The sequence below is a fragment of the Dermochelys coriacea genome, chromosome 20 (genome assembly GCF_009764565.3).
Source record: "Dermochelys coriacea isolate rDerCor1 chromosome 20, rDerCor1.pri.v4, whole genome shotgun sequence".
Lineage (NCBI taxonomy): Eukaryota > Metazoa > Chordata > Testudines > Dermochelyidae > Dermochelys > Dermochelys coriacea.
Window position 1 is genome coordinate 18266346 of NC_050087.2, and position 202696 is coordinate 18469041.

The window sequence follows — 202696 nt, forward strand, 5'->3', positions numbered from 1 at the left end:
TCGTTCCAGTGGGAGTTTTGCTCCAAGAGGGACTGGAGTTTTGGCATCATAATTAACAATCCTAAACAATTTGTGTCGCATTCCAACCCTCTGAGTCCTGCTCCAGTCCAGGCCCCCCAGTCAGCTGAACAATGGCTAGCAGCAGATGTGCCAGGAAAAGAAAAAGCAGTTTCTCTCCCTGCAGCGGCCATCCAGCCTGCCAGGTCCATGCAGAATCTGGCCCCTAGATTCCCCGCAAAGATTTAGGGGCTGATTTCCCCTCCCCCACCTCCCAGCCTGGCTCGCCATGCGTTTGACCCCAGTGCAAAGCGAGCATGAAACACTCCTAGATCCAATGGGGGCAGCGCTCCCCTCGCACTTGGGAGTCAGGCCCCCTTCATCAGCCTCACGCACGGGCAGATTCCAATCTCAGCTTGCCAGCATCGATCCGGAGTCACTCCGGAGTAAGGGGAGGGGGCATAGTCACAGCAGGGTGCACAAGAGTAGAATCTGACTTCTGGGTCTGGAAACTTTTACACACACACACATAGTATATGCACTAGGGACATAGACACCCCCCCCACACACACACATACACTGTATACGCACTGGGGACTCACACACACACTGTGTGGCTAGAACACGGGGGCCACACTTTGCTTCTCGGCACAAGTATCACTTTGGGAGACGCGTGCACACACCCAGTGTATAACACTGGGGAGTCTCTCTCTCTGTCACACCCCCCCCCTTCTGCTCCATGATCCACCCAGCCAAACCCTGTGGTGCCAGCGTGCAGCAGGCAGCGCCCGCCAGGCCAGGGGGCTGCAGGAGACGAGATCAGTCGGGCCACTTACCTGCCAGAGCTGTCAGCGCACACCAGGACCAGAGTAGGACAGGGACAGATTGAGCCATGGTACTGCAGGCAAACCCTTCCTGGGGGCTCCGGGGATGGATCTTTCCCTGAGGAGCAGCTGGGCTGGTCCTGTGGGGAGGGCAGGTGCTGAATGAGCTTCCTGAGAGCTGCTTTATATGTTTAAACAAGAGTTCAGTGCAGTTCCCGGAAACCCCAGCCCTTCTCAGCTGTGCTGGCGGAGGGGATTTCCAGCCTTGCGTTGTCTGAGGGACTTTTGGTTTTCTAACGCTTTCCAAGGCGTGATTTCCCAGGGAAAGGCACACAACCCCCACCACCGCCCAGCCCCCCAGACCTGGTGCCCTCCAGGGCGGCTGGTTTGGTTGGAACAGAGCCCTGACAATTGATTATGTAGAAACAGGGACAATATAGTGGCTTACCCGTCCCATACTGCCAGGATTCCCAGTTCAGTCATGCCCCCCAAACCCCACACACACGCTGCACCAGGGGCCTCATTTGCTATGGAATTAGGGGGTACCCCCACCAGACCTTGATTCTCTCCCCCTCCCTCACTTTTCATAGGTCTATATGCGCCACTTCCCCTCCCCCCATCACAGATACTGGTCTAGATGCTGACACAACTCTCCTCACCCCTGGACAGTCGGATGACCCCTGCTCTCACTCCAGAGGGGGTCAAACCCCACAGCAGGGGCCCGGAGCCTCCTCACGATCTAGGGAGCCCAGCTTTAGATGGCGTAAAGGGGTCTGGCTGAGAGGCCCAGTGCTCAGCACTGGCTGGGAACCCTTCAAAGTGTCTGGCTGGGCACCCAAAATCAACAGCTGCTTTTGCAAATTATCTGCCTGCACAGCTGGGGTGATCATGGCTGAGATAGAGAAAGAGAGAAAGAGATGGGGTGTAGATAGATAGATAGAGGGGCGTCGATGGGGATAGATAGATAGACAGATAGATAGATGGGGTGCATGGGGATAGATAGATAGATAGATAGATAGATAGATAGATAGATAGATGATTGATGGGGTGTCTGGGGATAGATAGATAGATAGATAGATAGATGGGGTGGTTGGATTGATAGTAATACAAATAAATAATAATTATTATAATAATATAGAGAGACAGATGGACGGACGGATGGACAGACACTACGGAGGACAAGATGCTGTGGTTGCTGTTGTTTTTTTCTTATGACAGCAGTCAGAGGCCCGGTCAGAACTAGGGACCATTCTGGATGCTGCATGAACAAAAATAAAATATAACCCTGCCGCGCATGCGTGTGTAAAACACCAGCCACGCATCTAACTCCCCCCCGCCCCTGTGGGTCACCTTTACCCAGCCTGTTTGCATTCCCGTGGCTGCTACATCCGCTACCAGCTGCCTGAGCTTGGCTGCAGGGTGAGTGCGCGCTGTGACAGTTGTGTCAGTGGCGCTCTGCAGCATTTCGTTTCATCCTTGTGGTTTAGGGGTTGAGCAAGGGACAAGCGAGTATTTATAGCATATAAATATAGCAAAACTCTCTGCAGCCAAATGCGGGGAACCATTTGGCCTTGTGGTCAGGGTGCTGGGCTGGGACTTGGGGGAGCTGGTTTCAATTTGCAGCTCCACCACTGACTCCCCATGTGACCTTGGGCACGTCCCTGAGTCACTCCATCTGGAAAACAGGGTAATACAACAAGCAAGTCCGTGTTGCCTAGTGGACAGAGCACTGTGCCGGGGCTCAGGACACCTGGCTCCCATTCCTGTCTCTGGTTCTGCTGTCCTGTCAGAATGGTGCGCATGCATGGGGGGTCCTTACCAGGGCTTGACAGCTATCGCTGGCTTAAAAGAGCTCTGCAGTCAGAAATGGGGCTGTCTGCATGCTGTTTTCCTTTGCAATGCTGGGAGGCCAAAGGGCCGGGCTGCGTGACTCTGAGTGCACATGACACTGTCCCGCTGGACACCCCGGGGGCAAGGAAGTGGTGCTGTGGGGTACACAGGCAGCCTGTTCCACCTCTGGGACGCTGAGCCTTACTGGAGATAGCAGAGCCTTTAAAGAAAGGAAACATTGTGGAATACATTCGCTCATTGTTTGTATTAAGGTACCTGACCGAGATCAGGGCGCCAGCAGGCCAGGCGCTGCCCAGAGCCCAACCCAGATCGGGGCCCCAGCAGGCCGGGCACTGCCCAGCCAGAGACAGCCCCTGCCTAAGAGCTCACGCTCCGATACAAGGGAAGGATCATTATCCCCAGTCACAGGTGGGAAGCTTAGCCTGGCGGGTTGCAGTGGTTTGCCCAAGGTTACACAGGGTGTCTGTGGCAGAGTTGGGAATCAAACCCAGGCCTCCAGAGTCCCAGCGCAGAGCCTGATCCACCCGCTCCCCAGCACCGCGTGCTGCCAGCCCAACCCGCCTACACCAGGGGCTGGGAGCAAGGCAGGCGCACGCCTATGTGCCAGCCCCCCCGCCCGGGCCAGTCTCAGGGGCCCTTCCCCCTCATTTGAAAGTCCCACTCCTCCCCCAAGTGCCCATCCCACTCCTGGGTCCTAGTCGAGCTGCCCCACACTGCACAGAAGAGGGGGGCCCGGGCAGGGCAGGGACACGCCGCAGATCTTTGGACATGTGCATTTGCCAGGCATTTCTTCCATTTATGGAGAAGTGTCAGAGCCTTGCCTGTGGATGCCTGGCCCGGGCCTTAGCACCAAGGGGTTTCACTTCCTTTTTCCAGGCTGAGCTCATCAGAGTCATTCCCACACAGACGGAACAAGCCCACGTTCCCCAGGGGGTTCTCCAAAACGCTGCACCTAAAAACCGGGGCTCAGGATCATGCTTTAAACCAAGCTCCCGCCCATGGTGATCACAAACCCCGCCCCCCATAACGAGCTCTTAACCTGGTTCTGTTAAATAGCTAAACTCCCCTCCTGTCATTTCAGGGCTTGTCTTCCCTTCCTGTTGGGCTGGAGCTGAACAGCGGCTGCAGTCCACACCAGAGCTGGCTGCATTTCTGTTTGGCGCAGACTTTTCAGACTGCACAGTGCCCAGTTAGGCACATGACAAGATGGCTGCTCAGAAGAGCTCACTGGCTTGGTCATTAGAGTTGGACCGAGGCTGCCGAGGCTGAAAATTTGGCTGCTTATATAGGCAGCTAAATGGCAACAGAGTTTCAGAAAGTTTGACCCCGTCTGGGGGTGCGGCTAAGCCTTTGGGAATCTGCTATGACAGGTTTCAGAGCAGCAGCCGTGTTAGTCTGTACTCGCAACAAGAACAGGAGGACTTGTGGCACCTTCATGCACCAAATTCACCTCTGCTGCACCGATGCAAATCTGCAGCGATTCTGCTGGTGTCCGTGCGTTACTCCGGATCTGCAGGACTTGGCCTGCCCTGTGCTTTGGGATCCTCCAGGTGGAAAGCTGCAGGCGGAGGCAAGGAGTTATTGCTGTTCTATACTCCTGGGCGGTTCAGACCCTACAGAGGCCAAACTTCCATGGGGACAGAGGCAGCGCGGGGTCCCCAAACGTCTGCCCTGAAATTCCATCCATCACCCGCCCCTTCCCGGTGGCTTTCCCTCCCCCAGCCTTTCCCCAGCACCAGTGGCTCTGCCCCTGCTGCTCTGCCTGGCTGGAGCTCCGGGACCTTGGCGCTGCAGCCATTGCCTGAGCGGTGCCAGATTCTGAGTCCTCTGGAGCCGATGTGGGGGTGGGGCCACGGCCACAACTGTGACATGCTCTGTAACGTCCTGACGCTTCAAGGCTGCGGCTGGGCCTTGGTGGGGGGGGGGGGGGGGGCTGCATGGACCCTGCGCTCCCCACAGAATCCCCCAGATTAGCTTCTCCCCTCCCCTGCTGTGAGTGTTTACGTGGATTCAGGGTCAGAATCCAAGAGCCAGATTCTTGGCTTTCCTGTTCTTGTGTTTGGGGCAGGGGCTGGAGCATGAGAAGTGGATTTAAACCTCATTTGCATGCCCTGTATTCTGGGCCCTGCTCGGTTCCTGGTGTCCACAGAGCAGCCTCAGGGCTGCTCTAACTCATAGTCTGCTCCCCACGAGCCCTGGAAAGCAGGGAACAGCCGTGGTGCAGGGTGTCCCGCCACAGCTCCGAGCTGGGAGCTCTATGCTGAGCAGGGGGCCCCCCGCACAGGGGATCCCCCAGAAGCCGGTTCCCCCTCACATTAATGCTCCTTTGCTCTGCCAAAGTAAATAGCGTTCTTCCAGACCTGGTGTAGCGTTCCACCCCTCTGGGTGTCCCTCCCTTAGCTCCTAGAGTATGGGATCAGCTATTCACCCCTCCCACCCCCCATCCCCTACCCTGCCAACCCATCCACACCCCTCCCTCCCCCCACCCATCCCCATCCACACCCCTCTCCCTCCCCCTCCCTCCCTCCACAAACACACCCCTCACCCCCACACACACCTCCCCCCCTTACCTCATCCTGCAGCCTGCCCCCGCAGCGAGCTCTCCCATCTCGGGCGGAGGAGCCTGCATGCTTACAGGGCCCAAACGGCTGCTATGCATTGCTGCCGAGCTGCCTGGGCTGGAGAGATGCTTGCCCCGGCTGCCCAACAGTTCCAAACTGACACAGCTTGCCATGAAGATTACAACTAACTAGGCAAAGCAGGTCATTAGGGTCATTATTTGTATTATAGTAGCGAGACCAGGGCCCCGTCGTGCCGGGCGCTGCCCAGTCCCCGCCCGAGACCAGGGCCCCGTCGTGCCGGGCGCTGCCCAGTCCCCGCCCGAGACCAGGGCCCCGTCGTGCCGGGCGCTGCCCAGACCCCGCCCGAGACCAGGGCCCCGTCGTGCCGGGCGCTGCCCAGACCCCGCCCGAGACCAGGGCCCCGTCGTGCCGGGCGCTGCCCAGACCCCGCCCGAGACCAGGGCCCCGTCGTGCCGGGCGCTGCCCAGACCCCGCCCGAGACCAGGGCCCCGTCGTGCCGGGCGCTGCCCAGACCCCGCCCGAGACCAGGGCCCCGTCGTGCCGGGCGCTGCCCAGTCCCCGCCCGAGACCAGGGCCCCGTCGTGCCGGGCGCTGCCCAGACCCCGCCCGAGACCAGGGCCCCGTCGTGCCGGGCGCTGCCCAGACCCCGCCCGAGACCAGGGCCCCGTCGTGCCGGGCGCTGCCCAGACCCCGCCCGAGACCAGGGTCCCGTCGCGCCGGGCGCTGTCCAGACCCCGCCCGAGACCAGGGTCCCGTCGCGCCGGGCGCTGTCCAGACCCCGCCCGAGACCAGGGCCCCGTCGCGCTGGGCGCTGCCCAGACACACAGTAAGAGACAATCCCTGCACGCAAGAGTTTTGAGTCTAAACAGGGGCACAGCAAGGGGAAAGAACTTGCCCCAGGGCAGTGGCAGAGCTGGGAATAGCACTCAGCTCCCGAGTCTCACTCCTGCCCCGCCCCACCATGCCAGCGTCGGTCCCGCTGGAGCCCACAGCTTTGTGCTCCTCCCTTTGACGGAGGGCAAGCTGCACCTGGGTGATTCCATGGCACCCGGGCCCTTCCGGCGCACTGTCAGCCTGGGCTCTGAGGCAGGCCAGCGTGGGAGGAAGGCCTGGTGTTCTGGGGAAATTCTCATGTGCTCAGGGTTATTTGGGGCTGGTTTGTGGTTTAACTATCTCTGATGTCAGCCTCACATGGGAGCTGCGCTCTGCTCCGCCTGCCCCCGCCATGGCACAGTGGAGGGTTGTGCAAGGGTTTATCAGTGGCCAGGGCAGGGGAGCTGTATGAGCTGAGAGGCAGGAAAGTCCAGGAGGAAGGGGAAAGCCAGGGACTTCTGCTTTGGCCATGAGTGAGCAGTGCCGGAAACACTGAGAGACACACGAAAGCCTGTGAAATGACACTTCCCCTTTGCTTTTGCTGCACAGTCCCCTTTCGGGGGAGCTCCGGTGGGAATTCGCCAGGAAAGGAGCTCCGGGTACGGAAGGGCGTCACGCAGCAAGGAGGCCCCCTTCGGCTCTGGAGAGAGAAACCTGGGCAGGATGAGGGTAACTGTGCAGATAGTCTTATACCTCTCCTCATCCCAGCCAGCCAGCCCTCCATCCGTCTGTCCCCCTCCATCCCTCCATCCATCCCCCCCCATCCCCCTCCATCCATCCCATTCCCGCCCTCTACCAGCCCTCGCCCTCCATCCCCCTCCATCCATCCCATTCCCTCTCATCCCAGCCAGCCAGCCCTCATCCGTCCGTCCCCTCCATCCTCCATCCCCCCCCATCCCCTCCATCCATCCCATTCCCGCCTCTATCCAGCCAGCCCTCGCCCTCCATCCCCCTCCATCCATCCCATTCCCTCCTCATCCCAGCCAGCCAGCCTCATCCGTCCGTCCTCTCCATCCCTCCATCCATCCGTCCTCCTCCCCCATCCCCCTCCATCCATCCCATTCCCGCCTCTATCCAGCCAGCCCTCGCCCTCCATCCCCCCATCCATCCCATTCCCTCCTCATCCCAGCCAGCCAGCCCTCCATCCGTCGTCCCCTCCATCCTCCATCCCCCTCCCCCATCCCCCTCCACATCCCATTCCCGCCTCTATCCAGCCAGCCCTCGCCCTCCATCCCCCTATCCATCCCATTCCCTCCTCATCCCAGCCAGCCAGCCCTCCATCCGTCGTCCCCCTCCATCCTTCCATCCCCCTCCCCCATCCCCTCCATCCATCCCATTCCCGCCTCTATCCAGCCAGCCCTCGCCCTCCATCCCCCTCCATCCCTCCCATTCCCTCCTCATCCCAGCCAGCCAGCCCTCCATCCGTCCGTCCCCCTCCATCCTTCCATCCATCCGTCCTCCTCCCCATTCCCCCTCCATCCATCCCATTCCCGCCTCTATCCAGCCAGCCCTCGCCCTCCATCCCCCTCCATCCATCCATTCCCTCTTCATCCCAGCAGCCAGCCCTCCATCCGTCCGTCCCCCTCCATCCCTCCATCCACCATCCCCCTCCCCATCCCCCTCCATCCATCCCATTCCCGCCTCTATCCAGCCAGCCCTCGCCCTCCATCCCCCTCCTCATCCCAGCCAGCCAGCCCTCCCGCTCCATCCTCCATCCATCCCCTCGCCATCCATCCCATTCCCTCCTCATTCCAGCCAGCCAGCCCTCCATCCGTCCGTCCCCCTCCATCCATCCGTCCTCCTCCCCCATCCCCCTCCATCCCATTCCCGCCTCTATCCAGCCAGCCCTCGCCCTCCATCCCCCTCCATCCATCCATTCCCTCCTCATTCCAGCCAGCCAGCCCTCCCGCTCCATCCCTCCATCCATCCCCCTCCATCCGTCCATCCATCCATCCATCCATCCCTATCCCTCCTCATCCCAGCCAGCCAGCCCTCCCCCTCCATCCCCCTCCATCCATCCCTATCCCTCCTCATCCCAGCCAGCCAGCCCTCCATCCATCCGTCCATCCATCCCTATCCCTCCTCATCCCAGCCAGCCAGCCCTCCCCCTCCATCCATCCCCCTCCATCCGTCCGTCCATCCATCCCTATCCCTCCTCATCCCAGCCAGCCAGCCCTCCCCCTCCATCCCTCCCTCCGTCCGTCCATCCATCCCTATCCCTCCTCATCCCAGCCAGCCAGCCCTCCATCCGTCCGTCCCCCTCCATCCATCCCATTCCCTCCTCATCCCAGCCAGCCAGCCCTCCATCCGTCCGTCCCCCTCCATCCTTCCATCCATCCGTCCTCCTCCCCCATCCCCTCCATCACATTCCCGCCTCTATCCAGCCAGCCCTCGCCCTCCATCCCCCTCCATCCATCCCATCCCTCCTCATCCCAGCCAGCCAGCCCTCCATCCGTCCGTCCCCCTCCATCCTTCCATCCATCCGTCCTCCTCCCCCATCCCCCTCCATCCATCCCATTCCCGCCTCTATCCAGCCAGCCCTCGCCCTCCATCCCCCTCCATCCATCCCATTCCCTCCTCATCCCAGCCAGCCAGTCCTCCATCCGTCCGTCCCCCTCCATCCTTCCATCCATCTGCCTCCTCCCCACATCCCCCTCCATCCATCCCATTCCCGCCTCTATCCAGCCAGCCCTCGCCCTCCATCCCCCTCCATTCATCCCATTCCCTCCTCATCCCAGCCAGCCAGCCCTCCATCCGTCCGTCCCCCTCCATCCCTCCATCCATCCATCCCATTCCCGCCTCTATCCAGCCAGCCCTCGCCCTCCATCCCCCTCCATCCATCCCATTCCCTCCTCATCCCAGCCAGCCAGCCCTCCATCCGTCCGTCCCCCTCCATCCTTCCATCCATCCGTCCTCCTCCCCCATCCCCCTCCATCCATCCCATTCCCGCCTCTATCCAGCCAGCCCTCGCCCTCCATCCCCTCCATCCATCCCTATCCCTCCTCATCCCAGCCAGCCAGCCCTCCATCCGTCCGTCCCCCTCCATCCCTCCCTCTCCATCCATCCCATTCCCGCCTCTATCCAGCCAGCCCTCCCCCTCCATCCCCTCCATCCATCCCATTCCCTCCTCATTCCAGCCAGCCAGCCCTCCCGCTCCATCCCTCCATCCATCCCCCTCCATCCGTCCATCCATCCATCCCTATCCCTCCTCATCCCAGCCAGCCAGCCCTCCCCCTCCATCCCTCCCTCCCCCTCCATCCGTCCGTCCATCCATCCCTATCCCTCCTCATCCCAGCCAGCCAGCCCTCCCCTCCATCCCCCTCCATCCATCCCTATCCCTCCTCATCCCAGCCAGCCAGCCCTCCTCTCCATCCCTCCCTCCCCCTCCATCCGTCCGTCCATCCATCCCTATCCCTCCATCCCAGCCAGCCAGCCCTCCCCCTCCATCCCTCCCTCCCCCTCCATCCGTCCGTCCATCCATCCCTATCCCTCCTCATCCCAGCCAGCCAGCCCTCCATATCCCTCCATCCCTCCCTCCCCCTCCATATCCCTCCATCCATCCCTATCCCTCCTCATTCCAGCCAGCCAGCCCTCCCCTCCATCCCTCCCTCTCCATCCATCCCATTCCCGCCTCTATCCAGCCAGCCCTCCCCGCCATCCGTCCATCCATCCGTCCATCCCCCTCCTCCCTATCACCCTCATCCCCGCCAGCCAGCCAGCCTCCCCCTCCATCCCTCCCTCCCCTCCATATCTCTCCATCCGTCCCCTTCCATCCATTCATCCCTATCCCTCCTCTTCCAGCCACCCAGCCTCCCCCTCCCTCCCTCTCTCCATCCATCCCCCTCCATCCATCCCATCCCTCCTCTATCCAGCCAGCCCTCCCTTTCCATCCCTCCATCCCTCTCTATCCATCCTATCCTCCTCTATCCATTCATCCACCACCCTCCATCCATCCATCCATCCCTCCATCCATCTGCAGTGGTGCTGGAACAGTTTTTAGAGTAGGGATGCTGAGCTGCACCCCCCCCCGGTCCACACCCTTCACCATCCTCTAGAGCTGGGGCCAGGAGGAGGACTGAGGCTCGGGGGAGACGGGGGGGGGGGACACAGACAGGGTAAGGAGGCCGAGGCTGGGGCCACAGCTGGGGGCAGGTGTGGAGCCGTTGGGTGTGAGGCCAGCAGCTGGGACCCCCCACAATACCTGGGGTTGCTGCAGCACCCCCCCCACCCCTAGTTTCCAAGCCTATGTCCATCCATCCATCCATCCATCCCGCCATCCTTACATCCCCATCCCCCTCTATCCATCCCCGCACTCCCCACATTCTGTCACTTTACCCCACCATCCCACTCTCTCAGTCCCTACGCACACCCCTCTAGCTATGTCCAGCCCCAGGATTCGCTTGGCTCCCTCTCAGCTAGGAGACCAGCTTGCAATGCAGCCTTGTCTAGGGACGGTAAAGGCTTCACAGCCACACCTCTGCAATGGTGGGGGACGAACCCTGAGCCTCATGAACACCTGATAAATGCAAAGTAATGCACATTGGAAAACACCATCCCAACTCTACGTATAAACTGATGGGGTCTAAATTAGCTGTTACCACTCAAGAAAGATCTTGGCGTCATTGTGGAGGGTTCTCTGAAACAGCCACTCAATGTGCAGCAGCAGCCAAAAAGCGAACAGAACGCTGGAAATCATTAGGACAGGCATCGATAATAAACGGAAAATATGATGTTGCCTCTATATAAATCCATCGTACGCCCACACCTTGAATACAGCGCCCAGATGTGGTCGTCCCATCTCAGAAAAGTTATTGTATATTGGATCTGGAAAAGGTACCAAGAAAGGCAACAAAAATGATGAGGGATCTGGAACGGCTGCCGTGTGAGGAGAGATTAATAAAACAGGGACTTTTCAATTTAGAAAAGAGAGACTAAGGGGAGATATGATAGAGGTCTGTAAAATCATGCCTGGTGTGAAGAAGGAAGTGTTATTTACTCCTCCTCATAACAAAAGAACTAGGGGTCACGCAATGAAATTAACAGGCAGCAGGTTTAAAACAAACAAAAGGAAGTATTTCTTCACAAAAGGCACAGTCAACCTGTGGAACTCCTTGCCAGAGGGTGTTGTGATGGCCAAGACTATAATGGGGTTCAAAAGGGAGCTAGAGAGATTCATGGAGGACAGGTCCATCAAAACTATAGCCAGGATGGGCAGGGATGGTGTCCCTAGCCTCTGTGTGCCAGAAGCTGGGAATGGGCGACAGGGGATGGATCACTGGGCGATTCCCTGTTCTGTTCATTCCCTCTGGGGCACCTGGCACTGGCCACTGTCGGCAGACAGGACACTGGGTTGGATGGACCATTGCTCTGACCCAGTATAGTCCTTCTGATGTTTTTATATAGAACCCAGATGTATCTGCCCCCCACTGTAACCACTTGACCCCACTCCCCTCCCAGCGCTGAGATAGAACCCAGGAGTCCTGACAGAGTCTCTTTGTCCACGGAGTAAGTAACAAAGTAAGAATATACATTAAATTTTAAACCTAACCAGTGTCCCTTGGGTAACTTGCCACAAGACGTCAGAACATGTTAGTATTAAGGCTGAGTGGGTCTAATATTTATTGAATTTTTGTTCTTTTCTATAGGAATTAGATCCAGGGCTCCTGTCAGCTAATTGCTAAGTTCTCTGCTAAAACATAGTTTTTTCAAGTGCCTATGGGCAAAGCTGACCCTCCCCACCAAAATCTGAAATGGTGCCCCTGGTAAGTGTGAAAGCAGCTGTGTTTGTGCATGTGTTTGTGTGAATGTCAGCATTCGTGCATACGTGCGTTTGGGTGGAGGTGCGTACATTTGTAAGCGTATATGTGCAGATGTGCGGTGCAGAGGGCTGTTTGCTTTTGCAATTCCAGCTGGCTCAGCCGTGCAGAAACAGACACCAACATTCCTTGAATGCATGAAAATATTACAGAAAACATCCACTTTCTTACAGGGGCTTTGGGGTCAGAGCAATGGGCCAGGACTCCTGAGTCCTCTCCCTGGCTCTGAGAGGAGAGTGGGGTCTGGTGGGTCTGAGCAGGGGGGCTAGGAGCCAGGATTCCTGGGTTCTCTCCCCACCTTGGGGAGGGGAACAGAGTCTAGTGGTTAGAGCGGGGGGGCTGGGAGCCAGGACTCCTGGGTTCTCTCCCTGGCTCTGCCTCTGCCATAGAGTCACTGCAGCTGTCTCCTATGGGAAAGAGCAATGATCCTGAAGGGGAAGTGAGCCTGTGTTCTTGTGAAGACCTTGGGCCTCCCTTCCTACTCCCAAGATAATTTCAGCAGCATAAGCCAGGGCCTGTAGCACAGCGGGTGGGGGCTTGACATGCTGCCAGTTCTAGCCCCCGCTGGGTTGGAAGGGCTCAGGGAATCAGGGAAACGAGTAGATCCTGTGATCCGAGAAGCTGGGGCTGGAACTGCTTGGTGCCCGAAGGAACAACCCCTCCCCCGGCTGACTGCATATTGCCTTTGGGCAGCCCCAGCCCTGCTGGACTCAGAGCAGCACGGACAATTCCTGTTACCAGCACAGAAAGACAACCCTGGGCTTCCACCACCCAGCTAAAGCTGTAAGAACCTGCCCCCACCCCAGGTTTTACAATGCAAATAACCTCCTGAAAGACACTGCTCTAACCACTAGACCCCTCCCCCCCCCTCCTCCTCCTCCTCCTGGGTTTTATTCTCAGCTTTGAGGAGGAGAAGTCCTGACTCCCAGCCCCACTCCTCTAACCACTAAACACCACTGCCCTCCCAGAGCAGGGATAGAACCCAGGAGTCCTGGCTCCCAGCCCCCCTCCCCCCCGCAAGCTGGGAAGAGAACCCAGGAGTCCTGGCTCCCACTCCTTTTCTTTTGCTGCTTGTGAGCCATGACAATACCCTCTTGGCACCAGTGCAAACCCAAGTTCCTGCTGCTCTTTCCGGGCAGGGACGGGATTGGGTCGGCAGAAGAGGAAGCTCTCGAGGACTTTTCTTCCTCCACCGCAAACATCAGCCACGTCTCCACAGAGATTATCAGCCAGGAACTGAATACCTGGAAATGACCAGGTCTGTCCTGGCACACACAGACTGAGATAGGCTCAAGCCAAGCAAGGAGGAGCTGAGCGGCTGCTGCCCTCAGAACTAGCCTCAGCCACAACTGTTAAAGCCAGAAGAGACACAGGACTAGGGGCTGGTCTACACCACTAAGTCAGGTCAGCTTCACTGCATCACTCTGGGCGGTGGAAAATCTCATGCCCCGTGAAACCGCGTTACACCGACCTAAGGCCCAGCACGGACAGGCTGAGGGGAGAAGTCATCCGATGGCATCATCCCAGACCTCTACAAAGCCAGTGGGTACCCGCCCCCCACCTTCAGACCCAACAGAATGAGCAATCAAGCCTGGCTGCGCAGTAAAATTAGCGGGGGAGCTACTGCCCAAGGACCTAGGCTGCGAGCAGCTCTGAGCGGAGCTGTGTGGGCTGCCCTGGGGCTAGGCGATCGATTGGTGTGTGTTGGAGGCAGGAGCAGTGAGAGAAAGCTGGGGCACAGAGCTCTCTGAAGGGGCAGGGGTGGGGATGTTGAGGCCAGGTCACGGCCTGCTGCGGCTCGTTCCCACAGGGTGCGCGTTCTCCATCACCAGCAAAAGTGCAAGTAGGGCAGATCGGCGACTCTCCGGTGCAGCACCTGCTGGTCGTCCTGGGAATTAGCTCGATTCCAGCCTTGGAGCGCCCTCTGGGCTTGTGGCTCACCTGCCTCAAGCCCCTGTGTCCCTCCCGGACCCCGGAGCCCCTTTACCTCAGGGTTCTGCCCCAGCAGCATCCCCACATGCTGGGTTTCCCCTCCCAGAGGAACCCCCAACCCTCTAACCCACCTTGCCTCAGTGGCTACTGCCAGTCGTCATCTAGACCCCGCTCATTGGGGCAAACTGTCATGGCCACTCATCACTGGCAAGGGGATGGACCAGCTGCCTCTGCCTATCCCCAGGCTGCCCCTCCCAGCCTCAGTCCCTGCTTAGGCCCTTAGCAAGGCCTCAGCCTGGGGGTTTACCAGGCTGGAGCTCCCCAGCTCCTCTGGCCTTTCCCCAGCCCTGCTCTGCTCCCGGCCCCCTGAGCTCCCAGGCAGCCAGGTCTTTCTCTCTCCATGACTGGAGTGAGACTCTCACCACTTTTCCTAGCCGCAGCCCTCTCCAGGGCTGCTTTTAACCCCTGCCTATTGGAGTGGGGCAGCCTCCCCACTACACTTCCCATACATAGTACCGGCAAGAGATTTTTAGTGGGTATGGGGTACCGGAAAGACTTGGAGGTGGCAATTGGGCTGCACTCTGCTCCTTGAAGGAGCAGAACATGGCTAGGGAAGCATTCATTCTTTAAATGGCTTTAACCACACAATGCATATACTAAAAAACTTAAAGGTTTTGTTTAAGTTTGTTAGCATATGTATTGTGCTGTTTGGTCAGGAGTCCTCAAGAGAGGATGGGTGGGAAGGCGGTGTTGGGTTGGGAATGGCCACCTGATGTGCTGGGACTACCTCTGAGCTCATTTTCCCTGGCAGCTTGGGACTTCAGTCCCTTGCCTGGTTGTGCCAGACACACTAGCCTGCTACAAACCCAGACCCAGGTCTGAACCACATCCCCCAAAAGCTGCAGGCTTAACTGAAAACAGCTTAAGTAGTGCTCCTGTCTCCAACACCCAGATACCCAGCTCCCAACGGGATCCAAACCCCAAATATAACCATTTTACTCTGTATAAAGCTTATACAGGGTGAACTCAAATTGTTCACCCTCTATAACACTGAGAGAGCATAGCTGTTTGCTCCCCCAGGAATTAATTGCTTGCTCTGGGTTAATTAATAAGGAAAAAGTTGATTTTATTAAATATAAAAAGTAGAATTTAAGTGGTTCCAAGAAATGACAGACAGAATGAAGTAAATTACCAAGCAAAATAAAATAAAACACGCAAGTCTAAGCCTAATACAGTTAGAAACTAAATGCAGGTAAAACTCACCCTCAGAGATGTTCCAATAAGCTTCTTTTACAGACTAGACTCCTCCTAGTCTGGGTCCAGCAATCACTCACACCCCTGAAGTTACTGTCCTTTGTTGCAGTTTCTTTCAGGCATCTTTGGGAGGAGAGGCTATCTTTGGAGCCAGCTGAAGACCAAATGGAGGGGTTTCCCAGGGCCCTATATAGTCTCTTTTGTGGGTCGAAACTCCTTGTGTTTTCCTATGCAGAATAACAGCTACAAGATGGAGTTTTGGACTCACATGGGCAAGTCAAATGTCCATGCATGACTCAGTTTGCAGGCTGACACCATTTTTTACAAGTTAGTTTGAACGTTCCCAGGAAAGCCCAGATGTGGATTGGTGTTTCTCAACGTCCATTGTCAGTGAAGTGTTTCTTGACTGGGCATTTACTGAGAATAGTCTTTTCTCAAGCAGCTGACCAACTGCGTCACTGAGGTGACTTAAAATCAAACAAGTACACAGCCAATATTCATAACTTCGAACACAAAAATGACACATGCATACAAATAGGATGAACATATCCAGTAGATCGTAGCCTTTGCAGAGATAGGTTACATGGCATATCCAGCACAAAACAAATTCCAGTTATGTCATATTTACACTCATAAGCATATTTCTATAAAGCATTATGGGGTGCAACATCACCGGGGGGACGGAAGGTGTTTAAACAGTGGGTTTTTTTCTGTTTCTCCCCATTGGTCTGAATTATCCATGACATCCATCCTGCATCACATCAAGTCCAAATCATTAGAGCAATGCCTCGGCTTGCACTGACCAGACGATGTTTGGATTCTGATGTCAGCCCAGTTCTGCAGCCTGACCAGAATCAGATGTTTTCCCCAGTGTACACAAAATTCTTCTTTGCATCTCGTCTAACATGCATTTTGTTAACTGGAACTGGAGCAGCAAAACAAAGAAAACAAATGCCTCATTTTCCAGCTTTGTAGGCAAGAGAACTATGAGTGAAGAGTATAATGAGACACTGACGGCCTTAAACCAGCCGCCTCAGGAATCTGTCAAGAACTTTGCTGAAAATATGTTCCTCATCTTAGCAACGGAGCTAAGACGTATCACATATCTGCCACCTCTATTCGAATGAAGCTCTTTCTGATCTGACAGCTCAGTCCTTGTCAGCTTCATCCAGAACAATTTACAACCTTGGAACCTAATCCTGTAAACCTTTAATCATTTGATCAATCCCATTGAAGAGAATGGGGCTATTGGCATGAGTATGGCCCACTTTTGTGGGCTGATAAGAGTTTCAGGAGTCTGTTCTGTTCGTACAAAGGAAGCTGAATCCCCCATTGAAATGCAATGTTTGGGTACAATACCATAAAGAAGTTTAGGATACAGTTCCACTTAAAATTTTTCTTTTAATAAATCCTACATATGGTGAAATGGCTCCTCAGCCAACTCCCATATTCCATATAAACAGACTGAATACTACATATGGGCGGGAGAAGTGAGTCGTTAAGCGTGCTGATGTTTGTATATACAAAGGGGCGCGTGTCGGAGGGGATGGGAAGAGTGTGGGGGCCCCAGGCTAGGGCTGGGGAGGAATCACATGGAGGGTCACGAGGGGAGGTCACATGCCCCACCTTGTGTCCCTCCCATGAGTGCAGTACCAGCAAGAAATGATTTCTACTTGCCCCAGGAATAGTGCTTCCCCAGCAATAGACCCGGCTTGTAGTGTCAGTTTCTCCTCCGAGGGGTAACAACCCTGGGAAGGCCCCGTGGCTGCTGAGACCCTGGGGCTGAACGGTGCCAGCCTGCAGAAAGGATCTGCTGTCTGGACACAGTTTATAACATGCACCCGCCTACGCCAGGCCTTCCTCCCTCACCTCAGCCCTTGTACACTTGTGGAGCTCGGAGAGCTGGCTTTGCACCCCAGAGGGATGTTCGGGGATGAGATGAGCTTGGCTGCTGTCTTTACAGCTTCCCTTTCCTCCCAGCTCACCAGGTTAGGAGCATGCCGTCTGTGACCCCCTGGGAGCTTCCCTAGCTGCACCCTCCCAGGGAACTGACACTGGGGACTTGCCAAGCTGCTAACAGCTTTTGCCCAAATCAGCACAATTCCTACCTCCCCCCCACATGTGTTTATAAAATGCTGGTTTAGCAACAGAGCTGAAAACACAGGGATTTTTGCTTGGCTCCAGGCCCAGCCTGGTCCTGAAGCAAGACTAGCAAGAGCTGTTTGCACCTGCCCTCTCTCAGATCCTCACCAAACACACCCACGCCCCACCTGTTACAGTCTTCTCCACACCTACCACCAGACCCCGTGCGTCCCAGCAACGGGGGGACATGCCTTGTGAGGCAGTGGGGAGTGCCCAAGGGGTGTGTGGGGAGGAGATGGCCGGGGGATGGAAAAGGATGGCCTAGACTTGGGCGGGTGACCGGCTTCAATTATTTGCTCTGCCACCAACTTCCTGTGTGACCTTTGGTAAATCACTTAACCTTCCTGGTGCTTAGGTCCCCACCTGTTAAAACCCATCGAGGAGGAAGGCTCAAGGACGCAGGCTATCAGGGTTCCTTCCCCACTCTGAACTCTGGGGTACAGATGTGGGGACCCACATGAAAGACCCCCTAAGCTTATTCTTACCAGCTTAGGTTAAAACTTCCCCAAGGCACAGATTTCTTTCTTGTCTTGGGATTGCTGCTACCTCCAAGTGATTTAACAGACAATCAGGAAAAAGACTACTTGGAGTCCTATTCCCCCCAAATACTCCCCCAAGCCTATAACCCCCCTTTCCTGGGGAGGCTTGAGAATAATATCCTAATCAATTGGTTACAAAATGATCAAAGACCCAAACCCCTATTTCTTGGAACAATGGAAAAATCAGTCAGGTTCTTAAAAAAAGAAGGATTTTATTTAAAGAGAAAAAGGTAAAAGAATCACCTCTGTAAACTTAGGCGGGTAGTTAACCTCACAGAGTAGCAGAAAATTCAAAGGGCACAGAGGAACTCCCTCTAGCCTTAGTTTCAAAGTTACAGCAAAACAGGGATAAACCTCCCTCTAGCAAAGGGAAATTCACAAGTTGAGAAAACAAAGGTAAACTAATACACCTTGCCTGGCTGTTACTTACAAGTTTGAAATATGAGAGACTTGTTCAGAAAGATTTGGAGAACATGGATTGATGTCCAGTCCCTCCAGCGAAGGAACACAGAAACAAAGAACCCAAAACAATGCCTCTTCCCCATATTTGAAAGTATCTTTTGTCCCCATTGGTTTCTTTGGTCAGGTGCCAACCAGGTTACTTGAGCTTCTTAACCCCTTACAGGTAAGGAGGAATTTAGGCTCCCTCTATGGTTATGACACAGGCAGTAGAGAGCGTGAGGCTGAGGCACCCTGGGATGAAGAGCAGAGCGATGGGGAAGCTGGAAGGGGAAGGGACGCATCACCCCACTTTGGAGGCTTCTCCAGTCCTTGCCTAAGGGGCTGTTTGCAGCTGCCGCATCAGGCGTCCCAGCGGAGGGGCTGAGCCAGCAGCAGGGAGTAGCCCTGCCGGGCCCACTGCCCCCCATGCATGTGTGTGTAGTTGCTGCAGAGCTCATGACCTCCAGCTGTGTGATCCCTTCGCAAGCTGGCAACCCTCTTCTATTGCTGGCTGCTTGTGCTGACTCAGCTTCCAGCCCCATGCCCAAATATCACATGACTCTGCACTCCGTGCATCTCCTTCAGCTGCTGCCTTGCTTGCAGGGTGACTTGTGGTCCCCAAGGGTGGCCAAGCAAATTAGGTGCCTTATTCCCTTAGGTTCATGTGAAACCAGCTCACCTCTCGAGCGGCTTTCTGAGCCGTGACACCGACTGCGTGCTTTAAGTGTCCACTAAAACAATGAGGAGTCCAGTGGCACCTTAAACACTCACCGATTTATTTGGGCATCAGCTTTCGTACATAAAAAACCACTGGGATTTTTACTCACAAAAGCTTATGCCCAATAAATCTGTTAGTCTTTAAGGTGCCACTGGACTCCTCATTGTTTTTGTGGATACAGACGAACACGGCTCCCCGATACTAAAGTCTCCAATGCACGGCATTTCCTCCAGCCCTCAATTTAGCTATCTCTTTGCTACTCCCTCCCCACTTCAGAGATGGGAGGCCCGTGACTAGGTGAGAATTGCAGCTTCTGCTGGAGGTCAGACCAGATGATCACAAAGCTCCCGTCTGCCCAATTCCTGGGCGCCCTGCTCCCTACCCGGTCATTCCCAGCAGCATGAAGCATTCCTTGTGCTTGGCACAGACTGTGCGAATGGCTGCACGAGGGGCTGGGACAGGGGACTCCAGCTCAGGAAATCTATGAATGAACTCAGCATGGGCCATTGCCCAGCGCGCCGACAGAAGGACCCAGCCTGCCTGGAGGTGTTCAACTTGCTGCAGAGCCAGTCAGCAAAGCATCCCCTCCCCTCAGCCGTGGAGTGCAGCCCTCCCCAAGGATCACCCGCAAAGCAGCGGATGGGGGCTGTCTCCATGGGCGCTGCCAGCTGCTGATGGTGTCAGGCCCATGACTGCCCTCCCTGTGGCTGGCAAAGGCCCCTGCTGGAGGTGGGGGCGGGAGAGGGTCTTTTTAAAGCTGCAATCGGCTCCTGTAGTTTGGCATAGGAAGGGATTTATTTGGGGGCTGGAAACTGGATGAAAAGCTCAAAGGACTCCTGAGAGCTGGGTTCCTGCCCCATGCCCTGCAGCTCTCCCTCTACCAGGAAGCAGGAAAGTCATTTTTTGGTGGTTGAGGACAATGCTTGGCTGGGCTCAGAAGGTTCCAGGCATTGTGCAAATTCCCTGGCCTGCCCCAGGAGCCAAGCACTGAACTCCATCTGGTCTGGCTCATGCTGCTGGGACCACGCTAGGCTGACAGGCACACCGGGAACGCAGGGCCAGCACGCAGCTAGGTCCCAGTGCCACCGGCACTTAAATCCCGTCTGCCCATGGAACCAGCGTGGCGGGATGCAGGGGCTAGTGGTTAGTGCAGGGGGCTGGCGGTCAGGACTCCTGGGCTCTATTTCACTGTCCCTCTGTGCCTTAGTTTCTCTACCTACAAAGCAGGGATGATAACACTGATCAACGCTGTCACGGGCTTGCTCTCTCCTGGCACCCCCGGGGGTGAGACAGGCCCGGGACTGCCCAGGTCCAGGCCTGGGCCAGACAGTCATCTACACCCATCCAGGTGCGGGAGGTTCAGCCCTTGGCCGAGTCCGTGGGAGTGCACCTGGTCCAGGGCTGCCGTACATCCCCCAAGGACAGGAACCGGAGCTGGCCACAGGCTGCCCACTGCCTGTGACAGTCCAGTGCCCGCAGCCCAGCTCTCGCTGGAGTCCAAGCGCAGACGGCCGGGGCCCGGCCCACCTGCCACTCGCAGGCAGGTTGTCTGAGCAGCCTCGGTCCTCAGCTACATTTCTCTGCAGGGGGGGACAGGAGGTGGGTACCAAGGGGCCATTGCCTGCCTGGGAGGGAGGGCACCCTGGGCAGCCAGCACCCACAGCTCTGTGCTCTGCCCTGTGCAGCACACCAGCCGGGTCCCGCTTCGGGCCGCGTGCCAGCAGCCCAACCCACGGCGATGGCTTCTCTTGGCACCAGGCTCTGGCCGGGTCCAGGACGTGGGACAGACCCACCAGCTGAGGACTCCCAGCAGGGATGGCGGGAGCAGGGGCTCCAGGAGATCTGCCCCTTCCAGTGCCCTGAGCGCTGCCCCAGCCAGCTGGGCTTTCCCCCTTCCTCAGGCCCATCCTCCAGACCTCCATGGAGCTACCGCTGCTCTTTAACCCCATCCTGCCCGGCGCAGGGTTTGTGCCCCCGCAAAACCCTGGCTCCGTGCTGTGTTTCTCAGCCAGCCCCAGCTCGAAGGTGTGTCCCGTATGACGCACGGACCAACACCGCACACTGCGACATACACAGCAGGGACACGGCAAAGCTGGGTGCTGGTCCCCTGTTGTGTGTATCACTCCCCAATGGCGTTGGGAGACAGTCGAGTTCAGAATCACGGAGCCCCTGCGGTTCACCCCAGCCAGCTGCCTCCCAGCCACCCTTGGCAGGCCAGGCCAGGCCAGGCAGGAGCATCCCACCCCATCCCAGGCACTCACTGAGCCTCCCACACGCCCGGGCTAGTATCCAGCGGGCTACTCCTGATTTCACCCCTGCGAGGGAGCGGAGAATCAGCCCCATGAATGGGAGTGGGAACACAAACAGGCTCTAAATACCGCACCGTCCCCACCAGGCCCGGCTAGGTGCCGGCCGGGAGCCTGCCTTAGCATGCCTGAGGTACAGGGTCCAATCCGCCAGGCACTTCCTGATGCCACGTACACTACCACTACACAGTGGGTGTGAAAGGTGTGTACGTAGATAGATAGATAGATAGAGGGGGTGTATGGGGATGGATAGATAGATTGATAGCTGGCTGGGTATGGAGACAGAGATCAGAGGCTCCAGAAGTCTCCAGGAACTGAAGATTACTCTTTCGTTAAAGATTATGCCATGAGATGAAACCTCCAGGAATCCGTCCAACCAAACTTGGCCCCCTGGCGATGGGGTTTCTAGCCACTTGTGGTTTACCAGACAAGTGCGGCCGGGTCACTGCACCCGATTGCATGGACTGACTCATGCTCTAGCACGAGGTTCTGGGGAAGTGAGTCAGGTCTGCCAAAAACACGGCCCCCAGCTCTGGCCTGCTGCTAACACCTTCTCTATTGCCACGGGCCAGGCTTGGTCACAGGTGTTCCAGGAAATGGCCGGAGCTCCCTGACCCCAGGCCCACACAGGGACTTTCCTGGACACCTGGCCCACGGAGAGTTTCAAATGGAGAAAACAGGAACATGGCCATGCCAGGCAGGAAACGGAGCTGCGGGGGCAGGTTCCATTACAGCTTGTTTGTCACACTGGATGAGGCAGCCAGACCCTGCCCTGAGCCCACACAGAGCCTGGGGCCAAATCCTGGAGTCCCATCACGAGCCCCCTGAGTCCAGGCCTCTGACCCCATCTCTGTAAGATTCAGGCCTGGTCCTGCCACCCCAGCCCAGCGCCAGGCTCCCCTGCACGCAGCCCCAGCACCCCCCTCTTCCCACATTTCGGCCCGCCCACCCCTAGTTGGGGGAACGTGGCTGCTTTTTGCAGGGCTCGGCAACGCCTGCCCGGGCCTGCAGCGCCGAGATGGAGAAATAAGGGACCTCCCTATAATACGGGACTGTTGGCAGCCCCACTCCTGAACCAGGCCCACTTGCCATGGCCCAGGTCTCCCCCAGCCCTGGCCTGCTGGTCCCCCCAGCTATCATCCCCCCATAGCAGATCGGTAACTCACCTGTGCAGCGCCTCCTGCTGGTCGTCTGGGAATTAGCTCTTTTCCAGCGTACAGAGCGCCTGCTGCTGGCCCCATGTCCCTCCCGGACCCCAGTGCCCTATACCTTGGGGCCCTGCCCCAGCAGCACCCCCACATGCTAGGTTCCCCTCCCAGGGGAACCCCCAACCCTCTAAACCCACCTTGCCTCAATGGCTACTGCCAGTTGTCATCTAGCCCCCGCTCACTGGGGCAGACGCAGTCTGTAATGGCCACTCATCACTGGCAAGGGGTCAGACCAGCTGCCTCTGCCTATCCCCAGGCTGCCCCTCTGCAGCCCCAGTACCCGCATAGGTGTTTGTCAAGGCCTCAGTCTGGGGGGTTACTGTTACCGTTATCGAGCCTGAGCCGGAGCTGCCCCTGCCCAAGGTATCTTGAGCTCACAGCTCTTTTATCAGGGGCAGCTGGGCCCCGACTGAGCTTGGCCCCCGCTGTGGCTGCTTCCCCAATCACCCTAGCTTGGCTGCTTTTAATCCCTGTTCCCCAGGAGTGGGGCAGCCGCCCCTCTACACCCCCATTCCCACCCTGCTCCCCCCCCAGCTATCACCCCCCACAATCCCAGCCTGTGGTTGCCTCCTAGCTGGGATTGCCAGTGGAAAGCTGTGATGTGCCAGGTTGTTTCCGCTTGGGCCCGCATACCTGGTTAGGCCATGTGTGCCCACAGCCCTCTCAAAGCACCCACGGACCCCCCCGCTGGGTGCGCCAGGTCCCGCTCTGTGGGCCAGGATGAACAAGGTGTTACCATGGAGCCCAAAGAGAGAACCACAGCGCTGCCAACTCTTACCGCGCTTCTCCGACTGACCCCCCCGCCCCTCCCCGAGTCACGTGCAGACAGGACAGGTCCAGGTTTCATTCAGGGAAAAACAGTCACTCACCAGCCATCACAGCTGCTAGGACACCCAAGCCCTGCCGGCCCCAGCACCGGAAGGCTCTTTAAAATCCCCAGAGCAGTGACTGGTTTAACGATCTCATGATTTTTTAATGACAGGTTTCAGAGTAGCAGCCGTGTTAGTCTGTATTCGCAAAAAGAAAAGGAGGACTTGTGGCACCTTAGAGACTAACAAATTTATTTGAGCATAAGCTTTCGTGAGCTACATGCATCCGATGAAGTGAGCTGTAGCTCATGAAAGCTTATGCTCTAATAAATTTGTTAGTCTCTAAGGTGCCACAAGTACTCCTTTTCTTTTTATGATTTTTTAAGTCACTCTTGGGATTTTCTGGGGGCCCGATGATTGGTTTGTAAACCCTTGAAGTCGATGATTTGGCAGTGTCCAGCCTTGGAGCATCTGACTCAGCTCTGGGCCCCCCGTGTCAGTCTGCAGAGGTCGGGTCAGTCTGTGGAGCTGCAGTAGGATCTGATGGGGCACAAAGGCCAGTGCCAGGGAACTGTGGAGCCTTTGGCATTTCCTGGGCTTTTGTGCACCCAACTCTGTGGCCCAGGGGAGGCCGGGTTTCAGTGTGGGCAGCTGGACCTGGCGTATAAATAAACACAGCGATGGGGGAGGAAGGCGAGGTGGTGCCAGTGGTAATGGACCTTCCCCGCCCCCATAGCAGAAACTGTGTAAGACACAAGAGATTCTGTCCAGCAGGCAGGGGGTTAACTCCATTTATATCTGCAGGTGGGTGGAGGGAGCGGGGGAGGGGGTGTTACCACCACACATACAGCTTGGAGAGGGGGGGAAAGAGCAGCAGGACTCCTGGGTTCCCTCCCCAGCTCTGGGAGGGGAGAGAGAGGGGCCTAGTGGTTACAGCAGGGGCTGGGTGTCCTGGGTTTGAGTACCAGCTCTGGGCGGGTCCAGCCATTAGCACAGGGAGCCAGGACTCCTGGGTTCTTCTCCCAGCTCTGGGACTGGCTGGTCAAATGCATCCTGACCAGCGGCCGGTTTGCTTTCCCAGCTCTGTGGCAGCCTCCATCCTCCGACGGCTCTAGACTTGGGGCTTGTCCACACTAGGGCATCGTGACGGCGCCAGCGTGGGGACACACCCAGCCAGAGACGGGCTCTACCTCCCCCAGTGACAGCAGCCAGGCCAGAGGAAGCATTCATCTGTCGACCAGGCCATGGCTGCTCCAGAGGGTTAGGTTGGCACAGCCCTGGCGATCGGGGGGCCCTGAGCACCGTGGCCGTGTCAGCCTTGTTAAGGGTAGACCAGGCGTCGGGGGTCCCCCTTGCAGACGGACGGGCAGCTGATTACAGCAGCCGGCTAGCTTTAGAAACTGACCCTCGAAGGGTGTGAAATGAGCGACTCACCTCCTGGCAGCCTCAGCCTAAGACAGGGCCAGCTGGGACCGATCCAGCCTTCAGCCCGGAGAACAGAGCGAGAGCTGGATCTCCCGGGGACGTCCTAGGAACACACCACCCCTCGTAGAGCTGCACTTGCCAGGACCCAAGAGTTTTCATGCACATCCGCAAGTCAAGTCTCAGGGTACCTCAGGGAGACAGACGGGGCTTCTTGCCTCTGGTTGACATAAGGGGGAAAGTCAGATGAGGCCCAAAGCCACATGGTAAATCAGTAGCTGAGTTGGGAATAGAACCCGGGAGTCCTGGCACCCAGGCCTCCCTGCTCTAGCATACTAGACCATAATCCCCTTTTTGGTGTGAGAAATAGAACCCAGGAGTCCTGTCTCCTGGCCCCCTGCTCTAACCACCAGACCCCATTTCCCTCCCAGAGCTGGAAACTGAACCCAGGAGTCCTGGCACCTAGGCTAGTCCTCCCTGCTCTAACCACAAAAGCCCATTCCCCTGCCTTCTGCTGAAAGTAGAACCCAGGTGTCCTCACTCCCAGGCCCCCACGCTCTAACTACTAGACAACATTTCCCTCCCAGTGCTGGAAATAGAACCCAGGAGTCCTGGCACCCAGGCCCCTGCTCAGACCAATAGTCTTAACAAATCCAGACCAGACTGTCTCACCCAGTTGGCCATGACACCCGGACGCAGCACAAGGGGGTTGAATGTTATTACAATTCTAAAGCAAAGAAAAGAAGATTTCAGATCACTCCGTGATATCCTGGGGCCGACACAGCTACAATAACACAGCCTCCAAGTGACTTTCGGCAGCCAATGCCTTCCCCGCCTGTGAGCGGAGAAGCTGTCAGATTATTCATTCTGGCACATTTTTTACTCTTCCAGCAACTTTGCGGTGGCGCAGGGGAGGGGTGTGTGTGAAAATTTTTCACCGCAAATAAGGGGCCAATAGAACTGGGCAAAATTTTTCAACCAAACCCTTCTCCCGGCGAAAGCTGCGGACTGGGTGACCCAGAGACATTCTGCGACTTCGAGCCAGTCTCGCTGCATGGTTCGTATTGGAAAAACCAAAAAATAAAAGAAACCAAAAGTCTGAGAAAGTGGAACAGTTTCAGTTTTTCAGCTCGAAATTCCCTTTCCTCTCAAAGAAAAGGTTTAGCATCACTCTGAATCAAAAGCAAAGCTTTCCTTGAGCCAGAGCGAAACCTGTTCCTGCCTGTTTGATTCACATGTAGAGAATGTTTGTTTTCAGGCAACTCCACAGAACTTCCCACACTGACCCCCGCCCCGTGAGTCATTTCACCTTCTTCCAGCAAACAGAAAGGAAATTGTACAGGACACAGCCTACCTGTCTAGGAATTCCCTGTGCCCAGGGGATGTCTTCCAAGGGCTCCAGGCTAAATATAGAGCCAGCAAACAGATACCTGCTTTGGGACAATCTTGGGAAATCCCCCTTCTCCCCCCACCCGCATCTGCGAGAAGAGTCACAGCATTTACTTTAAGAAAAGGAGTACTTGTGGCATCTTAGAGACTAACAAATTTATTTGAGCATAAGCTTTCGTGAGCTACATGCATCCGATGAAGTGAGCTGTAGCTCACGAAAGCTTATGCTCTAATAAATTTGTTAGTCTCTAAGGTGCCACAAGTACTCCTTTTCTTTTTGCGGATACAGACTAACACGGCTGCTACTCTGAAACCTAGCATTTGCTTTGCATTGCCAGAGGCTCTGCGCTGCCCCTTAACCTGCCCTATACCCACCGCAGCAGCCCACACTGCCCTCAGTGAGACGTAACCTGCACTCACTGCACAAGGGGGGTGGTGTCACTATCGGGTGGGGGGTTACAGGTAGCTTGACGTGGGTTCAGGGGGCCAGGAATGGGATACAAGGGCCTCTCCCCTCTCGGGGGCATGGGCTCTAATCTGCCTGAGGGCAAGGGACTGTGGTTTAGGGCCGTGGGGCCCAGGTTAGTAGATTGCTCGTGTTCGGAGGCCTGTGTGAAATGAACGAAAGGTGGGAATTCAGGTCAGATCGATGTGGGCAGCTGGTGCCCTCCCCTCAGAACCTTGGCGTGAGGGGCCCCCGTCCTGGCTCGGGGTCACCGCCACCCCTGCCCTCCAGTTGGACCCTCAGTCGCATGGACAGGAGCTGGCTGCTTGGTTTGACTGTTCTCCAGCTGCCTGCTGCCCCCACGTGACAACAGGACGCTTGGCACTGGCAGCGAGAAAGGCCCGTCAAATGCCATCTCCTGGAGGCTGGGAAGGGTCAGGGCTCAGGCCCTATCAAAGCCTCCAGGAGCCGGGCTGCGGATTGCACAGCCCTCTCACATCCCAGTGCACCCCATGTGGCCCGTTAGCTCCTTGGCTTGCGATAGCAGCTGGCCAGGAGGGTGGCGGGGAATCCAGTGGGAGCCAGCTGCTCCTCACAGGCAGGCTGTGGGCGGGTGGGTAACCGCTCTGGTTTCTCGCAGCAGGGCATTCCAGGTTGCTCAGAGTCAGGTGGAGGCAGCTGCAGCCCCGATGGCCGCCATTCCTGAGCCGTAGCTTACGTCCCACATTCCCCTAGTCTGGGATGAAGAGCTGTGGGTGAGAGCCCATCAGAGCAGAGATATTAGCTGGACAGTTCTATACACACCTGGCACCTGTACTGTATTGCAGAGAGGCAGTGCAGGCTAATGTGTAGTGCACTGGCCTGGCACGCAGGAGATATGTGTCCTAGTCCCAGCTCTGCCACAGGTCTGACCTTGGGTGAGTTGCCGCTCCGTGCCTCAGTTTCCTCACCTGTACAACGGGGATAATGGTAATAAATGTTTCACAAAGGGGGCACTGAACCCCTGGAACAAGGCTCCCAGGGGCATGGGGGATTCCCCCTCATGGACAATTTGGAAACCAAGATGGGATGTTTTTCTCACAGCTCAGCTCCAGTTCAAAGAGGAATTCTTGCGGGGACAGGTCCGAGCTCAGACCACATGATCACAGGGGTCCCTCCTGGCCCGGGAAGGACTCAGCCTTCCTGTGAGACGCGCCGGAGACGAGCTATTAGCACTGCACGCCCCGTGGTTTATGGTCATCGCATTGCACGGGACTAGGCCAGACCCCGCCAGCTCATCCTGCACCCTGGCAAGGGAGCAGCAGCACTCCCTAGTGGGCAAGGATGGAACAATCTGTCCTTAAGGGAACTTATTTGCTAGCCCCAGGCACCAGTTGGCTTGGGCCCCCGATACGGGAAATGAGCACGGCTGTGATCCGCGGGCGGTCCCACGGCGGCACTGCAGGTGTGCCTGAGCGCCGTTTCCCACGGGGCGTCACCAGCAGATCTGGGCCCGGGGAAGCCAAAGCAAACTAACAAAACAGCGCGTTGCCCTTCACGAGGTCTCAGCGTCGGAGCCATCACAACGTATGGTCCATAAGGGCTTCCCCACAGGGCCCAGGCTCCAAGCTCCCAAACTTCAAGCCCACAAAACAAACTGGTCAGGACAGTCCTCTGGAGCTGGGGAGAGAGAGCACCACCATTAGCCATTTGGGTGCCTTGCCCTGCCCTCTCCAGCTTTCCCAGACCTTTCCCAGACAGCTGCAGCCTGCACCTGCCCAGCTGCCTGTTCCTCTTTAAATAGCCCAGCCCCTCTTGGTGATGCAGGCTGTCCCTGAACGGGGTCCTACACCGCTGGAACGGCTCCCCCTGGCCAGTGGCAAATCCTCCATTGACTTTGGGTGTCAGCACATCAGAGCAGGGACCTGCCTTTTGTTCTGTGTCTGGCCTATGACGGGTGCACCGAGGTGCTACTGTAATACACCTATTAAACAACGTACAGTGCCTCGCACAAGCGGGGGGGCTGCTCTATGGTGGGGAGGGGTAGCTCAGTGGTTTGAGCATTGGCCTGCTAAACCCAGGGTTATGAGTTCAATCCTTGAGGGGGCTGTTTAGGGATCTGGGGCGAAAATTGGGGATCGGTCCTACTTGCAGCAGGGGGTTGGACTAGAACCTCCTGAGGTCCCTTCCCACCCTGATAGTCCATGATTCTGTGACAAGCTCTGGGTGCTACTATAATACTCCTAATAAATAACGTAAGCACCCAGCATGATGGGGGCTCTGGGCCACGGCTGGGGTGCCTGGGCACTACCATAATACACCTAATATGTACTGTACTGTGCCCAGAACAATGGGACTCTGGGCCACGGCTGAGGCTCTTAGGTGCTACCGTAATACACCTAATAAACATTACAGTGCCCAGCACAATGGGGCTCTGGGCCATGGCTGGGGCTCCCAGGTGCTACTAAAATACAAAGAAGAAGAAGAGCTGCTCAGGTTCAACCACTCGCTGCTGGGCTCCAGGCAGGAATCGCTGGGTTACCCAGCAGGTCAGACGGGGGATCCCAAGTCCAGCAGCAATATGCTGCGCGGGGGTTGGCATTCCTGGCTGGCATTTCTCTGCTGATTCACAGCCTTTGCCCTTACGAGATGCGGCGTGTCCATGATTTCCACTAAAAGCATTAGTCAGAAGCACGTTCACAGTGGGAATTTCCATCGCAAATCCCGTGACCTGCCAATGTTCACTCTTTATCATTTTCAATAGGCCTCAGAAGCAAGAAGTGCAGATCTGAGCATGTATTTTAAACAGCACCCGGGGTCAGTATGGAGAGGCTGTGGGGCAGGGCTGGGCTGGGAGGGGTGTGGGGGTCAGTAGGGAGAGGCTGTGGGGCTGGGAGGGCGGGGGGAGTGTGGGGGTCAGTGAGAACAGGCTGTGGAGCTGGGAGGGCAGAGGGAGTGTGTGGGGGCTAGGGAGTTAGAGCAGGAGGGTGGGAGCCAGGACTCCTGGGTTCTTTCCCAGCTCCAGGAGGGGAGTGGGGACTAGTGGTTAGAGCAGGAAAATGGGCTCTAGAATGCCTGGTTTCCATTGCTAAAACACTGGCTTGCTGTGAGATGTTGGAAACATACCTGCCCTTCTGTGACTCGGTTTCCCTATCTGTAATATCTGAACCCTACCTTCCCGGCGGAGAGGGGGGTCGGAGCACGCTATTGCTGCAGGGTGTGTGGGGGAGGGGAGTGTAGGCTGAGAGGGCACGTGGTGTCAAGCAGCTAACCCAGCTTTAGCACCAGACGTGGCAGCTTACGATCAATGTGGATCCCTGCCGAGGCAAGATTCACGTGCTCCCCGTAGCTGGCAAAGCAGAGGGGCGCCAGGGTCCACGTCGCGACTTTATGGATAGTCAGGGCCCTCTAGCTGGCACCTTCGGCACCGACGTCCCCCAGGCCAGGCAGGTGTGATGGGTGCGCGAGCTGGTGCAGCTCAGAACCGAGGCGCTCCCGAAGGTCACGGCGGGGCCTTGGGGGACGATCCTCATGCCACAGGGCACAGGGTGCAGTGGGGAGGGATGGACAGACCTGAGAGACAGAAGGGCGGATTAGGGGATTCGTTAGGACACCAGCAGGGCTCTCGGGGACGCTCTAGGCACAGTCTCCATGTCACGGAGTCCCCGGGCGATGCTCTGGATCTGCTCCCTACGAAGCCAGGCAGGACTCTGGGGGAGCCTCCTCTCGGGGAGCAGCCTGTCTGCAGGGGACACAGCTCACCCGGCTTCCCCCTTCCTGGTCTGACCCTGGAGCATCCAGCATCCTCTGCCCCTCCGTACACTTCCCACAGCCAGTCTGCCCAGGCGGGGTCCTGGGGAAGCCAGAGGGTCCTGCCCCCCAACTCCGCAGACAGATGCGACTCTCAGCCAGCCAGTAAAACAGAAGGTTTATTAGATGACAGGAACATGGTCTAACACAGAGCTTGTAGGTGCAGAGAACAGGACCCTCAGCCGGGTCCATTTTGGGGGGCAGTGAGCCAGACAACCCCATCTGCCCTTCACTCCATGTCCCCAGCCAGCCCCAAACTGAAACTCCTTCCTGCTCCTCCTCCTCTGGGCTTTGTCCCTTTCCCGGGCCAGGAGGTCACCTGATTCCTTTGTTCTCCAGCCCTTTAGCTCTCACCTTGCAGGGGGGAAGGGCCCAGGCCATCAGTGGCCGGGAAACAGGGTGTCGGCCATTCTCTGTGTCCAGACCCCTGCCCACACCTGCCCTCTAGGGCTCTGCAATGATCACACACCCTTATCCCATCCCCCTAGATACTTAAGAATTGCATAGGGGAAACTGAGGCACCCCCACACTATTCAGAGGCAACATTAAGAACAGTCCCACTTCGTCACACCCCCCAAACCCCCTAAAGGCCCCGCAAGAGCAGCCCATGGGGCAGGATCGTGTGAGAAGTTACTGTGGACCCCGGGCTGTGATGCACCTAAATACCCATGGGCAGAGCCCGAGCTGCCGTGAATGACTGTTCTGCTGGCTTCAGTGGGCTTTCTGCCGTCTGCACCAGCCCCTTGCCTCTGCCCTCTGCTGCAGGAGTCCCTCCATTGAGAGTAATGTTGGTGAGATCCCCACAGGCCCCGCAAGCCCCATCCCTGTAGTGTAATCACTTCCTGTCCCAAAACACTGGGCAGCCGTAAAACACCTCCTGGGGCCCAGCTGGCTGCATCTCAGCGCTGAGTGAGTGTTGCCTGGGCAGCATTGCTGTGCACCTGTTATCTAGCTGCCATGTCCCACCCCAGAAATGGGTGCATTTCAGCTTTGGGCAAGTGAGCCCTGTGCAGCACGGCTGCATGGCTGTTAAACACCTCCTGGGTCCCACCCCAGAAGTACACGCCTCACCACACTGTGTGGGCATTCCCTGAGCAGCACTGCCCTGTGGTTGCTAAACTGCTGCCATCTCCCACCCCAGAGGCGGCTGCATTCCAGTGGCAGGTGCAACAATCCTTGATTATCCCTTTTCTGCTTCACCCAGGGGAGGCTCAGAGGGTTAACCTAGCTTTGCACAGTGGAAATGAACCTTGCTGGGCTATTGCGGGGTGCTCGGACTGGTGATTATTTCCTTTAGAAGAGAACCAAGCTGGGGCATGTCTGCTAATGGGGGGAGAGGCAGTTCTTTCCAGGAAATGCTACTGGCCACAGAACCCTGCTGCTCTGCACCAGCCGACTTCAAGGCTTCCCCTCCAGGATGTGGGTGTAACTGCCCTGTTGGCTTGGTACATGCCAGCGGGAGAGGAGCGCAGTGTGAAGTTATAAACAAAACCTTTCTCTTTCCCTTCAATGAAACCTCCCTGGACCCGACCCTAGAGATTCCCCAAACCGGAGGAAAATCCGCAAGATGCTGAACAGTTTGAAGCACCTGCTCTAATCTGTTTCCTTTGCCCTCTTGCCATGCAAACTCCCTCCTGTTGGCACGCTCGCCAGTGTGTACAGAGCAGATCCTGCCTTTAAAGATGCTTTTCCCCACTGTGTTTATGGCTTCAAACCTTTGGGTTGGCTTTCTGCTGTTCATACGAACTACAGGAAGTGGAAACTTCGACCAAGGCTGTATCCTCTGCAGCCGTTGGTGGCTTCCTGCCACTCGATGGATCTGCCTTGTACAGAAATGTGTGTAGATGCGATCTGTTCAGTGCTATGGAAATACGAGGAGCTACGTGTGTGCCTGGGACAAGATGGACACAGTCTGCCAGGGCTTGTCACTAATACCAGAACCCGAAACAGTGGGGTGGGGGGGCTGGCAGGACCTTTGAGTCCAGTCCTCTGTGCTGAGGCAGGACCAAGCAAACCTGTTTACTATAGAAACATACAACTGGAAGGGACCTCAAGAGGTATCTAGTCCCGTCCCCTGCACTCAAGGCAGGACTAAGTATTATCTAGACCATCCCCAACAGGTGTTTATCCAACCTGCTCTTAGAAACCCAATGATGGAGATTCCACAACCTCCCTGGGCAATTTATTCCAGTGCTTCACCACCCTGACAGTCAGGAAGTTTTTCCTAATGTCCAACCTAAACCACCCTGGCTGCAATTTAAGCCCATTGCTTCTTGTCCTATCCTCAGAGGTTAAGAAGAACAATTTTTCTCCCTCTTCCTTGTAACAACCTAGGATGCATTTCATCAGGACCTGGTGATCTGAAGACATCTAACTTGTCTAAGTAATTCTGGACTTGTTCTTTCCCTATTTTAAACTCTGGTCCTACCTCATTTTCACTGGCATTCACTATGTTAGACGTCCAGTTGCCACCAATCTTCTTGGTGAAAACTGAAACCAAAGAAGTCATTAAGTACCTCTGCTATTTCCACATTTTCCGTTATTGTCTTTCCCCTCTCATTGAGTAACGGGCCTGCTCTGTCCTTGGTCTTCCTCTTGCTTCTAACGTAGTTATAGAATGTTTTCTTGTTTCCTTTTATGTCCCTAGCTAGTTTGATCTCGTTTTATGCCTTGGCCTTTCTAATTTTGTTCCTACATACTTGTATTATTTGTTTATATTCATCCTTTGTAGTTTGACTGAGTTTCCACTTTTTTGTAGGACTCCTTGTTGAGTTTCAGATCACTGAAGATCTCCTGGGTAAGCCAGAGTGGTCTCTTGCCAGACTTCCTGTCTTTCCTATGTAGTGGGATAGTTTCCTCTTGTGCCCTTAATAATGTCTCTTTGAAAAACTGCCAAATGTCTTCAAGTATTTTCCCCCTTAGACTTGCTTCCCATGGGGTCTGACCCACCAACTCCCTGAGTTTGGTAAAGTCTGCCTCCTTGAAATCCATTGTCTGTATTGTGCTGTTCTCCCTCCTACCATTCCTTAGAATCGTGAACGCCACCATTTCATGATCACTTTCATGGTACAATAGTTTGCCGAGAGCTTTGAGATCCTCAGACACCACTGCTATCAGGGAATTATTATTAGTGAGTCTCCATTATTTGGTACGTTACCCTTCTCTGAGCCCAGCTGCCCAGAGATTCACCCACCTCCCTGTGTTCATCCTGCTAGCTAGGAAGAGACTTGGATCTACTCTGGAGTTCTGCAAAGAAGCAAACGGCTCCTGCGCCCACCCTGGCTGGAGCAGTTGGACTCACCAGCTGGCAGCCTTCAGCAGAGCCGGCTCAGGCCCAGATGGGGTCATTTTCACCCGACTCCGAGCCATGAGCAAGTCCCCTTTGGTTGGGTGTGTGGGGCAGGGATACAGCTCAGCTGCCTTAGACCTTCTGCTCACACCCTGTTCCCCTCCCTCCCTCTGTCACACTGACTCATCTGCACCTACAGCGCAAGCCTTGTAGCCCCTTTGTCATGCCGAACGGGATCCCTGCCCTGCCCCCTCTCCAACGTGGACTCGAGGACTTCCCGAGGTCCCTTCCCGTGATTCCCAGCCCATTGCTGTTCTGTTCTGGGAACGGTTTTGCCCTCTCCAGGTGCACGGGCGACAGAGGGGCAAGTCTTTTCTGGGTATGCCACATAGACTGGTGCCAATCGGTGCCATCCCTGCCCAAAGTGGAAGAATCAGCAGCGGCTACTCAGAGGTGCAGGGGCCTGAGGCTGGCTCGTGGTGCTTGGGTTTGGTTTTAATCTAGACTTTGAATGATTCAGGGTCACCAACATCAGGTTGCCCTGCTAAGAATTGAGCTGCGCCCCCCCCCAACCCCCCCCAGCTCATTCCATGCATGGGACACAAACATGTTAGCTCCCTAATGAGCTGGGGCTGGATTCAAACCAGCAACCTACAAGGGAAAGGCCCTGTGTCCCACTGCGGGGCCCCTCCAACGCCCATTAGCTATACTTAGCATCGTTAACAATGACTAATGCCAGGAGCTGATACAGGCTTGGTGCTTTACCCTGCCAAGGGCTAACACCTCCATGGACGCCTGCGGGGGGCTGCTCCAGGGTGGGGGGTCGTGAGCCGCACACAGAACAGAAGGTGCCCAGGCAGCTGGTTTATTTGACACCAACAAAACCAAACTGAACCAACGTAAGCCACTGTGGGGAGCATGGTGTTACCTGGGCATCTGGACTGGACTCACTGTAAATGTAACGGTCCCAGGGCCCGGAAAAAACGCTGGAACTGGGGAAAGCTGAAAAGAACTGAAATTTCCAAGTGTTTCTTCTGCATGGTTCGAAATGGAACAATTTCAAACTTAAAAAATCAGCTTTTTGGAATGGGTGAAATTTTGAAATTCGCACATGCCCTGTCGTGCCAGACATGCACGCACACACACACACATTCATGCACACACACACACACACACACGCAGGTGCACACAGGCACACACACACGTGCACGGGCACCAGGGCGAGACACCCTGGAGAGCTGCGGCCTGGCTTAGCTCCTCTGCTTGGTCCCAGCCCACCAGCCGGGGCACATCAGGGAAAGGGCCGTGACCCCACCGGCCCCCAGAACTAGTCCCCTGGGGTGAGGGCTTCGGGCTCACACACCTCTGGGCTCCTCCTTCTCCTCACCCAAAGGTTCAGGCCCATCACTGCCCCCTCCCCCTTCCCTGACCTCCCCCTTCCCTGGACCGCGGCTGCCCCGGGCCGCAGCTACGGACATCGTGAAGCGTTTTCTCCCAAGCCGCCATGCTACCAGGCCTGCACCACCGAGAACCACAATCACCACCAGCATCACTGTGACTATCACGATCCTGTGCCTTCGCTGAACTGTAGGCAGGAGAAACAGGAGTCAGGGGGGAGCCCCAGCTTGCCTCCCTCTCCCCCTCCCTCCCACACAGAGCCCGGGTTCCCCTTACCCCAGCCCCACAGAGCTGGGTGCTCCTTTGTCCCCGCCCCCCCCCCACAGAGCACAGGTGTCCCTGAGCTGCCTCCCCCCGCACAGGACCTGGGTGCCCCTTAGCTCCCCCACCAGCACACACAGGGCCTGGGACCCTCCCTGCCTGCCGTCCCCAGCCGCCCCTCCTGGGGCACTGCGGGACACGGTAGCCCTGTCTTGGTGGCCCTCAGCCAGTCCTTGCTGTCTGCCCTGACAAGAAGGGGATCAGACCAAGCCGGCAGGGCTGGGGACCCTGCCCCAGACAGAGACCACCCCCCGGCCCAAGGAATAGCCACTGCCTGGACCCACAGCCATGTCACGAGGGAGCCAGTGACCAAGGGAGGCCTGGAGCCCGTGGCTCTGGGTCCCAAGCTGGGACAGTGCTCCCAGCCTTGGGGCCGGCTCTGGGGGCTGGCGTGGAGCCCTTCTGCAGAGGGGAAGGAAGGCGCCCTGGCCCCCAGGAGTCTGGTGCAGATTCCATGCCCCCTGCTCAGCCCTTCACGTGGCCAGGAAGGAGGAATGGCCAGGGAAAGCTAATAGGACACCACTGCCCTCACCTATCCTAATGTTCACGTGCCCTGAGCTGGCCCCGTATCTGTTCCGTGCCAAGCACTGGTAGGTCCCGCTGTGGGCGAGCTGGGCCGAGTGCACGGTCACCATCTGGCCGCAGTCAGACAGCTCCACGCTGGCGTTGGAGGGCAGCTCCCAGAGCAGCTCGGGCAGGGGGTTCCCCTCGGCGCTGCACCGCACCATGAAGTTAGCGCCGACTCCGAACTCCAGCTGCTCCACGGAGACCTTCACGCTGTAGGGCAGGGCTGGAAGGGCAGGGGGAGGGCAGGGGTCAGCAAGAATGGGCCAATTGGGAGTAGGCCTGGGGGGGGCTGATCCCCACCTCCCACCTATATACCCCACACCATCAGGCTTGCCCCGGTTTTCTCCTGGCCACCCTGCCAAGGGGGCGATGGGTATCACTGTCCTGTCACTACTGAGGGAGCAGTTGGGGCTCCAGGGTCAGAGTCCCAGCTCAGGGTGGGATCAGAAAAGGGAACCCTGCTGGGGCTGCTGCAAAGGAAGGGGGATCTAGTAGTTATAGGCAGGTGTTGGGAGCCAGGACTCCTGGGTTCTATCCCTGGCTGTGGGAAGTAATTTTGTTTCTTATTCCATGGTCTCAAAAAGACTCAAAAAGAAATGGCAAAAAACATTTTAAGTACATCAGAAGCAAGAAGCCTGCTAAACAACCAGTGGGTCCACGGGATGATTGAGATGCTAAAAGGGCACTCAAGGACGATAAGGCCATTGTGGAGAAACTAAATGAATTCTTTGCATTGGTCTTCACAGTTGAGGATGTGACGTGGATTCCCAAATCTGAACCAGTGATAGATCTGAGGAACTGTCCCAGATTGAGGTGTCATTAGAGGAGGTTTTGGAACAAATTGATAAATTAAACAGTAATAAGTCACCAGGACCAGATGGTATTCATGCAAGAATTCTGAAGGAACTCAAATGTGAAATTGTAGAACTACTAACTGTGGTCTGTAACCTAACATTTAAATCAGCTTCTGTACCAAATAACTGGAGGGTAGCTAATGTGACGTCAATTTTTTAAAAGGGCTCCAGAGGTGACCCTGGCAATTACAGGCCGGTAAACCTGACTTCAGTCCCGGGCAAATTTGTTGAAACTATAGTAAAGAACAAAATTGTCAGACACATAAATCAACATAATTTGTTGGGGAAGAGTCAATATGGTTTTTGAGTAGCAGCTGTATTAGTCTATATTTGCAAAAAGAAAAAGAGTACTTGTGGCACCTTAGATTTGATGAAGTGAGCTGTAGCTCACAAAAGCTTATGCTCAAATAAATTTGTTAGTCTCTAAGGTGCCACAAGTCCTCCTGTTCTTTTTGCGAATGAGGTTTTTGTAAAGGGAAATCATGCCACACCAATCTACTAGAATTCTTTGAGGGGGTCAACAAGCATGTGGACAAGGGTGATCTAGTGGATATAGTGTACTTAGATTTTCAGAAAGCCTTTGGCAAGGTCCCTCACCAAAGGCTCGCAAGCAAAGTGAGCTGCCACAGGATAAGAGGGAAGGTCCTCTCATGGATCGGTAACTGGTTAAAAGACAGGAAACACAGGGTAGGAATCAATGGTCAGTTTTCAGATTGGAGAGCAGTAAACAGTGGTGTCCCCCAGGCGTCTGTACTGGGCCCAGCCCTATTCAACGTAATAATAAATGATCTGGAAAAAGGGGTAAACAGTGAGGTGGCAAAATCTGCAGATGATACAAAACTTCTCAAGATAGTTAAGTCCCAGGCAGGCTGCAAAGAGCTACAAAAGGGTCTCACAAAACTGGGTGACTGGGCAACAAAATGGCAGGTGAAAATCAGTGTGGATAAATGCAAAGTAATGCACATTGGAAAACATCATCCCAACTGTACATATAAAACGATGGGGTCTAAATTGGCTGTTACCACTCAAGAAAGAGAGCTTGGAGACACAGTGGATAGTTCTCTGAAAACATCCACTCAGTGTGCAGCGGCAGTCAAAAAAGCAAACAGAATGTTGGGAATCATTAAGAAAAGGATAGATAAGACAGAAAATATCATATTGCCTCTATATAAATCCATGGTATGCCCACATCTTGAATACTGCGTGCAGATGTGGTCACCCCATCTCACGAAAGATATATTGGAATTGGAAAAGGTTCAGAAACGGGCAACAAAAATGATAAGGGGAATGGAATGGCTGCCATATGAGGAGAGATTAATAGAACGGGAACTTTTCAGATTGGAAAAGAGATGACTAAGCGGGAATATGATAGCGGTCTACAAACTCATGACTGGTGTGAAGAAAGTAAACAAGGAAGTGTTATTTACTCCTTCTCATAACACAAGAACTAGGGGTCACCAAATGAAATGAATAGGCAGCAGGATTAAAACAAACAAAAGGAAGTATTTCTTCACACAACGCACAGTCAACCTGTGGAACTCCTTGCCAGAGAATGTTGTGAAGGCCAAGACTACAACAGGGTTCAAAAAAGAACTAGATAAGTTCCTGGAGGACAGGTCCATCAATGGCTATTAGCCAGGATAGCAGGGATGGTGTCCCTAGCCTCTGCCAGAAGCTGGGAATGACGAAAGGGGATGGATCACTTGATGATTCCCTGTTCTCTTCATTCCCTCTGGGGCCCCTGGCACTGGCCACTGTCGGCAGACAGGACACTGAGCTGGAGGGACCATTGCTCTGACCCAGGCTGGCCGCTCTGAAGTTCTTATGGTCAGGAAGCTGCTGCACACTAAGGACTTAGCGCAATGATCCCCACTTGCAGTAACTGAACAGCTCCTCACCCCAGACCTGCAGGGTGGCCCTGGCACTGTCATTCATCATCTGGAGGCCCACGCGGAGCCAAGCCTGGCACACGATTTCCTGCCCGTGCTGCGTGGACTGCGCCACGAAGCTGTACCCCACGGCCGGGCTGCCGCGGCTCTCGCTGAGGGTGCTGCCCCTGCTGCTCAGGGTGACGTTGATGTCGGAGGGGCTGGAGCCGGACACAAGGCTGGAGACGTTGCAGGTGATTCGCTCCTGGCGACCAGCCACCATCTCGGCTCCCAGGTGGATCTCGGGGGGCGAGAATCCTGTGCGGGGGGAGGGGGAAACAGAGGGGAATTAACCTTCCTGAAGCTTATCCCTGCATATAACGGGCCAGGGGCTCTGCCTTCTTGTAAAGACTGTGCTCGATGTCCGGGGAGCCAGGACTCCTGGGTTCCATTCCCAGGGTGGGAGGGACAGTGTGGGCTGGTGGTTAGAGCAAAGAGAGCTGGGAGGCAGGACTCCTGGGTTCCATTCCTGGGGGTGGAGGGGGACTGTGGGGGCTGGTGGTTAGAGCAAAGAGAGCTGGGAGGCAGGACTCCTGGGTTCCATTCCCGGGGGTGGAGGGGGGCTGGTGGTTAGAGCAGAGGGAGCTGGGAGGCAGGACTCCTGGGTTCCATTCCCAGCTGTGGGAGGAGCCAGTGCTGGGCCAGGGTGCTGGGAGCAGGGTGCTGGGAATCCGGACTCCTGGGTTTTACTCTTTGCACTGACTTCTAGTCCTTGCAAAAGTCTTTCCCCTCCCCATGCCCCATATCCCGTCCACAGCACTGGGCACATCCCCCCGGGAAGGGGCGGCACTGGGGGGCGGCGAGTGAGCGCGTGGTTAACCCTCAGCGTACGGTACACGTGGAGTCTGGCTTTTTCAATGATGTTCGTGGAGGTGATGTAGCACTGGGGCTCCAGGTGCCACACGGTGAGGCTGGAGATGTGCAGAGACGCCCAGCCGGGTCCCTTGTTTGTCACCTTCGGCACCGACGTCTCCCAGCCCAGGGAGGTGAGACTGGAACAGGTGTTGCTGCAGTTCAGAACCACGTGGCCCCCGAACGCCACTGCCGGGTCCTTGGGCACGATGCTCAGGCCGCATGGGTCCAGGTGCGCTGGGGAGCAGGGCAAGTATCAGGCAGGCTCCCGCCAGCCCATGTGGCCACAGCAGCCCTCTGGGGGCACCACATGGGCCAGGCCAGGCTCCCCCCATGGACTCCCAGACCCAGCAGCTGGCCCCACAGTCCAGGCCTGCCTCTGGGGTATTGGCCTGCGGCTCCAGCTGCAGGGCTGGTTGGGGTTTGGGGGTGGGGTGACAGCTGCATGTAGCCCCAGAAAGTGAGGAAATACCAGATCTAGGGGGGCCCTGGCAGCCTTCACCCCCCTCCTCCCACCTTGTGATACAGCCGTTAAGTAGCTGGGCCCTGGGCTGTTTTATCCCCAGGAGCCCGCCTCAGGGACGCACAAGGGGGCAACGTGCCCAGCAAAGTGTCAGTCACAGTTCAGGGCAACTTCACCTGTGTTTGCCCCCCCCCCCCGCCCTGTGGTCCAGCAAGGGCACTGCACTCGGGTCCCGGCTCCTCAGGCATCAGCTCTGTTGGGCAGAGACCCACGGACCTCACCCTCCTGCAGGGTTCCCTGCCTACGCGGTGACCAAGCCTGGCAGCCCAGATGGCTGCACGTGCTTTCTCTGCAGCACCATGAACGGTGCTGGGACACCCTGGCACCGTAACGTTCACCGCTATCATGTCATTAGGAGAGGGTTTGTACAGAGTCGGCCTTGAGCGGTGTCATTCTCAAAGTCTTGCTCTGCTAGACGCGAATATCTCGCTGGATTCTTTGTGCTCTCGGCGTCTGGGAAGTTCTGAAGCTTGGCTCGGAATGTGTCACTGAAACGTGCTGAGGCCGAAAACACCCCCAAGCCGCCTTTCAGGCACAACCGTGAAAAGGCCAAAGGATGCTGGTGGCTGAGTGAGGAAATGCACCAAGCACAAGGGTCACCCCAGGACTGTGTGCAATAGAAACCTCTCCGAGCATAGGCTGGAACACCCATGTGGAAAAATGACCCATGTGGAAAAATGACTCCCACCTCCTCCTCCCTCACCCCCTGTGAGCACGCTGCATCCTCGCTCCTTTGCCTGCCTCCCAGTGCTTCCCACCTGGCTGCTGCCAAACTGCTGGGGGGGGGAGTTGGGGCAGGGGACTTTGGGGAAGGGGTGGGGCCTCATGGAAGGGCGGAGTGGGGGTGGTGCCAGGGCCCGGGGGTTGAGCACCTATGGGAAAGAAGGAAAGTCAGTGCCTTATCTCAGAGACAGCTCTACACAGTGGGAACTGTTTGACCCAGGTCATGGCAAAAGAGCTTTCCAGCAAGTGGGGAGACGATATAAAAGGGGGAGTCATGTCTGACTGTGGAGTTGGGGGGCAGGACCCTCTGGCTTCCCCAGGACCCCGCCTGGGCGGACTCGCTGTGGGAAGTGCACGGAGGGGCAGAGGATGCTGAATGCTCCGAGGTCAGACCCAGGAAGGGGGGAGCCGGGTGAGCTGTGTGTCCTGGGGACAGGCTGCTCCCAGAAAGGAGGCTCCCCCAGAGTCCTGCCTGGCTTCGTAGGGAGCAGATCCAGAGCATCGCCTGGGGACTCTCTGACAGGGGGAAATGACATCATGGGGGGACCTTACTCTCCCTACAACACCACACCTGGAAACACCTGATGAATAAAGACTGAATGGGGGGGAATGAGGGTCCCAGGTTAAAGAGATTTCTAGCCTGTGTGTGAAAACCTGAGAAAACCTAGGCAGCTTGTGCCTTAAGAATCCACCAGCCTGTTTATCACTCAGGGCGAGAATTTGCTCATTAATATCCTATCAAGTGTGTTAAGCTCAGTTTGCGGTTTTGTTTATTTACTAGGTAATTTGCTTTGCTCTGTTTGCTTTCACTTACAATCACTTAAAATCTATCTTTTGTATTGAATAAACTTATTTTTGCTTTGTCTAAAACCAGTGTGTGGGTGTAATAACTCGGGGCAGAAAGCTGTTGTGTATTTCCTCTCCACATTGAGGGAAGGGGTGAATTTCATGAGTTTGCACTGTACATTTCTCTGTGCAGTGCAAGACAGTATAATTTTGGGTTTACACTCTGGGGTAACTGCAGCTGGGTGTGTCCCTACCTGTTTGTGTGTTGGTAAAGTGCAGGCTGGAGCCTGGGAAAGGGCTTGGCAGGCTAGTCACAGCAGAACAGTGTAAAGGGAAGCGAGGCTGGTGGGTCGGGGGACTCAGTGGTACCCCAGTTCCAGGTAGCACCGCAGGGGGAATCTGTCACAGGCACCTTGGCTCCAAATACAAGCTACTCCCCCAGCCCTTCCTAGCGCTGCTATTCTGCAGGTGAAAGCGCTACAGAGAAAAGACAGAGAAATGAAAGGACCGGCACAAGCATCCCAAAGACCACTCCATGCAGTCCTGCAAGCCCCACCCCGCACTCAGAACAACAAGCAACCGTATGACAGGTCAGTCTCCCCTGTACACTGCTCGGGTCTTTGATCTTCAGAGCCTGGGAACAGCTAGTCAGCCGGACAGTGGTTCTTTGCTCAGGGCATAGCCTCTGAAAGTTGGGTCTGCAGGTGGGAATTTGCTTCCCACCCATCCCCAGGTATTTCATGGGAAACCCACTGAATTTTTCTTATCCCCAAAGTCCCTTTATGTCTGGCACATTGTTTAAAATAGTTCTTTGATGCTCAGCCCACTTCCAAGGTCTACATTGCCCCTGTCGCCCTGCGAGAGATGCTACAGACATCCCACACCAATATGCAGACTTGGCATTTCCATGCCAATGGACACCCCCCCCCCCAGCTGTTTAAACTTAATTCACTCAACGTGACACAAGACCCAGCAGGAAATTGCCAGTCGCATCCCAGGGATGGCTTGGCCTTTGTAAAGCTGGGGGGTTGGTGGTGACGTTATAAAGAAACCAAGAATAAAATCATTACAAATAACGAGTCAAAGCTAAGAGTTGTGGCTCAGCTGTAACCCACCAGTCAGATCTAGGTCTTACCTACGGGTCTGCAAATATTAACTCTTTAGCCTTCCCCCCACCTGGGTTAGGAACGGGGACTGGAAGCTCACGGGGCAGCATGCCAGCTGGCAGAGTGCTGAGCGGGAGGTTCTGTTTTGTGCCTTATGCCTGACCTAGAAGTAATTTCCCCTTAATGGGGCTGTTTTCCACCTTCAGTCTCTGGGAGCTTGTTGCAGTTGGACTGGTTCTCACGCTGCTTCTGTGCTGTGCCCAGCACACCAGGGCTCCGATTCCAGCCAGGGCTGGTTGGTGCTACCGGAATATGCTCCATCAATCTCCCCAGTGCAGAGAATCACAATCTCCAGCCATCACTAGTGCTTGGGAGGGGCCCATAGCCAGCACGGAGCCATTCTGCCAAATGCTTTTGCCAGCCTGGGAGCGTCTCTGCTACTCTCAGGGTTTGTGTGTTTCAAAGCCAGCCGGCCCTGATGCTCCCTCCCCTGCAGTGTCAGCTGCAGCCCATGGGGCGCTCGGTCTAGCCCTTGGGAGCCCCTGCTCTGTGGGAGGCACCCGTCAGGGCTTGCCTCACCCGTCTGGGCACAGTTAGAGCTGTGACGACCTTGCAGTTACGGCCCAGGTCCCGGTGCCTCTCTCCAAATTACCCTGTCCCGGCTCCAGAGCTAAAGGCAAAAGCTGGCACCTGCCAGGCAGGTTTGGAGGCTGTGGTGTGTGGCACCGCAACACGACAGGCAAGTTGGGAAGAGAAGGTTGAACCCACTCTCGACTGCTCATCTTCAAATTCACCAGCCTTGCGGCCTGAGCTCCCAGCCGGCCCCCTCCCAGCAGACCCGGAGAACACGCAGCTTACCCAGAGGCAGGAAGCAAAGCAGAGCTAGTGGTGTCAGGCCAAGACAGAGGCAGTGACCTGTCATTGTGCACCAGGAGAACCATGCATCTGGAGCGGAGCGTGCCTGTGCGCAGAGTCCACCCGCAGGGAAGACCCCACCCCTTCCTGCTCTGTGGTGGGCCACGTGTCCTGGTGTGCTCTCCCTGCTCTCTGCAAGCGACCAGCCCAGCAGCTAGGGGCACTCCCTCAAGGCCCACGGGCAGGCTGGTCCCAGTGACGCTGCTCTTTGGGGCTGGCACAAGATGGGTTCAAGCCACCTTGGCACTCCCCACCCCACAGACTCAGTGCTGCTCTGACCCTCTGCTTCCCACCGGGCCCCGGGGTAGCAGAGACCAGGCACCACACCTGCTCTGTCTCCCGCACCAGGGGCCGGGTGCAGGCCTGTATGCCCACTCCACGCTGGGCTGGGAGGCGACTCGTAGGGGGCATTTCCACCCCTTTTACACTGCCCAAGGGGCCTCAGCCCCCAGCCTCCCCAAACTGCAATTCAATCCCCATGATGCCGATGCCTCCGGTCTCTCAAGGGGACGCGACCTCTCCACCCCTGTGGTGCATCCCCAGGAGGAGCCAGCTGCTGCCCCCTTCCCTGTGGGGTGAGAAGCAGTAGGAGGGTAGACAGGGGTGACTGATCCATGTCCTGACCCCTTAAAGGCAGTGAAGTATCCGAGACCTTTCCACACAGGCAGATGTCCTGGCTCTAACTTAGCCCCCTCCCTGTGGCTTCAGCTGCATACAAGCTTCTACTTCATTTCCTGTCCTGCGGTTCAGTCCGGCTGTGCAGCTGTCGTGCTCCATCCCAGAGGTGGCTGCATTTCACTGGTGAGGGAAAAGACCCGGTCAGCCACAACCCCTGGAGCCGGATTGTCAATGGGGAGGCGCAGAGGCTCAGCCCGTGGGAAAATCCAGCCTTTTCAGTCTCTCTGGGCTCTAGTTCCCCATCTGTAACATGGGGAGAACGGCCCTGCCTTGTCCTGCCACGAGCACTCCGGGGCTGGGTCTGTCTCTCTGGGCCCCTGCTTCTCAACCCATGGCCCGCTGGTGGCCCAATCAGCACACAGCTGCAGCCCATGTGACATCCTCAGGGCCATACAGGCAGGATATTGTGTGGATGCAGCCCACAATGGTAAAACAGTTGAGAAGCACTGGTCTGGGCTGCGCCCGGCACAACGGGGCCCTGATCTCAGTTTGTGCAGCGCCCGGCATGATGGGGCCCTGATCCTGATAGGGGTCTGGGCAGTTCCCGGCACAACAGGGCCCCGATCTCAGTCGGGGTCTGGGCAGTGCCCAGCATGATGGGGCCCCGATCTCGACTGGGATCTGGGCAGTGCCCAGCATGATGGGGCCCCGATCTCAGTCGGGGCAGCGCCCAGCATGATGGGGCCCTGATCTTGGCCAGGGGCTGGGGGTGCTATTGTAATACACCTAACAGTAATTTAACAAGGCAGCCTTGCGTGGTGAACGCCAGGTTTCCTCCCTGGTACGCAGAGGCTGGAAGGGGACAGGATGAGGGCATTGAACGTGGCATTTTTTAAAACTGCACAGAAGCCATCAGGAAATCGCGGTTCTGAGCCAAAGAAAACAGAGCCAGGGCCTATTCCTGCCTCCTTGCCCCAGACAGGATCCAGGGTAACTGCACAGATGAGGGAAGCACAGGCAGACACTGGCACCAAAGGCCTCCCATGAGGCCTGTGCTCAGACCCAGGCAGGAAGCTGCAATCAGCAGTCACAAAGCAAAGGCAGGAAGGACCCAGCACTTTCCATTCAGCGCACTGGTCTCCCTGAAACTCCAGGAGCGGGCTGGGAGATAAGAGGCGGGCAACGCCCTGGAGCTGAGCTCCCTCCTGGGGGTTGGAGGGGGCGTGAGTGTACCCACAAGGCTGCCCAGGCTCCAGCAGTAGTCGGCCTGACACAGCAAAACCAGGAACAGAAAGCAGCAGCCCTGGCTTCCTTCACTGCCAGAGCATGTGAGAAGTGGGAGCAGGCCCCGTGATCAGTCCCAGCTGGCAGCAGGGGGTGATTGCAGGCCTGGACCCCTGAGAGATCTCATCTCACTTTCGGGGGATGATGCGCCAGTGTGTTACACGAGCACGTCTGGAGGCGGCACCCTGGTTTGTTATTGTAGGGTCTCACATAGAGGATAGGCTGCACGCAGCAGTGTGTTATTGTAGGGCCTCTTGTGAATGCTACACAGCCGGGTTTGTGATTGTAGGGTCTCCGCCCCCCTCCCCCCCCCGATTTGTTAACATAGGGTATCCTCACCCACCAGTTGGTTATTGCAGGGTCTCCTAAGCACTGACCTGCCGCTGTTCATTACTAGTATTTTACAGAAGGGTTCCAGACCATGAATTCTTTAGAAACTTCAACTCCTGTGGATGAGGAACGGGGTTCACCCAAGAGAAACTAGCCCTTGGGAGTGACTGCGGCTGCAGCTCTAGGTGGCATGGCTCAGCCCAGCCTCCACCCTGCCCCAGGCAGGCGCTGCCCTCCTGCCCTGTGTGGAAAGCTTGCTCAGCCCGCCCTGGCTGCGTGTGCGATGCTCCGTCTGTCTCCCGCACACCATGCCTCCTGCACCTGAAACAGGTCTGCCCTTCGGCCTCACAGTGCAGGGGATCAATAACCCCACCTCTGCTGTGAGCTTTGCCTGTCACACCCCGCCTGCGGGGCCTGGTGGGCAGGGCTCCCACCTGCCTGGCGTGGGTAGCACCACAGAGCAGGGAAGCCTAGGGGCTGGGGGACATGTGGGGCAGGGATGCGGTGCAGACAGACCGGCTCAGCCAGCAGTGATGCAGGAGGTGGGTCCTGGACTCAGCACTCACCCTTCGCATGCCCGGGGGGGCCAGCCCTTATGCCTGGGGTTCGAGCTGCCCTGGCCCGAGCCAGCCCCCCCCCACCCACGACAGACACGGCCTTTCCCAGCACCCGAGGGACCTGGTGTGACACAGTACCTCGCAGTAGCACCCTGGGCTTCACATATCCCCCAGTCTTGTAATGAGGATCTGTGGTGTACTAAGTAAACCTGGTGAGGTGTCATTTTAAGTCTAGATCTGTTGAACATTAATAACCTGTTGGATTGTACGTGTTGTCACTGCATGCAAGAGTCTGAGGCAATGCTGTGTGTGTTACTGAAATCCCCCGTGAGGCTGGGAACACCCACAGCCAGCCTTTCAGATACAAGGGAGCAGCCAGACAGCAGTTAATGGCTCATCAACACCCATCAAAGAAGGAATCCACCATCCTAGAGACTGTGTGCAATGGAGACGCCTGACCAGTGGGGACTGACCGACCCCCACTTCACTGCATAGACCTTTCCAGCATGCTGGAGGGAAGTGATGTCATCACTTGGCCTCACTCCCCCCACAACTCAACACCTGGAAACATGGCTGGAGGCAAAGACCAAACTGGGGGAGGATGATGTGATGCAGCAGGGAGGGGGAAGTATTGACCTGGGAAGGTGGCAAGGGAGTTTCACTGGGGATGGGAGACCTGAGAGCCTGTAACCTGAGCCAGGAGGGGGAGGTAACACCTCTGCCCGGGAAACTGGACAAAGGCTGCAGGAGAGAGCCTGCTGGGGGGGGTTTGGTTTCAGTTTGGTGCTGGAATGCAGGGAACCCAAGGGCTGGGGTCTGGGCTCCCTGCCCACCAAGAAGGACTTGACTGAGGGGTCCTGGTTGTACCCACAAACTCTGTTTTAGACTGTGTTCCTATTGTCCAATACACCTTCCACTTTACTGGCTGGCTGAGAGTCACAGTGAATCCCAGGAAGAGGGATTCAGGCCCTGGACTCCCCCCACACTCCATGACAGATGGTCCCAGCCTGTGTATTGAGGATCTGTGACCTGTTTGTACCATCAGTCAGGGTGAGACATGGCTTGAGTCATCTCCTGCTTAGCTTGCAGAACTTGGACTGCAAATTTATTTTTGTTTCTTAAGTAACCGACTCTGATCTCTATGCTTGGTACTTGTAATCACTTAAATCTCTCTCTGTGGAGTTAATAAATCTGTTTTATATTTTACCTAAAACAGGGTGTTTTTGTTGAAGAGCTTGGGAAATCTCAGCTCAGTTTACAAAGGCTGGTGTGTGTCCTCGCCACATCAAGGGAGGGTCAGACTGGGTAATGAACTTACATTGGCCAGGCTTCTGACCAGGGCAAGATGGAACAGCTCTGGGGTGCTCAGCTGGGGAGGAATTGGCTGGAGCCTCGCTGTTGTTGGTTCAAGTGACTGGGAGATCGTTTGTGTACCGCAGCTGGGCGTGTCCCTGCTTGTGGATGGCTGTGTAAGTGCAGTGCCCGTCAGAGGCTGGTAACTTGACAACAGCATCACAGGGTAAGAGGGGAGACCCCAGGCTGCTCAATCAGCAGTCACACAGCAGAGTCTCTCTGGGCTCAACACTTCCACAGTCCAGGCTGCACCCCGGGGACCCCGTCACACCTGGACAAACCCAGCTCCATCCGTGGCAGCCCCAAGGGCCAGACCAGTCCTCGCTCCTCCGCTGGCTGCTCCTGACCTGCAGCCCTAGCACAGTGCACGGGTTGCGTGGCCACGTGCCACATGCAGGGCGAGGCCCCACTGGGGACTGCGCTCCTGCTTGCTTCCTCCCCTCCCCCAGTTTAGGGTAAACCCTTCGGGCAAAAGGGAAACACCCCCCTGGCGCCCCAGCCCCACAGAAGGCAGGACAAGCCAGCACCAGGCAGTGCAAGAGCGGCAGCTCTTTAATGGCTGTGCATCGGCAGGATGGGCTGTTTAACAGTCATGCTCCCAGCAAGCAAGAGAAGGCAACCCCCCCGCCCCCCCCCAAGGGCACGGCCCAGCCTCTCTCCTGTCCACCGTGCAGAGAACAGTCACTTCCAAGCCACTTTGCGGCCCCCAGGTGCATTGTGGGAGGGCAGCAGGAAGCTGCCTTGATGCCAGTCCCCTTTCCGCATGCGCTCAGTGGGGTTAACTCACTCAATGGGCTAGACGCCCAAGAGGCCTCCCTGCGGCGGGCGCCGTCCCTCGGGGCTAGGGGAAGTCACTGTAGGGTAGCCGGAAGGGGTACAGGGCGGTGTAGCGGGAGTCGTGCCACAGCAGCTTCTCCTCCAGGAAGGCAAGCGTGTCCAGCGTGAGCACCAGCGTCTCGTGCTTGAGCATACTGTGCACATTGAGACCTGAGAGAGACCAGGGCGGGGTCAAGGCGTGCCCGGGCCAGCCAGACTCTGTGCAGTGCAGGTTAGCCCAGCACCCCCTGCCCACAAGGCAGCTCCTGCGATGGTTCCTGACCCCTGCAGACTTCCTCCCCTCTCTGGCTGTGCACACTGTTGTGAGGTGACATACAGTCCCCACTCCCCACCCCAGAGCCAGCTGCATCTCAACGCCAGCCAGGGATAGAGGGATCCCTCTATAAACAGCCTCCACGCCCCAGCCCAGAACCAGCTGCATCTCAGTGAGTGAGGGGATTCTCCCCCCACCCACACTGGGATGAGGGTCATGGAGGGCTGGTGCTTGCTGTACTGCAGGCAGGGGACAAGGTGAGGGCCAGGAGCACGAACTCCCCTTACAGGGCAGTATGCAGCAGGGAGGGAAGGCACCGTGTCCCGCAGGCCAGGACTCTCGTGGCCACTCTTGGAGGCCAGCGTGATGACCTTGGGGGGCCGTGCCGTGCCCCCCCCCCCCTCCAGCACTCACCTAGGGCTGGCACCAGGGTGATGGTTTTCAGGCTGGCTGCTGCCTTCACGATGTTCTCTGGCATCTTGTTGCTGGAACAGAAGGCAGATGAGGAACCGTGACCTCAGCCACAGGGACTCCCACCCGTGCCCGAGACCCTCCTCCAGGCTGCGAGGCATTGGCACGGGGCAGCAAGGAGACCAGTCCCCACTTCTCTTGGGGAAGGCTGGGAGTGCTACCCCCAGACCCCACCCCTGCAGTGCTCCCAGATCTCCTGCCAGCAGGGGCGATCTTCCCCAGCACTCTCCTCTCCCGCCAGATCACACCCTCTGCTGCGTGTCTGGGATTTATGGTTCTCCTTGGCTGGGGCCAGAGGAGGCTCCGCATCTCCCCCCGCCCGCTCCCACTCACACGTCGACAATCAGCACGGACTGGCCCCAGTGCCTGTATCGCGCTAGGTCTGCCAGATACTGGGGGTCGCAGGTCGGCATGTCCAGGCCATCCACAATGTGCAGGTTGTCCTGGAAACACAAAATACGCTCGGTACTTTTCAGCTGCTTGACCCCCCCTGCCACCATCCCCAGAGCCAGGGTGACCCCCGCATCCACCCTCCAAGCCAGCTGAGGCCCTCCCCATCCCTGAGCCAGCCAGACCCACCCCCTTCAGCTGGGCTAGGAAAGGACCTTCTAGGAAAGGGTCACAATCCCTCCACCTCCTAGTTACCAAGTGACCAGAACGCCTGGCTACAGGGCCCTGCATCTGGCTGAATGAGATCCTGGGGACCCCAGCCCACCCCCTCCTCTCTGTGAGCAAACCAAGTGATTGTACACACAGCAGGCCGGGGCAAGAGCAAGGGCCACCCAGGAGTCCTGGTTCCCAGTCCCCCTGCCCAATCTAACCCAGTCCCATAGCCAGAGACAGAAGCTAGGAGTCCCAGTTCCTACTCCCCCCGCCCCGATCTAACCCAGTTCCCTAGCCCGGGACAGAACCCAGGAGTCCTGGCACTCCACACACACACACTAACAAGCCCAGCGGCCCAGGAGGGCCCTGTACACAGACAGCCGCACACTCGTGCTACCTGCATCAGCTTGGCCGTCAGCGCCACCTTGAGGCCCAAGACCCGCACTTTCATGGGCAGCATGTAGTAGTAACTGGTGGGGCCCCTGGGGCCATGGATGATGCCGCCTGGAAGGGAGAGGCAGCGGGAGGTCAGGAGGGATCAGTGCCCGGAGGCAGGGGCTAGGAGGCTGGATTCTAGATGGCTAGGAGGGCGCCTCAGATTCAGGGGCACAACAGGCTCTAACCTGAGCAGCCCCCCTGCTCCCACACTGCTCAGCACTGACTCCCCATCCAGGGAGCCCGGTCCAGCTCCCCGCCCCCTGCTGAACCTACACGCACTGCGGCAGCACCCCCAGGCAGCACCAGTCATGGGCCCCGTGGCTCCGTCTGCGCCCTGGGGCACAGGAGACAGGAGCAGGGCCCAGAGTCACGCAGCTTCCGGGGCCCTGTCTCCGTTTGCCCCCTGCCCCTCACCTGGCGTCAGGGTGGGGGCAGAACACACAAGGGCTGGGAGCCACTCACCGCCGCGCCAGAGTGGGGAGCGGATGCTGCCATGCCTGGCCCGGCCGCTGCCTTTCTGTGCCCAGGGCTTCTTGCCGCCACCGCGCACCTCCGCTCGCGTCTTCACCTTGGCATAGCTCTGAAAGGAGAGTGTGGGTCACAGCGCCCAGCGGGAGTGAGCACCTCGGACCCATCTGACCCAACACGCCCCCACTCAACGGGGGAAACTGAGGCACAGGGGAGGGACTTGTCCGACGCCACACAGAGACGGGGATAGAACCCAAGAGTCCTGACTCCTAGGCCCCCATCTCTAACCACTAGATCCTGCTCCCTCCCAGAGCTGGGAACAGAACCCAGGTGTCACTGGCCTATTGGCTCTCTCCAGCCCCCTCCTCAGACTGAGAAGCTGTCATTCCTCACAGGTCCCCACCCCCCGGCTCTGTACATACTCACTATCCTCTTGTAGTTCCTCTGCCAGACTGCGACTGTGTGCAGAATGTCGACCCTGCAGAGGGAAAGCACAGAGAGCAGGGGGTTGGCACAGGCTGGGCTGAGTGAGACAGCAGGCTGTGTGTGTTGGGGGAGCACACAGCAGTGGGCAGAGCGGCAGCTTAACAAGCAACATCGGGGAGCGAACACCCCAAGGTTTCCAGATTTCTTTCTGCTCTGGGTTGAAATTAGCCCTGGGCAAAGGGGCCGGCTCCGCAGCCATGGGGACAGGATCCCTGTGTTTAACCTCAAGGCCGGCACTTGGGTGATCCCCTGGGGGGGGCAGAGAGCAGTTCTGTCCCCATTGTTCAGTTCGGCTGGCTTTATCTCAGCTCAAAGGTGACTGTGGGGCCCAGGCCAGAAAACAGCTTTGAGACAACAACACCTTCAGATTGGTGCTGACTCGGGGCCAGATCAGAGCCAGCACCCCTAGAGGAGAAAGGCCCCATGTCCCATCCCCTGTCCATCTGAGCCAACCAGCCCCCCTCCACCTTGGGGCCAGTTTGGAACCTGACTTCCCTAAAGTGGAATGGTCCCGTATCCCATTCCCTGCCCCATTTCCCCTGTGTTGGGGCTGAATTGGAGCTGGTGTCCCCTTAAGTGGAATGGTCCCGTGTCCCATTTGCCCAACACCCTCCGAGCCAGCCAGGCCCCCAAGTCGTCGTCCAAAGGTTGGCTTTGGTTACAGCAGCAACAGTAACAAAATCCTCTCTCCCTGTGTTGCCACAGCTCATTCGTCCTTAACCCGGACACTTCCCGGGCTGACAACGCGTCTCTGAACCGTACCGGGGCATTACTGCAAAGACATCGGGATGTAGGTCTGCTAGGCCCACATGTCTGTCATCGTAGTGTCTCAGGGACTCCACCCAGGCCTGCACGGCTGTGCGGTGAGAGGGGATCGCAAGGCGGCAATCCCGGAGGACAGGGGCACTGGAGGTCACCAGGGGCAGCTTTTCTAGGAGGCACAAACAAAAGAGGTCTGAGCAGCCACTGCAGAGCCCGCATGCTTTGTACAGCCAGGGGCAGATCATAGCAGCCTCTGGCCAGGAATAACCGGCCCATTTTCAGCCCATGGTACGTGATGGTCACAGTCCATCCCGGTTAAACTGATCATCCCTGATTGGCAACACATAACAAGTCACTCTGCTAAGGCAGGTAGCAGAGGCCAGGTGCTCTTCTCCAGCAGAACCACAACCCACTGCATAAATCAACTCCAACAGCCAACCAGGCATCATCACACACACAGCAAAGCAGACAACTGAGAGACAGAGCAAAACTGGCTCTCTGGCCACCCTACGCTCACTGGCCAGAGCAACCAAACACACCCAAGAGCACAGTCTGCCTGCAACAGTGACCAGGCAGCACCTGGATCTAGTGGCAACGGCACAGGACAGAGATACAGGAGACCTATTCCACTGCTGCCCAGCTGGGTGACCTATGGCAAGCTCCTTCGCCCCCTGCGCCTCAGTTTCCCCTCTTGCCTTTGTCTGTTTAGACCAGGGGCAATCAATAGACAGACTGCAGGCTAAATCTGGACCACCAGATGCTTTTAAATGGACCCCAAAATCTTTTTATTTATTTATTACCATGATTGTTATTTTTTAATTATTTTATCTAGAGTCTGGACCTTGACTATACCTTGAACAAGAAATGTGGACCTTGACAACAAATAATTGACTAGCCCGGTAGACTGTGAGCTCTTTGGGGCAGGGGAACACCTCTCACTCCGAGTCTGTGCAGCGCCCGACATGTAGTGGGCCCCGACCCTCTGTCAGAGGCCTGTGCGGTGCCCATCACCGCAAGGGCCCTGAACCGCAGTCAGGGTCTCCAGGTGCTACTGTAATACAAATAAACAACAATACAAACCCCCCACCCCCACCCCGCCATCAGAGGATGAGCTGACCTCTAACGGAGGTTTGGAAGACACTTCCCCAGGGGGCGGTTATCCCACTGCTACTTCCTGCAGGGTCCCCCACCCTGCAGCAGCCAGTGCTGTCCACTCTCACACCCAGGAGACTAATCCAGCCGGCTCCCCTGGCCTGTTCCAGCAACCTGGGTCTTGCGCAATCCCTGCATTTCTACTTCTTATGGCACCTGCGATACCATTTCGTACCTGGCCACCACACAGAGTCCGGGCACAGGAACCACAGAGGCAGGATTTTAGAACCATGAACAGGACTCACCTGCCTGGGATGCAGCATCCCGCAGACGTGGGGAGGTTGCGGGAGCCTCGGGACGCCCCGGCTGGCCAGACAAGGTGGACAGAGCCTTGGAGTGGAAGGAAAGACAAAGGGAGAGAGGAGTCAAGCACAGAGTAGCGAGGGGAAAGGTGCAGCTGTGGCAGTCGCATGTTGCACTAGTGCAGCCCCAGGCACCCTACTCCAATGCTGTGTCGCCAGGGCCACCCTGGTCACGGCGTGGGGGAAATCGCACCCCTTGGCCCCACGGCTGCTGTCCTCGGGGCGGGGGGTTGCCTGTCGTATACGCTGCCCCTACCCCCATAGGGCTCCTTTGACCTCCATGGGCCCTTTGACCTCTGCCCCGCCCCCTTTGGCCCCCTCACCCGCGCGGCCGCGCCCCGGCCCCAGAGCCGGCTCCCAGCCCGGATCATGGCGCCCCGGCCCCGGCAAGAGGCACCGCCGGCCCCACGTGAGCGCCCAGGAACGGCGGCGGCGGCGGGGGGCGAGACAGCGCCGCTTCCGGCGCATGCCGATGACGTAAGAGGAGGCGGGGCGCTCTCGCGGGGCTTCTAGGGCGCGGGGTTGAAGGCACTTCCGGTTGGGAGGGGGAGGGGAGCTGTTTGGGTAACGCCCATCACGGGGGGAGCGGGGGAGCTGGGGAGGGGAGGGGAACGGGATGGGGGAGCTGGGGAGGGGAAGGGGAACGGGATGGGGGAGCTGGGGAGGGGAGGACAGGGGATGTGGGGAGCTGGGGGAGGGGAGGACGGGGCATGGGGGGAGCTGGGGAGGGGAAGGGGAACGGGATGGGGGAGCTGGGGAGGGGAGGACAGGGTATGTGGGGAGCTGGGGGAGGGGAGGACGGGGCATGGGGGGAGCTGGGGAGGGGAGGACAGGGTATGTGGGGAGCTGGGGGAGGGGAGGACGGGGGAGCAGGAGATGGGGAAGGGGAACGGGATGGGGGAGCTGGGGAGGGGAACGGGATGGGGGAGCTGGGGAGGGGAGGACAGGGCATGGGGGGAGCTGGGGAGGGGAAGGGGAACGGGATGGGGGAGCTGGGGAGGGGAGGACAGGGTATGTGGGGAGCTGGGGAGGGGAGGACGGGGGAGCAGGAGATGGGGAAGGGGGATGGGGAGAGGATGGATCTAGACTGTTCTCAGTGGTAGCAGATGACAGAATGAGGAGCAATGGGCTCAAGTTGCAGTGGGGGAGGTTTAGGTTGGATATTAGGAAAAACTTTTTCACTAGGAGGGTGGCGAAGCACTGGGATGCGTTACCCAGGGAGGTGGTGGAATCTCCTTCCTTAAAGGTTTTTAAGGTCAGGCGTGACAGAGCCCTGGCTGGGATGGTTTAGTTGGGGATTGGTCCTGCTTTGAGCAGGGGTTGGACTAGATAACCCCTAAGGTCCCTTCCCACCCCGATAGTCTAGGATTCTGGTACCCAGAGCATTTCTCTGGCCTCTGCTGCACAGGAAAGGCCACCCCAGGTTGCAGGCATAAGGAGAGTCACTGTCCCAGCTGAGTGTGCCTGAAGAAAAGCTTGCGGGAGCGGAGCAGGAGGAAGGGCCAGGAGCCCTGGGTTCGAGTCCTTGGCTGAAGCACTGAGGCTCTGGGGGGGGCTCAGTTGCCATCTGTAAAAAGGGGGCATTGCTTCCTGACTATGGTGAACAACTGTGAAAAAACAGGACGGGGGTGGGGGGTAATAGGCGCCTATATAAGAAAAAGCCCCCCAAAACAGGACTATCCCTATTCAAATGGGACATCTGGTCACCCTATTCCTGACTGCAGGGAGAGTGAGCACAGAGCATGGGCCGGTGGTGATGGGGCCGGAGCAGCACCTAAGTCAGAGCCACAGGTGAGAAATAGCTCATTAGATCAGACTGTCACTTGGTCATCAATAGAGGCTCTAGGTTGTGGTTTATTTTTTTTTTTAGTTTCTCACCGTATGTTTCCAAACCCTGACACTTGCTTTTATCTGAAGCTTTCTCTCAAGTTCTCTTCTGTACATTCACTGTAACCCTAAGTGCCTTGTGCTAAGGGAGAGTCTTGATCTGAGGTGAAACCACACCACTGAACTGGTGTGCACTGTTTCCAGGGAGGCAGCCGATCGTTGTGGGGGTCCAGACAATGGACTGGACCTCAGGTGTAATGAAGTGGGGTGTGTGAATAGCTCGCCTGACGAGGAAAAGAGTTGCCGGTGGCCGGGGAGAGTTTCCTCTGGTGGGCAGACAGGGCTCCCCCCGCTATGAGCAGGTGGTAGTGATTCCCCCTGGACACCCCAGGTAACCCTGAGCAGTGCCACAGTTCTGCTGGTCTGATTTCCCTGTTCTAGGATAACAATAATAATAATTCGTAGCCTGCTCTGATTGCAGCCCAGCTCATCAGAGGGTCTCCGAGCGCCTGACAAAGCAGGTCAGTATCGGTGACAGAACGATGCCACCTCGGAAGGGTTGAAGCTAAACAGTGGAGGGGCGCTCCTATCCCAGAATAGTTCTCCATGTGCTGATGTAACTGTACTGGGCTAATTACCTGGGATAAACGGTGACACTTCCCTGCGGAGACAAGCCCGGTTTCCAGTAAGTGCCCGCCAGCGCTGGGCCAGCAGAGGGCCCTCCAGCCATATTATGAATGGCCCGGTGCTCTAGCAGGACCCTGCTGTGCGAGAAGCATCTCAAGTCTTGAAGCCGAGAGAGACCTTCCGAGCCTGCCTGGTGGTAGAGGAGCACTCAAGGGGGACTCAGCGCATGTATGCGGGATTGTTACTTGTACAGAGCTGGAGCCAAGGGCCCCTGCTGAGGACCAGGCCCCCTTATGCCCAGGGCTGTCGACAGTCCCTGCACCAGACACCTCATAATCTAGGTCATGGCGAGCTGTAACAGGTGGATGAGGCAAACAGGATGCGTGAAGGAAGCCCGTGCAGCAAACCAGCTGCTGTCTGATAAGCAGGTGGTCTCACGTCTAGACGTGCGGGGGGCTGGGGGAGATTATCTACATCTCCTACTGCAGGGTTCTTCCAGCTTCTTTGGTGTTGGTCGCTGTCGGAGACAAGCTGGGCTAGATGGGCCTGGGGTCAGATCCAGCCTGGCTGTTCCACATGCTATCGTTAGCTGGTTAGACTCCGGCACGCAGCACACAAGTAGCTACAGAACACATGGCTGCAGGACACTAAGGCAAATATCTCTAGAGTCCACTGAGACTAAGCTGGCCCCTCGAGGGGACCCTTTCGTGCACAGGTAAGACATACCAGCAGGAGGGTGTCACAGACGCTTACACAGTCGGGGCTACCCTTATCCTATGAACAAAGATTCCTAGATTGCAGGGCCCATCCAGTCTGATCCCCGGCACCACGCCGGCCATAGGACGCCCCGAGTTAATCCCTGGTTGAACTAGAGCAGAGCTTTTAAACAAATCTCCAGTCCAAACTGAACAGCTGCCAGCGCTTGAGAGGCGTCAGCCCCGTGTCTGTCAATCCGGCTCCTCTCCCCAGCCTGTGAATTGCTTCCAAACAGCTCCTCAATACAAGCAGTATTTTAATCGCATCCTTCTGCAGCTGACACGATGCCAAGGATTTTGATGCAGAGTCACGCACGGCCTGGCCGGACCTGTACCAGAAATGGGGACCTAATGGGTTGACAGCATCTTATTCAAGAATTCCTATTGACACCAGTGTGGTTTCCTCTTCCTCTGTAAACTGCATGAACCCTTACTGTGAACTCTCGCTATCAGATCATTATAATGACCCTGGACTGGACAAAGCCCTGGGGACAGCTACAGTACATCCATATTGTGGTGACGATTTGTTTAGCTGGTTTCAGAGTAGCAGCCGTGTTAGTCTGTATTCGCAAAAAGAAAAGGAGGACTTGTGGCACCTTAGAGACTAACACATTTATTTGAGCATAAGCTTTCAATGAAGTGAGCTGTAGTCCACAAAAGCTTATGCTCAAATAAATTTGATTTGTTTAGCGTTTCGATTGCAAAAGTGCTGAGAGGCCAACTGGCTTGGGATAAACTGCCGGGCGCAGCGCAGACCCCGACCGAGACCAGGGCCCCGTCATGCCGGGCGCTGCGCAGACCCCGACCGAGACCAGGGCCCCGTCATGCCGGGCGCTGCGCAGACCCCGGCCGAGATCAGGGGCCTGTTGCGCCAGGCAGGATGCTGCCCAGACATCTAGAAAATGACAGATCTGCCCCAAAGAGCACCAGGTGTATAGGACAAGCCATAGCCAGAGGATGAGCTAAGTCGGTGGAGGGCAGGGTGAGAAAATGAGGAGGAGGTGTGCCGATCTCAGGATTCAGTCCTCAGTCGGTGCTGTGACACCCTCAAATGTTCATTGAGTCTGAGGCCAGAGGGACTGTTCTGCTCATCCGGTTTGCCCTCCTGCAGAGCGCCGCCAGCAATCCACCCCCGTGACTCCCGCAGCCAGCCCAGAAGCTCTGGCTGAGAGAGAGCCCCTCCTTTAGAAAGGTACCCAGTCTCCATTTAAAGACTTTGAGTGGTGGGAACCCACCACAGCCCGGGGTGAGTTACTCCAAGAGTTAATGCCTCTCACTCTTAAAATATGCCAGCCAGCTTTGTCTGCAAGATTACAGGGCTGTCCGCAGTCAGAAATCTCTTCGCAAGACGGGGACGTACAGACCTGTGAGCCCCCTCCTGGAGACTCTAAATAGATGGAGCGTCTTTTGCCTCTTCCTTCAATCTCCCTACCGAGATTCTTGTCGCTGGTTCGGAGCCCTCTCCACTTTGTCATGTCCCCCTAGAAGTGGGGGCACCTGAGGGGGACGCCGGATCCCAAGGACAGGCTGCGAGGTACCCAGAGAAGGGTTGGTGCTCGTTGTTAATCCAGGTCCAAGAGAATCTCGACTCCTCTCCCCAGGGGCCTGCAGTTCAGCCGCCTTGCCCGGGGACTTGCCCACAAGTGTGAGGGGTAAGAGTGGGATGCTCCCAGCCCCTTCCCAGAGTTGGGCCCAGAGCGAGGTCTCCACCCCTGCGTGGCACCCTGCAGCCCGCAGAGAGGGCTGCTGGGAAAGGTGGTTGGCCAGCTGGCTCCTACTCTGATTTCTGTCTGTGACCGTGCTCTGCAGCGGAGCACACGGGGGGCTAATTTTAGCCGGTTTGTTTGGAGAAAGCTGAGATTTCACCAGCTGCAGCTTCCCCCACTCTGTCTCCTGTCTGGGCTGGGCTTGCCAGCTGCGGTGAGAGCCAGGGCTTTCTTCGGGGCTTTCTAGGCTGGCCAGGGGGCCTCTGCGGCCAGGGGAGGGGGCCCACAGAGGGCACTCAGCTGTGGGCAAGACAGGGCCTTGCAAGTGCTGTGCCAGCTGCTGGATCGCGGGCTCATGGAGGAAGGGGCATTGCTGGGGCCCGGTGATCCTGCCCTCTTCTGTGCCCTGGGAGGTTTGTCCCCCAGTTTCCACGGGGGCGGAGCTGCCCCAAAAGGGCCCCCGGCCGCTGGGGCAAAGGGCGAGGCAGGAGACTGAGATCTGCTGCAGTGCGGATCCTGCCTCTGCTGGGTTCACTGAGCCCCTGGCGGGGCAAACAGCCCTGCGCTCTCCGCGTTCGGCTCTGGGTACAGCCGCCCCGCTCTCTGTCCCAGTGACTCCCGCTGGCCGTCTCCTCTGGGACCAGCAGCGCCAAGGCTCCCGGGGGAAAAACCCAGGGCTCCCCGCAACGCCCGTGACCATTGGGCCAGCATGGAGTACAAGGGAATCACCCCACCTGCTGAGCCCCCTGCTCCCTGCAGCACGGACCCCCAGTGCCAGGCTGGGACACTGCTGAGCCCCCTGTTCCCCGCAGCACAGCGCCCCCTAATGCCAGGCTGGGACACTGCGGTCACACCCCCACTGAGCCCCCCCACTCTCCATAGCACGGCCCCCCTAGTGCCAGGCTGGGACACTGCTGAGCCCCCTGTTCCTCGCAGCACAACACCCCCCAATGCCAGGCTGGGACACTACGGTCACACCCCTGCTGAGCCCCCCCCGCTCCCCATAGCACAGCCCCCCCCATGCCAGGCTGGGACACTGCAGTCACACCCCCGCTGAGCCCCCCCCGCTCCCCATAGCACGGCCCCCCTAGTGCCAGGCTGGGACACTGCTGAGCTCCCTGTTCCCCGCAGCACAACGCCCCCCAATGCCAGGCTGGGACACTGCGGTCACACCCCTGCTGGGCCCCCCCCGCTCCCCATAGCATGGCCCCCCAATGCCAGGCTGGGACACTGCAGTCACACCCCCGCTGAGCCCCCACCCGCTTCCCATAGCACGGCCCCCCTAGTGCCAGGTTGGGACACTGCTGAGCCCCCTGTTCCCCGCAGCACAACGCCCCCCAATGCCAGGCTGGGACACTGCGGTCACACCCCCGCTGAGCCCCCCCGCTTCCCATAGCACGGCCCCCCTAATGCCAGGCTGGGACACTGCAGTCACACCCCTGCTGAGCCCCCCCTGCTCCCTACAGCACGGCCCCCCTAGTGCCAGGCTGGGACACTGCGGTCACACCCCTGCTGAGCCCCCCCCACTCCCCATAGCACGGCCCCCCTAATGCCAGGCTGGGACACTTTGGTCATACCCCCACTGAGCCCCCTGCTCCCCGCAGCACGGCCTCCCTAGCACCGCTCCGGGGCCCACACTGACTACAAGATGAGGGTGCCCTCTACCTACCCCCCTGCAGCACTGTACCCTGGGTGCCAGGCTAGGACCCCAGGGTCAACATTGCCTATAAGGGGAGAGCACCCGCAGCTGAGTTCTCCCATTCAAGTGCGGAGCTGGCCCAGCCTCCTGCTCGTGGGGCTGCAGGACTCGTAATTCCGGCCCCCACCCCCCGGCCCCGCACCATGATTGGCGTCCAACCCCACTGCCCTGTTCCTGGGGGTCTCCTGCACCAGAGTCAGGGCCTGTTCCCCTAGTCGGGAATCGCTCTGGCTGGGGTGAGATCATTGCGGCAGGGGCTGCAAACAGCTGGGACCACTTCACATCTGGGTTTGTTGACTTCAGCACTCGGCAAAGCAGAGATAAATCCCAAGTGTTGAGGCCCTGGCCAGGGCCAAATGAATTCCATGTGAGCTGGGTAATGGCAGGGGCGGGCAGGGGCGAGGGAGCGCTGCAGAACCCGCTTCCCCGCAGCCTGGCGTGCTCCAGCCCCGTCCACATGGAGAGGCTCTCTGGGTGGTGCCGCAAGGATCCCAAAGCGCCAAAGTGGAGCCCTCCCTCCCCACCCCACCAAACCGCCCCCGTCCCACGGGTGGGTCCTGGCCCCATCTCACTCCGCTCCCTGCACATGGCTTGGCCTTGGAACGCCGGAGCTGGAGGCTGACGGAAAATGATTTCTGTGCAGCGGGAAGAGAGCCAGCCCTGGGCCCCACCCTGCGCCTGACACGGCTGGTGGTCTGACAGTGATTTCCTGCCCCTAATCCGTTCCTTCTGCTCCTTGCTTAGGGCCCCCCGGCCCCCAGCCCTCGGCAGGTTGAAACAGCAGGCGGTTCTTGGGGCCCGGGCCCAGCCCTGTCCACATGGTGGGGGCATCGGTCCCCAGCCGGGAACCAGACAACAAGACAGATCCTGGAGGAGCCCTGACCCCTTTGCTGGGGTCCTGCCCTCCCCAATGTGGCAGGTCCTGATCCCCAGGACAGGGCATGATGCCCCATGCTGCCGCTGCCAGCCATCCCTCACTTGTACAGTGCCCTGGGAGTGCCGTGCAAGGCCCCGAAGCGCTCGCCTCTCTGGGCTCCAGACACGAGGGGGTGGCCCCACGACCCCACATCTAGCCCCAGCCCTGACCCACGAGTTCCAAGGCAGCCACCCGGTGCCCTGGATGGTTCATATCCCCCTGCCGAGGGAGCCAGCCAGGCTTTGGAGGGCAGGACTGAGCTGGTAAAAGGCTGGATTTTGTGCAGCAACCCCTTCCCCTGGGGCCAACGCCAGGGCCTCCAGCACCAAGATCTACCCCTGGAGCTAAAGCAGCAGCTCCGCTCCTTGCTGCCAGTAGTAGGCTGTTATCTGCTAGTGGACCACATGCTCGGACGGGGGTTACATTTACCCCCCCCAGCACCTTCAGCCCCCATGGATCTCTGGGTCACCTGGCTGTGATCTGGTCTGAGCCCATCCCTGGGGAGGCACGCACCGCCATTCTCCCTCTGCCGCCATCTCCCATGCTCCCAGCATCAGGGCAGGGTTCTGCGGTGCCTGCCGTGGGGCTGGGAGGGCAGGGGGGAATGATGGGCAACCTGGAGCCAGCTGCCAGGTCGTCCAGGCCCCAGCTGCTCTCCACAGCTGGGGGACGTCATCCAGGCCGCGGACGAAGCAGCTCCCAGTTCTCGAGCCAGCGGGAAGTGCCAGGGAGTCAGTGTGTCGGCCAGGAGCCGGCCCAGGAATGGGTGACACGGCCCTGGGCTAACACGCCAGCCGTCGCGGCCCCGTCCCGTCCTGTCCCGTCCCGCCAGGCTGGGTGTGAACGTGCCAGGGGGACAGACAACGACGCGGTGCCAGTGTCTGTATGTGCGTCTGTCGGAGCCGGGCAGCGCCCGTGCGTACGTGTGAGTCCAGTGCCCCACAGCCCCCCCAATCCCCCGCTGGGACGGGGCCCAGGCTGCCGGCCCCCACCCGCCCTGAGGAGAGGGTGGAAAGAACCAGGGCTGGGTGGGAGGCATCTGCGTCCAATTAGCCCCACTCGCTCCCTTCAGCCCCACTCGCTCCCTTCGGAAACAGGAACTGAGACACCTGAGTGCTCCCCGCCCCCCGCCCGCTCCTCCCCCACTCCTGCTCCCCTCCCACCTCGGCCCCCCGCCCGCTCCTCCCCCACTTCCTGCTCCCCTCCCACCTCAGCCCCCCCCGCCTGCTCCTCCCCCACCTCCTGCTCCCCTCCCACCTCGGCCCCCCGCTCGCTCCTCCCCCACCTCCTGCTCCTCTCCCACCATGGCCCCCCTTGGCCTCTCGCCCGCTCCTCCCCCACCTCCTGTTCCCCTCCCACCATGGCCACCCTCAGCCCCCTGCCCACTCATCCCCCCACCTCCTCCTCCCATCCCCCCTCAGCCCCCTGCCTGCTCCTCCCCCATCTCCTGCTCCCCTCCCACCTCGGCCCCCCGCCCGCTCCTCCCCCACTTCCTGCTCTCCTCCCACCTTGGCCCCCCGCTCGCTCCTCCCCCACTCCTGCTCCCCTCCCACCTCAGCCCCCCCCGCCTGCTCCTCCCCCACCTCCTGCTCCCCTCCCACCTCGGCCCCCCGCTCGCTCCTCCCCCACCTCCTGCTCCTCTCCCACCATGGCCCCCCTTGGCCTCTCGCCCGCTCCTCCCCCACCTCCTGTTCCCCTCCCACCATGGCCACCCTCAGCCCCCTGCCCATTCATCCCCCCACCTCCTCCTCCCATCCCCCCTCAGCCCCCTGCCTGCTCCTCCCCCATCTCCTGCTCCCCTCCTGCCTCGGCCCCCGCCCGCTCCTCCCCCACCTCCTCCTCCCATCCCCCTTGGCCCCCCCGTCACGGAGTCCCCGGGCAACGCTCTGGATCTGCTCCCTGCGAAGCCAGGCAGGACTCTGGGGGAGCCTCCTCTCGGGGAGCAGCCTGTCTGCAGGACACACAGCTCACCCGGCTCCCCCCTTCCTGGGTCTGACCTCGGAGCATCCAGCATCCTCTGCCCCCCCTGCGCTTCCCACAGCGAGTCCGCCCAGGCAGGGTCCTGGGGAAGCCAGAGGGTCCTGCCCCCCAACTCTGCAGTCAGACGTGACTCTCAGCCAGCCAGTAAAACAGAAGGTTTATTAGACGACAGGAACATGGTCTAACACAGAGCTTGTAGGTGCAGAGAACAGGACCCCTCACCTGGATCCATTTTGGGGGGCAGTGAGCCAGACAACCCCGTCTGCACTTCACTCCACATCCCCAGCCAGCCCCCAAACTGACTCCCGCTCCAGCCCCCCTCCTTTGGGCTTTGTCCCTTTCCCGGGCCAGGAGGTCACCGGATTCCTTTGTTCTCTAACCCTTTAACTCTCACCTTGCAGGGGGGGAAGGGCCCAGGCCATCAGTGACCAGGAAACAGGGTGTCGGCCGTTCTCTGTGTCCAGACCCCTGCCCACACCTGCCCTCGAGGGCTCTGCAAGGATCACGCACCCTTATCCCACCCCCTAGATACTTAAGAACTGCCTAGGGGAAACTGAGGCACCCCCACAATATTCAGAGGAAACATTGAGAACAGTCCTATTTCATCACACCCCCGCCCACTCCTCCCCCCACCTCCTGCTCCCATTCCCCCTTGGCCCCCCACCTGCTCCTCCCCCACCTCCTGCTCCCCTCCCCAGCACGGCCCTCTCAGCACCCCGCCTGCTCCTCCCCCAACTTCTGCTCCCCTCCCCAGCACGGCCCCCTCAGTTCCCTGCCTGCTCCTCCCCCACCTCCCCTTCCTCTCCCCATCAGCCCCCATCTGCTTCCCCCACCCACTCCTTCCTCCCACTCCTGCCCACCTGGCTCTGAGTTGGGGGCAGGAGTTGCTCTTCCAGGCTTGTGGGCAGAATATGAGGTGCTGGGGGCCCTGCTTTGGGGCTGGGATAAAGCATGTCAAACATAGGGGTCTCTTTCCTCACCCCCCACCGCCATAAGGGAATCCCCAAGGCCCAGCCAGCCCCAAGGTGAGGTTCCCCCAAACCAGAGTTCCCCCTGTGCCCCTAGCCTCCTGCCCCTGGGAGCAGAGCCTCTCGGAGGGGCCCCTCACCCATCCTGCCAGGCCCTATGGCTGTGACCTTGTGACCCCCCCATCCCCTGCCCAGTGACCCCAGCCTCAGCCCGGGGCCTTCGCCAGCCAGGGCAGAGAGGCACCCGGGGGCTCCCCCAGGCCTGGGCTCCCCCAGACATCCTGGCAGCCCCAGGGCCCCCTCCTCAGACCCAATTCCCATCCAGAGATCCTGGCAGCCCCAGCCCGATCCCCACGGCTCCTCCAGGCTCGGCAGCACTGGGTGTGGGTGGTTCCCCAGGTCAGGCCCCCGGCGGCAGGTTCAGCCGCGTGGTCCTGTCCCTGGCAGGATGAGGCCGGCGCTGGCACAGGGGTTAGCCCCCCTCCCGGCCCCTTGTCTCCGTTCCTGGGCCTGCCCGGCAGGGAGGGACCATACCCCAGCCCGGGGAGGAGGCAGCTCCTGGCCACGCAGGGGGTAAGGCAGGAAGGGGACAAGGCCCCAGCGAGGGAGAGGGGAACACGCCCCACCGAGGCTCATCCCCACACACCCAGCGGCCTCCCCAGGGACTGAGCGTTCCCCAGCCCCTATTCCCTGTCCTGGAGAATCAGGGCCCCAGACACCAGGTCCAAAATGCCCTGGGTTCACCCCTCCCCCAGCAGCTCAGCTGGTGCCCCTCAATTCCGACCCACAGCCCCTGTTCCTCTGCTCCCCAAAGTCCTCCTCGGAGCAGACGGCCAGGTATGGGCTGGTTTTGTGATGGGCCTGGAGCTGGAGGTGAACCCAGATGCCTGGGGGCCTGTCACCAATTCATGAACCCCCTGGGTCCCCCATGAAACGACTGTCCTGGAAACCTCCCTGGCTGCGCCCTGGCCGTGGCCCCAGGATGGTCCGGCGTATGGGGCTGACCAAGGAGCAGCGTGAGGGGCACTGCACCAAGCCTGGAGTTCTCGCCCCGTCTGGTGAGGCAGGGCAAGGCAGGGGCATTAGCGTACAATGAATAACTTCCTGCTGCTCGCAGAGCAACATCTGGGCTGGCACAGCTGGGGCCGCAGGTTTCCAGCTGTGGTCAGCTGCAAAACCCATCCCCTTCATTATCTCTCCACACTGCCTGAGGAGGGCAACACAGCCTGGGCCACATGCTCGGCAGTGAGATTCCTGCAGGGACCTGCTGACTGGGGCATCCCTGGGGCTCTGGGGCTTCTCGGCTGGCCCCAGCAGGGCTCCCTGCAAGATCTGTGAGTCATTCTGATAGTGCCGAGAGGCCCTGAGTGAGACCCCGGGGGAAGCTGTTGCGCCAGGTGCTTCCCAGACCCCGGCCGAGATCAGGGCCCTGTCATGCCAGGCGCTGCACAGACCCCAACGAAAGTTCATCCCTGCCTTGTAGCGCTCACAGGCTAACTGGACAAGGGAAGAACGGGGAGCTGCAGCCTGAAGGGATGGGGTGTCTTTGGCATCCGGCCCACACCCCCATGCATCAGTCGCCCCATTAGGCTGGTAACGAGGGGTGCATAGGGGGGTCCCAGGATCCCAGCTGCCTCAAGCTTCCCCTCTGCACAAAAAATGCCCCTCACTGAGGCACCCTGCCCTGCGGGAGGCTGTGGAAGGGACTCAGGTCCCAGCTGTTTGCTTCCCTCCAGCTCCTGCTATGGGGGATGGGGCTGCAGCTCTCAGTGGGGCATGCTCAGGGCTGTGAGGAATGGAGCCTGTGCTAGCTGCGGATCTGGCCACTGGGGCCTTTGGGGATATGCATTGGGGGACCCTAAATTGTAGCCTGGGGACACCCCAAGGCCCCTCAGCTCAGCTGTACTCCCGAGTGCCAGATCTCACCCTGTGTCGGGTTTGCAACCAGGGTCAATAAATCCTGACCCTAAAGCAGCCCCTGCTCCTGGGACTCCAGCCCAAAGGCTCAGGTGGCCAGTGCCTGGATTCCCACCTGTGACCCAGGGCCAGACCGTTGGGGGCCCCGCCATGGACATTCCAGCCATGCCCGGCACCACTCCACCCCCACCTCTGTCAATATTTGGATCTTCCGGGCTGGCTCCAGTCTCGGCAGGGCCTGCATTCTCCTGTGGGGAGGGGGAGTTCTAGCCCCTCGGGGGAAGGATGGGTTAAACAGCCGGCTGGGCCCAAGTTATTGTAGGGTTGAGCACTGGGACGCTACACGCAGTGATTTGTTATTGTAGGGTTGCCTCTAAGTGCTGGGGCTGTGCACCCTGAGCCTCCCACAGTGCCCCCTGCAACAGCGTGTCCCACCTCCACCACTTATTTCCCCCTTGCCACCTCCTTCCGTCCCCCCGGCCACTGCACGTGGACCCACAGAGCTGAGCAGCCCCCAGCCCCCTGTGCACACCCACAGCCCCACCTCCCCTTCCTCCGACCACACAACCCCATGCAAACCCACATCTCCCTGCACACACTCCCAGCTCTCTGCACTCGCAGGCCCCAGGCAACACCCACACCCCCCATGTGTGTCCCCTCCTGCCCCAGCTGGCTGCAGCACTGTCTGTGCATCGCACCTTCATAGGTGATGCTGCTTCTTTCCTGCCTGCTTCTAACCGCACTCACCACAGCCCTCTTGGCCCGGTCTGACACAGCAGGTACCCTGCCCTGCTGCCCTGGTCTGGGAGCTCTCAGCTGTCTGCTGTGGCAGGCACAGGAGGGCCACAGACCTAGTCCCAGCTGGGTCCCACTGCTGTTAGTAGCTAAAGTGCAGCCAGCTCTGAAGAGAAGGGTGGGAGGCTGGGAGCCAGGACTCCTGGGTTCTATCTACAGCTCTGGGAGGGAAGTGGGGTGTAGTGGGTTAGAGCAGCAGAGGAGCCAGGACCCCTGGGTTCCAGCTCTGCCCCTGAGGGGCAGGCCGCTTCCCCACCCCATAACAAGGAGAATGCCAGTTACTGCCTGGGGCACGCGGCCAAAGGACTGCGACCCGGAAAGCCCTTGGCAGCACCCCCTTTTCCATAACGGTGGGGGACAGGGGCATTACGGCGGGGCCAGCGACCTCTTCAGATTCCCCATCATGTCACGGGGCTGCTCGGCAGCTGAATCAGCCTTTCCCGGCCGGCCGGGAGCTCTGGTGCCAGACAAACACCTGACGCCCACAGACTAGAGTGAGTGCCTGGGGCAGGATCAAAGCCCCCCACCCCGGCCGGAAACCGCCCACACAGCCGCCCCCGCTTCCTGGAGAGAGGAGTGCAGCAGCTGCCGGGTGGCTGTGCTGGGGTCGGGTCCCCTCCCCCTGCAGGGTTCAGGCCCGTTCGGGGCTGACAGAGGCTGCACGGGTCTTCCCCTGACTCAGGGAGCTCAGGCAGCGTCCCTGGGAGCCTGCGGCGCGGAGCAGGAGCTGGGCCCCAGTGCACACCCAGAATTATGCACACCTGTGTGTGCAACGCCCACAGACCCCGGGTGTTGGCGGGTGGGATCGAACCGGGGATCTCTGGAGCTTACTGCATGAGCCCCTGCCACATGAGCTAAAAGCCCCCTGGCTGCTACGCAGATGCCATACTCTCTCGCTAAGTGGTCTCGGCGCCACTAGCTGGGCCAGAACCCCACCCCCAGGGGGTGTGTGGGTTACATGGGCACACATCAGCTTGCATGCAGACACCTACGCACACACCCGCACGCAGGTGTGCACATGCACCTGCTGCCATGCAGACACGCACCCGTCTATTCACACCTCCAGCTGGACACGCTCAGCTGCACACTCAGACACAAGACTGCTGACACATCTACAGCTGCAGCTCTGCACTCGCTTGCACACACACAGGTGTATGAACAAATGCACGTGTGAATGCACAAACCACATGCGCACATGTACCTGCGTGCTGTGCATACACAAACCCACAGCCCCGTGGGCTCACAGCACGCACATGCACTCTCTCTCTGCCCAGTTACAGATCCCCGAACTGCCCCAGCACAGACGTCGCCCCGGCCCCTTGGCACTGCAGCCAGGTCCTTGCACTTCCCTGAGCTGAGCGGCAGCCAGAGAGATGTGTGTGGGCCCTAGGACGGGCGCTGTGCAGCGCTCAAGGGGTTAACGACAAAGCAACATGCGCAGGTAAACAGGCCACAACATCCAGACTTCAGTGCGGAGAGTTCAGCAGCAAAAGTACCTGCAGGCACCTGAGCGAGGGGCTGGGCTCCCCGGGGCTCCTGCTGCAGGCCGGGTGCCCAACTTGGAGACTGGCCTGAGTTGGGGGTCGCAGGGTGGACTTTGGGGCTGGACGCTGGGCCCGTTGCAGATACATGTGTGTGGGAAGGGGCCCTGTGCTCTGCGCGCTGGCCACGGGCCCAGCCCCGGGTGCCCAGGCCTCTGTGGGTGTTAGCTAGCGTGGCCTGGCCCCGTCGGGCGCTGCTGAGCCAGCGGCTGGTTAGAGCCCCAGGCGTTTGCAGCTGTGAGGGTGTCCCGGCTCCCTGGGTGATACCTGGCTGCGCATTGGCTCTGGGGGGGCACTGACTTCTGTGTGTGTGTGTGTGTGTTAGCTCAGGCTGGCAAGCTGGTGGGCCAGGCAAGAGCCCACAGGCACAGGCCCCTGTCTAGCTCTGTCACCCCGCCGGGTGGCAGAGGGGCCTGGAGGTAGGGGAATCTCTCAAGGGTGGACGTGAGCAGGGACCTACGGTGACACCGTGGGGCTGTTCTTCATGTGTCCTCTGAATAGTGTGGGGTGCCTCAGTTTCCCTTAGGTATTTCTTAAGTGTCTAGGTGGTGGGACAAGCGGGTGTGATTATTGCAGAGCAAAGGGCCAGGGTACGTAAATGGCCGACACTCCATCACCTGGCAGCTGATGGCCTGGGCCCTTCCCCCCTGCAAGGTGAGAGCTAAAAGGTTGGAGAACAAAGGAATCCGGTGACCTCCTGGCCCGGGAAAGGGACAAAGCCCAGAGGAGGGGGGGCTGGAGGGGGAGTCAGTATGGGGCTGGCTGGGGACGAGGAGTGAAGGGCAGACGGGGTTGTCTGGCTCACTGCCCCGCCAAAATGGACCCAGCTGAGGGGTCCTGTTCTCTGCACCTACAAGCTGCGTTTTAGACCATGTTCCTGTCGTCTAATAAACCTTCTGTTTTACTGGCTGGCTGAGAGTCACGTCTGACTGCGGAGTTGGGGGGCAGGACCCTCTGGCTTCCCCAGGACCCCGCCTGAGTGGACTTGCTGTGGGAAGCGCAGGGGGGGCAGAGGATGCTGAATGCTCCAAGGTCAGACCCAGGAAGGGGGGAGCCGGGTGAGCTGTGTGTCCCGCAGACAATCTGCTCCCCAAGAGGAGGCTCCCCCAGAGTCCTGCCTGGCTTCGCAGGGAGCAGATCCAGAGCGTCGCCTGGGGACGCCGTGACACCTATCCAAGGGTGACCGTGGAGCTAAGGCTCCGGCTCACCTGGCTGTCACTCAGGGCCGTGGCGCTGGGGGGCCGCTGTAGTGAGTGAAGGAAGCAGAGGCAGCTCCTAAGGGGGGTGGCTGGGAATGGAAGCCGCCTGCCTAGCTCTGTTCAGGGAAAGAGGAACTCGTGTACATGATGCAATTAAATGGCTCCCACATAGGAAACAGCCCGAGATTGTCACCTATTCCCCGTCCAAATGGAAAGCCCCAAACTGCAGCTCTCAATGGGTCAGAGGCTCCAACACAGGAGATCTGTGGGCGGTGGGGGAGGTAACGCTTTCAACCTTGCTACTGCGTTCAGAGGTTGTCAAACCCGCATCTGGCAGAGAGCCACTTTATCACTGTCTGTTAGGGGAGCACCTTGAGGTCCCAACCGAGACCAGGGCCCCGTCGTGCCGGTCGCCGCCCAGACCCTGACCGAGACCAGGGCCCTGTTGTGCCGGTCGCTGCCCAGACCCCGACCGAGACCAGGGCCCTGTCGTGCCGGGCGCTGCCCAGACCCCGACCGAGACCAGGGCCCCGTCGTGCCGGGCGCTGCCCAGACCCCGACCGAGACCAGGGCCCTGTTGTGCCGTGCGCTGCCCAGACCCCGACCGAGACCAGGGCCCTGTTGTGCCGTGCGCTGCCCAGACCCCGACCGAGACCAGGGCCCGGTCGTGCCGGTCGCCACCCAGACCCTGACCGAGACCAGGGCCCTGTTGTGCCGGGCGCTGCCCAGACCCCGACCGAGACCAGGGCCCCGTCGTGCCGGTCGCTGCCCAGACCCCGACCGAGACCAGGGCCCCGTCGTGCCGGGCACTGCCCAGACCCCGACCGAGACCAGGGCCCCGTCGTGCCGGTCGCTGCCCAGACCCCGACCGAGACCAGGCCCTGTTGTGCCGGGCGCTGCCCAGACCCCGACCAAGATCAGGGCCCCATTGTGCCAGGCGCTGCCCAGACTCCCATTGAGATCCAGGCCCCACCGCTCCAGGTGCCGCCCAGACTGGCCCCAAATTGCTCCTGGTGTAACTAGACGAGGAGTTGTTATCCCCATTGTACAGAGAGACACAGAGAGTTTGGGGCAGAGCTGGGAATTGAGTCCTGGTCTCCAGAGGCCCAGCCAAGCCCCCCTCCCATCTCCCCCCGCCCTCTCCCTGCTCTCTGCACTCCCTCGTACCTACCCGTCCCACAGCAACCCAGACGCTACTGGGAGATGGGCACACAGAGGCGCCTAGCGAGGGGGAAAGCAGCCAGGGCATGGACCCAGATGTCTGTCACCGGCTCCTGGCAGGAATCCTCTGCCTGGCGGGGAGGGGGGACACAGGCTGGCTCTGGGGAAGTGTTAGGGCAGGTTTCTCCATCCTGCTTGGTGAGGTGCTGACCCTGATGCCAGGCTCTGTCCCCCCATCGTGGGTGGTGATGGGCTCCCGCCCCCCAGGGAAAGGGCTAGGGCTCCGTCTGGCCCATGTCTGGGGCCCTGGGGCCCATAGACGTCCCCTGCTGGCCACGGGGGCTTTGGCCCAGCGAGGGTGTGGAGCAGCCCAGCAGGAGAGTCATCGGGACCCAGCCATGCCAGGGACTTTCTGCCCCCCCCCTTGGCTGATTGAAGGCACATGTGCTGACCCAGCAGCCGCGGCAGCTGCCCCCGCCCCGCCCCGCCTGCCGGACGCCTGGGAAGCCCTGGCTGCAGTTCTAGGCGCAAAAGCCCCTTCGGTTCCACCCCCTCCAGGCCAGGGCTGCCAAGGCAGTGAGAGTGTGTGGGTGGCTGGGGGTTAACCCTTCCCTGCCCCCGCAGACAGACGGACAGACAACAGGGAGGAAAAGGGGCTTTCCTGCGGGAGACGGGCTCCCTATGGCTGAACAGGTCACCGAGACCCCCTGCCCCTGGGGGGCTCTGGGCTGGCACCCGGGGGCTCTGTGCACCCCACGGATGCTCACTGGGGTCTCTGTGCCTCCCTCCCTGCGATGGGAGTTGAGGGGACGGTGGCAGATCACAGCCACAGCCCCGCTCTGCTGTGAGCCCAGGCGGATAAACCTGCCGGGGAGAGTTACGGGGGAAGGAGGGGGGCCCACGGCCCCGGCTGCGCCCCCAGAGTTCCCGTCCCAGCCAGGCTGGGGGCCAAGAGGCTGATATTCAAATCAGAGCCGAGGTCGGCGGCTGATGCGAAAGGGGCCCGGGAGCGGGCGCAGACCCTGGCAGCAAAGCAGGGGCCTGGATAACACCAGCTATGGCAGACTCAGCCCCACGGGCCAGCAGGAGAACAGGAACCGCTGACGCCCCCAGGAGAGTCCCTGGGGGGAGCGGGGGGCGGCTCCGGAGCTGAGCCAGTCTAGGCTTCCTTCCAGTCAAGCAACCCCCTGGGATGGGACCCGGCAGGAGGGACACAGCCTCGGGAGAGCCCAGACTGGCGCTTTGGAAGGACGGATCCCAACTCCCAGAGGAAAGGCTCTGACAAGCCATGGGACAGGCCCAAGGGAGATAGCTGCGCCCCAGTGACTGGGGGGATGGGCAGAGGGCAGACTCGTACCCCTGGAGCTCCCATTGGTCCCCCGCCCACGGGAGCTGGGCAGGTCCCCGGGGAGCTCACCCTGCCCGTCTCTCTCAGCCCCCGGGGCAGAGTCAGACCCCAGTCCCTGAGCTCCCCTGGGCGAGCACAGCTGAGCTGCCTTTCCCGTGGCTGGGAGGCAGCTCCCTTCCTGGCAGGTTACCCTCCTCCCTGCCCTGGGCACACGCTAGTCACCCCCACCTGGGGCAGACTTTGGCGCTTACATTTGCCATGAACAATGCTGCTAATTTCCTCCCACCTGGCCCCTTCGATAGGTGCAACCCCCCGGCCCTGTGATCAGAGCCAGGGCCATGCCAGAGGCTGCCAAGCCGGCTCGGTACCCGCCGCTCCCTCGGGTGCCCTAGCAGGGTTCACAGAAAGTCCCGCTATGATTTTCCAGCTAAGCAGATGTGGGTGATGGCGTCATGGAGGACGCAGCATTTCGGTGACATTCTGCATCCCCTGCGACTAGGCCCCCGGAACCCACATCCCCTTTCTGGGTTCAAAGCCAGACACGCCGAGCGCCTTGGGGCAGCTTGAGCAGCCACCTATGGCCAAGCCTTTCCCCTCATCCCTTTTCTTCCCCCTCACCAACCCCGCACGGCCACGAAGCCCACGTTGGCCCCGGGAGGCACCAGATACTGTCGCCGGAGCAGCCACGCGGCAGATGGCAGGATTCTGCTGCCCCCGGGTGCTGCCCGTACTCAGCAGTACGGTCGGTTTTAAATCTCCCGTAGAGCTCGTCCTCCACCCCCTCCCAAACTCTCTGCTCCCTGGCTCCAGAGCTTCAGTATCCCAGGCAGGGAACATTTATTTACACTGATTTAGCCACCCCCAGGCAGCATTATTCTTATTTGTACACGTAGCACCGAGATGTCTTGACTGAGACCAGGGCCCCGTCGTGCCGGATGCTGCCCAGACCCTGACTGAGATCAGGGCCCCGGGGTGCTGCCCAGACCCAGCGAGAGGCGACCCCGTCCGAGGGAGCTCACAGACTGAACACATCCCGAGGGACCCAGCACCACCCCCTTTAGCACCTGGGGTGATGCAGCCGGAAAGGACTCAGGGATTTCCCGCCTCCCCACCCCCCTGTGCCAGGGCAGAACCCAGGTGTCCAGGCTCCCCTGGCCCCACTCAGTCAACCAATGAGCCCCTCCGTGGGATGGGGTTCCCAGCCCGGGGGCGGTCCCTGCCCTGGCTCCCAGCTGCCAGGGGAGCGGGGCGATGCGACTCCTCCCTTCCCGCCTGCCCCTGCCACATGTGTCACAAGCGACAGAGGAGCCGGAGCCGAGTGGAGCCTGGGATCAGGGCAGGACCCGGGGCCGGTAAGGGACCCGCTGCCCCGGGCGGCTGGGCTGGGCGGGCGCCCCTGACCTGCTCCTACCCCCAGCCGCTCTGCTGGGTACTGTCCCCTGTGCGGGGGGTGGGGCTGGGTCTGAGACCAGGCTGGGGGCCTGTGGGCGGGTTGTACAGCCCCAAGCACCCTGCTCCTGGGCTGGGGCTCCCAGGAAACAAACAGGGCCGGAGCCTGTTCTGAGATCCAGGGTGGGAACTTGGCCCCAGCCCCGTCTCTGCACTGGCCGTGGCACCGCCCTGCACTGCTGAGAAGCTGCAGCACCCTTCCCAGAGGTGGCTGCCCTTCCGGGGGGGCAGAGGAGGGGAGTCCCGTGTCAGGGTGCGGGGCTCAGTGCAGTCCTTGGCGATGAAAAGAGACCCATGAGGCGGTTACGGGGTGGCTGCCTGGTGGGCGCAAAGCTGGGTGTGTGAGGGAAAATGTGGGTGCCCCCCATGTCCTGTGTGCACCCGTGTTAAGACGCACATGTGTGTTCCACGCTTAGCCAGCCCTGCATGTCAGAGCTCCGCCGGGCAGGCGACCCCTCACTGTCGGTAGTAGCAGGCAGCTGTCTGGGTTCTGGGGGTACACAGTGGGGTTCAAGGCAGGGCATATAAACCCTGGCAGAGATCGGGGGGGGGGACGTGATCTCATGTGACCCCCAGCACACACACACGTGTCGCCTCTGCCACCGGGCCCCGTTAGCGCCTGCTCCCTCAGGCAGGAACCAGGCACCAGACGTGGCCTCAGTTTCCCCCCAGTCAGGGGCCGAGGGGCTCTGCTATCTGGGACATGCCTTATTCAGCCGGGGACCCTGAGTCACACCCGTGGGGTGACCCCCTGGAGCTGCGCTGCCCAGATGCCTCACCAGGCCCATGGGGCCGCCCAGTCTCTCCCCTGCATTAACAGCCCTGCAGTGGGCGCTCTGCTACAGACCCCTCCCCAGGCTCTGTCCTGCCCCCCCACGTCCCTCCCCAGGCTCTGCCTCTGTCCTGCCCCTTCCCACCCCGCCAGGCTCCGTCCTACCCCCGCCCATTCCTCCAGGCTCTGTCCTGCCCTCCCCCGCCCCCCCCAGGCTCTGTCCTGCCCCCCCATCCCCACAGGCTCTGTCCTGCCCCCCTGCCATCTCCAGGCTCCGTCCTGCCCCCCCGTCCCTCCCCAGGACCATTCTCCATCCCAGGTTGGCGCAGTGGCAGCCTGGGTTGTATTTCCAGCTCCTCATTCCCCTCCCCGTCTCTCCTGCGCTGGGCCCTGAGCGGGGGGTCTGAGCTCTCTCTCCTGGCCCCTCTGGCTGCGGGGGGCTAAGGGCTGGATCAGGGGCTTTCCCAGTCGCTGCCATGGCCTCTGGAGCAGGTCCATTGGGAAAGCCGCAAGTGGGCCAATTCCAGCCCCTGTCGGCTGCAACACAGCAACAGAACCACCCAGGGTCGAGTGCCGCAAGTCGGGGCCCCCTCTTGGTCTGGGGGGCTGCCCCAGCTGAGCCCCAGCCTGGCTGTGACTTTCTGGGGCAGTGAGTGCCCGGCCCAGCCAGATTCCCAGGCTCCTGCCTCGGGCATCCAACATGGCCCAGCCCCCACGTAGAGACCAGGCCCAACGGGACCGTCCAGCCGAGCTGGGGGCACTGGTGGGTGGGTGAGTGGGGTCTCTGCACGGGGGCGTCAGCACAGGACGGAACCCGGAACAGCTGGTGCTACTGGGAATAAAGCGGGCTGGGGCGTTGCCGGGGGGCTCAGCCATAGGCTGGGGGGCACGGAAGGGGTTGCCGGGCAGGGGGGCGGCTAGAGCCATAGCCTGGGGGGGTGCCACATGTTGCTGGGGGTGGTCTTTGGGGCCGAGCAAATCCTCTGCTTGCCCCAAAGCTCCATATTGGGGTCTCTGTCAGGCCACACCCAGCTTGGGGCGCCCAGCACATGGGCTAGGGGCGAGGCTCCTGGCCCCTGGGGGGCAGGGGGTGCTCTGTGGGCTCTGCTGACTTAGGGTTCTCTGTGCCCTCTCTCCCCCACCCACCAGTGATGGGGCCCCGTGTCCTCAGCGAGGCCTGATGGACGGTCTGTGCAGAAACCCCCCACCCCTGCTCCAGGGCTTCCCCCACACCCGCCCCACTGAGGCTTCCCAGGATGGTGAAGTCACCCTCCCCCGGTGCCCACCCCCAGCTGCACCGGAAGCCCCTTCACGCCGTTCGGCTGGGGAACAAGGCTGCCCTTCAGGGCTCGTGGGGGTGGCCGAGGACAGAGGGCGGCCAGCTGTTAGCTGCCTTGGGCTGAATGGGACCTGGGGGGCGGGGGGCAGGGCAAAGCTGGTTAATGTGGGAATTGATGCTGCAGCCCGGCCGGCTCAGCCATGGGGCTGTTCACTTGGGGAGGCTGGCCCTGATCCAGCCCCATTTGTGTGATGAGTTGGGGGCCCTCAGACTATGGCCTAGAGATGAAAGCAGATGAAATGCCCTTGATCCGGCCCCCTGAGCAACGGTCACAGAGACTGGGCTGCTTCCGGTGGGCGCTGGCCCTCTTCTCTGTCCCCCAGCTTGGACGCCTCCCAACCAGGCTTGCAGGGACCCGTGGGGCTGGGCCAGGGCTGTCTGCTTCCAGCTGCCCTCTACCGACCTTAGTGCAGGGCTGGTGCACAGCAGCGTTCGGGGGCTGCTCGCACGGGTCTCTGAGCTGGTGAACTGTGCACGGTCCTTCCCCGCTGCCCCTCCCTCAGCCCCCTTCTTTCAGCCCACCTGTTTGGCCTCTCACGTGCCCTCTCGGGGCACACGGCTCCGGGCTGGCCCCTAGAGCTGTGCCATGTCCAGACGACGGCTGTGGGCACACCCTTGCTGCCAGTCCCTTCGCTCACGGCTGGAGGAGACCCCAGCGGCCAGAGCTGGGCTTGCACGGCCGCTCACGGGGGCTGCCTGCCCCGCTGCATCCCCACAGGGCTCCAGCCCAAGCCAGAGCTGGGGGGAAGGGCACCAGTGAGGACAGAGGACAAGCCAAAGGGCTGCTGGGAGTGGGGGCTCCGAGTGCCCAGCTCCCCCCGGGAGCCAGCTCTGGACAGGACGCGGCCGGGCAGGGAGTCGTGCAATGGGCGGGCCGCAGCTGATGGGAGAGATGGGGCACTGCCCCCTGCTGGGGCATCGGAGGGCAGAGCCCCAGTTGCCAGCCAGGTCCCGGGCAGAGCCAGGCTGGCCCCGGGCAGCTTGGCACCAGGCTCCTTCCCCTGCAGGGTTGCCCATCACAGCTCCATCCCCAGAGCGTTTGCCTGCCAGGCTGGAGCGAGCGGGAGCAGCCACTGCCCTGGGGTAGGCAGAGAAGGGCAGTGGGAGGCTGGGCACCAGCACCCGTCCATCCTGGAGCAGCCCGGCAGCTGCGCTGAGGCTGCTCTCCTGTAATTACAGGCCCAGCATACAGGCTGCCTTTGTTGCTTGGGGTTAATTGTCTAATTCTCCTGCCTGGGGGGATGTGGGGGAGGGAGGAGCATCCGCTGCCCGATCTCCCTGTGCTCCCGAGGATCCCCGTCCGAGGGGCCCTCAATCTGCCCGCCATCGAGGCCTTCACTTTCTAGGGGAGCATGCTGGGTATCGGCTCATGTCCCAGGTCCTGCTGGCTGGGAGCGTCAGGGGATCTAGATTGACATATGAAAATAATCGCCCAAGGAATCCGTGTGTGTGTGTGTGTGTGTAAGTGGGTGTGCACACGCATGGCTCTGTGTGCATGCTGTGTGTAAGTGGGTGTGCCTCTCTGGGTGTGCATGTTAGTGCCTGGGTGTTCTGCCTGGCAGCGTGAGCAGGCCGGGCTCTGCGTGTGCCCACGGGGGCTGCCGTTACACAGGGGCTGCCATTACACATGGGTGTGTTGGCCCATCGCCCGGTGGGAGGCGTGCGCTCACACTCACCCGGTTCCCCGGGCCAGGCTGCAGGGCCTGCTCTGCTGGGGCAATTTCCTCAACCATCCTGTCCTATCCCCTCAGTACTCAAGTTGTGCAAGAGTGTAACGGCCACCACGACAGTTAGAGCAACGCCCGGCTGGTCGGGGCTCCCTAGGTCATACTCCCTGGCTGTCGCACACTCGCGTGCCCCTACACACTCCTCTCTCACAGACACGGGCTGGTGCAACCCTCACTCCCCCCATGCTCACATTCACAGGCTGACACACTTGTGTGCTCCTTGACTCACTTGCATTCTTTCACCCCCTTCCCCCTGTTTCTAGCCCCGCTCACCCCCCCGCCTCGGTGACTCACCAGCCCCAAAGCCCGGGGCTGGGACATGCCTGGATCAGATTCTGGTTCCCGCTGGGCGCCCTGGATTAGGACACGATTCCCAGCCAGGTGCCCCCAGCGCAGATGGGGCCCAGCCAAGCAGCGTGGCAGGAACCTCGCGGCTCACAACACCTACCGCACCACATGAGTCACTGTAGACACCCAACTCTGTGTGTGTGCATGACTCTGTGCGTGAGTGCGAGTCCATGGCGCTGTGTGTGTGCGCACATGTGCGTGTGTGTGTGTGTGCGTACGATTGCCTGCACACATCTGGGCACCAGCTTCCCAGGCTCTGGCCAGCCGTCTGCCATCTCCATCCCCATGGCACCCAGCAGCATTTCCCATCTCCCCTGGGGTGTCATTCCAGGAGCACAGCTACCGGGCAGCCCCCTTGCTTTCCACAGCGGTTGGGTGTCTCCCGGTGCTGGAGCAGATTCTAGGTTCGGACGTCAGAGGAGTCAAAGCAGCCAGAGGGGGACAGGCAGGGCTCTGGTGATGGTGAAGAACTGAAGGCTCGGTGCTGGCTCTGGCCTGGGAGGAGAATTGGGTCAGATCGGATCACTGACAGGGGGCTTCTCTGCCTGGAAGAAAATCGATTGTTATGGGAATTGTACATTTGGTTTGTGTGTTGGGAAAGGGGGCACTATGGGGGGAGGGGGGCATATGGGGGGCACATGGGGGACAGGGAGCACCGTGTGTGTGTCGTGGGGGTGGGAGTATAGGGGTATATGTAGCTGGATGGGCCTGGAGCAGCATCCTTGGCTCCCCACACCCCGCCGACGAGTCTCAGCCTTGCAGGTCATGTTGATTCTGGTCCTACAGCTTGGATTTGTAACTGAACAGCTGCCAGAGCGTGGGTGTATGGGGGGCAGGGCTGGGCTAGCGGTGGCTGCGATCGGGAGTGAGGGGCCCTGGCAGAGCTGGGGGGAGGCCAGGGCTGGCCTAGCAGGGGGCTGCGGGTCGGGAGTGAGGGGCACCGGCAGAGCTGGGATGGGGGGGAGCTCACTTGATACCTGCCCATCACTGCGAAACCTTTGCCGTCCCAAGCCCGTGATCCCTGTGGGTGGGGAGGCCGCTGGCTGTGACTTTGCAGTTAAATTGCTCCCAAGCCCCTTCCTGCCGCGCCCGGCTCCGGAGAAGCTGAGTCCCCAGAGAAGGGCGCTGGACCCGTTCGGAGCGTTCTGCGGAGCCAGCCAGTCGCCCCGAGAGACCTGGGGGGAAGCTCTTGTCTGGGCCAAGATGTTTCCTTCCCTGCCATGGAAACCCTGAGCGAGGGCAGGGCCCTGCCTGGCAGCTCTGGCTCCCTGCTCTGGCCTGGCCTGCAGCTGCAGAGGGGCCTTGCTGACTGCCCCAGCAGGTCGCTGGGGTTCTGTGGTGGTCCCAGCTCCAGAAAACAGCCCAAGCTGGGCTGGGCCCAGACTGGTAGGACAGGCCCCTTCCCTTAACTGCCCGTCTCTGAGTCTGGCTGCTACTGGCGATGCTGGGAGCCCAGAGACGCTGGTGATGGGCTAGGATGCCACCAGGTGCCATGGGGTAATTCCCCCCCAGGGTTGTGCTTATCTCTGGAAACAGGGTGCTGGTGGATAAACCAGACAGCTGCCTCTGTCCCATCACCGGTATATACCCATTGTGGGGGAGGGGGGGGAGCTGTGTCATTTGCACACTTGTGCAGACACACCCACATGCACACACCATGCATACCCTCAGACATGCACACTCACATGCACACACGTACAGGTATTCTTGCCACTGGGCTCGTGAGCGCTCATGTGCTCACACACGTCACACACTCACACACGTCACACACTCGCACACATGTGTCACACAAGGCTGCTCTAGTGGGGGCTGGCTGGGAGCTGAGCAGCATTTTCCTGAGCTGTGGCCGGGAGGGGTGGGATTTTTAGGCAGACCATGACGTGCTGCCCCTGCCCCCGTCCCACGTTACTTGGCCTTCCCCCTTTACGCTGGTTTAACCCCCCAGTGCTGTGCTGGGCTCAGCTCGGGCAGTGTCCTGACTCCCGGCTGCTGCTGGCTTCCCAGAGACAGAGAGACCCACCCATGCCCTGGACCTGCTGGCCTGACCAGCTCGTGCCCTCTGCCAGGGGTCCCTGGCTCTTGGCTGAGCTGTGCCTCCGTGAAACACCAGGGCCTGGGGGTGTCTGCCCCAGAGAGCTTGGCCAGGGGGCACCCATCCCAGCCCCATGCTCGGCACCCGGAGAGCCAAGACATTATAGTGATTTGGGTACCCAGATCCCCTCCTTGGCACAGACTGCACCGGGTGCCTGATCCTGCCCCACGGCCCAGCTGGCTCAGCACCACCCTCCCCCCAGTCTATTTAAACCTTGCGTTAGTTCATTAAGTGAGCTGCTCGTCAGGAACGGATCCAATTTGCGCTGTGGCTGAGTCGCTGCCCGTAGGGCTGGTGACGTCTGCCTGGGCCAGGAACAAGGGACCCCCTGTGTGTGAGAGCCCCACGCTATGGGCAGGGCTGGGCCAGCACGACCCCTTCACTGCATCTCCCACAGCCTGGCTTGGCCTTGGGCCCGAGCACTCGGGATTAAGGCTAAAGCAGACCAAAGATAGCCCCTAAAGCCACGTGGGCTGGGCACGCAGGGGGGGCTGCACCGAGACACCAGGCCGGCTCCACATAAGCTCTGGTGCTCCCTGGGTGTGGGCTGTACACGGATGAGGAGTTGGGGGAGACGCCATGTCTGGGAAATTCCCCACTCCCCAGCCCCCACATCCAGCAACCACCCGGAGCCTGGGGCATCTCGCATCCCACTAAAGCTGGGGAAGGGGACTGGGGTCCCTGCCTCACTGCATGCACTGGAGGGGGGGGCTACTTAGCCCTGCCCTGACTGCACCCCCACTGCCTGTCCCCTGTGTGTCTCACTTGCTCCCTTGTGTCTCACCCTAATGCGGAGCTGTTCTGTGTCTGCCCTGGCCAAGGCCTCTGCCCCCAGGGTTCCCATTGTGCTGGGCGCTCTGGGGCAGGAGACATCCCTGGCGCTTGCCAAAGGAGTGCCAGGAAAAGCGCTGGCTCTGTTCTGGGCACTGCCCTTCACTCCTGTCTAGAGCAGAGGCGGGGTGGCATCGGGGTTAGTGCCCTTGCCTGGGACCCGAGCAAGCTCCTCCCCCTGCCTCACGGGCTCTCCCAGCTGCCTGGTAGGGCTAACAGACAGCCTGCCACGCAGGGCCCCCAGCCTCAGTAAAGGGGGACAGATGGATGGATGGATTGGAAAGGGCAGTTCTGGATTATTACAGCCAGGCCCCTGGCGCAAGGCGCTGCATCTATATCTGTGATGAGACGGTCCTGGGATGTTCACAGCACACGGAGAAAGAAGAGAGAAATCTCCATGCTCAGGCTGGGAGGCTGCAGCGTTACAGGACTTTATTGCTTTGAATTCAGAACAAGGACGTGCGAGAACCCAGGCCGGAGAGAGAAAAAACAGGCTGCTCCCTAGGGAGCTGGGCCCCACGCCCCCACCTAGCTGTAGGCAGCCTGTCTGCTCCACAGCCCTGTAGTCTGCAAGGAGGGCCAGCAACCCATTCTCCCCCCAAAAAAGCAATAGTGGGTAATTGCAGCACGGTCCAGGGGGGCACCCTAGGTCCCTGCCCTGGAGAACCTGCAATTGGCTGCTGAAGGCAGGATACTGGCACTGGGCATCTAGATCCTGCCAGGTGTGCACAGGTACGGCTGCCAACAGCATGCCGGTGCCATGGCACCTTTCGCACTAGGGCAGCGGGGAATCACCCCACAGCCCCAGCCTCTCCCATTGGGGGGTTCCCCTTCATTCCTGCCCCAGGGATCCCCCAGTGTCACTGCATTCCTGACTACACCCCCTCCCCCTGCCGGGCACCTGGCCAGTCTGTCATTGCCTCCAAGGGAGAATTTGCCTCTGTATTTCCTGTGAGGCTCCTCTCCCCATCCCCCATCTGACAGCTGGGCAGCAGGGTCCGGGGTTGCGTGCTCCCCCACACGTCCTGGCCCGGGGAAGGTTGGCCCCTGGGGGAGAGGGGCCCCCTGGGAGGGGGAAGGGCAGGGTCACTGGAGAAAGGGGGGATGCTGGTGTCCTGGGGGAGAGGGTGGTCCTGGTGGGTGCTGAGGGGTCCTTCCCAGAGCTGCCAGGGTTTTGCATACTGACCCGGCTATGCAAATCATGGAATGAGGCTGTTTGTGTACATTTAGGTAATTTAAGCTGGTGGCACGCCAGGCCGGGGGGGGGGGGGGCTAGGCGGACACTGGAGCATGTTGGTGGTGTGGGGAGGGGGGCAGACCAGGAATGTTGGGGGGCTACTGGGGATTGGGTGCTGTGGACCCTAGTGCGGCAGGGGAAGCTGGGTGGCAGATTAGGTGGGTGCAGGTGTTTCTGGGGGGTCACAGTGTGTCTGAGGGGTTGGCTGGAGCTGGAGAGTATGGGGTCCTAGGAGGGGGTAGGTGGGTGCTGGAAGGGGTTGGTGGGTGCTGGGATGTCTGAGGGGGTCGGTGGGTGCAGGAGGGCTTGGGGTGCTGGGGGGGTCGGTGGGTGCTGGAAGGGGGTTGGTGGGTGCAGGAGGGATCGGGGGTGCTGGGGTGTCTGGGGGGATCAGTGGGTGCAGGAGGGGTCGGGGGGTGCTGGGGTGTCGAGGGGGTCAGTGGGTGCAGGAGGGGTCGGGGGGTGCTGGGGTGTCAGGAGGGTCAGTGGGTGCAGGAGGGGTCGGGGGGTGCTGGGGTGATCAGTGGGTGCAGGAGGCGTCGGGAGGTGCTGGGGTGTCGAGGGGGTCAGTGGGTGTCGGGGGCTTGGTGGATGCAGGAGGGGTCGGGGGGTGCTGGAAGAGGGGCGCTGGGGTCCTTGAGGGGCAGCCTGGCGTAGCTGGTTGCAGGGCTGCGGAGAGATCCTGGGCCGATCTCGGCCGCCCTGATTTTGGGAGCCCCGCCCCGGCCCGCCCCGCCCGACGAGCGGCCGAGCCCCGCGCAGGGCAGGGTTAGTCCCGCTGCGCGCACCCGGGACTGGCGCTGGAGCTGGGCGCAGAGCCGGGAGCCCCGAGGCCCGGCCGGGCGGGGGGTGCTGGGGGGCCGGGCCAGGCCAGGCTCGGCTCGGCTCGGCTCGGCTCCGCTCCGCTCCTCCCGCCGGCGGCGCAGCCACAGCCCGCGGGAACCGAGGTGGCGAATCGCTCCGGCTGCGCCTTGGCCACCTCTTCGCGGCGCGGCCGGCGGGAGGGACCCGGGCCGGAGCAGCAGCCGGGACGCCCCAGTGTGAGTAGCCGGGCGGGGGGCGGCCGGAGCCGAGCGCGCTCCGGGGCTGGAGGTCTGCGGCGGGGCGCGCTGCCGGGGAGTCTGTGGGGCTGGACCCGCAGCAGCCGCCCCGGGCTCCGCCTGCCCCCTGCAGGGAAGCCGTGTCGGAGACCCGCTCCGGAGGGGACATGGCTCCCCAGGCTGGGGGCTGGCTGGCTCGGTGGGGTGGGGACGCCCCAGGCTGGGGGCCTTTCCCCCCAGCAGGAGCTGGAGAATCATAGCCCAAAGTTGTACCCATCTAGCTATTCGCTTGGCGCTGTGCGAAGCAACTTTGCTGGGTCTCAACCCCTGGTTCCCCTGGGCATGTGCCCACAAACCCCCCCCCCCATTTTCCCATGGCCATTCCTGCAGCAGGGAGGCTGGGGACTGAACAGCCTCCCGCCTCCCCTCGGTGTATTTCCAGGACAGGGAGTGGGGGTGGGACTGTACCAGTTTTCCCAAACCCACAGGGCCCATGGGCCTTACGGCTGGTCAGTGGGCTGCCAACATCCTCCATCACCACCTGGCAGGAGCTCCCATCACTGAAGCCACACCCCCCATCCCCGAGTCATGCCAGCGCGCCCCTCCCCCCCATGGGGCAGGGCTCTGGGGAGGCTGAGAACACAGGTGAGCCCCTCCTGGTCCTGCAGCTAGGCTCCCCCTCCATGCACTGCCCTTCTCCTGGAAGTGCCCCCTCTTGGCCTCTGCCCCCACCCCAAGTAGAGCCCTCTCCCTGCCAGGACCCAGAGCAGGCTGGGGCATTGGGAAAGGAACTGGAGCTGCAGCCCTTAGAGGAGGAGCTGCGCACAGGCTAGTCCCTGGGCTCCCACTGGGCTCCTTCCCCGTAATGCCGTTGTACCCCCAGGGCTGCCCTGGCAGAGCTCCCCGCAGGGCACTGGGGTCCAGCATGAAGAGCCCCCTCCGTGTGGGCCTCTGTGTAGGGGGAATGGCTGAGCTGGTGTCTTATGGGGGGGGAGGGAGGACTGGCAGAGAGGAATCTGAGACCTTGACTGGTTCAGGGGAGTGGGGACTGTGGGGACAGTGAGTCTGTGGCAGAGACAGGAAAAGAACCCAGGAGTCCTGGCTTCCAGCCCCCTGTGCTCTAACCACTCGACCTCCCTCCTTCATGGTTCGGCTTTAACACAGGGCATTGAAAAGTGGAGCTGCTATTACCTGGTTCAGGATTTGGTTCCAAGTCATCTCTGTCCTGCGGTAGACCAGGCAATGCAACCCCCCTCCCCCCCCCCGACCTGTATCCTGCAGCATGGGGGAGAAATGCTTCACAGCATCCGCTGCAGCCCAGACTGAGATTGATGGTAACTGTTGATAGCTGGGGGCGGGCGGGGGGGGGTGTTCTGGTGCTGTGCAGCGGGGCTCAGGGCATATAAACCCTGGGAAACGTGCGTTGCTTCTGGGGCCCCCATTGTACCAGGTGTGGCTGAACCGGAGGAGCTAAAGGGGACGGGGGTGAACCGGTGAGACTTTCTGGATCCCACCTGCCGGCTGACAGCCGCTGGGCTGTTGAGGAGGATGAAAGTCTTGGGGAAGGAGAACAGCAGGACATGATCCCCAGGTGGGCGGTGGTGGTGTCCTCTCACACCAAGGACACCCCTCCGGCAAGCCATGGAGACAGTGTATGTGCAGTGCTGGGGAGGAGCCAGTGGCCGTGGTACACGTAGGTGTCAGTGACATAGGGAAGGCCAGGAGAGAGGTTCTGGAGGCCTTTTGGGAAAGGAGGACCCTAAACAGGCAGGATGGGCTCCACCTAAACCAAAACCGAACCAGATTGGTGGCCTGGAAAATGAAAAAGGTTGTGGAGGAGTTTTTAAATGAAGATGGGGGAAAGCAGACAGGCGCAGAGGAGCACGCGGTTCGGACAGAGCCATCCCTTAGGGGAGGATTTATTGAAGGGGATTCTCTATTTCCTAGTAATGAGGAGAGGATAGAAGTTGATGAAGTGCAGGCAGGAGGAGAAGAGAAACAGTCAAATGAAAACGAGTCCCAGTCCGTTACCCACTGCAGTAGCATTTGATTTCAAAAAGGGGAACTACACAAAATTGAAGACACTAGTTAAAAGGAAATTAAAAGGAACAGTCCCAAGAGTGAAATGCCTGCAAGCTGCATGGAAATGTCTTAAAATCACCATAATAGAGGCTCAAATGAGAGAGCTACAGCCCAAATAAATGCCACCGTGGCTAAACAGCAAAGTAAGAGAGGTGGTTCAAGGCAAAGAGGCGTCCTTTAAAAATGGGAAGTCAAATCCTACTGAGGAAAATAGAAAGGAGCATGAACTAGGGCACGTCAGCAAGTGCCCAGGTGCAATCAGCCAGGCCAAAAAAGAACTTGAAGAGCAACCAGCAAAAGACACAGAAACTGACAGCAAATTTTTTTAAGTACATCAGCAGCAGGAAGCCGCCAAACAGTCAGTGGGGCCCCTGGGTGATCGAGGTGCTGAAGGAGCCCTCGAGGAAGCCAGGGCTGTTGCAGAGAAGCTACATGAATTCTTTGCATGGGTCTTCGCTGCAGAGGATGTAAGGGAGACTCACACATCTGAAAAAAGAAAAGGAGGACTTGTAGCACCTTAGAAACTAACAAATTTATTTGAGCATAAGCTTTCGTGAGCTACAGCTCACTTCATCGGATGCATTCAGTGGAAACTTATGCTCAAATATATTTGTTAGTCTCTAAGGTACCACAAGGACTCCTGTTCTTTTTGCGACTACAGACTAACATGGCTGCTACTCTGAAACCTGTCACACATCTGAGCCATTCTGGTTAGGTGGCAGATCTGAGGACCTGGCCCAGACTGAGGAGTCAGTAGAGGAAGTTTTGAAACAACTTGATACATTAAATAGTAAATAAGTCGCCAGGACCAGATGGCATTCACCCAAGAGTTCTGAAGGAACTCCAGTATGAAACTGCAGAGCTACTAACTGTGGTGTGTAACCTCTGGCTGAAATCAGCCTCTGGACCGGGTGCCTGGAGAGCAGCTAATGTGATGCGGATTTGTAAAAAAAAGGCTGCAGTGGTGATCCTGGCAATTCCAGGCTGGTGAGTCTGACTTTGGTATCAGGTCAATTGGTTGAACTATAGCAAAGAACCAAATTACGAGGCACATAGATGAACTCAGTATTGTGACAGGGTCGGGCCAGATGGCTACAGGAGAGTAATAGAAGGCAGATATATTAGCCCCAGGCTAAGTAGGTCCCTTTTCCCTGGGTAAGGTAACAGGGAATGTTCCAGAACAATCAGGAACCTTCTGGAGACCATTAAGACAGGCTGATGAGAACACCTGCAGCCAATCAAGAAGCTGCTAGACTCAATTAAGGCAGGCTAATCAGGGCACCTGGGTTTTCAAAAAGGCACTCACTTCAGTTTGTGGTGCGTGTGTGAGGAGCTGGGAGCAAGAGGCGCTAGGAGCTGAGAGTGAGAACGCCGACTGTTAGAGGACTGAGGAGTACAAGCTTATCAGACACCAGGAGGAAGAGCCTATGGTGAGGATAAAGAAGGTGTTGGGAGGAGGCCATGGGGAAGTAGCCCAGGGAGTTGTAGCTGTCGCACAGCTATTCCAGGAGGCTCTCTAGACAGCTGCAGTCCACAGGGCCCTGGGCTGGAACCCGGAGTAGAGGGCGGGCCCGGGTTCCCCCCAAACCTCCCAACTCCTGGTCAGACACAGGAGGAGTCGACCTGGACTGTGGGTTCAGAAAAACGGCCAAGCTGAGGGCTGCCGTGAAGCTCCAAGGTGAGCAAATCCGCCAATAAGCACAAGACCCACCAAGGTAGAGCAGGAACTTTGTCACAGTATGTTGGGAAGGAGTTAAGACAGGAAATCAGGCCTCGCCAATCTATTAGAATTCTTTGAGGGGGTCAACAAATGCGGATAAGGGGGATCCAGTGGATATAGTGTACTTGTGCTTTCAAAAAGCCTTTGACAAGGTTCCTTATCTAAGCCTCTGAAGCAAAGTGAGCTATCACAGGATAAGAGGGAAGGTCCTCTCATGGATCAGTAACTGGTTAAAAGACAGAAAACAAAGAGTAGGAATAAGTGGTCAGTTTTCACAGTGGAGAGAGGTAAATAGTGGTGTCCCCCAGGGGTCTGTACTGGGACCAGGGCTGTTCAACATATCCATAAATGATTTGAAAAAACATGTAAACAGTAAGTTGGCAAAGTTTGCAGATGATACAAAATTACTCAAGATAGTTAAGTCCAAAGCAGACTGCGAAGAGCTACAAAAGGGATCTCACAAAACAGGGTGACTGGTAGATGAGATTCAGGCCTGATAAAAACAATGAGGAGTCCTTGTAGCACCTTAGAGACTAACACATTTATTTGGGTATAAGCTTTCATGAGCTATAACCCACTTCATCAGATGCATGGAGTGGAAAATACAGTAGGCAGGTATAAATAGACAGCACATGAAAAGATGGAAGTTGCCTTACCAAGTGGGGGGTCAGTTCTAATGAGGCCAATTCAGTTAGGGTGGATGTGACCTATTTTCAACAGTTGACAAGAAGGGGTGAATATCAACAGAGGGAAGATTACTTTTTGTAGTGCTAACAAGGCGAATTCAATCATGGAATTGAACTGCACTTGAAAAAGTAATTCTCCCTCTGTTGAGCAGCTGTGTTAGTCTGTATTTGCAAAAAGAAAAGGAGTACTTGTGGCACGTTAGCGACTAACAAATTTATTTGAGCATAAGCTTTCGTGAGCTACAGCTCACTTCATCGGATGCAGTGAGCTGTAGCTCACGAAAGCTTATGCTCAAATAAATTTGTTAGTCGCTAAGGTGCCACAAGTACTCCTTTCCCTCTGTTGAGTGGGTCTATGTAACTTGGAACAGAGAGAAATAAAGGTGGATATGAGAGAGGTCTATAAAATCATGAATGGGGTGGAGAAAGTGAAGAAGGAAGTGTTGTTTACCCCTTCTTGTAACAAAAGAACCAGGAGTCACCTAATTAAATTAATAATCAGCAGGTTTAAAACCAACAAAATGAAGTATTTCTTCACACAACGCAGTCAACCTGTGGAACCTCACTGCCAAGGGATGTTGTGAAGGCCAAAAGTATAACTGGGTTCAAAAAAGTATTAACTACATTCCTGGAGGAAAGGTCCATCAATGGCTTTTAGCCAGGATGGGCAGGAATGCAACTCCATGCTCTGGGTGTCCCTAGCCTCTGTTTGCCAGAAGCCGGGACTGGACGACACGGGATGGGATTCTCTATAGTTGCTCTGTTCTGTTCATTCCCTCTGGGGCGCCTGACACCGGCACTGCCCAGAGACAGGACACTGGGCTAGATGGACCATTGCTCTGACCCAATCTCGCTGTTTTTATGGGCTCTGTCCAGACTTCAGCTGAGATCTGAGCCCCATTGTGCTGGGTGTGCACAGACCCACAGGGAGAGATGACCCCTGCCCTGAAGAGCTCACACTCTAAGTAGATGGGAGGAGGGGAAGAAGTTCAGAGAGGGGCAGGGACCCGCCCAAGGTCAACAGCGGAGCTGGGACTAGAACCCAGGTGTCCTGACTCCCAGCTCATCCCCCCCTCCCCTGCCAGACGGAAAGGTTCCTCCCCTCCCTGGGGTCACCAGCCCAGCCCTGGTGCAGGGGATGTGATGCTGGTTGATCCCAGCTGAGAACCTGGCCCCTTACAGGAAGGGAGCAGCGGGGCGTCACTGTGATGTGGGGGGGAGGGGCCAGCTCCACCATGGCCCCCCCTCCCCACTCGTGCATGGCTGCTGCAGCTGCCTGGGGCTGGCAGGAGGCGGGGCAGGAGTGCAGAGCTGGCTGCCAGATGTGCGCTGGATGGGGAGTCCCTGCTGAGGGGGATGGGACCCGCGCTGGGACAGGAAGCTCTGGTAGCAAAGGCAAGCAGGCATCCCATGGGGGTGATGGGATGGTCATTCCGGTCCTAGCTGAATGCCCGGCCTCAGTGCCGGGATGGCAGTGCCGCCTGCGAGAAGATGCACCATGGCTGTGGGGAGAATAGTGCTGGTCCCTCGTGAGCCGGCCACACTGCTGCCCTGCAATCAGAGAACTGGGAGGGGTGGGGTGAAACGAACAGGGAATGCACTGTACGTGGGGGAAGGAAACTCGTGCTACCCAGTGGGCTATTAATCTGCAGGACTCACCTCCGCAGGGTGACGTTCCTCAGGCGAGGGACTCCATGACTTTGGACAGGTGAGGTTTTCCTGTGCCCTCCGCCCCCCTTTCCCTGGCTGGCGCCCAGCTGGGGCATGGAGCTGCCGGCAGTGCAGGACAGATGGACGGACGAGGGAGATGGAAAGAGATGGGGAGAAGGAGGCATACCAGAGGGCAGGATGGATGGAGGAGGACTGCTGGTGGGGGGTCAGTCCCTCCCCTGTTCTTGCTCTTACTGCGCTGTTCATTGTCTTGGAGCCGCTTTGCCCCCCACCCCAGTCAGCTCTGACCCCTTCTCTGCCTTTGCCTCCAGGTGCACCCGCCCCCAGTGACGATGCCATGGCCTGCGACGCGTGACGCCGAGCTCCGGGGCCGGGCGGCACTGTGACCGGGGCGGCCCACGGGCAGCCATGGGGAGCATCTACAAGGATTACTTCAACCCGCAGAAGATCCAGGAGCACTACAACTACACCAAGGAGCTGACAGAGAGCCAGGTGACCCCGGGGCGCGTCCCCGTCTCCGTCACCATTGTCATCCTGTGCTGCCTTATCGTGCTGGAGAACCTGCTGGTGCTGCTCTCCGTCTACCGCAACAAGAAGTTCCACTCGGCCATGTTCATCTTCATCGGCAACTTGGCCTTCTCCGACCTGCTGGCCGGCCTGGCCTTCATGGCCAACGTCTTGCTCTCGGGGCGCTACACCTTCTCTCTCATGCCGGTGCAGTGGTTCGTGCGGGAGGGCACGGCCTTTGCCACCCTGGCGGCCTCGGTCCTCAGCCTGTTGGCCATCGCCATTGAGCGGCACGTGGCCATCACCAAGGTGAAGCTGTACAGCAGCGACAAGAACTGCCGCATGGTGCTGCTGATTGGGGCCTGCTGGGTGATCTCGGTGGCCATCGGGGGCCTGCCCATCATGGGCTGGAACTGCATGGGCCAGCTGGAGGACTGCTCCACCGTCCTGCCCCTCTACTCCAAGCGCTACATCCTCTTCGTGGTCACCGTCTTCACCGCCATCCTGCTCTCCATCATGGTGCTGTACGGCCACATCTACTGCATCGTCCGCTCCAGCCACGCTGAGATCGCCAGTGTGCAGACCCTGGCCCTGCTCAAGACGGTCACCATTGTGCTGGGGGCCTTCATCATCTGCTGGCTGCCAGCCTTCATCATCCTCCTGCTGGACACCTCATGTGCCATCAAGGCCTGCCCCGTCCTCTACAAGGCGGACTATTTCTTCAGCTTCGCTGCCCTCAACTCCGCCATCAACCCCGTGATCTACACGCTGCGCAGCAAGGACATGCGCCAGGAGTTCCTGCGGGTGCTATGCTGCGGGGGGGGGGTAAGGCGCGGCAAGCCAGCCAGGCGCTGCAAGGTGCCCCTCCGCAGCTCCAGCTCCCTGGAGCACTGCACCCAGAGGCAAGACCTGCCCACCTCGCCCATCCTGCGGGAATGCACCACCTCGGTGTGAGGCGCCGCAGGGCCAGCGGGTGCTGATTGGTACGAAGGGAGCCGGCCCGGAGCCGGCTCTCCCACGGGCAGCGGGAGGCTGCAGAGCATGACTCTGCTGGGGCAAGGAGGGCAGTGACTCTCCAGTTACTGACAATCTGGCTTGCGTGATGCCGTCTTCCTGCGCGCCACCTACTCCTGCCGGGATCCTGCCTGCCCCCAGCACGGCCTCACCCAAGCCGCACGCCCACATTCACCCGGCACGAGCCCGGGGGCTGGGCGGAGGCTGCCTGGGTCCATGCCTGCTGGCCCAGGGGCCTTCCGGCAGATGCCCCGCTCTGCTGGGAGCTCAGCTCTTCCCTGATCTGCCTCTGGGGAGGAAGCCCTGGGGCGGCAGGAGGGGGCTGGCAGTGAGAGGTTTGCTGCCCTGAGCCCGGCCCAGGGGGTGCGAAGGGGGGAGTCTGTGCAGAGGCAGGACCAAAGCCTCACTGCGCATATTTTCCCTGGCCAGCTGGTAGCATCGGGGCAGCAGGTGCCCCTGGCATGGCGCCCAGCCCCGTGTGGCAAGCAGTCGCTGTCATGGGCAGGATGAACTGGGGTTCTGCTCCAGTGCTGCCCCTCGATGCTCCTCTCCCCCATGAGACGTGCAACTGAAACCCACTGGGGCGGCCTCGCCAGCTGACCTGGGGTGGGATGGGCTCTTGCAGGGGCCAGGGGCACTGCTGGGCTGTCTATCGGCCCCTCCCCATCTGTCTCTTCCCCTCCCTGCAATCTGTGGGCCTTTCCGTCCCGGGCTGCCTCTCTGTCCCTCTGTCCAGCCCAGACCTCGCTTCGACAACAGGATCTGTTCGCTGGTTGTCTTCAGGTCTGTGTAGCTGTCTGTCCGTCTTTACAGTACTTAGCCGTCCGCCTGCCCATCTGTTTGGGGTCCCCTAGGGCCCCGCTCGCCGCAGCCTCGGAGCACCTGGACCCCAGCTGCAGTCAGAACAGGCTGGGCGGGGAGTGGGGCAAGAACCCTCCAGGCCCACGCCTGGTTAGAGCAAGTGTGTGTGTGTGTGTGTGGTGGGGGGGTGCAGTTTGGGTGTGTGGCTCTCACGTGCCCCCCGCTAGGCCTGGCCCAGGACAGGTCTCTGCTCCGCCTGGCGCTGGTAGCTCAGGGGCTCAGGCCTCTCCTGGCTTGAGGCTTCGCTGGGTGCCTTTGGCGGGGGCCGGGGGGAGGGCCCCTGGGCGGCGGGCATGTCCCCGGCCTGACTGGGAGAATGAATCACAGCCTGACGTGCAGCAACGTGCGTGTCTGTGAGGCACGAGGGTGTGGGGTGGCTTTGTGAATGAGAACGGAAAGCGGGCGTGGGAACGTCAGCCCTACCCAGCACATGGGGGGGGTGTGTTTAAGGTTTTGTTTTTAAAATAACCCGCTGCCCCCGCTCTGTCCCGGGCACAGCCTGCGCTCCGGACGTGGTGCCGGCAGGGAGTTGGCCAGTGGGTCTGTGGTGTGCGTCCTTGTGTCCCGGCGTGTCCCCAGGGCCGCTGGAACCATTTGTGCAGTGGGGGGCTGAGAGCCAGTGAAGTGATTGAAACCACCGCAAACCAGGGGTTGCGCCCCCCCCATTTCAGCACCTCTGCCTTCCACTTTCACACCTGTCTGTCCGCTTCTCTGGCTTCGGGGTGCTCTGGCTGAGGGGGAGGCCCAGTGTCACGTGAGCGCAGGGTCGGGACCTGGTTCTTTAGTGCACACGCAGCGCTGTTGGGGCAGGGGGCAGAGAGGACGCACCCCATCCCTGCAAACACTACAGGAGACCCCAGGTCTGAGCCACCTCTGTACAAATAGCCCTTGATGACAATGGGATTAAAAGGTTGCTTCTGTAGTGGCCACTTGTCCGTGTGATTCCTCCTACCACCCCAGCCACGTCATTGCCCCCTGCACCTGCTGCCCACACGCGCTGTGGGGTCCGGTGCTCTGAACCTGCCCCCAGTCCGTGAGAGCAGCACCCTGGGGTGGGGGGTGTTCATGGGGATCAAGGAGAGGTGTCACATTGTAGAACCAGGACCCAAAGGGTGGTGGGAGGAAGGTCCCGGGGGGGTGGGGTCCTGGGGCAGATGATCGGGGGCAGAGATTGGTTCTGGGGGCAGCAGGGTGTTGGGGGGAGTCCATGGCATTGGGGGGGCATGTCCCTGGGGGGGATGGGGCAGGTCCCGGGGATGAGTGGGAGGTTGGTTGGCAGGGGCTGCGGGGGGGAAAGGGGAACCTGTGGTCAGGCTGCTTCCCCTCCCAATGTGATTCAGTGCTGACAGATGCTGTTCTGCTTGCCATAGAAACCGAGCTCCCAACCCCCCAGGTTGTTGCAGCGACTTGGGCTGGGCCCTAAATCCCCTCAGAAGCCAGGGCTGGGCTAGCAGGGGCTGCAGGGCAGCAATGAGGGGCACCAGCAGAGATGTGGGGGGAGCCCAGGGCTGGGCTATTGGGGACTGTGGGGCAGCAGCGAGGGGCACCAGCAGAGGTGCGGGGGGGCCCAGGGCTGGGCTATTGGGGGCTGCGGGGCAGCAGTGAGGGGCACCAGCAGAGCTGCGGGGGCAGCCCAGGGCTGGGCTATTGGGGGCTGCGGGGCAGCAGTGAGGGGCACCAGCAGAGATGCGGGGGGGGGCCAGGGCTGGGCTAGCAGGGGCTGCAGGGCAGCAGCGAGGGGCACCAGCAGAGCTGCGGGGGCAGCCCAGGGCTGGGCTATTGGGGGCTGCGGGACAGCAGTAAGGGGCACCAGCAGAGATGCGGGGGGAGCCCAGGGCTGGGAGAGCAGGGGCTGCAGGTCGGGGGTGGGGGGCCCGTGTTAAGTTGCCCCTTTGGCCGCAGTGAGTTTCCAAATAGCGCCAGTGGCTGGAGCTGGCCGAGCCCCTGTCGCTCTGGGTTTCCCGTGGCTCCGGGCGGGGCAGGATTTCCAGGCCCAGGGCCGGCTCAGCACTTGGCCTGCTCTGGCCTGTCCCGCTCGCATGGCTCTGTTCGCTGCGCCAACTGGCGGGAGGGGAGGCTACGTTGGTGGGGCCGTGACCGGGCCAGCTGGGGCTGCTGGCTCCGAGTCCATCCTCTGCTTTCTCAGAACAGGACGTTTCAGACAGAGCATCGCTTCCTGTTGATGCCTCGGGGACCGCTGGCAAGGAGTGAGGCAGGGGGAGGTGCAGCTGGGCCGATGGACTCATCGTCTGCACCCGCTTCCCGGGGCTCTGCATGGCCCCAGGCCCCCTCTGCTCCAGGAACGCTGCAGCCTGGGCTTCCCCGGCTGGCCCTGCCCCAGAGCTGCCCTCCTCGCCCCCGAGTCGCTCCCTCTGCCCTGGGAAAATGCCTCCACCCATCCTGTAGTGCCAGCAGGAGGCTGGGGGCGCCTGGCCAGAGAGGAAAGGGGTATGGGCAGGGCTGGGGGCCCTAGCTGGAGAGGGAGGGGGGCATGGGACAGGGCTCGGGGTATTAGCAAGGCCAGCCGGGCTCAGCAATTGCTGATGTTTTATGTCTTCTTCTCTCTATGAACAGCCCCCGCCCCCCTCCCTGGGCCCACATCGGCTCCTGCCAGGAATCGTGCGGAGCGCCGTGTTTTCCACGCCCCGGGAAGGCTCCGTGGAGCAGCTGGGGCAGGGGAAGGCAGGATTCATGCCGCTGGCTCCACCCTCACTCCCGCTGGGGCGAAGCAGGAGTCAAGCCCCTGGGGTCTCATGCTCCCCCTGGCCCCCCAAGTCCATCAGTGCCTGATTTACCCAGGACAGGGCTCAGGGAGACAGTGCCTGTGGGGCTGGGGTTGGGACCTGGAGGGAGGGACCCCGGGAGCTGCTGGCCAGGAGCGAGGGCTCGCAGGAGTGGGCAGAGGGGAAAGCCAGCGGCTCAGATCCCCGGACACCCCCAGCGTGGTGCAAAGAATCAGGCCCTCAGGCCTCCTGGCCTCACTTGCAAGCATCTGTCTGGGGAACGGGGGTTTCCGGACCCTGTTGCTGGCAGCCCCCAGATGGATTTGGCCCAGGGTGCGAGGCGCTGGCACCTGTCTGGGGGAGGGGGCTGTATGGGAGATGGTGCCAGGCCCCTGGGACAGAGGGTCTTTGCTGTCAGTGACAGGAGCCAGGCCCCTGGGACCGAGGGCAGTATCTGCAGGGCTAGTGGCTTTACCCGGCCCTGGTGTGTCAGCTGTATTAGAGCCCCCAGGGCTGGTGGGTTCCTCCGGCACCGGGGAGGATCACCCTGCTCAGAGGGTCTCTAACTCCCCCTCCTTGCTCCTCCTAATGCTGCCCTGGCAAGGGGGTCTGGTGTCACCTCTGCTCGCAGCAAGGCTGCACCCCCTTGCCCTCAGGACCCTGCTTCCCCACCGAAGCCCAGGACCCTCGTAGCCCATGGCGGGGTGCGCGGTGGGGGGTCAGTTGGAGCTATCGGGCCTGGTGCCAGCAGTTCACAGCCGGGTGTAGCTTGTCCCTGGCCAGGCCACTGGCTGTGGTTCACACCCCGCTTCGCACAAGGGTTAGCGGCTGCACCTAGAGCCCTTGGCCAGGGGTGTGCCAGGCACTGGTGGGGGGGCATTTCCATGGGTGCTGTGCGCCAGAGGGGGCTGCGTCGCAGGGAGCTGGGCCCCCAGGGCAGAGGGCTTTTGCTGTCAGCTGGGTCTGCAGGGGCTGGGGGGCTCTGGGGCTGGAGCTGCGACTTCCCCTGCTGCTTTCGTTTCCTCCCAGACTCGCTCCCCGGTCTTGGCATGGCCCAGGGCCCCATGTGCTGAGTGACAGAAACAAGTGGACCCCCCCACCAGCCAGTCCCTGGTTCTGGGTGAACATTGGTGGCCCCAGCCCCAGGACCTTGCCAGGTAGCAAAGGGGGGGGGGCAGGTAGGAGGGTGCCAGCTTGGCTGGGGGCTGGCCCTTGGGGGTGGGGGGCAGTCAGGCGGGTACCAGCCTAGCGGGAGGGGTGGGGAGCAGGCAGGCAGGTGCCAGCCTGGCTGGGGGCTGGCCCTTTGGGGTGGGGGGGCAGGCAGGCGGGTGCCAGCCTAGTGGGAGGGGTGGGGGGCAGGCAGGTGGGTGCTAGCCTGGCTGGGGGTGGCCCTTGTGGGTGGTGCAGAGCCAGGGGGAGTGCAGAGGCTCAGAGAAGCAGCGGATGTGCATCCTTGCTCCATCCGCCTGGTTTCCGTGGTCAGCTGGGGCCGGGGGCTGGCTGCCCGTGGCAGGCTGTCCTGAGGGCCAGCCACTGCCTGGGAGCCCTGCGAGGAGCCGCTGGCCCCGCCCGTGGCCCTGGGAATGTTTTTCTTTGGGGTTTGGGTCTCGGCTGCTCTCAGCCTCCTGACGCTGAACTTTAAATAAACACACGCAGGGCCCTGCATCTGCTGGCAGGGTCCGCAGCAGCTGCCGGCCTTCCGCAGGGGGGCCCGGGCGGGTCTGGCTCCAGACCTGCCTGGCCCTGCCTGCTCCAGCCTGGGGACAGCTGGGGGCTGCAGCAGCCCGGCCCCTCTGCATGGGCGTTTGACCGGCTGGGGCGGTGTTGCCAACGTGCCCAGCACCCGTGGCTTTCTCTGCTGGGAAATGCAGCCCCTTAGCCTCGTCCACTCTCCTCAGTCTAGTCAGCCGCTGAACTCTGCTGGCAAAAGGCTGGTTCCTCCTTCTAGTTTAGAGCCAAATGTAAGCCACCCGAGGTCAGAGGAAGGCCGGAGGGTTATTGTCGTTGTGTGAAAGCAGCCAGAGGGTGAGATCAGGGCCACGTTATGCCGGGTGCTGCGCAGACCCCGCCCGCGGCCAGGGCCCCGCAGTGCCAGGCGCTGCCCAACACACAGAGAGACGCTCCCTGTTCCAAAGACCTCCCAGTGTAAATGAAAAAAGGGTGGAGGGGAAAGAAGCCCAGAGAGGGACAGGGCCGTGGCAGAGCTCAGACTAGAGAACCAGGTGTCCTGACTCCAAACCTAGGGCCCTCCCCACTAGCCCATGCCTCCGGTCGGGAAAGGGCTGTTCTAGCGGGTGGGGTCAGCTCCTGCCAGCGCAGCCTGGTGCTGACTCTCAGCAGCGGAGACCCTGGCCCTGCGAGCGTTTCTCTCTGGGGGTGACAGGACGCTGACCCCCTCGGGGGGGGGCATCCCCTGCAGCCAGAGGGAAGCATGCTGAGTGCCTTGTCACACGGTGTGCAACCAGTTGATGCCACTGAGCGAGCATCCTTTCTATCTGTGCTGGGGATGCTGCAGTGATCCTGATCAGCGTGGGCGGGAGGCAGGGAGCGATCCCTGCCGGGGGCTTTAATAACACTCAGAACACGCTTAGAATCATAGAATCATAGAATATCAAGGTTGGAAGGGACCCCAGAAGGTCATCTAGTCCAACCCCCTGCTCAAAGCAGGACCAAGTCCCAGTTAAATCATCCTAGCCAGGGCTTTGTCAAGCCTGACCTTAAAAACCTCTAAGGAAGGAGATTCTACCACCTCCCTAGGTAACGCATTCCAGTGTTTCACCACCCTCTTAGTGAAAAAGTTTTTCCTAATATCCAATCTAAACCTCCCCCATTGCAACTTGAGACCATTACTCCTCGTTCTGTCATCTGCTACCATTGAGAACAGTCTAGAGCCATCCTCTTTGAAACCCCCTTTCAGGTAGTTGAAAGCAGCTATCAAATCCCCCCTCATTCTTCTCTTCTGCAGACTAAACAATCCCAGCTCCCTCAGCCTCTCCTCATAAGTCATGTGCTCTAGACCCCTAATCATTTTTGTTGCCCTTCGCTGTACTCTTTCCAATTTATCCACATCCTTCTTGTAGTGTGGGGCCCAAAACTGGACACAGTACTCCAGATGAGGCCTCACCAGTGTCGAATAGAGGGGAACGATCACGTCCCTCGATCTGCTCGCTATGCCCCTACTTATACATCCCAAAATGCCATTGGCCTTCTTGGCAACAAGGGCACACTGCTGACTCATATCCAGCTTCTCGTCCACTGTCACCCCTAGGTCCTTTTCCGCAGAACTGCTGCTGAGCCATTCGGTCCCTAGTCTGTAGCGGTGCATTGGATTCTTCCCCTTCCCCTGTCTCCTCACACTTGGGGAGCTGAAATCCTGGCTCTGGCCCGAGTGTCTCTGAGCTCACGAGGGTTCAGCAAAGCACCACGGCCCAGGGGCTGCGAAAACCTGGGGTCCGTGTCACGGCAGGAGCTGGGCACTTTGGCAGCTGGGCGCTGTTCTAAAATAGCCCCTCCCTGGGGGGCTATGCCCTGGGCCCCATTTCCCGGGCTTCAGTTCCCACATGGAGTCCCCGTTCACTCGCCCCAGTGACAGCAAAGGGCTCAGCCAGAAGAGGAGGTGACAGCGTGTTCCCCCCGCTGTGACAGGAACCTGCAGCACGGTACGTTTCCTGTTTTGTGCATGGTTGATTGATCTGGGTTGCTCTTTTCTGGGGCTGTACAGTACCTAACATCTCACAGCTGGGCCACAGCAGGGCCACCCGGGGAGCCAGCGTCTGGCGAGACAGACAGTGAAACTCGCTGGAGTGCCTGCACTCCTGCTATGAGTCAACGCGGGGGCCCGGGGCAGTCTGGTGCGTGGGGTTTGCGTATGACTCCACCGGTTAAAAAATTCTCTTTTTAAAACCTGCTATGAACAGTTATTAAAGCTTTTAAGCTGCAGGCCAGAGGCTCTGCTGGTCTGAACTGTCCTCGACCCATTTACACCGGATCTGGAGCCTCACCGCTGGTCCGGCTCTCAGCCCTTCCGTGTCTTTGCCCGGGGCTGCCGAGTGATTTGGATTTTTGTTTTATTCAGCCCCGAGTCAAACACAAACTGGACTCGTTCCACCAGAAGAGGAAACAGGCTGGTGTCTGCCCAGGACACGGAGCGTCTCCTTCGCTGACCTGTCTGTCCAGCCCCCCAGAGCAGGGGCTCACCGTCATGGCTGTGAGGGCTGCATTCCAGCTCTGACTGGGGAGCAGGGCATACATTTAACTTCGATCATCCCCCCCTCCCCCTCCCGCTGCTGCTGGGCTCTGAAAGGGAGAACAGACAAGGACACTTTTCAGGCCAGGGTTAGCAGAGGAACTGAAGGGTTTCTTTAATTTTGGTCTCTAGTTCTCTCGGGGCCACATTTACACAGGTTTTTCTGCACCTCACGTTGCAGAATCCCCCCTCCCCCCTGTCCTGGAGCCTCAATGCAGGTGCCTAACTCACCTAAGTTCTTTGTAAACCCCACCAGGCACCTAGCTACATCTTCAGGCGCCTGGTCCCCTTTGTACATCTGGCCCTCTGGCTCCTTCGCGAGCCCCTCCCTCGTACATGCAGAAAGCTTCGTTTGGGAACAGCCAGGCAGGCGTCATTATTCCCACCCAGTTCAATCCTCCAGCCCGTGAGGCAGGGCTCTCTCCCGGCCCCTGAAATCAGGGCTGCAGGGTGCGTGGGCCCAGCAGAACAGCCTTCATCCCCCCGCCCCCCAACCCCATCCGAGAGAGTCCCCTGAAGGAGTGCGAAGCAATTCCTCATGCTCACACCCCCGCCCGCTCCTGCTGGGCTGGAGAGGGAAGTGGTTGGGGCCTCTTGCTCTGTCAGAGTGCAGCTGGCTGGAGTCTGGACTCGTTTAATAGCGTGAGGCCTTCGCAATGCACCCCTCCCCCCAGTGTCTTAATTTAAACAGCAGTCACCCCCCACCCCTGCTGCAGTCAGCACACCGCTCCAGGAAATTAAAAACCACTCTGCATTCCAGCTCTTGCCACTCATCTCCTGAACCTGGTCAATGTCCTGAACCTGCTTCCAGGATCCCTGGTAGCTCCCCTCCCCCCCAGAGCACAGGGCGGGTTTGGGGTGCGCAGCTGGTGGTGCCCGGGTCTCAGAAGGGCGTGGAAATCAGGCCCTGTAAGGGCAAAGTGGGTTGGGAGCCTGGAAAAGGAGTCACCCCAAAGCCCCAGGAACTTGGAAACACAGACCTCGAATCTGCAGGCCAGACTCCTTGGGAGGCCCCTGGATAGACGGTCCTGGCTGCTTTCGTTACTTGAGCCTGGCTTTTTGAGCTAATGGGAGAGAAGCAGCTGAATGGAAGGCCAAGCTGTGATGGCGGGGGCTGGGGAAGGGACCAGCTGTTGGAAGTGCAGATGGGACCATGAGCAGGGAAAGAGAACCAGGGCGTGGAGGAGGAGGTTTGCAGACCCTGGGTTCTGGCTTCTCACTCTCTTCCTCTGCGTTCCTGGATCCGGCCAGGACAAGGCACAGAGCTCCCAGAATAGCCTGAGAAAGGCTATTCTTGGGGCTTGGCACCCCAGGGAAGCAGGAAGTTCTGGGACTCCTGTGGGAAAGGTTGCTCTAATGAGACCTCCTGCTTCAAATCGGAACCCACAGGGTCAAATTCATCCCAGATGCAGCTCCAGAGTGTGACAGACCTGGGGCTGAGTCACCCTGGGAGAAGGTGGCTCTGAACCAACTTTGTGCTCCATGTGTCCTGACGCCACGCCGGGGCCTGGTGTCAGAGCAGCCTCGGGGCTGCTCTAACTTACACTCGGCCCTGGGGAGCAGACAACAGCCAGGTCCCCCCACCATCACACTTCATAGCCCCTTTGTGCAGTCTTCCGTGGGCTTACAGCATGTGTAGACACATTGCAGCATAGACAAACCGCGGGGAGGGAGTGATGCCCGCCGTGCCCTGGCCAGCTCAGGAGAAGCTCATTGTCCCTGGTGTGGACACTGGCCTATGGGATTGTTCTGAAATCCTGCTGCTCTAACACACCCCTTGACTTATTGCCTCCCAGCTGACCCCACCACCGCCTTTTTGGATCCTCCCCCAGTTCCCCAGTCATTCCATCCCTCTTGCCCACGTGCAGGTTCTGACTGGAAATTACTCACGGCCCTTGCGAGCAGCTGCAGACAAGAGTGGTGTGTGTGTGAGCCAGGGTCACGAGGCTGGCTGTGGAAAGTTGGGCAGGCAGGGCCCTGGGGAAGGCTGCTAGCCCAGCCCCCAGCGCTGAGGCAGGACCAAGTTACACCTAGCCCAGCCCTGCCAGGCGTTTGGCCACCTGCTCTTCAACCCCCCAGTGATGGGGATCGCCCTGAGCGTTGGATCGTTTCCCCAGATCTCTAACGAACCCTCCCCGGCTGCAGACAGAGCCCCGGACTCCTTGTCCTGCCCCAGTGGCCGTGGAGAACAGCCCCTCCCCCTCCCCCAGCCCAGCACGTGTGAGGCCTGTTCTCAGGGCCCCCCCAGGCTCCTCCTCTCCGGACCGAACAGGCCCAGGGTTTGTAACGTTCCTCGCACGCAGGTTGGCTGAACCTTCGCTCAGTCTGGCCGCTCTCCTCCGGGCGCTCTCCAGCGTGTGCCCATCTTTCCTGAAGAGCAGCGCCCAGAACTGGACACTGGCTCCTGCTGGGGCCTCACCGGGCGGGACAGTCGCCTCGCGTGTCTTACATCCGACACGCCTGTTAATAGCCCCAGACTGATACTAGCCCCTGGGGCAACTGCATCACCCTGAGGGCTCACATTCAGCTTGTGACCCACGGTGACCCCCTGCCCCTTTGCAGCACTGCCACCCCGTAGCCTGCTAGTCCCCACTCTGCGGTTGTGCATTTGATTTTCCCTTCCCAAGTGCAGGACTGTGCACTGGTCTTTATTGAATTTCAGCTTGTTGATCTCAGACCAATTCTCCAGTTTGTCACGGTCGTTTTGAATCCTAAACCTGCCTCCCGAGTGCTCCCAGCCCCTCCCACCCGGGTGTCATCTGCCCATTTCTAAGCACACTCTCCACTCCGTGATCCACGTCGCTAATGAACATATTGGATAGTACCAGACCCAGGACTCACCCGTGCAGGCCCCCGCTGGATACATCCCCCTGTTTGACAGGGCCCTGTTGAGAATTACTCCTTGAGAACATCACATGGGACAGTGTCAAAATCTGACTCAAATCCAGATTGATCCCGTCTGCTGCTCCCCGCTGTCTGCTAGGCCAGGAACCCTGCCCACAGCTACACCCCACTCCCCTCCATAGTTCAGCCATGTCATGCTGGGCCAGCCGCACCCTGTGGAGTCCCTGGCATGCGACTGGCCATATGGTAAGACAGCGAGGCCTCTTTGATTAACCCTTCAGAGAGCAGAGCATGGCTGTTTGAGCTTGCTGGGCTAAGATCACTTGCTCCCTGGACTCTGGGGGCAGAGCGAGCACTACAATGAGGGAGAAGAGCTGCTCCCCTCAAAGCGCAATGGGCTGTGTCTGTGGCCGGCCTGTGCTCTGGTCAGTAATAACCCCCTGAAGTCAACCAGGCTGTTTGTGGGGCAGAGGAGGGCGGCTGGCAGAAGAGGTGCCCTGCACTGAGACCTGGCCACTACTGGGGTGGAGCACGGCCACTGAAGAGTGCACAGTGCTGCAGTGGGGGAGGGGTGACATTTTGCCTGGAGATGCTTGGGCAAAACCTTGACTCAAAACATTGAGCAAAACAATGCCTCTACAGAGGCCAGCAGGAGCTTGGTTCAAAGGCGTCTCCCAGAGGCCCAGACATGCTCCAGGGCATGACCCAGCCTCTAGCTATCCAGGGTCAGGAGGGAACCTCTCCAAGAGGCAGGTTATCCCATGGCTGCCTCCTGCAGGGCTTCATGCCTCTGCCTCGGAAGCAGCCAGTGCTGCCCCTGCCAGCGATGGGACACTGGGCTAGATGGGCCCAGACAGTCCGGATTTGGAGCGCCCAGTGTAGGAACGCGCATGGCTCTCCCCTCGAGAAGGATAAAAACTTGAGACTGAGAGACCCCCATAGGAGCCACTGATGGCAATGTGGAGCCACAGCCCCCAGGGCGGCCCCGGCATGGTCCCTGCAGGGCGCTAGCATCTGGGGCTCTAAGGACCAGACCAGGACGGGGCGCGAGCCCGTAGCCGCAGAAACTCAGTAGCTGGTGAATGCAGAGGTGGCAGAGCGCCACCTGCTGCCTGCCAGAGAGCACGGCACCAGGGCCCGTCACTCGTGCAAGCCTCACATTGGCACACGGATGCGCCCCCCCCCATACACCCCAGGCCCATGATCCCCTCCCCACAGGGCAGGTTTGTCTGGGGGGGACGTTACTTGCTTTCCCTAGTGGCATCGCACATCGCCCCCCCCCAATCTGTTTGCTGCGATGCCCCCAGCCTTCGGGAATTCCAGAGGATCGTGGACAACGAATGTCTCCCCCTCCACCGGGAGCATCACAACAGCCCTCACCACCGCCAGGAGCCGCGGGAGCCCTTTCGGACTCAGGCGTTTCGCCTTCAGCAGCAACTTCAACCCGGCCGATGCTGGGAAAGCCGAGTGGCGTTCACAAGAAGTTGCAAATCAACCCCTCGTGAAAGGCCCCACGCAGAGGATGCCCGGGTTCCATCTCCCACTAATCTCGGCCCTAAACCGCAGCCACACGAACCGTGCCAGATGTGGATACTTGCTGCACAGACAGAACATCGGAGACTCTGCAGTATGCAGCTGTGGCCAGGGAGTACAGAGTGAGTCAGCGCCGGGTTCACAAATACTCGGGCGGCATCCCAGCGCTTCACTCCGCGGCTCCAGACGCGGGTCTCTGGCTGCGCCACCTGAGGGTAAGATTAGCTGCTGCTCTGCAGCTACGTCTGCCACACGAAGAAGAAGGAGAAGAAGAGGAAGGAGGGTCTAGGCCTCCGTTTCTATGGGCTCCCCATCCTACAGCCCGTCCCGGGGCTCAGGTAGCTTGGGGTCTTTCCCAGCTCCAGACAGGTCCAGGTCAGGTCTCTCTGGTTCCCCGCCTCCACCATGGCTGGGGTGCAGGGCTGCCATCTCTGAGGCGCAAAAGAAACAGGACATCCAGGATGGTCCTGGGGCCATAAAATTGTCCAGCCAGCTGTGTGCATTGAGCACCCAGGCAGATTCCTCAACAAAGGGACGCTCCTGGGAAAACCTGGCCAGGTGACAGCTCCTGGTGGCATAGCCCCTGCGTAGGGCAGCCAGGGCCTTTCCTTCACCCCAGGTTCAAGCCCAGAAATGCTCTAGCTGTGAAGAGGCAGATCCCGCTCTCAGCATCCCGCTCTGCTCCTGGGGCACTTCCTAGAGACGTACAGCCCTCGGCCTCTCCCCAGCTCCACACCTGCCTCCGCCATCCTAGCCCAGGACTCTTTGGTCACAACACCCCCACCCAGCATCTCCTGCCCCCACCCGCTGCACCTTATGGATCTGATCTGGGGCTCATGGGTCCCCTCTTAGTCAGCTGTGCTGGGGTGATACCTGCCATCAGTCCCTCCTGGGACATCAGACCCCCTCCGGAAAGGACTGAGCAGGGCCGTGGGTCTGCGCCCCAGGAACCAGCCTCTAGGGCTTTGTCCAGAGAGAGCCACGTGTAACCATGGCTGCAAAATGTGGCTGCGTTGGAGCCGGGGGCTGTTATCTTTGCCTGTGCAGACAGGAAAAGAAAAATGTTCAAATACATCTGGCCTGACCCTCAGCTACCTCATTCCTGGGCTTCGGGCAGGGCTGTGGGGGCTGTGAGGCCCTGCCTTAGTGTTAGTTAGAGCAGCCTCGGGGCTGCTCTAACACACTCTCTGCCCCCATGGCCCTTGGGAAGCAGAGAATGGCCACAGAACAGTGGGCTCGGGCCATGCCCCTCATTCAGCTCCTACACCAGGGGCTGGGAGCAGGCTCTTTCCGCCAGCTCCACACCGGCCATGCAGGGGGACTCTTAAGGGGTGGTTTGGCCATGCTGAGGCCCCTGTTATGCTGCTGGAGTAGGCTGAAGGGGCCTGAGTGTTGCTACTAGCAGGGGCCATGCCAGGTAACCCTGGGAGGGTTGTGCCCCTGTAACGTGATTCTTATGCCACGCTAGTGCCCTAACCTCCATCCTGGGCAGGGCCCCACAGCCCTCCTGACATCCTCCTAGGCATCATGTCTGGCCCAGCTTAGGCCTCAGAACGAAGCCGACTGAGCCCTTTGTTTTCCCTGCAGCCGCCCAGGTCGTGATGCTCGCCTCCCTGCTGCGCAGATGCATCCGTCAGGGTGCTCCCTGGTCTAAACACAGCAGGCCCCCAGGAATGCCTCCACTCTGCCACCAGAGCCAGCCTCTGCGATAGCTCCGAGGGGCGGGCCGGGGCTGGGGGCCTGTGTCTGCAGTTGGCTCCTGCCCTTGGCTGGCACTGCCGGGGCTGGGGTATATGCTGGATACAGTAGGCCCCTGCTAGGCCTGGGGCCGGTGAAAGCAGCCCAGCTGCTGGCTGTGCCCGCACACTTGGGATTTGGCACCCGCGGCTTGTGTGTCCTGTGATGGAGCTAGTACTGGGGGGCACCGAGGGCTCAGCCCCAGCCCCAGCCCCAGCCCGGGATTCGGGGAATTCCACCCCGGCCCCAGAAACCTGCCATCAGTTTGCAGGCTTGTGGGAGTGAGTGTGGGCGACCATGAGTCTATCTAAGGGACTTGTATGTGTGCGCGTGTCTGCCAGTGCGTGTGTGCGTCCATGTGTGTTTCACTCTGTGTCACGGTGTGTGCGCATGTGTGCGCGTGTCTGGCAGTGCGTGTGTGCGTCCGTGTGTGTTTCACTCTGTGTCACGGTGTGTGCGCGTGTCTGGCAGTGCGTGTGTGCGTCCGTGTGTGAGTTTCACTCTGTGTCACGGTATGCACGTGTATGTGCGTCTGGAGGTGTGTGTGTGTGCGTTGGTGTGTGAGTTTCACTCTGTGTCACTATGTGTGCATGTGTGTGTGCGTCTGGAGGTGTGCGTGTGAGCGTCCGTGTGTGAGTTTCACTCTGTGTCACTATGTGTGGACGTGTGTGCGCGTGTTTGGCGGTGCGTGTGTGAGTGTCACTCTGTGTCACGGGGTGCGGGTGCGGGGGGTGCTGACGCCCAGTGGCAGGGCCATAGTGCAGGCACGGGATCGGGTGAAGCCTCCAATTCCAGCCGGTGGAGCAGGAGCCTGGTTCCAGAGGTTGCACCCGCCCTGGCCCCTGCCAGGCCCCTCGAGGTGTCGCCAGCTGGGATCCCGCCGACGCCACCTGCACCGCCAGGCCGCCTGTCTGGGTGTCATTAACCCCCATCGTCCTGTTGCCGAGCAACGGCGTGAGACCCTGGGAGAGTGGAACTACCCCCCCCATCAGCGTGGTTTGCCCCAAAGGTCTTCCTCTACTGCTCAGTTGGTACATCCCCTTGATGGTACATCCCAGCTCCCCCTTTGCCTAAGTTTACATGGCACATTCCATCCCCCCCGTAAAGGATGGTACATCCCAACTGTCGCCCCTCTGCCCGAAGTGCACTTGGTACCCCCCCACTATCTCAAATTTGAGATATGGTACGTTCCATGTCCCCTCAATATAGTACATCCCGTTTCACACACTTCCCATCCCCCGCCCATTATGGAAATTAGGGCGTCCCATCCGCTTGCCCCCCTCCCCTGGATGCACGTGTTCCACCCCGCCTCCCCTGTTCCGTGAAGTGGGTTCATGGGGTGCCTCCCATCCCACCTCGAGGATGGTACATCCCAGCACCCCCCGCCCTGGGTGAACGTGGTACATCCCATCCGCTCTCTCGGTACCCGCCGGCCAAACCCCGGCTCCCCTCCCTCATGGTTTGTCCCACATCCCCGCCAGATGGTACCGCCCCCCCGCAAGTGGTACCTCCCAGCCCCTGTAGGATGGATCTTCCGGCCCCCCGTAAATGGTACCGCCCACCCCCTCCCGGATGGTTTGTCCCGCCCCTTCCCCCCCTCCCCCCGTGGCTGGTTTCCGCGCGAAATCGTCTCCCGGCCCCTGGCTCCCGCCCGCCGCCCCCGATGCCGGCCCGGGCCGCCCCGCTGCCCCCCGCCCCGCTCCCCGCCGAGCTGCGCAGGCGGTGAGTGCCGGTCCGAGCCCCGCGTCCGGTCCCCGTCCGGTCCCCGCCCCCGGTCCAAGCCACACGTCCGGTCCGAGCGCCCCCACCTTCTGAGACCCCTCTAGCTCCCCCCGTCCGAGACACCCCCCCAGCGCCCCCCCGTCTGGTCCCCCCAGTCCGAGACCCCCGTCCAGTCCTCCCCTGGTCTGAGACCCCCCCTGCCCCCCGTCCAGTCCTCCCCCGGCCCAAGACCCCCCCTCCCCCCGTCCAGTCCTCCCCCGGCCCAAGACCCCTCCTCCCCCGGCCCAAGACCTCCCCTGCGCCCCCCCATCTGGTCCAAGACACCCCCCCTCGCCCTTCGACCAGTCCCCCATCCGAACTCTCCCCCCCAGCGCCCCCCGTCCGGTCCCCCTTGGTCCGAGCCCCCCGTCCAGTCCCCCCCTGGTCTGAGACCCCCCTCCCCCCCGTCCAGTCCTCCTCCGGTCTAAGAGCCCCCTGCACCCCCCGTCCGGTCCGAGACCCCCCCTTCGACCAGTCCCCGGTCCGAGCTCTCTTCGCACCCCCCCACCCCCGTGCGGCCATCCTGGTCAGGTTTTCCCCCACGCTGAGGTCTGATCCCCCTCAAGGGAGCAGTGGTCCCCTATAGACCATTGCTGTGTGGGGGCTATTGGGGGGCTGGGGGTTCCCCCATTGGAGTCTGGTCCCCACAAACTTAGGTCCTCCTTGGGCTAGTGCGTGGGGTGAGCCCTGCTGAGCTTTGCCCCCTGCGGCCGACAGACCCTGGTTTGGGGGGCCGGGTGTATTTGCCCCCAGGGGCTGAGCCCCGGCCTGGGAGTGGGGAGTGGAGATGGGGAGGGAAGCATGTGTCTCCCCCGAATGGGGTCCCCTATCAGGCCTGTGGGGTGGCACGTCCCCCAGGGCTATTTCAGGGGGTCTCAGGAGTTATTTTATCTGGCCCTACCTCCCCCCACCTTGTCCTGTGCTCTGGGCCCCCTGTCTCGCTGGGAGCCCTAGAGCCGATAAAGGTGGATCCAGGAAATGGGGGGGGGTTAGACCCCATCCTGTTTTCCCCATCCCTGTATGGCACCAGGCTGCTTTGTCTTTCTCCTTCCCAGCACCTCGTCCCCCGCACACACAGCTGTTTAGGACAGGAAGTGAAGGAGAGCTCAGCATCCGGTCAGAACGTGGGGGACACGTGGTTGGGGGACAGCAGGCAGCTGCCTGTGCTGTGCAGGAGGCCAGGCTAGGTGATCCTCCAGCTGCCCATGGACACCCGTCCCTCTGTAAATGATGTGCCAAGGGCCAGGCAGGACCGTCCTGCCCTCCATTACGGCGCCTCTGGGCTGCCTGGGGCTCCCCGCTGCTCTGGCCAGGCCAATCGGCTCCCAAGGAAATGTACCCTCCTGCCCGTCTGCAATTAACCTTCCTCGTTATTACCACCCTCACCCCTTAGGCAACTGCCTTTGTCTTGGCACGACCCTGATTCAGCAGGGGGCGGATCTGATATATGGGGCAGCCCCTTGGCGCCAGGAAACTGTTTCCTGTTAGCTGTTCAGCCTGACGGGGTAGAAGTCTGCTGGCTCTAGTATATCCAAGACCCTATAAAGCTCTTTTTATTTTCCCCAGGCCATTAGGGGAGAGGAGAGGGAACCAAAGAAAGTCCAGAAAACACTCCTGCTCCCTCTCCGCACCCCCACCAAACAAGTAGGCATGGGGCTGAGTGGTTTAGAATTGCAGGTTGTTACTTCCTGAGATCACAGACTCTGTTTTCCCCTTTGGGAGCGTCTGCCTGTGTGCAGGATATTAACTACCCAGGCGGGTGTGTTCTGCTCTGGATCTGGGGTCAGGCTGGACGCTCATTTTTAAAATAAATGACTTCTCTTGATGCTGGTCAGATCCACTGTAATTCTCCTAGGCCCCTTAAATCTGCTTTCCTTTGTCACTCTCTGGGGCCCCAATCCTGCCTTCAATCCACCCCTGCTCCTGTGTGGCTCTGGTTGCAGAATGGCGGGTGTGTGGCGGGGGTACAATATTCTAGTTAGCAAACCAGGCCAGGGATGTGCAGTTCACATCAACGGTGGCTGCAGAAGAGGGAATCTGTTTCCTTCTTAATTTTGCGTCGAGCTGCTTGCGGCCCGACCTCCTGTCTGGAAGAACGCAACTCTCCTGTTTTCCTCTGCAGCGAGCAGTAGCAGGGCCTGTGGCGGCGATTGTGTATAGCACATGGCGTATGTGCACTTCCTGTGAGAATTTAACCCAGGTCCCTCACTGCTATTGTCCGTTCCGCTCGGCTTCTGTCTCCCCCTTAGCATGTTGTTCTTGTGGTGCCTTGTGCTTGGTAGAAGAGGAGACAGTTAAGCGTATGCTGGTCTTGTTGCTTCGCCAGCAGGCCTCAAAGCGATCCAGGTGCACTTGGTGAATTGTTTGGGGGCTGCTCTAGCCCAGTTGTGACTCTTCTGGTTAAAGGTTTGCTGCCCAGAACTTCATTTAGCCACTGAGCATGGCTGTGCAACCCTGAAAACAACCTTTTCTATCAATAGTGGGAGCAATTTTCCGAAGTATATGGGAAGGGAGTAGAAATGTTGGTGTCAAACCCTTAACTAAAAAGATGGATGATAGACATCCTGAAGCTACTTTCCTCCGTTTACCTGCGGTGCCATTGGTCCGGACTCCCCCGCTCCTTAAAATACTGATTAACGAAGCAAAGGTGATCAGGACTAGTTGCCTACAGTTGAGAGAAGCTGCAGGAAGAAAGCGTATTGCGGGTTTGTGGGGTGTGTGTGTGGGGGGGAATGAACGGCTTTGATTCCTGTTACTGCTGCTTAACCTGGCGATTTGAAAGCCCCTGTACTTATGAGGCCTTTCGTTGGCGTTCTGCTGCGGGGGGCACAGGGTGCCTTAGTGGGAGCAACAGCCAGCTGGCTTTCTTAGGAACTCAAACCACGGAGTGGGCACTGAGAGAAACTGACAGGCACCCAGTTACTCATGGCCTAGTAACAGTCCCTGTAACTTAAAGAAAACCCTGCCATGCAATATGCTGTGGGTGGGGAGATGAAGCTAAAACAGTATCCTGAGGGCCCTGGATTTCGAGTCCTCCAAAGCTTGCTGTAGGTGGAAATGAGGTGAAGTTAGGGAGACAAGCTAGCTGCAGTGTCAGTAAATACAGGATTGGCTTGTGGTGGTGGGACCCAGCCACACGACGTGCCCAGAACCGGGAATAAACGCTGCATGTCTGCGTCTACGGGGTCTTGTAGCTGAACAGTGGTGTTCTGTAGGATGTGGGCCAGCCCTAGGTAACCAGGGAGTGGCTCTTGGCGGCGGTGCTCTGGGAAGCTTCCAAGGGGCGAGATTGTTCCTCAACAGGGTTGGGGAATTATGCCATTCCCTGATATAGCTGCCCCTCTCTGGTCGTGTTCTTGCATGTGTATGTGACAGAAGCAATCCAAGGTTCGGGGAGGTTTGCGTGTCCTTCTGCAAGACCTGTTTGTGCATGTGGAGGGAATGCTGGGGTACTGCTGAGTTGCCGGCTCCTCTCCTGGAAATGGTCTTTCCTTTGTTTTTGCTAATGGCTCCTGATAAGCCTCTCCTCTGTCTGGGCAGAGACCTGGTGTCTCCATTTCTTTTCATTTGAACTCTGTGTGTGCCTGTAATGAGTCATTGACCTTAGTAATTAACTCTTAATCGATGAAAGGACAGCCAATGGCACTGTTTGGCAACTGATGCCCCAGCAGCAGTGAGAGATGAAACAGGAGAGTTGGGGTTGAAATACACATTGAGCTGAGCCTTCTATTTAAAGGTTGCGAAGAACTGGCTGGGCCAGGGACCGGAGGCTGTTTCTGGCGTCTCTGGTGCGAAGGAATGTCTTGTAGGGTCAGTTGGTGGCTGGTGAGTGTATGGCCAAAGTCCTCGCTGTTCTCCCTCCTCTAGAAAGTCACCATTGTTCCGGAAATCCGTGTCTTGTCACGGGCTCCGTGCATTGTATTGGGAGAGACCCCTCTCTGCTCTGAAGCACTAAAAGGATTTCTTCTATCCCCAGCTTGGCTCTGGCTCAGACGGAGAGCTTTCCCCAAGGGCCAGACGCTATCCTGTGTCTGTTCTGCTCTGTCCAGGCCCTTATCCAAGCCTCGTTGCCACAGCATCTGCACAGCCAGGCTTGCCGAGGCAGGAGGAAGCACTCCGATGGGGTCTCCTGAGTGTGTTCTCTTCTAGAGCATGGCCAAGGGATTTCTGATCCTTTGCCCTTAGCTATTGGGTTTTGTGCAGTCCTTGGCAAGAGCCGCGATAAGGCGAGGCCTTGGCAGCGAGTCACAGCGTGGTCAGGGACGCAGCGATGTTGTCAGAGCAGTGGGACAGCTATGTAAATAGTGAGATATCCATGCAGACCTGGAGCCGAAGCATGGCACTCCGGTGCAGCATTCCCAGAACGTTAAAAGAGTATCTCAGTGACAGATGCATATACCTTGTCCATCGTGGGGCCTCACTCGCTGGATGGAAGTCTTGTGGCAGCCCTTGCTGCTTAGAACCATGTCTGCCACATCTCATAAAGGAGAGGGTGATGAGACACCCCTTGCATTGGAGATTAGCGAGCATCCCGAGAGGCCGAGCCCCTTTCACTTGCCTTTGTGTGAGCAGCTGAAGGGACCTTTCCATTTGTTGCTTGAGCTGGGATTTTCCCAGAAGCCAAGGGAAGTTAGGCATTGCAATCCCAGCCCTAGAATTTATTATCGCTCTTTGTTTTGGAGGGGAAAAGTTTGAAAAGCGGCTTAGACTCTCTAAGTTGTTCCGAGCCCTAACAGCTTTCCAAGAGACATTGGCTCCCAAGTCCCTTTTGAAAAAGGGAGTTGGGCTCTGAAGTCACTTAGTGGCTTTTGAAGACTGTCTGCAAGCTGGTATCTGTTGAGCTTGCACTTCCAGTGTCACCATCCACTATGCCAGAGATCTTTCCCATCCCTTTCCTGCAGTGGGAGGCCATAGAAACTGTACCCCTTCCCCTGTTTCTAGTTGGGGACGCAAAGGAAATGTCCCCATGGTTACCTTGTTGCATGGCAAGTAGGGAAAGAAACTATAACAAGTCACAATTCTCTTGCAGGCTCCAAGACTTGGAGAAGGAGGAAGATGGGCTGAGTGAGAAGGTAAGGTTCTCTTTCGATTGTTGGTGCACTACCCATTTCTGCTGATCAACGCGTTTCCAAAGAGACACCCACACTTTTATAGACTGTCTTGAATTGTAACTTTCATGAAAGGGGCTTTTGGTACGGCGCATGCATGGCTTTTATTCTGGGGCTGCTCCCCAGTGCCCTTCCGTACAACAGCACTCCTGCTCTGCAGCCATGCAGTGGGTATTTCATAAGGTGTTTCTGTCCTTCTGAGTTTGCCTATGCGTCTTAGTCAGGCCTGCCAAGCAGTGTTAATTTGCAGAAGTGACTTCAGTGGAGTTTAGCTGATTTCTCAGCTGTATCCTGCATACTTGGCCCAAGAGTCATGTCCTCTCTGAAGTCTGGCTTAAAAGTGTGATTCATTGGTGTGGCATGGCAGTTTCTGGGGCCTCAGTTGCATTGTCTGTTTGTATTACAGAAGGTCCCAGAGGCCCAACTGAGGTCAGGCCCTTTGTGCCGGTGCTGCACAGACATAATGAGAGAGGGTCCCTGCCCTGGGTCGCAACTAGTCAGGCCTAGTGGTCAGGGCTGGTCCCAGAGGCCAGGGGCCTATGTCAAGGGTCAGAACTGGGGCTGGCACCTAAGAGTGGTAGCTGGAGTTCAGGACTGGGGTCAGGGTCCCAGGACTGATGCCAGTGGGTGGCAAGGAAGCCAGAGATGGAGGAGAAAAGCCAGGGTCAGAGTTCAAGTACCAAAACCTGGGGGCAAAGGTGACGTTAGAGTCCAAGTACCAAAGCCAGGGCTCGGGACCGGAGTCCAAGTTCAGTGGTGGAAGCCGATGGTCCCGCTCGTTGCATGGCTGCTTCCTGGAACTCCCCCTGGTCCAATCGGTACTGCAAGGGAAGCTGTCAGTCTGGTCTTCCGAGGTGGTATTTCCTGTAGTCTTCATCTCCACAAGGTCCATTCGGTCATGTCCACAAGCAGATGGCGACTGCCAGGCGGTGACATGGAGGCGCTGGCCTTCCTGCGTCCCGCAGACGTGGGTTCTAGTCCCATCCCTGCAAAGCCTCACACCTTGAAGAGCTCAGTCTAAATAGACAAGGGCTGGGAGGGGAAGAGACTTGCCCAGCGGCACCCAGCAGGTCGGTGGCAGGCTAGGAAGAGAACCCAGGTGTCCTGAGTCCCAGACCTGTGCCCTCCCAGCTGGGACGTACTGCTCACCCTGCCCCCGTCCTGAAAATCAGCGTGATAAATGCCCCGTTGCGGGGGGCCTGGCTCTGGAGTCCAACTTAATAAGGAGCTAGGAAAACTTGGTAAGAAGGGAAACAGCAGATTGCCCACCGGACCAGAGCAGTGAACGCTGCAGACTTGTTTCAGTAAGAGCCTCTCTCGCTCATCAGCTCCCGGCTCCTCGGACACATGCTCCTGCAGTGAGGTCATAGCCTGTATTTATTCTATCAGTCCGTTTCCATAGAAACTGCTGTCATGTCACAAACTGGGCTTCGTGACTTCACTACAGAGCTGGGTAAGAGGAGGCTGGAAACTCAGCCTGCACCGTTAATCCTGGGGATGCACCACAGTGGCAAGAAGCTTGTAAGGGGAGGGAAGGTTCCCAGGAGGCTCAGATGAGGGTCGACATGCCCCAGGGCAGGGTAGATTTAGCAAAGACAGGGCCTAGCAGAGAATGTGCTGCCTACAGGTTGCGTCTGGAGGCCGTCATTGGAACTATCCCTGCATTAGGGATATTGCAGCTATAAACCCCTGAGCAAGAGTAAATATTATTGTGATAACTGGGTGTTCTGGAAGGGCCATAAATGCTGCAGCTTCAGAGCGTAGGTTTGGACCTCTTAACTACTGGGGTCAGGAGGGGACATCTCCCCCCCCCACTGTATCTCCCAGGGCTTCATGCACCATCTTCTGTCACAGCTGGTGCTGGCCTCTGCTCTGGCCCAGCCTAGCAACTCCTCTGGCAATATTGCTATGAAATATCAAGGCTGCTCTCTGCTACTGTAATGAAAGAATGTGTCCCTACATATGGCAGTAAGGCGACCCAGTCCTCAGGAATAAGCTGGCTCTTTCTCCTCCACCATGAGCTTCGGGTCGCAGAAGCTGCATGTGCTCAGAAGGAAAGGCATGGGAGCAACCAGTGCTGTGCAGCTGGGGGAACTGGTCACAAGCTCGTTGCTTGTAACACGCTCCTCCTCCTTGTCCCCTCAGGAGTGCGTGAAGGAGAAGCTGAGTCTGGTCCATGGCTTCCTACAAGCAGATGCACAGAATCAGCTGAGTGACCTCGAGACCAAGCTGCACAGAGAGGAGCTGTCAGAGGTGGGGCATTGAACACAGCTTCTCTTCCTTCCGTGTGTGTGTGTGTGTGTGTGTGTGTGTGTACGTACACGCACCCCTGCCTGCCTGCATACATGGGAAGAAGGGACCAGACATAGGCGCTTTAGGTTCCTGCCTGGGGGCCCTGGCTTCTGTAGTCAAGTGATGGCTCAGAATCTCTGATTTTATTTAAAAAAAAAAAAAAAAAGGTAGATAAACCTGAAAATATGAACCGAGTGTAACAGATGTCTGTCTGAGTCTGCAGGCAGCCTGAAACAGCCAATAGCTACAAGGAGTGTGAATTGCCCCATTCATCTTAACTCTGAAGCCTGCTGCCACCCAAGCAGGGCAGGACCGCGGCCTGTGGCCAGGGTGGGGTATGTGTTGGATTCAGCCCTTGGAGGGCCAAAGGGTAACTGGGGAGCTGTGTGGTAGTCTTGTGTTGTAACTGTGCCTTGCTCCTGTAGGAGGGGTACCTGGCCAGGGTGAAAGCCTTGCTCAGCAAAGAGCTGTCCGTGGAGAACGGGGACGCCTCAGCGCTCGGCCAGAAATCCAATGGGTGCTCCGAGAATGGCGCCTACGGCAGTGACGAGGACTCAGAGAGAGCTGGCCACGAGGGGGAGGAGGACAGCGCTATGGAGACGGAGGAAGCAGTGGCATCCTCCTCGTTGTCGACAACCATGTCAAAAACCCGCAAAGCCAGGAGGAGCAAATCCAATGGCGAGAACAAAAGTAATGAGCTGGCATTGTGCTGCCCTAGCAACCGAGGCAGGGTCTGTGGGTTCTGCCCCTCGAGCCTCGCTTTGCAGTGGAGTTCCCTTGCTGATTCAGGGCAGCCTTATTGAATCCTTTCTAGACCCTCTGCTGAGATGGGGCTGCCCCCCACCCAACGCTCCTCAGTGCTTCACCTGAGTACGACTGACTCACCGCCTCCCATGGGGAGGCTTAGGGGTGATGCCTTGGCTAGCAAACTCCCCTTTGTGGCTGCCTGGATGGGATGGCCAGCTGGTTTGCATGCTTGCTGCGCCCCTTGGGAGCTCTTCCTCGGGCTCAAGTAAAAGCCTGCTTGGCTGTAGGCACCTTGCAGTGTACAAGTGGGTACAAATTTCTCCTTGGCATCCGATAGCAACCTCACCCCACTTGCTGTACCCTGATGCAATGCAGAGGGTCAGACTCTGGGGGCAAGAGGCATGCTGCCCTGTAATGTTTGGTTTTATAACCTCCTGGTCTTGCTCTGTTCACTCCTAAAGCAAATAAAAAATAAGCAGAAATCTCTGTTGCGCAGGAGCTTTGGAAGCAAACTGCTCCGATTAAATGCTGGGTGGTGTATTGCCAGAGCTCTTTAGCACAGCAGAGGCAATTATCCCTACCAGTTAAAGAATGGGAGGAAAGCAGGAGCTGTGCTCAGGTTTGATGTGTCGGAAGGAATGCATAGCCTCATTTCTCCACTTGGGCACAGGGGAGCGCTCGAGCACATGGCGCAGGAATGGCTGGTGTCAGACATTGATGGCCAAATTCTCAGCTGTGCTGAGGCCCTTCTGTGCTGCTCTGGCTTCAGAGCGGGTGAAAGCAGACCTCTAGTATCCTCCCTGCACACAGGGTCCTCCCTGGTTGGTGTGGAGCTGGTATCTGCCCAGTTCCCAGAGTAAGGGGCTGGTTGAGAGCATGGCTGGAGTGCACAGCCCTGTGGCTATTCTATCCATCTCCCGGGGGCCATGGGAAGCAAAGTGTGAGCTAGAACAGCCTTGAGGCGGGGAGTGACCCAAATCTGCTGCTGCCCCATAGGCTGGAATGGAGTAAAGGAAAATCAGGCCCTCGGGGTCATTTGTGAGTGTACTTGAGTGATGCAGGGCCTGGGCTTTTCTCTAGCTATGAATGACAACAGTTCTTCTCCCTGCAAAGTAATGATTGCTCTTTCTCTTCTGACAGAATCCCCAGCCAGCTCAAGAGTTACCCGGAGCTCTGGCAGGCAACCGACCATCCTTGCTCTGTTTTCCAAAGGGTCAGTACATCCTGCAGCTCCTAGTTGTGAAAGTCCAACTGCACCAGGATTGCACAAGCGATTTTTGTTGGTTTTGAGATGGATACATGTTTTTTTTTTTTTTTTTGATCTCCTAACAGTTCATTGGTGTCCTCCCTCTTCTTCGTTGTTCTCTTTGCATGGTGGCTCATTGAATAGTGGGTACGAGTTCTTGTGAAAGATTCCCAGTGGGCTAACAAGGTGGATCCTAATATTTGCAGGTCCATGACTATCTAACAGCCTCTAATTTGCACATCCTGTAACCAGCAGGGGAATGACATGAAGCTCAGAAAGGGACACCTCACCCAATAGATTCTCAAGCTATCTTAGCACAGTGGGGTCCCAGTCCTCGATGGGCACGTCTCTAATACACCTAGTGTGCAGTGCCTGACACCCCAGGATTCTGGTCCATGGCTTGGGCGACGGTAATATCAGCTGATAAACGTCTTATTTTGATTGACTAAGTTACGTTTATTAGGGTGAGAAGGAAGCTGATGTTCTCTCTATGAAGGTCAGAGGTGTGGTGTGGGCTAGTGGGTAGGTCTCCGGGCTGGGACTTGGCAGAACTGGCTTATGTCCTTGCTCTTCCACTGGCCTGCCTTGTGACTTTGGCAAAGTCACTTCCCTTCTCTGCCTCTTTCCCCCTCCTACCCCTTGTCTGTGTAGATTGTTGAGTGTGTTTGGGAAGGGATTTGTGTAGAGCTTGGGCCAGTGTGGTCCCGATTTTGGATTCTATTAAAATGCAAACAGTTAATAAGACCAAGGTGTAGTGGATCAGAACGGCTTAGCTGGTTCTACGATCAGTTTTGTAACAGCAGTTGCTGCTATTGGCAGTGCTTAGACAGCCCATTAAAGCTCCTTTCACAAACTTTAGGGAGACTATGCTGTTTGGGTCTATTTTGCTATGGTCTTCTCTGAAAAGCAATTTGCTCCTTTCAAAGAATTGATCTTTCTGTTGGTTTTCACCTTTAAACCCAACAGATCCAACAAACGCAAATCGGATGAGGTGAATGGAGAAGCGAAGCAGGAAACGAATCCAGAAAAAGAGGAAGAAGAGCTAGAAGAGAAGGTATGTCTGGTGCATGTTTGAAAACAAATTCTTAAACAGACATCTCGTTAGGCTGTTAAGGAAGAATAGTCAGGCATATTATTTCTGCTGCGACTCCAATTTCCTTAGTTTGTAAAGCTAATGGGCTCTTACATGCATTTCTTTGTTTTACCTCTACTTCAAGGAGCAAGATGAAAAAAGAATTAAAATTGAAACCAAAGAAGGGTAAGAGCAGCTAAAATTTCTTTAATTGGGTGTTAGAATGTTCTGGCTTGTGTGTGCATGGACTGGATGACATCTCGAGGTCCCTTCCAGTCCTACAATCTGTGTGTGCGCGCGCGTGTTTCTCTTTGCAGAAATTTGTCACGGAGTCTGTTGTGGCAAAAGACAAAACAAAAAACCAAAAAGATTTCTCGCTGAGTTTTCCTGACTGTGTCGGACTTCATCACCCTAAAGCTGGGGAGGCAGAGAAAATGCTAAAGAAATGGAAGCAATTTAGTGTCTGAAAGAAAAATGTTACTCTGGTAGTTTACTAATTTATAAAGCGTCTGAAAATAGAGATGAGTGATTGTGTCTGGCTCAGTGAATTCCTTTTTTGTGCTTCCAGCTGTGAAGTGTTGCTGTGAGGGCTGGGCTTTCCGAAAAGGCCCTCATGGGGAATGTTTTCAGCAATGCCCAGGTGTCCTGTTAAGTCAGTGGAACTTCTGGCTTGTCTGTATGCAAAAGTTGTATTTGTGCCTCAGTTTCCCTGTCTACATACTGATGATGATGAGATTGAGCCGTTTAGTAAAGCGCTTTGAGATCTGCAGATGAAAAGCACTCAAGAAGAGCGAGGGATTATTATTATTTAACTCTACTGGTATAGTTAAAGCAGTACAGCACCTCCCTCCCCAAGCGTGAATGCAGGTATTCTGGTATAGCTTTTCTTGTATGGGGATTGCTTACACTGGTGTAAAGGCTTGCCTGCACTTGGAAACTAACCGAAACATCTCTCTGTGTGGATGGTTTTATTCCAGAATAAGAGTGCCTTTTTCCGGTTTAATCTGCTTTCAAAGTGGGCTAAGCGGAACCAGAAAAAGGTGATCTTATTCTGGAATAAGAGCATCCACATGCAGAGCTATTTCACGTTGAATTCACACCCTACCTAGTACTGGATTAACTTCCTGGTGTAACTGCAGCCACACTAAGGTCTGTTTTAAAAAACAACAACAACAACAACAAAAAAACCCACACATGCCCCCATCCGAAGTAGTTGTTTTACCAGCGTGACACAAGTGTGGCGAGAAGGCCCCTGGCTCCTGAGATACTTAGGTGCTTTTGGAAGTTTTACGCTCCCAGAGCTGGTCATGTGGCTCCCTTTACCTGTTCGGGAAAGCCCAGCAGGAAAGCTAGGTGAAATGCAGAATTAATAAAAAAGACTGAAAGCAATTCACCCCCATCCGAAACCCTCCCAACAGAGTCCGGTAGCGTGTCTGACGCCCCCTTCGAGCTGGTGAGAATGAGTGTAGGCTGTGGGGGAAGGGGCTCTTAGTATTTCCAGCTGATCTCTTCTGCTTCTTGGGCCGAGGGCTGGCATGCTGGAATCTGTGAGCGGATGGTGTGTGAGGAGTTCAGTGCCTTCCTGTAGCACAAAACCACTTCAGCTAGAATGGCACATTTGTTTTGTGGGGCATCGGCAATGAAACGTTTGCGTGTATTCGGGTCTCTTGAACAGCTGAGAGCACTAGGCGTGCGGGTGGTGGAATAGCCTCGGTTGGCTTTTTTGCCCTATACCTTCATTCCTTGTCTTGATGTATTTTGTGCCCAGGTCTGAGATAAAAGAGGAAGCTACGCAGGTTAAAACCGCACCGCCTGCTAAAGTAAGTGGTTTTCCCTGTTCTTGTCAGCACTTGGACCCTGTTTGAGCACTGCTGACAGCTTTTTGACTGCCTGGAGTGGCAGCGAGTCCAGAAAAAATACTCTCTAGCGCATATGTCACTCACGGCTCCGTGTGATCTTTAAATGCAGCATTTACAGCACAAACAAAACGTAACAAGAGGGCATGTGTGTGTTGTCGGTGCAGTGAGTCCTTCCTTGTGCCACGCCTGGCCAGGTCAGAGAAATTGCTAAACACCTGGTCCTAGACACCGTGTGAGGCGCTGGTGACTGTTTTACTGCTCCAGATTCCTGGTAGATACAGGTCTGGCCGTCAGCGTGGGAACATGTAGTGATTCTTACGGAGGGCTGAGGCTGGTAAATGGCAGAACTGTTAATGGGGAAAGCTCCTGATGTCTCGTGTTGTTTCCCTTGCAGACCACTCCTCCCAAGTGTGTCGACTGCAGACAATACCTGGACGATCCCGATCTCAAGTTCTTCCAGGGGGATCCTGACAATGCGGTAAGCGGCTCATTGCTGGGGTTTAGAAACATGGCCATGCCGCTGGGTGTGCAGATCCAACGTGCCCCTCTCTCTTTCTCAGCTGGAGGAGCCGGAGATGCTGACGGACGAGCGCTTGTCCATTTTCGATGCCAACGAAGACGGGTTTGAAAGTTACGAGGATTTGCCCCAACACAAAGTGACCTCCTTCAGGTAAGGCTTCTTGCGCTGTTGCACCAACAATAGTTTGGCAACGCTGCATTTGTAACCCGTTGTTACAAATCAGACTCCGGGGGGGGGGGCACTCTCTTCTGCACAACATGGAGAGGCTTTGTTCTGCCCTGAGCACTACTCTAGACGGTGAGACTGCTTCCCCATGCATGTAGCCTGGAGCTTGGTTCATGGGCATGCAGTTCCTGCCTTGGTCAAGGGAAGCATGTAGCTCCCCGTGTTCGACACAGGATGTGTAAATGCAGAGCTGTTTGCAGGGAGCCCTGGATGCTGGTTTAGGCTGAATATTAAGTGTAACATCCTTGAGGTGTTGAACAACGTGCAATCGGGAAATGTCCTTTCTCTTCTCTTGCACAGCGTCTACGACAAAAAGGGTCACTTGTGTCCGTTTGACACCGGTCTCATAGAGAGGAATATAGAACTGTACTTCAGTGGTGCTGTGAAACCAATATACGACGACAACCCTTGTCTAGATGGTAAGCGTCTTTTGGCGCAGAGCTGGGGGCAGACACCAGCCTGCCTGGTACCCTGGGACTTTCTCAGTCTGTGTCCTGAGGATCAGTCCAAAGGCCTGGGAAACCCAGTCTTTGTGCTGTCAGTGGAATCCTGGCAGTGCGAGGAATGACTTCTCCTCTCAGGTGACGTTGCTCGCGCTAGGTTACTGCTGTGGAGTACATTGCTCAGTAATTCTGCAGGCGCTCAGTTATACTTGGGGCTGGGGTCGACATGACAGTGCTGATTCTGAACTGAAGTTCAACAGCCTGTTAATGGCAAGTGTTTTAAAAGCAGCTGTCCTCTGATCTGGGCCAGTAAATCAGTGTGAGGGCCTGATTTTCCAGGAGTCTGCAGTGAGTGCAGTACACTCCCACTGTGAGCCAGTCGCATTTCTCACCCACTCTGCTCTGGTGCCAAGGGCTGCACAGTGTGTGGTAATGGAGAATTTGGCCCCTGGGCAACAGAATCTGAACCCTTGTGATGTGTTCCTGGGGGTGGGTGGGTGGGTGTGTGTGTGTGTGTGAGAGAGAGAGAGAGAGAGAGAAACATCCTTGCTCTTCCCCGCTCAGGTGGTGTCCGAGCCAAGAAACTGGGTCCCATAAACGCTTGGTGGATCACTGGGTTTGACGGAGGAGAAAGAGCCTTGATTGGCTTCACTACAGGTAGGTCCGCAAACTGGGGGTTTTCAGGGGGCTTCTCCCTTGCGGGGCTGGCGGGATCCCTGTGTTCTGAGGGTTAAAGATTTGGCTACCCCTAAGGGTACGAAGCTGTGGGGTGGGGAGTGGAAGGCAAGGCACTCGATAACCACCGAAGCGGGTTGCTGTAAATTGATTGCTGATGCAGGGGGATCCCTCCTGTTACACAAGCCACAAAATGCTGATTTTTCTCTGGGCTTGTCCATACGCAGCTGCCCCATTGTAACTCGGGAGGGGTTTTAACTCTTGCCAAAGGCCATGTGGATGCTCCCGATTAGGAACAGGGTGATGCTAAACAGAGCTAAGCCACTCTTGAATTGAAGTGAGTATAGATGCTTGCGGGACCAACAGGACTCTGCTCCTGAGAGTCCTTTACACTTTTCCCATCGCATGTTCCTTAGCTTATTTGGGCCTTTCAGCTGTTTGCTAACCTGTTCCATAAAGCCCCTGCAGTCACTGTCTCTGGCAATCTCTCTCTGCTTCAGCCTTTGCGGATTACATTCTCATGGATCCCAGCGAGGAATACGCTCCCACCTTCGCGTTAATGCAGGAGAAGATCTACATGAGTAAAATTGTTGTGGAATTCCTCCAGAACAATCCCGATGTCAGCTATGAGGACTTGCTGAACAAGATCGAGGTGAGACATGGCGAGTCCGTCCTCTGACTTGCAGGGTCTCACCGTTGGGTTCCCAGCCCCCGGGGCATTGCGGACAGGAGCCAAGGGATCACGGCCGTGTAAATGGCAGGAGGTGCTTGGCGAGGTGACAGAAGGATTCCAGGATGTGTCCCGCTATGGGAACTGCTGGACTAGTTGACTCTGAACTCTTGGGCCTTTGACACTGTCTGTCCTAGGATGTGTCCATATGCTCCTCCCCCTTGAACGGGGTGTGGGTGAGAGGCGAGGAGATAGACTTTTATTCTACTTGTGGTTTGTCTCAAGCCACATTGTAGGTTGTTCCTCTTTACTAACCCCTCTGGCGAGTGGAGCTCTGCCTCCGGTTCTTACCCTCTGCTCCACCGTACGGTGAGGGTGAATGCCGCTTGTTCACAAAGCTCTCCCACAAGGCCTTGGCCATGCTCAGGGCTAGTCTGAGAGCTGATGTGACCTGTGGTGTTGCGCTAGCCCCACTGCATGATGGTGAAACTGGGCCTCATGGAGAGAGTGAGAGGCCTACCTTTTCAGTCGCTATTGGTGAGTTTGGGGGTCGGCCCTGAGAACCAGGGACCCGAGACACTGGCTACCTGTGAAAACGTCTGTGCCGTTGTGCGTAGAGCTGCAGTGGTCTCGGGTGGTGTGAGGCGTGCTGTATGTGGGGATGTCCCATGACCCTCCGATGCGTCTCTCCAGACAACTGTGCCGCCCGCTGGGCTGAACTTCAACCGCTTCACGGAGGACTCTCTGCTGCGGCATGCCCAGTTTGTGGTGGAGCAGGTGGAGAGCTACGACGAGGCCGGAGACAGCGACGAGCCGCCTGTCCTCATCACGCCCTGCATGAGAGACCTGATTAAACTCGCGGGGGTCACCCTGGGGAAGAGGTAGGCGAGTGGGAGCACAGTGAGGCATCCTCCAGCTGCTGCCACCCCTGGCCAATGCTCTGTTGGGGCTTATACAGGCACTGCATCTTAGGCCTTGCCTCGGCCCAGCGCTATTCCTCTTTGAATTCATGCCCTACCTTGTTCCGGGGTAACTTCCCTGTCTCTAGACAGACCCTTAGGGATTTATATGCCTGCACAGGGTGAGTTGCCGTAAGGGGCTTGGTTAGAAATGAGAAATGCTCCTGAACTCAGCTTCCTAATCAGTCTAGTCTGGTGCAGAAAAAATCCCCTCTGCGTTGCTGTTTAGGGAGCCAGAGTGGTCTGGTGGTTAAAACAGTGGGCCGGGACCCAGGAGACCTGGTGTCCATTCCCAGCCCTGCCACAGGCCCCCTATGCAACCTTGAGCGAGTCCCTGCATCTCTGGGCCTCTATTCCCCATGTGATCCTTCTGTCATCAGTTTGGATTGTGCGGACTCTCTCTTATGAGTGTGTTTTCAGTGCCTGTTAGGGGCTTTTACTGCCAAGCCAACAGTTATAACATGGTTTATCACGAGATTCTGTAGCATGTATTGTGCCGGCTTGCTGCAGCTGGCAGAAGTGTGCGGGAGTGCGTGTGTGCGGAGAGTGGTCAGTGGTGTTGCACGTAGCCAGAATTTTTCTGTCCCGGTCTGTGGTGGGAGGGGGTAATACCACCAGTGCGGGACCCTGCTGCAGAGGATAGTGTCTGAACTGCTCTCCGTTCCAGGCGAGCCGCGAGGAGGCAGGCCATTCGGCATCCCACCAAGATAGACAAGGACAAAGGGCCCACCAAGGCCACCACCACCAAGCTGGTGTACCTGATCTTCGATACCTTCTTCTCGGAGCAGATCGAGAAGAACGAGAGAGAGGAGGACAAGGAGAACACCATGAAGCGCCGGCGCTGCGGCGTGTGTGAGGTAACCAGCAGGCTGGGCCAGAGCTGAGCTGTGTCTGACCCCTGGCTTTGGGGCTCTGGATGCTGGGAATCAGTCTTGCCTAGCTCTGGGGAGAGTGCTGGGGAATGGGCAAGGCTGACTGGCTTCCCTCTGCCCCTTGGGCTGTGTGGCTGGCTGGAAGTGGTGCCCCGAGGGGAAAGGCATTAGTGGGGTGAAGTTCTCCTTTTTGAGGGCAAAGCGTCCATTTCCCTGCAGCCTGAGAAATGGCAGCATGCTAAGGGCGAGAATTGTCTGGGGAAAGGAAGGAAGCTGTACTGTGTCAGGGCAGGCTCTGCTGCACTTGCAGGGTGGCCAAGCAATTTTCTTTCAGGCCTAGTTCAGGAGGACCCTTTGGCATCTCCTAAGCCAGCCAGGGCTGCTCCATGGCGGGAGGATGCTAAGGAGCAGCATGTGGCTCTCCCTCTTGGCTCCAAAGCCTCTTCTAGTCAATGCAAGTCTTTCCACGGGCTTTGTTCATGCCCGTAGTCTCCTGTTGGCCGTGGTCAAGAGCAAGCCCTGATGGAGCTGAGCTCCTGCTTCCTCTTGCGAGCGCCACGTCCTCTGGGACAAGTTACTCTTACGGCTCCTCCACCGTTCACAGGCGCTCAGCCTTCTCCTTTCTCTCCTCCTGCAGGTTTGTCAGCAGCCCGAGTGTGGGAAGTGCAAAGCCTGCCAGAACATGATCAAGTTCGGCGGTAGTGGCCGGAGCAAACAGGCCTGCCTGCAGAGGAGGTATCTGTCCCAAAAGGTGGTTCTGAGCACCTGGGGGCAGTGCAGAGCCCAGGGGTGTGGGTGCTTGGGGCCAAGCAGGGGGTTCCTCTACTCCTGGGGGCAGTGGACGTTACTGTGCAGGGAGTCAGCAGTCTCCTGGCAGGAAAGAATCATGAGCTGATACTACTCGGGATTGAAATGACCAGACAGGATCAGAGGAGGGGCCCGTCTGGTCTCCTATCTCCAGCAGGGCCAGCACCGGTGGTGTCAGACCATAGTGCAAGATCCCCTGCAGCAGACAGCGATGGGATAACCTGCCTCTGGGGGATATTCCCTCCCGACCCCCAGTCACTAGAGTTCAGCTCATGCCCTGAATCACTAGGGTTTATGGCCCTTCCAAAATGATCGGTAGTTTGAGAGCTTTCCTGGTGTAAGTCTGGATACTCATTAGACATTCAAATGTGCTCTCATTACGTTGAACCCGCTGTGCTCTGTGTCGATGTGTCAGAGGGATGTAATACACACGCTAATCTCAGTGACAGGTCCTTTCTGTATCAAGCCAGACCAGACCCAGATAGTGATGTGTATGTAAAACTGGAACAGAAGGGAGTGAAATTCTCTCCTCTCCCACTCCAGAACTGGCAGTGGACTGAGTGGGGCAGGGAGGGGAAGATCTGCCTGTCTCCGAAGGGGGTGAGCGCGGAGGACGCAGCAGACTTGCTTTGGCAGCATGTCAGAGTGCGGGGTGGGCTGGAGCTGGGAATAATGGTCAGAGTCTCGGGGTGCAGGGGTGGAATCTGGGGCTGCAGCAGCGTCTCCCATGGGAGACGGTGGAAGCCCCAGTGTTGGGATGGGCTGGACAAAGCACTGGGGAGCCTGCTGAAGGAGCCGAGCCTGCCCTGGCGAGCAGTGGGGACCGAGTGTGTGGCCCTAGAAGGCCCCATCAGTCACCGGGTGCGCGGACTGTCACTCCCACCCTAGGTGCCCCAATCTGGCTGTCCGAGAAGCAGATGAAGACGAGGAGGTGGACGATAACATCCCCGAAATGCCGTCACCTAAAAAAATGCTACAGGGAAGGAAGAAGAAGCAGAATAAAAGCAGGATTTCCTGGGTGGGGGAGCCAATCAAGGTAGGGCTGGAGGAGACGTCTCGGTGGCAATGCATGTTCCCACCCCAGTAACAGGGCTTGTCTGGCATCGATGTCTTGAGCAGATCTCCCCAGCGGGTGTACCCTAGGCTTGTGTAACCTGCCAGCTGGGAAACTGCACGGTTCTCGCTGGTGCCCCATTCCTGGGCCTTTAACGCAGCACTGACAAACAGCCCTTGCTTTCCTGCTTTCCTTGATCAACATGGATCTGCTGCCCTGTGTGTTTGCGCAGCTAAAGGGCAGGTGCTACTTGCATGCTGCTTAGGGAAGGTGCAGAGAGATCAGACATGCAGGTCTAATGGCTTTTCTCTGTGATGAGCACGGGAGTGTTTGAGATGGGGGGAATTGTGGCTTTTCAGCTTCACCTCTTTTGTCCACTCTAGTGTGTTTGTTTTGCCAGCACACTGTATTGGGAGCAGATTTGAGTGGGAGTTTGTGGGCCTGTCAAGGTTAACCCTAAATCTGAACCTTTCCTCGTCTCTGCGAGGCTCAAGGCCTTTAAAACCTAGTGTCACACAGAAAGTGTCGAGTCCCTGTTGTTTGCAGGCTGGGGTGGTGGCTTGCGTGACGGCTGGGCTGTAGCCGAGGAGTGCCTACAATGCGGGGGCTAGAATCCCCTGTCTCTGGGAACAGATGAGGGTCAGGGTTCACGGCTTCTCCAGCCCCACCAGCCAGTAGCTCTGCTGCAGTCATAGCGGGGATGCTCAGTGAGGCTGCCTAGAGCGGAAGGCTAATGAAAGCCTCCAACTCCCTCGAACGGGCATGCGATGGCTGCCCTCATGGCCAGCACACCAGGGACTGAGCCAGGGACCTCTCTAGCTAAAAGCAGGAGCTGCTGGAGCCAGAGCGCTAAGGCTCCTTAGCCGGGGCTGTCCACTCGTAGGCTCTGTGGGAAGGCACGGAGAGGGACCCGTAACACGCTCACCCGTGAATTCCAGGCGCTGTCCAGCAGAGAGGGGAAGGGTCTCTAGCTACATGCCATGAGAGAAATGAGAAAACAGTGGGTAATGGGGTTTCTGCCAGTTATAATAACGAGCCTTTGTCTGCAGCGCGACGGGAAGAAGGACTATTACCAGAAGGTGTGCATTGATTCCGAGACCCTGGAGGTGGGGGACTGCGTGTCCGTCAGCCCCGACGAGCCCTCCAAACCTCTGTACCTAGCCAGGTTTGTGGCGGTCCGGGGATGAACGCGCAGTGTGTGCCAGAGGGGTTCTGGGAAGGGGCCGGTGCATGTCCTGCGGTGATCACACGGGCGTTTCCTGCATTGATTTTGGGGGGTCCGTGTCTGAGTGGGGTTGTGTTTCTGCTGTTACTGATTTGTGCGATGGTGGGTCCTAGAGGCCCCAGTCTAGAACAGGGTTCCCTTGTGCTGGCACCTGCATGTTTGGACATGTGGTAAGAGACCTGCCCTGAGGAGCTCAGTCTAAATATATGAGACAGACAGGTGGGAGGGGAAACCCAGGTTCTGAAAAGGGAGGTGACTTGCCCACGGTCATCCAGCAGGGCAGTGGCAGAGTTGGGAAGAGAACTCAGGTCTCCGGAATCCCAGTCCAGAGCTCTCCCCTGGACCTTCTCTGCCTGGGGTCTTGTTAGCCCCGGCCCGCTCAGGGTGAAGCTTTTGTACTCCGTCTAGCAATGAGGAAAGCATCTTTCCCTTGGGAGCCTGGGGGTGGTGCTAAAACACAAGCCCTTCCCTTGCAGAGTCACTGCGCTGTGGGAAGACAGCAGTGGGCAAATGTTCCATGCCCACTGGTTCTGCCAGGGCATCGACACTGTCCTGGGAAAGACCTCGGACTCATTGGAGCTCTTCCTGGTGGACGAGTGCGAAGACATGCAGCTGTCCTACATCCACGGCAAAGTGAACGTCGTCTACAAGGCTCCCTCGGAAAACTGGGCCTTGGAGGTGGGTGGTGCCGTCGTCTTGGTGGGCCTCCTGTGGGAAAGCTAGCCTAGCGGGAGAGCTCTGCATGGATCGGTACCGAATGTAGGCAAGCAGGGCCTAGTCTGTTTATCTTGGGGCATCAGCAAGTGGCAAATGCTTCAAGTGCACTGCTGGTCATTGAGCAAGTGTCCCCTTGTATAATCCCTGCTTGGAGAAAACAGCTGTCTGATGAAATTGACTAGATTGCTTGTGTCCTAGTAGCACTTAGTGGCCCCCAGATGAGGTCACGGCCCCGTTGCACGAGGTTCTGTATGCCCAGCCAGTGAGAGATGGTCCCTCTTCTGAGGAGCTTGCAGTGTAAACAGATGAGAGATGAAGGGTAGGAGGGGAAACAGAGGCACAGAGAGAGGAAGTGCCTTGCCGAACGGCATGCAGCAGGTCAGTGGCGCAGCTGGGAATAGAACCCAGGTGTCCTGGTTCCTCTCGTTCTCAGAATCATACACAGGCTTCGTTTGTTGTGATGCTGCTTTTGGTTGTTAAGTATCCTGGGTATGTCAACGTTCTGTCCGGCGGCGGGATCCAGCCAGCAGCTTGCCCCGTCTGTGGGGCCCCTACAGTTTGTCTTTCCCCACAGGGGGGGCTGGACATGGAGATTAAGATGGTGGAAGACGACGGCAGAACCTATTTCTACCAAATGTGGTATGATCAAGAGTATGCCAGGTTCGAGTCTCCTCCAAAGACCCAGCCCTTGGAAGACAACAAGTACAAGTGAGTTCGTGAGGCTGGCTGGCTGGTGGGAGCTTCCAGCTGGGCTGGAGCGAAAGGCTCCCTCTTTTCTCCGGAGATGGGTTTATCTGTACTCTGTTTGTTGCCCAGCTCAAGGCAGGCAGATTTTGCGCATGGAGAGTAGCTTCAAAACAATTGGGGTAAACTGGCTGGTTCCTGTTTTCTCAGCTCAGCTGTCTGAGGGACTGTGCTAACAGTAACTTGGGGTTTATTGGAAGAATGTTGTCGGCTAATACACACGGAAAGAATAATTTTATCTAGTACTATTTTCAACTTCTATCTTGGCTCAAATAGGAGTGCTGATTCTCTCTCTCTCTCTCTCTCTCCCTCTCCCTCTCCCTCTCCCTCTCCCCCACACACCCACACACCCACACCCACACCCACACACCCACACCCACCCACACCCACACACACCCACAGAGAGAGAGAGAGAGTCAGGCCCCCATTGTGTTAGGTGCTGTGTATACAACAGAGGCAGTCCCTAACCCCAAGAGCTTGGAGGCCAAACAAATGGCAATTTACAGCAGATGGGCCCATGCAATGTCTGCTAGTGGTCCAGCTGCCTTTTGCATCCAGCTCCAAACCCTCTCCTTTCCCCACAGGTTCTGTATGAGCTGCGCTCGCTTGGACGAGGTGAGGCAGAAGGAAATACTCAAAGTCATGGAGCCTCAAGAAGAGGTGGACGGAAAGATGTTTTACCGCCTGGCGACAAAGAACGGAGTGCAGTACAGGATAGGAGATGGCGTCTTCCTGCTGCCAGAGGCTTTCTCCTTCAGGTTGGTTCTTGCCAAGTGGACAGAGGTTGTCTCTTCTCCTCAGGGTTTATTCACAGCCCCCATGGCAGAGTCATCTTCAGTATCTCCCATAACAGAGAACACACCAGTCTGCTTCAGCTATAAATTAAGTACCAAAAAAGCCAGAAGGGACCGTGATGATCATCTGGTCCAACCTCCCGCAGAGATCCTCCCCCGAGTTTGGGCTAGAGCAGTCTCAACAGAAAGAAACTCGGTCTTGATTTAAGAGCATATGTGATGGAGTATCAACCCTGTCCTTAGGCAAGTTGTTCCCATGGTTAATCACCCTCCCGGTCTAAAAAAAAAAATCTGCACCTTAGTTCTAGTCTGACTTTTGTCTGGATTCAATTTCTGGACGCTGGGTCTCATTCTGCCTTTTTCTACTAGGCTAAGGAGCCCTCCACTGTCCTAATCTCTCCCCAAGTAGCCACTTGTAGACTGGGATCAGGTCATCTCTTAATCTTTTCTTGGGTAAACTCTATAGATTGAGCTTCTTTAGTTGGCTTATGGACGTATAAACCCACTACAATTGCAGGGTGAGTTGGAATAAAATTTCTTTTGGGGGCGGGGGGGATACGGTAGCCAGACACGGTGCTGGTTTGGCTGAAACTCGGGTAACCTGGTTCTACAGACTGACTGGCACGCAGCCCGTCACTGGCAGAGGAGGACATTCTCACGGACGTATATCAGCCTCCATCAGGGGAGTGGCTGCACCGAATCGCTAGCTGTAATAAAGGCCAGACCTAAACATCATGCAGCTGCCATCAGGAGGGTGTTGTCTTTGTATTTGGGTAGCACCTAGGAGTCCAGCCTGGAGCAGGACCTATTGCGCTAAGTTCTGCACGAACACCCAACAGTTCCTGCCCCGAAGATCTTCCTGCCAAAGTGAATCTAAGTCTTGCACCTTCCTCTGAAGCAACTGGTCAGAGACGGGACACTGGGCTAGAGAGCTTGCTGCACCTGAGACGCTCTGGCAATTCAGGAGACGCGTGTCCCGGCAGCATCGAGGCTTTGACATGCCTCGGAAAATGCTGGGGCTGCACATGCAGGAGAGGGGACCCCACAAGATCTCGTACCTCCCTGCTGCAGGCAGGCTTTCTGCCTTGTCAGAGGGGCTCTTAATTGGAGAACAGCCCCCTGGTTCAGAAAGCAGAGTCGCTGCCAGGCAGGAGGCGCTTCGGGGGGTTGTGTTGGATTGTCCTCTGACGGGTGGGTCGGTGGGCAGCCCGTGCGTTAGTGTTAGCGTCTCTTACCCCCTGCTCCGTTCCCCCCCTACCCCAGCATGAAGCTGGCCAGCCCAGCCAAGCGCCCCAAGAAGGAGGCAGTGGATGAGGAGCTGTACCCAGAGCACTACCGCAAGTCCTCAGAGTACATCAAGGGCAGCAACCAGGACGCCCCGGAGCCATACCGTGTGGGCCGCATCAAGGAGATCTTTTGCAGCATACGCAGCAATGGCAAGCCCAACGAAGCCGACATCAAGCTGCGGCTTTACAAGTTCTACAGGTAAGCTGGGGCTGGGCTCGGGCAGAGCCTCCGTAAGGTCTGTTTGGGGAGGAGCAGCACGAGTAGGGGCCTTCTCCACCCTGTCCCCAAAGCAAAGCCAGTGTGCTGCCAAGACAAACATGAACTCTTCCTGGGGTCCGCCTACACTCAGCTAGGAGGGTGCTTCCTAGCTCGTCCAGACAGACGTGCTAGCTCTGCGGCCAGGGATAGCTTGGGCAAGCGGCTGCCTGCGTCCAAACCTCCCCAGGGTATGTACTCCAGTGGCTAGCCTGAGCTGCTCCTATGCTACACCCAGCTACGCGGCTGTTTTTAGCTAGTCTGAGCAAAGCTAGTGCACGTCTGTCTGTCTGTCTGAGGTGGGAAGCACACTCCCAGCTGCAGTGTAGACATACCCTAACCTGATGCTCCATTCAGGCCTACCCAGCTCTGCAGTGTTCCTCGCTTTCCTCTCAGCCCACACTCTAGGTCATCCATCAAGAGCTACTCCCACCTCCTTGTATGTCCTGCTGGGATAACAAACCAGTTGCTTTGTTTACCAGAACGAATCAGCAGGATGAGCTACGGGGTAGGAGAGATTTGGGTGAGCGTTCCTGTCTGTCTTCTCTAAGGGGACAGGCTTAACACGGTGGATGTTGGGACGCAGGCAGTGTGCAGGGGGGAAGCAAGGGTATAATGCACAGTCTCTTTCCTATTTCCCCCCACCCCAAGCATGCTCCCTAGTGAAAGTGATCTGTCTGCTGCAGGCCTGAGAACACCCACAAGTCCATGAAAGCAAGTTACCATTCGGACATCAACCTGCTGTACTGGAGTGATGAGGAAGTGACGCTGGACTTCAAGGCCGTGCAGGGACGCTGTGCGGTGGAGTACGGAGAGGACCTGACGGAATGTATTCAGGACTATTCTGCCAGCGGGTCGGACCGTTTCTACTTCCTTGAGGTAACCGCTCATGGTGGGCACAGCTCTGCTTGGAGACGCACTGGGGTGGAGCGGGTGGTTGTAGCTAACTGAGCAGGTGACGAGAGGGGTTGCTAGAACTGACTTGCGCATCGTAAACATCAGTATCCAAGTTCTGGGGCACATGTTCCAAATCATTCTTCATCACAAGTCTCAGGGACTCTTTCTACCTGCCAGGGGAGTGTAGTGCTGGGTACAATGAGCGTCTCTTGCAGTGGTGACAGGCGCTTGCCAAACACTGCACTGCTTGACTCTACCAAGCTTTTTTGAAAGGGAAGCAGCCCCATCTGTCCTGAGCAGGCCAGCGAGGCACGTGAGCTGTTCTCGGGGGAGTCCAGAGAGAATCATAAGAGAGCCCTCTCTCCAAGAGCTGGCAGAAGCGCGTCATAGTTCCCAAAGAGGATTGCTTCGCTGTGGAGATGAGGGCCTGATCTGCTTACAGTGGGCAGTTTGCAGGATCACATGGGGGCTTGTGACCACCAGGTTTTGACAAAGGGGGTGGGTGGATTCTGTCTCTGCCCTACATTAAATGAAGTAACGTAGTCCCCACGAGGGCAGCATCCTCTGAAACTCCCAAACACCAGCTGTACCTGTGGCCTATAGGGCACGAGTGAGCCTTACGACCGTATGCCAGTTCCGTGCCGGATTAACCCCTTCCCTTTGCAGGCTTACAATGCAAAAACCAAGAGCTTTGAAGATCCTCCGAACCATGCCCGTAGATCTGGGAATAAAGGCAAGGGGAAAGGGAAAGGCAAAGGTAAGTCTAAATCCTGGTGCTTTTGTCTCTTGCAACTTTTTTGTAGCTGCTTCTGCTCCATATTATTCCCCAGCTTGCCCGCAACTTTGCAGAGAAAACAGAGTATTGGCCTGTTGTGAAAGCTGCATTGTACATTAACCAGACACTGGAAATGCCGGTTTGAACTAACAGTCATGCAGGGTACGGGTGTGTCTCCCGCAGCATTTTAAAGGGACAGCGATGTGAAACCGTAACCCACTTCCCAAAGCTTAGTTTCCAGTATCAGACGCCCAAGTCATGGCCCAGGCCCCACAGTGCTGGGCACTGCGCAGACTCTGAGTCGAGGCGCTGTCTGCCCAAGGAGCTCAGCCTGGCATCTGCCCAAGCTGTTGTGCTGGTTTCGTGTTTCTTTTCTCCCCTGTTGCTGCTTGGGTGCCAGCCGCCCTTTGGAAAGCAGCCCCTTAACCCTTTCTGCTCGTCTTAAGATCCACAAGTGCCTGCTAGAAAGTGACTGACCCGGAGTTCTTGCCTGCTCCTGCCTGCGGCTGGAGAGGCTGCTGGGTGCCGGCACAAACGGTCTCTCCTTTCCCCACACAGGCAAAGGGAAGTCGGTGTCTGCCTTGGAGCAGAGCAAACAGGAGGCTGCTGAGGTGAAGCTGCCCAAACTGCGCACCCTCGATGTGTTCTCAGGCTGCGGGGGCCTGTCTGAGGGATTCCACCAAGCAGGCAAGGAGAGACGGTGGGGGGACAGCTCCAGGGGTAGAGCCAGGGCACTGGGGGGCCCTTCGTTCTTGCGTCTCTTTGGTGTGAATTATTTCTAGTACTGTGGTGCCTGGAGGTCCTGGCACAGATGAGTCCCAGAGGGGCCCCCTGTTCCTTGGCTTTGGCAGGTTGGCAGCCCCTTATTTGAAAGCAAAATGTGTCTCACCCCCTTAGGTTTACCATAACAGCAGTAATTAACCGATGGCATGTATATGCCTTTCCAGAGGGTGGCGGAGAATACGGGACCTTGAAGCGGGGGGTGGGAATGGGGAGGCAAGATTTGCTTTGCTTTATAGTAGATTGTAGCACTCACCAACCACGACCACCTGGGGGGTCACAACCCACCAGTCTAGGCTGCCCTCCTGCGAGCAGGTCCTGGAATTCCATGGCTGATTTCCTGCCTCCGGACACAACCCTCACGCTCTCCTGCTGGGCGCTGCACAGATGCTCATATGAATCAGTCCCTGGCCAAAGAGCTCACAGCCTAGATAGACCCAGGGGCTGGAGGAAAACTGAGGCACAAGGGAGGGAAAGGGACTTGCCCAAGGTCAGTGGCAGAGGCGGGAATAGAACTCGGGTGTTCTGAGTTCCTGTCCAATGCTCCGCTCACTAGACCACACCACCTCTCGCAGCCACACACACATGCTCCCTGAAAACGACAGAGCTGAGTTGGGTGGAACTGGTGAGAGGCGCCTGCCGGGTCTAATGCCCTCTGCTCCCCCTCCATCCCTAGGGATCTCGGAGACACTGTGGGCCATCGAGATGTGGGAGCCAGCCGCCCAGGCCTTCCGCCTCAATAACCCCGGCACCACGGTGTTCACCGAGGACTGCAACGTGCTGCTGAAGCTGGTCATGTCTGGCGAGAAGACCAACTCGCTGGGCCAGAAGCTCCCGCAGAAGGGGGATGTGGAGATGCTGTGTGGTGGCCCGCCCTGCCAGGGCTTCAGCGGCATGAACCGCTTCAACTCCCGCACCTACTCCAAGTTCAAGAACTCCCTGGTGGTCTCCTTTCTCAGGTGAGGGGCCAGGCCTTGCCGCCAGCTGCCCATCCCCTGATGCTTGGGTGCCGCTGGCGCACCTGAGAAGCCCCATGCGTATGTTTATCAGAGCAGGTGGGCTCTGGCTGGGAATGCCCTGCTAGGGAAATGCAAACTGGGTCTGCAGGTGCTGCCAGGGGTCTGGCCCCCCCCCTCCTCCCAAGGAGGCTTCCCGGGGCCTCATGTGACCTGTGCATGGCGGGCTTTGACCTTAGGGTAAGGGCTAGACATTCATGGGAAACTGAGGCACAACACTGTGGGGGATGGTTCTTGTCCTGAGGTCAAAGAGCCCAGGAACCCTAGCCCTCTGCTCTAACTACTGAACTGTCTACCAGGAGGGAGTGAGGGTAAAAGGGGCTGCTGAGGACTCTCTCAATGGCCATGTAGCCATCAGTGGGGTAGGAAGGGAGGAGCAGGAGTAGGGCACTGGACTGGGATTCAGCAGACCCAGGCTGGTTGCTTCGTCTCCCCATGGACTCGACTCTCTCTTTCCCCTGCCCCCCTGAACCTCGGGAGACTCGCACGGCCCTGCGCCCTGCCTCTGAGAGAGGCTTGAAAGCTCTGGGCGTTTTGGCATGAGAGAGTCACCAGAATTGTGCAAAACCTCCAGTGGGGGAGGGTTAGTTTGTGGCACTGGCTGCAGGGGTCTGTCTGCTAGCCCGGCAGGAGCCCATCTCTAATCTCGCTTGTCCCCCCGCCCCGTGCAGTTACTGTGACTACTACAGGCCCAGGTTTTTCCTCCTGGAGAACGTGAGGAACTTTGTCTCCTTCAAGCGTTCCATGGTGCTGAAGCTCACCCTGCGGTGCCTTGTGCGAATGGGCTACCAGTGCACCTTTGGGGTGCTGCAGGTAGGAGCCTGGCGCCAGCCGGGATCTGGGCGCATGGGGTGGGTGCCCTGCTCTGATGGAGGCTGCACTCCTCTTCAAGCCCTGGCCAGAGAGACTGCTGAGCTAACCCCCCGCCGCCCGCTAAACTCATTCCCCTCTGGGCCAGAATTGCAGCAGGGACTCCACGGCTGGAACGCTGCCCCACTGAGCCCTTTGGGTCTGCTCCCCAGCGGCTGTTCCCACCTTGCCGCTCTCCCGGCAGCTGGTGCGTTCAGGCTCAGGATGCCATGGTCTTATCCGGGGCGCGGGGGACACAAGGCCACATTCACGTTTGCTCAGGACGCTCTCCCTTGGTCCAGGCGGGTCAGTACGGCGTGGCCCAGACACGTCGAAGGGCCATTGTCCTCGCTGCGGCTCCTGGAGAGAAGCTGCCCATGTTCCCTGAGCCCCTGCACGTGTTCGCACCCCGGGCCTGCCAGCTGAGCGTCGTGGTGGACGACAAGAAGTTTGTCAGCAATATAACCAGGTGAGTGCGTCCTTGGCAGTGCTGCACCCAGCCTGGGATGTGGATGGGGCCCCTGGAGTGTCAGCTCTAAATGCCCGGGAGAGGAACAAGCTGTTCTGAGACATGCCAGGTGTTCCCCTGTGTGAAGTGGGTTGGTCAGTGAGAAGGGGCGGGAGCAGTGCCGCAAGGGGCGAGCTGTGACTAGCTAGGTGACAGCTTCCTTTATTCCTCCTAGAACGTACTCGGGGCCCTTCCGAACCATCACGGTCCGGGACACCATGTCCGACCTGCCGGAGATCAGGAACGGCGCCTCGGCACTTGAGATCTCTTACAACGGGGAGCCCCAGTCCTGGTTCCAGAGGCAGATCAGGGGCTCGCAGTATCAGCCCATCCTCAGGGATCACATCTGCAAGGTGAGGGCTTTCGCTGAGGTGCAGCGGCACCCAGACGCCCCAACGGGGATCAAGCCCCTGCTGGGCTGGGCCCTCACAGACAGCGCGAGGGACCAGCCCTGCCTATAGCCAAGGGTGGAGTTATTACCCCTTCTTACTGACGGGGGACCTGAGGCCCAGAGAGATGCAGTGACAGAGGAGAGCATGGAACCCAGGGCCCCGTGTCCTGGCCCCCAGCTTTTACCCCAGGCTAACCTGCCTCTACCTGCCCCTGAGTTCCCAGCAGCAGCAGCGCCCTGCATGCTGAGACCCGGCTGTGGGGCAGTATCAGGTAAGCTGCGGTGGAAGGGTAATGCTGGATGCTGGGCTTGACCTTGCAGGATATGAGCGCGCTGGTAGCTGCTCGGATGAGACACATTCCCCTGGCCCCGGGCTCAGACTGGCGTGACCTGCCCAACATCGAGGTGCGGCTGTCAGACGGCACCACCACCCGGAAGCTGCGGTACACTCACCACGAGAAGAAGAATGGGCGCAGCAGTACTGGAGCGTTGCGCGGGGTGTGCTCCTGCGCGGAAGGTACAGGGGGGTGCCCGCAGAGAGCTGGGGTGGGGCAGGGAGCTGGAATGCTGCTGCAGGGTCCGTCACCCTGTGGGTGCTGCAGAAGGGAGGGCACTGGAACTGGCTGGCGGGAGAAGGGGACTGCTAATTAGTTCCTCCCTTAACTCTGAGAGCCCTTCTCATTCTAAAGAGCATAGACTGCATCTGCTCTTCTCAGACCCATTTCTTGTGCTTGTTCTCAGTTTCCATCTTGTGGCGATGAGTTCCACAGGATAAACACTGGGGATGGAAAATGTGTTAATTCTGTGCTGCTTAAATTCGTAGGGCCCATTGCACTGGGTATTGGGATGGGACATACGGGAACCAGGCTATTAGCCCAGCTTCCTAGCCATTGTCCCCTCTAGTCTACTCCTTGGCCTGTAGCTCAGAGGAAATCCCTGTGCTCTGTTCCCTCCCGCAGGTAAACCGTGCGACCCTGCAGACCGACAGTTTAACACCCTTATCCCCTGGTGCCTGCCCCACACCGGCAACCGGCACAACCACTGGGCCGGGCTGTACGGTAGGCTAGAGTGGGATGGCTTCTTCAGCACCACCGTCACCAACCCAGAGCCCATGGGCAAACAGGTGCGTTAGCGTGTCCCCGACAGCAGCTGGTAAGCTCTGTGGGTGGGCTGGGGCTCAGCCATGGCTGCCGCTGCGTTTTGGGAGGGGCATGAATGTGGGGGCTGTGTTGTTCGGGGGTAGGGAGATGTCTGCACGGCTGGTCGCTGTGGGTTAAATCACCTGTGAGCAAGATCCACTCTTGTGCTGAGTCTAAACTCAACTTCTCGGAGGCATGTGTGGCAGGGTCCGGTGCAGCACCTACCGCAGCACCCCTTCTCGCTGCCGTCCGACCGACCTTTGGCCTTAGCGGGCTGGGAACTCACAGCTGCCTCAGTGTCCCGGTTCCCTTTCCCAGGGCCGAGTGCTTCATCCGGAGCAGCACCGGGTGGTGAGCGTGCGGGAGTGCGCGCGATCCCAGGGCTTCCCTGACACCTACAGGCTCTTTGGCAATGTCCTGGACAAACACAGACAGGTGGGTGACTGCGGAGAAGGTGCTGGGTGAGTCCGGTTTCCCCTGCACCTGGTGGGTATGGTGCAGCAGGGCCAGTCCTCCATCCCCACTCCTCTGTTCACATCAGTTTGTAGACATGCTCCCATGGGGCCAGTGTGAATGACGGCACAAAGTGCAGTCTGGTGGAGGGTCAGACCCCAGCCTTTAATGCAAGGCTGAGGTAAGGACCTTTCGCCAGGGAATCAGAGGCTACTCTGGGTTCCTGTTTGCAAGCAGGATGCCCAGATAAGGAAGGAGAGAGACTGGCTCGGAATGGGGTCATTCGGCGGGTGATCACAGCAGAGGCCGTGAAAGCCGTACTGCTCTTTCCTAATGTAACGTGGCTTGGATCTGCACAGAGCTCATGGCTCCCCTGCCTCTCTTCTCAGGTCGGTAACGCCGTGCCTCCGCCTCTGGCAAAATCCATCGGGCTGGAGATCAAGTCGTGTGTGTTGGCGAAAGTGAAAGAGGAGGCCACAGGTATCTCGGGGCACGTGGACTCCTAGCTGGTCCGTGCTCACTACTGTATGTTCCAGTGCAGCTGCCCTCCCGCGGGCCCAAACCAGCCAGGGCACGAGCCGCTTTGCCTGGCACATCTTGGTTATCGAGAGTAGCTTCAGTTCTGTAACTTACAGCTGACTGCTCTCAGCGGGGCACTTCGTAACTACTGCCCCCTTTGTGTTCAAGGCATGCTGGGCTTTGACGCCGTACCAAGCTGGAATTGCCTTTTAATAATTGGCCCTTTTTGGGACTATTTCATTCCTGGGATCAAGTCTTTCTCTCCAGCTGGTGCTGGCGTGTTTGTGCCTCGTGTCCATCAGAGCAGCTCTAGGTGGGGAGGTCAGATTGGAGGCAACTTTTGGAAGGCAGGTGATGAACATCCCTTAGCGTGACTGGCTGAATGCAACAGGAGGGGCTGTTAGGCCAATGGTGTCTCTTGTTCCTTCACAGATAACAGCAAACCAGAAAAGATGGAAATTATGGACTAGTGTGTAAATCTCCCACCTCCTTGTTCTGGCCCCTGGACTCCCAAACATGCACTGATTTTTGTTTGTTTTGTTTGATGACATGATGAGGTCTGTCTCCGTTCAGCTGTACTCATGACCAGTCTTTGTCTCCTTGGCTGACCTTGGAAGCTGTATGTGATGGTCAAATTATCAACTAATAATCATTTTAGTGATCAGCTGTGCAGTGCCCCCACCGTGCATTCTGGATTTTAAGGATGATGTTTTTATTATGCATTGTATTGAAAATAATCAACCACTTTATACAAGTGGAAATTAATACTTTATGTAGTTTTTATATGTTGTAATATTTCTTCAAATAAATCTCTCCTATAAATTATACCCTGGGTGTCTCTCCTGCTTCCCCTTCCTAGCATTGGAGGCTGTGCAGAGAGGGGCAACCTTGGCTCGGTGCGTGTTAAGGCACAGGAGAGTCTAGGTAGTGACTAGAAGCTGCTGTTTGGCTGGAGTGTGCATGGCTGAGGAGCCCCTCCTTCACGACTTCCACGCCGCCACCTCTCCTCCAGACACGCCTGCATGCGACCGTCCGTGAGTAATGCCCCGCCCCTGCCCCACGGAGCGCTGAGGTTCCTGACGGGCGGCGTTCCTGGGGAACCGGAGGTCACCGCTGTGTCTGTGTGGCACGTGGGGGCTGCTCTTGGGAGAAGAGTCCTGACCATGTAAGACACCCCATAGAATGCTGGGGAGGGACCCCTCTGAGCAGCGAGATGTCTGTAAGGAGACCAGGCACTGTAGGTCTCCAGTTCGTGTCTCTAAAGCTTTCCATTGGACTCCAGTGGGGCTGTTTGCTCGTGGGGCTGTCTACGCCGGTGAGAGTGAGAGGTAGTCGGCCTTTGGCTGGGCGCTCGTTAGGCCTCCCACACGGACACAGAGAAGAACCCCGGGGTCAACAGGAGCAAAGTCCAGCCCCATTTGCTATGGGTCTGGCAGACTCTCAGGACTGATGTCTGACTAGCTCCTCTTGGGGGTTGATCACACACACTCACATAGCATTCACCTGTTATTTTTCACCTGGAGGCTCTACTGTGTCCACAAAGGGAGGAATGACGGGGTTTGGCTAACTGAAGCTGGCTGTTGCTGTGGCGTTGTGCATCCTTAAACCACGTCTCACGTGCACGATGTGCTGAGACACACCGGTGAGCGTGTGGTGCACGTCCCCATGCCTGTGCTGGCCTGAGTCTGTTCCAGCCGGACTCTTGTGCACGCTATAGCAGCTCCTGATTTTTGCTCTCGAGCTCCTCCACTGTGTTGGCCACGAAGGCAGCTGTCAGAGCAGCGCAGTCAGAAAAACTTCCCTTTGCACCCGATCCACTTTACACCTGCTGAGAATCTGGCCCTGACCCCACCATGTCCTGGGATGATTGAATCCTTGTATCCTAGCTACATTACACGATCTGTAGGATTGTGGTGCATTTCTTAATAGCTGCCGAAAGGAAACGGGACACTAAACTGCTTCAGAACATGGGAGCAGGGCTCCCTCGATCTTCCTCGTTAAGAAACATCCGTCGAGTGTTTGTTCAAACAACACTCTTGTCTGTCTTAGTCTCTCCAATAAACCTGCCCAGTGGGATGCTAGGGTTACAGAGCCTGGTTAGCTGCAGAGGAAAATGAAGCTTCCTTTTACTTCCAGGGGATGTTGCAAATCAGCCCTCAGCTACCACAGAGAGCTTCAGAGTTTGACATCCAGACAAATCCAGACTGGAAATAAGATGCACATTTTTCACGAGTAATTAACCCCTGGACCAATTTCTCAAGGGTTGGGGTGGACTCTCCATCACCGACTGCTTTTTTAAAATCAGGACCGCCTGGTTTTCTAAAAGCTCTGCTGGAGGAAATGCCCTGCGTAGGGTGGTTCAGGCTCCTTAGATGATCACAGTGGACTGTTCGGGCCTTGCGAGCGATTAATCCAGAACTTGCATGGTGCCTTCTATGCAAGTCTTGATCCAAAAGGGGTCAGGAGCGAAGGACAGACTCTGCTGTGTGTTAGGTAGCTTGTGGGTGTGGTGTGAGCAGTATAGGCCACGCAGGCTGGGATTGTCAGAGGGGCTCTATTGGGTGTGAAGGACTCAAATCCCAGTGAAAATCAGTGGGAAGTGGGTGCCTTACTCTTCAGTTCCCTTTCAATCTCCATATCTGTGCAGAAAGGGCAGAACCTTTCCTTCTTTTCCACACCACTTTAGCTAGTCCCAGAAAGCAGCACACGCTCCACCTTGCAGCATGATGACTTGTGCGTGTTCTGCTGCCATCTACCCTTCAAAGGAAAGAGGAAAAAAAAGTTGCATTCGGGTTGCAAAGAGAAAAATTATCCTGGCCCAAGATAACTATCCTGGCTCCATTTGCTTCCCGCTTCCTAGGGGGAAGGAGCGGGTGGGTGTGGGTCACTGGGTGGCTGGGCTCTTAACACTTAATGAGAGTTGGAGAGACTCATCCAGCTTCTTGCAGTGAATTGACAAAAGCTAGCGCTCCTGCTCACGCTGCCTGTGTAATGTTGTGTGTGGTAGGACAGGTTATCAACTGCCTCAGAGATTGAAAGCTCCCCATAGCCCTATTCTCAGCCTGGGGCAGAGCTGTCCCTGCACTAGACTAGTACCCCTGGGGAGGGGTTGCATGTGCAGCACCAGGCTGCAGCTAGGCAGCTCCCAAGGGGTCTCAGCCAAGTTGTTTTTCAGCTGCTCACTTTGTTTTGGATGCATTTTCCCTGCCCCTGGGTTCCCAGTGGTTCTCATGTCCCGTTTCTGCCCATGCTGGGAGAACTCCTGGAGCTGCGGGGGCCTCTTTGCTGGAGCGATGACAACCCTAAAGCAGCCTGGGCCACGTGTCAGGGATTGGCTCTAGCACCCCCAGCCCATGTCCCTACTGCCCTGGCTACGCGCTGCATGGTCGAGGCTGGATCTAGGGGTGCGACCCTCCAGGACTGTCCTGGACTCTCCATGAATTAGCGACCGTGGGGATGAAACCTCCAGCGATGCATCCATCGGAACCTGGCACCCCAAGCGGGCTCCAGCCAGGAGCCCTTCCCAGGGGCCTCTCCCCCTTTCAGCTGGCAGGCTGCGGGGTGGGGGGCTGAGAGCAGCGGGGAGCTGAGGGCTGGAAGTGCCCAGAGCAGCCGCGTGGCAGCGCAGGCCCTGCTCTGTAGGGGGCGCCTCACCTGTGTTCCCAGCATGCAGTGCGGCTCCATCTCTCTTTCCCCCCCCCCCCCGGCCAGGTGTGGCTCCCAGCATGCAGTGCGGCTCCCTCTCCCCCCCCCCCGGCCAGGTGCGGCTCCCAGCATGCAGTGCGGCTCCATCTCTCTCTCTCTCTCTCTCTCTCCCTCCCCCGGCCAGGTGCGGCTCCCAGCATGCAGTGCGGCTCCCTCTCCCCCCCCCGGCCAGGTGCGGCTCCCAGCATGCAGTGCGGCTCCATCTCTCTCTCTCTCTCTCTCTCTCTCCCCCCGCCAGGTGCAGCTCCCAGCATGCAGTGCGGCTCCATCTCTCTCTCTCTCCCCCCGCCAGGTGCAGCTCCCAGCATGCAGTGCGGCCCCGTGCCGGCCTAGCAGCCCGCGGGACTCCAAGTCCCAGCAGGCGCCGCGGCTCACTCCATGCGTCACGGCCACCTCGCTCCCAGCATGCACCGCGCGCTAGAGGGCTCGCGACGCCCCGCGGCTCCGCTGCGATTCCCCTTCCGGTCGCCAGGGCGGCTCGCTGGGCCCGGCTTTCGGCGACGCTCTAGCCCGGGACTCGCTGCTCCGCTCGCCCTTCCGCTTCCGGTCTGCGCGAGCGAAGCGAGTCGAGTCGTGCTGCGTGAGGCGCCGCGATGCCGACGGGGGACTACGAGTGAGGGGGGCCCGGGGCGGCGGGATTTGGGGGGCGGGTGAGGGGGGGAATCCGGGGGGGATTTGGGGGGCGGGGTGAGGGGGGCCCGGGGCGGCGGGATTTGGGGGGCGGGGTGAGGGGGGGAATCCGGGGGGGATTTGGGGGGCGGGTGAGGGGGGCCCGGGGCGGCGGGATTTGGGGGGCGGGTGAGGGGGGCCCGGGGCGGATTTGGGGGGCGGGGTGAGGGGGGCCCGGGGCGGCGGGGTGAGGGGGGGAATCCGGGGGGGATTTGGGGGGCGGGTGAGGGGGGCCCGGGGCGGCGGGATTTGGGGGGCGGGGTGAGGGGGGCCCGGGGCGGCGGGATTTGGGGGGCGGGGTGAGGGGGGGAATCCGGGGGGGATTTGGGGGGCGGGGTGAGGGGGGCCCGGGGCGGCGGGATTTGGGGGGCGGGGTGAGGGGGGCCCTGGGGGGCGGGGTGAGGGGGGGAATCCGGGGGGGATTTGGGGGGCGGGTGAGGGGGGCCCGGGGCGGCGGGATTTGGGGGGCGGGTGAGGGGGGCCCGGGGCGGCGGGATTTGGGGGGCGGGGTGAGGGGGGCCCGGGGCGGCGGGGTGAGGGGGGGAATCCGGGGGGGATTTGGGGGGCGGGTGAGGGGGGCCCGGGGCGGCGGGATTTGGGGGGCGGGTGAGGGGGGCCCGGGGCGGCGGGATTTGGGGGGCGGGGTGAGGGGGGCCCGGGGCGGCGGGGTGAGGGGGGGAATCCGGGGGGGATTTGGGGGGCGGGTGAGGGGGGCCCGGGGCGGCGGGATTTGGGGGGCGGGTGAGGGGGGGCCCGGGGCGGCGGGATTTGGGGGGCGGGGTGAGGGGGAATCCGGGGAGGGATTTGGGGGACCCCAGGGCTGTCGGCCTCTGACTCTCTCTGTCTCTGCAGCTCGAAGCCCAGCTGGGCTGACCAGGTGGAAGAGGAGGGAGATGATGGTGAGAAGCCCCATCCCCAACACGGAGACCCCGGCCCAGGCCTTGGTGCCCCCTCCCCACCCCCCCATCACATTGTTCTGCCCCAGCACAGCCCCCCCCCGCCCCAGCTCTAGTGCTGGGGTGGAGCCGGTAAATCACTGGGGGAGGCTGGTCCCCCCCATTAACATTTCACTTGTTGGCTTGTTTAACCGTAAGTTTCCTTTTAACTTGTGTGCCAAGGAGAGGCACCTCAGCCCCAGGCTGCTGCGGGAAGAGAGCTGGGGAGGGGGGTCCAATCTCCCTGCCAAAGCCCCGGGGCAACCTACACCCCAAAGCCCTCATCCCCCCGCAGAGCCCAGCCCCACCCAAACCCTCTGGCCCTGAGCCCCCCACCACATCCCAAACCCCTCATCTGTGCCCCCACCCGATCCTTCACCCTAGCCAGAGCCATCACCCCACCCAACCCTCTACTCCAGCCCTGAGGTCCCCCACACTCTGAGCCCCACCCCTGCCACACATCATCTCCATATTGGTGCACATAACACAATTCATTTTGCATGTGGATGTAAAAAAATTAGAAGGGAACATTGGTTTAACCTGGGGGAGGGCGGGGGTTAGACACGTTGCTGGTTACACTGAGATGCTGTGGGGATGAGTGCAAGGTCAGCGCCTGCTCAGGGGGCTTTCCCCCACCTCCCAGGGCAGCTCGGCTCCTTGGGCCCCCCTCACGGGGACCTGATGATTCCCCATTGGCCCCCCACACCCTGTTGGGATGTGAGATTCCCGCCTGTGCAGTCCCCCAGGGGCTCTGTTGCAGGACTTGAGTGTGCCCTGTACCAGGATGGCAGTGCAGCCTCTCCGATCCCCAGCCCCCAGGGTGTGGGGGGGACTTCACTCCCGGCCCTCCACCCCTATTGATAGCTCAGCTCTGAGACCTTGCAGTGGCATAACAGCTGCTTCCCCTCCTCAGACAAATGCATCACCAGTGAGCTGCTGAAGGACCTCCCCTTGAGCGGGGGGCTGAAGGACCTCCCCCTGAGCGGGGGGCTGAAGGACACCCCCCTGAGCGGGGACCTGAGTGCAGATGTTGAGCTGCTGAAAGCAGGTAAGATTCGGGGCGCGGGACCCTATGCTGGGAACACCCAGTCACGCAGCTGTCTCACCAGCCTCCCCACTTCCCTCTGTAGGTCCCCTCCCATCCCCAAAAGAGCTCATCAACGGGAACATCAAAACCATCACAGAGTACCGGGAGGAGGAGGATGGGCGCAAGGTGAAGGTAAGTGTTGGGGCTGGGGAGCGGGCCCCACGGTGCACTGGGCTCCAGGCTGGAATCCTTCCCGGCTCCCACTGCTAAATCCACTGGGTCCAAGCCAGACTGTTCCCGTCCTCGGGGCAGGATCGCTCCCCACAGCCCGTTCCCTGGGGCAGGGCCGTATATCCTGAGCAGTGGGCTCCCCTGACTGGGCAGCTTTGTCTGCTTTTCCCTTCCCCTCCGCTTTCTCCTAATTGCAAGGCCTGGCCCCCAGGAATACCCCACTTGCAGAGCACCCATGTGTGATGTTCCACCCCATTGGAATGTAGGCACGGCTGGAGCCGGAGCGAAGCAGCCAAGCACATCTCCAACTGGAGCATCTGGTTGCGGGCCCAGCTTTAGCACCACTCCCCTTGGCACGCTGTGACCCCGCCTGCTCCCATGGCACTCAGCAACTGGTACTGTCGTTCCTCCGCAGATCATCCGCACCTTCCGAATTGAGACCAGGAAGGCCTCCAAGGCTGTGGCACGGCGGAAGGTGAGTGGGCTTGGCGCTAGGATAACAGGACCACTAGGCGTTAATCCACACAGGCCATTCATCTTGTGGGTAGCTTAGCAGATGTCTATGCAGGGAGCTGGGAAATCCTTCCCAGTCCTACCAGCTCACCCCAGGGCTCTGCCTCATCCCGCATCTTGCTGCCAGGTCTCCCTTGTCCCTCCAGTTCTCTGTCCCTCCTCCCGTCCCCACTGCTCTCCCGGAAGCCCTTTGCCCTTACCTTGGCTTAACCCTCTGCTAGGCAATAGGGGCTGTTGAGCCAGGCAGGGGGTCAGAGACAATGGGGCTTTCCTGGAGCTACTAGGGGCTGGCCTTGCTGGGGCTCCCATGCCTGCGGGGCGCTTGGTGTCGGGTCCTGCGAGAGGGTGCAAGGCCCAGGGAAGTATGTGGGGGCTGGGGGAAGCATGGCCCCATCAGCCCCACAGTTCCTCAACACCCACTGTTACCATTGGCTCTCGCCCAGAACTGGAAGAAATTCGGCAATTCTGAGTTTGATGCTCCAGGCCCCAATGTGGCCACAACCACAGTGAGCGATGACGTCTTCATGACCTTCATCACCAGCAAGGAGGTGAGTGCAAGGAGGAGGAGCAAGGGCTGGGCTGGCCAGGGGTCTGGGGGGTGAAGTAGCTGGTCTGTCTGCCCTGGGCTACTCAGAGACGGGGAGGGGAGCCTTGGCTCGCCGGCTTTGGGGTAGTGGGGTGGGGAATGGGTGGGAGGATGTGGGAGCCCCAGTGGAGAGTTGGGGCTCCCAGGTGGAGAGGGCTTCCTGGGGCTGATGGCCCTGCCCCGTCTGCTGCAGGACCTGAACTGCCAGGAGGAGGAGGACCCCATGAACAAGCTGAAGGGGCAGAAGATTGTGTCGTGCCGGATCTGCAAGGGTGACCACTGGACGACGCGCTGCCCCTACAAGGACACGCTGGGCCCCATGCAGAAGGAGCTGGCTGAGCAGCTGGGCCTGTCCACAGGCGAGAAGGAGAAGCTTCCAGGAGGTGCGGGTGGACCCATGGCCCCAGGGAGGTCCTTGCACGGGGGGTGAACAGGGCAGGTGGGAGCCCAGGAGTACAGTGGGGGCACTCTGGATTAACCGAGGGGATGGGCAGGGGGAGCAGCAGGGGCTCCCCAATAGAGGCTGAGGGGTAGGCAGGTCCATGGAGGCAGGGGATGGGTGGGGAGAGCCAGTGGAGGGGGGTGCATTGGGGGCGTGACTCTGCCCCTGTGCCTGTCTGTAGGTTAAATCGCCCATCCTACACACGCTCTGACTCAGCTGGTGCTTTGAGGGGTTCTGAGTCTGTTGTAGATCTCGGCTCATGCATGTATTTCAAAGCCTGTCTGCGCCCGTCTCGCTCAGTACACCCAGTGGGTCACCCAGCGTGGGGACTCCCTTGTGCTGGATTCTCAGTATCAGAAGGGGTGATGGATTCTTCTAACCCCCCCACCCGGTTCCAGTTTGGTCCATTGGGGCGTGCCGTGGGGATAGGGAATACCTGGGAGCTGTGCCCCCTCATTCAGCTTGGCTGCCTTTCCTTCTCTGGGGCTGCTGCTGCTTGCAGTCCATATTTCGCTGGTGGCAGCTGTTTCCTGCCTCCCCCGCTCTGCTCTCCTTTCAGTGCCCCCGTCTGGCGCGTGCGGCTCCTCCAGCCACCTCCTCTGTGCAGCCCCCGTCTGGCCAGCTCCAACTTCATAGCAGTTTCGCTGCTGCTCGTTTTTATACTTTCTTTTGTTTTACTGCCTCACCCAAAATAACCAGAAACCCCCAAGCTGAGGCCAGCTCTGCTCTGAGTCACTTAAAAATCTCGTCCGCCAGTGCTTGAAGTGTGAGCCCCAGCTCCCGGTGTGTAAATCCTGCCGCTCTCCTTGGGGAGCCCAGACCCAGACACCCTGGGTTACCCCGCAGCAGGAGTGTAGCCTCTGTAACGGCTCCCTGCTGCCCCACCCCGCCTGCCTCTCCAGCAGACTCCCTATTCTGCCACTCCAAACCTTGCCTGCCTGGAAACATTCACTGCAGCCAAGGATCCAGGTTGCAGAGCCAGAGGATGCTGACCCCTTTGTCCTCTTGGGTGGATACCGAGGGGCCCCCTTGTCCCCTTCCGTCATCCTGAAAACCTGAAATGTGAACCCAGGCAAAGCCCCTTTGCCAACTGCTTGTTCTTTGGGGGCAAGCGCCAAGCCTCAGGTTCCTTTGCCCTCTCCGCTGGCTTGGTCACTTTGGTTGCCTTAGAGGCATATGTCCTTCTGTTGTCCTTTGCTTGTCAGCAAGCTATGGAGCTTTCTCCTCCGCTTGTTAGCCTGGTCCCTGCAGACAGGGCAGTGCCCGTCCCTTGGCCTCGGGCAGGTGGGTTGATCCGCTGCCTCCACAGGAGATTTTAAGAACATCTTTTCAGTGCACACAACTCATCATATGCAGCCCGACCAGCCAGCGGGTCCCTGGTGATTGTAGAGTTTACAAATGCCGTTTGCTTGCTACTCTGCCAACTGGCTTAAAGGGCTCTTAGGAGGGTGATCAGATAGCAACTTTGAAAAAACGGGACGGGGTAATAGGTGCCTATATAAGTCCCAAAAAACAGGACTGTCTCTATAAAAATGAGACATCTGGTCACCCTAGCTCTTAGGGTCTCGGGGTGTGTGCAGCAGGGCCACCCAGTGGTGGCTGAGGGGCAGGCAGGTCTCCAGGGAGGGGGTGCAGTTGGGGCTCCCCAGTGGTGGCTGAGGGGCAGGCAGGTCCCCTGGGACGGGATGCAGTGGGGCAACCCAGTGGGGTCCGAGGGGCGGGCAGGTCCCCAGAGGTCGGGGTCTGGGCACTGCTCAAAGCCCCATGTTTCCGGCTTTCCCAGAACCGGAGCCGGTCCAGGCCCAGCAGAGCAAAACGGGGAAGTACGTCCCGCCCAGCCTGCGTGATGGAGCCAGCCGCCGCGGGGAATCCATGCAGCCCAACCGCAGGGGTAAGTGCTGGGACCTGGTGGCCACCGTGGGGCAGGGCTGAGCTACGTCCTGGGCTGCAGACCAGCAGCCTTTCCACTTCTTGCTGCTAGCTTGGAGGACAGCCTGGACTCAGGGTCCCACTCCCAGCTCTGCCGGGTCCTTCCCCACCTTTGTGCCTCGGTTTCCCCATGTGCAGTGAGGTCAAGGGCACCTCCTGCAGGGTGCGTGTGACTCGTGCCGGACTGTTCCCCACTTGCCCAGCCTGTGGTCCCCAGGGCTCTGGCAGCACCACCCAGCTGGTTGCCCTGACTTGTCCCCCTCTCCCCAGCCGATGACAATGCCACCATCCGGGTCACCAACCTGTCGGAGGACACGCGGGAGACCGACCTGCAGGAGCTGTTCCGCCCCTTCGGCTCCATCTCCCGGATCTACCTGGCCAAGGACAAGACCACGGGGCAGTCCAAGGTGAGGGCGAAGGGGGAGAACCAGGCTATGCCAGGCACTGTCCCACAGTCCCCCTTTTTTTCTGGTCCCCCAGGACTGCAGTGAGCCCCCCCCCGATCTCACCACCTGCTTCCTCCCCCAGGGCTTTGCCTTCATCAGCTTCCACCGGCGCGAGGATGCTGCCCGTGCCATCGCCGGCGTCTCCGGCTTTGGCTACGACCACCTCATCCTCAATGTGGAGTGGGCCAAGTGAGTGCCTGGCCTGGGGCGGATGAGGGGGCTCCCCTTGTGGCTACCCCGCTCGGGATCTTCTCGGGCTGCTATCCCATCTGGTGTGATGCTGCACTGGCCATGTGGGGCGGAGGGAGGCTGGAGGGCAGGCAGGGTGTGGGTTGGAGCGTGGGGAGCGGGAGGTTAGAGCTGACCCCTGGCTTCATTCCCCTTCTAACCCTACTCTTCCCCGCACAGACCCTCCACCAACTGAGGCCGGCGCCCTGCCTGCTGCTGCTCCAGGAACGGCTGCTGCTATTGAGAGACTGGGTTGTTAATAAAGGTTCATTCCTGCCGGGCGGGCGTGTGGTGGTCTCACTTCTTCCCCCACCAGAGAGGGAGCCTGTGAGGGGCTAGGCCTGGCTTGCTGCAGGGCTGGCAGGGGCTGAGACCTGCAATGCAGCTGAGGCGAGTGGGGGCTGAGCTGGGCTCTCGCTCTGACTCAGCCTCCGGCACCCTGTGGCCATGCGAGGGGAGCGGAGTCAGCAGAGCGTGGGGGGCTGTGGTGACATACACAGGAACCAGGCGGCTCTGGGCCCTGCTTCTCAGCCCCCGGCACCCTGTGGCCATGCGAGGGGAGCGGAGTCAGCAGAGCGTGGGGGGCTGTGGTGACATACACAGGAACCAGGCGGCTCTGGGCCCTGCTTCTCAGCCCTTGCAGGGGGGTTGCGGCTGCCGCTGGCCCCAGGACCTGTAAGAGAGCGACAGGACACAGAGCAGCTGGCTCAGGTTCTGCTTTAATGGCTGATCTCAAAGGAGCCCAGCCCCTGCTGCCGTAACATGGGTGTCTCACAAGCAGCCCTTGCAGGGGGCGTTTTGGCTTTTAGCTGAGGAGCTGCCCCCCTTCCCCGGGAGCTTGGGCCAGGCTGGAGCAGCTGCTGTTACCCTGCTGCTCTGCATGGTCGTCTGGTCCCGGGGGGGGCAAAGCTAGTCCTGTGTGCCTGCAGCTGGTTCCATCCCCAGGGTCAGCCAGAGGCCCTTAGCACCGTGTTCTCTGTGGCCTGGCTCCTGTCCTGCCCGTGGGGGGCCCTGCACCAGCCCCGCATGCTGTCAGCCAGGGTGGCATAGAGCAGCGGGTGGGTGCAGATGTTGAGGGTGACCAGGAGCTTGGTGAGCTGGTAGGCGGTGTGGATGAGCAGCACATGCTGGCAGTCCTGCCCATTGCCCTGCCACAGCCGCAGGCCCAGGTTGAGGTTGCGCAGGGTGTGATAGGGCAGGTAGGACACAGCGTAGAGAGCCACCCCCACGCTCACCAGCCACCCCACCCGGCGCTTCTCCAGCGGTGTGATGTGGGGGTTGCGGCAGACGGTGTGGAAGATGGCCCCGTAGGAGAAGAGCGTGAGCAGGAAGGGCAGCCCGCAGCCGAAGGCCGCCAGGAAGAGGCTGTAGGGCAGGTAGTGGGGCAGCTGCTCGTTCGTGGCGCTGCCCAGGCACTCTGTGTAGTTCCCCTGGAGCTGCAGCTCTGAGAAGTACAGGGTGGGGGCAGAGAGGCTGGCCACTAGCAGCCAGCCGGCGCTGCTCAGGAGCTTGGCATGGCGGGGCTCCAGCCGCCTGTGCACCAGCAACGGGTGCACGATGCCCAGGTAGCGATTCAGGCTGATGCAGGTGAGGAAGAAGATGCTGCCGTACAGGTTGCAGCAGAAGAGGAAGCGTTGGAACTTGCAGAGGGCCAGGCCGTAGCGCCAGTGCTTGGGCGGGTAGTAGTAGGCGGCCAGGAAGGGCAGGGAGAGGGTGTAGAGCAGGTTGCTGACAGCCAGGTTGAAGGAGTACACGATGCCCAGGTGCCAGGTGCGCTCGTGGGCCACGAAGCAGTAGATGGCGAAGGCGTTGCTGGCGAAGGCCAGGAAAAACATCACCACCAGCGCGGGCCACATCTGCTGCTGGAACGTACTGAAGGAAGCATTGCAGGCCCCGTGCCCATCAGGACCCGTAGCCGTCATCCTGGGGCAAAGGAAGCGGGAGGCTGAGTTAGAGGCTCCCTGCCTGTCTGCCCTCACCCCATCTGCACCTTGGGGCTGAGCTCACCCTTCAGGCTGGATGCTGCTGCGGTTTAGTGCTAAGTGGTCCCAGGGTCCCAGCCGAGGCTGGGAGAGGTGTGAATTTCACATCTGGGTGGTGAGAACAGGCTGCACCGGCAGATCTGTTCCCCTGCTTGCCGCTGCTGGGGGGGCCCTGGACCTCCTGCCCCCTGGCAGCCAGTGCAGGTTGAACAAAAGTGGTGGGACTGGCCCCATGATGTACCCAAGGCAGCTGCTGAAGCCAGCCCCCCGGATCTTGTTCCCAGCCCCCAGGCTGCTGCAGGGCGCTGATGAGAGCACCTGGCAAGTCCCTTGGAGGAGGGAGGTGCTGGGGCTGTCTCAGTTCTGAGGGACCACCAGGCTGCAGCTGGACTCCTGGGAGCAGCACTGCCCAGTGCTTGGGCCACCAGCTGGGAGCAGGCGCCAACTGCCCCCCATGGTCTTCACTGCCCATTTTCAACTGGTTACACCTGGGGATCTGCCCATGGCCCCTGGGGCAGAGACACACATGGTTTAGAACCCCCTCCCCAGCATGCGCTTCCCTGGGCCTGCTGCCTGCCAGAGCCAGAATTGCTCCCTCCACCCCAGGAAGGCAACTCTGGGCCACTAGCCTCACCCCAGGGGCTGGTGCCCCCAACCTCCGGCTGTGACATAGCCAGCCCCTGCAAGACGCTGTGCCTGTGAAGAGTCTCCCCACCCCCTCAGCATCCTGCTCTGCTTCCCCCACAGCTGGTCACTCACGCAATGGGGGGGGGGGGCTCAGCTCTGCCCAGGGATGAGGCTCTAGGGGCAGAACCATTTCCCCCCCCCCCACCACACACTGTGCCATGGATTGCAGCTGTGGCTAGTTGCCCCCCCCCAGCAATCAGCGCAGCATGGCCCTAATGGGCACATGCCCCAGGCCTGAGAAAGCCCAGAAATGCCTCCCCCTGCCCCCATCTCACCTGGCACTGCCCTGGCCCAGCTCTGTGCTGCTCTCCTGGGGGCAGCAGGACCCGCCGCACGCAGGGGCAGGCAGCAAAGTGGCAGTTCCTTTTAGCTGGCTGCAGCCTGAAGAAGCTGCTCCACCCCTTCCGCCACAGCCGGAGGGCCTTGCCCACATCGGGGAGGGGCAGGGAGGGTGGGATAACCGCCCACAGAGCCCATCCTGCCCCCAGAGAAGCTCCGAGGTTGGCGGCACTGCCTTGTGCCCGAGTGGGGTCCACGAGAGATCTGGCTGGGAGTGGAGGGCACCCCCCCCCCCCAAACACAGAACCAGCACAGACAGATGAGGGGAATGCAGTGGTGTATTGCCCAGCCAGCCAGTACAGGGCCAAGAGCCCAGGAAATCCAGCACCCACCCTCCCACCAGTCTATGGACAAGGCAGAAAATCCTGGAGGGGCTAGTGCCGCCCCTTCTTGGGGGCCCTGGGCCTCTGGAGAACCCCCTTCCCCCGGGCTGCCTGCTTCCTCCGCAGTCCCGGCTTCCCTGGCCCTTTGAACTTGGAGCCAGGGACCCTAAGGCCCCGCTTGGTTCCCTGCTGCGTGGGTCCTTTTGGCTTCGGACTCCGTGCTCCTCGCGGCTGCCTGTGGGCCTTGGGGCTCCGTGGGTCCTTCTGCTGGCCAGGCCTCTGCGAGATCCCCAGCTCCCTGGGGCTGCGCCCGCCCCTCTGCGGCTGGCCGGAGGCTCTCCTGTGCTTTGCCTTGCGGCTGGCTCTGCCCAGCTGGGGGCTGGCAGGCTGTCCCCCAGGCTGGCTGGTTCGGAGTCTCTTGCTGGGCTGGGGGGAGCACTGGGGCCCGTGTTTCCTCTTAGCACTTTTGGGGAACAGATCTAGAGATGGGGGAGAACCAGAGAGGAGAGTCACAATCCAGGACCGCCAGGGCCCCATGGGTGGGGAATGTGAACAGCCATAGGGCAGGGGAGATAGGGCACCAGGCCCTCACTCACCCACTGGGTGCAGGGGCTGTGAGATGGCCCCAGGATGGGTTACCAGAACCACCCACCAAGGGATCCGTGCTCCAGCGGTCAGAGCTGGCTGAAGATGGGACCCCAAAACTAGGCTTCAATTCCAGCCTAAACTAGACCCAGTGCAAGGCCACTGCGGCCAGGGGCCAGGTGCATCAGTGCGTTTACTTTGAACTGAAATCACAGACCACGCTCAGCAAGCTTCGCATCATCAGCTGCGCCCGGCACGGAGACTCGGGGACCCTGGCTCCCCCATCCCAGGAGCGGTGCCAGCAGCCCAGCTCCGAGCACAGCTCATCTGGGGTCACGACTCACCTTGGTCGGGCTCCTCGCCCACCTCCTGCCGGTAATATTCCGCGTCGTCATCTGAGTGGCTGGCCGGGTCCTGGTCCTCCGGCATCCCAGGGTCCTCAGCACCGCTGTCGCTGTCCTGCCCCTGCTGCTGCTGCTTCCTCTTGATGCCTGCCAGGCTCTGCTTCCTGCACCCCAAAGCACCAGCATCAGGCCCCGAGGAGACTACAACTCCCAGCATGCACCACACCGTGGGGCACAGGGATGCTGCCCCCAGTGAGGGGGGGCCCTCCCGCTCACCTGTGGGCCTCCTGCTGCTCCTTCTTGCGCTGCACATCGGCCTCCTGCCTGCGGCACCGCTCTGCCTTCAGCCACAGCCGCTCCTCCCTCCTGGCCAGGGCCACCCGGAGCTGCTCCTCCGTCTTGAGAACTGGGGGGGAGAAGCTCAGTGAGGACAGACCCCAGGGATTCCAACTCGCCATTCAACGGCAGGAACGGGAGTCACGTGGGGCCTGGAGCCCGCGGACCCGGAGGGGGACTTTGGGGGCCGGGTCGGGCAGGGCACTTACCGAAGCTGTGGTAAAGCACGTTGCCCTGGCTCAACCCTTCCTCCACCTTGATGAGCTGCAGGGTCATTCGGGGACCAATCTGCGAGGAAGGCGACAGAACCCATCAGACCAGGGCCGGCCCCAGGCGCCTGCCCGGTTACAGCTGGGAGCCCAGGCGGAGCTGGCAAAGGGTGTGGAGCCCTCCCAGCCTCCCACGCAGCCCCATGGCTGGATCAGAACGTTTACTTTGAAGATCACGGTTCTATCAAGGTCTCTGTGTTCATCACGCCCTGCCAGCCCCTCCGCCCCCTGCCCCTGGCTGCAGCACACACCTCAGTGAGACGCACGGCACTCTGCTGGGCCTTCATGTTCCCCCGGCCCGCATAGGCCTGGGGCAGCTCCAGGATATTGTGGGTCCCGTCCTGCTCAGCCTCACTCTCTGACAGGTTAATGTCCCTGCGGGGAAAACCCAGCCGGTCACAGGACACAACCTGGCAGAGCCCTGCACTGACCCACTCGACACGGCTCCCCTCCCAGAGCCGGGGAGAGAACCCAGGAATCCTGGCTCCCAGCATCCCCTGCTCTCACTCTAGACTCCCACTCCCCTCCCTGAGCTGGGACAGAACCCAGGAGTCCTGGCTCCCAACCGCCCACCTCCACTCTAAGCCAATCTCTGCTCCATTGTAGAAGTGGAGCCTCAGAGGCCCCTCCCCTACTCCGGCCTGGTGGGCAAGTCCCCAAGCCCCAGGCACTGAGCTCCTGGCTCCCAAGCTCTGCAGGTGCAGACAACAGGGGCGATACGGGGTGAGCTGCCAGTGGGAGCAGTGGGCAGGGCCAACTCCGAGCCGCCAGGCGCTGCACGCAGCTGCAGTGTCTCATATCCCAGCCCGGCGCACAAGGCCCGGTGCTCACTTGGCCAGCAGCTCACTGATGTCCTCTAGCCGGCTCATGTTGGGGAACTTCTCCTGCAACAGCTTCTTGAGGCCTTTGCTCGCCCCCACAGGCACCACCTTCAGGCTGCTGGGGGAGAGGAAACGGGAGGGGTCATGCACCAGGTCACCCAGCTCAGCAGGCAGGGGGTCTCTGGGAGCAGGAGGGGCCAAGAAGGACCCAGCTCCGGGCACCAGAAGGGGCTCAGGAAGGAAATCACGGGGCTCAAGGGCAGACGGGACTGAACAGCTTAGCAGGTATGCCAGCCGGGGTAGCCTGGCAATGGCAGGGAACTGATGGAGGGAGACAGCGCCAAAGGAACTGCAATGTGATTCGAACCCAGCGCTCCGCAGGGGCTCCCGGGCTGGCACTTCGCCACGCGCTGGCACGGCTCCGGTCAGGCCGTAGAGATGAGGGGTTGGAGGCAGCAGAGCAAGGAGCACAGCCCACCCCCGCACACCCTGCTCTCCCCCGCTGCTGGGACGGGGCCGAGTTCTACGCCCGACGCTCAGCACCGTGCTCTGAGCTGCTGGGGATTCAGGTGACACCGGGGAAGGAGAAGCTACAGGGGTCACCTGCCGAGACAGAGCCCCCCCTTCCCTTCTCACACAGCCCAGTCGATCTCCCTTGGTGCCCAGCCATGGAGCCCTGAGAAGCCGTGGTGCTTGGCCCCTGACCGTCCCCAACGCAGACCCTTACTAGTGCCGGAAGTCCAGGAGCTGGGTGTCCGCGTTGTAGCTGATCAGCAGGCACCGCTTGATGGCATTGAGGTTGACCTGGGGGCAGAGCCGCACAGCGGTGAGCACCAGAGATGAGCACTAGGCACAGCGGGGCTTCCCCCGACCCCTGCCAGCCCCCAGGGAACCCCATGCTTCCTGCAGCACAGGCTGGGGGGCCTCTATCCTGCTCCCCAAGTGCCTCCTCCTCCCATGCACCCACCTTGTGCACATTGATGGAGGGAAACATGTTCTGGAACATGGTGGCCATCAGCTTGATGTGCATCTGCTGCAAGCCGAAGTTGTTGAGCACCAGGAGTGGGTGGTGCGTGAACTGCTGCTCATGCATGCGGTGGCGCTTCAGTGACGACACCACGTCCTTGATGAGCGAGTACTGGAGGGCAGAGCAGAGCAGGAGGTTGGGGCACTGGGGAGAGGCAAGGGGGGTTCTGTGCTGACTAGCTGGACCAGGGAAGGGGCATCACCTCTCCAGGTGCCAGTGACCCTCGGCATCCCCAGCTTGTGCTCAACAGTGCATGGTGAAGCCAGGGCAGCAACGTGATCGCTGCGCGGGTAGCATCCCCCCCCGAGTGGACTCAGGTCCAGCTCAGACCTCTCTGGCCAGGGACAGACTTGGACACCCACAATCCACCCAACTTTAGCCAGCCTGGGATTTAAGGAGGCAGGAATAACTGGCCCATGCTAATCTCAAACTAACGGGCGGGGGCAGTCCCGGACTCCCAGCCCGACATGCCCAGCACCCACCTGCGTGACTCTGAAGGTCAGCGTTGGGCCGCCGGGTAGACGGATGAGTTTCTGCAGGAGAGACAGGCAGAGAGACACAAGAGAGTCAGGGCTGGGTAAGGTCAGCACCTGCCCACCAGGGCAGTGCCAGGCCCGGTGCTGAGCAGGCTTCCAAGTCTGCTCCTCTCGCTCTGCCCAGCGGGACGGATGCATCAGTGCGTTTACTTTGGAACTGAAATCACAGAGCGCGCTCAGTAAGATTTGCTTCATCAGCTGCATCTGGCACGGAGCCCTGCCATAGGAGACCCCAGGGGAAGGAATGTCACTGGGATTAGAAAGGGGGGCACCCAGCCAGGCACATGCCTCCCTGCACCCAAGCTTGGGGCAGTGCCTGACAGCGCCAGCTCTGTGCTCTGGACCGGGCTGTAGGGGAAGGTGGTGGCAGGCACAAAGAGGCTCAAGCAATCAGCAAAGGTCCCAGCAAGATCTTTCCTAGCCATGGGGAGGGGCCTGCCCTTTACTGAACCCAGGGAGCTGTTCCAGCCCGACTAGGCACGGAGCTGGGGGACTGAGCACTTTCCCTCCGGCCCCCGTCGCACCACTTACAAAGTTGACATTGGTGGGGGATTTGGTGAAGACCAGGAAGTGTGTCACACCCAGAGGCCCTGCCACCGCCACAAAATCCTTCAGCGAGTTCTTCTTCCGCACCTGGAAGACAGCAAGTGTCATGCTATGCTCACCTGGGGGCTTGTGGCCTGCACTTGGGGGGCTGAAAAGGGGTGTTCCCAGAGACTCTGCTCCCCTCCCAGAGCCAGGAGAGAACCCTGGGGTCCTGGCTCCCACTCCACCCCCTCTCTAACACACTAGACCCCGCAGCCCTCCTGGAGCCGGGACAGAACCCAAGAGTCCTGCCTGTGCAGCCTTGAAGTCAAAGCCCAGTCTCCATGGACCAGCAGGCTTCACGGGACCAGGCAGCAGGGGCGGCCGGGACCACTGGGCGTGGGGCGGCCGGGACCCCTGGGCGTGGGGCTCACCTGCAGGGTGCTGGCCGTGAACGGCTCCATCACCCGCCGCACGTCCAGGATGAGCTGCTGCAGGCTCCGGCCCACGCGCCCGCGGTGGAAGACGAAGGAGTGAGGGACGGAGGCGAACTGGTCCTGAGCCCGCTGCTGGGCAGCTGCCCGTGCCCGCTTCTGGTTCTTGGTCTGCGGGGGAGGGACAGGGGGTCAGCAAGGCCCCCCACGGCCAGCCCCCCACCACACCCCTTCCCCCTGGTGCTCCCCTCCCCGCCACGTCCAGCCCCCCCACACCCCTGCCCCCCACGTCCAGCCCCCTGGTGCTCCCCTCTCCCCCACGTCCAGCCCCCCCCACCCCTGCCCCCCACGTCCAGCCCCCTGGTGCTCCCCTCTCCCCCACGTTCAGCCCGCCCCACCCCTTCCCCCCACGTCCAGCCCCCTGGTGCTCCCCTCCCCCCCACGTCCAGCCCCCCCCCCGCCCCCCACGTCCAGCCCCCTGGTGCTCCCCTCCCCCCCACGTCCAGCCCCCCCACCCCTGCCCCTGGTGCTCCCCTCCCCGCCCAGCCCCCCCCACACCCCTTCCCCCCAGATCCAGCCCCCCCACTCTCCTGCCCCCCAGTGCCTCCCTCCCGTCCAGTCCAGCCCCCGCAGGGCCCGGCCCCCCCGCACCTTGCCCTCGCGCCCCATGTCTCCGCCGCCGCGTTCCCGTCCCCACGTGGACACGGCACTTCCGGCCCAGCCCGTGTAGCAACCTCTGCGCGCCGGGCACCTCCGGCCGGTGCCTCCCTCTAAAGGGTCCGGGCGCTTCCGGTAGCTCAAGGGGGCGGGGCTGACCGCCCTGTGCCCCACCCCCCATGTATCCCTTGTCAGAGTAGCAGCCGTGTTAGTCTGTATCCGCAAAAAGAAAAGGAGGACTTGTGGCACCTTAGAGACTAACAAATTTATTTGAGCATCTGATGAAGTGAGCTGTAGCTCACGAAAGCTGATGCTCTAATAAATTTGTTAGTCTCTAAGGTGCCACAAGTCCTCCTTTTCTTCGTGTATCCCTTGTGACCCTCCCCACACACACTGCACCCCCTACACCTAATCCCCTGTATCCCATACACCCCCTGTGCCCCCCACATACACTGCACCCCCTACACCTAACCCCCTGTATCCCATACACCCGCTGTGCCCCCCACATATACTGCACTCCCTACACCTAAACCCCTGTATCCCATACACCCCCTGTGCCCCCCACATATCCTGCACCCCTACACCTAAACCCCTGTATCCCATACACCCCCTGTGCCCCCACATACACTGCACCCCCTACACCTAAACCCCTGTATCCCATACACCCCCTGTGCCCCCCACATATACTGCACCCCCTACACCTAACCCCCTGTATCCCATACATCCCCTGTGGCCCCCACATACAATGCACTCCCTACACCTAAACCCTGTATCCCATACACCCCCTGTGCCCCCACATATCCTGCACCCCCTACACCTAACCCCTTGTACCCCATACACCACCTGTGCCCCCCACATACACTGCACTCCCTACACCTAAACCCCTGTATCCCATACACCCCCTGTGCCCCCCACATATCCTGCACCCCCTACACCTAACCCCCTGTATCCCATACACCACCTGTGCCCCCCACATACACTGCACCCCTAACCTAACCCCCTGTGCCCCCTGTATCCCATATACCCCCATGTGCCTCCTGTGCCCCCCAACTCATCTCCCTGTGCTGCACGCAGTTCCCATTGTACGTTCCCATCTTCTCCTCCACACTCTGCACCTGTCCCCCAGATATCCCGTGTAGCTCCACTTGCCCACTGACTATCCCCCGAGTGCCCCTCCGCTGTCTCCAGCCCCTGGGGGCCCCTCATATTATCCACACACAGTGAAATCTTTGCAGAAACGCTTTATCTGCACATCACCGCAGGCCCCATCGTGCCTCAGGGTGGCAGGTGCCCAGAACTTAAAGGCACCGCTGACCGGGCCGTTAACAGTCCAGTCGGCGGTGCAGCCGGGGCCCGGAGCTGAGACAGGCTCCCTGCCTGCCCTGGCTCCACGTGGCTACCAGAAGCGGCCGCCAGGTGCCTGCAGCCCCTAGGCACATGGGTGGCCAGGTAGGCTCCGCTCACTGCCCCTGCCCCGAGGGCCAGCTCCTAAGCTCCCATTGGCCGGGGACCACCATGTCTCTAGGGGCTGCAGGGACCTGGCAGCTGCTTCTGGGATCCAAGGTACGTGCCACCGGGATCCCACACCCTGAGGCCCCTCCCGCACCCAAACTCCCTTCCAGAGCCTCCAATACCCCAGCCCTCTCCTACACCCCAAACTCCCCATCCCTGGCCCCACCCCAGAGCCCGCACCCTCTCCCACACTCTGAGCCCCTCGGCTCCAGCCCCGGAGCCCCCTCCTGCATCCCAGACCCCTCATCTCCAGCCCCAGCCCAGAGCCTGCACCCCAGATGGAGTCCTCACCCCCCTCCTGCACCCCAACCCCTGCCCCAGCCCGGTGAAAGTGGGGGTTGGGGAGAGCAAGCGAAGGGGGATGGAGTGGGCGGGGCAGGGGTGTTCGGTTTTGTGCGATTAGAAAGTTGGCCACCCTAATGTCCAGTCAGATGCTCTGCCCAGTCAGGTAACGGCAGGGCGAGGGGAGGTGCCAGGTCATTAAGCCCAGCCCCTGCTCAGCCGGGACCACCTGCAGGCCGGCTCCTTGTCAGGGGGCAGTGGTCCCAGCCTAGCCCCAGAGCAGAGGGAGTCGGGGGGGGTGGGGGGAGCGTGGAGACCAGCCAGTGAAGGGAAAAGGGGTAGAAGAGTGAGCAATGGGGGCGGGGCCTTGGGGGAAGGGGCAGGACCTCAGGTGGCAACCCTAAGGTGCCCCCCACTCCCAGGGCTGGAGGGGAACAAAGGCACCAAGAGGGGGGTGATTTACTGGGCCAGGACTAGAACCCAGCCCGGTGCCAGGTCCGGGCCGTCTCCTCTTTGGGCCCGGCATTGCCAGGGGTCCCCAGTGCGCAGGTCCCCTCGCAGTGGGGAGCCCAGCCTGGCCGGCAGCGTCGCTGTCTGTCGCTGGAGGATCCCCCCGGTCCTGGAAGCTCTGTTCTCCCCTCCACAGATCCCGGCCCCCCCGAGCTGCCTCGCGCTCTGCTGGGCCAGTGCCTGGCTCTCCGGAGTGTGTCTTGCCCGGGCTACAAAGGCCAGGAAATTAAAAGCAGATTGTGTCCTTCCCTGCTTTGGAATGAGGTGGTTGGGGCCCTGGGCTCAGCTCTGCCCCGAGCTCTGGCACAGCACCGTGGGGGGCTTCCATTTTCCCAGGGTGCCTACAGGAGCCTCGCTGGACGCCAGCCCTCGCTTCCTCATGCGCACCCTGCCAGGAGAGCCCCCGTTCCCCTAATTCCCAGGATCTCTGTGCTGTTCGCAAGGCCCCTTAACCCTTTGTTTAATGGAGGGGCTTCACACCCAGCCAGACGGCCCAGCGCTGAGGTGCCTGTGCCCCGCGCTCCAGACGCCTGTCCTGACAAACTTCGCCTGCCTTGTAATCAGCGTCCCAGCCCCCCCCCCCAGACCATGCAGGGGCTGGACAGCGGCCTGATGCTAAGCAGCAGCCAGATACGCTGGGTCCTGAGAAGCTCCATCGCAGCCCAGGGGATTGGCGAATCCTCCCCCAGGGCTTAGCCCCACCGCACTCGGCTTCCCCTGATGTCCCCAGGGCTGCTACAGGCCAAGCCTGCACTCAGAATAGCCCCTGCTAAACCTCAGCAGGCTCTGTGGGTGCAAACCCCAGCTCGGCCATGTCTCGCTTAAGGGGCACTGCCCCACACCAATGTGAGCACCATGAGAGCACCAGCCCAGGGGCTCAAACCCGGCAGCCAGGTGCTACCACCAGTACAGCTGTGTGGGTTCTCCCCCATGACATGGGAGTCCCAGGTTCAAGTCCCTGAGGATCCCAATCAGGCAGAGCAGGAACCTGACCTGGGTCTCCCAGGTGAGGGCCTGCACCATGGCCTATCCTGGGTGCCCCATGCTGGCTCCGAGAGCCTTTCTCGCAAAATGTCCTGGTGCCATGGAATCATTTTCCTCCAAAAAACATTTAGTTGAAAAATTCCCACCTGTCTGGGCCTGTGGAACGTGCCAGGGTTGCCCGCTCTCCGGCATCCGCCAGCCCAGCATGCAGCCCATGCCGGGGCCACCTGGGGTAGAGGGGCATGTGGCACGGGGGGAAGGGCACCAGACAAGCCATGGGGGTTCTCTGTGCACTGCCCTGCTGGGCTGGCACTCTGGGGATGGGCATGGCATCTGCAGAGGGGTGTGTCTGCCTGAAATGCCAGCCCCGAATCTCACTGCTCAGGATGCATGTGCATTGCACGTTTAAAGCAGGCAGCATTGGCAGAGCAGGGCTGGCTCAGCGGAGTCGGCACCGGGCACCAGCTGCCCTTGGGGGCCCTGATCTTGGTCAGATACCGTAATAGAAAGAATACACGGGCTGTGCCCTGCACTGCTAGGGCTCCGGGGTGTCCCATGCGGTGACCCCCCACCCCTGGTCCCTGCCCTCTGGGCCGCTGCCAGGCACCATGCAGGGTGTGACGAAACAGGACTGTTCTTAATGTTTCCTCTGAATAGTGTGGGGGTGCCTCAGTTTCCCCATGGCAGTTCTTAAGTATCTAGGGGGTGGGATAAGGGTGTATGATCGTTGCAGAACCCTAGAGGGCAGGTGTGTGCAGGGGTCTGGACACAGAGAATGGCCGACACCCTGTTTCCTGGCCACTGATGGCCTGGGCCCTTCCCCCCTGCAAGGTGAGAGCTAAAGGGTTGGAGAACAAAGGAATCTGGTGACCCCCTGGCCTGGGAAAGGGACAAAGCTCAGAGAAGGAGGGGCTGGAGGGGGAGTCAGTTGGGGGCTGGCTCGGGACATGGAGTGAAGGGCAGACGGGGTTGTCTGGCTCACTGCCCCCCAAAATGGACCCAGCTGAGGGGTCCTGTTCTCTGTACCTACAAGCTGTGTTTTAGACCCTGTTCCTGTCGTCTAATAAACCTTCTGTTTTACTGGCTGGCTGAGAGTCACATCTGACTGCGGAGTTGGGGGGCAGGACCCTCTGGCTTCCCCAGGACCCCGCCTAGGCGGACTCACTGTGGGAAGCGCACGGAGGGGCAGAGGATGCCGAATACTCCGGGGTCAGACCCAGGAAGGGGGAAGCCGGGTGAGCTGTGGGTCCTGCAGACAGGCTGCTCACAGAGAGGAGACTCCCCAGAGTCCTGACTGGCTTCATGGGGAGCAGTTCCAGAGCATTGCCGGGGACTCTGTAACAACTGGTGGCAGGGGTGGGATGTACTGCACCCCGTGAATGGCGCTTCCTGCAGTAACTGGGGAGCAGTAAAACGAAGGGGGATTGACGAGGACCAGGCATGCTGAAGGCTCAGAGAGGAGCGGTTTCAGGGGGCAGTTAACCCCTGGGAGTGTGTGACCAGCGACAAGGACTGTGCAGTAATGGGGTCCCCCTGGGGACTGCAGCGAGCGGTCCCGGGGCGGAGTAGTCTGCAGCTCGACCCTGGCAAAGAGGTGGTGACCTCGAGAAGGGCTGGCATGCTAGGGGTTCTCCCTGGAGACCGTGGGGAGCTGAGAGCTCACAGGCCTGTGAGTCCACAGCAACTTGGGGACAGCGGAGTGATGGCCTGTCACCATCTCCTTAAGAAGGACATTGTAACCCTGTGCAGAAAGAGAGGCTGAGCATTGGAAAGTTCACCAAAGCACAGTTAATCCTGCAGCTGGAGGAGGGTGACCGATCTAAGGAACAGCTTCCTGATCCCAAATGGGGCTACAGCAGGATCTGGGAGCAGCTGGAGTGGGAGCCAGGCATCCCCAAGACTCCGGTCTGTGACCAGACGAGGGTCTTCACAATCGGGTTCCCCATCAGGGGATCGGAGACAGACGGGATTGGAGCTGAGTCCGAGAGAGCAAGAGGACGGTGAGAGACAGCGAGAGCCCGAGAAGGAGCTGCAGAAATAGCAGCAGCATGAACTGGCGATGGTGGAGCGGAGAGGCAGAGGGGACCTCCCAGGGGTGAGCGGGGATAGACCCCGGGGTGCTAGTTCCACAGGGAACCTTGAGACTAAATTGCTGCCCCTGGTTAAGGAGGGGGGGATGTGGATGCCCCCTCACTGCCTTTGAGCAGGCTGGAAATTTGAACCAGGGGACTCTGCGGAAAAGCCCCTGTGTCTAGCTCCCTTGCTGGGTCCCAAGGCCATAGACTCCGTGAGCCAGATGGGTGGGGAGGTGGACAGGCTCCCACTCCTGGTCCCAACCTATGTCTGTGAGGAGTCTCCTGGGCTCAGGCCCCTCGGACCCCGAGTGGGAGCGGAAGGTGATGGTCAATGGGGAGACGTTCGTGGGGTGGCGAGACCCAGGGACAGAGAGACCTGTTGTCAGGCCCCGGGTGGTGCAGCCTCAGATGCTGAGGGGCTGTGTGAGCTGGGTGAGGGTCCCAGGGATGAAGCCCCTCGCCCTGCCTATGGCCCAGATCCCTGTGCAGACCCAGGAGGGGTGGGGCTGGCTGGTTGTTGGGGTTCTCCAGGATACCAGCTGTGAGACCTTGTTGGGGGGTGACTGTGTCTCTTTGGGACAGGAGCCAGGCCCTGCTCCTGTAACTGCCAAGGGTTTGAATTTGAATCCAGGGACCCAATCGGAGGAGAGGGAAATGGTCAGTGAAAATGCAGATGACCTGGCTGGCAGCGGGGAGGAGCTGCTAGGCTCAGGATACCTGCCTGCCTGTAACCAGACCCCTGGGGCTGGGGCTGGGTGGGACAGAGAGATGCTCCCTGCCCCCTGCACACCGGAGAGGGGGCTCAGGCTGGCTCTGATGCAGCGAGGAAAGCAGCAAGCTCGCTGCCTACCCCCACTGGGACAGCAAGGGCAGCGCTGAGCACAGGGGGAGCTGAGACCCCAACTGAGGGGGAGACACAGGCAGGGCAGGGGATCTGTCAGGAGTGGCAAGGTGCTTAGTAAGGAAAGTCTGGATGAGCCTAGGCAGCCTTGTGAGCTGATGGCTTTGTCTAGTCAGCAGGGTGGGAAGGCGAGGAGAGTGGAAGGTGAGTGTCCCTGCACCTTACCTGTTAGCTGGGTGGAGAATTGGGACAGGGAAGGAAACGTGCCTGTGTCTGTCAGGGGTATTGACTTGCCTGTGAAGGGAGCTACCCTGGTCTCCAAGCAGTCGTCTGTGAACAGCCCTGTGTGCTGGGACCAGGGGAATGATCCCGAGCTGTGTGTCTGGGAAAGGAGAAAGTGTCTCCGGCTCTTCTTTGTCTGTGGAGCAGACAGAAGGGGCCTTTCAGCCTGTGATGGTTGAGAATAGTGCAGTTGTCTCAGAGTTGGTTCTGGATTCAGCTAAAGCCCAGGAAGGGAATGGCCCTAAGTTTGTATCTGCTGGGGAGGATGGCCCTGTAACTAGGTCACATCCAGTTAGTGTCTATGTAAAATCCCAGAGACCAGACAATTCTGGTGCTTGTATTTTGCCTGTTGCTAGTGTGTGGCTGGGAAAGGGTGAAGCAACTCTGTCTAATCAGGGTGATACCCTAACCAGGGCACAAGGAGAGCAGAAAGGTGATTTGATTGTGTTACCTACTGAGGGTGTGGAAACCTGTATCAAGAAGGAAAAGATTCCTGAACTTGTGTGTGGCAAAGGGAAGGAGAAGGCTTCTAGCCTTTTGTCTAGGAAGTCTATGAGTTTGCCTGAAGTGGGATTGTGTAGGAATCCGCCTGATGGGCCAGAGGTAATTCTGGATGTAAGTGAGACCCAGAAAGAGTCTGTTGTTGCTCAGGAAAGTGTTTCTCTAGAGCAAGCCCTAGATGAAGAGGGTAAGGGCAGAATTTCTGTGAAGGGTGAACTGTTGCATAGAAAAGCCCCTGGGGAAAGGAATCCTCATGGAGTCTTTGCAAGCAGTTTACTGCCACTGCAGGGTGTGAAAGTGATTTAATCAAGAAAGTTTCAGTTCCTAAAAGCCAGAAATTTTCTGTTGTGAATGGATCCACTGACTTTCCTGTTGAAGGATCCAGTGTGGATAGCTTTGAAAAAGGTCTCAGATGAAGTGAAAACTGTTAAGAAAGTTAAACAGTCCTAAACCAAGTGGCTGTGTTTGGCCAGCTTGTTGGGGAGACAAAGTTGTTGAGAAAGGGATGTCTCCATGCTAGTTCGGTACATGAACAGTGTGTGGCCCAGGTCAAGATGGGGGCTCTTAACCAAGAGAGCCCGAATTGCAGCCCTCCAGTCTGGAGCGCTGGGAGAAGACCTGATCCCAGTTTGACCCCTGGGGGTTTTGGGGTGGCAAAAGGGCACGGGCCACATAAACCTTCCCACATGCGGCATGCAAGTGCTATTGACCACCCCCGACCTAAGGGAGGGCGTGAAACTGGAGGGGCCTGGTGTAACTCCCACCAAGGGATGGGAGAGTTGCTGGGGCATCCATAGGAACGTTGGTGGCTTCGAACTTCCCCAGGTCACCGGCTAAAGTGACCCCGCTCAGTTCAGTCTCGAAGAGCGGAGAGATGTGACAAAGCGGGACTGTTCTTAATGTTTCCTCTGAATAGTGTGGGGGTGCCTCAGTTTCCCCATGGCAGTTCTTAAGTATCTAGGGGGTGGGATAAGGGGGTATGATCGTTGCAGAGCCCTAGAGGGCAGGTGTGGGCAGGGGTCTGGACACAGAGAATGGCCGACACCCTGTTTCCTGGCCACTGATGGCCTGGGCCCTTCCCCCCTGCAAAGTGAGAGCTAAAGGGTTGGAGAACAAAGGAATCCGGTGACCCCCTGGCCCGGGAAAGGGACAAAGCCCAGAGGAGGAGGGGCGGGAGAGAGTTTCAGTTTGGGGCTGGCTGGGGACATGGAGTGAAGGGCAGACGGGGTTGTCTGGCTCACTGCCCCCCAAAATGGACCCGGCTGAGGAGTCCTGTTCTCTGCACCTACAAGCTCTGTGTTAGACCATGTTCCTGTCATCTAATAAACCTTCTGTTTTACTGACTGGCTGAGAGTCCCGTCTGACTGCGGAGTTGGGGGGCAGGACCCTCTGGCTTCCCCAGGACCCCACCCGGGCGGACTGGCTGTGGGAAGCGCACGGAGGGGCAGAGGATGCTGGATGCTCTGAGGTCAGACCCAGGAAGGGGGAAGCCAGGTGAGCTGTGTGTCCTGGGGACAGGCTGCTCCCACAGAGGAGACTCCCCCAGAGTCCTGCCTGGCTTCGTAGGGAGCAGTTCCTACGAACTGCTCCTACACCCTGCTGCTCCCCTGTGCTCTGTTTTTCTGCCCACTGGAGTCTTCCCCTCCTCCCCCCCCGGGTTTATCCCATCTCCATGCTGCATCCCGCCCCCCCCGGCACTCAGAAGAGCCCCCATCCCTGCAGCCAGCCTGGCCTGGGGCCCATCTCCACTCACCCCACCAATGTGGGGAGCCGGAGCCCAAGCAGCTGGTGCTGGCGCCTGGTGCAGGGATTTGTGTGAGGAATAAATGCTGGGGGGGGGGGGGTGTGACTGTCTCGTCAGAGGAAGTGGTGTGGCCTCGTCACCATGCGCTGGGCCGGTGGAACTCTCTGCCACAAGGGCTCACCCAGGCTGAGGAGTTGTTTACTGGTGTTACGGCAGTGCCCAGGAGCCCCGGCCAGGGCCCCAGGGTGAGGGCACGGCGCAGGTACTGAATGAAGAGAGGCCCTGCCCCGAAGAACTGACAATCTCCATGCAGCCTAGAGCTGGGCAGGGTTGAGAAAAGGGCCCGGCCATTTCTGTGGCTAACAAGAACATTCCTATTTAGAGCAGCGAGGGGGAGAACGGGTCCAAGAGGCCTGGCTGGGCCAGAGACCCCCTGCATCATGACGTCTAGTTCCCAGGGATCAGCAGGGGGCTTCCCCGGTGCCGGGGAAGACCTGATCCCAGTTTGACCCCTGGGGGTTTTGGGGTGGCAAAAGGGCACGGGCCACATAAACCTTCCCACATGCGGCATGCAAGTGCTATTGACCACCCCCGACCTAAGGGAGGGCGTGAAACTGGAGGGGCCTGGTGTAACTCCCACCAAGGGATGGGAGAGTTGCTGGGGCATCCATAGGAACGTTGGTGGCTTCGAACTTCCCCAGGTCACCGGCTAAAGTGACCCCGCTCAGTTCAGTCTCGAAGAGCGGAGAGATGTGACAAAGCGGGACTGTTCTTAATGTTTCCTCTGAATATTGTGGGGGTGCCTCAGTTTCCCCATGGCAGTTCTTAAGTATCTAGGGGGTGGGATAAGGGTGTATGATCCTTGCAGAGCCCTAGAGGGCAGGTGCGTGCAGGGGTCTGGACACAGAGAATGGCCGACACCCTGTTTCCTGGCAGCTGATGGCCTGGGCCTTCCCCCTGCAAGGTGAGAGCTAAAGGGTTGGAGAACAAAGGAATCTGGTGACCCCCTGGCCTGGGAAAGGGACAAAGCCCAGAGGAGGAGGGGCTGGAGGGGGGAGTCAGTCTGGGAGCTGGCTGGGGACTTGGAGTGAAGTGCAGACGGGGTTGTCTGGCTCACTGCCCCCCCAAAATGGACCCAGCTGAGGGGTCCTGTTCTCTGCACCTACAAGCTCTGTGTTAGACCATGTTCCTGTCGTCTAATAAACCTTCTGTTTTACTGATTGGCTGAGAGTCCCGTCTGATTGCGGAGTTGGGGGGCAGGACCCTCTGGCTTCCCCAGGACCCCGCCTGGGCGGACTCGCTGTGGGAAGCGCAGGGGGGGCAGAGGATGCTGGATGCTCCGAGGTCAGACCCAGGAAGGGGGAAGCCGGGTGAGCTGTGTGTCCTGCAGACAGGCTGCGCCCAGAGAGGAGACTCCCCCAGAGTCCTGCCTGGCTTTGCAGGGAGCAGATCCAGAGCATCGCCCGGGGACTGGACTCCGTGACACGGGGCTGTGACCAGGAGCCAGAATCTGCTCCCCCAGGTGCCACCCGCAGCTTGCCTGGGCTGGGCCCTGCTCGGAGCTGGGAGGGGAGGTGGTGGAGGAGGCGGGGAGCAGTAGCTGGAGCTCCACTGGCTGCCTGCCTGTCCGGGAGCAGCATTCCTATGCAGGCGGTTGCAGTGCTCAGCTGGGGCCTGCAGCTCTCACTGGCATCTGCACCCTGGGCAGGGACCGGGGCTGGTCAGCGGCTCGTCTGCCCCGTCCGCTGGCTGGGCAGAGGTGCCAGGGCGTTGGCATTCCACTGACCTGCCTGGGGCCGGCAGCTGTGCACTGTGGAGCTGGGGGATTGGACCCTTCTCCTGGGGGACAGATGGGGGTCAAGGTGGGTCCCAGGGAACTGGAGGGGCTGGGAGGGGAATGCACTGGGTCGGGAAGACTGCTTGGGAGACTTTGGGGGAGTTTGTCCCAGCTCCTAGCTGCTGTGAGGGGCGTGGGGAGCAACAGCCCAGGGGGTGCATGGCAGGATGGGGGGCGGGTGGGGTGAGCAGCCACAGAGCAGATGAATGAGCAGGATGTAAATATTTACAGCTGGGCTCGGAGTGCTGCCCTCAGACCTGATTGCGGGCCGGGGGTCAGGAAAGGCATTCCCATGCCCTGCTCCTGCTTAGCATCACAGGCCTTCTGCTGGGAGAGCCCTGCCCACACGGACAGCCTGGGCGTGAGCTCTGGGCAGGCAGAGGGGCTGGGAGCCCGGACTCCTGGGGTCCATTCCAGCTCTGGGACAGGCGTGGGGCTAGTGGTTAGAGCCAGGGGCTGGGAGCCCGGACTCCTGGGGTCTATCCCAGCTCTGGGACAGGAGTGGGGGGCTAGTGGTTAAAGCCAGGGGCTGGGAGCCCGGACTCCTGGGGTCTATCCCAGCTCTGGGACGGGGGTGGGGGGCTAGTGGTTAGAGTTGGGGTCTGGGAGCCTGGACTCCTGGGGTCCATTCCAGTTCTGGGATGGGAATGGGGGGCTAGTGGTTAGAGCTGGGGGTTGGGAGCCTGGACTCTTGGGGTTTATCCCAGCTCTGGGACGGGAATGGGGGGCTAGTGGTTAGAGCTGGGGGCTGGGAGCCTGGACTCTTGGGGTTTATCCCAGCTCTGGTACAGGAGTGGGGGGCTAGTGGTTAGAGCTGGGGGCTGGGAGCCTGGACTCTTGGGGTCTATCCCAACTCTGGTACAGGAGTGGGGGGCTAGTGGTTAGAGCCGTGGGCTGGGAGCCAGGACTCCTGGGGTCTATCCCAGCTCTGGGACAGGAGTGGGGCTAGTGGTTAGAGCCAGGGGCTGGGAGCCAGGACTCCTGGGGTCTATCCCAGCTCTGGGAGGGGAGTGGGGTCCCGTGGTTAGAGCCAGGGTCTGGGAGCCAGGACTCCTGGGTTCTATCCCACCTCTGGGACGGGAGTGGGGCTAGTGGTTAGAGCTGGGAGCCAGGACTCCTGGGGTTTATCCCAGCTCTGGGACAGGAGTGGGGCTAGTGGTTAGAGCCGGGGGCTGGGAGCCAGGACTCCTGGGTTCTGTTACTGGGTTGGGGACAGAAGTGGGATTTAGGTGGTTGCTAACTGGGCTCTTCCACGTCTAATGTGTCTGCTCCTACTTTGTCCCTTGCCCGGTGTGCGGGTCGGTGTTGGCCACCTCCTGCCTGCCCCAGCACTGACTGCACCGGAGCACCCCCTGCGGCTGAGGGAGACGCACCAGGAGGTAACTGGTAAGTGGAGGCAGCCAAGCAGTGACCCCAGGGGCCAGGCCTGCCCCTCTGAGAGGGGACCCGCAAACCCAGGGGGGCAGCTGCTTATGGCAGCCTCCCTGCCCACAGAGTCTGCAGCAAGCAGGGGATTTGTGGGGAGGCCATAGGACTGGGCCCCAGGAGCTCTGGGTTCAATTCCTGGCTCTGCCACTGAGTCCATATGTGCCCGGTGGCAGATGCCTGCATCTCTCTGGGGCTGACACTCAGACAGGCAGCGCCTTGGGGCTCCACGGAGCACCCCGCTCTCCTCTGGGACACATGTAGCCCCATGGGGTTCGCGAGCCTCTGGGCGGGGAGGTGCCCCCCGGTGACGGGCACTGCCATCGCCCATGCTCTGCTGTCTGGCCATGCCCAGGGCCACATTACCCTGCTGGAGGTGCCCTGCTCATAGCCAGGCTGTCCAGCTGCCTGTGGGGCAAGAGGGCAGCCTCACCAATCCCGACCCACGTGGGGCCTCAGTACCCCCTGCCCCCGAGAGCTGCCAGGCTCTCAGCAGGGACCCTGGGGGGGCTCTGGGACGGGTGGGTATTAGCCAGTGTACCAACACTGCAGGGGTGCTGTGGGACTGTCCCCTGTCAGGTCTGTTTGGCACAATGGGGCCCTGATCTCAGCAGGGGTCTGGGCAGCACCTGGCACTTGGGGTGACCATAGCCCCCACCTGCTGGCTTCACTCCCCCAGCCTGTGAGCGTATGTGAGTGGGGACATTTCCTCCCTCCATTCTGCCCGGGATAGCCACGCTGCTGGACTCTGCTCCGCACCGGCCTGGTCGCGGGAGGCAGCCTGCCTCGCTCAGACCCAGGCACTGGGGCGCCCCGAGCTGCCCTGCTCTGGAGAGGGGCTAGCTAAGGGGGCTCTGGTGGGGCGTGCGGGTGGAGCATGACACCGGGGCTGGAGCTGGTGCTTTGTGTTGCTGAGGGCCCGATTCCGAGCCCCTGGCACGTGGATCAGCTCCAGGCGCTCCAGTGGCTCTGCGGGGCTGGCTCGCGCTGTCGGTGCGATAAACAGCCCTGGGAAAAGCCTTCGCTGGCAGCTGGAATAGTCGCCTGACGTGCTGGGGGTTTGGCACCAGGGCCAGTCCCCTCCTTCCCGGCACTGGCTCTGCGTGTGTGGGGCAGGGGGGTGCGAATGGCCCAGCTCCTGCTGCGTCTGCATGCCAGGGAGCGGCTGGAGGAGGGTTTCTGTGCTGGGGGAAGCGGGGTTGGGTATCAAGATTCCTGAGTCCTGTCCTTAGCTCTGCCAGAGGAGTGGGGACTAGTGGTTAGAGCTGGGGGGGGCTGGGAGTCAGGACGCTATTCCCACCTTCACCCGATTTGTGCAACTTGGGAGCGAAACCCATCCTCATTCTGTTCCTCAGTTTCCCCACTGGCAAATGGGGCTTGCACTGGTGGTCTGTGTGTGGGAGGGGGGGCAGGGCTCAGTTCTCTATGGTGCTTGGAGCTCTTTGCACAGCCACACCACTGACGGATAGAGCCTGGCCCTCGCTGCAGCCAGGCTCTGTGCACAGAGCTAGCCAGGGGCTGCCCCTTGTCCCATGGGGGGGCTGGGGCTGGGGCTGGGTCAGCTTCTCCCCCCCCCCAGGAATCCAGGCATCCTCCATGTCCCCCCCAGTGGGTGGGGCTCCACTCCCCTGGGGGCAGCATGGGAACGGGGTCAGGGGCCAGCCTTGTTTAGAGGCAGGGATAAGCCCAGCACAGGCTGAGATGGGGCGGGTGGGGAGCATCTGCCCAGGGGCTGCCAGGGCTGTGAGCCCAGGGAGCTGGTATCCAGGAACCCCCCTCTCCCCCAGGGAACTAACAGTGCCTCAGGCTGGGGTGGAGCAGGCTGCCTGGCCCTACTGAGCGGTGCTGGGGGGTGAGGGGCAGCTGTCTCCAACAGAGATTTCTTCACAAGAAAGCACTGGGGGTTAGAGCAGGGGGCTGGGAGCCAGGACTCCTGGGTTCTCCCCCAGCTCTGGGAGCTGAGTGGGGTCTGGTGGTTAGAGCAAGGGGGTGCTGGGAGCCAGGACGCCTGGGTTCTATTGCGTCCTGCCCCCATACAAGGGGGTTCAGTTAAGACAGGAAATGCACCTGGAACCCTGTTCTATTAATTCTAGACCAGTAGCACCCAGAGGCACTGCCCAGCCACGCAGACAGCCCTGGGGTGGGTGAGAAAACTGAGTCACGCAGAGGGGAAGGGACTTGCCCAAGGTCAGCCAGCAAGGTAGTGGCAGAGGTGGGAACCGCTCCCAGGATCCCAGCTCCCAGCACAGTGCCCCCCTCTCAACTCCGTTCTCCCCCCAGAGCCCGGTGCCATGGCCCCCTGGCACATTGCCCTGCTGCTGCTGAGCCTGGCGGGGCCGGCGCACTCAGAGAGCCGTGCGGAGGAGCCGGGGCAGAGCCGGGGGGGGCGGGCAGCCGAGACCCCGCCCGGGGCCAAGTGCACCTACACGTTCATCGTGCCGCAGCAGAAGTTCACGGGGGCCGTGTGCTGGAGCAGCGTGCGGGCTGCCCCCGAGCCGCCGGGGCCCAACGGCAGCGAGACGCGGGCGCTGCAAGAGGTGCTGGGCCGGCAGCAGGCAGAGCTGGAGCGGCTGCGGGGGCTGGTGGAGGTGGACGGCGCCCTGGTGAGCGAGGTGAAGGCCCTGCGCAAGGAGAGCCGCGCCATGAACGCCCGCGTGGGCCAGCTCTACGCCCAGCTGCTGCACGAGATCCTGCAGCGGCGCCAGTGGCCCGGGCTGCTGGCCCAGCTCGAGGGGCGCGTGGCCAACGCCTCAGCCCAAGCGCTGCGGCTGGCCGCCGGCTACCGCCAGCTGGAGCTGCGCTACCAGGCGCTGGCCGCCCTCATCAACAACCAGAGCGCCCTCATTGCGCGGCTGGAGCGGCGGTGCCAGGGGGGCGCCAGGCCAGCCCCCCCGCAGGTAACGCCAGGACAGGGGGGACAGTGCTGGGGGGGAGTGGGGCAGGGCGGGGGGGCCTACGCTGTGCAGTGGGGGTGCGGCGGTGCCCTGGGGGGGTGCCTGGGCTCAGGGTCCCGTCTCATCGCAGCCCCCCCTGGTGCCGGTGGTGCCCCTCCGCCCGTCCGGCGTCACCAATGAGAGCAGGGCGCATTTTGATGCGGCCGCCGAGCTGCAGATGGACCAGATGGAGCCGGCGCCCCCCACGCTGCCCCCCACGGCCCCGGGTGAGTCAGGCGGCCGGAGCCATGGGGGCGGGACGGGGACACCCATATTGCAGGCTCCCTCCCCCCCGGGCCTGTTCCCTGCTGAGGCCATGGTGCTGGCGGCAGCGTCTGCAACCCGAGCCAGGCGGGGGGAAGGGGGGCCTGGCCCACGGCCTCCCCCTCCACGCCTGGGACGTGCCACCGCCCCCCACCGGCTTTGGCTGAACATCCATGGGGCGTGGGAGTGGGGCCAGGTTTCACCGCAGGCTGACAGGGCCATAAAATAAAGTTCACGCTCACCCCTAACCCACCGCCTCATCCCCCCTCCAGCCTGGGTGTCCCCCCCACCTAGGGCTTCCCACCCCCTACTTCTCCCCCTCCCCAATGCACCACCTTGCCCCCCTCAGCCTCCTGTTAGGGGTCTCTCCCCACCCCGATCCACCCCCCACAGATGGGTTAGGAGGGTCATGACCGGGACGGGGGAAAACCACCCTTTCCGCTTGCTTCTCCCCCCATCCCAGCCCCAGGGACCAAAGGGCATCTCTAGCTGGGGGTGGCCAGCAGCAAAAGGGGCAGGAAAGGGAGAGCCCAGAGGGGGCAGTGCCCCCAGACATCCCCACTCTGGGGGGCAGGGGCGGCCGGCCTGGCCTGGCTCCCCTGTCCCGCTGACGTAGCTCCCGGGGCACAGGGCCCTGGCGCGACTGCCTGGAGGCGCGGCGCGGCGGGCACCGGGCCAGCGGGGTCTATGTGGTGCAGCCGGCGGGTGCAGGCCAGTCCCTGCAGGTCTGGTGTGAGCAGGAGCTCGAGGGTGGGGGCTGGACCGTGATCCAACGGCGCCAGGACGGCTCCGTCAGCTTCTTCACCACCTGGCAACACTACAAGGTATGGTGGGGCCGCCTGGGGGCACAAGGCATGGGGGGGCCACCCTGGGTTGCCTGGGGTTCCATCCCCAGGGGTGGGGCGGGGGCTCCAAGGTGGTAGGGGCCTGAGGGGGCGCCAGGTCCCGGTCAGGACAGGGGGACGGGGCAGGGGGCAGTTTAGAACCAGGGGAGGGGGTCAGACCCCACGAAGGGGATGGGCCTGGTGGTGAGGGGGGTGGGTGGGGCCTGGGCTCCAAATGGCCCCATGGGACCCCACAGCAGGGGGCTGAGGGCTGAACTGGCCACGGAGCCCAAGGGAGTGAGGGAAGGGGATTTGAGGGAGGCTCCCCACCCCCCCATTCACCTTCCTGGGGCCCGTGACTGTCCCCCCTTCCCTAGGACCCCCTGGCCATTACCCTCCCCCCACTCCCCTCCCAGGGCCCCCCAGGCCTGTCTCTTCCCTCACTCTCCCCCACCCCCCCAGCACGGCTTTGGGACGCTGGGTGGCGAGCACTGGCTGGGGCTGGAGAACACCCGCCAGGTGACGGGGCAGGGCCCGGGGCCCTACGCGCTGCGGGTGCTGCTGGAGGACTGGGCGGGGCGCCAGGCGTACGCCCACTACGACCGCTTCGCCCTGGAGCCCGAGAGCGACTCCTACCGGCTGCGGCTGGGCTGGTACCGCGGCAGCGCCGGGGACTCGCTGGCCTGGCACGACGGCTGCCCCTTCAGCACCCTGGACCGGGACCACGACGCCTACAGCGGTGAGGGGTGTGCAGGGGGCGGGCGGGCACCAGGGACCACAACTGGGTAAGCGGGGCGGGGGGCTGGCTGACTCCTGGGCCTAGGGGGCCATGCGGGTTGGTGCTGCCCCCCCCTTGTGGGAACCTCCCAGCCCCTGACACCATCTCCCCTCCCTGCAGGGAGCTGCGCCCAGTACCAGAAGGGCGGCTGGTGGTACAACGCCTGCGCCCACGCCAACCTCAACGGGGTGTGGTACAAGGGCGGGCACTACCGCAGCCGCTACCAGGACGGCGTCTACTGGGCCGAGTTCCGCGGCGGCGCCTACTCCCTGCGCAAGGTGGTAATGATGGTCCGGCCTGCGCCGCCCGCCCCCGACGCCGCCTGACCCCCCCGGAGCCGCCCGCCCCCGACACCACCCACCCCCGATGCCGCCTGACCCCCTGGAGTCGCCTGCCTCAGATACCGCCTGACGCCTGAACCCCCAGAGCCGCCCACCCCCGACGCCGCCTGACCCCCCACAGCCGCCCGCCCCCGATGCCGCCTGACCCCCCGGAACCGCCTGCCCCAGATACTGCCTGACGCCTGAACCCCCAAAGCTGCCCACAACCGATGCTGCCTGGAATCGCCCACCCCCGACGCCGCCTTATGCCTGAACCCCCAGAGCCGCCCGCCCCTGACACCATCTGAACCCCCAGAGCCGCCCAACCCCGATGCCGCCTGACCCCCCGGAGCTGCCCGCCCCCGACACCGCCTGACCCCCCGAAGCCGCCCACCCCCGACGCCGCCTGACCCCCCGGAACCGCCTGCCCCAGATACCACCTGACGCCTGACCACAGAGCCGCCCACAACCGATGCCGCCTGGAGCCGCCCACCCCCGACTCCGCCTTATGCCTGAACCCCCAGAGTCACCTGCCCGACACCACCTGAACGCCCAGAGCTGCCCACCCTGATGCCGCATGAACGCCTGAACCCCCAGAGCTGCCCGCCCCCAACTGATGCCTGAACCCCCAGAGCTGCCCACCCCTGACGCTGCCTGACGCCCGAGTCCCCAGAGCTGCCCCCCCCATGAGCACCCAGGCCCACCAGCCCATGCCTGAGCCCCCGGAGCTGGTGGAGGGAGGGATCCTGCCCAGCTTCCTCCCGGACACCGGGAAGGGCAGTGAATCGCCACAGGACAGAGGGCAGCCCAGCAGTCACTGGGCAGGGCTCCCTGCGCCCGGCCCTGCCAGCCCAGCAGCGCCCGGGACGCCGGCTGTGACAGACAGTCTTTATTCTGATTCAGTTTAAAAAAAGGTGGCTGCTAAGAAATTGTAACCACTGTGATGGGCGTCTCCCAGCAACCCCCATGCCCAGGGCAGCAGGAGGGGATGGGCACTTTGGGGTTAAAGCTCCGGACTTGCCCCTGGTGCAGACAGACACAAGACAGATGGGCTGGCCCAGCCGAGCCTGCCATGGAAAGGGGCGAGGGCAGCGTCTCTGGCAGGGCCATGGGGAGAACTGCCCCCTGCGCCCGCCCTGGCTTGGTCCTGGGGGCAGCCGGCCTTGCCCCATCCAGCTGCTTGGCTTTGGTCAATGCTGCAAGCCCAGGGCCTGAGCCAGCAAAGAGAGAGGTGCAAAAGAGCCAGAATTCAGCCTGAAATCCAGGCCCAGACTCCATCCCCACAGCCCCCCCGGATCAGGGAGGGGACCCCGGGGCCCTCCAGACCCTGGTTCTGTAAGAGTTACGTGGAATAATTAAAGGGGAAGCAAAGATCCAGTGCCAAGCCCAGCGCCCGCAGGGCCCCAGCAGCACCAGGCCGACATGCAGCTTCCACCAGGGCTGGGCAGAGATGGGCCCCAGCCCTGCCCCAGAGAGGATCCCCACCTGCTCCGAGGAGCAGGGTCGGCCTGGCCAGGCGAGAAAAGCCGAGAGAAGGATAAAGTGCAAACAGAGCCTTGGGGGCAGGGGGCCCCAGGGCCAAGAGCCAGCAGGGGCGCTAGTCCCTGGAGCCCTCGCTCTCCTCTGCCAGGTCGTCGAGGAGGAGCTCGTCCAGGTCGCAGTGGGCCAGGCTGCCCTGGCTCAGGCAGGTGGCCACGGTGGAGCCGGTGCTCTGGTGCTCCAGGCTGGCAAACAGCACCTTGGGCAGCCTGTTCTTGGCGCGGCTGCGGGGGTGGACGCAGTGGGTGCCGGGCACATGGGGCTCTGCGGGGGGGGGGGGAAGGGAGCAGTGTCAAATGGGGCAGTAGCTGCAGCTCACAGGGCGCTGCTCCCAAGTTACCAAGGGGAAACTGAGGCACAGAGCAAGGAAGGGACTTGAGTCAGTGGCAAAGCCAGGGATAGTGTGATGCAGTAGGGAGTGGTGTTGACCTGGGAATGTGGCAGGGGAGTTTCACTGGGGATTGGAGACCTGAGAGCCTGTAACCTGAGCCAGGAGGGGGAAGGGGGAGGTAACACCTCTGCCCCCGGGAAACTGGACAAAGGCTGCAGGAGAGAGCCTGCTTGGGGGGGGGTCAGTTTTGTGCTGGGTGGTGGAACACAGGGAACCCCAGGGCTGGGGTCTGAGCTCCCTGCCCCCCAGAAGGACTTCACTGAGGGGTCCTGGTTGTACCCACAAGCTTGGTTTTAGACTGTGTTCCTATTGTCCAATAAACCTTCCGTTTTACTGGCTGGCTGAGAGTCACAGTGAATCCCAGGAAGAGGGGTGCAGGGCCCGGACTCCCCCACACTCCATGACAGATGGAAACCAGGTGTCCGAACTCCCAGCTCCCCCCTACTCTGACCCACCAGACCCCACTGCCCTCCCTGAGCTGGGGATAGGACCCAGGAGTCCTGGATCCCAGCCCCCCCACCCCAAACAGCTCCTCACCTCGGCGGTTGTAGCAGTCCTCAGCGTAGCAGGAGTGGGGGTTACGGCTCCGGGACCCGGCAATCTCGTGAGGCGAGAGGATGCGGCTGGGCAGCACGCGGGTGCCACAGATGAAGCAGGGAGAGGCCATGCCCATCTGTGCTGAGCCCCTGGCAGGAAGAGAGAGGGTGGCTCTGAGTCACGCTCCCCTCCCACCCACCCGGAGCCGCTGGCTGGAGCCTGCCTGTGCTCTCCTTCCTCCCCATGGCAGGGGCAGGCTGTGGGGAGACCCCCCCTCACCTGAAGCTGCGGTTGCAGGCGGGGCAGTGGAACTCGGCCGTGCCCCACATCATGTCGTAGGGCACCGGGTCATAGCGCTTCCCACATAGCCGGCACCGGGACACCTGTGGGGGGCACCAGAGAGAGTGAGTGTCCTGGGCCACAGCCCTGCCTGCCCCCCACCGCCAGCCCCGGCGGACGCACCTGCTTTCTCTCGGGCACGCGGCGCCACCAGGCGCTGTCGCAGGGCTGGCAGGCGAACTGGCGCTCGGCCGAGGGGATGAGGTTGCGGCTGGCGTGCTCGAACATGCGCAGGTTCCGCTCCGTCAGGGGCAGCACCCTCAGCTGCTGGGCGATGGCCTGGGGGGGCAGCACGGGGGGCCTGGGGCTCAGGTCACCTGCGTTCTCCTCCATCCTCTGCTGCTGAGGTGCTGGGCGAGCACGTCCCGTCCCCCCTCGGTGCCTCCTTCCCCTTCCCCCAGCCTGTGTTTAGATGGTGAGTTGCCCAGGGGCGGGCTTGCTTGGGGTCTGGGCAGCGCCCGGCGCGACGGGGCCTGATCTCAAGCTAGGGCCTCTATTCACCACGGTAGTAACAGCAAAAGGAAAGATCTGCCAGGAGCAGGGAAGCAAAGTCTCCATCCCTGTGGGTCCCATGGGCCCGGCCCCCCTCACCTCGATGTCCTTGTCGCTCTCACAGTCGAGGCTGGGTTTCTGCACCGGCGGGGGCAAGAGGGGGGAGATAAGAAATAAAATTAAAATGCAAATAACCAGGTGTGTGTGAACAGTGACCCCAGCGCCAAGACAGGGGTGCATCCCCCTCCCCCTGCAGGGCACCTCCCCTCCAGCCAGGGACATGGACACATGTGGACACGCAGACACATGCACACACACAGATGCACCAGCACACATGTGCACACGCACAGAGGGATCAGCACACACACCTGTTTCTGTTGTTCCTCTTCTTGCTTCAGTTTCTCCACCACTTTCTAGATGGGAAGCAAGAGGAGCCGGGCATGAGGGGACAGCTCAGTGAGACGCGGGGCTCCCCACCGGCTGGATGACCCAGCCCCAACCCAGTGCCCCAGGCTGCACAGACGCCCCCCGCTCTTTCCCCCCAGCGAGCAGTGGGCCCGATGCAGCCTGGCTGGCCACTCAGTGAGGCAGAGCCCAAGCAGTGTCTGGTCCAACCTGCGACTCGGCCCAGGGTCCCCCAAATGCCGACCACAGCCCCCCCCCTCCCTGCGTCCCCCCTCCTACAGTGGGATGAGAATGGAGAGTGAACTACCTTCACCACCGGGTCGTGCTCCAGAGTCCGGCGCTCCTCGGGGTCCGCGTCTAGGGCAGGACAGACTGTGGTTATCCCCAGCCTGCCTCGCTGGGCCCGGCTCCTCTGCCCCCCCAGCCTGCCTCACCTGGCCCGGCTCCTCTGCCCGCCCCCACAGCCTGCCTCACCTGGCCTGGCTCCTCTGCCCCCCCAGCCTGCCTCGCGGGCCCAGCTCCTCTGCCTCCCCAGCCTGCCTCGCGGGCCCAGCTCCTCTGCCCGGCCCCCCAGCCTGCCTTGCGGGCCCGGCTCCTCTGCCCGGCCCCCCAGCCTGCCTTGCGGGCCCGGCTCCTCTGCCCGGCCCCCCAGCCTGCCTTGTGGGCCCGGCTCCTCTGCCCGGCCCCCCGTCCATCCTCAACAGGCTTGTCTGCCCCTCTGCCTGCCTTGAGGGGCCTAACTCATGCCCCCCCACCTGCCCCCCAGCTCCTCTGTTCCCCGCCCATCCCCTCCTGGTCCCCCCCCGCACTCACCCCCCAGCTGCTCCCGGCACAGCACGATGACCTTGCAGACCATGGCATGGTTGTTGTGGTAGCGCCGCATGAGCAGCACGGCCTCCTCCACGCTCACCCACCCGTAGAACTTCTCCCGCAGCCGCCGTACACTCTTCTCTAGCTGCGAGAAATGGGCCCCTTACCATGGCCGGCACGGTCACGCCCCCCGGCCCCACCCGTACCGCGGCCGGCACGGGCACGGCCCCCCGGACCCCACCCGTACCGCGGCCGGCACGGGCACGGCCCGCCTGGCCCCACCCTTACCGCGGCCGGCACGGGCACGGCCCGCCTGGCCCCACCCTTACCGCGGCCGGCACGGGCACGCCCCCCCGGACCCCACCCTTACCGCGGCCGGCACGGGCATGCTCCCCGGCCCCACTCGTACCGGGGCCAGCACGGACACGCCCCCCGGGCCCCACCCTTACCGCGGCCGGCACAGGCACGGCCCCCCTGGGCCCCACCCATACCGCGACCGGCACGACCCCCCCGGGCCCCACCTGTACCACAGCCGGCACAGGCACAGCCCCCCCGGGGTCCCACCCGTACCGTGGCCAGCACGGGCCCTTTCCCTGCCGGGGCCTGGCCACCCGTCTCCAGGGCCACGGTGGTTCCCCAGCTCCCACCCCACAGCCGCAGCCCCCGGCACCCCCAGAATTCCCAGGGCCCTGCTCAGAGCCCAGCTGTCCCAGTGACGCTGCAGAGCCTCGCGTCTCAGCCCTGGGGGCGACAGGCCGAGACTCGCTCCTTAGAGGCTGCTGGCTCCCCCGTTGTTCCCACCCCCACGCCTGCGCTGTGTGATTTGTTCTCTCCACCCTCAGGAGGCCTGGCAGTGCCACGTGGTGGCTTGTTTGGGGAGGGTCTCTGCCAAGGGGAGCGTGCCCCATTGGCTCAGCTCCCCAAGGAGGAGTCCATCTGCTGAGCACAAGGTGGGGTGGGCCCCCTGAGCTCATATGCTGGCATCTGCCCCCCGCCCACCTGGCCAGGGGAGGTGACTGCCCTTGAGGGCCTTCCCTGTCTGGCTCATTATCTGGCTGGTGAGTAGCGCATGGCCAGAGCAGACTCCAGCACCGAGCCCTTTTGGGGGTAGGGGCAGGGGGGAGCTGAAACCACTTTGTCATCGCCCCCCAGTTCCTCTTTTCCTGCCAGATCCCTCCAGCTGGGCACTGCCTGGCTCATGTCTTTGCCCACCGCGCCACGAGCTTCCTGCGGCCAGCACAGGCTCCCGACCCCCCTGCCCCCAGGCAGACCCGCTGCGATTCAAAGCAAGGGTCCCGCTGGCTCTCTGCCCTGCTCCCTGCACAGGGCTGGCACCAAGCCGCAGGTGACCAGAGCCCAGGGGTGCCAGCCCTGCGGCTGTCACATGCCAGCACCAGTGGGCCTCACGCAAACACCCCGCTGGGATTAGACTCCTGCGCACTTGGGTGTCCCAGAGGAGCGGGCCTGTGCTGGGTGCTGGGCTCCCCCCAGCTGGTGCCATGCCGGGGGGCAGGCTGCACTCCAGCCAGGGACCCCCCTCTAAAGATTCCCCTTGTCCCAGAAGCCCTGGGGTCTCCTGGCGCCCCCCCACAGCCCCAGGCAGGGATCCTCCCCAGAAGCCTGCAGATGCCCAGAGGCGTGAGCGGGCGAAATCCCGCAGCGGCCCGGCAGTGCCAAGCCCCACACACTCCCCGGGGCCTGCCGGGGAGGGGGAGGGGGAGGCCAAACCGGGTCCGGGGTGCCCCGCAGCGGCTCGAGGCCTGGCAGAAGCTTCGGGGCCCATGGGGCTGCGGGTCACACACCGCGGGGAGCCCCTGGGGGTCCCCTGGAGCGTAGGGCGGGTGGGGCAGCAAACCCTGCGCTCCATGGATCGGCCCCTGCCTCCCTAGCGCACCCCAAACTGCCCCCCCAGCGTGTGCCCCAGGCCCCCCCGGGATGCACGCGCCTCCCCCCGGCCCCGGCCCCGGCCCGGCCCCGGCCCCTCGCTCGGCGCCGGTACCTCCACCTCCTCCCCACGGCGCTCCATGGTGCTGCCGGGCGGCTCCGCGGCGCGCAGCCACCGACCCGGCCGGGGCCTCCTGCGCCCGGACCCGCCCCTGCCCGAAGCCGCTTTCGCTTTCGGTCGGCCCGGCCGGCGGGTGGGGGCAGCGACCCGGGGCACCCGGGCTCCTCCCCCCACCAGCGCCGGACCCCCAAAGCGCCCAGCGGCACCCGGGCTCCTCCCCCCTCCAGCCCCGGGGGAGCGTCTCTCCTATTCCCTGCCGGGCTCTGCCCAGTGTCTGAGACCTGATGGGGGGTCGGGCTGCTTTGGGGTGGGAGGGAGGCCCCTGGAAACGCCTTTGGCCCCAGAGGGGGCTCGCCCCGGCCCCCAGCAGGGTCCCCAGCCCTTCCCCTGGGTTCTGCTCCTGCCGGAGGCAGGGTACCAGGCTAGATGGGTCCTAGCCTGGCTGGTCCAAGGAGCCAAACCCCTGCCCCAGGCTTGACCGCTCCCCTTTGCCTTCTCAAAACGGGGTTGGTGTGAAAACAGGGGTGTAACACGCCTGCCTCAATCCTGGGGTGCCCCAGAGTAGCCTTCACCCCCTAGTGCAGGCCAGGCACCTGGCTGGCCTCTGTGCTGTGCCAGGACAGCCCAGGGCTCACTGGCCCTGCAGCAGCTCCAGCCCTCTCTGGAGGGAGCTGGGACTTGATGGGGCCAGGGGGTCCCTGTGACGCAGCAGGGAGGGTTGACCTGGGAATGTGGCAGGGGAGTTTCACTGGGGATGGGAGACCTGAGAGCCTGTCACCTGAGCCAGAACAGGGAGGGGGGAGGCAATACCTCTGCCCTGGGAGTGTGGACAAAAGGCTGCAGGAGGGAGCCTGCTGGGGGAGGTTTGGTTTCAGTTTGGTGCTTGGTGGTGGAACGCAGGGAACCCCAGGGCTGGGGTCTAAGCTCCCTGCTCCCCCAGAAGAACTTGACTGAGGGGTCCTGGTGGTACCCACAAGCTCTGTTTTAGACTGTGTTCCTATTGTCCAATAAACCTTCCATTTTACTGGCTGGCTGAGAGTCACGGTGAATGCCAGGAAGAGGGGTGCAGGCCCCAGACTCCCCCACACTCCGTGACAACTGGTGGTAGAGGTGGGATCTACTGCACCCCGTGAACGGCGCTTCCTGCAGTAAGTGACTGGGGAACAGTAAAATGAAGGGGGATTGACGGGGACCAGGCATGCTGAAGATTCAGAGAGAGACGGTTTCAGGGGGTGGTTAACCCCGGGAGTGTGTGACCAGAGAGAAGGACTTTTGCAGTAACAGGGTCCCCCGGGGGATTGCAGCGAGCGGTCCCAGGGCGAAGGAGTCTGCAGCTCGTCTCTGGCAAAGAGGTGGTGACCTCGAGAAGGGCTGGCACCCTCGGGGTTCTTCCTGGAAACCATGCAAAGCTGCCCAGGCCTGCGAGTGGCCAGCAGGGAGATGTTTGCTAAACGCCTTAAGAGCGACCTGGTGGAGCTGTGCAGGCAGAGGGGGCTGTACATTGGGAGGTCCACCAAGGAACAGCTGATTGCCCAGTTGGAGGAGAAGGATCGCTTGGATGACCCGATCCCTGTCCCTGAGGGAAGCCGCCTGGTGGACACAGCGTGGGCCCTGGGGTCTGACCGGGCTGGGAGGGGTCAGAGTGCTGCTGAAGACATCCCAAGACCCTTCCTACCTATTCCTGGGGGAGGGGTTAGGGTAAGCCCAGCGAATACCGGGGGCACCCTGACCCCAGCAGACAGCAGGGTTTCCTCCCTGCAGAGCTCCCCATCCCTGGAGCGAAGGTGGCTGGAATGGGAGAGGGAGATGAAAATGAGGGAGCTGGAGGATCATGAAAAGCAGCGTCAGCATGAGGAGAAGCAACGTCAGCATGAGCAGGAGGAGAAAGAGAAACAGAGGCAGCAAGAAGAGAAGCAGAGACAATATGAGCTGGAGCTGGCCAGGCTGAGGAGCAGTGGGGCCCCGGCTGCGGTGAGTGAGGGGGGACCCAAGACTGCAAGGAGCTTGGATAAGTGCTTCCTGGCCCAGCGTAAGAAGGGGGAGGACATAGATAGCTTCCTGACGGCCTTTGAGAATGCCTGCGAGATGCATAGGGTTGACACTGCAGACAGGCTCTAGTTTCTCACCCCCTTACTGGACCCCAAAGCTGTGGAGGTGTACAGCCGAATGACAGGGGCGGAGGCAGGGGACTACGAACTGTTCAAAAAGGCCCTGCTCCGTGAGTTTGGGCTGACCCCCGAGATGTACCGGAAAAGGTTCCGGAGTCAGCGTAAAACACCTGAGGTCACATATCTACAACTGGTCAACCGAATGCAGGGATATGCCCGCAAGTGGACAGCTGGGGCCCAAGCTAAAGAGGACCTGCTTGACCTAATTGTACTGGAGCAACTGTATGAACAGTGCCCCTCCGACCTGAGGCTATGGTTGGTGGACAAAAAGCTAGAGAACCCACAGCATGCAGGGCAGCTGGCTGACAAGTTTGTGAACAGTCGATCAGGGAGTAGCAGGGAGGAGTCCCAAAAGAACAGGCCCCCCACGATGCAGAGAGAGAGTCACCATGTGACCTCCCAGCAGGGAAATATGGAGAACCCCCTCCCAAGGGGAACGCCTGGCATCGGGACCCTCTGACCTGCTAGAGGGGCCAACATGACCTGAGCTGCTATCACTGTGGCCAGAGAGGCCACGTATGGACCCAGTGCCCCAGGCTCAGGGACAGACTGAGCAGACCCAACCTACCCAGGGTTAAATGGGTAGGGACCCAGCTGGATGAGGGGCAGACGGCCCAGGCAAGGGGCGACTGCCAGCTTACCACCTGCTCAGGAGGGGAGTACCCCCTGCCAGCTCCGCCAGAGGGCTGGAGGCTCTGGACTCAGAGTTCTTGGTTTACAGGGTGGGCGCGGGGCTGTCCCTCCGGAGAGAGGGCCTTGTTCCCCTGGAGGTGGATGGGAGGAAGGTCAATGGATACTGGGATACGGGCACGGAGGTGACACTGGCCTGGCCTGAGCTGGTGGTCCCAGATCAGTGGTGCCCAACACCTACCTGACCCTGACAGGTGTGGGCGGGACCCCATTTAAGGTGCCCGTGGCAAGGGTACACCTGAAATGGGGGCCAAGGAGGGCGCCAAGGACGTGGGAGTGCACCGCCATTTGCCCAAATGGGGGGGGGGACCTAAACGACTGGCCAAGCAACCCCCAGACCACCCTGGTTGTGACCCGTAGCCAGAGCCAGCGAGGGGCACTGTGCCTCCCTTGGGGAGGGTACCACACCGGAGGTACAGGACCCTACCCTGGCGGGGAGGGAGCGCCGAGGGGCACGGCTCAGAGAGGCTGTGGCCTCAGACCCAGCCAATGAGAGGGAACCAGGCCCCATCCCTTCCCCAGCCGCTGAGTTCCAGGCCGACTTGCAGAAAGATCCCTCCTTGCGGAAGCTCAGGGACCTGGCTGACCTCAGTGTGGGATGGACCATGAGGAGAGGTTGCCAGGAGAGGTTCCTGTGGGAGAAGGGGTTTCTGTATCGAGAATGGGCTCCCCCAGGGGAAGTGGAGTCCTGTGGGGTCAGGAGGCAGCTGGTGGTACCCCAGAAGTATCGCTGCAAGCTCCTGTACCTGGCCCATGACATCCCCCTCTCAGGGCACCAGGGAATCCGGTGCACCCGGCAGAGGCTGCTACAGAACTTTTACTGGCCTGGGGTCTTTACCACTGTCCGGCAGTATTGCCGATACTGTGACCCCTGTCAGAGCGTGGGGAAGGCCCGGGACAAGGGAAAGCGGCTTTGAGACCTTTTCCTATCACAGAGGAACCTTTTCAGAAGGTGGCCATGGACATAGTGGGGCCTCTCAGCAAGACAACCTGGTCGGGGAAGAAATACATTCTGGTGGTGGTAGATTTCGCCACCCGCTACCCTGAGGCGGTGCCCTGAGCTTCCACTGAAGCAGACACCGTGGCAGATGCGCTGCTGACCATTTTCAGCCGAGTGGGGTTCCCCAAGGAAGCCTTGACAGACCAAGGATCCAACTGCATGTCGGCCCTGCTCCGGTGTTTGTGGGAGAAATGTGGGGTCCGGCACAACTGGGCCTCAGCGTATCACCCCCAGTCCAATGGGCTGGTGGAGAGGTTCAATGGGACGCTAAAGATGATGCTGAAAACCTTTATGAACCAGCACCCGCAGGATTGGGACAAGTACTTACCTCACCTGCTGTTCGCATACAGGGAGGTACCCCAGGAGTCTACCGGATTTTCACCTTTTGAACTGTTATATGGCAGGTAAGGGGCCTCCTGGACCTGATGAGAGACGAATGGGAGGGGAAGGCCACTCCCGATGGAGAGTCAGTGGTGGAGTATCTCCTGATCTTCCGAGAGAGACTTTCTGAACTCATGGGCCTGGCCAGGGAGAATCTGGCCAGAGCCCAGAAGAAGCAGAAGGTCTGGTATGACCAAACGTCGTGGGCCCACACCTACGCCACCGGGGATCTGGTGATGGTTCTCATCCCCGTGAGAAAGAACAAACTACAGGCCGCCTGGGAGGGCCCTTTCAAGGTTGTTAAGCAGCTAAATGAGGTAAACTATGTGGTGGAGCTGTCGAACTGGGCGCACCACCACCGGGTGGTCCATGTGAATATGATGAAGCCATATTATGCCAGGGGGAATGTGGTGCTGGCCGTGTGTGGACATTGGGAGGAGCAGGGAGATGACCTTTAGTAGATCTATTCCCTGGGACCAGAGCTGGTTCACCCCTGGAAACAATTCCCCTCTTGGATCAGCTCACCCCTGCCCAGCAAGCTGAGATCAGGGGGGTGCTGCATCTGTACCGACAGCTGTTTTCCTTCCAGCCTGGACGCACTAATCTGACTGTCCACCGGGTGCAGACAGGATCGCACCCGCTGATAAGATGCTCCCCCTTCCGAGTCACAGGGAAAACGGCTCAGGACATAGAAAGAGAGGTCAGGGACATGCTGGCTTTGGGGGCGATCCAGCCATCTGCCAGCCCTTGGGCCTCGCCGGTGGTGCTGGTCCCCAGAAAGGATGGGTCAATCCGGTTCTGTGTGGACTATCAGAAGTTCACTGCCATCACTGATGCCTACCCCATGCCCAGGCCTGACAAGCTCCTAGACAAATTGGGAGGAGCTCGATACCTTACCACCATGGACCTTACAAAGGCCTACTGGCAAGTGCTGCCGGATGCAGATGCCCGGCTGAAATGGGCCTTTATCACCCCCTGGGGCTCTCTGAGTTCCTGACGCTGCCTTCGGCCTCAAGGGAGAGCCGGCCACCTTCCAGCGCCTGGTGGATCAGCTACTGAGGGGGATGGAGAGTTCTGCCGTGGCGTATATCGATGACATCTGTGTCTTTAGCCAGACCTAGGAGGACCATGTGTCCCAGGTTAGACAAGTGCTGGACCGATTCCAGGAGGCTGGGCTGACTGTAAAAGCGGAGAAGTGCAAGGTGGGGATGGCTGAAGTATCTGACCTGGGCCATTGGGTGGGGAACGGCCGCCTAAAGCCAGAACCAGCTAAGGTGGAGGTGATCAGAGACTGGCCCACTCCCCACACCAAAAAGCAGATCCAAGCCTTTATTGGGTTGGCAGGATACTATCGAAGGTTTGTGCCCCGCTTTAGTGCCATAGCCACCCCCATCACTGAGCTATGCAAGAAGGGGAAGCCAGACAAGGTGGTCTGGACCAAGCAGTGCCAGGAGGCTCTTGTCAGTGGCCCAGTTCTGGCAAACCCAGACTTTGACAAGCCCTTTATGGTGTTCACCGACGCCTCAGACACGGGACTGGGAGCGGTGTTAATGCAGGAGGATGAAAAGGGGGAGAGACACCCCGTCGTGTACCTGAGCAAGAAGTTGCTATCCTGGGAGCAACACTACGTGGCCATCGAGAAGGAGTGCCTGGCCATGGTGTGGGCCCTCAAGAAACTAGAGCCATATCTCTTCGGGTGACACTTCACCGTGTAACCGACCACTCTCCCCGACCTGGCTGCACCAGATGAAAGGAGCCAACGCCAAACTCCTGAGGTGGAGCCTGCTCCTGCAGGATTAGGACATGGACGTGGTCCACGTGAAGGGAAGTGCCAATGTGATAGCAGATGCATTGTCCCGGAGAGGGGGCCCTGAACTTCCCCAGGTTACTGGTCAGAGTGACCCTGCTCAGTTCAGTCTCAAAGGGGAGAGGTATGGGAAGCAGCAGGGAGGGGGAGTGTTGACCTGGGAATGTGGCAGGGGAGTTTCACTGGGGATTGGAGACCTGAGAGCCTGTCACCTGAGCCAGGAGGGGGAGGGGGAGGTAACACCTCTGCCCTGGGAATGGGGACAAAAAGCTGCAGGAGGGAGCCTGCTAGGGGGGTTTTGGTTTCAGTTTAGTGCTGGGTGGTGGAATGCAGGGAACCCCAGGGCTGGGATCTAAGCTCTCTGCCCCCCAGAAGGTCTTGACTGAGGGGTCCTGGTTGTACCCACAAGCTCTGTATTAGACTGTGTTCCTGTTGTCCAATAAACCTTCCGCTTTACTGGCTGGCTGAGAGTCACAGTGAATCCCAGGAAGAGGGGTGCAGGCTCTGGACTCCCCCACACTCCGTGACAGCACCTCACTCACTCCCACAGCACCCCCATACTGATCCCACCCTGGGCAGCTTCAAGCGTGTTTCTATTTGCAGCTACTAGAGAGGCCTGATGCGATCAGGGCCCCATTGTGCCAGGCGCTGCGCAGACAGACAATCCCTGCCCAAAGAGCTCACAGTCAAACTAGATGGGAGGGAAAACTGAGGCCCAGAGAGGGGAAGGGACTCAACACAACACCCTAGGAGAGCCCCAGGCCTCACTCTGAAGGGCCCCACTGCCCTGTCCAGCAGTGTGAGAGAACATAAAAACATAAGAATGGCCAGACTGGGTCAGACCAAAGGTCCATCCAGCCCAGTGTCCTGTCTACTGACAGTGGCCAGTGCCAGGTGCCCCAGAGGGAGTGAACCTAACAGGTAATGATCGAGTGATCTCTCTCCTGCCATCCATCTCCACCTCTGACAAACAGAGGCTAGAGACACCATTCCTTACCCATCCTGGCTAATAGCCATTGATGGACTTAACCTCCATGAATTTATCCAGTTCTCTTTTAAACCCTGTTATAGTCCTAGCCTTCACAACCCCCTCAGGAAAGGAGTTCCACAGGTTGACTGTGTGCTGAATGAAGAGCGTCTTTTATTTGTTTTAAACCTGCTACCCATTAATTTCATTTGATGGCCCCTAGTTCTTATATTATGGGAACAAGTAAATAACTTTTCCTTATTCACTTTCTCCACCCCACTCATGATGTTATAGACCTCTATCATACCCCCCTTAGTCTCGTCTTTTCCAAACTGAAAAGTCCTCTCTAATCTCTCCTCATATGGGACCCGTTCCAACCCCCTAATCATTTTAAGAAAAGGAGTACTTGTGGCACCTTAGAGACTAACAAATTTATTAGAGCATAAGCTTTCGTGAGCTACAGCTCACTTCATCGGATGCATTTGGTGGAAAAAACAGAGGGGAGATTGATATACACACACAGAGAACATGAAACAATGGGTTTATCATACACACTGTAAGGAGAGTGATCACTTAAGATAAGCCATCACCAGCAGCAGGGGGGGGAAGGAGGAAAACCTTTCATGGTGACAAGCAAGGTAGGCTAATTCCAGCAGTTAACAAGAATATCAGAGGAACAGTGGGGGGTGGGGGTGGGGGGGCAGAAATACCATGGGGAAATAGTTTTACTTTGTGTAATGACTCATCCATTCCCAGTCTCTATTCAAGCCTAAATTAATTGTATCCAGTTTGCAAATTAATTCCAATTCAGCAGTCTCTCGTTGGAGTCTGTTTTTGAAGCTTTTTTGTTGAAGTATAGCCACTCTTAGGTCTGTAATCGAGTGACCAGAGAGATTGAAGTGTTCTCCAACTGGTTTTTGAATGTTATAATTCTTGACGTCTGATTTGTGTCCATTCATTCTTTTACGTAGAGACTGTCCAGTTTGGCCAATGTACATGGCAGAGGGGCATTGCTGGCACATGATGGCATATATCACATTGGTAGATGCACAGGTGAACGAGCCTCTGATAGTGTGGCTGATGTGATTAGGCCCTATGATGGTATCCCCTGAATAGATATGTGGACAGAGTTGGCAACGGGCTTTGTTGCAAGGATAGGTTCCAGGGTTAGTGGTTCTGTTGTGTGGTGTGTGGTTGCTGGTGAGTATTTGCTTCAGATTGGGGGGCTGTCTGTAAGCAAGGACTGGCCTGTCTCCCAAGATCTGTGAGAGTGATGGGTCGTCCTTCAGGATAGGTTGTAGATCCTTGATGATGCGTTGGAGAGGTTTTAGTTGGGGGCTGAAGGTGATGGCTAGTGGCTATGTAGTAGTACTAGATGGTAGTTCTGTTGTTTTCTTTGTTGGGCCTGTCCTGTAGTAGGTGACTTCTGGGTACTCTTCTGGCTCTGTCAATCTGTTTCTTCACTTCAGCAGGTGGGTATTGTAGTTGTAGGAATGCATGATAGAGATCTTGTAGGTGTTTGTCTCTGTCTGAGGGGTTGGAGCAAATGCGGTTATATCGTAGAGCTTGGCTGTAGACAATGGATCGAGTGGTATGATCTGGATGAAAGCTAGAGGCATGTAGGTAGGAATAGCGGTCAGTAGGTTTCCGATATAGGGTAGTGTTTATGTGACCATCGCTTATTAGCACCGTAGTGTCCAGGAAGTGGATCTCTTGTGTGGACTGGTCCAGGCTGAGGTTGATGGTGGGATGGAAATTGTTGAAATCATGGTGGAACTCCTCAAGAGCTTCTTTTCCATGGGTCCAGATGATGAAGATGTCATCAATGTAGCGCAAGTAGAGTAGGGGCATTAGGGGACGAGAGCTGAGGAAGCGTTGTTCTAAGTCAGCCATAAAAATGTTGGCATACTGTGGGGCCATGCGGGTACCTATCGCAGTGCCGCTGATTTGAAGGTATACATTGTCCCCAAATGTGAAATAGTTATGGGTGAGGACAAAGTCACAAAGTTCAGCCACCAGGTTAGCCGTGACATTATCGGGGATACTGTTCCTGACGGCTTGTAGCCCATCTTTGTGTGGAATGTTGGTGTAGAGGCTTCTGCATCCATAGCAGCTAGGATGGTGTTTTTAGGAAGATCACCAATGGACTGTAGTTTCCTCAGGAAGTCAGTGGTGTCTCAAAGCTAGCTGGGAGTGCTAAGGGCCTGAGGAGGGAGTCTACATAGCCAGACAATCCTGCTGTCAGGGTGCCAATGCCTGAGATGATGGGGCATCCAGGATTTCCAGGTTTATGGATCTTGGATAGCAGATAGAATACCCCAGGTCGGGGTTCTAGGGGTGTGTCTGTGCGGATTTGTTCTTGTGCTTTTTCAGGGAGTTTCTTGAGCAAATGCTGTAGTTTCTTTTGGTAACTCTCAGTGGGATCAGAGGGTAATGGCTTGTAGAAAGTGGTGTTGGAGAGCTGCCTAGTAGCCTCTTGTTCATACTCCGACCTATTCATGATGACGACAGCACCTCCTTTGTCAGCCTTTTTGATTATGATGTCAGAGTTGTTTCTGAGGTGTGGATGGCATTGTGTTCTGCATGGCTGAGGTTATGGGGTAAGCGATGCTGCTTTTCCACAATTTCAGCTCGTGCACATCGGTGGAAGCACTCTATGTAGAAATCCAGGCTGCTGTTTCGACCTTCAGGAGGAGTCCACCCAGAATCCTTCTTTTTGTAGTGTTGGCAGGAAGGTCTCTGTGGGTTAATACGTTGGTCAGAGGTGTGTTGGAAACATTCCTTGAGTCTGAGATGTCGAAAATAGGATTCTAGGTCACCACAGAACTGTATCATGTTCATGGGGGTGGAGGGGCAAAAGGAGAGGCCCCGAGATAGGACAGATTCTTTTGCTAGGCTAAGAGTATAGTTGCATAGATTAACAATTTTGCTGGGTGAGTTACGGGAACCATTGTTGTGGCCCCTTGTGGCATATAGTAGTTTAGATAGCTTAGTGTCCTTTTTCTTTTGTAGAGAAGCAAAGTTGCCCTTTTCTGAACCTTTTCTAATGCCAGTATATCTTTTTTGAGATGAGGGGACCACATCTGTATGCAGTATTCAAGATGTGGGTGTACCATGGATTTATATAAGGGCAATAAGATATTCTCCGTCTTATTCTCTGTCCCTTTTTTAATGATTCCTAACATCCCATTTCCTTCTTATTGTATGCATAGTTGGGGTTATTTTTTCCAATGTGCATGTCACAGAGTCCCTGGGCGATGCTCTGGAACTGCTCCCTACGAAGCCAGGCAGGACTCTGGTGAGGTCTCCTCTCTGGGAGCAGCCTGTCTGCAGGACACACAGCTCACCCGGCTTCCCCCTTCCTGGGTCTGACCTCGGAGCATTCAGCATCCTCTGCCCCTCCGTGCGCTTCCCACAGCGAGTCCGCCCAGGTGGGGTCCTGGGGAAGCCAGAGGGTCCAGCCCCCCAACTCCGCAGTCAGACGGGACTCTCAGCCAGCCAGTAAAACAGAAGGTTTATTAGACGACAGGAACATGGTCTAACGCAGAGCTTGTAGGTGCAGAGAACAGGACTCCTCAGCCGGGTCCGTCTTGGGGAGCAGGGAGGCCAGAGCCCCATCTGGGCCTCCCTCCATTTCCCCAGCCAGCTCCAAACTGAAACTCTGCAGCCCCTCCTCTAGCCTTTGTCTCTTTTCCGGGCCAGGAGGCCACCTGATCTCTTTGTTCTCCAACCCCTTCAATTGGCACCTTTGCAGAGGAGGGCCCAGGCCATGACTTGCAAGGAGACAGGGTGTCGGCCATTCTCTGTGCAGACACCATCACACTGGCCCTCTGCTCTGCAACAATCACAGAGCTTATCCCACCACCTAGAGACTTAAGAAATGCCTAGGGGAAACTGAGGCACCCACACAGTATTCAGAGAAAACATTAAGAACAGTCCCACTTCATCACACCCTTCTGGCCAGGCAGGGCCCGGATCTCAGTGGAAAGCCCAGCAGCTGGAGAGGGAAAGGCCCAGGCAGGTCTCTGCGGCGGGGGTTCTCTGGGGCCCTGCAGCGGGGTGGTCACCCGCTCTGGCCTTAAAAAGCTTAGAACAGCCCAGGAGACGGCTGTGGCTGGGAGCCAGCAGTTCCCGGGCTGATGGGAGAAGCAGGCTCAGCTGGCCCTTATAAGAGGGCAGTGGGCCAGGAGCAGAGAGTCTCCTCTAGCTGTTGAGACAGGCCTGGCTGTTGGGGAACGAACCAGGGTACCTGAGGTGAAGCAGGGCTGGGGAAGGCCAGGGGAGCTGGGAGGCTCCGGACTGGAAAAGCCCCAGGCTGCAGGCCTGGCAGATGGCCTAAGACAGGGTACTGGGATTGCAACAGGGCAGCCCAAGGTAGGTGGAGGCAGCAGGTGCAACCCCCCTGCCTATGATGACGGGGTTATACACTGCAGCAGCAGGTCCAAGTTTCCTGCCTGCAACCGCACAGGTGAGGAGAGTCAGGGGGTGGGGGCACCATGGCAGAGGGAATGGGGGGGGGTCCTGCAGGAACAGTGGGGGCAGGGGGAAGAGCCCTGCAGGGAGCGTGGCAGCAGCTGTGGGGATGGGGGTGGTGGTCCTCCAGGGACCTTGGCAGCAGTGATGGGGGTGGGGGTGGGAGTCCTGCAGGATCTAGGTGTCACAGCCCTCAAAGTTGGCGAAGTTTCCCAGGGTTTTCAGGAACGTTCTCGTTCTCCTGTCAGTTCTGGCTTCCTCCGGGCTCGGCCAGGGCACGATGAAGCTCATCTTGCCCAGGACGTAGGTATAGCTGGTTACAAGGATGGGAGAAGGTGCCTGTCAGTGCCAGGGGCGCAGAACACGGGAACGGGCCCATATGCCCTGGTCCTGGCCGGGTGCCCCCCTAGCTGGCCACATACCAGCCAAGAGACCAGGGAGCCTCAGCCAGGGGGGAGGGGGGCTGGGGCTGCTTTGAGCCCATTCTGGCCGAGGGCGCAGGGACAGCTGGGCCCAGCACCAAGCGGGCAGAGCTCTCTGCTCCCCATCAGCCCTGCTGGAAGCGTGTGACCCCCAGGCGCACAGAGCTGGGCACATGCCAGGGGCTCCAGCATATTCATAGATAGATACTAAGGTCAGAAGGGACCACTCTGATCATCTAGTCCGACCTCCTGCACAGCGCAGGCCACAGAATGTCACCCACCACTCCTATGAAAAACCTCACCCATGTCTGAGCTATTGAAGTCCTCAAATCATGGTTCAAAACTTCAAGGAGCAGAGAAGCCTCCCTCCAGTCAACCATGGCCCATGCTACAGAGGAAGGCAAAAAAACCTCCAGGGCCTCTCCAATCTGCCCTGGAGGAAAACTCCCTCCCGACCCCAAATATGGCAATCAGCTAAACCCTGAGCATATGGGCAAGATTCACCAGCCAGATACCCAGGAAAGAGTTTTCTATAGTAAATCAGATCCCATCCATCTAATATCCCATCTCAGGGGATTTGGCCTATTTACCCTGAATATTTAAAGATCAATTACTTACCAAAATCCCATTATCCCATCATACCATCTCCTCCATAAACTTATCGAGTAGAATCTTAAAACCAGATAGATCTTTTGCCCCCACTGCTTCCCTTGGAAGGTTATTCCAAAACTTCACTCCTCTGATAGTTAAAAACCTTCGTCTGATTTCAAGTCTAAACTTCCTGGTGGCCAGTTTATACCCATTTGTTCTTGTGTCCACATTGGTGCTGAGCTTAAATAATTCCTCTCCCTCTCCTATATTTATCCCTCTGATATATTTATAGAGAGCAATCATATCTCCCCTCAACCTTCTTTTAGTTAGGCTAAACAAGCCAAGCTCCTTAAGTCTCCTTTCATAAGACAAGTTTTCCATTCCTCGGATCATCCTAGTAGCCCTTCTCTGTACCTGCTCCAGTTTGAATTCATCCTTTTTAAACATGGGAGACCAGAACTGCACACAGTATTCTAGGTGAGGTCTCACCAGTGCCTTGTATAACGGTACTAAAACCTCCTTATCCCTACTGGAAATGCCTCTCCTGATGCATCCCAAAACCGCATTAGCTTTTTTCACAGCCATATCACATTGGCAGCTCATAGTCATCCTATGATCAACCAATACTCCAAGGTCCTTCTCCTCTTCCGTTACTTCTAATTGATGCATCCCCAACTTATAACTAAAATTCTTGTTATTAATCCCTAAATGCATAACCTTACACTTCTCACTATTAAATTTCATCCTATTACTATTACTCCAGTTTACAAGGTCATCCAGATCCTCCTGTATAATATCCCGATCCTTCTCCGAATTGGCAATACCTCCCAGCTTTGTATCATCTGCAAACTTTATTAGCACACTCCCACTTTTTGTGCCAAGGTCAGTAACAAAAAGATTAAATAAGATTGGTCCCAACACCGATCCCTGAGGAACTCCACTGGTAACCTCCCTCCAACCTGACAGTTCGCCTTTCAGTAGGACCCGTTGCAGTCTCCCCTTTAACCAATTCCTTATCCACCTTCTGATGTTCATATTGATCCCCATCTTCTCCAATTTAACTAATAATTCCCCATGTGGCACGGTATCAAATGCCTTACTAAATCTAGGTAAATTAGATCCACTGCATTTCCTTTATCTAAAAAATCTGTTACTTTTTTCAAAAAAGGAGATTAGGTTGGTTTGGCACGATCTACCTTTTGTAAAACCATGTTGTATTTTGTCCCATTTACCATTGACTTCAATGTCCTTAACTAATTTCTCCTTCAAAATTTTTTCCAGGACCTTGCATACTACAGATGTCAAACTAACTGGCCTGTAGTTACCTGGATCACTTTTTTTTCCTTTCTTAAAAATAGGAACTATATTAGCAATTCTCCAATCATTCGGTACTATTCCTGAGTTTACAGATTCATTAAAAATTCTTGCTAATGGGCTTGCAATTTCAGGTGCTAATTCCTTTAATATTCTGGATGAAGATTATCTGGGCCCCCCGATTTAGTCCCATTAAGCTGTTTCAGTTTCGCTTCTACCTCTGATATGGTAATATCTACCTCTATATCCTCCTTCCCATTTGTCATGCTACCATTATCCCCAAGATCCTCTTTAGCCTTATTAAAGACTGAGGCAAAGTATTTGTTTAGATATTGGGCCATGCCTAGATTATCTTTAACCTCCGCTCCATCCTCAGTGTTAAGCGGCCCCACTTCTTCCTTCTTAGTTTTCTTCTTATTTATATGGCTATAGAACCTTTTACTATTGGTTTTAATTCCCTTTGCAAGGTCCAACTCTACTCGACTTTTAGCCCTCTGACTTTATCCCTACATCTTCTGACCTCAATTAGGTAGCTTTCCTTGCTGATCCCTCCCATCTTCCACTCCCTGTATGCTTTCTGCTTCTTCATAATCACCTCTCTAAGATGCTTGCTCATCCAGCTTGGTCTACAACTCCTTCCTATGAATTTTTTCCCCTTTCTTGGGATACAGGCTTCCGATAGCTTCTGCAGTTTTGATTTAAAGTAATCCCAGGCCTCAACTGCCTTTAGATCCATAAGTTCTTCAGTCCAATCCACTTCCCTAACTAATTGCCTTAATTTTTGAAAGTCAGCCCTTTTGAAATCAAAAACCCTAGTTGCAGATTATTTTTGTTAATCCTTCCATTTAGTTTGAACTGAATTAGCTCATGATCACTTGAGCCAAGATTGTCCCCTACAACCATTTCTTCTATGAGGTCCTCGCTACTCACCAAAATTAAATCTAAAATGGCATCCCCTCTAGTCGGTTCAGCAACTACTTGTTGAAGGAATCCATCAGCTATCGCATCTAGGAAAATCTGAGCCCTATTATTATTACTAGCACTGGTCCTCCAGTCTATATCTGGGAAGTTAAAGTCTCCCATGATCACGCAGTTTCCATTAGTATTTACTTTATTAAAGACATCAAAAAGGGCTCTATCCATAACCAAATTAGATCCCGGAGGTCTATAGCACACCCCAAGCACTATCATAGGAGAGGCTTTACTAGTTTTCTTCCCCAATGTAATTTTTGCCCAGACAGACTCTGTCTTATCCATTGCATCGCTTCTTATTTCTTTACATTCTAACTCATCGTTGATATACAATGCTACTCCACCCCCTTTACCTTTGTTTCTGTCTTTCCTAAACAGCACATACCCTTCAATACCTGTAGTCCAGTCATGACTACTATTCCACCATGTTTCTGTTATCCCTATAATATCTGGTTTCACTTCCTGCACCAGTAGCTCTAGTTCCTCCATTTTGTTACCTAGACTCCTCGCATTGGTGTATAAACATCTTAATTTTTGCTGTTTGGCCTCGCTCACATTTTGTACCCTATTAGGCACAGTCATTCTACAGCCATTATAACCTATTAGACTAGTATCCACTAGTATATTGAGCCAGGGCCCATCCAGAGAGGAGCTCCAAACCCCGCAGCTTCGTGCGGCCAGTCGCCCCCAGCAGATCAGCCCCTTACGGCTACCTTGGGGCTCCTCGGCTCTGGCCAGGGCTGCCCCTGGCGCTGCCCCCACAATGGCCTCCTGCTCGGTCAGGCATACCAGGGAGCTCCCTGCTGCCCAGACCCCCTGTGGTGCCACCCCCCAGCTGGGCTCATGCTGAGCCATGCCACAGCCCCCAGCTCCAGTACGTGCCAGCTGCAGGGGAGGGGACACGCACCTGTCTTTGGACAGCCAGAGATCCCTCGTCCGGCCCATGACCAGGTACTGCCCCTGCTCTTGCAGGCCCAGGGCAGCTTCGCAGTTTGCATGGGAGACAAATCTCCTCACTTTCCCATTGACCTCCGCGTCTGTCCCTGGGGGAAGGGATCATGGGTCAGGCTAACGGTGGGGCACCTCCCTACCGGCGGGGTGCTGCCCACAGCCAGGCAACAGCACCCCTTTCCCCCAGGGCATCCGCTTCCCAGCTGGAAATGGCTCAGGACAGTGGCAAGAGCTCCTTGCATCCCTGAGGGGCCTGTGCCCCCAAGTGACTCCCCCCCAGCTCCCGACAGGGACCCCTGCCCTGGCTGCTCGTCAGCTCCCACTGCAACAGGGCAGGAGAGGAATTGGCAAAATGAAACCCATTGACCCTGCCGGGAAGTGTCGGGGGGGTGAAGTGTAACTACCCTGGGGGGTCTGGCCAGGCCGGGGGATCCCACTAGTCCTGCAAAGACCCACAGCAGGTTTCCATGGGTGCCAGGGGGCAGGGCCCCCCAGTTTGACTTTGAATCTGAAAGAAGTTTGAGCAGCACAGCGCCCCCTAGTGCTGCACTGGGATCAGCACTGATTGAGGGGAGAGTGCCCCCCGCTGAGCCCCTGCCCCGCTCCCTCCAGCACCCCCTGCCGAGTTCCCCATTCCCTGCAGCTCAGGCCCCCAGCACCGCACTGGGGCAGTGGGGCCAGCACTGATAGACGGAAAAGCTCCCTGCTGTGCCCTCCCCCATGGTCCCTCTGGGGTCTCGGCTCGCAGCGCTGCCTGCCCATGGCACTCCCCAGACTTGATGACGGCCAGGACCTTCATGCCGCAAGAGACGGAGCTGTTGAGCGGCTCCCGCTGCTCCAGCTGCACCTTGTAGACTGAGGCAGAGGAGAGGAGCCAGCGGTGAGCCGTGTCCCAGGGGCCAGGCACCGCACGTGCCTCGCAGGCCTGGACCTTTCAGCCAAGGGGGTGAGGGCAGAGCCAGAACCCCCCGCTCCAGGGGCTCCCTGCTCGACTCCAGGGTCTGTTATATCCATGCATTGCCCTGGCCCCGGAACCACCTGCAGCGTTTACACCTCACACTGCAGGGCTGAGCGGGGAAGGAGCAGGGTGGCCCCAGCTCAGCCTGGCACAGAGGGGTCGTTCAGCCAGGCTACGAGGGGGCCAAAGGCAAGTGGGGGATATGGGAGACTTCAAGGGGTGGGAGCCAGCAGATGGGTTCTGACCCGAGTCCCATCCAGCCTGGTGTCCTGGGCCCAGGAGCAGCTGCTTCAGGAAGGGGCAAAACACCTGCAGGGCAGGAGGACAAGCTGGCCCCAGGAAGGTCTGGTCTTGACCCCGAGTAGTCAGAGGTTGGTTTAAGACAGAAGCAGGTTTTCTCCCCCTCCCAAACTCTGTTCACAGTAACTGCCTGCTCCTGCTCTCCACTGAACGTCCGGTCACCCTGTGTCCCTTCGTGAGCCCTTGGCCCCATCCCATCCTGTGGCAGTGGGTTCCACAGGCTAACGCCACTGCATGTCACTGGCTGGTTTGGAATTGCTGCGTTTCAACATCATTGGCTGGCGCCTTGTCAGGTGTGAGGAAATGGGGGATTTTGCATGAACACGGCGTGTGTCTGTTTCCCTGTGTGCTGTATGTGTAATGAGGGGGTGAGACAAGGAGTTTGTTGGTGCACGGGACCAGGTGTGACCTCACCTAGCAGCCAGGACTCCAGATAGCTGCCTGGAGATAGGGGACCCTAGTGAGCCTCAGCCCAGCTCGGGAGTCTCAGCTGGGTCTGGCCAGTGGGAGGACAAAGGGCTGCGGAGAGAGGACCCCGGGGACCTGACCAGCTGCTTCCAGCCAGTGGGCACAAAGGACGGAGGAGAGACGCCCAGGCATCCTGTTTACCTGGGACGGAGGACAAAGGACGGGGAGGACCTGGTGGGGGAGGTGATATAGGATGACCGGCTGGAAGTGGGGGCTCGGGGCTGGAGGGAGGGGGCAGGCAGAGCCCCCCGGGTACAGGGGAGACTGGGATGTGCTGTGTTGAGGGAGGCCAGGCCTGAGGCTGGAGAGTTTCCTGTGCTGGGTTCAGATGCTCAGTAAACCCTCCTGTGTTACGCTGGCTGAGTCTCACTCCGGTCTAGAGAACAGGGGGCGTCATCCCCTTTGGGGGCTGGGGGCCCAGAGCGAGGGGACTTCCTGAGGGGCCCATGGCAGAGACAGGCGTGCGGAGGCTCCGAGAGGTGCGGCTCCAGGAGGTGGAGGGGCTGAACCCCCGAGAGAGGGGATCCCCCAAGAAGGGCTGTCACACTGAAGGGGGCTCCCCCCAGGGGCTGGAGAGCCGGAGTCTGTGACAACTGGGACACATGCTGCAAGATAACACCCTCAATGGCACCAGAGCAGCGCCAAGCGCTCTCAGCCCCCTCGTGAGCCCTCCTGCCTTCCCCACAGAGCCCACCCGGGGCTTACCGTAGTCCACACCAGTGTAGTGTCACTGGCTTTCTCATAGAGACTGTCTTCTGTCAGGCCGTGGGGAGGGGTCAGCTGAAGGCAATTGTCTAAGTGCATGGAATGGGGAGAGGTCTGAGGGGGTCTTGGCCTGCCCAGTAGCCCACAGGGATGTGGTCGGAGCGTCCCACGTCACACGGGAGCTCACGGTCTTGGTCCAAAGCCCAACAGACACCAAGGGGACATGGGGCTCAGGGTCCAGCTCAGCCGGTGTGTTTCCGGGCACCGCTCAGCGAGCGTTAGCCCCAATGAGTTCTCGGCCACGCAGGTGGCCCGGGCAGCGGGAAATGAGCCTCAGCACAGAGCCTGGCAGCGGGTAACTCCGCGGGGAAGTGCGAGGCCAGTGCTCGCTGGTGGGTGACTGTCACGCTGAGCCGGCCACTGTGGCCCGTCCCTGACGTCCAGCACCAGCATCCCCCTCCCAGAGCGGCTGCGCCGTGAGCAGTGGGGCAGCAAGAGGGGCTGGCGATGCCATGGGCCGGGCGGGGCGCGGCTTTACCTTGGGAACGTTTGCACGCCTCCTCCTGGCAGATCTTCTGCAGCAGTGCACTCTGTGACGGCATGTCGTAGAAGCGGCTGCATCTCCGGGCTGCGGAGGGGAAGAGACCCAGAGGCCGTGTTCTCCCCAGGCTGGCTCCTGAGGGGCAGCTCCTGCCACTGGAGACCCCCCCCCCACCCCCAGGTCCCAGGCTGCTCCACGTCCGTCCATTCCTTATGGCCCAGGGCACCCGGACACCCACCGTGCACCCCTCCCCTGCGTGCTGCCCCAGCCCCTCAGCCAACCCAGTGGGGTGGGCGCAGCTCTCCGGGCAGCTGAGGCCTGGGGAGATGAGTTTGACTCCATTCTCTCTCTCTCACTCCAGCCTGGAGCCAGACCCCCACCCTGTGCCTGCGGGTAACCCTCCCCTCGTACCCGGCTCTGCAGCCATGGGCCCCCCATTGCCCAGTCTCTGCGCAGCTGCTGCTCCTGGCTCCAGGGCAGGGCGTGGCGCTGGCTCTGGGCCCCTCGACCACTGCTCTCACCCGCCCACTGCCCCCTTGGGCTCCCCCTGAGCAGGGAGCAGCCGGAGCGCTCCCCCGACCCCCCATGCTGAGGCAGGGCCCTTCCGCCCGCCCCGCACCAGCCCGGGTGAGCAGGGAGGGGATGCTTGGGGAGGCACAGCCTGGGCGTCACGGCAAATCTGGCCCATCAATCTTAGCCCTCCCGCACTCGGGCCCACGATCGGGGCTGGCTTTACCCTGGTGGGCACCCGAATGAGGGACAGGTTTGCAAAGTTGCCCTGCAGCCCCTGGGGTGACTCCGAGGGGCAGATTCCTAGGGCAGCAACTGGCCCTGAGCCCGTGTCCCCTCCCTCCCCCCGGAGCTTCCCACCAGCAGCCACCTGGCTTCCGAGTGGCGCTGGTCCGCCATGTGCCCGTCAGCCTATCATGGGGCCCGGTTCACCCCGACACCCACCCGCCTGTGAGCTGTGCTGTGGGGGCATTGAGCGGTGCAGGGTCCCTGGCCCACACTTGGCCCCGTGCCCTGGTATCGGCTCTTCCACTTGCCAGGCATTGGGGCAAGCCCCTTTGCAGTGGGGGCTCTGCGTCCACACAAGTGGGGCTGCACCGCGTGGGCTGCGATGGAAGAAAGCCCTCAGGGGCCCCCCTGCCCCAGTTGAATCCCCCTCTGCCCTGGCCCTCTCCCTCTCCCTCCGTGGGGAACTCCCAGACGTGGAAAGGTGGCTCCAGTGCCGAAGCTGATGCAGCAGCCCGGGGCCTTTCCGGCAGCGTCTGTCACCCCCACGCCCTGCCCGCCGGAGAGGCAAGGCCGGTGCCCGCGGCACCTCTGCACGGACCTCTAAGGCAGCCGCTCACCAGGCTCGAAATACTCATAGATGGTGACCACAGCTGGCTGCAGCAGCCCCAGCTCCAGGCGCTGGTGAATCCGGAACCCAACTTCCGTGTCCGTCTGATTGGAAATCTGCAGAGCACGGGAAGAGACTGCAGCCCTGGGCCCATCCAGCCTGGCCTCCCGGCCCGCCACAGGGGACCCTGCAGCAGCTGCTGGGGGATAACCTGCCCCCTTGTGCCCCACGCTGGCTGCAGCCGGGACGGGTCCTTCCCCAGCGTGTGGCGGTGTCACCAACAGACCTCTGCATGTGCCCCCCCATGGACAGGCCCAGGTCCCTTTGAATCGCCGCAGCCCTGCTGAGCGTCAGCACACACTGGGCTTTGAACCCCAGTGCCAGGCCAGACCCGCTCTGTCTGTGCCTCGGTGCCCAGCACATGGAGAACCCCCCCCCAACCCGAGAAATCCCTGCGCAAAGTGCTGCCAGGGCTCAGGGATGGGCGCCGGGGAAAAGCCTATTGGCCTAGCGGGGCTGCGGTGAGGGCAGGACACAGCCAGGGGCCAGCCTCTGACCAACCCCCTCCGGGCAGCTCCGGGGCCCCCTGCTCTGGGCACCGCTCGGGCCAACTGGGCACGTGCTGGCTTGAACCGTCTCAGCTGACCCCTGTGTGTGGGGCTGGGCCCGGCCCTGGCGCCGGTAAGAGGCCAGCAGGAAGCACCAGACACTCACCCAGGGGGCTGGATGGTGGGCGCTCCGGCAGCCCCGATCCTGGCATTGGCTCCCGCTCTCTTACCAAAGGGTCGCGTGGCGCGGCAGGGCCCCTCCCGTGCGTCTCCGAGGTCAGCACAGGCACTGCCGGCATGGGGTGAACAGCCCTGTGCCTGCGCTGCACCCCCCGGGGAGGCTGCACCATCCCCTCCTGTCTGCCTCCCCAGACTGCCAGGCAGCCATGCCCTCAGACACCCTCGTGGGAACCCCATTCTCTGTCATGCTGGGGGGCCAATTCCCCTCAGTACAGCCCCCACATCTGGTCCCTGGTCCTAGCTCCCTGCCCCCTTCCCCCCTGCTGTAACCACTAGACCCCACTCCCCTCCTAGAGCCAGGGAGAGAACCCAGGAGTCCTGGCTCCCAGCCCCCTTCCGCCCGCTGTAACCACTAAATCCCACTCCCCTCCTAAAGCCGGGGAGAGAACCCAGGAGTCCTGGCTCCCTGCCCCCTCCCCCCCTGCTGTAACCACTAAACCCCACTCCCCTCCTAGAGCCGGGGAGAGAACCCAGGAGTCCTGGCTTACAGCCCCCTCCCCCCCCGCTGTAACCACTAAACCCCACTCCCCTCCTAGAGCCAGGGAGAGAATCCAGGAGTCCTGGCCCCTGCTCCTCTCTAGTCTAGCCCACTGATGGGCACAGTCCTGGTCCCCGTGTTCCCCAGGAGGTGCAGGGCTGGGTTGGGCTGTGGGCGACCAGCCGGGCCCAGGCATCACACTCACTGTCACTGTGCCAGTGCCCGTCCCGCGGGCAGTGATGTTCAAAGTGTCCTGGGCGTAGAACTGCAGGGCAAAGAGGGGGAGATGCTGAGGAGGGGTCAGGCTCTGCGGCACCCCAGAGCCAGCAGCCGCCTGCCCTGCCCATGGAGCACAGGGTCCCTGGTGGGAGCTCTGCTCAGGTCTGCGAGCCCTGTACGCCAGGTGTGTCCTCAGGGGGTGTGGCTTTGTGCCAGGGGCGTGGCTGCATGGCAGGGGGTGGGGCCCGAGGGCAGGGGGTGGGGCTGCGTGCCAGGGGCAGGGCCTGCGGGCAGGGGGCGGGACCTGAGGGGAGGGGGCGGAGATCAAGGGCAGGGGGTGGAGCTGCATGCTAGGGGCGGGGCCTGAGGGCAGAGTCCAAGGGCAGGGGGCGGGGCCTGAGGGCAGGGGGTGCGGCTGACCTTTTTGGAGTTGCACCCTGCAGGTAGGCATTGCTGTTGTTGATGTCGCAGAGCTCGGCCAGGTTGCGCGTGGGCGCGGTGACCCGCACCTTCGTCCACGACCTTCTCGGGGGGGTGGCAGCCCGGTACTGCACCAGGGCCTGCATGCCGATCACTGTGGTCTGGGGAGCAGGCAGAGGCTGGCAGCAGGGCCCGCGAGGGGCTGGGCAGTGGCTGCGGGGGGAGCGTGCTGGGAAAGGTCTTGCCCAGGCGAGGGGCCATTGAGGCGCCAGTTCAGCAAAGCTCCAGAGCACGTGCTCGACCCCCGTGTGCGGGGAGGCACCAGCCGCGGCGGGCGCCTGGCCAGGTGGAGGCTGCTCCAAAGCCCCTCACGCGCCACAGCCAGTCTGGTGGGCAGGGCAGCCCCGCGAGCACCCCCAGGCAGGGCAGGAGGAGCGGGTCCCGCTCCCATCGCGCCAGGTT

The 202696-nt window shown here is 59.4% G+C and overlaps 9 protein-coding genes and 2 long non-coding RNA genes across 19 annotated transcripts; 4 read left to right on the plus strand and 7 right to left on the minus strand.

The window, feature by feature from the left end:
- Positions 1-23623: 23623 nt before the first annotated feature.
- Positions 23624-27488, minus strand: LOC119846120. The gene is made up of 3 exons (XR_005289766.2): positions 27353-27488; positions 24727-24934; positions 23624-23949 (listed from the first exon to the last, which is right to left on the minus strand). It is a non-coding gene; the product is annotated as an uncharacterized LOC119846120 (long non-coding RNA).
- A 6964-nt stretch (positions 27489-34452) lies between these two features.
- Positions 34453-44401, minus strand: LOC119846119 (intercellular adhesion molecule 3-like). The gene is made up of 5 exons (XM_038379317.2): positions 43543-44401; positions 39526-39783; positions 38665-38952; positions 35878-36135; positions 34453-35211 (listed from the first exon to the last, which is right to left on the minus strand). The coding sequence occupies exons 1-5, from the start codon at positions 43604-43606 to the stop codon at positions 34982-34984; spliced, it is 1098 nt and encodes a 365-aa protein (XP_038235245.1). The 5' UTR covers positions 43607-44401; the 3' UTR covers positions 34453-34981.
- A 3869-nt stretch (positions 44402-48270) lies between these two features.
- Positions 48271-53993, minus strand: MRPL4 (mitochondrial ribosomal protein L4). Of its 3 annotated transcripts, none has more exons than XM_038378778.2 (9): positions 53837-53993; positions 53457-53541; positions 52060-52228; positions 51238-51289; positions 50806-50923; positions 50303-50409; positions 49636-49745; positions 49246-49316; positions 48271-48728 (listed from the first exon to the last, which is right to left on the minus strand). In XM_038378778.2, the coding sequence occupies exons 1-9, from the start codon at positions 53882-53884 to the stop codon at positions 48583-48585; spliced, it is 906 nt and encodes a 301-aa protein (XP_038234706.1). In that variant the 5' UTR covers positions 53885-53993; the 3' UTR covers positions 48271-48582. The 3 variants fall into 3 exon arrangements, with proteins under 3 accessions (XP_038234706.1, XP_038234708.1, XP_038234707.1); XM_038378780.2 differs by having other exon boundaries at positions 53387-53541; positions 53837-53979; XM_038378779.2 differs by lacking the exons at positions 53457-53541; positions 53837-53993 and adding an exon at positions 52912-53118.
- Positions 53994-82499: 28506 nt separating this feature from the next.
- S1PR2 (sphingosine-1-phosphate receptor 2) lies at positions 82500-92253 on the plus strand. Of its 2 annotated transcripts, none has more exons than XM_038379392.2 (2): positions 82500-82787; positions 89258-92253. In XM_038379392.2, exon 2 carries the CDS (start codon positions 89355-89357, stop codon positions 90405-90407), a length of 1053 nt encoding a protein of 350 aa, XP_038235320.1. In that variant the 5' UTR covers positions 82500-82787; positions 89258-89354; the 3' UTR covers positions 90408-92253. The 2 variants fall into 2 exon arrangements, with proteins under 2 accessions (XP_038235320.1, XP_043362884.1); XM_043506949.1 differs by lacking the exon at positions 82500-82787 and adding an exon at positions 88965-88983.
- On the minus strand, positions 90691-101671 carry LOC122458395. The gene is made up of 3 exons (XR_006278435.1): positions 101659-101671; positions 100843-100851; positions 90691-90770 (listed from the first exon to the last, which is right to left on the minus strand). It is a non-coding gene; the product is annotated as an uncharacterized LOC122458395 (long non-coding RNA).
- A 4250-nt stretch (positions 101672-105921) lies between these two features.
- On the plus strand, positions 105922-137897 carry DNMT1 (DNA methyltransferase 1). 3 transcript variants are annotated; one of them, XM_038378838.2, is made up of 34 exons: positions 105922-105962; positions 111202-111244; positions 113426-113533; positions 113998-114262; positions 115460-115532; positions 116532-116619; positions 116783-116823; positions 118406-118457; positions 118891-118974; positions 119057-119166; positions 119542-119660; positions 120249-120341; positions 120860-121011; positions 121723-121910; positions 122656-122845; positions 123498-123595; positions 124556-124703; positions 125771-125886; positions 126423-126624; positions 127238-127371; positions 127992-128165; positions 129465-129686; positions 130430-130622; positions 131307-131397; positions 131974-132102; positions 132872-133154; positions 133883-134024; positions 134363-134529; positions 134744-134921; positions 135281-135476; positions 135919-136082; positions 136417-136533; positions 136941-137031; positions 137503-137897. In XM_038378838.2, the coding sequence occupies exons 1-34, from the start codon at positions 105937-105939 to the stop codon at positions 137538-137540; spliced, it is 4515 nt and encodes a 1504-aa protein (XP_038234766.1). In that variant the 5' UTR covers positions 105922-105936; the 3' UTR covers positions 137541-137897. The 3 variants fall into 3 exon arrangements, with proteins under 3 accessions (XP_038234766.1, XP_038234767.1, XP_043362885.1); XM_038378839.2 differs by having other exon boundaries at positions 105955-106133; XM_043506950.1 differs by lacking the exon at positions 105922-105962 and adding an exon at positions 109502-110638.
- A 3262-nt stretch (positions 137898-141159) lies between these two features.
- On the plus strand, positions 141160-148059 carry EIF3G (eukaryotic translation initiation factor 3 subunit G). The gene is made up of 11 exons (XM_038378434.2): positions 141160-141388; positions 142297-142343; positions 143293-143427; positions 143510-143598; positions 144053-144112; positions 144594-144698; positions 144930-145119; positions 146962-147069; positions 147378-147514; positions 147636-147742; positions 147962-148059. Exons 1-11 carry the CDS (start codon positions 141369-141371, stop codon positions 147975-147977), a joined length of 1014 nt encoding a protein of 337 aa, XP_038234362.1. The 5' UTR covers positions 141160-141368; the 3' UTR covers positions 147978-148059.
- Positions 148060-148470: 411 nt separating this feature from the next.
- P2RY11 (purinergic receptor P2Y11) lies at positions 148471-150573 on the minus strand. The gene has a single exon (XM_043506952.1). It carries the CDS (start codon positions 149701-149703, stop codon positions 148729-148731), a length of 975 nt encoding a protein of 324 aa, XP_043362887.1. The 5' UTR covers positions 149704-150573; the 3' UTR covers positions 148471-148728.
- A 476-nt stretch (positions 150574-151049) lies between these two features.
- On the minus strand, positions 151050-156797 carry LOC119845744 (suppressor of SWI4 1 homolog). Of its 2 annotated transcripts, XM_043506951.1 has the most exons (13): positions 156641-156797; positions 155990-156160; positions 155562-155663; positions 154977-155027; positions 154435-154605; positions 154195-154271; positions 153478-153585; positions 152898-153021; positions 152587-152665; positions 152318-152447; positions 152042-152205; positions 151439-151591; positions 151050-151408 (listed from the first exon to the last, which is right to left on the minus strand). In XM_043506951.1, the coding sequence occupies exons 1-13, from the start codon at positions 156656-156658 to the stop codon at positions 151164-151166; spliced, it is 1593 nt and encodes a 530-aa protein (XP_043362886.1). In that variant the 5' UTR covers positions 156659-156797; the 3' UTR covers positions 151050-151163. The 2 variants fall into 2 exon arrangements, with proteins under 2 accessions (XP_043362886.1, XP_038234361.1); XM_038378433.2 differs by having other exon boundaries at positions 151050-151591.
- Positions 156798-166987: 10190 nt separating this feature from the next.
- ANGPTL6 (angiopoietin like 6) lies at positions 166988-173787 on the plus strand. 2 transcript variants are annotated; one of them, XM_043506953.1, is made up of 7 exons: positions 166988-167239; positions 168544-168600; positions 170920-171536; positions 171664-171799; positions 172467-172660; positions 173123-173399; positions 173559-173787. In XM_043506953.1, exons 3-7 carry the CDS (start codon positions 170931-170933, stop codon positions 173762-173764), a joined length of 1419 nt encoding a protein of 472 aa, XP_043362888.1. In that variant the 5' UTR covers positions 166988-167239; positions 168544-168600; positions 170920-170930; the 3' UTR covers positions 173765-173787. The 2 variants fall into 2 exon arrangements, with proteins under 2 accessions (XP_043362888.1, XP_038234358.1); XM_038378430.2 differs by lacking the exon at positions 166988-167239 and having other exon boundaries at positions 168456-168600.
- Positions 173788-174632: 845 nt separating this feature from the next.
- SHFL (shiftless antiviral inhibitor of ribosomal frameshifting) lies at positions 174633-180513 on the minus strand. 2 transcript variants are annotated; one of them, XM_038378428.2, is made up of 9 exons: positions 180271-180424; positions 178275-178416; positions 177769-177818; positions 177425-177469; positions 177156-177194; positions 176688-176843; positions 176505-176608; positions 176226-176374; positions 174633-175561 (listed from the first exon to the last, which is right to left on the minus strand). In XM_038378428.2, the coding sequence occupies exons 1-9, from the start codon at positions 180295-180297 to the stop codon at positions 175356-175358; spliced, it is 918 nt and encodes a 305-aa protein (XP_038234356.1). In that variant the 5' UTR covers positions 180298-180424; the 3' UTR covers positions 174633-175355. The 2 variants fall into 2 exon arrangements, with proteins under 2 accessions (XP_038234356.1, XP_038234357.1); XM_038378429.1 differs by lacking the exon at positions 176688-176843 and having other exon boundaries at positions 180271-180513.
- Positions 180514-202696: the final 22183 nt, after the last annotated feature.

Coding starts and splice junctions, on each gene's coding strand:
- LOC119846119 (XM_038379317.2), bottom strand. CDS start 43,606: ATGACAGGTCACTGCCTCTGTCTTGGCCTGACACCACTAGCTCTGCTT. Junction 36,136..38,664: donor GGCCACCCTGCAGGTCTGGG/GTGAGGAGCTGT, acceptor CTGCCCTTCCAG/CCCTGCCCTACAGCGTGAAG. Junction 35,212..35,877: donor GCACGTGAACATTAGGATAG/GTGAGGGCAGTG, acceptor TCCTGCCTACAG/TTCAGCGAAGGCACAGGATC.
- S1PR2 (XM_038379392.2), top strand. CDS start 89,355: ATGGGGAGCATCTACAAGGATTACTTCAACCCGCAGAAGATCCAGGAG.
- MRPL4 (XM_038378778.2), bottom strand. CDS start 53,884: ATGATCCGGGCTGGGAGCCGGCTCTGGGGCCGGGGCGCGGCCGCGCGG. Junction 51,290..52,059: donor GTCTTTGCAGTAATGCCCCG/GTACGGTTCAGA, acceptor TTCCCTCTGCAG/GGTCGACATTCTGCACACAG. Junction 50,924..51,237: donor AGAGGAACTACAAGAGGATA/GTGAGTATGTAC, acceptor CTCTCCTTTCAG/AGCTATGCCAAGGTGAAGAC.
- EIF3G (XM_038378434.2), top strand. CDS start 141,369: ATGCCGACGGGGGACTACGA. Junction 143,599..144,052: donor AGGATGGGCGCAAGGTGAAG/GTAAGTGTTGGG, acceptor GTTCCTCCGCAG/ATCATCCGCACCTTCCGAAT. Junction 145,120..146,961: donor GAAGGAGAAGCTTCCAGGAG/GTGCGGGTGGAC, acceptor CGGCTTTCCCAG/AACCGGAGCCGGTCCAGGCC.
- ANGPTL6 (XM_038378430.2), top strand. CDS start 168,474: ATGTGTCTGCTCCTACTTTGTCCCTTGCCCGGTGTGCGGGTCGGTGTT. Junction 172,661..173,122: donor CCACCTGGCAACACTACAAG/GTATGGTGGGGC, acceptor CCACCCCCCCAG/CACGGCTTTGGGACGCTGGG. Junction 173,400..173,558: donor GGACCACGACGCCTACAGCG/GTGAGGGGTGTG, acceptor CCCTCCCTGCAG/GGAGCTGCGCCCAGTACCAG.
- LOC119845744 (XM_038378433.2), bottom strand. Junction 154,272..154,434: donor CCTCCATCAATGTGCACAAG/GTGGGTGCATGG, acceptor CTCTGCCCCCAG/GTCAACCTCAATGCCATCAA. Junction 153,586..154,194: donor CTCCTGGACTTCCGGCACTA/GTAAGGGTCTGC, acceptor CCTCTCCCCCAG/CAGCCTGAAGGTGGTGCCTG.
- P2RY11 (XM_043506952.1), bottom strand. CDS start 149,703: ATGACGGCTACGGGTCCTGATGGGCACGGGGCCTGCAATGCTTCCTTC.
- DNMT1 (XM_043506950.1), top strand. CDS start 110,562: ATGCATATACCTTGTCCATCGTGGGGCCTCACTCGCTGGATGGAAGTC. Junction 131,398..131,973: donor GGGGAAAGGGAAAGGCAAAG/GTAAGTCTAAAT, acceptor TTCCCCACACAG/GCAAAGGGAAGTCGGTGTCT. Junction 133,155..133,882: donor CTGGTGGTCTCCTTTCTCAG/GTGAGGGGCCAG, acceptor CGCCCCGTGCAG/TTACTGTGACTACTACAGGC.
- SHFL (XM_038378428.2), bottom strand. CDS start 180,297: ATGGAGCGCCGTGGGGAGGAGGTGGAG. Junction 177,819..178,274: donor GTGCCGGGAGCAGCTGGGGG/GTGAGTGCGGGG, acceptor GTCCTGCCCTAG/ACGCGGACCCCGAGGAGCGC. Junction 175,562..176,225: donor GGACTGCTACAACCGCCGAG/GTGAGGAGCTGT, acceptor CCCCCCCCGCAG/AGCCCCATGTGCCCGGCACC.